At 43.2% G+C, this 243,793-nt stretch overlaps 1 protein-coding gene across 11 annotated transcripts; it reads left to right on the top strand.

Annotated features, from left to right (window-relative positions):
• Window positions 1-827: 827 nt before the first annotated feature.
• BCL11B (BCL11 transcription factor B) lies at window positions 828-164,286 on the top strand. 11 transcript variants are annotated; one of them, XM_083612165.1, is made up of 5 exons: window positions 3,262-3,351; window positions 20,389-20,754; window positions 77,801-78,007; window positions 153,188-154,990; window positions 160,705-164,286. In XM_083612165.1, coding segments are annotated over exons 1-5 (2,466 nt in total). In that variant the 5' UTR covers window positions 3,262-3,263; the 3' UTR covers window positions 160,707-164,286. The 11 variants fall into 11 exon arrangements, with proteins under 11 accessions (XP_083468287.1, XP_083468286.1, XP_083468293.1 ...); XM_083612161.1 differs by lacking the exon at window positions 3,262-3,351 and adding an exon at window positions 828-2,725 and having other exon boundaries at window positions 20,392-20,754; window positions 153,188-164,286; XM_083612160.1 differs by lacking the exon at window positions 3,262-3,351 and adding an exon at window positions 829-2,725 and having other exon boundaries at window positions 153,188-164,286.
• Window positions 164,287-243,793: the final 79,507 nt, after the last annotated feature.

Below are 243,793 nucleotides of genomic sequence, written 5' to 3'. Positions count from 1 at the left end.
GTAGGCTGCAGGCCTCCTGAAGGCGATCCTACTACTGGAGCCGACCGGTTTCGAACTGGGTCCGTCTAGTACAAAGTCATAAACTCAAGCACCACTTAATGTGGACGAAGCGAGCCTTCTAAAGGCATTTTAACCACCCTTCTGTGGATCAGGGTGGTTAAAAGTGTGGCAAAGACCACTTACCGGTTCCCTCTTCCTCGCCCTTTCGTGTTTACGGTCAGAACTAAAGAGTCAAAATGCGCCAGCCATGACGCGTGTGGAAACAAGCAGTGATGGTTATTCTGCGTTATTTGATCAGAATTCGGGGACAGCAACCTTGCTCGTTGTGTTTGTGCGGGCGTGCAGGTTAGTTATAAACTTTGGGACCCCCAAACTGGAGGATCACTGGTGCATCCAGAGTACTTCGGCACAGAAAGCAATTCAATGCAAAGCTAAATCTCAGAGGTCACCAGGGAACCCCGCGTTTCAGAAAGAAACTTGCAGGAGAAGCCGCGTAAAAACGCAGCTGCCTTGCGTTTTAATAACCACCACTGCGTAGGAATGTATTGGGGAGGCGCGTGGAGGTCCACCGTGACTTATTTACCGATTTGCCCGGTTCTGGCTTCCTTCGGGTCAATGCTGAGTTTGCAGCGAGCCCGGGGATTTCACAGGGACCCTTTCCCTCGCGAAGTGGGTAGAGAGAGGGGGGACGACGAGAGAGGGAGCGAAGAAGAGGAGAGTGTGCGCGTCTTTGTGGCTCCCTCTGCAATCGCAATTCAGATTGAGAGGAGGGGGGGGGGCGAGAGAGAAATATCTCTTCCCCCACGCAGATATTTGTGTTATTGTAAAAACTGTTGGAAATGCGAAGGTGTTTGGAGCGGAGTCGGGCTGCTGCCGCTGCCGCCTGCTTGGCTGCCTGCGCGCAGGGGAAGAAGAGAGCGAGCGAGACAGCTCCTTAGTTGAAAGGGGGGCAGCGAAGGGATCTCCGCGAAGCAAAGATCCGAGCCGCCTGGGAGATCTCGGAGCAGGTGGATCGAGCGAGAGCAGGATGGATCCCGCGCCCTTCCCGGGGGGCGCCCACCTCAACCCCCTCCCGCCTGGCTCGCCGGGTCGAGCCCACCGCTCTCACCGCCCACTCTTTTTCTGCCTTTCCGGCGCCAGCCTGCTGAGCTTCACCAGCCCCCTTACCTACTCGCCCCCCCGCCAGCGCTTCCCCCGGGAGACGGCCGTCCCTTTTGGGCTTCTTGCCAAGGGGCGGAGGAGGGGGGAGGCGGCAGCCCGGGCCCTGATCTGCCCTCTCCCGCCACCTAACACCCCCCAGACCTTGCCTGCGTCTCATCCTAAACCTGATCGGCGATGGTTTGGGAGAAAGGAACTCTCGGTCCCTCTTTTTTTTCTGATTGCTCCTCTTTTCTCCCCTTCCCCGGCTAAATTCTGCTTAATTTCATTTTGGCTGCGTGCTCCGAAGACGTAGCCCTGGCTAAGCAGTCGGAGCCGCGTGTGTGTTGGGAGTCTGTTTGAGGGTGGCTTTTCCCCCCTCTCCCTCTCTCTCTCTCCTTCCTCCTCTTTTCCTTCTTCTCCCCCTTCTTCTTGTTCTCTTGCAGGGTACAATGTTAAAAAGCCACCGCTAGTCGCCCCCAGTGCTCCTACTCTCTAGGTCTTTTTTGTCTCTAGTGCAGATTAAACGTCACGTCCGCACTTGAACTTGAATTTTATCCCATTGTACGGAGGCAGACCCAGCCATAGAGAGACAGAGCGCTCCCAGGGAACCAGGACTCCGCCATCTTCACATTGCAATATATCTCCTTAGTAATAGCCAGCACTAACGCAGAAGCACTGGGGGGCTTCCTTCCTAGCAAGACCCTGTGCCAAGCGAGGGGAGGAGGGGGGTGAAGCCAGTGGCAAAGTGGTGCGAGCAAAGCAAAGCAAAAAAAAATTAATATTATACAACAACAAAAAGCCAACCCAGTGGCACTTGAACTGGCAAAGAGGAGACACAGTTTGGGCTACCCCCTTTTTCTTTTTTTGAAAAAAAAAAGAGACAAGAAAGCGAGAGAGAAAGAATTCTAATTAACCCAGCAAGGGTAATTTTTTCCTGCATTTTTCTCTGCGTGTGGGGAAATTCCAATTTTTCTACTTTTGTGCGAGCGTGTGTGTATGTAATCCATTTTTTTCTTTTTTAAAAAGATTCGTCCTGGTGGAAGAAGTGCACTTTGCTTCTCTCTCCCCCCCCCCTTCTGCTCTCTTGTTTTTCTTTTTCTCTCCCCCCCCCGCCTCCAAAGCACTCTGGAAAAATTAAAAAAAAAAAGTGTCAGCGCTTGGTGAGGGGGGGTGGGAAACCATCCCTTCTCTCCTGAAGTTCAAGAAAAGACCTGGAAGCGGTGAAAAGGAAAAAAACAAACCAACCAAACAAAACAGTTGTCTTGCGAAAACCGAGGCTTCCCCACTCTTCCGATGATGATTTTTTAATTGAAGGAAGAATCTCATCTTGAGTGCTCCAAGGGGGGGGGGTGGAACTGTTCCCCCCTCTTCTTCTTCTTTTTTTTAAGAAGAAAAGTACCAAGAAGAAAATAGAAGACCGGGAGGAAGAAGAAGATCGCTCCCCACCACCACCACCACCACCTCCAACCCGATCCCCCCCTACCTAAGTCCAGCTCTCCGGGCGATGACCGTGTAAATGCCAGGGCAATGTCCCGTCGCAAGCAGGGGAACCCGCAGCACTTATCACAAAGGGAAATTATCACGCGTAAGTTGCAACTCTTTCAAAGGAGCCGGATCGGAAAGGAAAGTGGTGTTTCTATGTGTGTGTTGGGAGAAGGAGAGCAGTGATGGGAAGTTGGGGTGCGTTTGTGCGCGTGGTGTGTGAAGCTGACCGGGAAAGATTGGAGAAGGGGTGTGTTGTGCGTAAAAGTGAAGGGTCTTGGAGAGTTTGCAAAGAATTGGCGCGGGGGGGGGGACGACGGAGGCTGACGGGGAGAGGGGAGTCGAGGAGAGAGAGAAGCGGGGGGCCGGCAGAATAGGTGTTCTGGAAAGTAAAGTTTGCAGGGTAACGGAGGAGGCCGCGAAGCCGGCTGAGAGCGGCAGAGGCGAGCTGGGGACGGCGGGGAAGACGGCCGGGTGGGGGATCCGCAGCAGGGACTTTCAGAAGAGAGGCTGGGTTGGAAAGGCTGGTCCAAAGTTGGCGAGCACGCGAGAGCAGCAGCCGGAGCGGCGGCAGCGGCAGCCGGGAAGAGGAAGGTGGCTGGAGTCGGGGCTGGAGCGGGGGGAGCCTTAATGGGAACCACATGCAAGGGACGCCTGGCAGGCCGGCGATGGAGCGGCGAGGCCGGTCTGGGGAGCCGGGAGAGGCGGAGGCGGCGCGCGGAAGGCGAGGTTGGGTGTGTGTGTGTTGGGGGGAGATCTAGCGACGGGGGTCTGCATCTCCCCCCATCGTCATCCGTTAGGGAAGCCTAGCTTGGTACCGGAGACATAACAGGACCGGGCGTTGGGGAAGGGGCCGAGAGAAATGTCAGTGTACAGGTAGACCGGCAGGCGGGCTGGAGCCTTTTGCTCGACTCCCCCCCGGCTGCCCTGCCCAAAGCGCAAGGTAGCTTTTGTATGCATTTATGCATGTGCTAACCTTGCTGCAAAATGGTGTGTGTGGGGTTTTTTTTGGGGGGAGGAGAGACAGACAGGTGTGTTACGGTGGGAGGGAAGGGGTACATTTTGTGTGCACGTTGCAAAGTAAAGTAGCACCATATTTTTTTTTTTTGCAAAGTGAAGCGCGCGCAGTTTGCAAAGCGGCGAAGGAGTCCTGCAAAAAGGCGCGCCACTTTTGCAAAAGAGCGAGGTGGTAGGATCTCATCATAGTAGCAAAAAAGCAGCCCAAGGCAGCAGTGTATTGAGGGGTGGAAGCGATCTAGAACGAGGTGTTCCTTTCTCAGGAGGCGAGGGTGGTGTATGTGTTGTGTATGGTAGTGGTGGTGGGGGGAATCCAGGCCCAGAGTTGCCTGTATAGGAGTCCAGATCCGGGGTGGGTGGTGTCAGTCTTCCTTAGTAGCAGCTTCGCTTTGCAAACATCTCCTGCCCTGCTAATAATGAAGGACAAAAACAAAGCACCCAAACTCTGCTCCTCTTTATTTCGCTTCTGCCCACTCCGCTGTTTCCAACACTGAAATGCAATAGAAACCAAGCACACCTAAAGGTTGCGCCTTGAAGGTTTGCAGGCAGCAGGGATGTGCATTTTGCTCTCCTGACCTGGGTGATCAATAATAATCATTTTTTATTTTATTTTGGAGGCTAGTTTCAGAATTAAAAAATAAGAATAATGCAAGGGAAGGAAATCGGCCTCTGTTCCTGTTAATGGGGTGGTGGGGTGGCGCGGAGGGAGGGAGAAAAAAAGGAGAAAAATCACAGCCCCAAACAGAACGCCAAAAAGAACAGCTCCCTTTGCACGCTTGGCTTTTGCAAAGCAGCCGTTGCGCGTGTGGAGCCGGGCGAGCGGAGAAGGGGGGGGCGCAGTGAGAGAGAGAGGGGGGGGAGAGAAAGAAGCAAGAGGGAAGGGGGCCGAGCCGGAGAGGATGTTGTGGGGGGGGGGCGCGCAGAGCGAGAATAATAGAATATGTATGTAATATTTCTTAAAAATTTAAATAAATATATATATATAGCCCGGCGTCTCCCCTCCCCCTTAAAAGCCTAAGACTAGCAGCCATCTGCCAGCAGCATTTGGTGACAGCGCTCTCTCTCTCTCTTTCCTCTCCTTTGTTACAGCTGATAAAAATTGTTGTTTGTAACAATACATCGGAATTATATTGATTGGCGAATGCAGCCGTTCGACCTTGGACGGTGCTTGGCTTGCGAATTTCATTTTTTCCCCTCTCTCCACTTTTATTTTCTTCTTCTTTTCCTTCCTCTCCTCTCCTCTCCCCCCCTCAAAAAACCCAACCCTTTCTTGCCACCCCCTCTAAAAACAACAACAAAAAAAGCCTTTATTAACCAGCTGCAACAGCACCAATGAAGATGCGTTGGTTGATTTTGAACACTGTTTTGCAACCGGGGAGTTTGACGGTGCTTGCCGAACCATTGGGGGGGGGGGGGAAGAGAGAGTGGATTTTCTTTTCTTCTACTTTTTAATTTTTCCGAAATAACACACCAAACCTGTAACACCTTTCGACCAAACTGTATTTTTCTCTTTCTTTTTCCCCATTAAGAAAACCTAGCCGGATTGTAAATTGGGGAGTTGTTGATCCACCCTCCTTTTTTATTTTTTTTATAAAACCAACAAGATTCAGATTATTTCATGTAACTCTATTCCTCCCCCCCCCCCCCCCGTGTAGTTTGCATGGGGGACTTTGCTTGTTTGAGGTTGTGTGTATGTAATGTATGTGAGCCAGAAAAAGGTAAGGCAGACAGTATTGTGTGGAGATAATAGAAAAAGGAAAGAGGCATGTTTGCAAATGTTCCAAATTTTAATTGGCGTGAGGTTAGTCAGGTGGGATTCTTATTGATTTCCAGCTCTTTCCCACCAACTCCCCCACTATGATTTTTTTTTTTGGGGGGGGGGAGAAGTATATGCAATTTGGAATTGGGTACCAGGTGGGTGTTAAGTATAATGGAAGGATACCTTTAAACATCTGCCTGAACAGTGTGGCTCAGTGGGGAGGAAGGTTTAGAAGGGAGAAAAACCATAGCCAGGTCTTTTTCTCTGTTCCCCTATTCATCCTCCCATCTGGAAAGGACTTAACAACAGGACTGACTGAGGTCTCTTAAACTAAGGTTAAGGCAAAAGGGATAGATGGGCATAAATCATGTGTATTTGGTGTGCCTAGATTTGCAATGGGCAGCCCGGGTGGGGTGGGGGCAGGAATCAGGAAAAAGCAACTGGATGTTTGAGCTAGAGAGACAGAGGTAGTTTCACCATGAAAGTGGCTGGACCAGTTTCTAGGAAACAGTTATACATTATTAAAAAGGGAGCCTGTTTGGAAGAGAGAAGTTTGACCAGAAGGGCCAAATAAAGAAAGAATTAACTTAGCACGGCAACTCCCCTCCGCACATACATGCAAATATACCTGCACCTCTTTTTGCTGAAGGAATCTGGAGTCAGATTCTGAGGTCCGCAGCTGTTTGATGGAGCAGCTTGTCAAGGAAATGGCATTGCATTTGAGGGTATAGTGCTAAGTGGAGGAGCAGGCTGGCAAATGGGTTTAATTCTAACCCTCTTCATTGGAGTTTATTAGATTTTAGTCCCTGTGGGGTGTTGAAAGAAAAACTGCTATCCTGAATGGCAAACAAGCAGAAAGTGAGCGTGAGAAAGGTGGGTGGGTTGGGGGAATATTTACAGCCTGGTCCTATTCATGTTTACTCAGAAGAAAGCACTGCTGAGCACATTGGGGTTTAGTTTTGAGTAGGTAAGCTTAGGATTTGCAGCCAGAAGGGTACAATCCAGATTCATTTCAGATCAGGCGAGGGTTTTGTTATTATATACAATAACTGACTTTATTGCCATAGTATGGTATTTTTGCAATTCTGAGAGAGGCTCCTATCATTCCTGAGACTTAAGTTCCCCACCCCAAATATATCTCAATACCCTGTTTTTGACAGAGGGATAGCTGATGGAATGAGCAAATTTGGGTACGTCTCCAGTGATGGTTGACTGTGAAAAATACAGCAAAGTTGTATAATACGAAAATGACATCTCTTATGTAAAAATCCCGACAAGAGATGTTCTAGGACTGTTCTGAATGACAGATGATAATGTTGGCCGGACATCCGCGACAGGTTTTAACTGCTTCAACAGTGAGATGTGAGCACTAGTTATGAATTTTAGGAATGGGAGGAATTGTTGAAATGGAGTCTTAAGTCACCTTCTGCCAGCAAAGTGACCTTCATTATTAAAAAAAAATATGGTAGAACCCTCCTGAAGAAAATTCTTGTGGTGGGGAGGTGGCTGAAAGGAGAAAAACATCAAATAATCCCGGTACAATTTAAATTTTTTTTTTTTTTAAAATCAGATTTGAAGTCCCTGGTCAGCAAGTTATTTGCTTCCTGATTTGACCCTGTCTGTTTGCATTGTGTCCCTATAGCTGAGAGAAAACACCCTTTATTTATTTTTTCCATTATTATCCTGTTTTCCTTTTGCGGAATAATTCCTGTCGTTCAAAGATGAGCAAGAAAACTAACAGACACAGTAAAGAAAACGGCACATAGATGTAACTAACAGAATTAGCCAGGAAGGAAATTGCAGGGATGCTTGGATTTTTTTGGGCGTACCTGTAGGGCTGTAACACATGCATGTTGTTAGCAGGTGTTGCAAGCTTGAGTTATTGGAAATACTGTGTTCTCCATTAGCTGCGTCTGAGCTGCACATCGTCAGGTTGCACATGTTACATTAAACTTAAAAACTGCAGAATTCAAAAGGATAGGCTCTTCTCTCGGTTTGGATACTTCCAAACATTCTGTCCACTCTTCCCATGCTGCCTTTGAGTTCTTTGATAAGAAACAGCTTTGTGAATGGATGATGGAATAAGAAACAGATTTGCTTTTCATTGGAAGGCAAACACAGAGGAGGCTATTTTGTCAAGCTTATTGAAGCATTTTAGTAAGCATGGCTGAAGATCTTTTTCTCCCCAACGTTCCTTATTAGCAAGGCTTGCATTGGAGTGAATGTCTGTGTCCTTATTTAGCATCAAATTTATTGTGCCGTGTGTGTGTGTGTTGAACAAAAGACAGTCCTCTAGTACACAGAACACAAATGATCATCTGAATGATTGTGGTCCAGGTGGGTAAGAGGCCAAAAGATGCCACTGGTTCTCGTTGGCACCTATTCTGCCTCCTTTATCAGAGCTCAGTGTGCCTGGAGCTTGATCTATTGGTTTAACACATCGAGCGCAAGGCTTTTCTTTTCACTTTACATTTCCTGTCTAGATCGCCCTGCACACTCTTGTTTGTTGATACAAAGTACTTTCCAAAATAAACTTTGCTAGCTTTTCAGCTGAATTGCAAGTCACATTTGTGGCTGGTTGGCGCTCAGTGGCTTGCCTCGGCGGCTAGGGGGCGCTCGTAGCCTGTCTCTTGGAGAAATTTGGGTTTCCCAGCACCCGTGGAGGAGGCGAGGAAATGTAAAAAGGCACAAGTGAGCCGGTTCCCATTGCCGCAAAATGTTTTAGGTGCAAAGTTGTGGTATTGATTTTCATGCCGAGATCTATATGGTACAAGATGAGAGAGATTGCAAGTTAGATAAATCTATTTTCTAAGCAAATTATGACTGATTAAGCAGCTCCAGCAAGATAGATGTCTTTTAATTAAAATTAGTTTTTAACTGTGTCTTTCACTGTCAACTCCTCATCTTTTCGCCTTCCCAGTTTTTGAGTTGTTTGACTAGCCGAGAGCAAAGAGGAGGCTTCTGCACAAGTATTAAAATGCACATGCATGCTGTGATTAAATCTTGTGGGTAAGTTTAGGTGTTGCGCACACATTGAGCCTCAAGACATTATTACAGCGGGACTGCTAAATATGAGTATCGTGAATGGGATTGATAAAGGGCCGGTTGAACGAAATCTTCGAGGAAATCCTGCAAAGAAGCTATGCATTCAAAAGGGGGAGGCAATGTGTACTAGTTCAGACGGATCATGCCTCTCCTCTGTGAATGAATGCGTGTGTGCACAAATTCAACAGGAGACTAGTTAACAGAATAATACATATGCATATAGTTCATAATATTGAATGCCTAATGGAACCAGATGCTTCAGAGACCCGTGTAGCAGCGCAGGGTATTCTTGCGAAAATCGGTATCACACATAGCATGCGTTTTCCTGCCACATGCAAAAGCTTTTCAGTGTGCAGCGAGAGATCCAAATAGTTATGAACATTTATGTACTAAATGTTATGTGCAGCTGTTACGTTGTGTACAGCTGTGAAGGGACATAGCCTTTGGCCGATGCCTGATTTTATTTGTGGCTTTGAAGGGCAGAAAATCCACCTGAGCAAGTTGCCTTACTTTTAATTGCTCTGCCTCTCTTGGAACAACGGCGTAGGTATTTTTCACGCAGAAAGAGAGAAAAGCCCACCTGGAATGTACAAAAGTTTTCTCTCTGGTTTGGTGTGTGTAGAAATGTGCGCGCACTCCCCTTTTGAGTGTTCCCCCCAGTTTGCACACACACCTTGCTTACGTAGACGTCATTGGGACGCTTCCTTGTCAAATGTATATGCAGCTTAGTGGGTTATAAAGGGGGGGGGGGAAATCTGGGAATGCCAGGAGTGAATGCTTGCGAAGAAGTTTGTCAGGTTGTGGCATTGTTCCCTGTTCCGCAGATTTCTTTCTCGTGTTAGGACACAGTCTGTGGATAGACGTTCTTCTCTGCTGACAGAGGAGAGGGCTTCATTTGAACTTGAAAGAGAAATAAATTGGGTCAGACAAAAGAGTAGGGCTGTCACCCACTATAGGAAAAGCCTTCACTCTGAACTAGACGGAGGTGAGTGGGGGGGGGGGGGAGAATGAGGTTGCAATGAATCTGAAGGTTCCTCCCTTCATTTAGGGTTTTCTGTTTGTTGGAAGCATAGAGACAGCGGGCAGCTGATTTTTACTAACCTGGAAAACGAAGTGATCAGGAAGCTCCCCCCTTTCCCCTCACCTTTTATTGTAAAATAAATGAATAGCCCCCTCCAACTTTGCCAGTAACAACTTGCTTCACTCCCAGAACTTTAAAACTTTTCGCATTTTTGAAATGATAAGAATCAAGGGCAGCAGTTCTTAATCAACGGACTTAATCTGCCATTTGGCACAATTTAAAGCATCTCTTATGAAGATGGTTGCTGTCTTCAAACTGCTTTCTTTTGCTGAAATAATATTCCAACCCCTCCTTGTTTGCTTGTTGCTCATTGAATCCCAATGAAGTTGAAGAGATGGATAAAGTTGGGGTGGAGGCAGAAATAAATGACCACCTTCCCCTCTATGTTTACTCAGAAGCAAGTTTCATTGCATTCAGGGGTGGCTTACTCTCAGGTACGTTTGCATTGAATTGCAGCCTCGGGACATTTTGGGGCTGCATGCAGACATACCTTGAAATTTAGCCTGGCTAGAAAAACCACCATGGAAGCTATTATATAGTCGTCATAGTGCAGATACAAAGATGAAGAGCTGGGGCTGCTTCCATCCATTTTGACGGGCCTTGTGCTGGGAGAAACCTTGCAGTGCTGTTCTGCATCCAGTTACGCCTGTCTGGGACTTTGCTGGGACCGAAGCACATGGAACATGGGCGCATGAGAAGTGCGCAGAGATGTCCGCATATATCTTCATAACAAGATGAGGGGAAGCCGGTGTTCGCACAGAGCGGGCATTACTGATAAATGTGCCATGCTCCCAGCGGCTGTTATAGTGACACCTTCCTCCTTCTCTGCTTATTTACTTTCATAAAATGTCCTCATGCAGTCCCTGAGCAATCCCTTTCCACCCTCGGCTATCAGCCTCGGAGGCGGTTGTGTATTCACAGTAAGTTGCCTCTCGACATCAGTTAGATATTCTCCCTGCTCCACCATTCCTTGGAAAAAAAGAAAAGCAAACTGCCAACTAAGTCTTTATACAGGGGGTTCTTAAACGGAAGGGAATCCCCTCTCCTTGTTCTTCCCAAGGGATATATATTAACAATGTCTAATGTGCTGTTTTTTTTTTTTTTTTGCAAATACTGTAAATGAAAGAAGCAAACACTTCATGCAATGTACTCATGTACCAGGGAGGGAGACAGAGGAGGTGGGTAGCAACCGTGGTAGCTACATTATAAGAATATAATCATTTTCTAGCAAAAGCGACATAGCGGTTCACTGTATGGCATTCGTCGTACCTGCCTTAGTCATTTTATTTTATTTTATTTTATACGTTTGCGAGACCTTTGTCTCAGTGCAAATAATAAATTTCCTTTTATGAAGGAGCTAATGATGTGTGCTGCTTGTTGGGGGCAGTGTGTGTTTGCCGTGATGCAGGAGGAATGAATGGGGAGTGATTGTATACAGAAAGTTCCTCCACTTGTGTGTGTGTGTGTGTGTTTTACGAGCCTGGAATGAACCCACAAAATCCGCTGGGTGTTGGAACACCCTGGCTTCTGTGAATCTTGAAAAATGGCTCAGAGTTTGGATGTGAGCCGTGCAAGGTGATTTACAATCCCCTTGTTGAGAAAGGAACTTGACTCAGGTTCCACCCGGGTTTCAATCCACAGCAGAAATCAAATGCATTGATTTCCCCCCTCATTTGGGCAGTTTTGTTTTGTTTTCTTCATACATTGCTAAGAATCCATAATTCAGGCAGCCTCTTGTAGTATAGCCAAAAGTATAGAAATTCCCTGTGCAGACTTCTCCACTCCTCGTTGAAGTATCTATTTCCTCCCCCCTCTCCTTTTTCTATTTCAGTTTTAACTAAAACAAATCTATTCACGCAGGAACAAAGGGAGCTTTTGTATCACATCATCTCAATCCCTGATTTATCTGTGAAGATTTACCGCTTTCGTGGTCTATACAAGAACCTATGCATTTTAGCCTCCCAATTGCAATAAATCTTTTTTCTTCCTCCCCTTTCTGCACCTCGAGCCACTAGTTTATTTAGCAAAACGTATGTCACCTTTTGTTCCATTAACATTGCATGCATGTAGCCTTTGATTTAAATAAGTGCAGAGGCATGTCTTGGGGTAGAAATTTAGGGAAGCGGGATCGGGGGGGGGGTCTTGCTGGACATTCCAGAGGCTGGAATTGACCATGCCACTTTTAAGTGGCCTTTGCGAAATCACCGGACTTCAGTTCCGCTGCAAGGTTTTTGGTTTGTGCTGCAACATGCTGGGCATATTATTTTTTACCTCCTTTCACTTCGTCCCCTACTCCCCCCGCCTTATAACCACTCTGGTTCCCCCCTCCTGTTATTCAGAGCCTTTTGCCCTACATTCCTACATTTCATCTACATTGGTGGGGTTAAACTTTGTTTTCTAAGATAACAGACTAGTTCCGTGAAAGGTGTCTGGCTTGCAGGTTTGCAGAGGAGTGCTGAAACTCAACAGCCGCCCGTGCCATTTGCAGATGTTTCAATGGGGGAACTCCAAGCTCCTCTGCTTTCCATAGTGAGCAGAATCTGGCAACACCTGAAGGCTGGCCAGTCATCTTTACAAAACAATATCAGATAATCGTGTTGGTGGTGTGTACCAAGAGCAGACTCCCTTTTCCTTGGGGCCACGTGCAAATCCAGGAGCGGTTGTCACTTTTCGTGACACAGCTTCAGTGGCAAGCTTAAAGAACGAAAAAAGCCACAGAGGCTGAATTGCCTTTTCCCTTCTCAGGGGTGGCATTTGTCAAATAGTGCATTTGAGGCTTTTGGGTATCAGGTTTCTGCCAGTTGCGAGTGTTGTTAATGCAAGATAGAATGCTGAAGTAAAACCGAATGTGCATGTTCTACGTATTCATTATATCCTTACTGCCTTTCAAATTGGGACACAAAAGTTTCCAGCCGACAAAAGAATGGGTAGCCCACAGATACCTCTGGACGTGGCTGTTTCTGTCCGTGATTAGGCAATTGGCTATTTTATAAGGTTGCTGTGGGCCATTATTTGCAGGCTGATAGGACTTTGTGGAGCTGCCAGGACACCTGCTTCATTGTGTCGATGACCAGCAGAAGGGGCCACGGCTCCACGGTAGAACCCCTGTTTTTGCGCACCGAAGACCCCACATTTAATCCCCGGCATCTGCAGGTAGGGTTGGCAGTGTCCCCTGTCTGAAACCCTGGAAAACCACTGCCAGTCCGTGTAGAAAATACTGATTTAGATGGACCAGTGGTCTCAAGGTATAAGGCATCTTCCTCTGCGATTAATAGTCCTGGCCAACCATTTCACTACATTGGAATTGAGTTACTGTTTCTCATGTGTGTCAGTGGCATCACCTTTCTTTTGGGTTTATTATTTTTTGTGTGGAAATCAATGCAAAACAACAACAACACACCTTGGCTCCTTAATAAATAATAATAATAATGATAATAATAATTTATTGAATTTATATACTGCCCGGAGTGTCCAGGGCTGTGTTATTGGTGAAATGTAGACATGAAATCTCTTAATAATTAAATTTTCCGTTTGAAAAGGATTTGCAGGCTAAATATTGGTACAGGTGGGATGGTTGGGCAGGCAAAGGTTTTGACCAACTCTGTTCTTTTAAGCTGCGGCATCTTTAAAACAGTCGCTGAGTGATCCAAGTTACCTTCTCACTTGCAAACTGCATGCGTGTGTACACGCGTGAAATAAGTGCTGATGGACACACAGCACCATCTAAAAAAGATGGTTTTATGGGTAGCATCTTAAAGGCAAATGTGCTTCCTCCAGTGGGCAGCTGGGTAAGGCTTCCGAATGTTCTTCACACAACCAATATTCAGAATTCTCCCAGCTGCTGCGCCCAGATCTTGGGAGTACTGGAAGATCCTCACGGGGGGCCGAAGCGGGGAGACTCTTTGAAGTTAGGATTTCCCTGTAGAGGGGTGCAGCTGGCAAGTGCTGCATGATTCATCAGTTCATCATTACAAAACGCAGTCAGATCTGGTTAATCTGCAGTCTGCTCATCTGGGTTTGTGAAGAGATTTACATGGTAACCAACCTTACAGTACCCATGGCAATTGTAGCACCCGCTAGCACCTCTGCAGATAAATAGCAGCAGCAGCAGCGGCCGCAGCAGCAACATTATTTCCATAGGCTCCTGGGCTTGAACATCTTTCTGGTGTCGTGCAGAACCTGCATGTAGGCAAGAACCTTGGGAAGCAGCGAGACATTGGCCCCTTCTACAATCCACTATTCTTTCCCCTCCTTAAAAAAACCACAAATAATAATCTTTGCTCGCTTACGCTCTGGATTGATAAGATTAGAAAAGGGGAGAGAGCGTACAGCCATCTCTTTCACCCCCCCTCCTTTCATTTACATTTCTGCCACATGAATACAATTTGGATATTTTGAAATGACGCATGACCTCAAAAGGGACCACTTCACATATTGCATTTTAAAAAGATAATAAGAATGTGATGTGCATTCTGTAAGGTATGCTCTCGTTGAGGAGCTGGGATTAGTTTACAGCTTCCCCTTGACTGTAGGGTTGGGTGGCAACAACAATATGTGAATCGGTCCTCAGGAGCTCGATTTGATGTCCACAGCAGTTGAAATCCACGTGATTTTTCACGTAGCGCTGAGGGTTTCTTTGCTCGTGCCCAAAGCAAAGCAAATCAGCTTTGCCCAGCCAGATAGATGTTGCTGGACTCACCATCCCTGACCATTGGCCGCACTAGCTGAGACTGATGTGTGCTAGAGCTGACTCTTGGACCTAGGCCTTGAGGACAGTTTTGGAGAACGACCCTTGGAAGATGCATTCAGGCAGAGCAAGCCCAGATGTTTGATTCCTTCTTTGGGGCTGAAATCAGCTGCCTCAAACCCTCCCTTCTTGTTTGAAGGAGAATCTGGAGTTATTCTTCTCCCTCCATCCCTTTCCAAAATAGATGACGGAGAGAGCAAAGTTTTCCAAACCCCTGTAACCTTTGAAATTCAGGAACATGGCTGAGGAGAAGCTAGGCTTAAATCTGAAACAGTTGGAGCCTTATGTTATGGCACCTGAGTATAATGTAGAGTTCAGCTTGGACCTATGCTGGCTTTGGGCACGAACTATTAATTTCTGCTCTTGCGCCAGCCCCATGAATGTGAATCCCAGTGTCTTGGGAGCTGTATCTTGTGGATCATGCCCCCTAACATGTCCACAGTGGATGTGTTAACATCACTAAGCGAGGGCAGCATCAGTGGCGTAGCGTGGGGGGTGCAGGGGGGCCGGCCGCACCGGGCGCAACATCTGGGGCTTAGGGTTAGGGGGCGCAAATCCACGGGTTAGGGGGCGCAAATTACTTGCCTTGCCCCGGGTGCTGACAACCCACGCTACGCCACTGGGCAGCATTTTTGAAGGAAAGAAAAGAGCATTCTTCAGACCTAAGTACTAAACAGAGGTTCTCCTCACCTTTGGCCATGGATAGGTGATCAGGTTTTTGGATATTTTTTTTTTTTTATGGCAGGTTATTTAGCAATGGAGGAGAGCTCTAGCCTACCAGGCTCTGTTTACTCTGGGGCAATCCCGTCAAAGTTAATAGACCTGCTCTAGAGTAAGCAGGCTATTGGCTGTGGTTAACAGATAATGCATATCACAATCTAGCTGATAAGCTTGACCTTCTTAAATGAGTTACTTTAATTCCGATTGTAATTTAAATAACTTCAAAAAAATAACTACACTTTTCTTGATTCCTTTGAAATTGATGATGATCATTCAGGAGGGCTTTGGTAGGTGGGGTTAGTTCAGGGAGTGTAAAGCTGATTTCCTAAAATGTTAAGACTGCCAAAGAATGAAAAGGATACCAGATTATTATTATTATTTAAAAAAGAGCTATTGCAGACTGCTTTGATGGTGGGGGCAGAGGGAGAGGAGAAGATTTCTCATGAATGGGCACATGCGGACTTAACTAATTACGGTCAAATGCTACTGAGACCATCGTAATGCAAGATGCCAAGTTGGGCAGATAAACCGTAGGAAATGGCAAGCTTAATAACTTTCGATTCCCGAACCATCTTGCAAAACTGGAGAACTGTGCGAGGTTTTATTTTATTTTATTATTATAATAATCCTTCTGTGGGTGCTTAAACGATTAGTTAGAGAAATGAAAAGGGGGAAAGTGAACAATTCAAGTTGCTGACAACTGAAGGAGATTTTGGAATTTCTACATTGACAGAGTCACGGGAAGCTTAGCAAATCTTGCAGTTTTCCTGCTCTCTTCTTTTCCTGGAGCGGGAAAAAAAAAATCTCCTTTATCAAAAAGATAATAAATGATCCTCTCTCCCCGCCCTCCCCGCACTTTAAAACAACAACAGCGACACCAGCCTAATGTGCGTAGCCCGAATACTCTAATTCCAAGAGCCTATCTTAACTTCGAAGCAGAGCAGGATGGCTATAGTAAATGCCAAAAGGTGTTTTTGGATCCTGTGCTACAGCTTCTGTTTCTTTACATACCTTGGCTCTGTTCAGCTGTGCTGCTTACTTTGCCTCTTCCAGTTCTTTTACCTTTATCTCTCCTTTTGTGCGTGCGTGTTTTAATATTTTGACACTGTGCTCCCACCTAATAGGAATTCTTTTCTAGAAACGGTGCAAATGTTGTCTAAAGGAGTCTTTTCACAGCACTCGTATTCCCCCCCCCCTCACCTCCGTTTCTTTCTTTCCCTTTTGGCTCTAAAATTATGTATATGTAATTGGTAATTAAAGGTGCAAGCTCTCTTCAATATAAACAGTATTGCTCAATGTTAGATCATTAAAGGGAACAGAAGCACTAAATAATTACCTTTTGCATTGTGACAAACCGTTCGCACAGAAATCCACTCACTTCCCCCTCAGCACCAGGGTTATGATTACATTTTCACGATGGCAAAGAGTCTTTTCATAAAATAAATTGGTAAATTAATTACGTTGCATTGTCTACCGGCTGCTTTTAAAGTAAACTTAGAGGAAGGGGTTGGGGGGGGGGAGGCTGAAAGTAATTAATGGGTTTCACACACCATGCATTATGCCTAGAGTTGAGTTACCTAGTGGATTAATTTGGCTACAAGTAAGTGGAGGAAACTCAAAAGCTTTTGCCCGTGAATCTTCTCTTCCTTAGGCTGCTTCTTGTTCATACACCTCCGTCGACTGTAAGGGGTGGCAGCGTAGGCCTAATTTGAAGTGCTGTGAAAATAATAAGCACCAGGTTCTGATACGCTTCTCTTTCTTACATAATGCATGTGCTTAGTGGGCAGTGATGCAGTTTATGATACGTATGATTCATGTACCAATTAGCAATCTTTTTCAGAAAGGGAAGTTAAGATTTGTTTCGACCTCCAAATAACCATTTCTCTGGCTGAACCTGTGAAATTAGCCTCCGGGTTAGATAAAGCAGTCTTCTCTCATTATTATTACTACTACTGCTCTTATTATTTTAAATAAAAAAGATACAGCAGCTTTAACAAAAAATAATAATCAGGAAATATTTGGGCAAAGTTCCCATTCAGTTCAGGGATTGCAGTTCAGAATTACGACAAAACGTTTTGCATTGTCCTGCTGCTTTTAGATCTCCAGGAAATTCGGAAGCAAATCACCAATGCCAGTATTCCATGCGTTCGTTTCCCCCCCCTGCAGAGCTTTACTATTCCCATCTCCAGATAAAACTTCAGTGGCTCATCTCTTTTATTTACATGCTGTTAGTTCTCTGCGTATTGATCGGGCCAAATGATAAAATTTTTGTTCAAAGCAAAAACCCCGCCAGCCAATGGGAATTGTGCCTGATTGAAGACCATGTTTCGTGTGGTTTTTCAATTAGGCTGCAATGGAAATATATATATATATATAAATAAAAATAAAAAGTTCGTTGCGTGGCAGCCTGTGAATTAGTAGCTTTGAATGCGTTAGTTTTTCATGCAAACTTAGTTCATCGCAAACTCCTGATTATTCAAATTCATGGAGAGATGTCAACCAGCACCATTTCAGTATGTAAAGGAGCATTTTCTTTTTATATGATCTGATGGTCTAGAAAAAGGTTGTGCTTCCTCCAGACAACTTTCCTAAATGTGGATCTACGGAATCTTTAGGCAAAGCAAAGTATGGTATGAATGTGAATCTGGAAATCAATTCCTGTCCCTCAAATGCCTTGCAGTTTACAGCATCTTGAAGAAATTTTTGTGATATTTAAGAGGCTTTGCTTAGCAGCCGGTTTCACTGAAATTGAACTTACTTCCAAACATACATGAATACGCTTCACCTGTAAGTTGACCAAATTCATTTGGACTGAAGTGCATGTTTGTATGTTTTTGAATTACAATATTTTTCTGTGCATTATTATTATTATTATTATTAATTTCCCTTCCGGCTGCTTTAAAAGTTGCTGCTCAGTGCAGCTGCCCTTTCAAGTTCACATTCTGCAGCCATCAGGGTTGCATGCAAATCCAGCGACGTAACATAAATAAAATGGAGACTTGAGGTTGCCAGGACCTGATATTAAAATTCCATAAAACCAGCAAGTATTTGGGGAGAGAAGATGGAAGAAGAGAGGATGGCGTGTGGTAGAATTGCTATCCGATGGGAGAAAGTTTGGTTAGAGCAGACGTACGACTTTTTTAGTGCTTCAATACCTGAAAAAGATGTACTTGAAAAGCAGCAATAGGAAGGTATTCATAGTGCTGGATATTTTCCATAGGAAATTAAGCCAAATTCATTCTGGCATCTGCTATAATCTGGAATCTGAATGCCTGGTGTCTGTATGCCTGTGGTGTAGAGACTGACCTCCAAGAACCCAGTAATTCACAAGGAACCTCATGCCCTTCCGTCTCTGTACATGGGAACAACCATGTAACCTAAGGCATTTATAAATATAAAATAATAAGCATATTATACAGTGATGTGTGCACAGCATTGGCCTTTAGGGGTGGGCTAGCTGAGTGCTGAAGGTGTTGCTCAGCTGAGCTCGGTGTTTGAATGCACTGTCTGCTGTGAGCAAGGATGAAATTGTGGAGAGGTACTTCTGGCATCTTCTCATGGGCGCTGCTGGGAATACGTGCCTGGCTGCTAGGTTTTGTAGTCCTGCATGAAGCCACACAGCTTGACAGCACTGCAAAATTAACCCCTGAGGAAACACACTCAAAGTCTCCTTTGCCTATTTAATCCTAGGATTGGCCCTCAGTTCTGGCTCCTTAGTTCTCTGTCAACCAGGACATTAAAAGCATTTCTGGTGTACCTCTGCCAACAGAAGGTCCACATCTCCCTGGGCCAAGCGTGGGCAGAAGAGGAAGGGCGTTGTGGCCTGATAGAGTATGGTCCCACTTGCTCCAGGTTGAACATATGGGGAAGGGAGAATAGGAAGCACGTCCTTGGCTTGGGTGCAAGACATGTTGCTTCTTTCTCTCATAAGGCCGACCGCCACTTTGGCTCAGCTGCCGACAACAACAAGCGATTTTGCTGCTCGTTCGGGCGGTAGCCCCAGTGGTTCAGCCAGGCTTGCGTTGGGGTGGCGGGGTTTGTGTGTTGAAAGCCTCTTCCTGCTCAAAGCCAGCCCAGGAAGCCCTCCTTCTGCATGTTGGTAGGTTGCCCATATTGGCAAACTACAGGGACTTGTTTCCTGAGTTGGTTTTGCCCTTGTAGGGGAGTCTTGCCTCGGGCAATGCTTCCGACATTTTGCTGGCCATCGTGATGCAAAGACTGGGATTGCCTCTTCACCATTGAGAAAGGGAGCCATTCTTGAGGCTTCATCTTTCTTGGCCATTCTGGAAACTGAGCACACAAAGGCCCAAACTTTTTTTATGTAAGGTTTTCTGTTTGTCCGAAAGCTTTGTCGTTCTCTTTAGGCTGCAAACGAAATGAGTCTTGTACAGTAACGTTGAGATGAGCACATGCAGTAAATTTTTCCTCACAAAAATCTTTTTTTAAAAAAAATATTACTACACTATAAACTTTAAAGAAAGCAATGGATGTGTTATTGCGTCATCACCAAAGTTCTCATTCCAAAAAGAAGGAAAGAGTGCTCAGGTTTGTCCTCACAGATCACAATTTCTCCTGAACGTAATATGTTGATCTATACATTATTGCCATGTCCCCTATTTCTGAAATAAACATTGTGGCAGGGAGTGTGGAGTGGAACCATCGTGTGGTGACCATTTTGACATCCACATTCTCTACCTATCCTTCCGCGTGCTCTAGAAGTGTTTTTTATCTTGTTGAACTGTTGCGTGCTTTAACACCAAAGCCACATCAGACCTGCCTGTTATTTTGCTCTGCAGACAGACTCGGTTGCAAAACATATTTAAATCATTTGAGGGGAGACAAGCAGGGTGGGGAATATAAATATATATAAATGGCCTTGGTCCTGTATACTTGAAGGAGTGTCTCTTCCCCCATCGTTCAACCCGGACACTGAGATCCAGCGCTGAGGGCCTTTTGGTGGTTCCCTCACTGGAAGAAGTGAGGTTATAGGGAACCAGGGAGAGGGCCTTTTCAGTAGTGGCGCCTGCCCTGTGGAACGCCGTCCCATCAGATGTCAAGGAAATAAGCAACTACCCTGCTTTTAAAAGACATCTGAAAGCAGCCCTGTTGGAAGTTTTTAATGTTTAATGCTGTATTGTATTTTTAATATTCTACTGGGAGCTGCCCAGAGTGGCTGGGGAAACCCAGATGGGTGGGGTATGAATATATTATTATTATTATTATTATTATTATTATTATTATTATTATTAAAAAGGTAACCTCTGGGTTTCAAGACAACCCTGTTCTAAGTCAGGCTATAAGAATGTATAAACAAAATTGCCCTCAGTTCTTTTTTCTCCCTTTTCCGCTGACCCTCACTTTCTCTTTTCTTTCTCTTTTTTGCTTACCCACTTAAAGCAGAGGCTGACCATGTGGAAACCGCCATTGCCCACGAGGATGAGACCCTAGCGATAGGAGATCCGGTTGGGCTCGGCCTTGCGACGGGTGGAGCAGACCCCGACCTATTAACCTGTGGACAGTGTCAGATGAACTTCCCCCTGGGAGACATCTTGGTTTTTATAGAGCACAAGAGGAAGCAGTGCAATGGCATTGGTGGTTCCTGCTACGAGAAGAACCTGGATAAGAGCAGCCCTCCCCCATCATCACGCTCTGAGCTCAGGAAAGTGTCAGAGCCGGTGGAAATCGGGATCCAAGTCACGCCCGACGAAGAAGACCGTCTTCTCACGCCTAAAGGAATTTGCCCCAAGCTGGAGAACGTTGCAGGTACAGCATGTTTTGTTGTTTTTATACATTAAGTCATGTATGGTCTTCCACCACTGTCCTAACAACCATCCTCTCCTTTTCCAGAGAGAGAGAGAGAGAGAGACTTGTGGAAAGTCCCGATAATTCTTAAGACTTCTGTGGTAGCCAGGGGTGGGGTGGAGATCAAACGTCTGCCCCATGCTTTGGAGAACCCATTTCTTTTCAGGCTTCTGTGGAACCTGTTCTAAATAGGATTTCGTTCCATGGGCAGTAGAGGGCCCTTTGCCAATCTGATTTTTGCGAGGGATGGCTACTAGCTTAGGCCATGGTGCGCATCAAGGTGGCAGGTTTCTGAGCCCTCATTTGGCAACTGTGATAATGCTTTTTCTCTCTCTAGAAAACTCACCATGATGTTGTTAGAGTAAGTGCCGCACTTTTTAACAACAGGAAAAGAGGTACTGCATACCATTGAGTACCCCCTGGAAAAAAAGCACTGGTGCTACATGGGTAAGGGGTTAGGAAAGGCCGGCTACCTCTCCCCTACTCCCATCTGTGACAGGTATCGGCCTGCTCCATAGTTCACAACTGGAAGACAATCTGCTTGGCGATAATGCTGAAAGCCTCAGAAAACTTGGCTTTGGAAAGGTCTCAACTGGACAAAACACAACGCCAGCTTTTCAGAGACGTTAATAAATGCAGATTTCTTCTTTGAGCTGTAAAGCACGTAGCTTCCAGACGAAGGTAGCACCTCCATTAACTAGAAAACAGGAGAAAAATGGTTGAGGTAGGCTTTCTGCAGGGTTAAACACCCTTAGAAGTAAATATCAACCCACTTTCCCAAGGCAGACTGATGTCTGGACTAGGTAAAGAAAATGTCTTAGCTAGCTTTTCTGCTAAGCTCATCTTGACCACGAATGTAGATTCACCCTCTTTGTCTACGCAGGACAGCAAGTCAGAAGGGGATATCCTTTGATGAGGTGGGGGGCTTTTCTCTCTAGGGGGCTGCATGCAATTGGTGAGCAAAGCAATGGATGCACCTCTTGACGTTTGCACAGCAGGCTACATACCCAAAAGCAAAAGCAAGACTTTTCCACGCCCTCTGCGTTCTTCAGACAAGAGGCGCTATCATTGCTCAGAGGCACATCCCAGCTAGGCAAAAGCATTTGAGGAGGTTGGGAAGCAAGACACCAGTGTGGTACATGACTGGGGTGTGTGTGTGTGTTTGTGTGTGTGTGTGCATTCTGAGGGCTGGAAAGTGAACATAGGAAGGCCACATTTTTTTTAAAAAAACTTTGGATTTAATATTTGTATGTTGCTTTCCCAACAACGTTGAGCTCGAAGCAGATTGCAAGAATAAGCAAACAACATTTCCACCAGTTTTAACTGTATATCCCAAATCACAGCAGCATATAAGCACAAAGCGAAAGCAAAACCATTCCACAAACAACTGATGCTGGTAAATGCAAGCTCATAATAATTCAAAAATAACATTTGCCCCCTGGGGGCTTGAGTTTCCTGACCCCTGCCCATATACAGTGATGTGAGGGGGTGAGGAAGGGCAGTTGCCTTTGGTGGGAGGAAGACGTGAACCCAGTGGCGTAGCGTGGGGGGTGCAGGGGGGGCGGGCCGCACCGGGCGCAGCATCTGGGGTTAGGGCAAATCCATGGGTTAGGGGGCGCAAATCCACGGGTTAGGGGGCGCAAATCCACGGGTTAGGGGGCGCAAATTACTTGCCTTGCCCCGGGTGCTGACAACCCACGCTACGCCACTGCGTGAACCTGAACAACAGAAATGTGTAGACCGCAAATAAGAAATGGCTTCCTTTGTTCTCCCCGCCACCCCGCAGTGAAACCTGTTTGTTGTAGTTCCTGTAGGTTCTTGCCACCCTTGCAACTCTACTATTGCCAGGTGTCCGCCACAGTTAAATTGGTTTAAAACTGGATTAGGTGTGCGCTTATAGACAGGACAATACAGAACTAAACAGGTGCGCTTGTAAGCTGGATGTGTTAAGGTGCTTGTGCGTAGGCAGAACTGATCTCATTGGTTTTGGAAGCCCTTGAACAGGCCTCTGCCATTTCTGATATTTAAGTGCCCCATATGTTCCTAAATCTGGAGCAAAGAAAGGAAAGAGAGAGAGAGAGAAAACCACAGCACCTTTATAAATGCTTCACCCCAGAAATGAGTTTCTGCGAAGTACAGGGTGGAAAAAAAAAAACAGCGCGAGGTGGTCTGAGGCCAGAAGATGACAAGTATGGTGTATTTTCATTTCTAAAGTGCCTGGACGTTGAGGTGAAATTAGTTGTGTAGGTCAAAGCTGCCCTGAGGCTGTCTTTACCATGTGCAGCCAACACTTCTTCCACAGATTGCCACTGGCCTTCTTAAAGGGTTATTACAGAAAGGAGGACTGTGTCATCCACCTGCATGAGCACCTTAAAGAAATTGCCTTGAACTGCGCACAATGCAGGATAACTTTTTTTCTTTAGCACTGGGCAGCCATAGAAAACTCTCCTGGTCTCAAACCAAACTGAAACTAGTCCAGACTTAACTGTGACAGCCCTGTAGCTGAAATGAATTGAATATAGCTCTGGAATAGAGAATCTGATGTCAGGGTTTTGGGGTTTGTTTGTGTTTTGGTTGTTGGTATTTTTAGAAATGAGTGGGGCTGACGCCTCTGCCTCAGATTTTGGCTTTCTTACAGCTTTATGGCAAGGAAAAAAGAAGCTTGGTTCTTGGTATCTCCAGGGCTGGGGGAACCATAGTCTGGGCAGTGGATCCTCAAGCCAAGTCATAAGATGTAGGGAAACAGAAGCTGCCATATTAGACTTGGATTACTGGCCAGCAACAGATCTGAAGGGGACATCCTGGGAGATAGTAAAACATATCTAAGCTTAGAATGATATGTGGGATAACTTTCTACACGTGTGTAATATTAATCTTGCAGTGGGTGAAATGACTGGGTACATCCCCGCCATTGCCCTTGTACATTGCAGATCAGCTATTGCATCCGCTTACAGGATTCTGCAGCTGATTTGACGAGTGCAGACCTAGTACCCAAATTTCTCTTAAGGTGCTTTCCTTTGCTATATGGTGAGTTGTGTTCCAGACTGCGTCCCAGCCTTTCAGAAAAGCAGGTGCCTGTTTGAATCCTTGGCGGAGTCTTGGAAAGTAGAGGTTATTCCTGCATTGAAGGGGGGTTGGACTAAATGGCCCTTGAAGGTACCTTCCAACTCTATGCTTCTGTGATTCTAGGTGGAGTTGCGTATGGTTAGAGACATATACTACAGTGCCATGCAGAGCAGTTTGTCCCTTCCCATGATTATCAGAAGCCAAATAAACTATACACTGGGAAAAAATATAGCCAAATGACATTACACTCATTAAGTTGGCACACATTTCAAAATACCTAGCGTAGATTTTTTTTTTGTGGGGGTCTCAGTTATAGGACCCAGCCAAGCCATGACATCACTGATTGTAGCTGTCGCATGGTAACATGTCATGCGACTTGGCTGGGATGCTGAATAGTTCCACAAACTTGCAAGAGCTATGTGATACTGAATGGGATGAAGTCACTCATCCTTTCTCAAATTTGCCCTGTAAGTTTGTCTGTCAGAAAAAAAAAATGTCACACGTACTTATTCTGGGCCAAAGCATATGTGGATGTGGTGTTAAATGGATTTTTGCATTTATTCTTATTTTTAAAATGGCAAGTAGCAGCTGCTCTCTCTCTGTGTGTCATTATTAGAACTGCAGCAGTTGGGAAAGGGGTAGTTTAAACTTTTCCTTCCCTATTGCTGTCCTGAAGAAAATCTCTCCTTCTTAACACAAATAGTAATTGCTAAAAATGCAGCTGTTAATCTGAATGATTAATATACCAACTGAAATGTCATTAGATGTTAAAAAAAAAATAAGAACCTCAGAAATTTAAGAACAGGGGAGGGGGAATAATTGATCAAGGAGCGTGGGAAATTTGTATAAATTTGGAATTATTTTGGTGTTAATTGGAATCTGTATAATTGGCAAAACTGTGGTAATATTGGGTAAATATTGGAAAATTAATATAAATTTATTTTGTTAAAAATGAAGAAAACCTCTCATTTGAGGCTGTTACTTGGTGACTGGGGGAGTGCTTTTGCCTCAGTGCAAATAGCAGCTTTGAAGGGGTGATCTTCGTTAGGGTAGGGCTGGGGAGGAAAGCGTTAAGCACCTCCACCCCATCTGCTGCGGTATCGATAATAATCACACACACCCTAAGATGCACGTTGCATGCAGTTGTGCTTGTCCGTTGTACACGCTGCTGCAACCAGGAAAGAGAGCCTGCAATAAGATTGCAGAGCTAGAGATTCAGGAGCAAGTCTGCCTCACACCTTAATGATGTCTCTGAGATGCAAACCGTTGCTTTCTCCCAGAGAAAGGAATAGCATTCCTGGTGTAGGATGCTGCATTTGGGAGCCAAAAACCTCCTTGCTCCTGTGCACGCATAACCCACTAACTGGCGAAGCTTTAGCAAACATACAAACGTTCTCTCCAATTCAGACCTCCCATCAGAAGACGTTTTGCCAGCCACGTTGCCAGCAGGTGCTGTGGAACTCGGTTTTGCCCACCTTCGATTTCCACACAGGTTTTGGGGTTGCGCTAACTTGGGTTTGTTTCTAGCACACTTTTGCTTTTGCCGTGGCAATTGTGGAGGGTTAGGACCCCCCCTCCCCTAAAAAAAAAGAGAGAGAGGAGGCAAAAGGAATAATACTGATAATAAGCAAGCACACACAAGAAAGAAAGGGAAGAGCTGGAGCTCTTTAATCTTTCTCCCATGCTAAACCAAAGATCAAATGGAAATAAGCCGGATATTTCGAATCTGCAAATAAAATAAAAAGTGGTTCGTTTGACTCCCCAGCCCCATTTCCTTGACACTGGATAAAAACTCCCCTGGTAAATAATGGCAGAAATAAGTCATTCTCAAATTAGGGATTGAACTCTGAGATAAAGAGGTCTGCAGTGTCCTATTTTAGTGTAGGGTTTTTTGCTCACCTTCTACTCCCTCCTTTTGCTCCTTTTACTTCCTTTTTTTTTTTTTAATAGCAGAGGATAGTTTTCAATAGTAGGATAAAAGCTTCATATTACAGCCATGGAGGGTAGCCATGGAAAAAAAAAGCCCTTACAGAAGTCATTCACTGAAAAGGCTTTAGTGGGATATACCAAGCCCCTTATTTATTTTTCAATAGAACGGCTTTCTGCATTAGCCAAGAAAATCAGAATCTGTATTTAACATTAAAGGTATTTCCCAGTGAGAGGCTGTAGAGCATTGTTGTTAGATTTGTTTAAAAAAGAGACTAAATACGATTTCATAAAAGGGAAACTTAATCTCTAAGGCAGCTTTCTCTCTCCCCCCCCCTTTTTTTTGTAATAATGCAACAGCCTACAATATTTTCACTTTCTATGCGACGAAAGATATTCTTAGCTTTTTCTGTGCTGCGACAGGAAGAATGAAAATTTCTTTATTCCACCAAGAAATATGTAAAATAATCCTTTAGAAGAGCGGGGAAGATATGTTTGTTCAAAGCATTTAAAATGTTATTTTAATCAAAGGCACAAAACAGCCGACATGCTATGTCAGCTAAAAGGAGACTATTACATTTGAACTGCAAACTGCGCTCATCTTTTTTCTTTTATTTCCTTCCCCCTACCCCAGCCCAACCTCTTTCCCCCTCCCTTCCCCAGCACTTTGAAATAAATTTAGAATAAAAAAAAATTGAATAAAAAAAGAAGAAGAGAAATAAAGATTAAAGAATAAAGTGTGTGTTGAGGGGGGAACTTCAGTGGCTCAAATGTGTAAAAGTAATTTAATATGGCGGAAGCATTAATTATTTTAGCTTAATTGAATTCTGAGGACTGCAGCCGTTGCATTTTTGTTAGACAAGCTCTGTTTATTATTTCTTTGTGTGTAGATTAACAGTAAAGGAAACATAGATAACTTTCACTTATTTATTGTAAAATAAATGTGTCAATTCATGTGTAGAGCAAGCTGTTCAAAGATAATGGAGTCTTTATGTTTGAAGAGTGGGGAAACAGAAATGGGAGGGGAGGGGGCGAGAAAAGAAAAATAGAGATCTATGAAATGCACAGTTGCCCTCACAGAGCTACTTACAAAGCTACTTTTCTCAAACTCATGTCATGTTCCTTGATCTCTTTTTACTTAGAACGATTTGTGGATGTTGCTGCATCTGCCTCTATAATATAGTTCCTCTGGCCGTGTGGAGCCAAGAAATGTCAAGCACTGAGTCAGGCTAATTTTTGCCTGACTCCTTTTTCACGGAGTCTACAGGCTGGGCCTGCGAGAGGACGAAGGAAGGGGGGAGCAGGACCAGCTTGACCCTAAAAGGCAGACTAGGAAATGCTAGCAACTCAGATTTCTAAGCAAGACACCAAATGACTCCTTAAACCAGGGTTACCAGTTGCTAAAACTGAATGCCTCGTTACCATTTTTGGTCCAGACGGCTCAAAAGTCGTATTATTTTTTCTTGCACATAGGACACTTCGTTCTGATTGTGCAGATAAAATATAGCAGATTGAATTCTACAGGATGCGTTGCCAGTGTGTGAAAATGGTCAAGATCCAAGGCATGCGCCTCTAGATGGTGGAGTCATTAGGCACCATGCTGGCTCCTGCACCTCTTCACTTGGTCGCAAGTGGCCAGTAGCCAGGTGCAAAAAACACCTGGTGAATTTTGAGCGCTGACACTAGGCGGCATCGAGTTCAAGTGGCATCGAGAGGCAGTGTGCAAGGTTGGGTGTTCCTGCGTGTTTCTGGCCTAGCTTGCATCCCTTAAAATGGAGGGCGTCCCAGAATCCTCGGTGGCGTGTAGGAATGTTCTCTGATGTGTAGTTTGCTTGTGAAGGATGTTTCTGCTGGCAGGCCTAGAATGGCGGAAAGTTGAACCATAAGCTGATGCTTCTAGTCTGAAAGATGAGGACAACGGTGTTTCTGGCATCAGGGAGCTAAATTTCCATCACTTAGTAATGTATTGAAGTTGGCACTGCATCCTTATCTTGTGGCTTTCTAAGTAGGGCGTAGGGCTATTTCACAGTGCTACCTATTAGTGGTGACATACTTGGCTGTGGTGGTTGGTCAAGAGTGTGGAAATCTACATGGCTGCAGGCTATGTCACTGTTGAATACATGCCTCTTGCTTTCCACCCACTTGCGATTCTGAGGCCAAGCCTTTATTTCCTTGTTCGTCCTGAATGCTGCTAGTAAACTCAGCTACTAAGTCTGAACCTCAGCAGGCTTGAGCAACTTCGGGGTTTGCAGAAGTACAAAAGGGGGGGGAATCCTAAAAGGAATAATTATTATTATTATTATTATTATTATTATTTATTTATACCCCACCCATCCGGCTGGGTTTCCCCAGCCATTCTGGGCGGCTTCCAACCGAACATTAAAAACACAATACAGCATTAAACATTAAAAAACTTCCCTAAACAGGGCTACCTTCAGATGTCTTTTAAAAGTCAGATAGTTGTTTATTTCATTGACATCTGATGGGAGGGCACCACCACTGAGAAGGCCCACTGCCTGGTTACCTGTAACCTCACTTCTTGCAGGGAGGGAACTGCCAGAAGGCCCTCGGAGCTGGACCTCAGTGTCTGGGCTGAATGATGGGGGTGGAGACGCTCCTTCAGGTATACAGGAAGGGGTGAAGGAACTCTGAAACAGCTGGACTGAGCATATTATGTGGGTATCAAATGCTTTCTTGAGAGTGTGTGCGGAATGGAGTGCCCTGGAAGTCATCCCAACAGGCTGGATCCTTGAAAAGGAGAACTCAACTTTGCAACATTTTGTCTTACGGGCTTGATTTATTAATAGCAAACATACAAGCAAGTGTATGCAAGTTCTAGAGTCGATTCATATTTTCTGATTTACAAAATGTGAGCATCTTTTAGTCCAGAATTTGAAACACAGGCTTCGCAACAGCATGGACATATGTGTTATGGGCAAGGTCTTTCTTTTAAATCAGCTGAACCTAGCTGTGCAAATCCCTCTTCGCTGTCCCTCAGATAAGTCGTATGTCTCTATAATAAAATGCAGTCTGGTCAGTAAATTGGAGAGGTGTTACCAGTATTATGTGTGCCCCCCCCCCCATTTTGTGTTTTAACTGTATATGCACTTATGGCTGCAAAAGAATGGACACACACACTCTGCCTAGTTTGCAGTGGGAATTCCAACCACACTTTGTAACTCGCCTTCTTACTGTCCAGACTTAAGCCCCACAATTATTATTTCTTGCTCTACATGTCCTGTTTCTGCTGACTTCATATTTTTTATCTTGTGCTATTCCATCTCCCCTCGAATTTCTGTGTTGTCTTCTATGTTTATTTTGAGATTCCCACTCTCATTCTTTATAACAAAGAACATTACATAACAATAACCTTATTGCATAAGACCAAAGGTCCATCTTGGCTCAGTGTAGCTATTGTGGCTAAAACCTGCTGATAGACTTATCCATGGCTTGTCTGATTCCTTTATAAATTGCCACCACCATCACTCACTGTGTCTTCACCCTGTTCCCCATTTCACTTTTCCTAAAATGAGCATGCTCCTCTGCAACTGGCTCTACTCATTCCTTTCTTTGGGCTGTAGTTGCAAAATTGAATTGACAGTAATTCCAACTCCCTGGTACCCCTGGGAACTGCGAATTCTGTGGGGGGGGGCCTTGGGATCTCCTGCGGAAAGTTGTCGGCACCCTTGTCAAGCTATGGTTCTCAGGAATCTTTAGAAGAATCCATGTCCACTAGATTTGTATGTGTCTTAAATGTTTGTAGAGGTAAGCCTTGACTCCCATCAACCTTGACCAGCATGGCTAATGGTAAGGGTTGATGGGAGCTGTAGCCCAATAACATTTGGAGGACCACAGATTCCCCATCCTTCCTTTGTCTTCTGCTATATTGCTGCTCATGCCTGATGCAGCCATCCTCTCTCTTCCTTCCTCCCAGTTATCCTTTCCCCTTGGAATCCTTTCTTAAAACCCACATCTCCTGACCGGCTTTCCTTACAGCCTCATTTAAGGCCTAGCTTATTGCTGCCATGTGGTGTCATTTAAAGTAGTGTCTTGTTACATGAGTTTCACCGCCCTGTTGCAAATATTGGGAAAGAGAGGTTTATAGTGACAGGCCAAAAAATTCCCAGTCTGCATAGTGAGTTTCATTGCTGCAGAATAAAAAAAAACACAACAAGATCAGGAGTGGAGAACCTGTGGCCCTCCAGGTGTTGTTGGACTACAACTCCCATGATTCCTCATGCTGGCTGAGATTGATGGAAGTTGAAGTTCAACAACATCTGGAGGGCCACAAGTTCCCCATCACTGAGTTAGGTGTAGCAGCTGGAAATGGTTTCCATGTGATGTCGGTAGTATGTCAGCCCGCTGTAGGGTAGTGGATAAGAAATTTCTGGATCAAATGTATTCCTTTGGCAGCAAACCACTGTTTTTTTTACCTCAGCTCCTTCTGTGTAACAAAACAATGCTGGTCTGCCCTATAGGGCTGTTTTACTGAGATAAATGTATATGAAACACTTTCTAAAATTCTGTATGCATGCTATGTACTTTTATTCTGGGCAATCTGTAATTCATAACCCATCTTTTTCCTAGTTACTGAACCAGTTCTTACCAATCTCCCTACCCAGACAGAATAGCAGCATGGTACAGAGGGATTCCCCCCCCATTTGTTATCAGTGTTTTAACTTTGGGGATGCAGCGAAATTGTTTTGTTACTCCCCCCCCCTAGTTTTATATCTTATTTTGCTTTTTTTTTAAAAAAAAAGATAATTATTTGTTGTAATGCACCTAGAGAACTTCAGGATGTGTGGCGATGCATGAATGCTATAAATAAACAAATTCCAATTCAGACTTCAAGTGGGCAACAGTATGTTTGAGTGCTCCCTAGTATAAAATAACTCATTGTACTCATTGTACTCAGGAAAAGGATTCTAGTTCAACCTTCTTCCTCACATGTGAGCACAGGGAATTTTTAATATGAGGGAGCATTTTAAAAAATGCCCCCCACATTTGAAATGGTGCCGTCCAGCAAAAGTTGCATCATGTGATTGCCCTGACCATGCATTTTGCCGCTTAGAACATGGAAAGTATTGTGTCATGTATATGTGTTTGGTACAGCTCCTGTACAACTATTAACCAGCAACGGCAGTACCAGAGTAGCAGAGCAGTGCTCCTAGACTTTCAAGCATTGCTTAAACTAGTAGTGCAAATTCATTAGGCAGCGGTGTTAATTGCTGCAAAGGTTGCAGAAGATATTACATGAAGCCCACTTCTATTATTATTATTATTATTATTATTATTATTATTATTATTTATTCAGCCCACTGAAGCAGCATTCTGGACTTCACGTGTACTAGAACTTGATACACATGGTGGGAGAAGAAAGGGAGATTGGCCGGGGTGAGGGGGAAGAGCGAGCGTGACTCGCTGTCAAATGGAGGATTAAACTGCAACCCCTGCTCTACGAGTGCTCGTTTTGGCCTTTTAAATGGTAAAACTGCCAGTGAGAGGAACGAAATAACTCGCATGTGCTGGGAGCTAGAGATAAACACTGCTGCAGGTTGCTGTGAAAAGAAGCCATTTGATATATTTAGAATTGTTATTTTTCCTCCAAATTAAGATTAGTTAAAATCCATGTGTGTTGCGTGAGTGATTGTTAACTCAATGGCATGGATTATCCTTTCCTCACATCATGACAGCTAATTATTATTGCTGTCTACCCAGAGACATTCACTTACACTGTGTACCATTATGGATCCGGGCACCCCATATTAACGTTTAGGAGTCAGACAAGCCACGGTGGCATCTTAAGTGGGAGAGGAGAAGGAGGCAGGGAAGGCGTTCTGCTACTTGGCGATGAAAAGAGCCCTTGTCTGAGGGCCTGTTATGCCAGGCAGGTTTGGAGCAGGTGGTCAAAGAAGAAGCGCCAAGCTGGCAGCCAGAGTTGGAAATCGGTCAGTGTGGGCAGGTTTCTCCATTTGTTTGGGGCTGAGCTATTGACAAGAGTTGGACAAAAGTCGGGAGTTGTCCCAGAACCAAGGGACAAAGTCAGGCATTCAAGCCCAAGGAGCACACCAAGATAAACGTGAACTAGGAAGACCATCGTTGCTTGAGCAAAATCCCAGGAAGTCTTTTACAGCTCTTCCCATTTAGAAGGGCCCAATCAATGGTCAGACTGGGTGGGCAGGGCCCTGCCAGAGCCTAGATTACTTTGCTTTCCTCAAACATGTTATGATGCTGAACTAATAATGCATTACCTCAGGACTCCTTATAACAGGCTTCCTCAACCTTGGCCCTCCAGATGTTTTTTGGCCTACAACTCCCAGGATCTCTAGCTAGTAGGACCAGTGGTCAGGACTCCTTATAACAGGCTTCCTCAACCTTGGCCCTCCAGATGTTTTTTGGCCTACAACTCCCAGGATCTCTAGCTAGCAGGACCAGTGGTCAGGGATGATGGGGGTTGTAGTCCATTATCACCCAATGTGCAATTGGCTCCCCATCCCTGCCGTAAAGCATGCCAGTATTATTATTTATTATGGCTATTATTTATTATTATCCCTGTATTGTAGTTGTGAGTGCGAATGTTGAAGGAGGGGGTCTGAGGCTAAAAAATAATGGCTTGCTTCAAGTCATATAACAAATAAATTGTTCTGGAAAGATTTGAACAGAGCCCTACCTGCTTCATAATGCAGTCTCCTAACTTCTGTGAACATTAGCTTTCACACACACACACACACACACACACACACACACACACACACACCCTTACCCCTAAATGGACAAATAAGTGTAAACAGAACTGAAGCAATAACCCTCCTTTGCCACAAAACAAGTTTTTGGATTGGTATCTGAACACAGTGCCACGTTAACCGCCCTCCCATTTAAAAGACCCCTCCTTTTTAAAAGTTTAGGTCTCTTTGCTGGTTGTGTGTTCATAGTACAAAACTATACTAGTTATGTGTTCATGGTAGAAAAGTATACTAGCCACAGGTGGATGAAAGGTGCACTATTGCATGTGTGTAACTACTGACTTGAATATTTCTTCAGCCTGTGGTAAAAAAAAACAGGGGTGATTGCTAACAGATCTAATCCTCCACACCTCCTAGCAAGGAGAATCAAACCACCAGGAGTATCTCCTGTGCAAATCTCATTGATAGCAGGGAAACGGTTGGGAACAGCCATAGCTTAGTGGGAGAGTATCTGCCAAGTTCAACCTCTGGCATCTCCAAGCAGGGCTGATAGAGAGCCCATTTTGAAATCCTAGAGAGTCTAGAGACAGTACTGAGATAGATGGACCAATCATCTGAATTGATATAAGGCAGCTTCCTGTGTTTCTATATGCTTTGGGAGCACATCTGCCTCTGGCCAGCTCTTTGTGGACAATGAAAATTTATATTATAATTGGAACATATGTCTTACAGTGTATTAGAGAGAACAAACATGTTTTTAGTCATTGCTGTCTTATCTGGTGTAGGTGAAAAAAAAGATGTTATGCCAAAAAAGAAAAAAAAAAGCATCAGGCTTTATTCTGTCTTACAGAATAAATGGTTGTGGAAAATGTACGTGGCCATTAATTAATTCCTCCCTTTTGCAGTATGCAGCAGGCTTAACTAACTACTTTGTTATAAACAATTAAGGTGACCAGTGTATTAAGGATGCATGCAGAGTGTGTCAGTTGTAGTTTATTTATTTCTTGACTACATTTATATTTCACCTTTCCTCAAAGGAGCTCAAGGAAATGTGCACATGGTTTTCTCCCTGCCCCTCCATTTTTATCTTCATAATAACTCTGTGAGGTAAGTTAGGCTGAGAGATATTGACTGGCCCAAGATCGCCCAGTGAACTTCAGGGCTGAGTGGGGATCTGAGCCTATGTCTTCCTGGTCCTAGTCCAATACTCTTGATCACACCCCAGTTTATGTAGTCCTTATCTACTGCACTTGTATCCTTGTCTCGTGGCACCATTGTCACCTAATTCTGCAGACACCACCTGAACTTAAGTGGCATCATTACAGTTGTCGCCTTTTGGCATGCAAGACAGTCCTTCCAGGAATGGGAACACCCAAAGACTTCTTCTTTTAAACTTTTGTTGTTGTTGCAAACCAGAACATTTATAAAGAATAAAACAAAAAACAAAAAAAAAACAACAAAAAAATTAGTACATTGCAGTAAACCATGTCCCTTCCAGAACCATATGATACGAGTTGCATGAAATAGATTACAAAGCTTTTTTGTGATGTCAGCAATAAAAATGGGGAGGGGGAAAGACAAACATAAGAGCGTTTATCAAAGTTACGTAGCAAAGTTAATGTCAATAAGTCGTTCTAGAAAGAGTGATGTGTAAGAAGCGGTCTGGGTTCTCCCGGATTCAAATTAATAAAAGTCAGAAAGTGCATCCAGTCGTCTGCAAATGTATCTCAGTTGGTTTTTCCTTTAGATAATTTACTTTGCTTTGTCACTTCCATCAGCCAGCACTGATTGCCACTCCCTGTCATACTGGGAACTCCAAAAAAATTACCCAGGCCAGACTTGCACCCCATCCATGCTTAAGCAGCAAGTCTTCTCTTGAAGCACTTTCACGAGATTATTTTTCAAATGTACAGTCTTTTTTTTCTTCTTGTTTTCCCTTTCTGTTTTTCAGTGATGAAGTTCAGGTGAAACCTGTTCTTCCTGTTTGTAGCTGAAGATGGCAGTGCACAGTGCTTCAGCTAAGCTAGTCACAAGGCCACTTCCTCCTTTTTTTGGAGCACTTTTTCTGTGTGTGTGTGTGTGTCTGTGTGTGCGCATGCTTTAAAAATAAAGGAACAGATTAATGCAACTTTTTTGTATTTGTATTTGTATTTTTTTGTATCTGTCACCGGCATTCTGATTGTGGGATGAATCCACTTACGGATAAATACATCCTGTAATTTCTCTTCTTTAGCATTGTGTTAATTTACTTTGGAGCTTGGGATCTTCTTGAGTAAAAGAGGGGGAAAAAGAGAGGCGGTGGTGGGGAATCATAGTCTGTTTCTCCAGCATTATACCATACATTTCCCGTAAGATTCCCCTCCCAAAAGAGTTACAACAAGTTATTTCACACATGCTCACAGAGAAGGGGAACACTTTCTTCAGCTAGACTACCATTTCTCCCAAACATTGTATTTGGACAGCTTGGTGTGCTGACACTAGATTGCAACTGATAGTGCATTGCTAAAGGTGAATAAGGTACTTTGTTTCCACACAGCATTTTTTTTTGGGGGGGGGGGGATTCATGCATCAGACAAATAAGGCTGTTCTGTGACAACCTTAAGAAAGGTTCTGGAGCTTGTGGAAATCATTATACATGTTGGTGTAGAAAAGGGAACAAGGGTGCAAACATTCAGAATAGCTTGATGGTGGGTAACTTGATGAAGAAGTCAACTCAGAGTGTAGCAGCTGTGAAAAACCTTAGTAAAGGGTTTGAAGATAAAATTGCCAAAATTACGATGCTGGAATACAAATCTGTAGTGAGACCACACTTAGAATACAAAAGGGATGTTGTACACCTGGAAAAGGTTTAGAAAAGGAACAAATCCGCTTTGAGGAAAGCTTACCTCGTTTGGGGTTTTTTAGGTTTTTTTAAGTGAGCAAGTGATTGCGTTATAGATGACTTTAAAATTAAGCATTGTGAAGAGAAAATGGACAGAGACCTCATCGTAGCTTTCAAGGTCATGCAATAAATTTGGAAGACAGAGGACAGGAAAAAAAATAGAAGCACTTTTTTCACACGATACATAGATAAATTATGGAATTTGCTCCAGAAAGCTGTAGTAAAATGACCACCAACTTAGATGGCTTAAAAAGGGAGTAAACAAATTAATGGAGCACAAGTGGATGGCAGCATGCCTTGGAATACCACCTGCTGGGAATTGCAAGCGGAAATGGAGTATGGTTGCACTCATGCCTCGCCTATGGTCTTCCCATAGGCACTTGGCTGACCACTGTGAGATCAGGACTAAGGTGGGCCTTTGGCTTCACCCAGCAGAGCTGTTCTTAATCTTACGCTGCAACTCAATTATGCTGTTGGCCATTCCTCTTTCAAGGTGCAGGCTGTTTTGTTGGCCTACATTTCCTGCTGTTTTCTTTCGTTTTGGGAAGCTGCAGCTTAACATTAATTCGAGTTCTGGTCTTCCCTGAAAATGTGAACTGAAGAGGAGCAAATCCATTGGTGCTTTCCTCTTGCAGGCATTGGGTGTGGTTTGTCATTGGACATCTGGTCCAGACTTAACCTGTGGCCCATGGGAAGCCTTGCTGGTGGATCCTGTTGGTGGAGGGACAGACCTGGTTATGTGAAACCCAGGTAGCATTTCCTGGCATTTGTTTTAATTTGGCCATAATGGTAACTAGATTAATGTTGGCATTTACTTTCTCTGTAATGAGACTTCACAGTTATTTAAACTTCAAAGTGCCTGGAAAGACTCAGTTCTGTTCTGGCCTTTTGTTCTGCTGCAACAAAAAGCAGCTACAATTGTTGTTCTCACTTTAGCCTACGGGTGCTTCCAGACAGGAGCTTTATATTGCAAGTGGGATGCAGGGTTTTTTTTTTTTTTCTGTGTGATTGGCACATTAACTTCCACACGTTCTGTTTGTTCACTCATGGATGTTAGTTGCTTTTCTGTTGTTTGCTGCCCGCACCAGAGGGAGGACCTTGACAGGTTGTATCTGGGCTGCTCTTTTCTTTCTTTCTTTCTTTCTTTCTTTCTTTCTTTCTTTCTTTCTTTCTTTCTTATCTGTCTATCTATCTATCATCTATCTATCTATCATCTATCTATCTATCTATCTTTCCCTTCCTTCCTTCCTTCCTTCCTTCCTTCCTTCCTTCCTTCCTTCCTTCCTTCCTCCCCGTCCCTTCCCTTCCCTTCCTTTCAACCACTCCTTGCCTGTCCTCTACTACCTTTTACTGTTCTGGGATATTTACGTGCCTGTTTTCACTCAGACTAATCCAGCCTGTCTGGATGCATCTTCAGTAACTGCACAAGCAAAACAACTTCTGCAGAGGGACTCCCCTTTTCTCTTCCTTCTGCATGTGCCCTGTACCATCCCCATATCTGCTCCAGGAGGTTGAGAGACAAATGCAAGGTTTCCTGCTTGGCAGGGGGTTGGACTCGATGGCCCTTGTGGTCTCTTCCAACTCTATGATTCTATTCTATGAGGAGAGGGGTCCAAGAAGTCCTTGCTGTGATGGGACATTAGCCTTGGTGCTATGTTGAATTCCACCCATCGCAACGATAGGAGGCACCCTTCTAATCTGGGGTTGGGGAGATATCTCTCATGATGTAGTTGAAATGTTCTTGATGGGTCATCTCGGTAAACAGATTGGGAAAGGTTGGTGATACGTCATTCCTGACTTCTTGTCCACTCCTGTTTGTTTTTGCCCTTTTGTTTTGGTTGTTGGCTACTTGGGCCTGTGTTGCTAGCTATGCTAGTGCAATGACACAACTTTGAGATTTGTGCAACACCTTTGCCATATCAGTGCAACTGGAGAATGATTGGGAGGGTAGCCTTGGGATGATTTCCAAATGACTTCATGTGAGAATTACCGGTCTCATATTTCAGTAGCACACTGATTGTTGTCTCCAGTGCAGGCCTATTGAAGCCAGAAAAGAGATGCAAGCCTTGAAGACTGCAGATTGCTGTGACTCAGCCAAGCAAGTGAATCATGCTAAACACAGCACCAGGAATACAATGCAAAATAGTAGCAAGCAGATTAAAAGTAGAGAAACGCAATTCATGCGTCTGACCTCTTTTGTTTGCACTAATCTTAATAGGAACAGCCCATGCAATTCACGCTTTATATGCTTAACTGCAGACAGCTGCTTATACATTCAAAACTAGTAGCTGTTTGTTACAACTGGAAAAGACCCAGGCGATAGCTTACGCTGTTTGTCTCTGGACAAAACATACTGGACATAATAGAGATTTGCAACAACATTCAAATGGCAGTGCTGGTTTAAACATTAAATAAAGCGATCTATAGTGTAGAGACCCAGCAAAATGGAGTCTCCTACTGCAGTCAGATGATGGGATAGTGGCTTGACAAATATACCCACCTTATCTATCAACCTTCTACAGTATTCCACCCTTACCCCAAAGAACCAAGACTGGCATACTACTGGTGCAAACCACTGATGGCATGCCTGATCCTATCCCGTTACCCATGCTGGTTGCTTTCAAAGCACTTGCAACGCTGATTGATTGGGCTATATTCAACTCTTGGTATTACTTGAGAGGGGGACCCATTAAGATTCACTAACTTAGGCCCATTAATTTCAGTGGGTTTACTCCAAGTAGAACTTGATTGAATGGGAGCCATTGTGTGGTTCTGTCGGATGGTCTTGCCAGGCTGTGTTTTGGGTATAGAGGATGCCTGACTTGAGGCTGCATTTGGTCTGTTCTGGGGGTGGGGGGGAGGTAGACCTGGTATTTCTAAAACAAAAGGTTGTCCTGAGGAGCGGTAGCTCAGAGCTAGAGCATGTCCAGTTTAATGAGTATTGGGTACCGGGGCAAGAAGATGCCTCTGTCAGGCTTCCATAGGAGTGTTGACTAGACAGGTCTGTGTTCTGAGCAGTGCTGGCACTTCCAATAGCTTGGAGGCTACCTCAGGAGACAGATGCTGGCTGGTAGGACCAGTGACAAGTATTGATTGATTGATTGATTGCCTTCTATACAATTGTCTGAATGTGATGTACAATAAAAAGGGCAGAAGCAGTAAAACAAACAAACAAACAAACAAACAAACAAACAAACAAACAAACAGATGCATTTAAAACGAAACTAAACCATACGTAATAGACATTCATAGGAAGGACCCATTTATCCAGCTAGGAAGAAGAATGTCTTCCAGCGGTTACTGGAAAGGGGCAGATAGTGTTGTCAGCATCGAAGTAAGATTCAGTTATCAGTCTGGTGGTTTCAGCACATGGAATAGGTGGAGGGGGCATTATTTTGCCCTGCGTCTCAGGTAGCAACGTGACTTGGGCCAGTCCTGGATCTGAGTTATTTCTGAGGCTGTTCCAGTCGCTTTCTCATCAAGTGGTGCAACCTCCATATATCCAATTTGTCAGGAAACCTTCGGGAAGAGCAAAACGACTGTGTACTCTTAAGGATTGGCTTATGGCAATCAAATATGTGACTACGCAAAAGCTTTTTGGTTGCATGCACAAGATTGGTTGCATTCGTTTTAGGAATTTAGGAATCTGCTTTATATCAATCGAAGTTTGCATTCAGCAGAGTTTGTGGTGGAAGTAGGGGAGACAATTTTTGCCAATTTCTCCTTCCCCTTCAGCCTCCCGAATGTTCTCTTGTGTTGACTCCTGGTTTTCAGGGGGGGGGAGGGGCCGCAGAATGAGGGGCAATCAGCAAAAGTCACCTTCCCCTTCTGCCAAAGAAAACGTTCCATGAATAAAAACTCGAGTTCCATGCCATTGTGTGTGTGTGCATGCACGTGAGAGCGATCGTACAGGTTCCTTGTGTAAGGACGGCATATATTGACAGGTTGAGTTTTATTCGATGCAGAGATTGTGGTTAAAATAGGTACAAGGCAATAACTGCCCAATTTGCTAGCCATTTTCCTCCTGCTCTTACAAATAAAGTGTGGGGAGGTAAACTTTGAGATGGACAGTAATTATTAAAAACAAAAGGGAAAGGGGAAAAACAAAAGCTGTGGCATTTGTTAGAATGTAAGTAATAGGAAGAGAGAAATACCAGCTACTTCACAGTTAGTGGAGTATTGATTGTAGGAGACATGTCATGCGAGTCCGCTAGGGAATTTGAGGTCGCATGGGAAAGTGCTTGAAAAGAACAGAACATCAGCCTTACCCCCCCCTCCCGCCCGCCCCCCGCCCAACTTCCATCAGAAAAGCCAAGCCCGTGAGTACAAATTATTTGACAGCTGGAGGCTTGTGGATGATCAATAAAAGTCACTCTGACTTGGCTTTATCATATATAAATAAATAAACGGGACAGAAAACTCCTTCTACCCCCCCTCCCCAAAACCCTTCAGCCTCTGCTACACTGCAAGAAGAGAGTGCCGCGACATCACTGGAGTTAAGTCTAGCATCATCTGTTTCCAGTGATTGTTTTGAATTCTCGGCCTGCATTTGAACCTGTGTTGCACAAATGCTCATTGACCAAGTGAGCTGTGACACAGTGGGTTCTGTCCCCCCTACAATTTTCTTTTCTTCTTCTTCAGGGGCTTCTGAGATAGGAACAATTGTGTGTCATAGTTCGAAGCGCATTGTTGTGTGTTTGTGTGTGAGATACACACACACAATAAAGTGATAATGTTTTTTTGTTCTAGAGTGGGTCAAATTTGTCTGTTGTGACCTATAGCTGAGAAGGGCCATTGCCTTGAGCCTTGGCTTTTCATATTGCCTCCAGTGAGGGGGTGTGGGGGTTCGGGGCTAAGAGCAGCATGCACGTACAGTCATGCAAGGGGAAGAAGGTATGGGAGGAGGAAAAGACCCCCTACCTAAATATCAAGTCTATGTGAAATTGTGTTGCTTAATTATTGAGCCACACTGGAAGTCCCAGCTTGCCACAGCTTTGGAGAACATGTCTTGTCAACTTCAGCCAAAACATTTCCCAGGAAAAATATATATCTTCAAACACTTCTCCCCCCCTTCCCCACAAGTGCAAAATAAGATAAAATACAGTAATAAGAAAAATCCCAAAACCGCAACGACTACCAAAAGTAGCACTCTTGATATGGTTTGTAGTCATCTTACACACACACACACACACACACACACACACATTTAGTGGGTGGGATATCTTGGGATTTAGTATCTAAGCTAAGGAGCTAAGCCGGAAATCCCAGCAATGTAATGAAAACAAAACGGACTTTTCACTCGCGCTGTGGCATTCTGGCAGTCAGAGTGCTTTCGTGTGCCAATGTTTTCATTGTAGGTTTTCTCGAGAGAAGTAGTGGAAACGAATCGTTAACCCCTTAACTGGAATAAATGCCTGTAGCAGCCACAGCAGCACAGGAGGCGGCAGCAACAAAGTGGTTTCTGCCTCTCCGAAGCCCTGTTGGAGGGCTGAGAGCAGTGGATGAGGACGTAGAGGAAGGTAGATGCTTTCTGTCAACAAGTTGGGTGAATCAGTGGCAAGTGCAAAGCAGCTGCTTTCCCTTTTGTCCTCCCGTCCCTTCCACCTGACTATTTCATTCATGCCTCTGCCATTTTTTTGTGTATCGTAGTAATATTTTATATACGTTAGTCTATTAAAAAAGTATTTATGATATAGAGTCATGTGAGCATGAAATGTAGTGTTTGTACTCTCAGGAAATTCCGATTTTAAAAGCCTCGCCGATATCAGTCATATATGTATGCACAGAATAAATTCTTTTTTTAAAAAAAAAAAAGCACCACTATGGAAGATCTTTGTTTCTTGGGGGTAGGGGAAAGGGGCTAAATGTTAGGCTAATTAAGTGGTCCTTGCATAACTGTTTACATGTGAAAAAAAGGCTGGGCCCCCTCCTGCCTCTCTGTAGATTGTGCTGTGATTTTATTCTTGATATTTTCCTTTCACCTTTTGATCGCGGCCAGTGCTTAACAATCTAAGCCTCCCCCACCTCCCCACCATTAGGATCTTTTATCTGCATTTATGCTTGCAAAACTGGATGGCGCATCAGGCCCTTTACTAGAGAGCGCCTTAATCTAGGCTTTAGAAATTTGCAAAGCAATTAAAATCATTCAGCATCTCCCTTTTTGGTGTCCCGCAAGCCTGTGTCTTCCTGTCTGGGTTTACCAGTCTCAATCTTTGGAATTTCAGTGCCATGCATAATTTAGGCATAATTGCGCAGCTGCTACGAGAGGCCATGCCTCCCCAGCTGACCTTGGTCAGCATGCCTGGTCCTTGAATAGATGCTCTGCCTTCTTTCTTTCCACTTTGACAGCTCCCTCCCTCCTCTTCAACCCCCCCTCCATGCACACACACGTCTCCTTGGCCCTTTCTTTCTTATTTATTTTTAAAAAAAACCTGTGGTGGTTTCGGTAGAGGATTTGTACAGTACTGTGTACCCAAAATTGCTACACAAACAATTAAACCAATGAATTTAACAAGGATAAATATCAGTAACGGCAGTATACCTCTTTTAACGTTTGCAGTAATTATCTCAGCCGTCCTCACACAACAACCCTGTGAAGCTTATGTGGATCAGCAAATGCATATTTTCCATCAGCACACAGTTGAAGTCGGGAGTTCAGGGTTGGGAATCTGGGCTCTCAAGGTGTTTGACTACAACTCCCATCATCCCTGACGGGAGTGTGTTTTCGGAAGCACGTCATGTATAATTTTCTGTTTTGGGGCATCTGGTTTTGTGTGGCTGCTGCAACCAGGAAAGTCCTCTCCTTTTTTGTGAGTTTGGGGGGGCACCCTTGTAGAGTGCCCACACCTGCCACTGTGATGGAGGGGTGGCATGTTTGCCCCCATGCTTGGAGACTTGCGAAGTTTTGAGTGTCTACACCAGGCCTTATTCCTTTATGGTGCCACAGGGCTCTTTTATCATACAAGGTAGGTAGTTAACTATTGCTCTTACAGCATATTCATGCTGTGTTAATAACATTCAGAATAAAAATACATATCTGGGGAACAGAGGTGAACAGTTTCTTTATTTTCACCTAGGGCATGGAAAGCATCTCGGAGGGGCAGACAAGAGTGAATAACATTTTATGAAGTAATAAATAACTTATCTGCATTTGCTGCCATTGTTCCTTTTCCTAAGTGACCACACAAAAGGAAAAGGGGGAAAAAAGAGCAAATACAAGCAGGGTTTAAAGGTGCCTTGTCCTCCTTTATAAAGACGTTTATTATTATTTCCAACATCATCCTGGAGCCTGATGCTGTAAACGTGTCTGTTTGAACTCTTGGCTTGGAGGTGGGGTCTGAAATCTTAGACGCAAGAGCTGCTGCTTATTCTCTACAGACAAAGTCCAGGCTAGGGGACTTGCAGGGAATGAAAACAGCCCTCGAATTGTTTCATTTTGCATTTAAGTCCCTCATTCTCCCCCCCCCCCAACTCACCCCGTCTCCCCCAATTAATTTTCACCTGGCTTCCTACTGTTGTTTGCTGGAGAGGCCTGTTATTAGCTCGTTAAAAACAAAACAAGAGACTTGAAATTGAAGGGAAGTTTCCCCGAGTAAGAAGGTTTCCTATTCCACACACCCCCTTCCTTCTCCCACCCTCTCTCTTCCAGTTCGGGTAGCTAGTTTTGGCTTAGTGCCAACCTGTCTCTCAACAGGAACAGAACATTTCCAAGCTGAAATTTATAGAGCAGGGTCCAGGTTCCTAGGCTGGAGCCTGCCACCAGACCCAGCCTCTTTTGTTACTGATTAATGCTGCAAGCTGGTTTGCTCACCCCTGTCTTCTCTCCCCAGCACTGCCTCCTTTCCTAATAAGATTTTCTTCTGCTGCAAGTTCTGTTTCTCTTACTTCCTTGCCTCTGTTTCTCTCTCTCTCTCTCTCTCCACCTCCTCCTCTTTTGCCCCAATAAGAATATCTTCTTCCCCTTTTCTGCCACTTGAGGGCTGAAGTCTTTCTTGCACAAATTCTTTATTTCTTGCTCAGTGCCTGTCACACTGCTTGGGGTTTCCTGTTTCAACTTCTGCATCGACCAGCGAGGTCTGGGCTCCCAATGTTTTACTAAGAGGCGTTCAGTGGAACAAAATGGCTCCTTTCAGCCACACACTGTGGGGAAGCCTACCCTCGAGAGGCTCAGGAGGCAAGGCAAGACCCTGCAGGCCTGTTGGTTGGAAATGTATTTTGGATGCGCATGGTCAGCCTTTTGCAAGCACCTGGCATGTGCTTTGATGCAAGCTTCTGAAGTGGCTACCTCCAATTCACCTTGAATTTATGTAAATGAGGGGCATCCTTTAATGTATACCACAAGAGCTGAGGATGAAAGTAGCCTGCCTTTGCAAATCAAAGACTGGTCCATGCCCAGGTGAGTGTCACCAACACGCTGTCTAGGAAATGTTGTTAACTGAAACAAGACATAATGATAGGATTTCTGCACCTCTATAATTTTTCTTACATGACATCAGGGCGTGTTTTCCTGATCACTTAATATGGATTAATTGTATTCTTTGCAAGTTAGTAACCCTGGTCTGGTGTGAGGGATGATTTCTCTAAAGCAAGATGGATTTTTCATCAGGGCAACCCCCCCCCCCCAATATATTGTTCTTCACCATGTGTAAGGCAAATTCCACCTATGGCTGTTAGTAGAGTCCAGGGGTGCCAACCAGAATAAACTATTGTGGGGGGGGCAGATAAGCCCTGCCCCACATAATTGATCATAAGACACAGTGCACACATACCATTGGAACGGCAATGACCATCAACTTTGAGGGGGCCTGGTCCCCTCAAATATTTTATTGGGGGGTGGTGGTTGAAGGGACCTCGGCCCCTAGGAGTTGGCTCCTGTGGTAGAGTCATAAAGTGAATCTTTTTGGGTCTGCGGAACATTTTGTCGGATTCACTTGTTTAATTGTGGCATTTGCACCCCCACCCTTTAGCTGTCTGAGGAGCTTACAAAAATCAGCACTAAGATGGCCCTTTCTGCTCTCTGGACCATAGCCTAAAAAGACATGTCACATGAGGGAAAAGAAATGGGCTGGAGGAAGGAAAAGCAAGCTCAAGTACAAGTCATTCAAATGACAGTCCTTATAAATACAGTTATAGAGGTTCTGGCAGCCTTTGTGCTTAATAAATAGCAGTCGCTTTTTAGAAGTGCTCGCCCCTCGCCCCACCCGACTGGATCCAGGAGTAGAGAGCAGGAGGACAAGGCAGGAGAACTGCCACATGGTTCATAAAGCCAGCTTGATGGCATTCAAGGTCTTCACAAGAGACGGCTTGATGGAGGTACCTTTGTTGAAGTCAGTGGTGTTCGAGACTGTTCTGCCATCCCTTGGAGCACTCCCTGCTGCCGCCACCTGCCCCGCCGCCATCTACAGGTGACAGTATACAGGCTAGGAGGACAGGTGAGCTCCTGCCACACAATTATTTCCCCAGGCAGCTGATTTGGTGGCAGAATGAATCGTGCGGCTCAGTGTTTTTTTTTTAGGCGAACTTCCCTGCTCCGGAAGTTTCTATGGTTGCAACCCTAGAACCCTGACTTCAACAACAGCTGATAAAAATAAACAAAAAAAAGGTTCCGTAAATATAAAGGCAAATGAGGAAGGAGAGCAAAAACGTTCAAATTTATTTATTTTTAATCCAGATCATGATTTGTCCATAAATATATTCAGGATTCTTTAACAGCTGCTTTGCATTTTCATATGTGAAAATAAAACTTCTAAAATAGCAAGAATGTACCTACTTCCCCCAACCCTCCCCCCCGCAGTACCATCAACTCAAATTTATTATTTTTGTGAGCTGAATCTGGACATGGTGTGCTGTGACTTCTAGATGCTTCAAGTATGTGTCAAATAATAATGACTCACAAAAATCCACTGAAAAGAATCAAATTAGGTTGTCGGCAGTATGTGTGAAAACGATAGTTGGAGTTTTATTTCCATAGCCTTAATCCCAATATACAGATATAAATGAATAATTGAAATCCAAGTGTATTTATAGCGGACCACCCAAACGCAAGGAGAGAAATATATATATTTAACATCAGACCTAAATATAATCTGCAGGATGCCAGCGAAATTGACTATCCTCACCTGATGCTTCAATCTGCTATGAATAGGTAAAAAAAAAAGTGGATAGGGCTAGGAGCAAGAAACATTTCGACAGGGTCACGCTGTTGCGAGTTGTGCTGTTGCACTGCCCATCTCAACATCTAGAATGATGTACTTGGGAAATCACATTAGGTACAATCTACTTCCGTGGAGACAATTTGCTTCACAGATGAAAGAAAGTACTCCATACAGTGAGCGGCTGAGCTATGGCATTTGCTGCCACAAGAGGTAGCGATGGCCAAACAAGGCTTTAAAAGAGGATTGGACAAATTCATGGCAGATAAAGTGATCAGTGGCTGCTAACCACTATGGCAATGTTCTACTTCCACTGTTGGAAATGGCATGCCTCAGAATATCCGTCGTTGGGAATTTTGGGTCCGGATTTGCTTTCAGGCTTCCCAGGTGACATGTGGTTGGCCGCCATGAAAACAGGATGAATTTGGCGTCATGCACCTGGCTCTTTCTTATCTTGAGACAGTTGTGGATTCATTTCCAGAGCTGCAGTGCAGCAAACATATCAACCCAAAGAATCCCCATAAGTACTATAACTGTATTAAAGGTAAAGGTAAAGGTAAAGGTACCCCTGCCCGTACGGGCCAGTCTTGCCAGACTCTAGGGTTGTGCGCTCATCTCGCTCTATAGGCCGGGAGCCAGCGCTGTCCACAGACACTTCTGGGTCACTTGGCCAGCGTGACAAGCTGCATCTGGCGAGCCAGCGCAGCACACGGAACGCCGTTTACCTTCCCGCTGGTAAGCGGCCCCTATTTATCTACTTGCACCCGGGGGTGCTTTCGAACTGCTAGGTTGGCAGGCGCTGGGACCGAACGACGGGAGCGCACCCCGCCGCGGGGATTCGAACCGCCGACCATGCGATCGGCAAGTCCTAGGCGCTGAGGTTTTACCCACTGCGCCACCCACGTATTAGAAGTATTAGAAGGCTCATAATTTCTTGAACGATAGCCGCCATAAGAGATGGAGTTATTCGGCACCACTTGCTTAACATAGGGTGGTAGCTGGCGGCAAGGCTGGTTTAGGGGAAGTCCTCTGCAGATATAAAGCAGGGACAACTCGGCTGAGGCTATTGCACTGTGCATTCCTGCTGTAGTTCTGAATACATTGCCCATCTCTGACCCAGGCAAAAGGGACTGCAATAGAAACAAACCAGAAAAAGGCATGTGTTGGATTGTTAAAGCACCTTGGGGAGAAATAATGCGCTGCTTAAAAATACCCCACGTTTTATAAAATAGTGATGGAATTAAGTCCATCAAAAGGCTTTCACAATGGATCCTCTGAAAAACAAATGTTCAGGACAATTGGCTTGAAATTCAGACCTGTTTTTCATTACCATATTTCTTTTATATTAACCAGAAATAAAAACTCGTGTAGATACTCACTTTGTTGTGGGAGTTTATTATCCTTTCCCTCGCTGCCACAACTCCCCCCTCCCCAACTTTTAAATAGTTATTTAAAGAACTCAAAGAGCACTTCAAGAGCCAGAAAAATAAAAAAAATAAAAACAGTATATGCCCTTACCGCAAAGCTCTTAAATTCTTGTTCAAACATTTCTCCAAAGCTGTTACTCCGGAAATAAAAAATGTGCACTGTTTGCCTATAGCAGATTCAGAGTTTACCTTTTAAAATGACACCCTCTCAAGTCTGGAGTCGGAAATGTGTTGATGTTTTTGTGGTATGCAGAAACAGGTCTGGACCAGACAGAATATATTTTAAACTAAAAGGGAACAAGTTGTTGGTTTTTTAAAAAGTGATTTGTAATCGCAGGTCTTTTCTGCATCTGTCTCTCTTGAAACATTTCCCCCCTTAATGCGTAGAAATAGCAAACATGAAGTGGCATGATTTAAATTTTTAAAAGGAAAGCTTGAGGTTTAAAAATTGTGCAAACTATTCTATAAGAGCTGTTTGTTCTATAAGCATGAGAAAGGGAAAGGTCCTAGAGATGAAAGTGTGATCTGGTCCAGACCCCAACCCAATTATCATGAGCATAAAAACTGAGCATAAATAAATTGCAGACTTTGCTTGACGATATTTCTAGGAACTTACTTTCCTGTATACAGTATATGCACCTGTTGACCAGATATTGGAATGTTTTCTGGAGCTAATCACAAGTAATGAATATCTCACCAAGGCCACTCTTAAGAACGGTGTCCTAGTGGTGTTTGTAGTTTGTTCTTTATGTGACATGTTTCTCAAGAGCTACTTGTCCCAGAGTTCTTGTGCCTAGACAGGAAGGAGGGACAGTGGGATCCACTGTTTCTGGTAGGATTTGCAGACCTAAAATATATTTGAGTTAGTGGGCCAGTGCAGTGCTCTCTCATTTGTATACACCTATCATGTTTAACTGTAATTGTGTAAACTGATACTTAATATAATAAAATATATTAAATATAAGAAAAATACTGTGCCCTCTCTCTCTCTCTCTCTCTCTCTCTCTCTCTCTCTCTCTCTCTCTCTGTGTGTGTGTGTGTGTGTGTATATATATCTAGGTATCTGAAAAGCCCTAGTGTGGGTCATGGTAAAATTTCAAAAATGTAAACAAATTGTAAATTTAAGAAATACAATTGAAACCTTTATTTCATGATTCAAAGAAAGATGTGTGTGGGGTGGGTTCATGGTATGTGTGTAGAAGGAGACCTGTGTTTCAAGTTTTTACTGCCCCCCACACCTCCCCAAAAATGATGGTAGGGGCACCAATTATGTAGGGTTGCAGGTAGATTCTCAAGGAGTAGTAGGTCATCAAGATCTTATGAGATTTGGTGGATTGTGTCCTGTGTCTGTAATAATCTGGTAAAGGAATCTGTTTCCTTTTAAATAATTGTTTATAATTTCCACGTTGGAAAAGCAACATGTATCTAAAACCTCAAAAGAGGAGCATCTAGGAAAAAAACGCTTTCACAGCTGCCAAAGCCTGTGTGTGTTGATTCCCTGGGGTCCCATTTATAACAATCTAACAAGATAGAATCTGCCTTTGAATATCAGTAAATATGGCTAAAGGTCACAAAACTGTACTCATAATTGTTCAAGTCAAAAAGGCAGAAAATGGTGTTTCATTAACATTTATGGTACAGGGTATATTTTAGATGGTTGGTGGCTGGGAGATGTCATGTTGAAACCAAACCAAACCAGTCTACATCTCTCCAAACGTTCACTAGCCAATTGCAATTTTTAACCTGGTGATTTATTTTCAAATTTCATCTTCAAATAATTTTACTTTCAAAAATGTCGTATTTGGTGGCTCAGCAGCCTGACCAAAGCTGCCCAGTCATATTCTCTCTTAGTGGGGTCAGTTGGGAGGAGCTGAATTGCTTTTGTGGAACATTAGTGAGAAAATAAGAACTGGCTTACTCTTTGCAGTACAGCAAGCCCACAACTTACACACATTTAATTTGTGCGCATTCAGCTTTACGTGCATGGCAAAAAATTCAAAAAGTTAAAAAGAGGGTGGAAAGCAGGTGGGGTTCTGAGGGAAATGATTTTGACCATCCCACCCAATGTGTATTGACTACATGTAATTTTGGCTTCAGGTGCGATCCCCGGAACATAACCCCCATATAAGTTGTGAGCTTACTGTATTGACTTCCTGGCTGTTGGCTAGGGATGGGGGAAGAATTCATCTTAAATAGATTAGCAAACAGAATTTGCTGGTTCTGACCCGACTGATTTTTGCTGGTATCGGATTGCCTCTTACATCAAATGCCTGCTTATGTCCAATCTTCTTGTGCATCGTCAGTTTGCTTTCTTTAAAAAAGCCTGACTAAATAAATGCAAAAATGGCATATATTACATGCTTAATACATATGAAAGAGTCAAGTCCCATAGAATGCTGTATCTCGGCACACACAAGCATTTTTATACATTTATAGGCATTGTTGTATAATACCTGGTTTGGAAATCTGTGATCAGGGTTTTTTAGCAGAATAGTTTAATAAAACACTGTTGCAGAAAATCCCATGGCTGATGTTGTCTGTCATAGATGCCAGCCTTGCTTCTTGAAGTTTGCAAAACTTTTATTATTAGGAGGGGAGAAATACCAAGATGATACTGAAATTTCCTAGGCAGTTCAAGAACATCTTGTGCCTGTTACTAATAGGCATAACTTAAAATACAAAGCATTTTCGAGATGGGAGAACTGAGGCTGAGAAACTGACTTGCCCAGGGCCACCCAGAGAATTTAAAAATGACCAGGGGTTTGAAACCATCTCCCACGTCCACAACGAGCTGTATATATAAAAAAAGATGGTGGACGCTATTGAACTGCATGGTGCAACAATGCAGAATATTTAGCTTGGTTGTGGAAGACTGATGTTCAGATGCCATCAGATGAACAAAGCTCATTAAATGGCCTCAGAAAAGACAGAGCCTTCATCCAGTAGCGGGGGGCGGGGGGCGGAATCCCTCCCTCTCCCAGTGCAGGAGAAAATCCTAAATATGCAGCTGATTGACTTACGTTTGATGTTTCCTACCCTCATACTGCAGCCCATCAGTTCAGCAGCAGGCCTTTACCTTTATACATAATAAAAAAACCCCACTATTATTATTTAACACTTGCAAAGTGCCTAAAAATTTCTAAGCACGGTACATACATTAAAAGATAAGAAGCCTCCTGCCCAATGTAATAGACACATGACTCAAGAGAGAAAAGGAAGAAGCAAGCAAGCATTGGTTGATAGATGGCTTGGCCTCTTCCTTACACCATATTGGCACACTTACACCACAAATTTAAACCAGTTTGAAGCAGGTGTGTAATTCTCTTGGCTTCCCCTCAAAGGGTTATAGTAGCATGAGGGTACTACAATTGCCAGAGACCCATGTTGCATACAGGGGCTGTTAAACTGGAAGTGTGGACTCCTTTAGGTTTAGCCTAACCTTCCTCACAGGGCTAGTGTTGTTTTTTTATCTTATTTTTTAAGAAAGGTTACCTGAGATGTGCTTTGTAAAGTGATTTGCCCGCTTAAAGGTGCCGTCGCAGAAACGGTTAAGTTGAATTTTCACGAAAGTTGCGTTTTTTAATTGGAGCTGGAAGCTGCAATGAGTAGCTGTGGACACTGTGTTTCATCTCATTTGGTTATTGGTTTCGTGGCAGCCGCCTTCATCTTCGGCATACCAAGAGCCACCTTTGGAGCAGCAGTGAGAAAATTGATTTTCAATGACTCCTTCATTGGTCTGGAAGGCTGTAGATCTTTGAAAGGAGGGGGTGGGTGGGGATAAAAATGCAGCCTGTCTGTGTGAAAACAGAGAGCCAGAAAGCAGGCAAGCTGACACCTTTTTTTATTGGATTACTTTCTGTTGGTGAGTGTCCAAGATTTCAGGCGTCATAGACCATGCATTCTGCTGAATAATTCAATTTAAATATGTCTTGTAAAATTGCTGGCTTTGATGCTCAAATAATAAATTACTATTAGCAGTAAAAAAATATACATAAAACGTAGCCCTTTTTTAAAAAAAATGAAATAAATAAATAGGTGGGAACATTGCCCTCTGGGATTAATCCCAGAAGGATGTTCCATTTTGGGGTGCTTCTCTAAGGCTCCTTTGTTTTGACTTGATTAAGTTGGCCAAGAGTTTGCATTGAAGAATATATATCTGTTAAAAAGATAAGCAACGTAGTAATCATGATAATGATGTTAGGGATAGGTTTGTGCAACATTATGTCCAATTATCTGTGTATTCAGCCCTGCAGTAGTCTGCCTGTGAAAACACAGGCTTTGGCCCCCGGGGCAATAAAACGAAGGTGTCTAGAAGAGATGGGTGTTGCTGAGGCAAAACTGGAATCAGCTGATGGAATGAGGGAATGGGGAAGACACAGACAGGAATGATTTGTGAGCTGGTATTATCAGTAGCGGTTGTGAACTAGGAAACCTCAGGTTCAGATCTTGCCTGCATCAGGAACTCACTGAGTGAGTTTGCATGTAATGATAAACCATACATTGTGTGCGATCTAGCGTGTTCTTTACTAGTTGAGATTCCTGCATTGCAGGGGTTGGACCAGATTGGGGTCCCTTCTAACTCTGTGATTCCTCCTGGCTCCTTCAGCCACTTCTGGCTACACCTCCTTCCCCAGTTAAATGGCCCCTCTTTGTTTTTCCAAATTGTTTTTATTCATTTTCCAAATTACTACAAATAAAAAAAATTACTTTTAATTTAGTAAAATTTCTTAAAATCAGGTTTCCCTCTCCTGTTGCAAGTGCATGTCGATCGTAGCTGCATCATTTTCTTATTTAATGTCCAGTGGCCATCCTTCACTTGTCATTAGTCCATTCTTCCAGCTGACCGCTTTTTCCTCCTTACAAACAGTGCCTCTGTGACATCTTAGGAATATAAAAATCCATTTTGCGTGTGTAGTCCTTCACATCCATCGTTGTTCCAGACTTGGTGTGCTGGGAGAAATGACCCCTGTTTGTTTGGGAGATACAGTGGTACCTCGGTTTAAGAACAGTCCGGTTTAAGAACGATTCGGTTTACAAACTCTGCAAAACCGGAAGTAGAGGTTTGCGGACTTTTACCTCGGTCTAAGAACGGAAGCCGAACGGTGGAAGGGCACCCGGTGGTGGGAGGCCTCATTAGGGAAAGCACGCCTCGGTTTAAGAACAGTTTCGGTTTAAGAACGGACTTCCGGAACGGAATAAGTTCGTACACCGAGGTACCACTGTAATAATATCAACCAACTTTGCAGGTTTGTGGTTGAGATTACTGAAAGTTTGGACATCTGAAAAACAGCTCTATATAAACGCTCAGCATTACTAGTTCATGCACTAAGAGTCCATGATGGGTGACAAGTTGTTACCGAGACATGTGAATGATTGAGACCCAGGTTCAAATCTCTGCTCAAGGCTGTGTCACATGTTGGGAGAATAATGCTTATTCCATGGAGCAGTTATCCTACATTCTTTGGAAACAGTGTTATATCTGTTGATCATGCGTGTATGGACTTTTTGGTATGCACACATGAAGAATTGGCTATGTGCACACAGTAAAAATTAATCATGGCCCCTCATATGTGATTATTGTAGCATGCAGGCAGTTGCATGTTTTTATATTCTGCTAGAAACCACCCAGAGTGGCTAGGGAATTAATAATAATAATAATAGTAATAACAACAACAACAACAACAACAACAACAACAACAACAATAATAATAATTTCTTCACAGAGGTGCTTTCTGTGTAGAATCCTTAATCATGCTGCTGCCAATGTTTGGCCAGTGGAAGTTTGCTAAGTCTAATTTACCACACTGGACTGCTTCATGGGGAAAAATTAAAATTGTGCAGTGCTCTCTGTTAGCTAGAAGGTGCTATCGAAATTATGGACTATTATGCAATAGCCTAGCTTAGTGGCCAATCCCTAAAAGGAGATCTCATTTGACTGTCACCTCTTGTATTTATTGCTGAGTGCCTCCCTTCTCTTACAGGAACTGATTTATATAGGAGGGCCAAAATGTAAACACTGTGGGAAGTGCATAACGTGAACTCTGAAACATTACTTTTTGGTTTCAGTGAGCTCAGCTGCAGGCCCCCTGTAATTACAGAAGCCATTTTAAAATTCATGTTCTGGGTGCCCCTACTTCCTGCTTAGCAGTTGGGTCTGTAGTAGGTTGCTTCCCATAGTTCTACCGCCTGGGCAGCATCACATGTTGGGGCCGTCGAATTAATTCTTAAGCTAAGAATGCTGCAGTTTAGATCTCTGGCCAAACTACGGTCCTTGTAGTCTAATTAGTGTGCCTCTGTACAGAAGGAAAGGCACTTCTGTAAGTTCACATAGGATGCAACATTTTTACATCAAGTGTACAAGACCCAGTGTTGGAGGTTATGAATGTGGGAAGGGAAAAGGGGGGGGGGGAAGCTAGTGACATGTTATCGGAGATATAGCATGGAGCTTGAAGCAGCGCAGGCTGATTGCACAGCCATAAGAGAGTTGCATGGGTGAGAAATGTGGTTGGTGAGTTTATAGCCATTCTCCTCTTTACAGACGTGATGACTCCAAAAGTCAGGGCCAGCATCAAGGGGATGCCTCCTAAGGCCCACACCCCAACAGGAATCCCATTTCAATTCCCTGGAGGCTTCTAGTCTACCTTTCTCTTCCTCCTCGTTGTTGCAGCTCGCTCACTTGTCTTTTCTAAGAGAGGAGGAGGACCAATCATCTCCACATACCTTGTCTGGGAGATGATGCAGATTGAACCTAGCAAGGAAGACAGATGGATAGGCAGTGGTGAAGAGGATAAGGTTCATGCACTCAGGAAAGGAGATATACTGAGAACATCTTATCTCCACCCCTACCTGCCCTAAGTTTTCCATAGTTACTGGGAATTTGTAAACTGCTCATTGAGAGCTTTGCAAAAACAAGGAGTCAAAAGGACCATATTTTGCATCATGCAATGAGTTAGTGCCTAGATGCTGCATTAGTGAGGGCACCTTAGCTCACATAAGTCTTTTCATATTTTTGAGAAGTCTCTGTGTTTCCCCCCACCCTTGCAGGATCCATCATTGAAGTCACCTTGCACCCATTTCCTCCATCCATTCCAGCTGTTCAAACACTGCACCAACAGCCCTCTCCAACCCCACAGAAGTGTACTTTACTAAGCTATTAATCATGAATCCCTGTATGTCTCTTAGAGCAGTGCTACTCAAGATGGTGGTCAATAGACAACCTGTGGCAACCCCAGCACAGTCCAGTTTGGGTGGGATGCTTCAGGGACCAAATAGGGTATTGGCCCTTGGCACATTAGAGGGCAGGGGCGGGTTGCTAGTCTACCACATCAGGTAGTTTGAGAAGCACTGTGTTCAATGTATTCTTGGTTATCCTGCTCCATGTCTTAAAATGAATGGGTTTTTCTTCATCTTTTGGTGGCAATAATCGTTTCTCTTCACTTTCATTCATAATTTTTCTACACTTCTGTGCCTTCATTCATCCTTTTTCTATTCTTTCTGGTTTAGTGACTGTTCTGTAATATGGGATTGTGGAAACAGACACTATTCTACTCTTGCTGTGGCTATCACGCTCATCCCACAATGTTGCACATCTATTTATGAGTACATAGTCATGGGATAAGAAATGAACTGCCTGCTTCAGTGCTACAGAGAGCATGTGAGAACATTTCTGAGGAGTTGATAATGTCTCCGTACTTGGAACTCTGGCTTTGAGTGACCCCTGGCTCTGCTGTGGACAGTTCAGTGTACAGCAGAATCTGGACGTTGTATTTTCGTTTAAATGTACAACCATGCAATTAAAACACAGGCTGCTGAACATTGGCAAAAGTGCTGAAAACAAATGTTTGAAAATGGCATATGGGAATTGAAGGAATTGGAGGACTGAAACATGCAGGAAGAGTGCCTAGGACTTGTCGCATCTCTCTCTCTCTCTCTCTCTCTCTCTCTCTCTCTCTCTCTGTGTGTGTGTGTGTGTGTGTGAGAGAGAGAGAGAGAGAGAGAGAGACAGGAGCATAATGTGGATGATGGTGATGGTGATGATGACAGTGATAATGTATTACTTATACCCCACCCATCCGACTTGGTTGCCCCAGCCACTCTGGGCGGCTTCCAACATAATATAAAAACACAGTGAGACATCAAACATTAAAAAGAAGAAGGGCATAAGTGACGGGTATTGCAGTTTGCAAGCGTCCCCTTGTATAGATGGGGAACATTTACACTTGCTGGAACTGGTGAGGAACACAGGAAGCTGTCTTACGCTGTACCAGGCCGTTGTTCTATCTAGCTTGGTATTGTCCACAATTCATTGACAGCTGATCTCCGGGGTTACAGATTTCCTGTCCCTACCTGGAGATCCAAGGGATTGAACCTGCGACCTTTTGCATGCAAAGCAGATGCTCTACCACTAAGCCATGACCCCACCCTACCCCAAACGGTTTACAAAGGCCGCAATGCACACAGCGATCGATTATAAGGTTGTGCGCTCGGAAGCCAGCTTCCCACATTGCGATTTGCAATATTTAGCGCTAAACTGTGGGAGGCAAATCAGAAAAAAGAGAAAAGGCACAGAGTTTCTCAGGATTGTGAGCAAGAAACCTGGGACAATATGTGATTTGTGTTGTACCACTAGGTCAGATCCTGCTAATCTGATGGCCTGAGTACCGGACACCCGAAACAGCCTTTGTAATTATCTAAAAGGGGAGAGGTATCACTTTGGCAGCTTGCCAGCCAGCTTGCCTTCACCCCTGACTGCAGCACACATGGGTTTTTGTGTGTGTCCGGGTTTTCTTCTTTTTTAACAGAAGACTTTGTTCTGGTTTTAGTTTGTTATTGTGAAGACAGAGCAATTTGGAAGGGGGTGCACACATGCCAAAGTATTTGCTCCTTCAGTAGGTGTCCTCCCTCTATTCCACTGGTTACGTTTATATGGGGAGCGTGCCACTTCCCAGTGCCACCCTATTATTGCAGTTTTCGGCACGCTGCCAAAAGATGGCTGCCGACTTCCTAATTGAATAAAGATCTAAGTAAATTTCACTTGTGATCATGTGACCAGACATTGAGCTTTTCTGCAGTCAAAGGGAAAAACTGGAATATTTTATGCTGCTCATACACGATTGTTTCTTCTTCTTTCTACTCTATATAATTAAACCAGAAGCTGTTGCTCTTGAACTGAATGGCAGATTTCGTTGCTGTGGTTGTTGGCTTCCCTGCAACCCATGCGTTTTGCGTGTCTGTTGTCTTCTGTGTGTTCGTTGCTGTGGTTGTTGGCTTCCCTGCAACCCATGCGTTTTGCGTGTCTGTTGTCTTCTGTGTGTGTGTGCTCAGGAGAACGCAGAGTCGCATACAACTGCAGCCTGTGTATGGAAAAACGAGGAGAAAGAAGATTGGCGGTGAACTCACCCAACACCCACACAAATACCAAATATTTTGGGTATGAATTGGGTCCATCGTTTTTTGTTAGTGGAAGCTTGTTCATTAGCAGCAGGTTGTTGCCACTTTCCTTTTAACACATGAATATATTTTGGGTTTTAAAACACTTGTGTGCAAAAAAGCCTGTTTGAACAGTTTATAAAAAGCACCTTTGCACATCTATAATGGATTCTCCCCCCCTCCCACTTTTAAAAAATCATCCTGTCATCCCTGTTCCCCTGCTCTCGCTTTTCTAAATGTAAGCAAGTTTTTGTGACATCGTGCAGGAAAGGTGTGTTTAACACAGCTAAATAAATCATATTTACCCTTAGTGTGCTTCATGGCGAAATTAATAATAATAAAAAAAATCAGTTGGCTGTTTTTTTTTTAACTTCCTTATTTCTCAGTGTTTGCTTCCTACCTGTTTTTGAGCGTGTGCCCAGAAATAGTACTTTTGTCAAGCAAGTGGATTGTGCCAACCGGCAGTTACCTTTGCCAAGTAAACTGCTGGATTGGAAAATCCAGTGCCTTTTTCCCAGCCACACTGAGATATCTCCCCCCCGCCAACCCGCTACCCTTCCAGTTAACAAAAGAAATGAGGATGTAGAATTGAGGGCATTAAAACCTGCAAAAAGTAAAATAATAAAGGCAGACGTAACATGATACTGGCATTTGGTCCGAACCAGTTAAGAAAAATTAGAACGTGGGTTATTATCGCCCCCTTCCCCTCTTGTTTAATGACTGTGCTAGTGTAAGTTGTGGGGCTTTAATAAAAACCAACGATACTTTTTGTTTCATTTGCCTGTTTCTTTCTCCCTAGAGAACTGGTGGTGTTGGGGCTTTACGTGCCACTAATTCTCGCAGTCATAAGCTGGTGGTGATTACAGCCTTTGGTGTAATCGGCTCTTGTTTCTTCTCAATTCGGATGTGCTCTGTACTGTATGGGTTTGGCTTGCTTGGGTCTGTCCACACGTCAGTGCAGATTGTAGCAGAAAAGAACCTTCCTAGGCGGCCAGGTGGCATCTCTTCTTATGTGCCCAATCTAGGTTTTCTTCTACGAAAGCCTCTATAAATCAGGTGCTAACCTTTACCTAAATATCACCTGTGTTTTGTTTGGAATCCCCTTCCACTTCCAAATACAACAGCTAGTTAGATTTTGACGACAGGCACAATCCTATGCGTGTTTACTCAGAAATAAGTCCCATTGTTTTCGTGGGCTTACTTCCAGATAAGTGTGTGCATTGGATTGTTGCGTTAGACACATGAATACTTTGCGAATCAATCCGGGGCTTGTGGGTGAAGCAGTACTAGCAAAACCTTTACAACAGTACTCTGTTTTTTATTTTATTTTTGTAATGAATATGCTAGGATAGGGCCTACGCTCGGACATTAGAGGCACATTATGTGAGCATCTGCTTCGCATGCAGAAGACCCCAGGTTCAGTCCTCTGTATTTCCAGGTAGGGCTGGGAGAGACTCTTGCCTGAAACCCTGGTGAGCTGCTGCCAGTCCATGTAGACAATACTGAGCAACATGGACTAATGGCCTGATTCATTTTAAGGCATCTTTCCCTGTTTCTTATGTGCCTGTGCTTTCTTTGCCTGGACCTGGAATCATCTCCACCCCTTATCCCTGCTTCATTTTATAGTTATAAAAACTGCATCTAATTTGGTCCAACAACATACTCCTTTTCCAGCTACTTTTAATGCTACGGTCATTTGTGCAGGATTGCTTGCAACCGTATGAATGGGAGCATCGTAAGAGCTGCTAAATTACACGTGGACTTAATTGTTATGCGGAAGGCTATTCCACGTTGGAATGAATGTAACCCAACCTAACCTGCCCTGTGACGGTTACCGTTGTGAGAAGGTTCCTGGCCGTGTGTGTGATGTTGGGGGGTTTCAATGGCTGCTGCTTCCCACCATGTGCAAAGTCAAATGTCTAAGCAGCAGTAGCACCATTTACCTGTGTGTAGAGTTGATGCACGTGAGGAAAGGACTCCCTTTGTAACCTGAGATGTGGGTGCCCGCTCGCCATCTTCTTCTGTGATGCTTGTCCAGGTGTACTCTAGTTTTGTCATGTAGTGTCTCCACATGGTTCTTCATGGCAGATCTATATCCTCTTGGCTTCTTCCTTGGCTGAAGATCTGATGCTTCTTGCTTCCACTCTGAATGGTTTCCTCATGGGTGAGAGTGGGGAACAGCACCCACCATTCTGGACTTAATACAGCCATACCATTAACCTCCTCAGAGGAATTAACTGCTGCAAGAGATAGGAATAAGCATTTGGCAGAGGGATTCAAAACTGGGTGGGTGGAAGTGTTTGTGCAGGAGAACCAAGATCTCTTAACAAATCTTCCCCCCACCCCTTCCTTTCCCTCCAGAACCTGTTTATTTAGGCTTTGTACATATGTTTTTAATGAGCCAATTATTTGCCATAGATTATCATTTATTGCAAACGACCCTTTGTGTCTTCAAAAAAGCCGAATGAATCCTTCCTTTCCCTTTACTAAGCTTTGGGGGGGGGATGATGAACTTGATGAATTTCATAGCAGGGGCTTTGTGGCGAAGAAATTAAGACGAAAACCAAAGTTTATATGTTATGATTCCCCTAAATTTCTGGTGGGAATTCTTTCTGATAGAAAATGACATATCCATGGAGGTTTCCCCTGCCAATTTGTTTAATTACATTAAGTAGTGGTATAACCATCAGTAGAAACTAAACCTCTGCTAAATCCAGTTACTTGAATATTGAATCATAAGGAATAACTAGCCTAGTGTAACATATTATAACAATCTTTATTAAATTAGTAATTTGAAGTGCTACTGTTTTCTTTTTTTATATTGCAAACACTAATATGGCTGCACATTTTCCCTGAAAGGGGACTGAATTCTGTTAGGGGGGAAGAGAAACCTAGAAAGCTGTTTAGAATGCAAAATTGGGAGACTATTGATGATTTTGCAATTGGATCCCAGCTCATCTTTTAAAGAAAGCTCACCATACTTACACTGAAATGCCATCTATAGCATCAAAATTAGGGTTAAAAGGGCTACTTTGTTGAAAGTAATTACAGCCCCATTCATTTTTTTTAAACTCAGTGACATTTTAGAAACTTGGCGTGAAACACAAGAGACCATAGAAAGATTTTTTTTTTACATTGTGACATAAAGCAGCAAGCTCTCAGTTTGAGTGTATATATACAGTTTCACTTAAAGCCAAAGCAAAACAGAAACCCACTGGCATTTATTTTACTAGGATAATAAAGATGAATTGAATGCATCCTTTCTCATGCTGAAGCCTGGTCTGTTGTTTGACCTCCGACAGTACAATGCTACCGTATTGCTTGCGCCTTTTAAGAAAGAAAAATCTGCAAACATACTCGGTTAAGAAATAAATTTGGCTCCGCTTCTGAGTAACCGATGTAATGCATTTGCTTGTACCTTGGCTGGGAAACGAAATAACATTACTAAATCCGGGAAGCTTGATGTCAACAGGAGAGGGAGTAGAAATCTAGACGCTTCTTAAGAGGAGGCGGGTTGGTGGTCTCTCACAATTCATTCACACAATCAGGTAACAACAGCCCGTGAGGGAATTGCACCGGTTTATGTTTCACTTCCTTCTTTGGCTGTGTGCAAGCTTTTAGAAGCCATATTTCAGGAGTATTAGGGACCTCACCTGATCCACAGTTAACAATAGTCTCACCTTGTTCCACCCCTGGGTTAAGTTGTTTCTAATTCAGAAGGCTTTTCTGCCTGTGCAATAATCACTGTTGCAGAAATGTTTAAAGCTTTTTAGTGGCTGGCAATTATTCCTTTTAAAGGTTCAGGCTTTCTTTAAGGGTTTGTCTGAAATTTGTATTTAGCATTTTTATGACTTAACCTTGCATTATTGCGGGTGTTGTTTTTTTTAAAAAAAATACTTTTCTATTATAAGTTGCCTTGAATAATCTGTATAAGGGCAACTCATACGTTTATATAGATATAAATACACGTACAGATAATAAGAGGCATTGACCGTGGACGTTGTTCCTTTCATAATTTATTATGAGATATAATTTAATAACACAGGTAATTGGTTGTTTATATGGGACAGTTCCTTTGACATCCATGATTTAGGACTTCTCCGTGCAGCACATGGGTTCTAGCTCACAATGGCTGAGATCTGTTTAAAACCATAGGGCTGGAATGGATTTGAGACTAGCATTGTGTTCTCAGGTAGTACCTGCTTTACCTAAAATCACATAACTGTCCAACCTATTCCAGGAAACTCTACCTGAAGCAGTTTCTACAAGAGCTGTGAGCAGCGTGCTTCTGTGTTCAGACCCCCCCCACCTTAACAATTGCCAAGTTCTTTTCATCTAAACCTACTTCCTAAGTGCTGTAAAAACCATTACTCTTTGTCCTAGCCTAAATGGATACACAGAACAGTTCTTCCCACACTTCTGTCTGACATGTCTTTAAATCTGGGCTGCAGCATATGGAATTCTATCTTACACAGAAGTTCACAATTCTAACTGTGGTAAATGAAACTTACTCCCTAAGTAAGTGTGCATAGGAATGGAGGTCTTTGTTGACAGATTACTTAGCTTAAACAATTAGAAGCATTTTCACTGATTAAAAAGGTGCCCACGATTAATAGGCCGGAATACTTTTGTCGATATTTCATTATTTTTAAAGCTTGTCCTTACATATGATACAGGCAGCTGGCGCCACTAAGAAGAGAGATTCTGCCTTCTCTCACACACAAAGCTCCTTCCAGGTTGCTGCCTGCTATGATATGTGTGTGTATCCTCTCCAAAACTATTGTTTTATTCATATGCAAATTTATGAAAACATTGTTAATTGATTGCCGCATGTGTGCTTATGATTTTTAATTGCGTGAGCACCCAACTTTAAATACTTGAAAACGGTTAGCCTATATCCCTTAAATCCTCTTTTCCTTAGGCTACACATATCAGTTTTCCTCCTATACGTTCTCATGACACTTGACTTGGGGACCCTTTGATCGCCTTTGTGGCCTTCTTCTCAATGCTTTCCATTCAGTCATCTTCCTTTGTGAATAATGTGCTAAATGCAGTCCCCTAGCTGAGTTGGTTAAAGCTGTTATCTTGCAAGTCTTGGAATAATGGCTGATGCAACTGAAAATGGCAATTGTCTGCTGGCCATGGGTCACGTGATAGAACACATGTGTTCCATGCACAAGGTCAGTCCTTGGCATCTCCAGTTAAAACAACCAGGTAGCAGGGAACGAATGAGATCATTACCTGAGGGTCTGAAGAGCTGCTGCCAGCACATAGCCCATCCTGCTATAAGGGTAGCTTTCTAAGTTCCAGTGGTTATCAGTCTAGGTTCCTAGAAATCCTGAGCATCCCTCAAAGCTAATCAGTTTAAAAGAAAGATCAATAATGGCAGTGGAGTTTCCTGAAAGACAGCTTGCCCACCACTTTAAACCTGCTCTCCCAAAAGGAAGTTCTGTACGCATTCTAGACGTCTCTGTTTGTTTGCAGCCATTGTAGGAACCCACAGGTCTGAATAGTGCTCTGCATAATCCGACTGTGAACCTTAGAAAATGTCCCAGAATGTGACACAGATGTGGCAGATGTACAGGGATTACACAGCATACTGATGTGGGGAAAAAATCCCTAAAATTAGAATGTTTGAAGACCATAGTGTTACATTGCTGACTCATGTTTAGATGGCTATCCACTGAAATCCCCAAATTGTTCTCAAATGTGCTTATGCTTTTATAAGTTAGTCTCTAACATTTCAGACTTGTGCATGTTTAATTTGTTTTCTACTTTGAGTGTGTCTTTGAGGAAACTCAGTTTGAAACCGGGCGTCCAGTTTTATTAAACTCATAATGGGTGGTACTTAACTAAGCTTTACTCAGAGTTGACCCGTTGAAATTAATGAGCATGACTAAGTTGGGTCCATCCATTTCAGTGAGTGAGTAAAACTTAAGCTGAATGCCACCCACTTAACCTTTAGAGTAGACTGTAAAGCATTGTCAATCCCTCGACTGTCCATCTGTATACTTGGACGTGGAAGCTGCTGTGTTAAGCGCTTTCTTCCATGTTATAAATGGGAGGCTTGCAATTTGTAATGTCACAGGGATGTACATACATACATACATACATACAAGAGAGTGTTATTGTTGTTTTTTTTAAGCTGCGGTGTTTTTTCTTCTTTTGAAGCCAGGGGTTTGGAGACTGGTGGAAGAATGAATGTTGTTGTTTGTTGACTTGGAGGCAAGGTGGAAAGAATGCAGCAGGAACACTGAGGAGGAAGTTAGTGCATCATTTGCAAAGCTTGGATAGGGACCTTTGTCATGCCATTGTAACTGAGGTGCATTTCTGCCTGTGAAATTGTACTCTTGCTAATAGCCTAGCTGTTGTGAAGTAAAGCTACACTCTAAAAACATGCCACACACTAAAAAAGAGGAAGAAAAAACATTGTACACACCACGGAAAGGAAAGGGGGTTCTATTTAATATTTTTTAACTAATTTGCTAAATCATGTAGTCATCCTGACCTCTCAGCTTCCTGGATCTGGAGCTATGTGGAGTAAAGACTTCGATATATGAGGTTCACACAGGCAAATAGTTTGCATGTACAGAACAATTTCATTTACTAAGCTCACATGGGCGTTTTAAAGCTAAGTTCATTTAAGCTCCTGCAGTACTTCAGCATCCTTGAATAGAAGCCATTAGAGGAATGAAAAACTCATTGGTATCAATTATTATTAATGAATTAGCACTCAGTATCTCCCTGCCGGTGGGCAATGAGAATTTTTGTGTGTGCATGGTTTTGTGGAGCTTAAGTAGAGAAGCTGTTTTTTTAAAAAACAAAACAAAAGAAAACATAGTCCTAATTTTCCCAGATTGCTTCTGTTCTCTGGAACGTGTTGTCCCTTGAACTCACTGAAAGATCATTATGGCGTGATAATGAGCAGAGAGGGGGCTCTCTCAAAACACAATGGAGGAAATATCTGTTTCCTTTAGAAATGGACATTTGTGTAATACCCACCAAACCATTGCAAATATCTTGTTCTGAATTGTTAACCCGCTTCATGGACTTTGTAGTTCTGCGCTCACGTTTTTATATAGACAAAAGTCTCAATTCATATTTGAGGGAGAATCAGACAAAAAGCGGAAGCTGAAATCCACCACCTTTTAAAATTTCAGATGACTTAGGTTTATAGAAGCCTGCAGACAGATTAAGGCATACTGAAACACCACACATCATATTAAGTCAGCTCTATGTTTCATAGTTTTCTTAAACCCCCAGTTTTAGATACATTGCTCCAAGATCTCAGATCAACATGCTAGTGCAAACTTTTGGTACTGTGTGCGTAAATAAATCTGCTGCTATAGTCAATATAACACATTTGAATGAACAAAAATCCCTACCTAAGTAATAAACCACTATATACCATAAATGGTATTGGATCCTGGTCCATCGCTCGCGTATGACCTCTAGATTAATGCCAGATTGTTGGCAGGGTTGCGAGATCCGCGTTACATACTTCCACTTACGGTGCTAGTGTCCATTAGTAACAGTTTTCTGGTCTTCAAATCATTTTTGAGTAAGTCTCTAAAAAAATTAAGTAACCTGCTAAGTTCCCCCGACAACTGGTAATTCTTTCTTTATTTGAGAAGGATAATAATGATATAAAACTCACAAAATTACTATTGATATTTTTTTTTTAAATTAGTGGCTGCACACCTCTCATTTTTACAGAAATGGGAAACTTTGTCTAACCTCCATGCTTTTTGTTAGTTGTCTGATGTTGGGAACATTGCTCTCTACCAGAAAAAAAGGCATGTGAGAGAGCTGTATGTAGCACAGCAAAACAAGATTCATTTCAATTTGCATGGTGGGAGTTTATTTTATACACTACTGCACAACAATTACAACATTTGCCACGTGCTTCATTGGATGTTTGGAAAATGTGATTCTCATTTTCCCCCAAAACATTTGGGGGCACTACTATTTATTGGGTGTGTGTTGCTGCCCTTGACAAATATGAAAGCTTTGCAATATGCTTATGACCTCTATTTTTGTTATATTCCCATATTTTTTTGCTTTACTTTCAGGGATTTTTTGCTTTTCTAAACAATTTCTTATCCAAAAATCAGTAAAGATATTTTATTAAAAATCCCTATATAAAAAACTGGCACGTCAGGGAGAAGGGTTTGGGTTTTTTTTAAGAAGCTAGTCTTCTGCATGAAGGGTTGTGTGTGTGTGTTTTTTAAAGGGGCGGTATTAAAACATGCAATATCCTGAAATGGGTATGGCCCAGGAATTACTTCCCCAGGTGATCCGCTGTGTGTACATAAGCTAATTGATTAAAACCATTTTCGCAATATAAACCTCCCAAGTATGTTAGGTGGGCCTGGATCTTTTAGAAGGGTTGTTCCTTTGTTCTGCAGGGGACCCTTTTGTAGCGTAACGCCAAGCGTTTTGCAAAGAGAGATCTGGCCAACTACATGAAACTTGAAGAGATTCTGTGTTGTAAGCCAGAAGAGATTTAGCCTGAAAAGTTAAATCCCTCCTTTGGCCATGCACATAGGTCTAATCAGAAAACCCAGGAAGTACTATATTGTTTTCTTCTTCGTGCAAGAGATGACAGTGCTGTTTCTCATCTCTGAAATGCCAGAGAGCACTCAGCTTAGAGAAGGTGTAGAACTCAACATGCCCCATTCAAAATTGCCAAAAAGTTCATGTTGACAGGTGCTAATTGAATGCATTTGAACCGGGGAAACCGTTTTGGCAGTGGATACCGTTTTTTACGCACACCAGTGTGAATCTGTTAGTGAAGTTGTTAAATTGTGAGAGCCTGAATTCCTCCGATGTTATGTAACACTAGTAGGTTATTTTGTTAAACCGCTCAGAAATCCTATGCGAAAGGGAAGCGTCTTTCCCCTTTAGATACTTTGATGGTCCCTAGCTTGAACATGTGAAACATCCTTATACAGCTACATTCAGCATTAAGGAAGAGACAGGGTTTAGAGAAAATGCAATATTTCCTGTAAAGAGGATCTGCTGTACACTTTCCATCCCATCTACGTGTTTGATATTAGTTGAACCTATTCTAAGCAAGACCATTTGCTGACCTAGATTACTGCTGTTTACTTCCACTGGCAGCAGTTCTCTAAGGTCTCAGGCAGAGATCTTTTCCAGCTCTGCTACTGATCCTTTTAACTGGAGATATCAAGAGCTGAAATTAGGGCTTTCTGCATGCAAAGCATATGCTATATCATTAAACTATGACCCATTGCTAACGATTCAGCTTCTGTGGAAATCCAGAGCATTTCTGTTAGGTCTAATACTATGCAAAGCTACACTCTCACCTCTTATCTAACTCATAGGGAAGGCTGAGAATATACCCTAATTCCACAGCAGCAAAGAGGGCAGAATGTGACATCCAGCTTCTTGGGAATCTCAGCTGTGATTAAAATAACAAAACAAAAACACTCCATCAAGTTTCTAGCCCTTATGGCTTGACAAATATGCTTATCTGTGATTGGCACTACAGTGGTACCTCGGGTTACATACGCTTCAGGTTACAGACTCTTCTAACCCCGAAATATTACCTCGGGTTAAGAACTTTGCTTCAGGATGAGAACAGAAATCGTGCTCCGGCGGCGCAGCGGCAGCAGGAGGCCCCATTAGCTAAAGTGGTGCTTCAGGTTAAGAACAGTTTCAGGTTAAGAACGGACCTCCGGAACGAATTAAGTACTTAACCCAAGATACCACTGTACTTTCTAAAATCTCAAGTCAGAAAGATGGTCGAATCCCTGTGACTAACAAAACCAGATTAGTTATGCAAATTTAATCAATTTGCATAATCCACGTGAGTTGCAGAATTCAGCTAAATTGGCATGCAGTTTGGGTTGCAGAATTTTATTACCGTTTAGCCAAGAGAGCTATAGGATGCTATCCAAAACACAGTTCACAAACATTGCTTTGAGTGCGTAATGTACATATGCAATAGAAAAGCATGAGATTTGCAGTAGTTTGATATTTTCAGTTTATTGTCTGTAACCTTTTCCGTACATTTGCTTCCACCCAGAAATGGCTTTTTTTTTTTTTGGACTGTGGTTCTAGAGATGATGATCTCTACACCTTCCATGACACAATCAACACCTTCAAGATCAAATTATGAAAAGCAATGTATGAATAACTCCCAGTAGAGTTATTCTTTTGTAGCTCTATCAGTTTCTAACCAGAAAATAATAATTAAAAAAAGCTGAATCCTCTTCTCAGGGTAGGCTTTGTGAGGAAATGGGCTTTTCGTCTGTGAGCAAACAGTATATTTAATTGATTTCCCCTTCTCTGATCCAATCTTACTACCCACTTAGGCCTTCTTTCCACCCACACTTTTTAAACAAAGCAGCTGATAAAATATTGAACCAATGCATTTTTATTTATTATTATTATTTTAAAAAATTGTATGATTTCAATTGGGTTATCTGCCTATCTTGTTTTTGAAATTTTGTGCTGTCTTTGCAGCACAGGCTGTGACTCCCAAATCTTCTGCAGCTCTATTTCCATATTCCTGCGTGCTTGTTCTTTGTTAATCACTTGGCAAGCGCTTATTTGAATATTAAAAATTTCTTTAATCATCAAAGGCAGGAGCACAGCTTCATGAATATTCATATTTTTTTCCTCCTCAGACTGGATTCTAGTTCATTACCCTGCAGTAAAGCCAAACAGTCATCAATCGCGCTCATTACTGCCGCTGGCGTTTTGATTGGCTGCCTGCTGCTGGTAGCTTTCTCCCCCCCCCCCCCCGCTTTTCTCTATGAGCTGTCGTGTACCTGCCAACAACAACAACAACAACAAAAAACCTAACAATGCAAGAATAAATTTATCTGGTTGAAAAACAACTTTGCAAACTTGTCAAATGGTCCTCATCACTTCTTCCCCCCCTCCCTGTTTCAATTTTATTTTATTTTAAATTGAAAGAGCAATTTTTTTTTTAGAAAAAGGGAGAAACTTGAGCTTCAGAGATGAATATTTGTCAAGAGAGTTGACGTAAGTTTCATTTGCATAATGACTTTGTACTTCTGCATTAATAAAATTTGCATATGAAGCCATGTTAATTACTCCTGATCATGCTTTTTGCATTCATGCATAGTAATTTTCTCCGACTTGTGAGAATTAATGTCTTGGCATGGGAGGGGGGAATAGACGAGGGGGGAGGCAGTAAGGGGACTGTCAAGTTTCTGTGTGCCAGTGTCCCTCACTAGCAGTCTCTCTTCTTCCTGCTATCAAGATTGCTTTTCTTGATCTATGACTCATTTATACCAAATCAGTAGGAATCCTGGCTATAAAGAAATGTATCAATTCAGAAGGAATCCTTGCTTGCCAGAAAAACACACACACATACACACACACACATACACACACAAACAAACTGCAAGCAAGTCTAAAGATGGGTGTTAGCTTGAAGTCACTCAGTGTGTGATCTTGAGTATTCAAAAACTTCCTACATGTGTGCCTGGTTTGAAAAGTATTAATGGCTTCTAAGGGGTGCGTCTAACTGTGCAGTTTATGTCTGCAGTTTTGGGTGCCCTTCTGCATGTTTGTGTGTGTATCTATGAATGTGTTTTTACCCCTGTGTGTTTTTACCTGGCTGCCTTGGTCTGCTTATTCTGTTACAAGCACTTGAACCTCTGTGTAAGTTTTTCACGTCTTACAGGTCTGAGCAGTGCACTAGTTTCTGTGTTTGTGCTTTTGTACATAAGACACAGAGATGTAGGAGTTGTTGTTTTTAAATTAAAACAACAGCTCCGTGTTAATAGAAAAGCAACCAGCTTTTTTTTTTAAGAGCAAAAATGGAAAGAGAAGTGAATCAACCTGTTTTCGAAAAGGGTTTTCGAGATTTCTTACACAATTTCTTTGAGAATTTAGCAGAAGGAGGAGGGTTGCTGTTATATATAGAGAGAGAGATGCTCAGAGGTAAATGCAAAAACATAGAAGTAATTATACAGAGCTCTTTCTGAAGGCATACATGCAATTCCATGGTTCAGCCAATGTCCAAAAGGGACACTGTTACTTTTAAAGACTTCAATTATATTTGGGGGGCCATCCATCCGTTGGTATAGCCACACAAATGCTTACAGGCAAAGAGACTTATGAAAGCCAGTAGAGTCCTTGTTAGACTGGACTTGAATTCGTTGGATAGCCTTGGGCAATGCTGCTTGTCTTGTAACATAAGGGCATTTGCACACCGGGGATTTGAAGCGACTCTTGTTTCAATTGCTTTGCGCTGGGAATGCGAAAGCTTCATCCAGAGGGATGTTCATTCGCATTACAAATGCCTCTCCTTTGTTTCTTCTTCTTCTTCCGTATTTACCATGGCCAGATAATAAACTAACATAAATAGAGAGGTTCAAAGGCAATTCGAGTCTCACATGTGACAACTCTTCTGAGTCAGTTTTACATGTTCGCTGTAATTAGCAAGCACACGTCCATATACAGCATGGGTCTGCATTCCTTGTGGCAGGTGAGAGCCACAGCCATCTTTTTTTGGACTGTGTACATGCTGTGTTTCAGTCCCAGGGGACCCAGAGTAATTGGCTTTGGGACACACACGACGCACACAAGATTTTAAAAACGGGCATGCACATATAACATTGCAGGTACATGCAGTTTTCAGGTGCGTGTGTTCTGCGTCTGTAATGAATGAAGCAGCCTGCAGTTCTCCAATCAATATGGGGATGACAACAGAAAGCTGTGAACATTTTGTGCATGTGACTTGCACATCTGAAACAAGGAGGCAAATGAACGGTGTTTGCGCAGGCAGAACACTCTGAGCACCAGGAGCAGACGAAAGACGCTGTGACTATCTGAAGGGGGCTGCGGCAGGGCATTTAGAATGAATACTGAAACTGTGTCCTTGCACAGGTTTTTGTTTATTTTAAATATGTGGGTTCAGTTATGCATTAGCAACATTTCCCAAAGTTCCTAGATACAAATGAAAATAAATGAGAACCATACCTTAATGTGGCTACTCGAGTCTTTGTGTGTAATGTTTTAAATTTCATTTGGATTTTGTGGTTTGACTTTCTTTGATTGCGCTCTCTTTTTGGGGGTGGGGGGTTTGCTGGAGTAACTTACGGGACTGGGAAAGGAAGTACAGAAATGATTCTTAGATGTGTTTGGTATTCATCAACGTCCACAGTCTCAAACCCTTAGTTCCCATCTGCGCTGAATATATTTAATCCAGGCCTAGAAACTCTGTTTGTTTCATATTGGGGATGATTGCTGAAAGGTGGGAGAAAAATACAAGCAATAATTAGTATTACTTCTGGTTTAATTTTTTAAAAATCCCTTTTCATCTTGTTGGGAGCTATCTTCTTTATACAGGATGCAGGTAGACTGTGCTGCAGCCATTGGCCCTGTTTATGGTGAGATTTTCTCTTCTTTCCCCTAATGGCCATGCAGGAAAATCAAAGTATCAGATAGATCACATGTTCAAAAGCAGACTTAAATTCAAGCCACACTTACTGGCATTCTTCCATGAAACCAGGGGGCACTTACGAGAGTACCAGATAGCTTGTGATATGGGAGACTCCGGTTTCAAGCCTTTCAAGAGAAAGATTAAAACGAAAACATCCAGCTGAAATTAAGCATTGAAGCTGGTTCTTTCATTGAACTAGTTCTGAAAGTGACCTGTCCACATAAACCATAGTTTTATAACATGTTACGTTGTTCTACAGAGCACTCCGGTTTGTTGAATAGATGGATTGTATTCTATATTACAGTATACCCCTGTTCGGATGGCCAAAGGCAACAGAGAATAGGGTTCCTGTATCTTTACTAATTGCGTAGAAGAGGGAGTTTCAGCAGGTGCAGTTTGTCTCTAGAAAAGTTTCCATTGGCCGAACAAGATTTTAGTTGGTTTCTTAACAACAAGACAAAACAGGAAGCATTTATACAAATGCTACTTCATGTGTTCCAAAGGCTGATCAGTGCTTGTATTGAATGGAAATTCTATTGCTGTGCTGCTGCTCAAATCTGCTCTTTGTTTTTAGTTTGGAAGTGTTGATTGCTCACCTTTAACTAAATGCAAACCATGTTGAGAGTTCTGCATTGCAGGGGGTTGAACTAGATGACCCTTTGGGTCCCTTCCATCTCTACAGTTCTGTGATTTTATGTGGGCTATGTGTGACTACTGACACAATTTGGAGCTTTAGACTAGTACCTTATACCTATCCTTTTAGGCTGGCAGAACCAAATCTTTGCTCTTCACTGCCAAAGCCTGAGTGTAGTAAACAAGACAAAAGTATAATCTGCATTGTTCTGGGTGTAGTGCAATCTGGATTGATTTCAGTAATTAATTGAAGCCATTCTGGATTTTCTCAGTACAGTGTGGGACTAGAATGCTTTTCATTGGAGGGAAGAAGTGTGGATTGTTTTGGTTTTTTTTCCAAGAGAGGAGGCAGATTAGCAAGGGAATCAGAATTTAGTTAACTGGGTACAAATTCACTAGGAAATTTCAGGACAAATCTAACCAAAGTGAGATATGCTCTCAGTGCATCTCAATTGCCTGTAGTTGAGGTCGTGCTGTTCATTAGCACAAGATGCAGAATGCCGGAAGATGGAACAAAAGATGTTAATGCACAGCGTAAGAGAGATTAAAGTAACTTGTATATCCACAAACCAGCCCCGCCACCCCTGCTCTCCACTGTCCCTTACATAACAAGTCAAGGTTCTCTCCAAAATCCAGGGTGAATGAAGGAGCTGTGATGTGATTAACTCTGAAGTCTCTTAAAGCTACATCACAGAGGTTCAGCCATAACGATTATAAAAGAAGAATTCTTTGCTGCTGTACAAAGCATTTAATGTGCTCAAAAAAATCCTCTCTGTGTCTCTGATGGGGTGTGTGTGTGTTTTAATATGCAAGTAAAAAAACACATGACCTTAACAACTGGTCCTTTACAACATCAGTCACATAATTGCAATTGGTTGTGTATCCAGTGCTAAGCCTTCATTCATAGAGGGCTCTTTGATCCAGCAGAAGGAGGAGATTTGGATTTGGCAAATATCCCCTTTCTTCTGAAGCTTGCTGCATGACCTCCCATGCTGTACCCCAACCCTCTGGTGCAGAGCTGGGGGACAGGACGGGACACAGAGGGAAGGGGCAGTTGGTACAATGGCTTGCTTGACTTTTGGTTCACGAAAGGCTCTGCTGGATCAAAGAACCTTCTGGAAGGACAGTAGTGGGTGCAAACCAACATGCTCAGGTGTTGTTTTATCCAACAGATGAGGTGTGCTAGCCGTCCCTGACATACAGACATACACTTATAACCAAAGGCAAAAAGATACAATTTGGTTGTCAGATATTATTGGAGGGTGTTGTTGTTTTTTAAAAAAGCATCACTATCACCTGTAATTGTTGAAATTTAACTTTATTGTCATGGAAGTTTCCTTTCAATATTGGCCTGAGGGGATGAGCCTTTGGTGCTCGCAAGACATAAGAGATCAGTGATGATGTTGGGTTCCATTGCATATTGTTTCTTCTCAGCTTGTGTACTTACCTGCTATTGTTTGGAATAACCTTCCCTTTTTTCACACTAACCTGAATCACACGGGTCTAGCAGAGGTAGACTGTAACACTGACAGTCTCAGGGTCATGTTAACATTGACTCAAGAGCCTGGAGGCTGTGACTCAATGCAAGAGATATCTGCCACCCTCATATTTAATAGAGGTGTGGTTTATGGAGACAGACTGCACATCCTTGATCAAAATAGGCTGTGCTGCATGTTGAGGCCTGCATGTACATTCTGGTTCCTTCCACGTCAGGTTGGTTCAGCTGCTAGAAAGAAGTGGGGAAATCAGAAATGTGAGTGTGTTGCGCTTCTCCTTTCTCAGTTCCCACTGTATAACATGCTTGGCTAGTTACGAGAGCTTAGACGCGTGAGCTCCCGGGGTTATCTAGTGTGGCATCGTGGTTAGGACATTGAAATCAGCTGGAAGTCATTTCTTATCTCAGGTATTAACTGAGTAGAGTAATGTTAGCAGAAGGCATTACCCCTTGGCTTCAGGCCTTCCCAGTATGACCATAATAATAGTGGTCTCCTCCAGAGGTAAATATGCCTCACATAATATCTGCAAAACTCTTTAAGTACTTGGTACGAAGTATTAGTATTAAATTATTGCCTATGGCTCTCTAGAAGCAAAGCTGGCCCTGATGCATGACTTCAACAAGACCTTACGGATCCCCCATCCAGCTTCCCTTGGCTCTCTCTAATTCTGGGAAGCATTACAAGCAATTATTGTGGTGAACATGGACATGTGGAGAACTGACAACACACACTTTTTCCAGGCTCGGTGTCCAACAGACACATTTCCAGGTTTTGTGGCAACTGAGTTGAACTAACAGTGCCAATGGTAACGGTACGTTTTTAGGGGAAAAAATGTTTTAACGTTAGGAACCCTGAATTTGGGGAATTTTGTGTGTGTGTGAAGACTCCATTGTCTGCTTGCCTTTCTCTGTGCATTAAAAGATCCTGCCATTATTGCTGTCCCCCGCCCCCCCATTACAAGCAAAGTTGTTTCTGTATATTTAGACATTCCATGTTTGCCATCTGCTTTCATTGGTTTGGCAGAAAGAAAGTCACATCCAGATTGTAATGTAGATACAGTTCCCGTTAGCGGCTTCTTTTACCTGTTTGTATAGCAATTCGAAGTGAGATCAAAAGGTTGCAAAATAAAAGAAATAGAATCCCCAGAGTCCAGAGAGTCTATTAAAAATAATAAAAAATAAAAAGCTGCTCAGAAAAGCACACAAATCTTATCCTTGATGCTTCGGCGTTCAAGTATTTACGCCAGGGATTTAGACCCTTCACTTGTGGTTTTGGCAACAGCTTCACACAAATGTTTTGCCCTGGTAGTCTCTTAGCCATTTAAGATAAATGACAAAATCAAATTCAGTCCGTGCAGACTGGAGTGCTGGATGCTTTGCCAAGAATGAAGTACCCCATTGGACTCACATGTATAGCTATCAGATCAACATGCTAGCTGTAGCTTTCAAACTAGGATGTCTGAGATGCTGAAGAAACCTTAGCAGAGGAAAATACTGTTTTGTAATGTTGTTCAGTTATGGAGGGTTTTAATTCCCTAATGTCTGCGTAATTGGGGGGGGGGGAGTCTTTGTACAGAGTGGTTATTGTTCAAAACTAGTATTTACCAAACAATGATTTGTTCTCAGTATGATGTGTCCAAACAGAAGGAGACAATTGTGGCAAACTCTTGGTGAATTATGCTTGATACACCAGAGAATCCTTATCCTAACAGGAAGCTGGAAGGGGAAAAAGTATTGGGCAGGATTCCACAAATGAGGACTTCCGGTTGCTCAATGGTGCGTTCCACTTCTCCCTTGCACATCCCCCAAAATTTGCTTGGGGTGGTTGGAAGAACCCCTGGAATAACATGGATGTGGGTGTGGGATTTGTGTGGAGGGGGTGGTAATTACCGTATTTTTCGCTCTATAACACGCACCAGACCATAACACGCACATAGTTTTTAGAGGAGGAAAACAAGAAAAAAAATATTCTAAACGAAATAGTGGATATATGATTTTTGTGGTTCATGCTGTGGCCACAGACATGTGATCTGACAGTGAGTTTGGAGTAGCCCAATGCAAAAATCCTGAGGATCCATGTGGATCCATGCTTTGTAACCACGGAGGAGGGAAGGAAGGGGAACCATGGATCCTCTGCTCACGACTGCAGCAGATCCCCCCCCCCCCGCCACCCGCAGGCATTCACTCCATAACACGCACAGACATTTCCCCTTACTTTCTAGGAGGAAAAAAGTGAGTGTTATGGTGCAAAAAATACGGTAAGCCTGTCAAGTTGAAATGCTTGGCCTCATCAAATGAGTGCCTTAGAGTGATGTTGAATTCCTCCCGTTGTGTTGAAGATGGATATGGGTCTTGTTCTAAATAACTTAGATTCCACAGTCTCTCCTTCCACATCCCTTTGTGACTCAACAATGCCCTTGGTTGGTGTGGCAAATAGGAATAGTTTGTATGCTCAGAGAGGCATTTTTTCCTGTATGCACCCTACTCCTAGCTTTGTTCTGCTCCTAAGAAAATTCCAAAATGTATGCCTAGATGTCTTCTGGATATCCTGGCCTAGGCTTGTCTTTCATTTCAGTATTTGGTAGTTGTGTGCAGTTGTTCTTAAATGCCATTTATCTGTATATCTTGTATACATGTATCATTGTTAATTTTTCAAGTTGTTGTCTGCCCTGAGCTCTGTTACTGTAGAGATCTGACTAAAATAAGCATGCCAGCCTGTTTTAAGACTTGTAAGCTTACCGCAGGAGCTGCTTTTGTTTATTAGCTACCTCAATTCAAAGGCGCTTCAAGTAAACGTCGGCGTTAAATAAAGATATAACTGGAGCCACAGTTATTGAGAATCTGGATGCAGCAGCCCGACTGAGTTCTGATGAGTACTGACTGAAGGTTAACTTCACAAGATACGCACCTTGTGTACACATTTCTATGCTTTTATTTAATTGCTTAAGTCGTAGCGCTGCTGCCAAGAGAGCAGGAAGAAAAACTCTTCCAACAGAGCAGGAGCAGAAACTAAGCACAGCTTTAAATAACAGATGATTTTTTTAAAAAAAGGTATATGTGTATGTGTTTTGAATGAATAATATATTTGGAGGTCTCCATATCAATTTCAAGCTATTAGGGGAAAAGGAGGGTTTCCACTTTCTTTATAGACTCGGTGTGGCAAATGGAATGCATAAACAGAACACGCAGAACGCATTTCTGGCTGTAGCTCAAGTGGCAAGGAAGCCACAGTGACCAATGAATGCTTTATTCTGGGAGCTTGAATCTTGGCATCCCCATGAAGCTTCCTTAGCTGCGAGGCACTGCGTCTGCGCTGGTGTGCCGAGGCTGGTTCGGTGGTAGCTGGGCAAACAGCCCTCTCCCGTTCTCTGTTTGGCTAGTTGCATTAGGATGGCCATAAAACAATAATCCCCCCTTTCGATACGGTTCCCAAGCACATTCCCGGTGGCTCTGGCAGCCTCCCCCGGCTCTCTTCCACACCACCACTGAAACAGGCACCTCCAGTGCCAGTCCTGTCCCTTTGCCTGAAGAATAGCTATGTTACCTTGCAGCAGCAGAAAAGGTGCTTGGCTCATTGTAGCATGATCTTTTACATGAGAAATCTTATTTTATTAGATGCAGGGCACTTGTTAAACCTGGCAAATTATGGCCAGCCCATAATTTATTGAATTGGCAAAATTGAGTAGGCCATCAAGAAGCTTATAGCAACCGAAGATAATCATAGTTATCAAACACAGTGTTGGAAAACCAGTGTCTAATAGTCACAATTTTCTGTCTGCCTCACCAGTAAAACCATCCATCTGGAGACTAGAATTGAGGGGCTGGTTGGTACAGAGAGAGAAAGCAGAGATCCTGGTAAAGTACCCTCCCCCCTGATGCCCAACAGCCCCCCCTTCCTTAGCTGGTAGAAGCAGTTTTGGCAGTTGTGTTGGAGTGCCCCCAGACAATTGTACGAGGGGATTTCTGCATCCATGTTGAGGCCACCTTGTCTGTTGTAGTGAAGGACTTCATGACCACCATATCAACTGTGAGGCTGTTTCAGTACCCAACATATGGACCTAACACATCTAGTGCGACATACGCTTAACCTAGTCTAGGTACAGAATGGATTTGTGGTGGTTGTCCCATATAGGGTGTGTGGGTCTTTTTTGTCACATTATCCCATGGTCATGGATGGACCGTAGCCTGGTGAGGTTTGGATTGACAGTAGCTAGAGGACCAATTAGAACTGTCTGCCCTGGAGACTTGCAGAACCCTAAGGATTCCTGACATCTCTGGAGGGTTTTCTGACTGACATGACATACTCTCCTATTGACTCCCTGGTCTTGCTATGGAATGGCGAGATGGAGAGGGCCTTCAGTGCGGTTGCTTCTAATTGTATTCTCCGTCACTGTACCAATGATCAACTGCTTGCTTTTCCTGAGGTGCTTCAGCCAATGAAACAGGCAGGATGATGGCTGGAACGCAGGTGGCTCATGTCTTGTAGCAAGACCAACTCGGGGACCATATTTGGTTGTTGTGGCCTGAGGATGTGGACAAGACACTTCAAGGGGTTTGCCCAGCTTCATGCCTTCTTGATCTTTTTCTGTCCTGCCTAATAAGATTGAGCTGTAGGGAATGCGGCAAGAATAGATAATATAACACTGGCTCTATATGAACTGCACAGGCTGCCTTTCTGTTACTGGGCCCAATTCAAGGCCCAATTCATCCCTTTTTCTGATGTCAACTTCTAATTTTGTAATAAGAGCACAGTCCCATAACTAATTGGGCCAGTCCTTTAATGGGGGTAGCTTAAGTGACTTCCTTTTTTTGGCAGAGTGGTTTAGAGTATTTTAAATTTTTCATGCAAACTGTTCCTGGATTTTCATAGAAACAGCAGTATATAAGATGGATGGATGAATAAGTAAGATGACATTCTTGTACGGCTATTTAGTTTTTAGTATAGGTCTGACAAACAAAGCAAGTTAATGAACGTATGTTTCTACAAAACAACCGACTTGGTGTTCTTCTTCTTTTAAATAAAAAAAAATACATATTCGATTGCTCTTCGGCATTACTAGAAATGAAACACACATTTCTGAAGGCTGAGCTGACAGAAGCTGAATATAGCCAAACTCTAGACATAAATGTTCTTTTTGCTTATTCTAGATAGAGCTCCTCAACAAATATTGGCAACCTGTAAATGTAATGAACAGGTGGTAACCAGAGGTAGACTGAGATGGCAATATGTGTATATATAGCATAACCGTGGCTTGAGAGTTATAGAGGAAGGGAAGATATCGTAAGAACTAAGGACAATGGGTGAGATCTAACTGTGGTCTCCTGCCAGCAGAAAGGAATTCTTCTGGCACATCAGCATGTCTCCTTCCTTGCCTCTTTCCTGCAGACCTTATGAACCCCCAAAATATTCTGCATTGGGTTGGGGGGGGACCCTTTGTAGCAGATATACTTAATGATGTGGAGGGCAAAGAGGAAAGAGGAGTCCTGTTACACAGGTGGAAGTTCACCTGTGCCATGTTGCATATCACCCCGTTCATTTATTTAAATTTATAGTCTCCTCCGTCATGAAGGTTTAGGGCAAGTAAGAAGAGCACCCTCCCAGCAAACAAAAAGTCAAATAAAATGGCATTGGCTTCATAAGAGACTCTAAGTATGATTTTTCGAAGCCTCTCTTCTTGCCTCCCTTAGAACGACCACAGGCGCCAGTTTCCCTTGAGCTTTTCCCCCAGCCCTTATGTACGTCTCTGCGCCTTAAGCAAACGTGCGCCGTGAAATAAAGCACAGCAGCTGCGCATCGCTCCTGCTGTACACCCTCTTTCCCTTCAGACGTAGGTACCACTGACAGATTTCTCTATTGTTTTCTCCTCAGGGCCGTCCAGGCCTGCAAAGCTGCCGGCGGCCTCCATAACTGCCTCCTCCCACCCTCACACATCGGTGATCGCAACACCACCTCTCCACCGTGCTCTGACCTCATTCCCGCCCTGCCTGAGTCTGCCCTGCTGTGGGGAGCGCGCAGTCTCAGTTGGCGGGTCTCAGACTGAGACTGGCACATTTGGATGTCATTGTCAGTTGTCAGGTAATAGAAAACGCTTTTATTGTCGCTATGTGAAGGTCAGCTGCCAGCGCGATGTCCTCTTTAGTTATGGGAGCGCCAGTTCTGTTTGGATGTGTAAGGACACGGGTAGCAGCACACTGTATGAAAACAACTCCTGGCCATTTCTACGGCAGGAGTTAAAATTCACTTGTAATTTTTTATTTTGGGGGGGCTGGGGTCTAGCCGACCTCAGACGTGGCCACAGGTCTGTTGTTGCTGGTTTGTTTATGTCAAGTTGGGAACTAACGTCTTGAGAATCCTCACACAAATGTGATACTCCGACACCAAGATTTTATCTCTCTGGGCTGTTTACTTTTAAGCTTAATTGGATAACATTTAGCATCTGAGGTCTTTCTTCCTAATGATTTGTGTTAAAGGCTTTCCTCAGATCTCAGAGGCACATGGCATACTTATGGTCCACACACTTCTTCTTCACTGCTTTTTTTTTTTTTTTAGCCTCTCATTAATTTCTTCCTTGTTTCATCAGTGCAAAGCAAAAACAACCTGGACATAGCAGACTGTACATACTAAAAGGCTACTAAAAGACGCTTCTCAAAAGTTCAGCCTAAACCCTACAGGTATTATGGGAGACAGTAGCTGTATGTGACCTGATGAAAGCCTCTCTCTCAGAATACTAGAGCCTAGAGCTCATCCAAGGAACCTGGATCCTGGGAGATTCAGGACTGCTGAAAGGAAATAATTTTAACTCTGCGCAGAGTTGGGGGGAAATGCTGTGATGTTTGTTGTCACAAAATATGGCGATGGCTACCAAGTTGAAGGGCTTTAAAAAGAGATTAAACAGATCCACAGATGATAAGACTATCAGGAGCTACTAATAATGATGGGTATATATAGTACCTCCAGGATTAGAGGCAACATGTCTCTGAATACCAGTTGCTAGGGCATAACAGCAGGGAAGTGATGTTGCCTTGAATATCCAAGGTGCGTTTGGTTGGCATTTCCTCAGTTCCTGAGGAAAAGTTGCCACTGCGGTAGATTCCTCCATTCTTCAACGATTTCACAAAATGGGTCAGATCTTAGGGTAACTTCTGAGTAGACAGTGAATTCCATTGCATCTTAACCATCTTTTTCTGTAGCTCGTAATAGTGGCTGTTTATACCAGTGCTGGAGAGCTTGCTCCAGTAGAGTCTTTCCAGATGATCAGGGTTTTTTTTATTTTATTTTAATGAATTAATTTTTCTTTACAATTGTTCACAGTATAAACAATAACAAAACAATACGCCATCTCACCCACAACTTTTCCCATGTGCTAATGAGAAGCGTATAACCAAAAGGGGGAAAGGAATAAGAAGCAATAAAGTCGGTATGAAGAGGCAGAAAAAGAGAAAAGAGATAAAGAAGGAGAGATGAAGAGAGAAAGGACTAAGAGGTAGGGCAGTGGAGAACAAATGGGGTGGAAGTACATGAGATTTAGTACAGAAGCAAATCCAGAAAATTCTGGCTTTTTTTTTTTTAAGTGATTTTCAGGAGTCTCCGATTATGAGACATTGTCCTACTGCAGTAAATTCTCATTTGTTGCGTTCAGTCCAGACACATTCACTAAGGTGCTTATTGTTTCTATACATTATATATCTTTATATAGGACATTACACTTTGCAAGGTATAAAAGGAGAAGTCCGTGCACTGTGGAATTTACAATCTAAAACTTCTGTTGGATTGTATTTTCCCATTTTGCACCTGGGAAAATCTAGTCTTACTTCAGGTAGAATGTCGGTTATGATGGTTGTTGTCCTGGGGAAGGTGGTTGTCTGTTTAAGTTACATTGTGATACATATCCATGAAAGATAAGTCATACAAGTGGCGTGAATTCTGCTCAATATATGAGAAATTGTATGGTGCATGTTTGGTTGGGTCAAAAGTGACAATGAAGCTAGCTCTCTGGTTTGAACCCACCCTTCGTTTGAAGGCTTATTTTCATCAGTTTGATGGGATACTGACAAACTGGATGTGACCTCATAGTGTGTGCATCATGACCTTCATAAAATACACAATAACTTTCGCACAAATTTCCACCTTTTTAACATATGAATCCATGCTGCTGCTGTTTTATTATGTCATCACTGTGCATGGAACTTTAGAATAACAATCCAAAGGCAACCCTTCATCAAGGAGCTTACAGTCCAAATCAAACCAAATTCAATAATAATAATAATAATAATAATTTTTATTATTTATACACCACCCATCTGTTTTGGTTTCCCTAGGCACTCTGGGCAGCTTCCAGCAAAATAAAAATAATAAAATGTCAAACATTAAAAGCTTCCTGATACAGGGCTGTCTTCAGATATCTTCAAAAAGTCAGAGAGTTCTTTATTTCCTTGACATCTGATGGGAGGGCGTTCCACAGGGAGGGCGCCACCACCAAGAAGGCCTGCTGCCTGGTTCTCTGTAACTTCACTTCTTGCTGTGATGGAACCGCCAGAAGGCCCTCGGAGCTGGACCTCAGTGTCCAGGCCGAATGATGGGGGTGGAGATGCTCCTTCAGGTATACTGGGCTGAGGACCAGTAACTGAATAGGTGGAGGAGAGGGAGGCAGAGTTAATAATAAATGAATACGAACCAGTGCATTCAAGCTACAAGAAAGGATATTCTCACTAAACATCAGGATGAACTTTCTGACAGTAAGAGCTGTTCAATAGTGGAACGGTTTCCCTTGGGAGGTTGTGACCTCTCCTTCCTTGGAGGCTTTGAAGCAGAGGTTGGATGGCCATCTGTCATGGATGCTTTAGTTGAGATTCCTGCATTGCAGGAGGTTGAACTAGCATGGTAAGAACAATACTTGAAGAGCTTTTGACTCCCTTCACTTGCTTCTTCCTCCCCTCTCCTCTAGTGCAGCCAGTTCGGAAGCTTTTGCTACTGGTTTGCGCTAAGCACAGTTTAGTGGCTTCAGGCCAGTTGCGTAATCCATACCTCAAGGTAGCTTGTTTCAAACAGTGCCTAGTTAAGATTAAGTACAGTTTGTCACGTCTGGACATAACAAGCCGTGGTTAATGTAAACCTGAAGCAAAAGCTTATTATGCATTCCTCCTTGTGGCCATGGTGAAGAGGGAATGCAGGGTCTGAGACTTGGCATCACAATACTGAGACACAGTTTAGTGTGTCCAGACTGGGCCATTGAGATATGAAAAAGAGATAGTAGATAAAGTGAAGGGGTGTAGATCTTTAACACAATGAATTTATGTTACTGCACAGGGAGGGGTTACAGTTCAGTGGTAGAGCCTGTACTTAGCATCCAGAAGATTTATTCTATTGCAATTTATTGTAAAATAAATAAACCTGCTGTCCTCGCTTCAACGGTGATGCTTTAAAGCAGCTCACAAAACAAAATAACAATGATCCAGTAATGAAAAACTAATAAATTAAAACAACAACAGCATTTAAGCACACCCACACCCTCCAAAGAGAGCCAGACTTTAAACACATGGTAATCTAAGCAACAGTAAAATCATAAAAACTTGGGGTTGAAAAAACATCTTCAGATGCTTGCAGAACACAAACAAAGAAGAGAGTTGCCTATATGATGCACTGCATTGCTCCCAAACGCATCTCAGAAGGCAGTGACATGGACATGAGGAACCCATTAGTTGATCTGAAAAGATGGGAGGGTTCACATGAGAGGAAACAGCCCTTCAAGTAGCTTGGTTCCAAACCAGTATGGGTTTTTGAGGTAATAGCCACCACCTTGAATAGCACTGAGAAACAGACCAGGAGCTAGCACAGCTGGATTCAGTAAGGATCCGAGATCCAATCCTTGCAGGGCCCTGGCGTCAGTGGTTGGCATGGTCAGGTATCTGCTGAAGACCCAAACTTCAGCAGAAGGCCCACTGTGACAAGGGCTCCTCTTCACCATGGCAACCTGCTTGATCACCTTGGCCTAGACAGTGGCGGTGGGAATAGTAAGGAGAAGGAGGAGCAACAGAATCGACTGCCTGCTTGCTGATGGTCTCTCTTCCTAGCAAATAAGCAGGTGATAGCAATGATGAGAAAGACGAGCAACAAGGAGGTGACTCCATGAGGGAGGCAGGCCTGTCTGGATGGTGTGTTGCTGAAGGGCACACAAGAACCAGGAGCCGTCTCCCACTGTTCCTTTGGGCATCACAGCCAGTTGGAATACGCAGTACTATTTTATCTATTTAATGACTTGCAGGCTGTTCTTCAGGCAAAACAACAACAACAAAACTTCCCATAGTGTTGGCAAACTATCCACAAACAGTACCAGGATAGATAGAGCAGTTGTCTTGAGTCCATAGGAGAGAGCTTTCTATGTTCCCATGTTCATGGTCTGAATGACGGGAGAGGTAGATGACTTTAAGTTCTGGAAACAAAGGAGTTGGCTAGTGGAGGCAAGAGCTGTTTTCCATGGTTTGTAACACCCCACCCCACCCCACCCCACCGACTTAGTATATGGGCCTTGCAATGATGAATTCAACGTTTCTCCTATAGATACTTTATTCCGACAGCATTTATTTGGCATAACATAGACGCGTGGAGTCTCTCCCATATAGGAGATGTAGCAAGCCAGTGTGCTACCCTGTTTGCTCACTTCTTCTAAGACAAACATGCAGCAATAATGGAGAGAGTAAAACTAAGAATAGATAAGGAAAGAGTAACTCAATAAAGCACACAGAAGCAGGGGACGTATGCATTTTGCATTCCTTCACTTCCTACTCTGCCGGTCGTGTGCTGTTAGTTTTTTGGACTGATCTTATTTGCTGAACAAGTTGTGCCAGTTTTAAGTGGGGGGAATCGACCTAGTATCATGGCTTCCTGTAGTTACTGCTGTAATCTGCAGCACTTAGAGAATACGTTAATATCAAAGCACACACTAAACATTTATGACAGTAGTTGGTCAAGTTTTGTTTGAAATAAAACATCATCTTTCCCCCACCCACCATTGGAGAGGAGGTTATTAGCCCCTTATTGTCTCATTCAGTGCAGAAAACAGAAGAAATCAGGTGACATTTGAAGCATGCTGCGATGAAGAGGGTTGTTTTACGGGTAGTCAAAATTAGAAGAAGCTGATTTGCATGGGATTTGTAAGGAAGGTGATAGTGAGGACTCCAGTGATAAGAATTGTGCAGTTTTCCTTTAGCATTAGAGGTTGGTCTGAGAGGGAAAGTTTCGCCAAATTCTCAATCCCATCTTTTCACTTTCCAGACCTCTCTCTACATTTGCCTTGCTTAGTTTATTTTTAAGTTGCTTTCTTCTGTTGTTAGAAATTTGTTTCTTTCTCTGAGCAAGGGTGTTTTCCCCCCAGCTCTTTTTGTAAAACTAAATATGGATCACATCATCATCATCATCATTTTAATTCGGAATGTCTTTAGTTCGGATTTGAAGCAAAACTAGAATGAATAAAATATTTTGTTGTTGTTGTTGCCATTATAATAAGACTTTACCAAAAGTTGGGGGAATGAATCAACTATTTTTTAAAAAAACACACACCCATGACTATAAAATGTCAATGTTCAAATCAACTTAAAAACAACACTCATACTTGGAAAAATATCTAGGGAAAAAAGAAAAGAAAAGAAATCTTGCAGCTTTGGCCTGGACGATGGCATAGCACCTTTGCTGTTCAGAATTGGCATGGACAGGGAGCTGTTAAGAGAATGGTCTTAGATGCTGAAACTGCGGGAAACGGAGCTTTTGAGCAGTTTTGCAATTTACAGTAAACATTCTGCATTCCTGGCTGCCTGGGGATGTTTGGAGGCTGAAACATAAAACCTGCCATTGATAATACATCCTATTACTATTTCTGCATGGTGTTTTCTATTTGCAGCCTGATCCTGAGTCTAACTGTCCTGACTGTTACACTAGCTTAGTGTCACGATCCATGACTTCTCATCTCATCTTAGACACATATATGCAGATTTTAGTCTATTAAGCCTACAGTCCTGTACCCACTCCAATGAACTCAGTGGGGCTCACTTCTGAACATAGACATAGACTGTTAGTTGTGCAAGCAAGATTGTCCCATGACCACGACTCTTTTTGAGCTTCAGAAATTGCAGGAGCATTCGCAAGACAGTTGTTCCCTATTATAAATTGACCTCTTTGTCTTTCTTTCTAATGCTAGTTCAGTTTTCTGACAGGCTTTGAATTCTATATAAAGCAGTCATAGGGAACAGACTTTTGCAAGATGGGCCCACTCCCTAAAATATTGCTTTTAAATATCTACAGACGTCTCTGTTGCCATGTCCTTTTTTGCCTCCAAGGAGAGGCTTCTGCCTGCTGAATTGGATTCTCCCACTGAAACATGTTTAGTGTCTGTTTAATTAGAAGCTGGAAGGGAGTTGCAAAATTCACAGGCTTGTGGTGCATGGATCAAAACCAACACATTGCTCCTTTTTCTGATTAACTTGCTATGAATCCTTAAAAAAAAATAAAGGGGAAAAAACCATATAAAAAGTTGGAAGTAGTTCTGAGGTTTTAACTTTGATGAAGACAACTAAACCTAGAAATGTTTACAGACATCCACACTAATAGGTAGGAAGGACACACATATTTTTGTGCACCCGGACTAGTAAAGTACAAGGCATCCAGTTTTTTCTCATTTATATCCCATTGCCCATATGCCTAGCAAATATCACTGATGTAGAAAAATGAATCTGTTGCTATCCCTTCCTCCCCAAACACATTATACCTTGGGGCTTTCCATTGGTGGCTCTGCCATTTTTGAAATTTTGTACAGATGTGAGGGTTCTGAAGGTAACCCAATATTCATTTACCCACAATAGCTGCTCTCCCCATTCCAGTGAAGGAAGCAGATTTGCACATCCTCCAGATTTCCTTCCTCCATTGCAGTGAATGTAGCATCCCATATGGACATAGCTGAACATATGAAGTTGAGTTACGCCAAGGCAGACCATTGGCTCATCTAGCATAGTATTGGCCAGGGAGCTTTATGTGTGCATTGGAGAGCTGGGGATTGGGGTAAGAGAATTTGGAGATTATTGAACTTGATGTGGCATTGAACTGTGTTGCAGATGGTGTGTTACTAGCTGAGTTGATTAGAATCATAGGAAGCAACCTTAGACCATTGGTTCTGTATTGTCTACAGTGACTGGCTGGATTTCAGATAGGGGACATTCCCAACCCTACCTGGAAATGATCTAACCTGGGACCATGTGTATGCATGAACTGCTACTGAGCTATGGCATTTCCCCTGGACCAGTTCTTTGGGTCAATGGTTGCATCCATACCTATGTGCATGGGGACATTCTTATACAGTGGTGGCAAGCACCTACTTGGCCTGGACATGGCGACAAGCCAAGGCCCCCATCTCCTCTCCCCAGTGGCTTCTTCCTCACTTCTTCCTTACATTGCCTGGTCTGACTATAACATTTATATGTCACATTTTTGCCAATGCGTTCAGGACAGAATACAGTGTAAAACACTGGTGTACGATCTGAACAGAGATCACACAAAGTAGAAAAGATACAGAAAGGAAAGGAGAAAATAAGTGAATTCAGATACGGTATCCTAGAGAAAAACAACTCTATTTTTTTTTTTTTTAGTCTCTGGTCTGTCTGCTGTGTGTTTTTGTAGCATCCTCCCGGGGGGGGGGGCAGATTTGGTCCCGATTCCTGTTCTAGCTGCTGATTCATATTCTTTGCAAATGAAAAATGCAACAGAAAATAGACTTATGCAAGTGGGGAAAATGAGGAGTAGCTTTTCATGTGGGGTGGGGACTTTGTTTTTAGTTTCCACTACAAAACAGATTTTTTTTTTACCAATATAGACCTTTTCTCAGAGCTCAATGAAGCCCATATTAAAAAAATGAATTTTGCCTTAGATATTAAGAAGCAGTAAAAGAAAATGAAAAAGATTCTGAATACAAAAGATGGAAAGAAACCACAAATTCTGCATATTTAAAAAACAGCGAGTGGCCATTGACATGCATGATTAATGGAGAAGGTGGTGGAAGTTCAAGCTTCACTGAGGAACACACAGAGGCCCGAGCTCTCAGAGTTTAAAACAATATATCTCAAATACAAGGAGCTTGGCTGCATTAGTCATTAAGGTGTTCTAAAAATTACTGAGCGATCTTGTAAAGTTAACATCAGTTTGTCTGTACCGCCTTCTGTTCACTGAATTCTTTAGCCAGCCTGGTGTGTTCTTGCCATTGTTTTAAAGGTAAAAGGATTACCTGTACGTAAAACAAGGGGCTTGAACTTAGTATGTGTGTTTAATATATACACATATATTAATATATAATTTTTCTCCTCTTCAATTATATCCTTATATTCATTTTTGTGTGTGTGGCGTTTATACTCCCAAGTCAGCCAATGAGAATCCCTAGATCAGACCACCCTCGCTGTGAAAAAAAAGGGAAAAGAAAAGAAAAGAGCCTGATACAATTAATACAGTCTGTCTAGAAAGCAGCATTATTTCAGAAACGTTTATGTTAATGATATGGTATGTGTTCTGCACATTTCATACTCAAACAAGAAGCAAGCTTTTGTTTCATTCCAGACTGGGTTTTATTAAAACTGGAGGATCAATGGGAAAACAAAACAGTAATCAGAGCGGGGAATGTAAACTCATCCAGTTTGAAAAAAGAAAGAAAGCCGCGCCTCTTAACAGTGCGATCCTGTGCGCATCTACTCAGATATAAGTCCAGTTGAGTTCAGTGGCATTGTAAAGGTAAAGGGATCCCTGACCGTTAGGTCTAGTCGCGGATGACTCTGGGGTTGCGGTGCTCATCTCGCTTTACTGACCGAGAGAGCCGGTGTACAGCTTCCGGGTCATGTGGCCAGCATGACTGAGCCGCTTCTGGCGAACCAGAGCAGCGCACGGAAACGCCATTTAGCTTCCTGCTGGAGCGGTACCTATTTATCTACTTGCACTTTGACGTGCTTTTTGAACTGCTAGGTTGGCAGGAGCAGGGGCAGAGCAACGGGAGCTCACCCCGTTGCCGGGATTTGAACCGCCGACCTTCTGATCGGCAAGTCCTAGGCTCCCAGGTAAATGCTTATAAGATTGCAGGCTTAAACTTCGCAAAGCTGTAGGAGAACGCCACAGGTCTTGCACCACTTCTCGCATCATGCCCAGTTGGATAGCAAAGCACACACCAAAATCAGGTTTAAAAACACGCTGCCCCAGTCCTCCCACTTTGCCCAGTGCCCTAGCCCTTGCATGAGGAAATGGTGAGAGGAAACTGGGCTGCTCATGTGCATGTGTCAGAGAAAGAGAGAGAGAGAGGTAACTACAGCGATCTATATTGACGCTACATATAAAAAATACAATATTGGGAAAATGTGGCTTTCACCAGGGTGGAAATTGCTAAAGTTTGTGCTTGGGAGAAACTGCCCTATTAGCTGGCATTACTTAATATTTATTGATTTGAATAAAATATTTACAGCATCTAGCAGAATGGCATTTGTGCATGATAGTTACTTTAAAGCAAATATGCTTTACAAAAAAAACCCCCTGACTCAAACGTTATGTACAGAGTGTTGCATCTCTCAGTTTATTATAGGAAAGCAACCAGGAAAATATGGCTGAGTGTGTGATTGTGTTTTATATTTTTAGGCAACGATTGTAGATAGGAGCGTTTCAGAAACTACGTGGAGAAACAAAACGAGAGCACTGTAAATATTCGGAGAAAGCTAAGAATCCATTTGGGTGTGGGTTTTCTCTTCCACCCACAGCCCCTGGTGCTATTAATCTAAGTTAAGGACTGCCTTTGTTCTAAAGAGACATTCAAATCGATGTAACTCGGTAAATCCTCATCATGTAGAGTTAAGAAGCAGCAGGGGTAACAGTATTTAAAGATGTTTAAAAGTGCATTCTTGCCACTTCTAAGCACCCAGTCCTTGTGCGCGCTGTGTGTGTGTGTGTGTGTGTGTGTGTGTGTGTGTGTGTGTGTGAAATTGCAATATTAGCAGGTGGAAATAGATGGTATAATCTAAACACAAAGGGACCTAAGGTAACCAAGGATGTAGGAGAGACAATGGCTCCAACACTTAGAGAGTTAACTGGATTTTATTCTAATACCCAAGCCCAAGAGCCTGAACTCTTCAAACACTCCAAATGTAGAGCTAAATCAAAGAATTCTGTTTCAAATCCGTACAAGATGTTGCTGTTCTCCCTCCCCACCCCTCCTCTGACAGGAGAAACATTTGGAAGTGTAGTTTCTTTCTTTCCCTTTCCTTCCTTCTTTCTTTTCTTTTCTTTTCTTTTCTTTTCTTTTTTTAATAGCTATCTTAAAAAGGAGTTTGGATGTTTAGCACAGCTGGTGCTCATTACATTATGCACTATCAATAAAATAGCATGTGTAATTAATTTTTAATGCGGTGCTCTATGCAGCGCTTTAAAGCAGTTACTGTATGGGGAGAGCTGACACTGGTCACCGGCGTCAGAAATATTAAAAGAGAAGGCTAGATTTTTGCATTTTTCAGAAGGTGTGGAAAAGAGACAGTAGCTGTCATCAGCTCGCTGTTCCTGGCCAAGCATAATCACTTGGAATGCCTCTGTGTGTGTGTGTGTGTGTGTGTGTGTTTGGAAAAAAGAAAGTTGCTTAAATAATAACCCAAGCCAGCGTGACACAATAGATGCAAGTTTTGCTCGGATGTGCAGGGCTGGCCGGAGAAATTTTATTGCTGGAGGTCAACGGTGAGATGGCAGCCCCCGCCCTCCCAGTTCCACATAGAGAAGCCAACTGGGTAGCCAGTTATTTCAGCAAAGAGGATTGGATCCCTCCACCATACCTGAAAGCAGCAGGTTAGCTTGTGGGGTGCAGGATAGGCCTTTCAGAGCACACACAGTTCTGGTAATGGCTAGAGCAGGCACCCCCAACCTGCGACCCTCCAGATGTTTCGACCTACAACTCCCATGATCCCTAGCTAACAGGTCAGGGATGATGGGAATTGTAGTCCAAAACATCTGGAGGGCCGAAGGTTGGGGATGCCTGGGCTAGAGGGACTGTGACTTTTTTGTATTGGATCAGATTGTCATTATTAATGTTTGATGTTTTATTATGTTTTTATGTGTTGCAACCCAGCCAGGTGGGTAGGCCAATAATAATAATAATAATAATACAGTCATATCTCATGTTATGTTTGCTTCAGGTTGTGCATTTTCAGGTTGCGTCCCACAGCGACCCAGAAGTACCGGAAGGGGTACTTCTTCCGGGTATCGCCGCTCACGCATGCGCAGACACGTAAAATGACGTCACACGCATGCACAGAAGCTGCGAATCGCGACCTGCACATCCGCAGATGCAGGTTGCATTCTTTTCAGGTTGCAAACGGGCCTCTGGAACAGATCCCGTTCGCACCCAGGGGTACCACTGTAATAATAATAATAATAATAATAATAATAATAATAATAATAATAAATAATAGGAAGTGACCTGGGTAATTGCCACTGCTGCCCCCCTCTCCACATATTCACCACTGAATGTGGCTGTCATACTCTGCCCCCCCCCCTGTGGATGCGGGGAACCTAGGTTCATATCCCTACTCAGTTGTAATGCTGGCTTGGTGACATCTCACACTTGTTCTGAAAGACCACTTGGAGACCCTTGGAAATGAATGTAATGAGGCTTCTGGATACAGATGGTAACAGATTAATTGGCCTGGCTTTTAAAAAAACTGGTTCAGGCTCTGCTAAGGGAAGGTTTGGCTTAGGAAACTCTCAAAAGAGGTAAATAAAGCGCTGGATTGAGAAGAAAGTTAGTGCCCCCGCTACACACACCACTGTCTGACCGATCTGAATTAAACCCCATTCACAGCTTGTAAATATCAAGCAAGGGAAACCTCTGGGGAAAGGCAAATTCGGTTGCAAGTCTAAAAGAAAACAAAAGGGAAAGAAGCTGGGTTCTATCCAGGAAAATTGTGCAGAAATAATACAAGCCTTTGCCTTTTCTTGTGGCTTTTGGTTGGTTACACTCAAAATAAATACCAAAACTTCTTCGCTTCATATTTGGGGAGTGACACTAATTTGGAAGACCGAAGGCCAAAAGGAATGGAACAAGGCCTACATCCTTTGCTCTGATAATTGACCAAATCATAAACAAATCTATTTACACATTGGGGTCCCCCGCCCCAGCCATCTATGTGTCGTGAATCGTAGTAGATGCCAGACTTTCCTGGAGACGAAAACCAAAGGGGATTGCTAGGATTTAAATTAAAAAATGGGGAAGGGGGGGGGGGTAATATGTCAGCAGGACTTTTTTTTTTCTAGAAGGGCTACTATTCCTTTTATAAAAGTTGCATAGGAAGCAGAAAATGCACCAGGTGTGGCATTTCTTACCGTGGTTCTACATTGGTGGGGGAAATGTACACCTGATATACGTATAGGTTTCTCCTCCCTGTTAAAAGTACAGAAGTCCTCTCAGGCTATGGAGTTGCCATTAGAGACAGGGGAGAGTTTTCATTCAAGTTTGCTTTTGCACTTTCCAAAACAGAACAAGAACTGAAACACAGCCGTCTTTCAAACTTTGCACATTTCTGAATTTTAGCAATGCATTCACACAGCCAAGTAATTGCATAATAGTAGAGAAAACACCATCTAAAAATGTGTTCTATTACAGGAAATTGCTTTGCTGATGTGGGAACTACGTGGTTACATTTCTCGGAGGAGCTCAGTTGGCAGGCCAGGGGCCGCTACTGAAAAGGCTTTGTTCCTTGCTGCAAATACCTTTACCCCCCCATATTGAAGGGGAAAGGGACCATCCAAATTTGTGAGTGGATGGCATCACATAGGGAGGGATGCTTTAAAAATATATATGGGCCTTAATGGTTGCAATACCTCGTTCATTGGGGCTTGTTCTTGGGTAATCTGCACAAAAGCCCAAGCTGCATGTCTTTAAATATGGGTCTGCCCCACGTCCCATGTAGTGTGGGTGTGTGGGATCTGATTTCAGCAGCAAAAAGGGGAGGGGGTCCTAGACTGACCCTTGTCCTGGTCTCTTTCCTCCTCTCTAGTCTTCACCAGGAAGGAAAGTATTTCTGGGGAAATGCTTAGCAGTGTCCAACTGGATGCCCCCTTTGCTCTTGCAGTTGGGCTCCCCACTTTTTCAGCCATCACCATGAGCAGTTTGGGCTTTAGTGGGAATTGTAAAATCGAGTAAACCTTTTTTTGGATCGGGCTTTGGCAGATATAGGAAGTGGTAGGAAAAAATGCTGAAGCATATTTTCTAGCCAGTAGCCGGAGCAGGCGAACACGTAGGTAAGATGTGGTACATTTCCTTATTCAGAAACCGGGCAGGGATTTCCATCTTTCGCAGCAGCATCACCTTAGCAACAGGGTGAACTACCATGGATGATTTGTGTTGTAAAATCAGCCACGCTAACTTACTCCTATAACTCCTCAATTTCGCTAAATGCAGCCAGTCAGCTGAATGTCTCTTTGCAAACACTTCATAAAAAAAGAGAAAGATTAAAAACAGAGAGGAGGAAGGCTTGTGTGAAAGAATAATCTGCTAGGAAATGAACCAACAAATTAGGGAACATGGTGCCTGCATACACTTTCTGGCCTTGTTCTCGGCACTGAGATCCAGCGGTGGGGTTTTTAGACACGCACATATAACAACTCGGTGTTTGCAACTGTTCTCTTATTGCCTCAACAAAATTCCACTTGGTCGTGTGCAACGTATGCCGAGCCATTTGTTTTCATCTGATCACCTGGCATTTAGAGCATGGAGTCCTTCCGATCACTTGAAAATAAGTTGCCTTAAGTTCTCTTCAGGCATTCTTCTGCCTGACTTAAGTAAACACACTGGGGGAGCAGGAGGCGCAGAACACACTGGGGGAGCCTCGCCCCCACCGCTCTCTGCAACTTGGAAGGCAGACTTCTGGAGAAGACAGCCTCTTGCACTCGTGGAGGCTCCACAAGAACAGGAAGCTCCACACTTCAGAAGTCCACCCTCCCAAATTAGCACAACTATCCCCGTGGCCCTTCGCTCACATGCTTACTTAACTTGGAGAGAGGAATGCCCAAAGAGGAAGTGCTTTGCATATGTTGTGTATTCTGTACTCTGCAGGTGGCTGCTTATGACAGTGTGTTGTGCAGGTAGGTGATGCCCTCAGAAGCTCTTCAGAAACCTTTGTAATGTTGTAAGAGCAGAGCTGAAAGAGCGGAGCTTACCTCTCTCGCCCTGACCTAGCCACTGTGATCCACGCGACGGTCACCTCCAGACTGGATTATTGTAACTCGCTCTATGTGGGGCTGCCCTTGAGACTGACCCAGAAACTCCAGCGGGTGCAGAATGCTGCAGCGAGACTCCTTACGGGGTCCTCGCTGCAAGATCACATTCACCTGGTGCTATACCAGCTGCACTGGCTCCCGGTGGAGTACAGGATCAGGTTTAAGGTGCTGGTTTTGACCTTCAAAGCCCTATATGGCCTAGGACCCTCGTACCTACGGGACCGCCTCTCCTGGTATGTCCCACATAGAAACTTACGGTCTTCAAATAAAAACATCTTGAAGGTCCCAGGCCACAGAGAGGTTAGGCTGGCCTCAACTAGAGCCAGGGCTTTTTCGGCTGTGGCTCCGATCAGGTGGAACACTCTGTCACAAGAGACTAGGGCCCTGAGGGACTTGACATCTTTCCGCAGGGCCTGCAAGACAGAGCTGTTCTGCCAGGCCTTTGGCCAGGGCACAGCCTGACTCCCTCCTTCGGCAATCTTTGCAGAGCTCTGGCACAATGGTTGCCATTGGTTTGATTTGAATTAATTTTATAATGAATGATTTTAGAGTGTTGTGTTGTGTTGTACTGTTGTACTGTTTTATTGTTGTTAGCTGCCCTGAGCCTGGCTTCGGCTGGGGAGGGCGGGATATAAATAAAATTTATTATTATTATTATTATTATTATTATTATTATTATTATTATTTAATTATTTTATTTATTTATTTATTTATTTATTTATTATTAATGTGTCCTGCACTGTCAGAACTTAATTCTTCCCCATGGCTCTTCACGGAGAATGGGAGGTCTGCGTATAGCTGCCTTCACCAAGCTGGTGCCCTCCAGATGTTTTTTTTAAATAACATTTTACTGATTTTCCAAAAATAACAAAAATAAAAAACAACAATGCCAAAACAAAACAAATTGACTTCCCTCTAACCCCTTCCTTGGTTCTATTGTTTATCCAGATACTGAACATTCATTGTTAAATTTGTAACATATTTAAATCACCTATTATCCATTCATAATGCTTAAAGTGTAGCAAGTCAATAGAAAGTTGCTAATACTACACACCAGACTACGCCAAGTTGGTGCCCTCCAGATGTTTGGGGCCACAACTGCCGGCAACCTGTTAGCTTGGATGTTGCCATTCAAAACATCTGGAAGGCACCAATTTGGAGAAGTCTGGTATGTAGTATTAGCAACTTTCTACTGGCTTGCTACACTTTAAGCAGCAGCCCCTCGCATGGTGAATGCTTTCGTCCTAACATGGAGATGGCAATGGGGAAAGTGGCGTCAAGTGGTAACAGGAGACAGGACAATAAAATAAAAGTTGGCAGCTCTGTACCATAAGAACACGAGAAGAGCCCAACTGGAATGAGTCAGGGTTCTTCTCCTATTCTTACCAATCTTTGCTTGGCCAAAATATTTTAGGCTAGATCTTTATATATGTGTGTTTCTTTCTGTGTGTGAGCACATGCTTAGGTCACTGTGCTAATATTTAGCCTGAGGAATCTAGGTAAAACCCCGTATTTTGGCCCAGAAAGACATCTTGTTCTCCTCTTGTAGTTCACAAGATGTGCTGAGCACATTTTTTTTACATTAATTCTCACAGTTTGTCGTGGGTAGCAGCTAAACCCAAGAAGTTCTCTGCAGCGTACACAGATTCTGTGGCTGGCATTCATGGTCTTCAACATGGGCAAATTGATTCTTTCAAGGCTGAAAAACTGGAAAACCACTGGTTTCATTGGGTTCCTTGCATTGCAGCATCCAGTGAAGTGTAAATAAATTATCCCAGCAGCTGGTTTGAATGAGTGTTTCTTTGTATATGTTGTGCTTTTGTAGTATTTTCTTTTGGTTGTGTAGGATGAATTTTTCATCAGTGGATGAAAGAGGATCACCTAGTGCCCAGTTTATTACCTTTTAGGTGTTGGATTAAGACATTTTTATTCTCCCAGTCGTTGTAATGCTCTGTCCTTTTAAAATACTGCATACTGCCAATACTATTTAAAATGCTGGGAGTTTTTTGTTTTTTTTAACTTAGCTTGCGTATTGTGCTAATTATGTTATTTATTACTTTTAATGGGTTTATTGTGTTTTTCATTGTTTTGTTTCAAATCGTGCTGTAAATTGTCCTAGGATTAATATTGTGCAGGATGATAAATGAATACCATGAATGAATGAATGAATGAATGAATGAATGAAATATTGGAAAATAAATACCTTCTTTTTATCATTTATTTCTCCACCTCTCTGTTGGGCATCATATTATTCCATATACTAAGTGACTGCAGTCACTAATATAGTTTTCTTTTTCTTTTTCAAACAGTGCCCCCATTTTTTTTCCTTTCCGTCTGAGAATGTAGAATTGTAAAGAATGTTTGATTTAGGACAGTGGGGCTGTGGAGATCAGAGGTTGAAATTAAAGATGTAATGAATCAGTAAGATGTCTATGAGGAATGAAACAAGTCCAAATCTGCCCCAGAGAAGGTTTGCATTTTTAAAAAGAATTCAGCTAGAGAAGTCGGAGGTCTGGGGACTTAAGGAATGAGGTTAATGTAGGTGTGAGTAGTTGAAATGACAAGAGCATTTGGAAAGTTTCCATAAATCTGCACTTTAAACAATTCTATTCCACTTTGTGGGAATTGTGATAGAGAAGGTCCAGACTGATCTATTTTTGAATCAGATACCTGCTTTGCAACAATCAGTCCTGCTACTTTGTTCAGGAACCATCTATTTTTTTAATAAAAGATGTAAAAAAAAACAAACAAAATTGACCCCATTCCCCTGGTTTTGTTATAGTTTATTAGTCTACACCACTCTGAATTTTGAAGGCATTGTTTTCTTTGTTCTTTATTTTATATCCTGTGATTTGGGGTTTTCCCCCTTTTTATTGCAAAAGGGAAAAATACATAAAAGACCATAGGAAAAAGATATATGCAGATAGCAATGGCATACATAATACAATATAGTTAAATAAGAATCTTGATACAAAAATATAATATGATGATTCTTGTAACTAGTATTCTGACCAATCTGGACTCAAATATCCTATTCCAAGTTGTTACCATCTAAGCTAAACACAGCTCACCAGCAACAAAAATGTCACATTTTTCTTGCATTCCTGGTACTGCCAAAGTGAGAGAGAAGGGGGAGGGTTTTTCATTTTTGTTTTTTTAAGCGGGGCGGATTTTCATGCATCTGGCGGGCTGGAAATAATATGTTTTTGAGTTGGTAGGTCACTACTTGTGAAAAGTCTTATTTAAAACATTGAGCTATTTGTGCCCAAATAATAGCTATTATGACGGTGGTTAGATTGTTTTGTTTTTATCCCAGAATCTAGTATATTCATAATACCTATAAAAAGGCTTTCTAATTGTTAGAACTTTTTATATTCTCTCCACCCTCCTACAAGATAGACTGGGATAAGAGACAGTCACCTCTAAAGAGACCCAGTGATCTTCAAGGCAGTCTTCAGCTTAGACCTTCCATGGTCAAAACCAGCAATCATTCAGTTCAGTCGCTCTGCCTGGCTTCTTGAAAGTTACAGTCAATCCCTCTTCAAGCAATTAAGGCAGAGATGGCTCTCATTGTTTGTACGAAAATCACGTTGTGTTATGCAGTTGTACATACAGGGTCCCATCGCTTATAACCAGAGATAACTTTTATTATCAAGTGCAGTACTTTTCACTGGAGTCACATTACACATTCAGCTAAGAAATCAAGTGATGTATACACATGCACTCTTGTCAGTCACATCATCAGGTGTTCCCCAAAGGCAGAATATGCTGGCTGGGGCTGATGGGATTTGTGATCTCCAGCTGTTTTTGGACTATACCGGGGCAGGGCAGCCATGACAGTTTCCGGCCGCTAACACAACAGTATTGTGGCACCCTAAAGACTAACAGGTTATTATGGCATAGGTTTTTGTGGCCTGAAGTCGACAGGTCACAATACTTCTCCCTCGTTCTCTTTTTGTAAATATACCTGCCGGCAAAGGACAATAACACTTCATGCATTGAAATAAGAGCTGAATGTGTTTACTTGGCAAATCAGATGAGACCAGGATCTCTCAGACCCTCCCATTTGCTACTCAAGCATGTACACTGATTGGGATATACTTATTTTTTAATAATGACAACAGCACCAGTAATGAGTAATAATAACAGGGGTTTCTCTTTCTAACCACAAGGGCCCCCAACAACGTATACAATGCCAAAACATACAAAATATAAAAGAAAACAATGATTCGGATTTTTAAACGGTCACTTCAGATGGAACAAAATCATTAGTAAACAAAATTGGAAACCTATCAAAAGCCATGTGAAATGGTTTTTTTTACAGCCTTTCAAAATTCATAGAACGTTGGGGCCAGCAATTGGGGGATGCTACAGCAGGGCCACTGAGGACTGTCATAATTTTTGTACAGGCTATATAATAAATGGGCTATAATATATTTATGTGTCCTGCTCTCAGCCTTTGAAGGGCCCCTACCCAGAGGCCCCGGAATAGTAGCAGAAACCTTTGCGGTTCTCTTGCTCCTCTGCTGCTTACCAGCAGTAATCACTGGATCCTGTCTAGTTTCGGGGCTGGTTGGTGGAACTGCTTTTCAATCAGTTTCTCCCTGCCTAAATGAAGTCCATTAAATGGTCTGTTCCCTTTCGGTGTGGCAACCCAGTCCCCTTCACCTGCCGACACAACTTGGTCTACGTATCCTGCCCTAAGGATCCTCTAGGAATCCTACCCTACTAGCATCATGCCTTTTCCAATGACTGTCTTTTTTTACGGGGGGCACTTTATCTGAAGGGCTGTCTGGTTGAAGTTCTGCTTATATGTAAAGAACCCTATACATAAAGAAATGGAAGGCATTGGCCTTAAAGTTGCCCATCGGCTGAGGAAGCCTAGTGGTTGCCTGGTCAAAGGCTCCCTTTCTACTGTGAGGTCTATTGTATTTCTATTTAATTATAGGAATTATTCCTGAAGTTGTGTGTGTGTCTGTGTGCAGCATCCTATCTGAATCTTATGCAAATTTGTGTCCTCCTCTGCCCCCATTTTTTTGATGTGTAAATGGCCCCACTTATTTACAACCACCCCATCAGTATATCCTTATGGAACACATGAGGACCACATGAGCTCAATATTGTCTACTCTGATTGGCAGTCGCTCCCTAGTGCATCAGGCGGGAGTCTCTCCCAGCCCTACCTGGAGATGCTGGGGTTTGAACCTGGGACATTCTGCATGCAAAGCAGATGTTCTTCCGCTGAGTTATGACCCTTCCTCGTTGGTGATTTCTTTCATCTCAATAAAGTTGGCTATTCCTTTCATTTCAGTAAAGTACCTCCTCAGGCGGCCTGTTTGGTCAGTTCCAATAAATCGCATGGATTATTTTTAGCCTAATATTTGTTGGACTCCTGAGCAAAATTGTTTTGATTGTAATTGTAATTGTAAAAGGAGAAAGAAAATAAAATAAATGGAAGTGTTGGCTGGCTGGAAACACAGCTCTCCTCAGCAGAGAGAGAGAGAGAGAGAGAGAGAGAGAGAGAGAGAGAGAGAGATGCTTACTGTGCCAGCGCAAGCTATTATAGCAAGATCTTTTAAAAAATAAAATAAGGGCACTGTCCTTTTAAATCTGATCTCTCAAACTTTACTGGATATTTTACAGAGCCTGGTTTCATTTATAGTGGAGCCAGACTTGCTGTGTGAGGCGTTCGCATGCTGGAATTAGTCTTAAGCTTGCTTCTGTGGCGTTGCCAAATTCCATGTTTGTGTTTTATTTAGAATTCTTTTCACGGCCAGTCGAATCTGTTCAGGCATACACAGGCGGTGTTGCACCCCACAGAGAAAATAAGCAAGCTTGCGTTTTCTTTGGCATAGGCCTTGGCCACAAAAGACTGCGGTCTAAAAAACATTTTTTTTCCTTAAAAAAAAAAAGCTATTTTAACCCATAACAGATGTATAAAGTAGGCACAAGCATGCCAGTTTCCTTAGTTTTAATTAAAAAATAATTATGGCTTTAATGGGATGCTAGTGACAAATTTGGATGAATGGTGGGTGACAGTATCTCCAGGCTCCCTTCAAGTTTATAAATTAGTGTATTTCTCTTGGCTGATGAAACAGATGAAATTAAGAAAAGGGAGCAGTCATATATTTCCCCCCCCCTGCTCCAAAGACACACTTATTAAAGATAAAGTAAAATATACTGAAATAATAGAACACCATTGGCCTGAAGCATAATTGGGTTGGGGTTGAACTTTGCTTCTGCAAGACACCTGCAAAGGCATCCTTTGTGATTTTGCAGTAGCCACTCTGCCAAATCTTTGTGGTTTACAGCACCAGATAGCTTTATTTATAGCCACATAGTCAGCAGGAGCGTTTCATTCACAGAATTCTTAAAAATAGGAACTCATACCTGCACTGCTATTACCATTGCTAGTAGAACTGCTACTTTTATGACCTCATGGGCTGACTACTATGAAACATTCTGTGTAGGGTTCCCCATGACTTGGGAGGGGGAATTCAGATAACTTCGTCCATGCATATTTTTTTTTTTGGGGGGGCTATTCCTTACCACCACTTACGACCACCCTGTAAGTGAAGGTCCCCTCATGAATCTGTGTGGAACATCTCATCAGGAATGGTCATCAGGATTTCCCCTTTCACAAATACACACGCAGCTTGTGTATTTTAGCTTGTTGTTAGTGTGTTGGGGTGTGACTAGCCCATGCGGCATGGCAACGTGTCTCATGTGCTGTTGACATGTCAGAAGGAACACATTGCACCAGTGTTCCTGCTATCTCCTGCTTGCAGTCGAAGGTGCCTTTTCCTTCAACTTGCCTGACATGCTAAGGCTTTGGGAGCACAGGAAGCTGCCAGTATGAGTCATAACATTGGGTCATCTAGTTCATTACTGATTGACAGCGACTCTTTTAGCGTTTCAGATAGGATTTTCTCCCAGTCCTACCTGGAGATGCTGGGGATTGACCCAGGTACCTTCTGAATGCAAACCAATTACTCTGCCACTGAGGTATCTGCAGCCAATCCCTGGAAAAAAACCAGTTGTGCCAACTATGTGATAGATACTTGACTGATCACCGGGTTGGCGAAACTCCTTGCACTGTGGTTCTCAAGCGTCCGACAGCCAGCTGGCTGTTGGGTGCTTGGGAAGCACTTTGACAGGTGGGTGGTACAATGTACTTGCCCATCATCTGATGTCATCATGTGGCACTATCCTTAGGGTGACGCTGTCTTTTCTAAGATAGCATCGGCCAAGAGTAGATGTTTTCAAACTGTTCCCAAGAGCCGTTTGAAAAGCCTTAGGGGTTCTTCAGTGATAAACTGAATTATGGCAGGGAAACTTATCTGACGTTACTAATCTTCCCTGGAAACATACAACTGCAGGGGTCTGTTGGGTCCATGCAGGGCGATGGTTAGGCCAAACAGGTCTGGTTGGTAATCTATATGTGCTGAGAATACGCCCTATAGAACAGTGGCTCCCAACTGGTAGTCCATGGACCTCAGGGGGGTCTGTGGCACATACCCATCAACTGTCTGGTACATCCCATTTTAGGGGGCCATGATCTCATGTAAGCATGGTGCCCCAAAACGCCCAAGATGGCGGCTGGACTGCGGTGCTCCAAAATGTGCGTTTCTGGGCGCCGTCCTCTCTTGCGGGTCGTGTGACTTGCACGGGACTGCAGCCTGGTTATGAGCTGGGACATGTTGGAGGGTATGGTGGCACCATTCACGTAACCAAAACTACCACAGAGATACCAACATTTTCAGAAGTAGGGGGTCCATGGCTTGGTTTTTGCGAAACGGGGTGTCGCAGTGGGAACCAGTGCCCTAGAACTTACGCAAGACTTTTGTGTGGCATGCAGGGATTCCTTGGCAAACCAACGGGTGAGAGGGCTAATTGCTTCTTGTAGGAATGTTGAGAAACACTGTGGGCTTAGGAGCCTGCGCACAATGTAAGCATTCAGCAAGCACATTCGCTCTCCTTCCTCCCCCCCTCACTGTAAAAGGGAACGGCAGAGGAGGTTGGGTACAACTTAAATCCTTTTTTTTTACTTCAAGTGGCGAAAAGGGTATAGCTAGTCCTCATTACCATGGTGACCAACTGGAAGAAGAAGCCACCTAAGTTCTAAGACGCTCGAATCCAAGCCAAAATGCTGGATGCCTGCTGAGAAAAAGGACAGTTTGTAGTGATTAGCAAACTTTCTGTGCGGAATATCAGAGAATCGGTTTGACCGATGTCAATGTGCTGCTCTGATGTCTGGCTGGAATATGCCAAACATCTGGGTTTTCCTGCTGGGAACGTTCTAAGCAGGAGAGATGAGTGTTCGAAACATGCCCTTGTGGGTGGATTGGGGAAGGCTATTCTGCTTTGCATTACGCGTGAGTCACGCTATCTTCAGTGCTACCATTCTTATGAGTAAGCCACAGGCTCTGGCTTCTGTGGTCGAGGTCTTTCTGGCCCAGCTATGACAGTTTAGTGTTGCAATCTTCCCATGACATGAGCAAACTTACTGGGGTTCACGGGTTTCAGATCATGTTGGCGGAAAGCTATTACTATTAGAGCAGGTGCGCATTTATGTCGTGTTTCTATTTTCTTTTCTTTTTGTCTTCCAAGTAATTTTCAGCCTTTAAATTGGCTCTTGATGGAAATGACTCTCCATTTGGCATTCAAGCTTAATTCCACTTTTGATGAAATCAATTAAACTCAGGCCCCTGATTTCAACGAGTATCAGAATTGCAGGCCTCTCTCTTTTGCTGCTGCCATGTTACCCGGTGACAGTAGCCAGCCACGTCAAAGCAAGGAAAACCCAGCATTGTCTCAAATAAAACTTTTACTGTAGGAGTTCGTTAGAGCGTCGTTTCCCAATTAGTTCTTTCCTCTTCAGTTCTGAACAGCACCCTTTTTCTGTTTGCTGGCACCCACTATATCCATTGCCTGCAATCATGCCAATCCATTTGCCCCTAAATGCTGAATTATGTACATTTAGCTATACACAACAAGGAGAGAGAAAATTTGTTTTGCTTGTGAACAGTGCAATTCTGAAAGCACAGTTCCAAATACCATGAGTCCTACAAACACAGATACGTTCCTGAGATTTTTTTGATTTTTTTATTTTTGAAGGGAAACATTGCATTGGTGTTAATCTGTTTAACTACACCTTATTACTAAATATCAGTCCAGTAGGCTTTCTACAAAGAGCCCCTCTTCCCACTGATTGGAAGTGATTAGCCTTTGAAAGCATCACCTGAATGTTTCAATACTCTTAAAGTTCAATTAACTTTCTTTCTTTCTTTCTACATACATACATACATACCACGAAAGCCTGTTGCTTCCCTGCTCCTGGACTTCCTGGTTTTTATTTTTTTTAAAAAAAAAAAGTGGGGGAAAGATAGAGGCTAATTTGATTTGTTCTGATATGTCTCACATATCTAATTGCTGCTGTTGAGAATGATTAATGTCCAGCTGAAGAGTTTCCACATCTATAAATGAAAATTGAAAACAGATGTTACTTTGATGAAAGTGTCTTCCAGCCCTCATCAGCAGTGGCTGACAGCGCAGGCTGCTGAGATATAGCTATCTGTCAATAGATAGATATTTGGTGCCAGATACAGTTCGTACACACACTGACAGAGAGCCAAGGCAACAATTAATGATAATTTCATCCAGTGAGTTCTCTCTCCCTGCCACCACCAAAAAACCCTCCCCCCCACTCTGTATTTTTTCTTGGGGGGGGGGATGTGAGCACTAATGCCTGGCTCAGCATTTTGCTAAAAAGATGTAATAGCTTAAAAATAACTTTAGACTTTTTGTCTAGTGCTTATCTGCCAAGATCTCTTGTTTAGCGCTCAGTCGTTCAGTTAGTTATCCTGGTCACCTGTTGATGGTTATATAGAGAGCTGCATGGATCATGACAACTTGGGTGAGAAGGATAATCTAAGTAGCCCTACCCCCGGTGGGATGCTGGGCTTTGATACTGATGGTGTATAAAAAAGAACTACAAAACAACACACCATCCTGGATATCTTCCCGCAAAGAAGTATGGTCCTTGTCTTCTGAATCAAGCCTTATGGCTTGATTTAATTTGCTCTCTCAAAAACTTCCTATCTGCTCCTGTTGCCTGGTGCTTGTTTATGCAACAGCCATTTCTCAAATTCGTTTTAGGTCCCCACTGTTGCAGAGAGAAAAACGTGAACATGCTGTCCCACGGTATAAAAACAGGAAACATTTGTAAATCCTGTTGGAAAAAACTAAGCACATCCTTAACATTCTCACACTGAAATGGAGGGCAATTAGAAATACGTAACTTTTGGTCAGATTGTGCCCGCTGCCTGGCTGTTCTGCAGACTTTACTAAGGATGAAGTGCCTGAAAATTATGTTAGGATATCCCATCATTCTCTTTTGCTTTCTAGAAAAGAAGTCGCGTTTCTCCCTGGGGTAGAAAGAGGCAACCTGGGAAAGGCTGACAACATTCTCGTTAAAAATTTAAAGCCTAGATGCACATATTGTACATTTATAAGAAGTGCATATTCCTGTTCGTCCTGCTCTTTAAAAGGGGGCCAGAGAGCATGATTTGCCTTGCTCATGGCGAACAAGTTGCCTCACTTGTGCCTTAGGCAGAAGCTGCCATTTCGCAAACCAGCATGGACTATCCAAATGGGGGTAGCCACTGAGTCAATTGTATGCAGAACCACATTTTTTAAAAATGTGTTTTTTCTAGGGCTATTTGACCCACCTGCCATTAGCAGAGAAAAAGCAACTATAAGTACAACAGAAGCATGCATCTTTTATCAGTTCTGGTCGATACGTTAATATGGCAGGGACTTGGAAGTCAGATGAAACAAGCTTAGTATGCTTGCCATGGGAGTCAAATTTACCATGAACAGTTGTTGCTCCACATTCCCGGTGGTAGACTGCATGTAGGAAAGCCATGTGGGGAGCTGTTCCTCAGATGACAGTTTGGGGCTAGGTTGATTTGGAGTAGCTCCCTGTGAGCCAGAAATGGGAAGTATTTAATGGACAAGAAATAATAGAATACAAAAAAAAATGTACTAATTATTGCGGGCCATCGTTCGTTGGGGCCATTGTAGCTTTTCTTCCCTGTTCTGCCATCGTTGGGGCTATCATAGCTTTTCTTCCCTGTTCTGCATCACTGGTGGCCAGCAGTGAGGGTGGATGAACTCATAGAGGCATAGAAATGTAGAGCTGGAAGGCACTATGAGGGTCATCTAGTCCAACCCCCTGCAATGCAGGACTCTCTTGCCCAATGAGATTGAGAGTCTCGTGCTCTACTGATTGAGCTAATGCTAGCCTCAAATAATTAAGTGAATTGGACTAAATAATACAGCCAGAGACTGGGAAATTCAGCACAGTAACTCTAGACCCAGTTACAAGGCCAGCACTTTGCTACACCTGGGAAGATTTTTCAAGAAAAGGGTCCATTATTCCCAGGTAACCTTGCAGGTGGCAGGCATAGGGATAACACATACTTTGGGCCATGGGTGGGAAAGCTGTAGGTGGTTCAGGTTATTATAACATTCTTTCCCAATATCTCTTTTTACCAGTATGTATGTTTTCCCAGAAAGCTGTTTTGGGGGGATATATATATATATATATATATATATATATAACACAAACACACACATTTGTATGTATATATCCCAACTTTTAACCCTTACATTGATGTCCAACAGGGCTGAAATACCTGGGTTTTAAAGATATAATTCATGGTAAATCTTGTAGCATGATTTCAAAAAACAAACATAGGTGTTTCTGAACTAAAGGTTGGATAATGAAGCTTTTCACTCTTTTATTAGGGTTTTGTTATTGTTGTTGTTTTCAACGCGGGGAGAAATAGTTCATTGGAATCCCCCCTTTTAGATCTCAAAAATAAATAAATAAATGTCATCATAACTTGCACTTCAGCAAGCCCTCCCTTTCCAAAGCATATAGTAATCCTTGACTTTGTCTGACGACTCGCCTATCGGTCTGGGGGGCATTTTGGTAGGCTTGAGAGAGGGCCAAGAATGAAGAAACACTATATCCTTGAGAGGCAGCCCACAGGGCAGGCAACAAGATCAGACTAGCTGCCTTCCTCTGTAGAGCCAAGGCAGAGGAAAATCCTCTCTTTTAGCATGATGTCATTGCATCCAGTGAGTGGGAGCTGTTGATACCTGCATCGGAATCTTTCTAGGGCGTATCTCATCATGTTGCTTGGGGGGCGGGATGTTGAAGAACGCTAAACGAGCAATGTTGAAATGCAAACTTAGAGAGAGGCTTGATGGAGTGGGTGGAAAAATCTGCTTGATTTCTGACCAACAGCTTGTAGGAAGGAGCATGGATTCAGATCCGTACTCCTCCACAGCTCATCTTGCTTTCAGTCATACAGAGGTACATTCGTTCACTGAGTGCTAGGGATGGAGTGGGGTGTGTGTGTGATCATTTCTCAGACCTACTTATATCTCTTGATTAGCTTATTTATTTTTACATACTATTTGACTACTGATATGAACAGGTAATACTGGGGTTATGTATCGGCTATGCATGCCAAAGATGCTTTGCTTTAAATAATTGGTGTATGTGTGCATTTGCCATGCTTTTTTTCTTTGAAAAAAATGTTTAGGGGTACTCTCATTTTCCTGCTCATATTGAAATACTGCCCCTCAATGAAGCCAAGCTTAGATTCACAAAACGTTTAGGGGTATGCATATCCCTGCATCCCCCCACCCAGAAAAAAGCACTGTGTATTTGTGTGTGTGTGTGTGCACGCGCTTGCGTGTGTTTAAACACTTTCTCCAGTGTTAACAACATTGCAATACTTTTTTATGTGGTACATAAAAAAGGGAAAACAACCACAGCAAATCAAAAAAATTATTCATATTTGCAATTAATATGTCTAAGATCTTGCTGAATCTTGCCCTCCAACTGAGGTGTCTGCCTACCTTTCTGAAGTGGAATTGGAGTAGGCTGGTGCTTTTAGAATTCCCCTCATACTTTCTATACAGCTGTTTTCGCCCTCTTTTCAGTTGGCAGCGGTGAGATGAAGGCTATGCCTCTCTGATGGAAGTGCTGTTGGAGAGCCTTGTAGGCAAGCCCCCTAAAAATCAGTGGGTAGTACAATAATGCCTTCCTAATTCAAACACCTAAGCGTGAGAGAAATGGCTTTTTTAATTACAGCAGTGCTTCAAGGGACCCTGGGAAAGGAAGGTATAAACAGCAGAGGCTGCCAGTGGCTAGTGGCAGGTTTGGCCTAATAAACGGCAAGTAAATAACTTGGTGATTATCTGGAATTGGCAGGCCACTTAAGTGCGGCGCGGACTAGGCGGACGGGCTTCCCTTTCCACACTTTATTGCTAGATCACATAATGGAGAAACAGCAAGAAAACACACAGAGATCTCCACAGTGTCAGTCACTCTAAACTTGTTCTGCAACGACTGTGACATCTCCGTTTGTGAGAGCTGATAAGAACACACCACATTTAATTTCTCCTCTCCCCCCCCACCCCCAGTGAAATATAAGTTTGTTACATCGGTTAAACCTAAAGCTCTGGTGAGATTTGAGAGTGCTGGTTTCGCGATTCAAAACCACAGCAGGTCAGTATTTCTGGCGCCTGCCTTTTTGCTAAGGGCAGTTCCATAAGGCAGAGGTCCATGTGGCGATTGCAAGGTCAGGTGGTGTGGCTTGCATGTGTGAAATGGTCAGGCCAACGGCCCAGCGAGTCTATCCTAATCTCAGAGTGACCAATCAGATGCCCATGGAACCTGAAATGAGGACCTGTTGCATTCTTTGCACTTGTGATTTCCAACAACTGGTGTTCAGAAGCACACTTCCTCAGAGCATTGCCATCATGGCTTGAAGCTATTGGTAGCCTTTTCTTCCACTAATTTGCCTTACCCTCTTTTAAAGCCATTCCCTGAGTGACAGCTCATAGAATTGAAAGGCATACAAAGACGATTGTTAATAATAATAACAATAATTATAATTATAAATTATTGTTTCATCCACCTAGCGTTTTCAGTAGTTTCAGTAGTCTTTACAGTCACCCGCTCCTTGATCCTTTTAACTAGAGATGCCAGGAATTGAAGCTGGGACCTTCTGTATGAAAAACAGAAGCAAAACATGTGCTTTACCACTGAGACGTTGATAATGCCATTAATACAGGCTGGGAATTTATTTTGTTTTGTTTTTTGCTGTTGAGGGACTCATTTGCTTGGAGGTAATCTGCCATGGACATCATGCTGCTGGTGGTGGATGGGTCTGGAATCAAAAGGAAGAAAAGTTGGAGCCAATGGTGGATGGAACCACTTTTTTCTCTCTCTCTCTTCCTCCTCATTCCCCCCCCTCCTCCTTGACATATTTGTGAAATTAGCCCAAGTGCTACATGACACCCTAGTGCAACAGTTTGCATTCCCTTGTGCCAGAATAATGGTATTGTCCGTGCTTACATGGATCATTCCAAGTCATTCCACCTCCGAGCCTTGTGAAGTGGGAAGGGACTTGACTCTCTAAAGCAGGGGTTGCCAACCTGGTCCCTACCACACACTAGTGGGTGTTTCAGGATTATAGGTGGGCAGTAGGGGGTTCTATGGCACAAGCTGAATCCTCCTTCCGTCGAGCACTGGTGGGCAGTAAGGAAATTTTACCATCAAGAAAGATGCATTAGTGGGCAGTAGGTATAAAAAGGTTGACTACCCCTGCTCTAAAGCAATCTGAGTAGGAAAACATTCCTTAATGCAAGTATGGAAGGGGGAATGTGATTGTGAGATGCTGGTCAGCATCTCACATGTGCAATAGAGAATAAGGAAGAGGCCCAATCTGGTATAAGCACAAATATTTCATAGAATTGTAGAGTTAGAAGGGTGACTCGTTACCACAATTTTGAGAATGACTTTCGAAAAGGACTTTCGGTTTCCCATTTTCCCAGTTTTAAGTTTAGTTCTCCACATTTTCACATCAATTTGTGAATTTCTTTTTTTAAAAAAGCTCCTCATAATAATTCATCAGCATTTCAGTGCAGGTTTCTTTCTAATATACTCATGTCTGCATGCAATTTTGCCACATTTTTATATATCTGGTTTGTACAAACATACGCATTTTATGCTCACTTTGCCCTACTCAATACATTTTTTTACCACATTTACTTTACTGGGGAATTGCATTGCAAAATTCAGAAAAGTGCAGATTTCAACGAAAAGCTGTGCTTTGTTTCATATCGTTTTGGAAAGGGCAGATTAGGTGAGTTCACCTTTATATGTGCAATGAATCAAACTTCTCTTCCCTCCTTAGTTCCAACAGTGGTACTGCAATTTTATTTGTACCTTCAAGGAAATGAATCTCTATACTGAGAAGGAGAAAGAAGGAAATTGCTGATAAAATGTGCTTATCCAGTGTTTTCATACTTAAGTTAGGCCTCAGTCTCTCCTTTTCCCAGACCCGAGGGACAGACTGGGCCTGTATTTCCCTTTACAAGGAAAGACTTCACCAGTGGCTTACGGGCCACTGAGAAGTGGCTGTCTGCTAAGGCCTTGGATCAAATCCTTGTGGTGCAGCAAAAAAACTGCTAACACATTTGAAAAGGAATCAGGGACCGGTATGATTTTAAACTGGATGGGGGACCACGTGTTGAGATTCTTGAATTGCAGGGGGTTGGACTAGATGACCCTCAGGGTCTCTCCCAATGCTACAATTCTGTGATTTTATGAAATGTTTGTCAAGGAGCGTTGGCATCCATCACAAACCCACAGGGGTGCTTCCAGACAACCTGTTTATTGAGCCTTTGCCCTGACTTGCTTGCGGGGTGGGTGGGTGGGTGGGTTAGATGACACCGGCTATTTAATGAACATCCAGCCTGATTTGTTTGTGGGGAGGTTAGTTGGCATTGCATCAAAGCAAGTGTTACTCCACACTTCCCAGTGCAATTTCCCTCATCACTTTCCCTTATTGCAAAAAGACTGTTCCTTTAGGGAAGCGGGTTTGTTGTGCAAAAAAACCTCCCCATTGACTATAACTGCGTGATTTGAATTTACTGGTTTGTGATTGAATCTCTGCTGAATGTAGCTACAGTTTGGCAGTGCCCTGGGACTCGGTTTGAGATATATGAATGTGCCTTGAAAACAGGAGGCCTGGAAGTTCACTGGGAGCTTATTTGGCGCGTGCATCAAAGCTTTCTTCTACTATCCAGTTAGCATTTCTTGCCAAAACACCTCTCCCTACTTTTGTCCAACGGAACAACAGAGCAGAATCTAACTTGCTCTCCTAGTCTCTCCTTCACTCTCTCCTGCATCCTTGCCTCTAGTGATAGTTGTACTGAGCTGTAAGTCCAGGAGTGCTCTTGTTTCTAATTCCCTTTTATAGCTCCTGTCACCATGTTACCCTTTCTTTGGCAAGGTGTTCACCAGGTTCCTGCTCTGTGATATTGTTCAAAATTCTTCTCTAGGGTGCTGTTTACTGCCTTTCTGTCAGGGGCTGTGGTAGAACACGGTTGCCCTCCAGGGATCTGCTTGTTTACCAGAAAAATAAAATAAAATTGCAGAAGGAAACAAAAAGGCAGACAATTTTTTTGGGGGGTGTAATTCTGACCCCCTTGCCTTAAATGGGAACTTACTTCATATGATGGGCCTATATTTGTTATGCCCAGAATAAGTGATTTCATAATAGATAGCTGTAGCCTTCCCCTCTGCCCCGCTTTGGAAATTTAAATTGGAGAAATGGCATGTGAAGGGTTAAGAGCCACCCCCCTCCCCACCCCCCTACAACTGTTCTGAACAAAAGAATATGATATTGGGAGTTCTCATCATGGATCTCCCACGTTACATTTAGTTTGAACAAGACTATGCTTTTATATCCGCAAACAGCTAATCAAGATGTTTTAAGCCTTATGGGTGAATATTCATGTATGTTTAGAAGCACTGCTTTATAACCAACAGCCTGACACAGTTGCTGGACTGCGCAAGTTCAGGCCACATGTTGAGAGTAGACTATCTACTCCTTCCTTTAGAAAAAACACGATGCCCCTGCAATTGCAAGGCCAGCATGTCAGGGGGAAGGCTAGCATAGCAGGTCTTCCTGAAAGGCTCACCTTGTGTGCATAGGGAGTTTATAAGAAAAATCTCGGGGGACCTTCAGTCTTCATCCCTGTAGTTGCAACCTGAAGTAGTGCAGCTGAGGAACAGATTTGTCATGTGACGTTCACGCTTCTGTGTCTTACCTCTAAGTGAAGACCGAGGGCAGGAAGTTCACTGCAGCTTGCGGCTATTGCCTACATTAATTGTATTGGAGGAAAGACAGGAAAAATAAGGTGCAGGTGGAGTTTGTGTTAAGGGACTGACACCAAGCCATGCAGCTAAGTGGGGAAGCAAGGAATGGCTCCCCACTCCAGAAAACTGCAAGTTCATTTGTAGGGAAGGACCAGCAAGATCTTCGAAAATACACTGCTTATCATTCACTCTGATACTCAACTCAGGTGGTGCATGAGGTCACCGTGATGGATCAACATGCTTTAGTTAAGATTCCTGCATTGGCAGGAGGTTGGACCTCCAGACTCTACAGTTCTATGATTCTGTGCTGAGGTTTGCATAAACAAACATAAGGAACAAACAAACATAAGGAACAACAACAAAAATATCCAAACTAGGCCCATTGAACAACTGTGGAATGTTCAGTGTCAACTGGAAAGGAACTGGTGAACAGGGAGTGGGGTGCCTCGCTTGGGTGATGTAGAGGTTATGATATCTTGGGAGGAAGGCATGATTGGCAAAAGGAACAGCTTTGCTAAGAGTTGAGGATGCCGTGCTGTGTTTTGTGGCAGGTCCCAAAGGCTTCAGTGCTTCTTCATGTTGCCTCATTTGGAAATTAACGGAGGGAGCAGGCTAATCTGGTGTGGAGTTTCAACACCTTTAAATTTCTGTTTTATGTCTGAAAGGCTGGATTTATACATTCAAAGCATAGACAAGACAGAGTGGTGTGCTGTCAGGACAGGACTTCAGGGAAGGTATCCATTCTGCAGAATGAGCTGAAGGGCCCCCTAATGTACCGCGTTTTGAAGCCAGTGGAGTAATACACCTTCACTAGCTAAAGACCTGCCCGCTCCTCCACGTAGAACCATTAAATCCAGTGTCTAAAGCAGGGTTCCCCCTTCGGTTCCTTTCTGTTCACCACATGCCATTCGTAGGCAGGGCCAGAGGCGAAAGTGGACAGAGCAGTGAATGTGAAATTTTATCTTCATGCAGGAATCTAGTCCTGTATCCACACCTTGTTCTCCATCCTTGCAAGCAAGAGACATAATTGGAGTCTGAAGGCACATTCCAGGCAGGCAAAAGCATTAAAGGAGGGTGCAAGTCAGGCTTGCCGAGGGATGTGTCTTAGGGGAGAGGCAGAAAGGGTTGGAGGGGATGCATTTGGCCCCTGGGCTTGAGTTTCCCCTCCCGCATATGTAGAATTACCTGACTTCAGCACTGACCATGCAATCACCGAATTTCTGTAAAACACCTTAATAGACCCATATGTTTAGAGTCGATGAAGCTGGTTTGCAGGAGTTCAGACCATCGTTTTACCCCAAACAGCACTTATTATCTCTTCCAGCTGGCCATGACTTTCCCAGGTATCCGCCAGAGAGGTCTTTCTGACGGCTGCTACCTGACGTCCTTTGGATCGGATTTGCCAAGGGTTAAACCCAGCGCTTCCTGCATGCAATCTGCATGCTCCTCTGCTAAGCTATGTCCCCTTCCGCAAATATGTACAAATAAAACAGATTTAATTATAGAAAAGGAAATTAAGAGCGAACAGTTATTTCAGATGTTGTTAAGAAAGTGACAAAACCTGGACTTTGTAGGCTACATGAGAAAAAGACCGTTTCTTATTACAGAAACGTTTTTTTTAGCAAGGTTTTTTTTTTTTTTTTAGTGTGTGTATGCAATAGAATCTGGCAAAAAATAGAAGCACACACATAAGGTTGCCTGATGCAGATGTCCTGAAACTGTTGCTAATTTGACAGAACAAAGCAATATACTGCAGTTGCCTGCCTTTATATCTTGCATATTCCAGCCAGATTCCAAATAGCTTGTGAAAGTCCACAGTCCAATGCGAGACAGGAGCTATTGAGCTGGGGAGGATGCTCTTAACAAACCTGGGAGGGAAAATAGCAGAAAGCTACCTTGGATAGTGAGTGACACTTGACTGTTGCCGAGACGTAACTTACTTTGTCAGTCTTCACTGAACACACTCTCGTTTTCTTTCAGCGGCTGCACTTTTGGCCAGAGCTGTTCAAACCCTGCAGGGTTCAGCTCACGACGGTGTGTTTGAAGTGAAGTCCGCTGTTAGGTTTGTGAGAGCTTGACGGTCAACTAAAGCCTGTCAGGTTCGCTTGGAGGTTGAGCCAGATAAATTTAAATCATATCAGGCACTCCCTCGCCCCCTTTCGCTGCTTTCCAGGAGATAAGGTCCTCTCCTGTCCTGTTCCATCTCAAGATTTTGGGGATTGGTGGGGAGGATTGTCATGAGCTGCTCTCTGTATTGTCTGTCTGCCGTGTTTTCGAGACGATGATAGCATTTGCAAAGTGCTTTGCTTGCTAACTTTTGGGCTTACTGTATGTGTTCAGGGAACTCTTTCTCCTAAAGACACACAGCACCCATTTAAAGCTGTAGCACTGAATTCTCAGCTTTTAAAACAATGTAGTAGGAGGAGAAGTTCTCTTTAAACATGTACACGTGGCCTGTAAGGACAGGAAATGGGAAATCTGAGCTGTTCCCTAGTTAAGGTAAAGGACCCCTGACAGTTAAGTCCAGTCGTGAACGACTCTGGGGTTGTGGCGCTCATCTCACTTTACAGGCCAAGGGAGCCGGCGTTTGTCCGCAGACAGTTTTTCCGGGTCATGTGGCCAGCATGACTGAGCCGCTTCTGGTGAAACCAGAGCAGCGCACAGAAACAACCGTTTACCTTCCCGCTGGAGCGGTACCTATTTATCTACTTGCACTTTGAGGCGTGCTTTCGAACTGCTAGGTTGGCAGGAGATGGGACCGAGCAACGGGAGCTCACCCCATCGCGGGGATTTGAACCGCCGACCTTCTGATCAGCAAGCCCAAGAGGCTCAGTGGTTCAGACCACAGCGACACCTGCCTAAGCACCTGGCAATCCCTACGACCAACCCAGTGTGAAAGGGGAAGACTCTTGGAGGAAGCCATTTCCTTCTGGTGAGGTTGATGTTGATTGTGTCCTTCCTTAACCTTCTTAGGGAATCTTTTTTTAGCCTTTCGCAGTAGCCTGGACCTTAACAGGTGTTAAATAAAGAGCATCACAGCACTTTCGGAGCACCCCCCCCAAGTGTGTGCACCTGTAAATCCTTCACAGGTAGCAAAAGGTGTGTGACAAGAGGTTGACTATAGGTGCCCATTTTATCTAAATAGTAATCACCTTAAGGAAGTGTGAGCAGTTGCTCCTGTAGGCAGGAGCTACCTCCTGACCCCACCTCTCAGCCTAGATTTCATACTCAACTTGATGGGGCCAGTAGGCGAGTGTGGGCCTGCCTCTCTTCTTTTCATTGCTAGGCGTGGGTGTAAATTCATCCCTTGGTGTTGATCCAATGCTGGTGTTCATGGAGCAATCCCATACTTTTTGCAACACCTTCTTTGCAACACCTGGGACAAAGTGCCAATATGACCTGGTTCCATCACTTTTTTCTTCCCATGTCCGGAACAACAGTGGGCTCTTCTTGCCAGTAAGTCTTTGAGTTACGCATGGAAGCAACAGACCATTTGTTGTTTTGACATGCGGAGTCCTGCGACAAAGGTTAAGAACCGCTCCCTTAGATTATACAATCCTAGAAGTCACCTTCTCCCTTTCTCCCTCCCTTCCGGTGCATTTATAGGCCTCGTTCACAAACAGGTGTGTTTTATGACATGGTGGGTTGGGGGAAGAATGAATCGGGAGTCAGTTTGGAAGAGTACAAATGGACAAGTCTAGACTGTGCCTGGCTCAAGGGCAGATTTGTTACTGTTTTTCACAGCGAGATCTGCATGCACAGGTCTAGGAAGGCCACTTGGCAGAACCATATATTTTTCATAAGATCCTTATGACAGCATCAGATCAGCAATGTTTGATAGAAGCTACTTTTTGGGTGTTATACAGGAAATACTCATTATTGTGCTGCATTGGTTCTAATTACACCCATTCACGACTGCTTTAGTCTTGTAGACCTTGTTATCTCTTTATCTCCCATGCTGAGTTTTGAAAGGATATAAAGCACTAAACTTGCTGCGAAAAGAAAACCCGTCCTGTTAATCCTTTTGGCTCAGGTTCACCACTTGTGATACACTGAATGTAATCTTTGTTGGCTTTTAATTATTTATTTATTTTATAGTGGGGGACTTTTCTTACTGGTCTTAATACACTAAAGTGTGCCTGATTGGTGGCATTCTTTTTAGAAAGTTTTCCAAAGCACAGTGAATTATCTGGAAGCAGCTGCCATTGAACTCACCAGGACTTACTCCTGAGCAGATATGCTTATGATTTCGTGGTCCGTGAATGTTGGTTCAACATGCCAGAAATCTAGTGTACAGCTCAGCTTGATTTGACTTTGATTGACTATGTAAATCATTCTCTAGTGATGGCTTAACAAACTTCACCAGGTGCAGAAAATTCGGCAGCCAGGTTGTTCACTGGGGCAAGACAGTTTGAGCATATTGTACCAATCTCGGCCCAACTGCACTGGCTGCCATTTATTTTCTGGGCCAATTCAAAGTTCTGGTTTTGACGTATAAAGCCTTAAACAGCTCAGAACCGGAGGACCTCAAGGACTGCCACTCCCCATTTTAACCAACCCCAGTTTTGTGACTCAGCAGCCCTTCTTCGTGTGACTCCTCCACGAGAGCTCCAGAGAGTGGCAACACGTGAGTGGGTCTTTTCTGTGGTGGCTCCGCATTTGTGGAATGCTCTCCCCAGGGAGGCTCTCCTGGCTCCTTCACTACATACCTTTAGGTGCTAGGCAAAAATGTTCCTCTATAACCAGGCCTTGGGCTGATTAACATTCTGTGACATTTTAAATGTGTTTGTGGGAGGGGTTTGTTTTGTTTTGTTTATTATGTATCTAATTTTGCATTTTTATGTTACGAACTGCCCTGTGATCTTTGGATTAATGGTGGTCTACAACTTTAATAAATAAATGAAAGAAATTAGTAAAAGGGAGTGCACAAAGCCTAAATCATTTTTGAAAGCGCCAAACCACGGTTTGGTGTTACATCTGAACTGAGAGACAAAGAAACTCTCGGCTGCCTCTAAATGTAAATTCTTTCTCATTATGTTTGCTAGTTCAGCCTTCGCCAACTTGGTGGTTTCCAGTTGTGATTGGACTGTAACTCCCATCATCCTTGACCATTGGTCACGCTGGCTGGGGGCTGATGGGAGTTGCAGTCCAATAATAATTAGAGGGCACCAGGCTGGAAAATCTGTTTTAGTTTCAAAGGATGGTCTAAGGAGGCATGAACTTAGCAGAAACACCTCCTTTCATTTCCCCCTTCCCTAAAGGCACCTTCAACTACTGCACACCTGCACCATACTTAGTAAACAAGGTAAACTTGGTGCAGCTTTGTGACCAATCTTACCTCCCTGGCAAATGCAGTTGTACAATGTTATCTTGGTCATGTGCTATAATTTTCATATAATGGTGACATACCACATGTTTTCTCAGCCATGCACCAATATAACAAAGACTGTGACAAATATCTGCTTGCAAATGTTTGCAATGTACAGGTACACTTGCCAGATTTCCTACAGCGGTTACATCATTTACCCCACCTGAGAACAATACAGGCAATACGGTTCTGTTATGTACGGGGCATTTCAAGGGGTGGGGAGAAGTTGGCAGATGCAAATAGATAAGAGAAATAAGAAGACCAAATAAGCCCCATTTTGGAAAGATGTTTGTGCACGTGTCATATTGGCAACACCAAAGTGTTTGTGTATGTAGATATAAACACACACACACACACACACACACACACACACACACACACACTCTGTTCCCCCCCACCATATTCATTCCACTATGTTTGTGTTGCTTTTGCAGACTTAGGAATGAAAGTAGTCAGGGGGAGCTGTTCCACAACAAATGTAGCTGAAATTCACAGGATGTTTTGGAAGCAAAATCTTTTTTTAAAAAAACCACATACACAAAAAACCCCTTCTGTTCCACCGCCTTTATTATTAAGATATTCATTCTTATAAGAGGATGCTAAATAATTAAGCTTGCGAAGGGGGGGGGGCAATGTAAATAAATGCTGGAATATATTTAAATAATGAAGAACATCTTTAATTTGTCCATGTAAAATAATTGTGGGCCGATGGCAGGTTAAGCCTTTGAATTTATTAAGCCGCTCCCCCTCCTTTTCAAATGGAGCAAGGTTGCTGTGTGTTCTACACTGTACAAAACCAAAGTTACCTTCCCATCCTTTTCTTGTTGAGCACCTGGGCTGGTTATGCAGTGCAGTTGTTTTCGAGAAACCCCTTTGCAGGGTTAGGTTAGGGAGCAGGTCGCCCTGGACTATATTATGGTCCCACCACTGCTATATGCTGCAGTTTTTAACCTGCCACCGTTCACTTAAAAAGTGGAACAAATGCACAGTCTTTTTTATACATGTTTGTTCCCCCCCCTCCCATGTCTGTTTATAAAATCAAAGGATATTCTGCTTATTTCTTTATTTATGTTCTTTATTATCCAAAATGTTTTCTAAGTATCTTCTGTTCCAGTGTACAGTCAAAGTAGTATAAGTAATATCAACAGTGGAATAAAACTGTAAACTAATAATAATAGTAATAATAGTAGTAATATTTATACCCTGTCCATTTGGCTGGGTTTCCCCACTAAACTTCCCTCATGCAGGGAAATTATTTCTCCATTTTTGGGGGGTGGGGGGAAATCATTGGCCACAATCCCAAGCTCCGTAAAGCTCCAAAACACAGAAGCAGCTTTTATGAGAGCAAGGGCTATCCTCTTTTAATCAGTACTCTGTTGGGTATACAGAATTCCTGACCACGGGGGGGTGGGGGGGATGAGGCGGTTCTTGTGCTCAGGAAGTTCTGCACAGAAGTCCCCGGAACTAGGCAACTACGTTCTGAGCTTTAGAAAATATTAAAAGAAATCCTGTGTAGGGAGAAAGAGTTACAGGACTCTACTCAGAAGAATACATAGGATAATGGCGAATCCTGCCCTGCCATTGTATTGCAGCTGAAAACGTAACAAAATACCCTGGCCATTTAAATGTGGCTTCCAAAGGACTCTGTGTATTGACAGCAATCAGAATTCTCGGGCCATTGAAACTTCCCCTCTAATTGAACTGGGAAAGGTAAACCAGCTTCAACGCTCTGCGCGCTGTAATTGCAATAATTTAATTTAGCTATTTAACCTGTAATTCAGTGGTATTTATTAAAGAGCATAGGAGAAAATGAGGCCATTAGGAGCCAGAGATGAATACATTGAAATGAAAATGAACACTTCTAACTGCTAGTTGACCTTCGTTTTGTAGCAGTTTTTATTAGACTGGTCATGGTAATTACTGGGACGTGAATCATGGAGAAAAGTGAATAATTCTGTAATGAACATTTTTATTCATTATCTCACATTTTCAGGAAGCGGGGAAGTCTCCTGTAAGAGGACCGGCAGACGTTCTTCCCCCCTTTGTTTGTTTTTCGACAAATATTGTTTGTTTTTCGACAAATAATGGTTTGTGGACAATAGCCCAGTGCAAAACATCATTCCACCAGGCGAATTTGTGTCATGCTAAATTGATGGGCCAGTGGTGTTCAATATGCAGCGTACCGACTTTCATAGTACACTCAGGGAGACATAGCTGTTTGCAAATTGAACAGGAAAAGTACAGGCAAACAGAAGACAGGCTAGTTGCACAGATTCAGAGGCAGGATGTGCCATGTTTATTAAAACAGGGTTTTCACATTACAAGATTCAGGTACGTTAGGTACAGGAGGAGAATCGATCCTCGAAGGTCACGTGGAATCTTATGGAACAGTGCTTTACTTTCACTGTAGTCTCATCAGTTGGATAAAGTGAAATGTTTGTGGTAATTAATTTACAGGTAAGCACCCGCCTTTGCTCCCTGTGAGGAAATATTTGCTAGAAATGCCTTTGTTAATGCATCTTCAGTAAGCTGTGTGTGGCATGATATGGTGTCGTGACATTTCTCTGTGAATGCTTCCTACTTAGAGGACGAATTAACATAAGCTGTCTCTCCTTTCTTCGTGGAAGTAACTGGGAGGCAATAATATACGTGTGCGGGAGAATAACGTTAAAAACAAAACAAAAGCAACCCTAAATCAAGGTGGGATGGTGAAGCTTTTAAGTGAAATTAAGTTAAACAAGAATTAAAAAAATCTAACAAACCTAAGGTCATCTGTGGAACAGTTAAGAAATTCTTAAGGAAACTTTGTTGATCTATGGAACTCATTGTAGCAGGATACTGTGAAGCTTAAGAACGGATATTTTTCTCTAAAACAACAGTGACACAGAGCAACCTTTTATATTAAGTTGGGAGGAAATGAATTGCAACTAAATCACGTTCCCTCTTGCTATATTTTCCATGGAACATATGAATAATAATAGCTGGGGTGGGGGAATGAACTAGTTGTGCTTATATCCAGAATTTAAATGTTGGTCGTTTTTCAAATTTTGTACACTGCCCCGGAAACATTTCATTCCCCACTTGTCCTAACATCCTACCATAATGCCTTCGATACTCCATGGTTGAGACCACAGGAGCCTAAAGAGATGTATTCTCTGTAGTTCCCACTATGAAACTACCGTACTTCCCTTTAATGAATCTCCAGTGAGCAGGTATTGTCAGACCTATCTATCGGTGCTGGTTTGGAAGAATGCCGATAGCTTCATATTTCAGTTTGATTTAATTTATTTTGTAATGATTTAATGGCTTGCCGTCTACTTATAGCCAGCCCAGGCCTTTGGGACGGGTCAAGCTGCATACATTTAAGAGCAACTGTTGAAAAGCTATAAATTGCCAAATACATAAAATAAATTTGAATGAATAAAATAAAATACAATACTGGAAATGAGCCACTTTTACTAGCCTCCCTGACAAGCTGCAATTGAGATGAGAAATCTTCCCCTGCTTGCTATTTTAAAAGTTGATAAGCTTTTTAAAAGTCCCCCAGGCATGTCTCCCTCACCTGTGGGCATGATAATCCTAACTAATATTAGGAAAGTGCCCCAAGGAATATCCATGTTAATTACATACAATTATGGTTATTGTATAATACAGGCGTATAAGCATGAATTGCTGGAGATGTGATTCAGTTCTTAGCCTGAACATCTTTTGGAAGCCGTGTAGAAGCTACCTATTTGGATTGGCTTTTGGGTATGAGGATTTAAATGTGGGAAAGGATGCATCCATTTCAACGAATTTCATTACATTTTATTCTGTTCCACTGGAGGGCAGAGTGTTGTTTAGTTTTGACTGTTGTTACCTGCCTTCAGGACCGGGGTGGGCTGCAAATCTAAAATAAAGAAATAAATGTACCAGTTCTGATCCAGAAATAATCCTGTATCTGTTGCAAGTGTTACATAGGTACACTGCAGGCTTTCAATTCAGAACTGAAAAAGCCAAGCAGATGTTTATTTCTGAAAGCGTATTGAATGATTTAGCCTTTGACATTCCAATTTGGAGAGTGATTAGAATGAACTCTTCAGATTACCAATCTGCCCTTCTGGTCTATCTGCCTTGCCTCTCATCTAGCTCAGCAGCAAGTCTTTTGGTTAAGTTTGTAGTGATCATTCCCTTCCTCACCCAACCACAGCAAAAGTCTGTACCATGCAAAAAGCAAAACTAATAAAACTGGTTCTAGAACCTGCGTATCTGCATTTATTTCAAATAAGATTTATCTACACTTTTTTAAAAAAAGGCACAGCTTTATTCTGGGCTGCAGCTTTAGCAGCTGTAGTACAAAATAGTGGGTATGCCCTACAGGTAAAGTTTATTTCTTCTATTGGCAAACAAGCTTGCATTGCCTTACTGGCCGCAAAAAGTTTACCCGCTTGGGAAACAACTTGCTGGCTTCTGGCTTAGGATGACGTGTGTAAAAGTCTGTTGGTAGCCTTACCTCCAGATGTGACTGAATCACAGCTCCCGTCATCCCTGACTATTGGTGATGCTAGCTGGACCTGATGGGAGGCGGAATCCAGGAACATTTGGAGAGCCACAGGTTTTCACACCCTTGGTCTAAGTCACCTGTTTTGCCCAGATGATGCAGCTCTATAGAGAAGGTATCAGGACCTAGCAGAAGAGAATTTGCTAATATTTTCTTACAGGGGAAAGTAGCCCATTACTCTTTCTTTGATAGCTGTTAGCTGTTAGACTGGGTGAGGCGGCTACCCTGGGCAGCTGATTTCCACTTTCATGAAAGAGCAGTAAAAGTTCTCCAGGGATTTTCTGTCCAGGCAGGTGCAAAAATAATTCTTCACTCGGGGGTGGGCAGCAGGGCATTTGCAATTCCACCTCAGGCAACAAAATGTCTTGTGCTGGTGTGTTGGTGTAAACCAGGGCTCAGCAACCTTTTGCAGCCGTGGGCTGGTCCACCATCCCTCAGACCATGTGGTGGGCCGGACGATATTTTGAAAAAAATAATGAACAAATTCCTATGCCCCACAAATAACCCAGAGATGCATTTTAAATAAAAGCACACATTCTACTAATGAAAAATGCGCTGATTCCCAGACCATCTATGGGCCGGATTTAGAAGGCGATTGGGCTGCATCTGGCCCCCAGGCCTTAGGTTGCCTACCCCTGGTGTAAACTAATAAAATTATTGGCCTGCTAAGGTTGCTAAAGGCCTCTTTGCAAATGCAGTTTGGTTCTGGCTGCACTGCACAATTTAGGCCTGTCTCCTCTGCTCTGCCACTGTTAAATACTGGAACTCAACATATATATGGATCTCCTTTCTCCTTTACTGCTACCCAGCAGTGACATCCAAGCATCATAATGTACCACCACAGGAGCTATGCATAGCTCATCTCCTATAAATCTTAGCATGATCTTCTTGCTAACCAGACACGGCTTCTGTAAGTGCAGTTGGCAGGCTAGTTGATGGGTAGCAATTGAGCTGAAACTGGGGGTGGGGTGAAATCAAAGTACTAGGTTTACCATATCAGCTTTGTCCCTGGCATTGCTTGGAAATTCTGAGAAACCAAGAAATCAGTGCAGTTGTTAAAGGTTCAGTCTGCTCTCTTCATTCAAAAGGGTACCCAGTTGTGTCCAAACCTGGACAGAAACCTCCTCATTGATCTCCTGAACCACCATGCCAGATTTGGTTAGGATATCTTAAGAGGTGGCCAGATGCATAGACCAACAACTTTCCAAAGTGCATAGCAGAAGAAAGGGAGACAATGCTTGAGATGTAGAACAGGCCAAGGGAATGTATGTTTATTCTCCTATTCCTATGGTTAGCTGAAACTGTCTTCCTGGGAACATCCGTTGTGTACCAGGTTAGAATATGACACGTGCCTAGAGAGAAATTATTGGTGCTCAACCAAAACCTGAGAAACTTAGACCCAGGTCGGGCAACTATAACTTCAGGTGCGTGTATTCATCATGGGGGACTGAAGTGGTGGTAGGATGGGGGGTGGGGTGGGGTGGGTGTAGCTAGTCAAGAAGTGCAATTAGATATACACCAGTATCTTGTTATCTGCAGGGTGGGGTGAGAATAGACCACCACTGTCATGTAAGAGCTTCCTCTGAAGGAGAAGATCAGAGAGGAATCTGTATGTAAAAGCTGAACTAGAATGTTGGTGAACAAAGGGCTAAGTTCATTGGATGTCTAGGAGGGGAAACTCCATAGTTATCCAGCTATTATGAATCAGGGGAGGACTTTGAGCTACTGAAATAGGACTAGCTGTTTTAAGAAATGGTTTGGCAGATTACTCTGTGCCGTTGTATGGTACACACAGGAGGGGACATGCAGAAGGTGTCCCTGACATCATTAGTGATTCTGGAGTTCTAACTCTTGGAGCCAGGAGTGGTGGTGGTGGTGAAATCTAATGGATAGAATTTGAGCATGTCTCCATGTGTGTGGAGAGAGGCAGGAACTGGAGGTAGGATCTGAAGGAAGCGAGAAGTGGAGTTTGTTACCGATAAGCCAGTTGGGTGATGCTTCTACTCTGACAATGGATACCAACTTGCTGCATATAACAGGCGAACTCATGCACGGATAGAGTGTAATTTGCAAACAGGTAGGATCTGTTTACTGCCAAAATTTGGTGTGTGGGGGGGAAAGGATTACAACTCATAAGTGAAGCACAGGTGTATCTGAAAACAGATGTAAGCCTCTCTGGTTGAATCCTGCTCACCTAAATGATTAGCGGCAAAGCGATCATGTGCTGGAACTTTGAAACCCTTCTTCTGTCTGGTTGCTTGGTTACAGTTTCACTTGTCATGTATTCCATTAGAAAAGAGTAGGGGGGGCTGAGGAGAAGATTGGATGTGCTGTTGAAAATGCAATGAGCCTATTCGATCATATCTAATTCCCATTCATATTACTGTGGACAATGCTACTGTCCAGCTGCCCTCTTGCACGGCTCAGATTTATATATATATTTGGGACGTGAGTGAAGATGGGAGGTGGGGGGAACCGAGCCAGAATTTTCCTTCCAGCCTCCTCCATCATTTATAATCTTCTAGTTTTTAATTGTTTTCCTACTTCTTGTGAGATGTTTATCTGGGAGGACTTGCAGGAAACAGCACCGGCATAAGACATGGTAACTAGGAATCGCATGCTACTTTGGCAGATGCAATTTTTTAGAATGGGGGAAGGGGAGAGAGAGAGACATACTCACAAAAATATCCAAGTGATGACAAATACCTTGCCATTATATCAGGTCGCAATGCATAAATAAGCCCATTGCTGGTGACTGTGATTATATTCCTGTAGCCTTACCTCACATTTTTCACAGTTATGTTGCAAGACCATTAGTTGGTTTCTCCCTCCTCCCCCCCCCCTCCGCACCCACTCCTTGGCTGCTAATCCTTTCATTTACTGATGGCTTCTGGGACTTAACAGAAATGGGGGGTTGGGGGGGGTCAGAAAAAAGCATGCCCCCCCAAAAGTGAAGATACTTCTTCACAGTTCCTTCCCTGAATTGTCTGGACGCAGGCCCATTGTGGTCTTATTCTGCCTGCAGTTGGGCACCTTTGAAAAGTTTGTGTGTTAACTCTGTGATGGTTTCTCTTGACTTAACTGTATGTAGTCACAGATGCCTCCGTCTGAAGCTGGAGAGGGGCTCTGTAACTTTCCTGTCGTGCTGCAACTGGAAATAATCCCATCTAATCCCATTTATATTCCTGCAGGTGAGAAGATATTTGAAAGGGAGGAGCTAGTCTCCCCCCCCCCCCAAGGACATTGCTTTGGTCATTGATATTTGGACATTGATGTTTCAGTCGTCATTGTCCTTTGCCCCACCTGCCAGTCGTCGTTTTAATTTTTCAGATATTCTAAGTGCTTGAGCAAATGTTTTCAAAACAGAACTACGTTGTAGTTCTGCAATCACAAACAGAGCACACGGGGGCACAGCAGAAGCTTTGGGGATGGGAAGAGTGGGCACAAACACAGAGTTTTCTCACGTCTGTTTAGTGCTGGGGGGGTGCAGGCTGCTTAGACTTTTGCTTATGAGGCAACAGCTACAGACAAGGATAGGATTGGACTGCATAGATTTATAGAAGTTGTAGGTTTTTACAAGCAACCCTTTGAGGTAGGTCACTTATTTCCATAGGGCAGGTTTTCACAAACTTGGGTCTCCAGCTGATCTTGGACTACAATTCCCATCATCCCTGACCATCAGTTCTGCTAATTAGGGATAATGGGAGTTGTAGCCCCAAAACAGCTGGAGACCCAGGTATGGGAAACTCTGCTTTAGGGGATTAAGGTCATGATCTTCACGAGACCAAAGTAACCCCATCTTGCCATTAGACCCCTTGATTCTAGCTTTGAATTTCTCAGAGTAATCCTATTTTATATAATGCATCCATTACCCTTGCAGAAAAAACTCATCTTGCAGTATGATGGTATAAGCTAATACTGTATTGCCAAAGTGTAGTTGGAATAATGATAACGATAATAATTGCTAGAATTTCAGTTTTTCAAAAATACTTGGGTGGGGTGGAGGGAAATCAATCCAAAATGTTTACAGACCATGCAGGTGTTAGGTGTTCAGTTTTAAATGACACGCACCAGCCTTTCTGTCAGGGTTTTGCTTTTTATTGACTCAAAAATTCTAATCTTTGAATCTGTATTATGTCATCACAATTTGAGTATGTAACGTAACACTGAACTAACTGTATATCCGTGGCACTTTGGTCTGTACCAGTAGAACAATTTTTAAGAGTGAACTAGAGTTAACCAGTTCTCGTTTATGATAGGGTTGCCATATTTCAAAAAGTGAAAATCTGGACAGAAAAGTTGTTATGCAAAAACAACACTGCCTACATGGGGTGCCATACATCTGGATTTTCCTGGACATTTTGCTGATTTCTGCCCGGGCACCACTTCTGGCTGCTGTATTCCAGATATGTCCCGGAAATTCTGGACTTAATGGCGATCCTATAACAGATTGAATAGGAAAAAAAAAAAATTCTTCCGGTAGCACCTTGAAGACCAACTAAGTTAGTTCTTGGTATGAGCTTTCGTGTGCATGCACACTTCTTCAGATACACATCTGTGTATCTGAAGAAGTGTGCATGCACACGAAAGCTCATACCAAGAACTAACTTAGTTGGTCTTCAAGGTGCTACCGGAAGAAATTTTTTTTTGTTTGTTTTGACTATGGCAGACCAACACGGCTACCTATCTGTAGATTGAATAGGAGATATGTCAGTACATCCCTAATTCTTGTTTAAGTGATTGGCTTGGGCTGAGTTATCACCTCTTGGAGTTTTTTTTTACCTGCCAAGCCTAGCCACTTCTTATTTTTGAAATGTATAATTTTTATTTATTTTTAAACCACAGCCCCTTAAATTTAACCGTTTTGATGCTTTTAGAGAAAAACACAGGTACTTCTCTATTATTGCTTCATTCTCAGATGCAACATCTTGTTCTTCTCAGAGGGAGGGAGGACCATATAGACTTCAGCAAGGTGCAATATTTTTTGCATAGGGAAAAAAGTATATTTTTATTGGCCTCCACCTTTGCCTCTGTTGGGTAGAGCACCCTTCCACATGAATTCCCACTGAAACCAGCCTGAGGACATGTCATAGATTCAGTCCTTGAGTGGGTGATTTAATTCAAAGAATTCTGATCTGGCCCTTAGTAAGAAGTTAGGATTTGGCTGTATAACCCTTGCTAGCTTTGTTAAGAGGAAATGTATGAAACCCTTCTGTAGAACCAGCCCTCCAGATCTACCCCTTCTGCTGACAATCGTATCAGTCCTTCAAGTCCTTTGGACCCAATCTAATATAAATAGAATTTTCACCATGCAAATCGTATTACCTAAACTGCCAATGAAACTAATGGGATTTGGAGTGGGTGGAAGAAGAAAAAAAATACCCTGCAATGCGATGCACAGTTTGGAATATAAAATTAAAGGAAATCAACCACTACAGCATGTGCTCAGTTGTTGTGATTAGTGTTGTCATCTGGCCCATTTTTAAACCAGCCTGACCACTTTTTTTTTTTAAAAAAGCTTAGCTGCTATGCTAAGCAGCGGGCCATTATATGCTTGCATACATTTGCATGAATTAACGTATGAAAGTGAACTGCTGGGCAGTTTTGGTTTCCCTGGAGAGAAGTGACAGACCAACTTGGGCCCTACGAGCAATTCTGCAGTGCCAAGTGCCTTTTCAGATCCCATTTTTTCTCAGTGGGGTAAGAGGGCAAAGAAGCAATGTTCTTCACATGAGCCGATCTCCAACGCATCAGCAAGAGTTGTCCATTCAAAATGCATTTAAACATGGGCTGGGTGGAAGGAAGAGAACTACCTCCCACATCCCCCAAGATTCCATTTCAGGGGCAGACTTATTGTAGAATTCCCACCACACACACAATAGGAAACCTCTTTGCCACAGAGGGCTAGCAGAAAGTATTAGGGACGCAGTAGGATGCGTTTTGATACCGTATTCGCTCAAGTGCAATGCACACATTTTTGGCCAAATCGGGGTGCGCATTAGATTTGATGCCCCATTTACATTCGCCAGCAAATACTTTTTTGGTTTCAAGGTTTTGAAAATGGAGGTGTGCACTAGATTTGACGGCACATTAGATTCGCATAAGTACGGTAATTGCTAGATCCAAAATGGCCAAACTTATTTATATAAAACATGCGTTTTAAGAGACATAAATAAGAGAGTAGCTCCAGGCTGCCAACCTGTGTGGCATGCCTGGGCCTGAGGACATTGAAGGCAGATGGATTTTGAACTTGAACACTGGGAAAAGCAAGGCTAGTGAGCGATCTTTTAGCTGTTATCAGTGCTAAAAAAATTGGTTGCTGTACAGGGCATGAGAAAAAGGCCGGAGAGCCCATTCGCAAGACTACATTGTGTGACAATAGACAGGCAGAACGAAGCCTTTACAGAAGCTGGCTGCATGGCAAGCCATTCAATGAGTGCACCTCTACAGAGCCACTTTGGTTTCTTCCTGCTGCCCTGCCCATCTGACTGGGTTGTCCCAGCCACTGGGCAGCTTCCAACATACATAAAACATAACAAAACATTAAACATTAAAAAATTCCCTGTACAGGGCTGCCTTCAGATTTCTTCTCCTTGGCTTGGGAGTTACATAACTCTATACCCCCCAACATTTCTCCTGGTGAAAATAGGGACATTGTAAGGAAAAGCAGGATGTTCCGGGATCAAATCAGAAACCAAGAAGACTTCTGTAAATCCAGGACAGTCCCTGGAAATTAGGGATCTTTGGAGAGTTGTGGGACACAAGCCATTTCATATCTTACCATATCATATTTATGGTTGCCATTTGTATGGTTGCCTGAATCAAAATAAAACTTGCATCGTTTTACTGGGAATGCTGCCTCTGAGTGGATGGGCCAGGGTAGGATTATTGCTCGAATCGTTTATTAACCACTTTTACATTTTGATGACAATTTGCCATTTAGCCCTACAGTGAAAGGAGAATGAATAATTCTTTTCCAGTTTTTTTGTTTTTTTTAAAAGAACACTTCAGAAAAAGGGAACGGAGGAAAGAACAGGAGGTCACAAAAGAAACAACTGAAATCTGTTGTTCATGTGTAGGGTTTTGTGGAGCTGATGATTATTCTTCCCAAAGAAAATAATGTCCTTTTTATTTGCTTTTAACATTTTGCCCTTGGCATCTGTTCCATCCATTGTGGACTAATCTAGACTGTGTTCTGACAATGGGTTAAAGTGAGCACTTATTGAAAAGTGTTCTGTACTTAATTACTTTTCCTTCTTCTGGAAGCTTTTCTCCCTTTTTTTCATAATCACATGTTAATTGTGTATTAGCAGGGCCTTCTTGATTAGTTGAAAACATAATGAAACCTTTGTAAATAAGGGGGAGAGAGAGAGAGAAGTAGATATAATAAAAAGGCAAACAAGAGGTGGGAAGGGAGAATGGCTCTGATGGGGAGCTTTCTATCAGTAATGTTGGGGCTTAGGGCAAAATAAACTACATGCTACAAGAAACACAACATTGCCGCTAAAAGCAGAAGTCCTGTGTCGGGATCAGCCCTGGATAGCACCTATTTATTATTTCCATGTTTGTTTAAGAAGCTTAAACCTCTTCAAATTATCTAGGCAGCTTGCACCTATTTTTTTAAAGAGACTTAATAACAGTATTAAAACATCATAAAAGATCCAGGAAATAAAAACAGCTAATAGCAGCAGTTGAGACAGCGAGGAAGCAACCCCAAGTCCTAGCTGGGGAGCAGGAGGGCTGAAAGCAGCTGTAGAGTCACTATTGCACCTGAAGCCCCATCACTCATGTCACCCAGGGCAGGGGGAATTGCTATCTCCCGCCCCCAAAGAATTTTTGTTGAGTCAGTTCTAGGTTGGCGCAGCAGAGAGGCCCAGGTCAGACCCCTCTCAAAAGATGATTGGCCTCGCCTGGCCCCATTTTAGACATTAACACCACTGACGTAAAGGAGAAGCCTGAAGCCACTCCACCAGCACAGAACAGGGGACAGGGCTGCTCTGTAAAAACGGAAGAAGAAACCTTAAGCAGCAGTTAGCATGGCACCTAAAATTCATCAGGCTAGGTGCCATGTAGAAAATGGCAGGGCCATTCAGGGTGGTGATTTCAAGTCGCACACGGGTTACACATTATGCCGTGTGTTTTCCCCTCCCAACCTGTACCCGGGGTAGTAAAAATGTACTGAGGAATGATGTCAAGACACAGAGTAGTAAGATTTATTATTTGTATTAATAATTACATGCACTGTAAAAAACACACACAAAATAAACAGATCTTTATACTTTTATAGGTGGCACAGTGCAAAAAGTGGGGAATAAATGAGAGAGATAAGCAAATTCAGATACCAATTCATATACAGATTATGCTAAAATGCTATGGATTAGAAGGAAGGAAGTTAGCACTTGTACTTGTAATATGTAGTCTCGACCCTGATGTCATGGTCATTCCCATGGTGCAAATGGAAATGACTTGTTTTCTAGTGTTTAGATAGATAGAACCAGCAGTGTAGATTTTCCAGCAGCATTATAGCCGAGATAGCAAGTTGGAATAGAATGGAGGGAGATGTGATCTAGCAGTTGCTGCCATCTTCTAAAGAGTTCATTTTCTCCCTGACATTCCCTCAGCTCTGTGAGGCACACGGCAGTAGCTAGAGCCAGGGCCTTTTCTGTAGTGGCACCCATTCTGTGGAATTAATTATTTATTTCATAAAATGTATATACTGCTTGATCGTAGGGAAAAAACCCTCAAAGCGGTTTACAAAAAAGGATTAAAAAAAAATGTTTTAAAATGTTTAACCATAATTTAGAACATGCGGAAAGTTAAAGCCACAATAAAATAGGCTAAAACAAATTAAAACTCACACAGACTTTCCAAGTGAGCTACGTTTTTATAAGACTGCCTTTGGCTGAGTATCTCTTTGTGTTCTGGTGGCTACTTGGTTGCTATGAAATTGTTTTTGGGGGGTTGTATGTGATTTTTTTTTTTCAACGTTATGATTTGGTTTGGAATTACGGACACTGTGCTATCTTATTTTTGCTGTCATTTTAATTTGTGAATACATTTTGAAAATTAGGTGAAATGTGAGGGGTTTTTATTTTCAGAAACTTGTTAATTAAATAAAGGAAATTGTTATCAGTTTGGAAATGTTGCAGGCAAACACCAAATGATTGGAACTCGTGAATCTCGCTGAAGGGGAAGATGCACAGGTCACCCCTTTGGACATTATACCTGAAACATAAATTGGTATCACTTGGATATCGACTGACTTGGCTTCTTCCTAATTGTCAGAACCTTCCCTGAATGCCTGTACGTGTCTTTAGACTTCCAGTAGTGAAAGTCTCCTTCACTTCAAGCCAACTCAGTATCTCAGTTCATGATTTAAAATGCCCTCACCTACCCTCACCTTCCAGATATATTGTGGCTAAATGGCTCTCAACCAACAGGAAAGTCTTTCTGCAAGTTTGCCCAAAAGTTGTAGGTGCTGTTTGTGATTTATGACCTTGGAGTCTGTCTAGTTTAACCTGCCTGTTCAGTGCAATGCAGGGTGAAATTTCAGCATCCCTGAGAGATGGGGGCACTTACCCACTGTTTCCGGCAAAGAAAATCCCACTGGCTCCCAAAGTCGTCTTTTCCACTGTCAAATAGCTCTTCCCTTTTAGGGAATTTCTCCTGACGTTTAGGCGAAACCTGCTTCCTTGAGATTTCCTCCCATTAGTTGTAGTCCTGCCCCCTGGAACAACAGAGAACAGAAATGATTTTTTTTTTTTGCCAGAAATCAGGACAGTTGAAAATCTACTCCTCTGTGAAAGTGTTACAATCTGTAGACTGGGCAGCCTGTAGTATATTGCAATTTAACTTTTGTTTCCCAGATACTTTGAGATTCATGGATTTTCATACAGGTGTTTATATTTCTGTACATCTAACAATGCTCCCCCCCCCCCGACTTTTTCTGTTGAGTCTGAACAAGATGCATCTTTCAGTTGCTATATTTCTGCCATGAGTATTATCCCACCAATTTCAGTGATACATATCAGATCACATTTACCTCCCTCCATTATTGCGTTTAACAGTATTCATAAACTGCCTACTTAAAACAAACAAACAAACCTCCAAACATTTTACGTAAGATCAACAGACATTAGAAACAAGTAGACCTAATAAAATCAACAGTTTAAGAACCGATATACATAATAAATTGCTTCCTTTTATAAAAAAGAAGCTTTAGCAGGTTTTGAAAACAGTAAATTGAAGGTGTCTTGTTAATATTAATTAATAAGACTTAGCATTCACCCTGTTATTTATTTATTTATTTATTATTATTATTATTATTATTATTATTATTATTATTATTATTATTATTATTATATGTTTATATCCTGCCTTTTCCCCTGGTAGAAACTCTAGGCAGCTTCACAGCTAAAACATAGGGAATAAATCATTAAAGAAAAACTAAACATTAATAGCATTAAAACTCTCTCCCCCTCTCTCTCCACACACACGCGCACACACACACACACACACACGTGTCACACCAATCTCGAAGCAGGGTGGGATTTCAGGGGTAACACCTGCTTTACCCAGAGCTCATGCTTCGTTTCGGAAATGTGCCACAGTGGAGTCTATGGTGTATTTCTGATATACGGTTAAAACATATATACAGCCTGAGCCTATGATGAAGGGGGTCTAAATTCTCTAGGGAGGGAGTTCCAGAGTCTGGGAGCAAGCCACCCTAGAAGCCCTCTGTTCGTTCCCCATACTTCCCGTATACTCCCGTGTTAGTATATTAGAATATTGCGATAGGGAACCCTGATCAGCTCAGGTTCCTGATAGTGAGGAATGGTCCTATATGTCCTATAAGGGTCCTATATAGCTAACACTGTATGCAGACACTATATATTTGCTCCTAGGGCCCTTCTCACTTGGCTGAAGGCTTCCAAGGGGTTGAGACATGGGTGGGTAGGTGCCAGGGCATAGCCACCAGGCATGACCCGCTTCCCACCCACATTCATGGAGTATCAAGGTGCTTGTCGCGAACATCTCTTAAATGCTGAGATTAATCATGGTGCCTTTGCTTTTAGCTTCCCTTTCTAACATTACTCATCTGCTTTGCCTTTCCTACTGGGTGGCAGCCAGTGATGCAGAATGACATCGCAACTTGAATATGTATTATTAGATGTTAAAGAAGGGGAAGCTGGGAGATGGCAGCATTGGCTTCTCCTTTTAGTTTGAGCTTCTACATGGTAAGATAGATGAGAGAGAGAGAGAGAGAGAGAGAGAGAGAGAGAGAGAGAAGGAAGACTTGCACTGTTCTTTTATATATGCTGGAAGCCAGCCAAATGGACAGGGTGCAAATAAATTATTATTATTATTATTATTATTATTATTATTATTATTATTATGCTGCTAACTGGTACCTAGCATCTTCAGTTCAAGTGACTCAGCAGAATCAGAGTGTTTGATGCACATCCCTCTTCTCTCCTCCTTTAAAAGAAGAGGAAAAGTTATTGTCTTAAGAGTTTTATTTTTAATTAACTAAAGAAATAAATTTTACAATCCACGCTTCCATTAAATATATATCCAGGCGACTTACAAAAATAAAATAAACATCCATGAAAAATAATTAAAAGCGCCATTAAAGCACCACCAGGATGCTGGCTGGTTAGAAAGGGAACAGAGCTCTGTGTGATAAAGCAGGCCTCTCCCAGCTGTGCCTTTCTTCTGCTGCTGTAGAGAGACGATGCTCAGAGAGATTTCGTGCTCTTGCGTCTCTCTCCCTGTGTGTTATTAGCAAACGGGCGGCTGGGACACTTAAAAATGGGAGAGCTACTGTATGGAAGAGCAATATCCACTGTAAGCACTCCAAGGGAAGCCTGCCAAGGCAGCATGTGAACAGCAGCCAAACAAAACACAGGCGCCTTTCCAGTGAAAACCAGCACACTTCTGCAAATAGAGGAAAAATTGACTTTCTGATTTGGAGTGTTTCTACAACTCAGAAGCAGTGCTACAGGAATTGTTCTAAAAATAATTTCAGGCAGTGCATTCTTTGAGGGTTTGACATGCTTGCTGCTCTTTCATCATGCTTTCCTTGCAGTGATTAACTACAGTAATAACGAATGGAAATTTGCAGAGGTTTTTTTTTAAATTATTATTTATAAAAAGAAACCCTGTTTCCCCAGCTCCTGTGGTGGGGCAATTTTTAAAATGCCTCTGTGAAAAAGTAAAAGGGGTGAGTCTCTCTCCCCTTTTCGCTGGAAGTGTATTTGTGTCTGAAGTCTATTTTGTATGCATGCTTGCATAATTCACAGTTATTTGTTGCTATTAATGCGGTGCTTGCCAGTATGCACGACAAGGAACAGAGTTAGACAGGCAAAAAATAAATAAATTGATAGGTCCCTGCTCTCAAGGACATTACAATCAACGTACCAAAAACGCAGTGTGGCGCAGTTATAGTTAAAGCTTGTTTTTATTTAGGAATGAGTTTGGTTAAAGCTGGGAGTGAGAATTAAGGGGATAACCCAAAAGCCATGGAATGTGGGGTTTTGATCCTGCATATCTTGAAGGCAGGTGTTTCATACACTGAGACAGCAGTGGAATATATTAAAAAGCATTCCCCATATTTTGGTATCTACAACCATACATTTGAGGCATGAACATAATCATTCTTAAGTGTCCCTGGAACTGCCAAGCAAGGCTGGGAAATATCCTTAAGAGCCAGTCAGTGTTGCTAATATAGCTAGACTGCCCAATAATCTGACTCACTTTCCTATCTGGTTTGAGACCCATTGAAACCTGTGGGGCTTCAGTCTTGCAGGACAACTGTAGGCAGGAGTTGGCTTGGCTGGTTTTGCATTCTACACTGTTCTTTCCCCTCTGCCTGGGAATCTTCCTTTGCAGGATTCAGAGTCTTACAAGAGGCACGTTAACTATAAGACGCAACTGTAGGCTTTCTGTCTCTCAGATCATTTCCATAATGATGGAGAATGTCTGGGATTCCACTCTTTTCCTCCCTAATACCCAGAATAAATAATATGTGTTGTTGTTTTTTTAAAATGCTCTTTTGCTAGTTTCAGCCACAATTCACATGAGGAAGGCTTAATAAGAGGGGCTTAGGAGCGCTGTCCGTTTATCTAAAATGGAGGAAAAGAAAGAGGGATGCTGAGAGTATTATTTTTCCCCTCTGAATATAATAGTGTGGTTGGAGAAGGCAGCAAAATCCCCTGAAGCCTAATTTCAACAGATCTCTTTCTCTCTCTTTTTTTCTGTATTTCAGTCAGCATGTTTACTGAGTTTAAATATAAGTATTTAGCAGAAAGGCCTTGGGGAAGAACTAAATGTTATGGCGGCAGACCCGTCAAAGTTGCCTTAAATGCCTGTGATTTTTTTTTGGGGGGGGGGGTGAGTGCAAATTCAGGCAGGAATGTGGGAAGAGGATTCTCCCCTCTTCCTCATTTGTTTGCTCCCCTCCACAGCTCCTGCCCCCAGGTGCTTTGCTTCTGCCACTGAGCTAATTTCCAGTCACACAGCAAAGAGCTGCTGGGTTAAGGGAGCGCAGGGCCTTCTCTGTGGTAGCCCAAATACCCTTTGCAGGGAGATTCATATGGCCTCCTTTTTTTTACGTGTGGGGTTTTCATTTTTAAAACTGCTTTACGTTGCTGTTTTAATGTGGTTAATTATTCTTTAAATGTTTTTTGAAAGTTTGGGATTTTAATATTGTATTTTATTGATTTGTTGTAACCTGCCTTGGGAAAGCATGCTCCAAAAGGTGGGCAAGAAATATAACAATAATAATCACCACCACCATTCTAAACAGAGGAAAATATTCAGTACTTCTCCCACACTTGCTGCTCTTCTGCTTGAAATTGTCCCCAAAGATGAGGCGCCACAACTGAGAAGGCCCTGTAGTTATTAAAAATAATAAAATCTACAGGGGTCAATTGTCAGCACAACTTTATTTTAGTGTCGTGTAGAATTTGTTCCTAAAGTACTCAAATTGTCAAAATTTTAAAACGGGGTAAAAAGGTAAAGGACCCCTGACAGTTAAGTCCAGCTACAGATGACTCTGGGGTTGCCATGCTCATCTCGCTTTACAGGCCAAGGGAGCTGGTGTTTGTCTGCAGACAGTTTTTCCGGGTCATGTGGCCACATGACTAAGCCACTTCTGGCACAACGGAACACCGAAACCGAAGCAGCGCACGGAAATGCAGTTTACCTTCCTGCTGCAGTGGTACCTATTTATCTACTTGCACTTTTTGGCATGCTTTCGAACTGCTAGGTTGGCAGGAGCTGGGACCAAGCAACGGGAGCTCATCAACGGGCGCTCATTTAGACCACAGCGCCACCAGTTAACTTGCCAGATTCAATCCTCAACCAGAAGTTGCTTGTGTGATCCCAAATAACAATTTGTATTAGGTGCAAATTTGGTACCCACCAGTTAGTTCCTTGTAAGCATAGAGAGAAAACATTTACTGTCCCTGGTGCTATTAAATAGGTAAGTTGGAGAAAGCTCTCAAGAGCTAAGAGCTGAGTACAATGTTGGATAATTGGGGAGAAATAACCGTAGCATAAGTGGATTTTGAATCAACGCTTAATTTATAGATTCTTTTTTGTTGAGGCCGGGAAGTTCAAGTAAACTCATTGAGTTTAAGGAGATTAAAAATAAATAAATTAATACCCAGCTTTGGTATTGTTCTCAAGAGGAGGGAGAGACAGAATAGGTGGTGCAGTCCTATACCTGCTTGCCTAGAAGTAAGCCTCATTTAATTCAGTGGGATTTATTCTTGAGTAGGCATGTACAGGATTGTGCTCATTAAGTTCTTGTTACTGGGTGAATCTTAGTTGGTAAAAGAGTATGCAGAGCTCTCAGGTGCAGCTTAAAGGCATTCAGGCTTCCATATCAACTGAATTTGAACTGATAAACAAATGAAGCATGAGATTCTTAATCTCAGGGTTATGGGTTCAAGTCCCCGGGCAAAAGATTGCTGCATTTCAGCGGGTTGGAGTAGATGACCCTTTCTTTCAGCTCTACAATTCTGTGATTCCAATGCTTCACCAATTTGAACCTCTTTTTAAAAAATGTTTTTTTATTCGCTCCAGGGACAAGCCGCTTGCAATCACCTTCCATTGTGGGTCCAGCCACATAGCCGCTGGGGGTGTGGTAGATGCTTGAAATTCCTGTGTTTGCCGACTCTGGCCTGTGGCTGACAGCTCATGCATCACTGCCACCGTGCTCATAACCCAAGGCTGAAAAACAACAACAGACCAAGCCTTTCTAGTAATTGGTGTGGCCCCCCCCCCTTTAAGTGAATTGTGATGATCACATGCCGAATGCATGGAATCAAGATGGAACAAGTTTCCAGTCCTCAGCAATTTACACACCATCCCATTCCTAGTCCGTAATGCACAGCATGTCTCTACACTGGCACAAGCAAAATAGAGACTTTGGTTTAGGTCTGTAACTGCACAACTATTTCTGTGTGCCCAAGGGAGCTGTGGGCTTGTGTTTCTCAAAAACAAAAAAAATTGGCTCCTCCCTTCCACGTGACAAGTGGATGTTGGAAACAATGGGATTTTCAGAAGCAGATTGTGATATGATATGATATGATGGCTGCTGTTCCAAGGTGGGAGGGGAGAGCCAAATATCGCATTGTGAATGTCCAGGACCCCTTACGGGTGTGCCTAAAACAAGCTGTTTGGATCCCAACCGTTTTAATTTATTTAGACCAGGACATTTTTGATAAGCGGCTTCTTCGGTCTTGAATCTTAAGGATTGCAAACCCAATATGTCCACATCAGAACATTTAATTTGTGTGACATATGCCATGTCGAGTCACAGCAACCGAGCTCTGCATCTTTAAACACTGACTCATATAACGGTGGAACCAGGTGAGGTCTGGCCCCAGGTGCTGGCTCTTGCATGCATTGCTGAGCAATTCTGAGGTATGAATATTAGGTTAGGCTGAAGAATAGAAATACAAGGTGCAGGAAGGTGGGGGGGAGGAATAGGAGAAATGGGACTTTCCTTTTTTTGTTTATGGATTTGGGTGGATTTTAATGTCACAGAGCAGATTTCGAGCGACTCACTGGGACATCTGATGTATCTGCATCAATGCATTCCATTCCGTGACCCAGAACTCCTTTGATCTTCCAGGAGCCACCCATACCCACAGAACTTGTGCTGAATTCATGCGTTGATTATGTGTTTATTTAGCTCTAGGAATGTGCTAGGCTCTGTATGGAACACAGGAGGTCTGCAGCCCTGCATGGCTGTACAGTGTGCTACTGCTATTAATCATTTGTGTAGATTTGTGTTTGGGTGGTGGTGGTTTGTTTGTTTTTTTAAAAAAAGGAAAACCTGCTTTACAGTCTTTATTTACTTGACCTGCTTATTGATGTAATCCTGCATTGCAGGGGGTTGGACTAGACGACCCTTGGGGTCCTCTACAATTCTACGATTCTGTGACCTTCACAGTAACTCTTCAAGCTTGGCCACTGGGTCCAAGCCACTCATTGCAATGCATCTTTGTGGAATTCTAGCTAAGTAGCTGCTTCTCTGTGACAAAGCATCACCTGAAAGGAAAAGGAACTCTAGTGTCTGTACACAATTTTCCTCCTGCAGAGGAACCAAGGTAAACATGCCTCTGCAATCCTAACTCACTATTCGGAAGCAAACTGTGAAGCAAGGGTTTTGTGGGTGTGCTGAGGGGGCATGCGTTTCAGGGACTTCTTTCATAGCAGGAGCACCATGGTAATTGATGGAAATAACCCCTGGCTCTGGCATGTGAATGAGTAAATAATGAGCCAGTAAATTTGATTGGGATGGCTGGGGCAACCCAGCCAGATGGGCTAGGTATATATAATAAAATTATTATTACTACTATTGTTTGTGGCAGAGCAGCACAGAGGAAATCAGAGAATGAAGAAATCAACCAGGCAGAGGCTGGATACTTCTTTTCTTTAATAGAGTTCCTACTTCAGGCTAGGAATCTAAATACAAGAAGATTGTTTGCATTTCTGATTAAAAGCTAAATGTCACATTTGTGCCGGCTGACTATGTTTCATTAAAGCACAGTGCATTTTGCAAGTTGAATCCATGCAACTGTGTTCAGTGGAGCTTACTCCCAGGAAAACTTTGCATCGGATTGCAGTCACACCACTTAACCGATCAGGGATGTTAAGCCAGGTCTTCTCTGCCAAATTCCAGCATGCTAACTGCAATACCGCCCTTTGTCAGCTGAATATTCTGTGCTACTCTTTGTATGTGTCTGTCTATATCTATATACACATGATTGATCAACTGCATTTTGGAGTCTCCTTGAAGACGTGGCTATAGGGATTGTCATGATCAGCTCCTGCACTTCAAAATTTACATCACTGACCACACCTATTGCCATAGTTGCACCAGGTCAGGTCTGAATTCCTACTACCCACTGCTGGGACCACTCAGTGTGGAGGATTTTGCAGCTGCTAAACAGCACCATTGTCTAAGGCCACACAATGATGCCATGTAGGACTTCAGCAAGATTCCCCCAGATCCACATCCAGCTTTCCATCATTTAGGCAACACTGGCTATAGGCCTAATTATTCTGGCTTGGATGCAAGTTCCGGTGAAATCTAAAGAAGCTACTTTCAGCCTGAATACATTTAGTATTGACGTGCCGGTATCTCTGAGGCTGTTCAACTTATTTTATCTGTGACCAGATTTCCTTCGTTCTAGATTTCTGAATGGCAAATACAATGCAGCAGATTGGGGGAGACTTGTCAAAATGAATAGGATTGTGGGGTGGTTAAGCTTATCATTCCTCTATGTGAGCCTTGCGTACCTCAGTTCATGCCCCTTATTGTTCCACGTACATAAAAACTGCATTCTTGTGTTGTGTGTCAATTCATCCAGAATAGCTAACACTCTGTAGTCCCCTGTGCTCGGTCACTAATGTGGATTACAATCCCCCCACTTCATGCATTTGAAAGGTTGGATGCCAAAAAATAAAAAAAAATAAAAAAAGGACCCATCCTTTAACCACCTTGTTTTGTGATTACATCAGGGTGGTTAAGAAACAGCTAATCCACATTAAGTGATCTCAAATATGCACCCCTTAGATCAGTATACAAACAAATTGTATAGTGGATTGCCCTTGGGGAGGAAGAAGGGGGGAAAAATCACTAGAGTCATTTCAGTTTGAGTGCTGAGGTTTCAAATCTTCCTCACAGTTCATCCCAGGGTTTGGAGTAAACCTACTTAAATCTCAGGGTAACCAGTGAAGGGATGGTGGAATAATAATATTAAAAAACAACAACCCTTATTGATCTTTATTGAAGGTTTACGGCTTTGACTTTAATTACAACAGTTTGATACAGCCAAAGGAGCTAGGGGAGGGGGGGAAAAAGAGAGTCCTGTAGGAAGGTTTTATTCTGAGACATCTGTAGGTTGGCAGCTGTGCCAGCCATGTCAAATAACGGAAGCGGCAGAGCCAAGAACCTCGGTGTGTTTGTTGGTGACAGTGTTGTGAATATTGGTTGCACTGCACTATGACAGCATCTCTCCACGCCGCCGCCCCTTTCCTCCTTTTGCATATGTTTTTGGTGTGAGTGTGTGTGTGTGTGTACATATGGAACAGAGAGGCTGCCTTGTGTTTTAATTCCAAGTAGGCTTCCTTAGCTTGCTGGTGTGTGTGTGTGTGTGTGTGTGTGTGTGTGCATCAGCATCCTTGCAGAGCAATTTTGCTAATTATATTGGGCAATCCACTTTAAATTCAGGAACATTGCAACTTTGAAACTGTAACATTTTGACTGGCAAGAATGACCAGGCTTCTCTCTTCTCTCTTCTCTCTCTCTCTCTCTCTCTCTCTCTCTCTCTCTCTCTCTCTCTCTCTCTCCCTCCCTCTCCCTCTCCCCTCCACCCCCCCTCCCCATTTCACAGTGAGCTAGTTGAAGGAAGCTGGCATTGTCGCAGAGTGAAAGCTCTGCAGAAGTGCCGCAGGTTTTTTCATATGGAAATGTGAAATAATGGGGTGATTAAATAGAGCTGTATATTAAAGTACATCTGACATTAGAATTAGCATAATGTGCTCTAGCCCTAGGCTGAGTACTTTATTTGCCATCTGCGTCGGACCAAAATCCCCTGGGGAAGCGCTAAAATATTCTGAATAAACTCAGCCCGAGTTCTTATTGAGAGTAAAATACCATTTGTGGCACGTCGTATTGATTCGTCTTAATTGCGGTGCAGAAAAGAACATTCAGTCGCCGATGACTTTTGTACTCTATGACAAGTCGGCTGGAGTTATTCTAACAGTGCAGTTGGTTAACCTGAACAGACTGTGGTGCTCGGAGAAGGAGGAAAAAACCCCTTATCTTCAGCCACATAAAGTACAATATCATCTTATTTTCCCCTTGGATTTTTTGAAGCAAAAGCCTTTTTTTAAAAAAAGGCATACGCATGCACATACATACATAAGGGCAGCAAAAGGCTAAAGAAAAAACTAGAGAACCCGTCCATTAAAATTAAAATTCTTACCATTCACACAGGCACAGTTCAACATGGATATAACTTGCCCATGGGCTTCCATCACCTGAGCCATTAGTTCATGAGATTTACTATCTATATTTCCTAAGCGCATAAGATATTCCTGTATTTGAAACTGTGCTGAGGTTGATTGTTGCAGTAGCGAGATGTGTTATTTTTCCATTCAAATAGGTTCGCTGAGCACCTTCCTTTATAATATGTATTTAAAAAAACGCACCACCTAAACATTTAGTCTAAAGCGGGGGGTGGGGGGGAATGGTGTAATCTGTGCAATTCTGTCAAAATTCGCATTCAGTTTTCACCCTATAATTTCCTGTCATTGTACACAATTTACATATTCAAACATCCCCAACAAACCTTAGCCTAGGATGTTTTTATTACAAATTCAGATCAAGGGAATAACCTTTAACTTCAGAGACAAATGAGACAAATTTACAAGTGCATGTCTGCTGTTTTCTTGTGTTTTATAAATCCCTGTGGACCTGAACACTTTTGCTATAACGCCACTCTGAACAATATACATATATTACTACTTGTTTGTAGTGCTTTAGTAATGAGTCCCCTTTGTATTAGATAACCTATATAATTCAGCATCCAGGCTCTCCATAACGTCAATTATCTCCTCATAGCTAAATGTACATTCCATTAAAACAAGATTTACAGCCCTTGCAATACTTCTTAGGCCTGAACGTGGAGATTTTGTGGATTCAGAGAAGCAGGGATAGTAACTTGGTGTTTGTTAAAGAAGTCGTGAATTAAAAAAATACACTCTTTCCTTTACTAGCTAGGAATAGATACCTAACATTCCCCAGAGTGTTCCTTGTTAAAACACGGTGAACATTCATGGCGGGGGGCATGTCAATTTCTTCTTCTTACTTTTTAGGTGCCATTTATCGTTTTGAAAATTCACACTGCATTTTTCACCCTGATTAATATTTCCCATCCTCACTTTCTCCTAAGTTTAGGAAACTGGATCGCGGTTCATTTCTGTAAGATCATGATCTCCAAAAACTGTCCTGAAAAGAAAAGAAAAAAGGTGGGGGAGAGAAAGAAAGCAGGGAAAATCCTTTTGCCGGCTTTCAAACAAACTACTGTATAGGAGATAGATTTTAAAGGCAAGCTGGCGGCTCATTTCATACATTGTAGCAAAGACATTAGACATAGACATTATTTCAAATGGCTATGAATGTGTTATGCAAAAGGAAAAGACCTAAAATGTCCTTGAGAAGTATGGTGTTTCTTCTCAAAGGCTATAAATGTGGCACTATGTATAAAAACCACCATACCACAGGTGAATCATACAGCCTTTTCATTTCACTAATGGGTAAATCTTTTCCACCTTAAACTAATGTGCCTTTTCCTTCTTTTGTCAAACTAATGATTCTTCCAGTTTTATAAAACTGTTCTATAAATTTGCCCCATCCATCCATCTTCTGCCTACGTCTATCTAGCATTCCTATCTTGAATATACATTTTTTAAAAAACAAACATGAAGCATACATCAAACCATTTAGGTGCTAATTATAGGATTTAGCTGGAAAACATTGGGCGAAAAAAGGCTAACTGAAAAGTTAGCTCATTGCTTTATTATAGAAAGACCTTTCCGGTTCCTCTGCATTTTTCTCTTTCTGATATAACAACTGTTGTAGATTTTAGAGTTTGATACTAATTTATAGGCATCCATGGAGATATAATGAAATTCACGGTTTTCTCTTATTTGCATAGCATACAGGGAATATAGATACATTCCCAAACTTGTTTAGTGGTTTTGAAGCAGCCACAGAAAGCAGAGCCTTTGTCATAAGTGGAGTACCCAGAATTGCTAACGACTACTTAAGAATCTGAAATTGCTATTTCTTTTTAAAATAGTACATTTGATGGCTTTATTTAGGGTTAATGACCTTCTCTCTCCATAGACTGTGTCAGAGTTCCTAGTCTGAGTGAATGTTACTTACATTTTATACAAATGATTTCTTTGGGGGGTGGGGTTGGTGGCTGTGGGCAGCATATTGGTGTGGTAAGTCGGTCTTTGTTGTTGTTCAGAATTACAATGCCCTCTAGACGTTTCCTCAGCCACAAGGGACCTTCTTACCCATGAGCAGCTCCTATGTGGCTGAGAGAATGTCTAAATGACATACACATTTTCCCATGATGGATAGCTGGGTGCCATGAGGGTGACTGAACTCCCAGTCGTGAATGGCTTGGTCTCCAGAGCTAGCTATTAGTACAGCTGTCTCTCTATTTTAATATTTGCCAATGACATTCCTGATGGGTTGGCATATTATTTTTGATCAACAAAGCGTGTTATTACAAATGTGTTGATGAGCCCTTAATTGCGTGTCGGTTGGTATTTGTTATTTGTGAATTCTTGAATTCTGGCATAACTCAACCTGTTAACTTTGAGAAGGATGAGGATGGAGGTTAGTGGGATGGCTTCATCCCACTGGCGTAGTTGTGGTCAGATTGTGATCGAATGCACATATATTTGATCATATTCAGTATGTCTTACCTCTCAGGTTGTCCCTGATATCTATGCAATCCATTCCTGGTAATGGCTGAAGAAGGCTCAACCTGGACTAACAATGAAAACTGGAGATATGTGTATCTTAATCTCATGGAAACACTATTTTTCCATCATGAGCAGTAAACAATTTACTTGATTACACTGTTTGTTAAAAGAAGGAAAGACGTACAAGTATTTGGTCTTGACTTATCTGTTGTTGGTTGAATCTATGGCCCACTGTAGTCCATGAAAAGAAACACTTGCATTGTCTTAGGAATGTCCCCTTATTAGCTCATTCTCCTCTTGTGATCCAAGGCAGAGAATTCTGGTCTAGACTGCATACCAACTGTTGTAAGCTATGGGGCATGAAATAATTTACCAGTTGTGTGTTTTCCATCTCATTGGGATGAAAGGTCTCATTTCGCATCTAACAGAAAACAATAGTTTGTGGTTTGTCATGCTTGTGGAGATTTCTGCTTATACGCTGCTCCCCTCTAGCCAGTGGGAGCAATGAACCACAATCCTTGCCTTAGAATTACATCTGAATTGGGGTTCATAGATTATTTCAGTCAAACCACAAGTGGGGATCTAAGAACAAAAATGGCTTAACATCATGATCCTTGGTTTGCATGTTAATATTAGGGATCATGGCTACTCCTGCCAACTAGAGGAGAGGGGCAAAATGGGAGCCTTGCGTGCATTCACAGTAATGTATTAATTGTTTACTGTGGCATGCAAACACCCAGAGCTATATTTTGTGAAGGGATACTTGCAGTGCTAGATATCCCATAATTCACACATGCACTGACTTGGTTTATTCTCATAAAGTTCTCCAAATGTTCATGACCTTTTGTGGGCTCATCTCTTCCGCTATGCTGCCCACTTTGCTGCATTCTTTGACTACAATCTCATATTCCTTCCACATTTGTAAAACCATTAAAGAGTGAACACTGGTAGATCCAGTCAAATGTCTGTTTCCAAAATTGACTGGGCAGATGCCTCTAGCGAGTACAGGATATACAACTTTCCCCTGCCCCCAACCCCAAGTCAAGCTTCCATTCTCTAGTTCCCATTAAGCTATAGTAGTAGTAATAATATTTATTTATTTATACATACATGCATACATACATACCCCGTCCATCCGGCTGGGTTTCCCTAGCCACTATGGGCAGCTCCCAACAGATTAAAAACAGAGTAACACTTCAAACATTAAAAACTTCCCTAAACAGGGCTACCTTCAGATGTCTTCTAAAAGTCAGATAGTTGTTTATTTCCTTTACATCTGATGGGAGGGCGTTTCACAGGGCGGGTGCCACTACTGAGAAGGCCCTCTTCTGTTACAACTTACACTTCTTCCCGAAATCCTTTCCTGTATACCACTTCATTTCCAGAGCAAGCTTGTGCAACTTGTGAGCCACCCAACCTTAATGTAGTCCACCAATCATCTGCCAGGTGGTTGACAACTGTTTTTGCAGTGCTAGGCAGTGGGGGGTGGGGGTGGAATAGGGTGCATTTGGCTTGGCAGGTCACAGAGTTGCAGGCCTATTCCATAATGCACTAGCACCCTTGTCCTTGCCACCTCACCTTGCATCTGTCAAATAATGCTTTATTTAGGGGTTCTGAAGTTCTTTTGTCAGTGCTAATGTAACACCGTGTTTTGTTGACTTCCTCTTGGTGATATTGTTGGCTTGTAATGTTTTGAGTGGGCACCAGAGCACCACCAGATGGGTGTTGTCAAGAAAAACATCATCACTCCCGCCCCCAGGTGTGGGCTCCTCCCCTTCCTGTAGGAGGCAGCCCGTTTTTTTGCCTCGCTTGAAGTTGGGTGTCTTTCTCAAGGGCTCCTCTGACCAGCCAATACCACTGGGGGAAAACAGCTGCAACTGCGTCTTTACTCTTGGAACGCATGACTGATAGTTCGTCTTTGCTTCCTTTTATTTACTGCTGCTTTTATTTGGCCTAACCTGTTGCAAGGACAGTTCTGTACGTATCGGCCCTCTTCCCAAACTCTCACTGGACCGCAAACCATGATCAAGAGCAGATAAGTTGTGCAGCACACAAAAAATTGCTTGCAGCGCAGATAGCTCTAGATGACTCAAGCAAGTAAACCAAGAGAAAGATCTTTCTCCTGCCACAAAATCAGGCGATTAATGAATTATGTTAATTCCCTGCCTTATTTTAATTGTTCGGTATAGAATGCCACAGTGGTGCTTCCTAAGGAGAAAGCAGGCCTTACTTATGATTAAGTGAGCTGTTTCTCTGAAGCTGCTGTAACGTGACCACATTTGAAACCACGAGGTAAATTCTATGTTAAATTTCAAGGAAGAGAGAAAAACAATGGTCTGCAACCTTGTAATCCTAATGGTAGCTAACCAGTGAGTCGTTTAACATATCCACTTAGCTATCGTACAGTAGCCAAAGTCATCCAAAAATTTGTGTGTGTGTGTGTGTGTTCTTACCTGGTTTGTGGCTCACGCTTTCTGCTTCAGAAACTTCTGGCACTTGAAAAAGAGGAAATGGTTCATTCATTTTGCCGTTTGGTATAGCACAGGAGTGTTTTTGGCACATCAGAGGTTCAGTTTCCATATCCCTTGTGGGGATATAGCCTTAAACTAGATTGCCAGTCAAATGTCGAGTTCTCCACTAGTTTTTTTCTTTGAGAAACATGAAATCTTTCCCCCCCCCATGGCTTCAATTCCTTTTTCTTTTTCATATCATCAACTGGTCTTATGAAAAGGCTTGTTAAAACCAGTGCTTTCAATTAAAGCGTTTTAATTCAATAATAATTCAATTAAAGGTGTGTGTGTTTTATTGAGCATCCACACTGCTATTATTGGTGGTATTAGAATACAAAGACGTAAGTGGGAGCAATTATTTAAATGCTCGTTATGTGGAGAAAAAGCAGTAGAGGTAGCTATAGAGGAGGCAGATACATGTCTGCTCCTGAGTGTTAATACTAAACATGCCCTCTCTTTTAAATCTTGCAAGTTGCTATTTTCATGGATTTCTAAAGCTGCACTGAAGCACCATTAAACATACCTTATGTTTTTATTGCCTCTGTTGCAGCTTTTTAAAGTGAACATGCAGTGTTTTGTGAAGGAGAGCTAAAGGAAGTTTTTTTGGGGGGATGCTCCCTCTAAGGGTGGCCCAGGGAGAAAATGGACAGAAACAGGATGGTACACTCCCTAATGGAACTATGCCTGTTGCTAGCTGCCATTAAATTCTTCGTATTGCTAATTTACATAAATTAGAATTAAATGTGCATGCGGTAATTGGAGGGGTTTTTTTTAAAAAAAAACTCTTAAGGACAGTGAAACCTACTAACTCCTTTCTTCTGTTATCTTTCTCTGTATTGTTACAGATGAAAATGGTTTAGGTAAAGTACAAGAATGTAGTTCATTCTTTATTAGAGCCATTTGTGTGCTGCCCTGTAACATAAAGTTACAAGATGGCTTGCAATAAGTAAGTAAAATGTTAAATAAAATAAAAGGGGGGAAAAACTGAACAAATATACAAGAAAAGCAAAATGCACCGCGGCCCATAATTAAAACACAAGAGTTAAAGCTAGTGATATATAAAATACTTTGGGTGTTAATTCAACCTTTGGCCTCCAATGAAAGGCAAACATTATGTTATTAAGCAACTGGCTTTGCAGGTGCAAGCCTATGCATGGTTTTGCTCATGAGTAAGTTAGGGCCATTAAGTTTAGTAGGTATATACTTAAAGACTCATTGTTAAAACTGTGTTTATGGAAGACAATCTTACTCGGCTACGAGGGATCGCCAAAGAAGAAGATGATAGATGATAGATAGATAGGTAGGTAGGTAGGTAGGTAGATAGGTAGGTAGATAGATTGCTCCTTATTGCAACATAAAAGCAAAAGCAAATCTCCCTTAAAGAATGATTTCCAGAATATTTTGCTTCATCTGGGTATAATACGTCTCACCCTGCTCCCAAGAAACATCTTTCTCACTATGCACTATAATTTGCAAAGAAGTGCAACTTTCAGTGAATCCCTGATTAGCTTTCAAGGGCTGATCTCTCTAAGCATGACAACAGGAAGTTTAAGCACAAAACAATCCCATACTGACATCGTTTCTTTGTGAGTGTGTCTTGCTCCCCCATGTTAGTGCATGGTCAATCCTCCACTTCCTGCAGACAGGCAGTGAGTATGCCCATTGGAAGGATATCCCCGCCCTAATCCATGGGTACGCAAACTAAGGCCCGGGGGCTGGATCCGGCCCAATCGCCTTCTAAGTCCGGCCTGCAGACGGGCCGGGAATCGGCGTGTTTTTACATGAGTAGAATGTGCCCTTTTATTTAAAATGCATCTCTGGGTTATTTGTGGGGCATAGGAATCCATTCATTTTTATTTTTATTTCAAAATATAGTCCGGTTCCCCACAAGGTCTGAGGGGCAGTTGACCAGCCCTCTGCTGAAAAAGTTTGCTGACCCCTGCCCTAATCCCTCCCTCCAGGAGTAATGTTTTTTATTTTATTTTAATTTATTTATTAAATTTGTATACCGCCCATCATTCGCAGATCTCAGGGCGGTGCACAACCTAAATTTACAATAGAAAAACCACAAAAACACATAGTAAAAAATAAGAACAACAGCAAACCAATAATTCCCCCCAACCCAACCGCACCCCCCCCACACACATTTAAAAGGGCATCGGATGTCAATCAGCCAAAGGCCTGGTTGAAGAGGAATATTTTCTCCTGGCACCTAAAGGTGTTTAATGAAGGTGTCAGGCGAATCTTCCTAGGGAGAGCATTCCAATAAATGGGGAGCCACTCTTCTTCCTTAAAGTCCTTTGAAACAAAAGCAATATAAACTATCGACATTAACTACTGACGGTATAAAAAGGGACTTGACTGGCGAGTATGTCTGTGTGCCTCCTTGCAGAGGAGGAGGTAAGGGAGCTGGTAAACCTAGGTCAGAGTAAACCCAGCAGTAACTGCTCAGTGAAAGAAAGAAAAAAGACTCAGCAGAAACTCTGGAGGATGGAATTTGTCTTAGCTGCTCTGGTGAGTGCCCAGTGCAAAAACTGCTTCAAACATGGACAATGCCACAGTGAGAAACCATTCCTTGTGTGGGAGTACTAACTTCAACTGCGCTTTTGCTTTGCTTTGTGCCCCCCCTTTTTTTAAAGCGCATTCACGCTTTGAACATAATGTCACCCATCACAGAGCAAGAGAGAGAACGATTATTTGTTTTCAGAATAAGTCTACCCTCAGAATAGGCAGGTGGGTTCAGCAAATGCACAGTCTATAATTATTCGCATAGGTTTAAGCTATGGGATACTCAAAGAAAGGCTCTCGTTGTTTAATTGGATTCGTTTGTTAGAAGTCATTTGCTAGATGCTTGTTATGCGCCAAAACAGAACTGGGTGGCAAAAGCCTTGGGGCAGGGGGTGGCTGGGAGCCACAGGGGTGGCGTGGTCTACTGGTAGACCTAAAGGTGGGGGAATTGGTGGTCCCTGAGGGGATTCACCCCACTTGGGAACCCAGAGGCAAGAGGGGTGTATGGTGTGGTTGATGGCTGCGCACCCCGGAAATGATCTCTTTCAGCTTCTGCCTTCTGGAAGAAGGTACAGGGTTATAAAGACTAGGACTAGCCGCCTGAGAAACAGTTTCTATCCAAATGCGATTTTGGTTTTAAACGCAGTGTAAGGAGTCTCTATGGGACTGTATTGTATTTTAAAAATGGGGTATCAGAGTTTTTAGGGGGCTAACCAGGTTGGGATAGCTGGGATAGCAGGCTTGTTGGTTTTGAATGTCTTATGTAGATTCCCCCCCCCCCCCAGTTTCGTTGTTCTGTATGGGACAATGACAATAAAGATTATCGTATCGTATATATGCAGCTTCCCAGCCAACCACTTGGGGGAATGGTAGCAGGGCTCTGGTTCCTGCTCAAAGGTGGTTGGGTGAAGGCTCTTGAGCTCATGCCCTACTTAATAAACACCTGCTTGGCCACTGTAGGAAACAGATAGTCTCACCCAAGAGGGCTTTGCATATGCTTCTTAAGTGCGTCTCCAAGTGGCTGACTAGGAGTTAGAATCTGTTAGCTAATCTACCCCCATGCTGCCCCTTCTTGGAGACAAACTCGGTTCTCCAGCCACATTCTCCACCCACTATGACGTCTAGAGGCCTTGTGAATTCAGGATCTCGAGAGAAATAACCACTGTAGAGTCCTCGGTGAACCTTACATCACAGCTCGTGCACACAGTGTGTAATAACAATAATTTATTATTTGTACCCCGTCTACTCGGGGCGGCTTCCAACAAAGATTAAAAATACATCAAAATGTCACACATTAAAAACTTCCCTGAACAGTGTCTTCTGAATGTCAGGTAGTTGTTTATCTCTTTGACATCTGATGGGAGGGCGTTCCACAGGGCGGGTGCCACTACCGAGAAGGCCCTCTGCCTGGTTCCCTGTAGCTTTGCTTCTCGCAGTGAGGGAACTGCCAGAAGGCCCTCGGTGCTGGACCTCAGGGTCCGGGCAGAACAATGGGGGTGGAGACGCTCCTTCAGGTGATAGAGTTCTGCGGATGAGGAAGGGGGTAGAGAAGAGCCATTCAAGAATAGTCAGTCAAGGATAATGACACAAGTTTATTGTATAACTGCAAAAAAAAAAAAAAATTGCTGTAAAAAGATAAGGCTGCATAGCAGTGCAACTGTAGTTCAGTATTCTGTAGATGTAATTTAGTCAGACACCACCACCCCAGAAGGACTGAGAGCATTGGACGTAACGCAAAGCAAAGAGGGCAAGGGGAGGAAGCCAGCGTGACTCAAGAGTCCCACTTTCACATCTTTGTACTGTAGCAAGTTAAAAGGAAAACTCGCCCATCTCTCCCATGGTGATAATGCTTGAAGTTGGCTGTTCCGTCAGGAGCTCAACCTTCCACTTCAGACTAACACAGGGACCACCCCATGAACTAAAGCTCATTCTGTATTAGAAGTACATTTAGTTCCATGTACTAAAGAAATTCTATAAGTGTGGATCCTTATATAACCAAAATGGCACCTTCTACACATAAGACGGAGGTATGAACAGGATTCGGGGAACCCCAAGATTTGCAAAATTATGAAAAACATCCCTAGGGAGAAAAACATGCTCAGAGGGATGTGGAAGAGAAACCCCAATCTGCCCAGTGAGGACTTTATCTTTCCCCCCAGTAATGTGTAATGTGCAAAGCCACATTGAGGACACTCACACCAAAGTAGGGTCCCCCCCGCCAAGAATAGGCACTCTGCTTTATTAACTATAAGGATCACTTTATAGCACTATTTGACCGTTCCTGGGCATTTTTAAAATACTTAGCAAGTTTTAGCATATAAAAATGTTCGGAGTGGATCTTCAAAGACTTTTTGACATTGTTCTGTTCTTAAAAGTGAGCATCCACACTGCTCAGGGCAACTTCGAGGCAAGATAACCATGAAGTGATAATATGGAAATGAACATTTTATTTTTTTATTTTCTGTAAGTATGAAAAAAATAATAAAGGAGAGTCTAGGGAGAGCCTTTGAGGGCTGTGAAACTGAAGCAGGGGAGGAAGAAGAAGAAAAAAAATAAGTGAATCTGTCAGAGCTGAGTAGCCTGCAGTCAATTTTGCCATTGTGAACAGGGGGCTGCCGAACAGAAGAGTTTAGGGGCATGAAAGAGAAATGAAAGAAAAACAAAGGGAAGAGCTGCTACTGTTATGACCGATAACTTGTCATATCAGTATCTTATGCCAGTAATACACACTAATAAGCTGGTTTTGAACGGGAATAAGAAAGCAGAAGTAAAATGGATTCATTCTTTCACTTGCATTTCACAGAGGTGATTTTTTAAAAAAAATGCAAATTATTACTATTAGTATTATTATTATTTTTAAAAAAACACCACTACCACCAAAAACCAAAGCTTCTCAGCTGTATGAAACAAATGCCAGTGGCTAGCCAGCTGCCATTTTAAGGCTATGTTTTTAATTTTATTTTTAAACCATCCATTAGACTGACCTTGGTCTTCAGATCAGCCCACAACATACTGTTTTATCTATCTGCTTTTCCTGAGGTAAATCTCTTTCCTGAGGTAAACCTCTTTCCTGGCAAATGCAGAAGGGGTGTGCGAGGAAGGGGGAACTCTGTTATTAGGCAAACCAGTTTCTGGGAACACTGAGAGAAAACAGATAAATAGAGAATTCACTCTGTGACTTTAAAGAAGGAAGACCCAGTCAGCTGTGGGAAATCAGTCAATTAATTAGTGTTTATAAAATGGAGGTAAAGGGTGCCAAACAGTCTTTAATGTGAAGCTATATGACCTTGTAAGATTCTGCTCTTTGGTTTCTATTAGATCACACTTTTTTTTTAAAAGGGTTTTATTAAAGTCCATTCAAGGGTGAGTTGAGGTAAAACATATTGTTAAAAAAAAAGCTTTTGACAGAATATGCTATATATTTTAGCCTGCCTCAGTGATTTCTGTCACATTCTATACTACGTATAGTGTTGTTTAAGAAACATTAAAGGTCTAGACTTCTTTTTGTCACATTCATTCTTGAGAAAGAAAGAAAAAAAAATAACTATTGGAAGTACTAATGGGAGCACTGACTGTTGAATAATCTTCAGAGCTGACATAAAACAACTTCTTCTGCCTGCCAAATGCCTCAGTTGCTAAGTTGATAGTAAAGGACATTTCTCTGTAGGATCATGGTCTATAAAATTGTTAGGGATTTCTGCTAGAATGCTTCTGGTTGTATGTCTTTTTCTTATGGAGCAACATTTAGTGTTTGGAAGCAGCAGCAACCAAAGCCATACAGCAAATTGCCCTACAGCAAGATTTTGGGTTAGGGTTGGGTGAGAATGTCATATTTTCTCCATGAATCTTAAATCCCATCACTTAGAGCGGGGAAGCAAGTTTTTCCTAAAGTGTGACTAATGGCTCATTGACACTGGACTTGCTCTAAAGTCTATATTGCTCCAGCTTATAACTTACTTTATTTACTCTTAGGGACTAGTGTTCCCCAAGATCTGTGCATCCTATGGGGTTTGCCTAGCTTCTCTGTTGATTGACTAATGAATGTCTCTCTCCCTCTTCCCCAATACTTAGGCTTTGTCCCGACTAATTGTTTATGTACAATGTGCAGATACCATTAATTTTGGTGATTTCAATGGGACTCGGGGAAATCATCCCTACGTGCCGATATCTACATAATACTTGTTTCCTTCTAGCTCTTTGCAGAGAATACACAAGGCATTCAAACAGCTCTAAAGGCCCTATCTCTGCCAATCGGGACTACTATAATTAGGGAGTAGGAATTCAGATTTGTCTTCTCTGTGTTGGCTTGGGGCATGTCTGTAGGGCATTTTCTCCCTTAAACGGCATGAGATGTTGATTCAGGCACGCAAATGCCCTCATTCCCATTCATTCATGCTCTCTTATCATACCCAGGGCAAGCACCAGCGTGCTTGGCCATCTGCCCAGTGTCCATTGGGGTTGGTGATGGGCACATCTGTGGGGGGTTTTTTTGCACATGCTCTAACACAGCGGTTAGGTCCCCAAATGTTGTTGGACTACAACTCCCATCATCCCTAGCTAGCAAGGCCAGAGCTCAGGGATGATGGGAGTTGTAGTCCAACAACATCTGGGGACCCACAGGTTGAGAACCGCTGCTCTAACAGGACACAAGTGAAGAAAAAGGGAGAAGATTCTCTTGTCCCATCATGGCTTCTGCTATTGCCAAGGCCAAACAGGAAGGAATGGATACAGGCTGGTAGAGATTGCTATAGCGGATTGCCGCAACAAGAAGAAACCACTGCTTCTGCCACTGCCAGTGCCAAAAGTGGGCTGCAAGTCATAAGCACTGTTGAAAAAGAGCCAGAAATAGGAGTGGCAGGTGACAGGTAACAAGCCCTTGTGGTGCCTTTGAAACGTCCTGCACAAAGTCTTCTGCTCCTTTTTGTTTCCATGCTGCTAGCAACTAACAGAGCATGGTAGCAGGAACCTTGACTTGTGATAAGAGAACAGCGATAGTTTCAAAATAAAGGAAATTTGGACAGGACATCCCCACCCCACTCTCCATATTGGGCAATTCCTAGAGAATGGTACCATATTTAGAGGCATGCGTTTTGCAGAATCCTTTTCCTGTTTCTCACTGAGCCAGTCTGGACCATCTCAAAGCAGTAGAGTTAATTGTTCTGGGCTGTAATAAGGGTCAGACTTTTGTTTTTTTTTTAAATAACAATTTCGTCAATAGCCTTGCTGTGAGAATACATTCATTTTCCGGCACAGCACCCAGAAATCAGCTGCCATAGTTTTCCTGTGTAAAACAGATAGCTGCTGTTAAAAAGCTGAATGTGACATTTTTAAAAGTCTGGAATGTATCTATATCTAGGAATTTGCCAGGTTTTATGGAAGTGTTCCTATTTAAGGTGATGATAAAACGTTTTGCTTTGTGTATCCAGGGATGGATTTTTTATTTATTTTTTGATAGCAAAATAATTGAGTGCTGAGCTGTAACTTGCCCACACCTGCCTCTCTTTTTTTCCTTTTTTTCTTTTTTTACAATTCTGAAGAAGGAATGTGTTTTTAAACATTTATTCACTAGCTGAGAAGACAAAGCAACAGTAGATTAGGAAGGCAAACAAGAGAGTCAAAAGTTCAAACTTTTTTTGTATTAAATGACACGGTTTGAGTACTTCTGTATATAACCCAGTTCAAATATGGCTCCGGTGTCTGTTAACAACTACATCCAACTGTTATTATGGGTTTTCATAATTAGACAATTATTTATCTTCTGACGTGTTCAGGGCTTTCGATAAACACAGAAGCAGGATGGTTTCTTCACAGGGTGCATTTTTTTAAAAGCTTAGATGTGATTCTAACACCACTGTTGTCGATGAAAATAAGGCTGGATTAGAATACAGGAGATAGGCATTTGAAACCTACTTAGGGGTGTTCCTGGTAAAATCCCGGGCACATAAGGAACTGCCTTATATCAGCTTGGCTCATTAGCCCCACCTAGGTCACTAAATCGATTGGCAGTGGTTCACCAATGTTTTAGCTGGAGCCCTCAACTGCCTGGAGATGCCAAGGATTGAATTTAGGGGCTTCGGACATGCAGAACATTTTCTAGAAAAATAGCACTGAAGAAGCATATTATCTTAAACAGAAGGGCACACATATTTAACCAATGAGCTTATGTTTGAGGGTAAACTTGATTGCTTTGAGGCTATTTTGGTTCTGGTGCGCTAACAGGGAATGAAATAGAAAATGCTAACACGTCTAACTAGGAATGGGTAGCTTCCGTTTATTAAGCTGTTAATTGTTCCTCATTCTTCAATATCACAAAAGGCACCTCCACTTAATTTTTGCATCTCCCCCCCGCCCTTGAAATTTCACCTCTCCTCTAAGGAGCTGTAGGATTTGTGATTTTCCTCCCACCCTTTAATCCTCCCAACAAACCTGTGAGGTAGGTTATGCCCAAAGTCACCCAGTCCGCTTCACGGTTGAGCAGAGATCTGAATGAATATTTTTTGAGCGAAGTAGGGACTCTTCTCCTGCAAGTGGAACAGACATGTCTTACCCCAGCAGCAAGCCATAACTTTTTTGTTTGCTATACCGTAAACAGATTAGGGATACGACGTAAACATGCATTTTCCTTTTCGTATTAGGAAACAGAAATAGAAACAGAAATGACACATTATAACTGGAAATATTTTTTGCTTAGAAGTTGTCTGTGTTATAATACTGATCTCTCTCTCTCTCTCTCTCTCTCTCTCTCTCTCTCTCTCTCTCTCTCTCTCTCTCTTTCCCTTCTATAGGTAAAGATGAGCCTTCAAGCTATATTTGCACAACATGCAAGCACCCTTTTAACAGCGCTTGGTTCTTGCTTCAGCATGCCCAGAACACACATGGATTCCGCATCTACCTGGAAACAAGCCCTTCAAACAGCTCCCTTACTCCACGCATCACCATCCCTCCTCCTCTGGGACCCGAGACTGTTGCACAGTCCCCGCTGATGAATTTCCTTGGTGACAACAACCCTTTTAGTCTCTTGCGAATGACAGGTCCCATCCTGCGCGATCACCCTGGCTTTGGCGAAGGCCGGCTCCCCAACACGCCTCCCCTCTTCAGCCCGCCGCCTCGCCATCACCTGGATCCGCATCGCCTTAGTGCCGAAGAAATGGGGTTAGTTGCCCAGCATCCCAGTGCCTTTGACAGAGTCATGCGTTTAAACCCCATGGCAATTGAGTCGCCAGCGATGGATTTCTCCAGAAGGCTTCGAGAACTGGCAGGGAACAACTCCACCCCTCCGCCAGTTTCTCCCAACCGCAACAACCCTATGCATCGCTTGTTGAATCCTTTCCAGCCAAGCCCTAAATCTCCTTTTTTGAGCACCCCGCCATTGCCGCCGATGCCCCCGAGCAGCACTACGCCTCCCCAGCCTCAGGCTAAGAGCAAGTCCTGTGAATTTTGCGGGAAAACGTTCAAGTTCCAGAGCAATCTCATCGTCCACCGGCGCAGCCACACAGGAGAGAAGCCCTACAAATGCCAGCTCTGCGACCATGCCTGTTCTCAAGCTAGCAAGCTAAAACGCCATATGAAAACGCATATGCACAAAGCTGGGTCCATGACAGGGAGGTCGGATGACGGATTGTCCGCCACAAGCTCCCCTGAGCCCGGCACAAGTGAGCTCACTGGGGAGGGACTAAAGTCTAGTGAGGCAGACTTCAGGAACGAGAGCGATCCTTCTCTAGGCCACGACAATGAAGAAGAGGAAGAAGAGGAGGAGGAGGAAGAAGAGCTGGAAAACGAAAGTAGGCCCGAGTCCAGCTTCAGCATGGACTCGGAGCTGAGCCGTAACCGAGAGAACGGTTCCAAATCGCTGCCAGATGAAAAATCCCTCGTCCTAGGGAAAGTGATAGAGAATGTTAGCCTTGGTACCATCCAGCAATACAGCGACATGTTGGCTGAGAAGCAGAAAAGGAGCAGCTTCATGAAGAGGTCCTCTGACCAGCGAGACCTCTGCCCCCGAGACCTTTGCCAGAGAGACACCGGTGACGAAGACTCGGTAGCTGGAGAACTTGACCGTACTGAGGAGGGGACAGTCAACGGGAGGAACTTTGGTCCTGGAGAACCTTTCCCTGGCCTGTTCCCTCGCAAGCCCACCCCAATCACAAGCCCCAGTTTAAACAACTCCTCGAAAAGGATAAAGATAGAGAAAGATTTGGACTTGCCACCAGCAACAATAATACCTTCTGAAAATGTTTACTCGCAGTGGCTGGTGGGGTATGCAGCGTCGAGGCACTTCATGAAAGATCCATTTCTTGGGTTCACAGACTCCCGACAATCCCCCTTTGCCACCTCTTCTGAGCATTCCTCCGAGAACGGAAGCCTGCGTTTCTCCACCCCTCCCGGGGATATGCTGGACGGCGGTCTCTCAGGGCGCAGCGGGACGGCGAGCGGAGGCAGCACGCCCCACATCAGCGGACCTGGCCCCGGCCGACCCAGTTCCAAGGAAGGACGGCGGAGCGACACGTGCGAGTACTGTGGCAAGGTCTTTAAGAACTGCAGTAACTTAACGGTGCATCGGCGGAGCCACACGGGAGAGCGGCCTTACAAATGTGAGCTCTGCAACTATGCATGCGCCCAGAGCAGTAAGCTGACGCGTCATATGAAAACACATGGCCAGATAGGGAAGGAGGTCTACCGCTGCGACATTTGTCAGATGCCCTTCAGTGTTTACAGCACCCTGGAGAAACACATGAAAAAGTGGCATGGCGAACACTTGCTGACAAATGATGTCAAAATTGAGCAGGCAGAAAGAAGCTAAGGCCCCCGCTGGGTTTTAAAAAAAATAAAAATCAGGGGTCTAGGTAACATTTAAATTGTACAGTTTTAACTATTGCCAACTGAGAAAAGCTGACCTAACTTGCCTCCATATACATAATTTAGCATAACTATGGCAGGTGCCAGAATTTGGCACTTAAATATAACCTGTGTCTACAAAGTTCTATTAAACCTGAGGATTGGTTAAGGCAGTAAAAATTGTGAAGCCTTTTAACTGTGCAATAATTTCTGTATTTATTGGGTTATTTTGTATTTTTTAATTTTTTTTTGGCATGTGCAGGTATTATTTTTTTAATACTTTCCCCTCCTGTTTTAGATTTCCTTTAAAATTTTGTTGAGTATCCCATTCTAATTTTCCCCACTAGTAACCTGAGATTATTTGCATTACAGGGGGAGATGCATATCAATTTAAATTATAATTTTATAGGGCCGCTGCTTTGTTGAATCTTATGCTAAGCATGTGTAATTTCTTGTGAAGAAGCCAGCATTTTAAATAATAGTTTTCTTCTCTCTCTATTATTTTTTAGCCACCCCCACCCCCCGCTTTTCTTTGAGAAAGAAAGAAAAAGGAAATCATTTGAAAATTAGGAAATATAAAATAGAACCGCGGATAACAATCTTAAAAATTGTAGCACTTTCTTTTGGATTTGGATCTAATATGTAGCACTGGTGATGCCACTAAAAATAGAGGCCTTTACATTTTTTTGTAAAAAAAATAAAATCCCAGACTTCCACAGTAGAAGTTATGAAAGCTAAAATGAAATAGGCAAATTTGTACCCACCTCCCTTAAAGGCAGCTATATTTATAAGAGCAATAGCAAGAGTTGTGCATTATTAATATGGAATTTGTTCCATTTACTAATGACTTACTTTCACCTTTCTGTCATCTTCTTTAACTTCATTACATAAAGGGAATGCAAGAGCCCTGACAGCTAGCAGCATGTGCAAATTTTAGCAAGCATGGAGAAAGAAAAGGAACCTTGCTTGTAGTCCTTCCCGCCCCATGTCACGTGCTAGTCTGGCCTTAAACTTTACGCACACAATAATTGAAGTTACCACTTGACGACCTGAATACATGATAATGGCTGCAACGGACCATTCTGTAGCAAATACACCAGTGCCCCTTTGGGGGGACTGGGTTTGCAACCCTAACCCCATGTTAGCTGGGAGCAAGCCCCACTGAACTCAGCAGGACCTACTTCTGTGTAGACACAGTTAGGACTGCACTCACTGCAAACGTGGTTTCATACTGAACCTCAGTTTGTGTAGTAAGTGCACACGTGTGGGCATGTGTGTGAACGCAGGGTCGTGCGTGCGCACATGCTATGGCTAACGTAATTGTTTTGATTAGGACTGGTGAATCAAATTACGGTACCCGATGAATCACATGAAACCTGCATGCTTCTTCATATGGCTAAAACAGTTGCTCTGAAGAAGAAAGCCCATGATTTTTTTTGGTGGTACATAGATGCATCACAGCGGGTGCCCATTAGAAGTGGTATTCCCTCCTCTGTATGCTTTGCATGCAAAAAGTTCCAGGTTCAATCCCTGGTGTCTCAAGAGAGGGCTTGTCTGAAGCCCTGGAGAGCTGTTGCCAGTCTTTATAGACCATGCTGAGCTTGAGGGACGACATTTTCTAATACGGGCAGCCTTTCCCCCCTTTTCTATTTAGAAGTGCTCTCCACTGCTTTTTTCCTGGTCGCAACTGTAGGAACACTTACCTGGGAGTAAGCCTCATTGAAGGCAGTGACTTATTTCTGAATTAGACCTGCACTGCACATATATTTAAGGGGGGGTTAATCCAACCAATTCATTGATTAAAGGTTGACATATTGTCATATGATCAGTTTTCTCAGGGTGTATTATCTATCACATCAGGCAATTACCCGTCACATTAGGCAATTATACAACAATGGGAGATGTTAATCCTTGTTGACACACATTAAGCAGGGCACATAAACTTGCATAAGAACTTTCGCTGTGTGAACTTGAAAGAGTCCCAGTTTACTCCCAACAGCCTTTGGTAAGGAAGAGTAACAACATCTTAACCCTTGCGTCCTTCCTTGTCTCCCTCTGTTGGATGCCGACTGCTTAGCTAGCGAGCAAAATAATAAACTTTTAACAAGCTGACCCCTACGGAGAGTTCCGGCCATATTTTGTCTGTTGTAGCAAAACAACTGAGATTCTAATGTAAGATATATGTTTGGCTTCAAGGTGCCACAAGACTCAAGTTTCTACATCAACAGGATTATAGAAACCCAGTTTAAAATAATGATGTCGGGTCCAAATTCCCACCACAAGGCGGGACCAGCCACACATAAGCCCATCCCAAGCAACCCATAAAATCCACACCCCAGTGCCCCATTAAGCAGTAAGTAAATGGAAGTGATTCTTGAAGAGCAGATAGCTCCAGATGACTCAGCTAAGTGAGCCAAGCTATATACTTCCCTAGGCTTGTTGGTCATTGGGACCTGATGGAAACTCCTTCCCTATTCCAGATACCAGGTATTTTAGCCCCCTGGGCTACAATCTTCCTGAAAACAGTTCCCAGCACCATGGCGACACCCGACTCCCAATATTTCTTTGAGCAACTCGTGGGTTTACATTACATTTACATTACTCATGTTCCATGTTATTATTTTACTATTTATTGAATTGATATACCACCCACAGGTCTCAGGGTGGTTCACAGAATAAAATCAGAATAGAAAACCACAAAGTACATAATCAAAATAAAAACAACAACAATCCAATAACCACCCCCACCCCCATGATTGTAATGTGGAGATAGAAATAAGAGGGCCGAACTTGCTGCCCCGATCATCATGTCCCCTGCTGGCTGAATCACTTCTCCGCCATCTATAAACTGGGGAAATATATTTAGACGTGAGCATATTCTACAAACCCAGTTTCACCTGATCATCTTGAGTTCTAAAACATGGGACAGTCGCGGCATGTGGTGCAGGATCCCCTGTACAGACATATCCCAGCACATGGATATAGAGAGGCAGAGACCTAATGGGGATGGGAGATGGCCCCATTCTGTTCCCTCCCCACGGTCACAGCCATGTGGATGATAACTTCCGAATAGGGCTAATCTTTTACATGCGTTTGTCTTTAAAATGACAGCTGATTTAAAAATTAGAGTACCTGTTCCCTAATTTTGACGCATCCAATATTCAAGAAATATTCAATATTCAAGTAGTATAACGCTCCCATGGTTGCCGTACTGTTTCTAAAGGCAAGCCCAGTGCAGACCACCAGCTACTTCCAGTGGTCCACCACTGTTGTCTGAAGATGGCAGTTCTTTCGCACCAGACCTCCCGCAATCCATGGGCTCCTGGGTCAAGTTCACTTGGTGAATCACCACTTGTACACTCTGTTTCACATTCAGTATACCACACAGAGACAAATACACAAGGTTGCTCACCACAATTATGGAAATGCTTCTAAGGAATATCTGCACTTAAGACTGGGATCTGAATAAAACACACACACACACACACACACACACTCCTGCATATTTGCGCACCCCATGACACCAATTTGTGCAATATTGTACAAATACGATTTGCTTACTTCACAGTGGTTTCCTTACACAGTGGTTTCCTTCCTGGCTTTTGCCTAAGACTTCTGTATAAACTGTGCTCTCTAGCAAAAAGCAACAGTTATAGTTACAGCTGTTATTCAAGAGCCGAGTGCTAGCCTAGACTGCGAGGCATTTTGCCAGGGAAATGAAAATATTGTCTCGTATAATGCACAATTATGTTATTGTAAAGTAAATAGGCCAAATGCTCCCTTTTAGAATAGTGCCATTAAAGTAACGTGTAAGTATTGACGAGGCGTCTCTATAGTCAAGGTTTTGAGGGTTGCAACCTTTAAAAGGGTACTGAAATAAAAAGGTGCGTAAATTAAAAACTCTCTATATTTGGAAGTGCACGATTTGAGTTCCATAAAGCAGGTTTGTTTTGTTTCTGGTTTTGTTTTGTTTTTTAAAAAAACACCTCCATTATTCATTGAATTATAAAAACTAAATTAAAAGCCGTGACGTCCAATTTTTCTTTGGATAGATTTTTGAGTAATTTAGGACTGGGGAAGGATCCATAATTGTAAACCAATTTGCCCACATTCTTAAACTCCAGTCACACATTGTACTTCGTTTAGGTTACTGGATGTGCTTTGTTTACGCTAAATCTCATATTCCAGTATGTAATATCTCACATAGAACAGAAAATAAGGACCCTCACTGGGAACACTAAAAGCCCTTTGGAAGTTACTGAAGGTGCCAGATCAGTCCTATTTGAAGCTCTTGGCTCAGCCTTTTCATTCTGAACTTTCTTAAGGCAAATGATTAGATTAATTCCTTGATGGGGACAATGAGGTCAAGAGGAAGGCACCTATAGACCTACAGCTTGGTGCATTTGTTTGGTTGAAAGAGTAGGAACCCATTTAGGCAAAAATGTTAAATAACCTGCTCTGCTCTGCTCTGTTCTTCTGTTTTTTAAAAATCATTTTCAAGTCTGGCTATCCCGGGAAGATAGACAGCTACCAGAGGAGACCCAGCCTCCTTTATGCCTTTTACCTCCTCACAAGTCAGATTTTGTACGTTGCCTTGACCGCAGAATCTAAGTTGCATTTTTCTTTACTTGGTGTTGTGTTGTTTGACAGGGCTGTGGAATAATGGGACACTTTGTGGGCTTTTGGCTTCCGTATGCATCTCTCTCATGTGAGCATTCCACCACATGTGTCCATATGCCTCATAAACTTTCTTTTTCTTTTAATATCCCAGATCAGAATAGGTGCCCTCATCCAAATTGCCCATCTTTCTTTTGTGCATTGGGTAGACCCATATATATATATATCCCCATCCTACTTGACCTAGGGAGGTTTTCTAGGGTATAATTTGGATTCCCCTGATTTAGTCTGTCAAGATAGTGGACAATGTAAAAGTTACGCATTTTGATTCTGTTGACCCGCACTTTAAAGCTTTTTGTTCGCATTCAAAACCAGCGGCTTCTGAACAAGAAATTACAACAGCTTTGTCTTTGCTTGGCCCAGAGGTGGGTGAAACTATTAAGGGGGACATCTGAGATTAAGTGTCAGTGTTGCTAAGCGTGGCATTCACAATACTGGCACTATAAAGAAAATAATAATAACTTATTGGACAGTTTTTCTACTGCCATTCAATTTGATGTGAGTGCCTTGAAAACTGATCTTCCTATTTGAGTCTCTTGAGACAAATGCAAACATTTTTGTGAAATGAAAAGACTTTTAAAAAAAAACGGTAGAACAAGAAAAGTACGTTCTTTTAGGGTTAAAACAAAACAAAACAAAAGAGCCACATTTACTTTAAAAAAAATAAATAAATCCTGGTTGAAGATAGTGGACATGAAAATGCCATAAGACCCAATCAAATGAAGATGTATATCCAGCACAACTTCGGACATCAATTTGCTGAATTGTTCTCAGCCTCTCTCTTTTTTTTCAGGACAACGCTGCTTAGGAAATGGAATGGAAATGATTTACTGCTGAATTAAAACTCAAATGACACAAATTGCAAGTTGTTATCATTGAATGAAAAAAAATTCAGGAACAACGGCTAATTTTTTTAAAAGTTAAATTTAGTGCACTCTGTCTTAAAATACGTTTACAGTATTGAATACATACAAGGGTAAAAAAAAATTGTGTGTATGTGTGTTTGAGCAATCTCTCTTCTTCTTTTTTTCAAAGTTTGCTTAATAGGTTATTAAAAATGCCACAATGGCCATGTGTATATTGTTTTCTTTTGGTGACGGGGTTTTAGTATATATTATATATATTAAAATTTCTTGATTACTGTAAAAGTGGACCAGTATTTGTAATAATGGAGAATGCCTGGGCATTTTACAAAACCAGAAAGAAAAAAAAAACTTTTCTCTTTTTTCCTTGAAAATGTTGCAGTAAAATTTAAATGGTGGGTCTATAAATTTGTTCTTGTCACTGTAACTGTAAAGTCTGAGTTTTAGTAATTTTTTTTCTGCCTTGGGTGTTGAATTTTTATTTCAAGAAAAAAAATGTATAGAAACTTGTATTTGGGGATTAAAAGGTGACTGCTACACCATGTAGAAAAAGTATGTAGGAAAAAAGTGCTTAATATTGTTATTGCTTTGCAGATTAAAAAAAAAAATCACATTTCTGACCTGTACCTATTTTTATCTCTCTCCCCCCCCCTCCCCTGCCCCTATATCCCCCTCTTCTGGAATGGATATTGATATTGGTTAATTCATATAATGTAGGCACTTGCTGTATTTTTACTGGAACTTGTAATTTTTTAACTGTACGCTTGTCCTTTTAAAGGGATTTAATGTACTTTTTTGTTAGTGAATTTGGAAATAAAAATAAAAACAAACAAACAGGCTGCCATAATATATTTTTTTAATTTGGCAGGATAAAATAGTGCAAAAAAAATAAATAATAATTGTATGTCAAGACCTTATTGTACAGAAGAAGGAAAAAAATAAAAATAAAAGGGTTGTTTAACGACCTGTTGAGTAAAAGAAACAAAACAATTATTATTTTTAATTATGTGGTTTTTGGGGTTCCTTTTTTTCTCTTCGGAAGGGGCGGGGTGTCAGGTTTTGTTTCGTTTATGAGTTGTTCTGTTTGCAGTTTTAGTTGTGTGTATGTATATGTATTTTTTTTCTGTCAGAAATGGCCTACAAAAAAAGAAAAGAACAGAAAAGAAAGGAAGAAGCACTGTTCATACAGGGCAGTTAATGACTTTGAAACTGCCTGGACCCCTTGTATCAAGGCCTTTCCAGGTAGAGTTGAACTAGGATGGCTGGCTGTTGCCTGTTATTGTTAAATGAAACTCAGTTTTTGTGAAGATGTTTGACGTAACATTCCACAGATGCCCCCCGCTTTTTTTTTTAGAGTCGGGGAAGCGGCTTTTGCCTGGCACACATAGACTTTCCGGCCCCAGTCCATAAAACGGCACGGTGTGTGTGCTTAAGATACCCGGTGCTACTGGTTTTGACATCACTGGCACCTACCATGGGATGAAGGGGCATGTTTGCAGTCAGGGTACCCACCATCACTGGATAGGCACTGTTAATCCTCACTGCACCAACTATCTGCCAGGGCAATGTGCATCTGGACCTTCGCCCAATTGATCCTGCAAGGGTGTGGGGCCTGATCCCAGGGCCCTTGCCAGATCAGGGCACCCATCCATTACCACCTCTTCATAGCCTTCATCTGAAGCGGTTTGAAAAGAGGTAGGGGGAAGGAAGGGAGACCAAACACTCTGTTGGTGCAACTGTGAATTGGGTCGGAGTGAAAAATTTGGCCTGGGCACATCCCACTTCTATCCCACCTTCCGTCTCCACGCCCCAATCCCTGTCAGAACAGGACCATGTACAGGTTTTGCCAGTCTGCTCTTTTGTCTGCTTTCGTTGCTGTTGACTCCTAATTGTACATTCCATAAATTTCTTAAATATCTGAAGGACTGGGATGAAATTCTGTGCCTTTAGGTTGACAAACACTCCTCCTTAGGATTGCTTTGTTAAGTCCCAATAATTAGGATTATGCCATGAGTTGAGCGTTATTTTTTAATCTTTATTTTGTTTCTGCTGTTTCAGTTTTTTAAAAAAATAAATGGGGGGGGGGCGGGGCAAGGCACCGTGCTAGACTATTTTAAGGTAAGGGAAAGCAAACGTGAGGAGCCATTAGCAGTGTGTGAAGAAATGGCAGTGGGGGGAAAGGGGGGAACACGTGATACGAAGTCACAGAGCCATCACAATGCCAAGGGCGCGTTGGGTTGTAGAACTGGCCTAGCCATTCCTCCTTCCAGTTCTTCAGAATTAGGGATAAGGTTACGCTAAGACCTTGTTGTGGAGCAACCTTATATATGAACACCAGAGAACCTGGAAAAGCCATCTTCTTACAGAAATATTTCATAGTATCCTACAACACGCACACCCCTTCCCGTACTCTGGAGTACATCCTGGAGTATTCTTCAGAGATATTTTTGGTGAAAACCAGGCATAGGGTATTTTATATATATATATCCCTAGGTGCCTTGCTTTCTCCGAAACTAAATCCACAGCGAAGTGAATTCAGATTTCATTTTGCCACTGTGAGCACGACACCTTTCATCCTGGATGAACTCAGATTTAAACCACCAGCAGCTGTCTTATTATGTGTCTTGAATCGATGAGAAACCAACATACAAGCACAAACATTGTGTTTCGTGAAACCACGGTGACCCCACCTCCTCCTCCTCCTCCCTGCTTTTAAGAATCCCTGCTTCACAAGGCCGTGAGCACAATATGGCCGACATGCCACGGGTATCTCTTCTGTCGTGATTATTTTTTACACTGCTAATATCAGCAATGTTAACAGTGTTAAGTCACAATTATCCCATGCAGCACACCCCTGCTCCACTTAAAATCAATGCACAAAGAGCATTTCTGGAGCAACGGCCCTCCTTTTTTTTTAGAATGTGGACGTTCAAAATGGAGTCGTGCCCTTCAGCATTTCATCCTAGTCCTGATTAAATACAGTCCAAGGGTGTTTTTTGTTTTTGTTTTTCACAGGCAAACTCATTTTATGGTGCTCTTTGTATTTTAGAACTGCAAAGCAAAGTAACGTTGATTTCAGTTGTTTGCATTTGTACTGGCAAGGCAAACTATTTTTATTACCTTTTTCTATTACTTATTGTATGAGCTTTCATTGTTTACTTGGAGGTTTTGTCTTTTACTACAAGTTTGGAACTATTTATTATTGCTTGGTATTTGTGCTCCATTAAAAAAAAAAAGAAAGGAAAGAAAGAAAGATAGGAGCACTTTTTTTTTATTATGGGTAAAATGTTGAGATGGCAGGAGGTCATTTCAATATCACTTAGTGAAATATTTATTGTTCCTTTTATTCTCTGTACAAGACTCCTGACCTCTCCCCCATCCCACCCCACTTGTCACATTGTTGAGTTCAGCATGTGTCTACCATTTCATTTGTACGCTCGTTCAAAACAACTGTTCCAGTTTCAAGTTATAAAAAAATAATAATAAATTGGACATTTGACTTGATCTCCAAATATTGTCTTTACTGCTTATTTGAAATTGGAGCTAAGGTGGATGGCAAGTTTAGTTGTTTGTTTTTTTTAAAAAAGGCACAGATTTGGGGGTGGAGAAAATTTGTCCTAAGGTGGCTAGACACATTATATTCCAACAAGGATGCAGAAAGCCCTTGTGTAAAATAAGCACAGCCCTTTGACATGACTCAAAGCTTTTCCATAGTTCAAAGAGCCAGCCTAGTTCTCAATGCAACACAATGAGCCCTGTTGTGGTGGACATTTTGTTCAGTCTCATTGCTTCCTAGCACATCTTGTTATCTGACCTTCAGTTACATCTGGTACAGTTATTAGCATGTACTTCTGGTACAGGGGAGCCTTCTGGCACAGAGGAGCCTTTAGCACTGGGTAAGTGGAGGGAGACAAAGTCGATTCAGTCTGCTTTTAAAGGCAAACTTTCCAAAATTAAGTCTGGAACAAAGGGCAACAGAGAAACTGAAATTGAAATATTCGGCCATACCTACCACTAAACAACTGAAGCAGTAGCAAAGCACTCAGCATCGTGGAGGGAGTTCAGTAAGTTTTTAGAATAGTAAGCCCACAATTTATGTGCATTTAACTTGTGCGCATTCAGCTTTCTGCGCTTGGCATAATTATTATTATTTTAAAAAATACAGTTTAACTTCACAATACAATAAAAAACAACCTAATCTAAAGCAGAAATTAAAAAAGGAGATAGACGTAGTGCTTCCCCCCCCTTAACAGTTGTTTAGGGGTACTCTCATTTTCCTACTCATATTGAAATACAGCCCCTCAGTGTGGCCAAACTTCACAAAATGTTTAGGGGTATGTGTCCCCCCAGAAAAAAGCACTGGTTAGAAGAATACAAATATCTTAACTTGTATCCCATACAGAAAAAGGGTACCCTCGCAGCTCTCACCTGGGAGCATCCCATTCTTCCCTCAGCCTCTCATCCTGGGAGATCTCCCCTTCCCTATCTCTCATACAGGGTCCTTCATCTGGCTTGGCAAAAAAAAAATTAAAAATGGGGCAGAGGTTCAGGAAAAAATACTTTGGCAATTCCCGCCCCACATTGCACCCAATGTGTTATGATTACATGCAGTCTGCAGAATGTAACTCCAGCATAAGTTGCAAGTTTGCTGTACTTGGCATATACAGTGGTACCTCTGGTTGCGAATGGGAGCCGTTCCAGAGACCCTTTCGCAACATGAAAAGAGCACGACCTGCGCAGGTGCGTGGTGTGATTTGGCGCTTGGGCGCATGCGCAAGCGGCAAAACCCGGAAGTAACACTTTTTGGTACTTCCGGGTCGCTGCGGGACGTAACCTGAAAGAACGTAACATGAAGCAAACGTAACATGAGGTATGACTGTACCTGTGTGCACTGTCCAAAGAAGGTTCAAGCTTTGGGTGCTTAAGGGCCAGAGAGGATGGCTGAGAAGGTCCCTAGACCCAAAAAAACTCAAAGACCATCAGGGGAAGAAATAGGAACACAGCATTTCATAATTTTGTGTAAAGAACTGGGAGCTGTTCATTCGTACAAATAGCCCGGACACATTCTGGTATATGATTAATTGCTTGCTATGCTTGCTAAAATGCAGGGATTTGGGGAAGGGGTCGGCTTCTGACACTCAGCCCAGTCATTGCTCTTCCCATTTGGAAGCCTGCCGCAGCCGAAATTCGGCTGCTTTACGCTTTCCGAGTTCTTGAGCAATGCAAGTGAATAAGAGTAAAGAGTCAAGCATCATCTACATGCCCCTGCATGCTACCCCCCCCCCCCCCCGTGCATCAGCTTAAGACGTAACTAGCACAGGAACGCAGGAAGATGCTGCATACTGAGTCAGACCACTGGGCCATTTAGCTCAGTATTACACACTGCCCGAGAGAGCCTTGGACAGGCTCTCTTGCAGCCCTACCTGGAGACACCAGGGATTGAGCCTGGGAGCTTTTATGTACAAAGCTCGTGCTCTGCGCCTCTGAGCTCAAGGTCCTTCCCTGAGCAAAACATCAGCATATGGTGATAATACTTTCTCAACAAGGAGAGATGTAAATGAGGCTGCACTCCACTTTCTCCATGCTTAAGCACCAATATACATTCTGGAAGAGACGTGCAACGAGAACGGAGTCAGCATTTGATTCAAAATTGATTCTAACAACCATCAGGTGTGCGCTGGCTTCTTGAAATCAGGGATCACATCCTGTTCTTGGTCAGCTGCTTGTATACAGCTGTCAGGAAACACTCGATCTTTGCAAAACACCAGAATGTGAGGTGGAAGATAACACATGCAAGGCTGTCATATGCCTGGTAGGCTTGTAGCTGTGTTAGTTGATGAAATTATTGGTGGGGACATGGGGCTGCCTGACCCACAGATTTCAGCTAGTCCTTCCAAATATTTACTTATGGAAGTTTTGCAGTATCTCAACATCCTGTAAAACAAGGAAGGGCCATAGCCCAATGGTAGAACATAACCATTTGCATCCAGAAGTTCTCAGGTTGAATCCCCAAGTAAGGCTGGGAAGAACAGTCGCCCTCAAACCTTGGACAGCCACTGTCAGTCAGTGTCAACAGTGCCAAACTTGATGGACCACTGATCTGAAGCTTCCTGTATTCCTAGGCAACCAATCGCTGCAAAGGCCCAACGTCATGCCAATGTTGTGGGATGAGTTTCAAAGTAGGAGCCAAATGTGGAAACTGGCAAACTCTGGAAACTCAATACGTACACATTTCCTCTCCCTTGCACACATTCACACAAACAGATCCCTCGCATCAGGCAACACCTTCTCACCACTACCTCCCTGCTCAATCTGGGTATTTTCCTAAAAGAGGTGCACTGGAACTCTACATCCTCTAGCAGAGAACTAGATTGGGATCTAACCTAGGCAGGAATATACGTTTTCATCCCACCAGCACTTATACCTTCTAGCCACCACTTTATAGGTAAAAGGACCCCTGACTGTTAAGTCCAGTCGCAGACAACTCGGGTTACGGCGCTCATCTCTCTTTACTGGCCGAGGGAGCCAACGTTTGTCCTCAGACAGTTTTTCCAGGTCATGTGGCCAGCATGACTAAGCCGCTTCTGGTGAAACCAGAGCAGTGCACAGAAACACTGTTTACCTTCCCACTGGAGTGGTACCTATTTATCTACTCACACTTGATGTGCTTTCGAACTGCTAGGTTGGCAGGAGCAGGGACGGAGCAATGGGAGCTCACTCCGTCACGGGGATTCGAACCACCGCCTAATTGACAAGCCCTAGGCTGTGTGGTTTAGACCACAGCACCACCCACGCCACTCTAGCAAGGGTTAATAGCGAACTCAATTGAAAATTATTTGGATTGCAAATCCTTAACCTTCTACCATCCTTGGTAAAAACACCTCTCTCCACCTACCCCTGCAGCCACATGAAAGGCTGGGCAAGGATTTATTCAACTACTACTGAAAGGTTGGGACCATGGCAAGAGTTCATGCTTTGAATACTGAAGACCCCAGCTTCATCCCTCAGGATCTTCAGTTAAAAGCATTTCTGATTATTGGGGTGGGGGGTGGAGGGACTCTGATGTGATCTGGAGACTCCTTGCTAGTCAAATTCTGGGAGGTGTGAGGGTAGACCTCCACTGGAATTAGAGGGAAATAGTTAATGAAGACCCAGATTTCCATATTCCTGAGGGATAGACTCAATTATGAACACGTGGATGCGACTTCTTCACTTGCCTGTGATGGAGGCTGGATAATCTTGAAATGATGGACTGGGGGATGGGCGGTCATAACTGCACCACAGAAAGCAAGGTAACACTGACCCATCTGACTTGCAGCATCACCTGCTCCTTCCCCTTCTTTTGCCTTAGGAGAACAATTCACATCTAGCTTTCCCAAGCAGGTGGCTATTGCACTCATGCCCTGCTTGTAGGCTTCCCATCACAGGAACAAAATGCTGAACTAGACATGTCTTTGGTCTGATCCAGTAGGTACCTAATAAGCCCTCTTTCTCTCTAAGTGGGAGAATTACCTCCGCACTGCCACCAAACACCTGCAGATACCGGGAAGAACAAGAGGAACTTTCACTTTATGAGGTCAGTTTCGTAGGAGAGCAGAAGTCTTCACTGAGCTTTCTCTCTGGGGTGCAGCTGCCCTTTCAGCTCCTGTCTGGTGCTTGATCTTTTCCACTGGTGCAATGCTGGGCATGTTCATTAATGTCTGAAACCAAAATGGTATCATTGAGAATCTGGGGAAAAGCTCTTTTTCCTTGCAAGAACAGTTCCACCACAATCACTGCACAATCAGCATGCTCTTCTTCTTCTTCTTTTGCCAACCTCCTGAGCTTGACAAGGTCAAATCAGCCCCCAAAGAACTTTATTTATTTGCTCATGCATAAAGAATGGAAAGTTCCAAAACAGAATATTGATCATGAATGCCAGTATTTGGTGAGTTAGTTCACATTCCATACATATGGTGGGGCCCTGGCTAAATCACCACAGCACATGTGATAAAACTGGATCACAGGGATCAGGTAGGCACATGTAGGGGTGTATACTGATAAAATAAATGCACAGTGTTTCCACTTAATGCATAAAATTATTAGAATGCTTAGTATGCGAACTGGTCCTGGTGGAAAGGTTTGCTTAGCTATTCTGTTTTATTTCTATTTTATCCTGTGAAAACTTGCATATTCCTTTCGTAACAGAAGCCAGTCCCATAAAAATCACAATATTCCTTGCCAGATATGGAAGGAATATTGCAGAACAATGTGGGAAACATTTTGAATTCAAAAATCACACACATTCATGCCACAAGTATGATTCGGAGATTCAGATTTGAGGAGGAAACTCAGCCATGCTGTGCAGCCCACATAGCTAAGAGAATAGAACGTTTGCCACTTGTATTAATTCCTTATTAAAACACACACTTGTGGACAATTTTACAGGGTGGTGGTGGTGGAAAGGAATGGTGATTTCTTATGAATTATTCTACCAGCTTTGCTAAATAGTGACCTTTAGTTACCAAATGACACTGTGTGTTCTATTTTTCTGACAGATGACAGCCTATTCTGTCCTGAAAAAGATTCTACATGTTGAAGATGATAAAGAGCTTAGAGTTCAGACTATGCATCCCCACAATCAAGGGAAGGCTGTTTCTATACAGTATATTTCCTAGATGTTAACTTTATGCAGATAGGGTTGAGCATATTTCCACTACACTGTGGAAGTGTAAAAATATAGGATCATTAAAACGATGGGTGACCCTATTCTGTCCCTGACTGTTTCCTATCAACGCAAGTGGTGATAAAGGAGTCTCTTCTTGTAAAAGATGCAAAGGGGCTTGCAGAGAAATTGGAGCCATTGAACCTACATCTGGAACGATATGTAAGGAAACAGAACACCTTTATGATACAATGCAAAAATAGGTAAAGCAGACAGTAGTAGCTAAGGACCAGGTGTGATTTCAACAGTTCCATTTGTCCAAATGTACAAAGTGGGGGTGGGGTGGGGGTTTCCAATTTTTTAAACAAAAGGGGCATGAATACAGAATCATCCCCTTGGCTTACCTCTCTAGAACCTTCTCTCCAAGCAGTCCCAACCTGCACTTTGCTATCAAAGCCCAGCTGAGGATTCATTTATTTAATTACTCTTAATACCCTGTCTTAAACTCCAAGGAACCCTAGGCTCTCCCCACCACCTCGCCATAGTTTCCTGGGAGTAAACTCCATTAAAACTCAGTGCTGGTGCCTTACTTCTGATTGCATAGATTTCATTTGTAGAGCACATTGAATGTTAACAAAAGACCTCCAGCAACTTTTCGCTTTCAATTTCAAATGCAAACCATTCTGCAAAACAAGTGTTACTATATAAACTATTAGTGTTTACACCAACAAAGGAAAGCAGTAAACTCAAGTTTTGTTTTTCTAAAAAAGTATTATTTCGCAATACAGTGGTACCTCAGGTTAAGTACTTAATTCATTCCAGATGTCCATACTTAACCTGAAACTGTTCTTAACCTGAAGCACCGCTTTAGCTAATGGGGCCTCCTGCTGCTGCCACGCTGCCGGAGCCCGATTTCTGTTCTCATCCTGAAGCAAAGTTCTTAACCTGAAGCACTATTTCTGGGTTAGCGGAGTCTGTAACCTGAAGCGTATGTAACCTGAGGTACCACTGTACATTGTTGCAGCCATATACCGTATTTTTCGCTCTATAACACGCACCCGACCATAACACGCACGTAGTTTTTAGAGGAGGAAAACAAGAAAAAAAAATATTCTGAACGAAACAGTGGATATATGATTTTTGTGGTTCATGCTGTGGCCACAGACATGTGATCTGACAGTGAGTTTGGAGTAGCCCAATGCAAAAATCCTGAGGATCCATGTGGATCCATGCTTTGTAACCACGTTTTTGCACCACTGGGGCCCCAGGCAACAGTGGGTGCATGATTTTTTTGGTGCAAGATGTAGCCATGGACATGCTATGTGATCTGATGGTGAATTTGGGGTGACCCAGTGCAAAAATCCTGAGGATCCATGTGGATCCGTGCTTTGTAACCACGTTTTAAATGGGGAAGGAAGGAAAAGCACTCAAGGGACAAGGAACACGCGTGGGGTGTGTGGAGAAGGATGCTGCTAATAATGAAGAAGAGGGGTATAAGGGAAGAAGGCTCCTCTCCCCTCCCGCTTTGCTCCTTTAAAGAAGCAGGCTCTCTGTCCCTCTCTCCTCCCCACTCCGTAGCTCTTCTCCCTCTTTGCTGTTTCAAAGCGAGCCACGGAGGAGGGAAGGAAGGGGAACCATGGATCCTCTGCTCACAACTGCAGCAGATCCCCTCCGCCACCTGCAGGCATTCCCTCCATAACACGTACAGACATTTCCCCTTACTTTCTAGGAGGAAAAAAGTGAGTGTGTTGGTGCAAAAAATACGGTGTATATATATATATATATATATATATATATATATATATATATATATTTCCAGGGGTTATTTGTTGTCTACTAGCTAGGCATTGTTTCCCAGAAGCCGCCAGAGCAGGATAACAGAACCCAGTGGCTGCAGCTGTAATACATTGGACAAATAGTAATCTGTCTATGAATTCAGACCTTTCAATGATACATCCAGTTTCCTCTACATGTGCTCAACTAAACACAGTTCACAGTGATTTCTATGATTATTATTACAAAAAGTGAACGGTCTTTATGATATTCTACAATAAACGTTGCAAAGGAGTAGCATCTATGTTTTCTGAAGCTAGCAGACCCATGGCTACAGCATTTCTCTCTGTCCTACGTCTATATCTGTAAGAACATAAGAATCATAGAATCATAGAGTTGGAAGAGACCACAAGGGCTATCGAGTCCAACCCCCTGCCAAGCAGGAAACATCATCAGAGCACTCCTGACATATGGTTGTCAAGCCTCTGCTTAAAGACCTCCAAAGAAGGAGACTCCACCACACTCCTTGGCAGCAAATTCCACTGTCGAACAGCTCTTACTGTCAGGAAGTTCTTCCTAATGTTTAGGTGGAATCTTCTTTCTTGTAGTTTGGATCCATTGCTCCGTGTCCGCTTCTCTGGAGCAGCAGAAAACAACCTTTCTCCCTCCTCTATGTGACATCCTTTTATATATTTGAACATGGCTATCATATCACCCCTTAACCTCCTCTTCTCCAGGCTAAACATGCCCAGCTCCCTTAGCCGTTCCTCATAAGGCATCGTTTCCAGGCCTTTGACCATTTTGGTTGCCCTCCTCTGGACACGTTCCAGTTTGTCAGTGTCCTTCTTGAACTGTGGTGCCCAGAACTGGACACAGTACTCCAGGTGAGGTCTGACCAGAGCAGAATACAGTGGCACTATTACTTCCCTTGATCTAGATGCTATACTCCGATTGATGCAGCCCAGAATTGCATTGGCTTTTTTAGCTGCCGCGTCACACTGTTGGCTCATGTCAAGTTTGTGGTCAACCAAGACTCCTAGATCCTTTTCACATGTACTGCTCTCAAGCCAGGTGTCACCCATCTTGTATTTTTTTTGCCCAAGTGCAATACTTTACATTTCTCCCTGTTAAAATTCATCTTGTTTGTTTTGGCCCAGTTCTCTAATCTGTCAAGGTCATTTTGAAGTGTGATCCTGTCCTCTGGGGTGTTAGCCACCCCTCCCAGTTTGGTGTCATCTGCAAATTTGATCAGGATGCCCTTGAGTCCATCATCCAAGTCGTTGATAAAGATGTTGAATAAGACCGGGCCCAAGACAGAACCCTGTGGCACCCCACTAGTCACTCTTCTCCAGGATGAAGAGGAACCATTGATGAGCACCCTTTGGGCCAGTCTACCAGAATACCTGGCTAGATCAGGCCAGTGGCCCATTTAGTCTGGCATGCTGTTCTCACAGTGGCCAACCTGCCTGCTGGAAACCCCAAAGCAGGACCTGAGCCCAAGAGGACTCTTCCCCTTCTGCATTGGTTTTCAGAAGCATGCTGTGGGCAGAACATAGCCAATCATGGCTAGTAGCCATTGGTAAAAGGTAAAGGTAAAGGTACCCCTGCCTGTACGGGCCAGTCTTGCCAGACTCTAGGGTTGTGCACTCATCTCACTCTATAGGCCGGGAGCCAGCGCTGTCCGCAGACACTTCCGGGTCACGTGGCCAGCGTGACGAAGCGCAGCCAGCACCAGCGCAGCACACGGAACGCCGTTTACCTTCCCGCTGGTAAGCGGTCCCTATTTATCTACTTGCACCCGGGGGTGCTTTCGAACTGCTAGGTTGGCAGGTGCTGGGACCGAACGACGGGAGCGCACCCCGCCGCAGGGATTCGAACCGCCGACCATGCGATTGGCAAATCCTAGGCGCTGAGGTTTTACCCACAGCGCCACCCGCGTCCCTACTGTAGCCATTGGTAGCTTTCTATTTATCTATATTTCAGCCGGAGCTCACTGGAGCTCAGTTCTGGCATCTCTCAGGTGGGTGCCATTGCCATTCTAAGAGAACAAGGGAGAAGTTAAAGGTGAGCTCCAGCACCGCTTTTTCTAGAAAAATAGCACTGTCTATATCCATCTACAGTCATAACTCGGGTCACAGGCGCTTCAGGTTGCGGTTTTTTTGGGTTACGGACCTGCCAAAACCCAGAAGTACCAGAATGGGTAACTTCTGGGTTTCGGGGGTTGTGCATGCGCAGAAGCGCTAAATCACACTTTACACATGCGCAGAAGTGCTGAATCGCAACCCATGCGTGCACAGACACGCCTCTGTGGGTTGCGAACATGCATCCTGCACAGATCACGTTCGAGCATCCACTGTATCTGTCCTAAGAATCATGGACAACAAAAGAGGTTTAAAGAGGTTCAAAGACTCTCTCAAGGCAAATCTTTAAAAAAATGTAGTATAAACACCGATAACTGAGAAACCCTGGCCTGCGAGGACTCCGACTGGAGAACAGCCTTTACCAAAGGTGCCATGGGTTTTGAAGAAGCTCAAACTCAGGATGAAAGGAAACATGCTAAGAGGAAGGCAAGCTTGGCAAACCCTCACCATGATCAACTCCCGCCCGGAAACCTATGTCCCCACTGTGGAAGGACGTGTGGATCTAGAATTGGCCTCCACAGTCACTTACGGACTCACTGTTAAAACCGTGTTTAGGGAAGACAATCTTGCTAGGCTATGAAGAAGAAGATCCTAAGAATCTCTGAGAGGTGATAAGTGATTAATTGAGCAATAACTATACATATCTACTCAGAAGAAGAAAAACGCGAAACCATTAAGTTTTACACTCAGGTAAATGCATATAGGATTGATGTCTAAAGATATTATCTATTTATCATTGTTTCAAGAGAGGAGCGCCCTCCATGAACGTGAGGTGGAGTATATGGTCGGTTCCATTTCTGTTCCTTATCGTTGAGGTTATCTGTATTTATTTATTTTACCCAGCCGTATCTTGGAGTCTTGACATTTTCCATCCAGTGGCTTTTAAGGCTATATGGATTTTAAGAAGTATAATTTATGCCTCTGCCATTTAATGATGCACCTTTTAACCAACGATAAAAAAACTACCTCACGTTTCCTTTGATTTAGCCCTCTTGGCCTAGTTGAGGTGGATCATTTGAGCAACGTGTGTGTGGCCGGGGTGGGTGAGTGGGGGTGGAGTTGGCAGAGAGAGAGGAAAGAAAGAAAAAGAAAAAAAAGGTCGTCTGCAGTGGGTATCTCCCGACCAGGGAAGCTACTTTGTCTTAATTACCTCAGGAGGAGAAACTGGCCCTGAAGCAATCATCTTTGTTTGTTAACACCCCTATCGGCTGCACTGCTCCATATAAATAAAACATGACCAAGATTACAACGTCATGTTCTTGCGGACTCCAGACCCTGGTAACTGCTCAAGTCGAATGCACAAAAGCATCCCAGAGCAATCTGGTGCATATCAGAGGGCATCAAGGAATGTTTTTCATTCCTAAGCAACCGCATGTGAACTGGCTTCTAATATTAAACACAATTGTTTGCTCAAATGCTAAAAAGAAGTGTGTGGAACTCACTTTGCTTTGCCTTTGTCTCGGGTAAGCAGCAAGCCACAGCACAGTGAAGTGACAAGGCATTTAACTTAAAGAATGCTTCCACTCCCCCCCCCTCTCTCTCACCTCCCTACTGACTATTTTTAGTTCCATTCCCCCCACCCCACCCGGCTTTTTGCTTCCTGCCTGATTTATATTAGCTGAGGATTAGGCCCCGATTTTAATGAGCTCTAAAACGCCTGTCGGAAACAAACAACAAATCGATCAAATTCAAAATGTTGTGTGTGTGTTTCTCTTGGGAAAAAAGAAGAAGCCCATTCAGCTTTTAAAAGCACATTTTTGGAAGGTTTGGGTTATAACCCCCGTCTCCACCCCCATCGTTCAGCCCGGACACTGAGGTCTAGCTCTGAGGGCCTTCTGGCGGTTCCCTCATTGCGAGAAGTGAGGTTACAGGGAACCAGGCAGAGGGCCTTCTCGGTAGTGGCGCCCGCCCTGTGGAACGCCCTCCCTTCAGATGTGAAGGAAATAAGCAGCTATCTTATCTTTAAAAGAAAGGCAGCCCTGTTTAGGGAAGTTTTTAATATTTAATGCTGTATTGTTTTAACACTCGATTGGAAGCCGCCCAGAGTGGCTGGGGAAACTCAGCCTGATGGGCGGGGTATAAATAATAAATTATTATTATTATATTATTATTATTATAACAAAATCACTGTTTTTTGATATTTCATGTATCTTCATAGGTATTTGGTCATTTCACTTTCCTAACAGCGAATGCATTCCCTGAGTGTAGATATTTATTGCACAAGAGGGAAGCTTCAGCAGGCTTGGGGACGGAAAGAAGTTCTACAGAAGTACAACAAAGTATGCATTACGTTTTAGAAAGGGGACGGGAACAGTCCAGCGAGGACTGAGCAATGTTGAGTGTCCATGAAATGTTGGCATGGGACAAAATGGGAAACCAGGGGGAAATGGAATGGAGTAGCTTGAAAGGGGTATGGCTGGCTGGCTGGCTGGGAACACCCTGCAAACTGCAACATCTTGCTGCTGCTGTTCAGAATTGACACATATTCATTACTAGTTTAAAACAATCATGTAAGAATTCACACATTTAAGTTCATACGTTACGACAGATTAATGCTGCAATTTTAAAATTGCCTACATGGCATTCAAGTGAGTCATTCTCGGATAGGGAACAGTTTCATGATAGTTTATTACGGGAATCTGTGTACAGTGGTACCTCGGGTTACATACGCTTCAGGTTACAGACTCCGCTAACCCAGAAATAGTGCTTCAGGTTAAGAACTTTGCTTCAGGATAAGAACAGAAATCGTGCTCCGGCGGTGCGGCGGCAGCAGGAGGCCCCCATTAGCTAAAGTGGTGCTTCAGGTTAAGAACAGTTTCAGGTTAAGAATGGACCTCCGGAACGAATTAAGTACTTAACCCGAGGTACCACTGTATTGATATGTTGCCTGAGAATCTACACACCAAATACTGTATACAGAAACTCTGGCTGTTTCCCATAAACAAGTAAGGCAGGAGAGTGATACGGTTGATTTCCTCGCCAAAGGTCATGACACCCTGAGCAGCAGCACAGATTCTGACCTAACCTGATCAGCCAGATTATTAACCATGATGTGGGTGTGTCTGAATGCCAGTGGCTGGAAACCACAGGAAGGGAGGTTGCTGTTACACTTGGGTCCTGCTTTCAAGCTTCCCATGGGTTTCTTGTTGGCCACTTTGAGACAAGAGTGCTGGACTAGATGGGCCTTTGGCCTGATTCAGTAGGTTCTTCTCATGTTCCTATCCATCAGATGACCAGCGCAGGAGCCAAAGCTGGTGGTTACAAACCTAGGTCTTAGCATTACCCAAGGGCTGGAGCCTATTGACCAAAGGCCTCTTAAGCCAGGGCCCTTGAATTGGGATGTTTAGAATCAATAACTTCCTGAGGAACCGGCCTCCTTTACATTGCAATGAGTCTGTAATGGGAGTAGGAGTGATAACCTGAAGGTCAAAGAGCTGCCTCTTTATTTTTATTGATTTAATCTTTATTGATTTTATACAATGAATCACAGTTATAACTCTCCATCGGTAGTGTACATAGGAAAAGAGAGAGAGAGGAAAAGACCAAAGAAGATAAAAAGTGAAAAAAGTGAAAAAAGTTAGAAATAAGATAAGGTTGTTCCCATATTGAGACTTCCCTCCTCCCCAACCTGGGTTCTCTGTGTATCTATATCAACTGCATATTGAACAGCATCTATTTTACAATTATCCAATACTTCCAAGAGTTATTTCACATTGCAATAGTCATTCAAAGCCTGCCAAAGATTTTACAAGCTTACAGTGATCATATTGTCTATATTTATCTCATTCTCTGTTGAATTTTTGATCTTCATGATTCCCAACTTTCCCTGTTATTCTTGCCACCTCGGCATACTCAAATAATTTTGTCTGCCATTCCATTTTTGTCGGTATGTTCTCTCCTTTCCAGCATTGGGCTAACAACATTCTCGCTGCTGTGGTTGCATACATGGATAATCTCCTTAAGTCCTTTGGTATCTCTACACCTATAATCCCCAGAAGAAAGGCTTCTGGTTTTTTTTTTTTGGGGGGGGGGGGAGAAAGGTTAATTGAAACATTTTTTTTAGCTCGTTGTAGATCATTTCCCAAAATTCCTTTATCTTTTTGCATTTCCACCACATATGATACATTGTTCCTTCTATTTCTTTACATTTCCAACAACAACAACAATAACAACAACAACAACAACAAATTATTTGTACCCTGCCCATCTGGCTGGGTTTCCCCAGCCACTCTGGGCAGCTTCCAACAAAATATTAAAAATACATTAAAACATCAGTCATGAAAGTTGGAGCCAAAGAGCTGCCTCTTTGAGGCCGTCTTCTCTTTGGTACAGGAAAGCTCCTGGGTGGGGTGATTTGGCCTTTGGAGAATAAATAGCTTCAGTTTAGCACCAGACTTTGGCCTGGTTCACACAATATGATAAGCCAAAGTTTGACCAGAGCTTATGATTAGTGAGGAGTGAGCTTAACTACAAGTCCTAGTGTAGATGACACACTAAGCTAAAAGTTGGCTTAGCTCAGTGCAGCATGGCAGTCAAGAGGACGGGAGAGGACCAAAGTTTTTGTGAACTTCTCTCTGGCAGCTGCACAGTCATGCGGTCCTGATAAGCTATAGTTTGGTTTACTGTGTCATGTGAACGAGGCCTTTGTGGGAGGAAGTAGCTCACTCAGAAATTCCTGAGGTTCCCTGACTCCAGCTTACCTTGCCGCCCAGATGTACTCTGTGGGCTTCTATCCAAGGTAGGACAAGACACTGTTGAGGAATGAGGATGGTATCCAAAGAAACCATATTATTTGTCCTCCCATACGATCATTATTGAAGAGTAACACAGAGAAGTGCCACTCATACCACATTGTATGAATCTGGACCTTAGATCCATGGTGGATCTCATGGTGTAGGAATCCTACTGAGCTTTTCAGATCCCCTTTTATTACCAAAGAGCTCACCTTGTCAAGAGTTCTGCTCTAAGGGATTAAAAGCAATCCAAAACCATTTTTAGAAAAGCAACAACAACATGCTCTTCTGTTAAAATATTTCAGATGACGAGGACTCTTGCAGATGGGGCAACCTGTAAGATATCTACTAGGGAGTAAGCAGAGGGGAGCATCATAATGCAGTAATCATTTGTCACTGGAGGCAATGCCTAATGGTGCGATGGTCATTGCAGCAGGATCGACATATTTCAGAAAGTGAAAATCTGGATAAAGTTGTTGAGCTTCCCCACCAAAAATTCACCAAAATCGCCAATATACCCAGGATTTTCCGCCCAGACGCAGTTCCCAACACCCGGATCCCGGATATATCTGGGTCATTCCGGACATATGGCAACCCTACACTACAACAATGATTCTAGAGGGAAAACAACAAACAACTTCTGAGCCTGGCCAAGTCAGTGGAGATGGCTCCATGGGGTTGCATTCAGTCCACTGCTGGTTCCATCAGTGTAAGCTGGTTTCCATTTGGAAAGGGTGCTTCAGCGCACAGGGGTTGAGGAGGAGGAGGAATGTCCTTTTGTGCTAGAGAGCATCACTGCACTGGCTTCTACTAGTTCGATGCTTTGGTTGAATACAGCCCATTGTCCCACCCATCCTTGGTGCAGCCAGGTGGGGTGGCTGATCATGGAAGCAGTTCTGGGAGCAGGAGGAGCTAGTGGCAGTCAGTTCCAGCAGGCTGATGGAGGGGGCTTTGCTATCTCACCTGTCACTGCAACTGGGTACTGTAGTGTCTCCAATACTCTTCTTTTTATGGTCCCTCCTGCACATACTGTAGACTTGCATCCATCTGTCCACTATAGGAACACCTCTCAAGTGGGACCAATTAATGAGAAACTTACAGGAGCATCTTACAGGAAATGTTGAAAGGAGATGTAACTGACATGCTTTTCTTCCCCCACTCTTTTTTGGTTGGATATAAATGCATCCGATCATTAAGGTTGTGCCAGCGTCTCTGTGTTCCCTTAGTGCATGTTGGCACTCCAACGCTCAATCTGGGAACAAACATGCTTACATAATATGCATTTTTTTATAAGAAAAAAAAAAACAAATAATTTTGCCTCTTCAAAATGATAAATGAGGCAGTGAAGGGGGGCAGGAAAGAAGATAGTGCTGATATTTAAATGGCTTTGAGTTTTTCTGGGGGGGGGGTTGGAGGGTGTGTTGCTTTGGCTCTAAAAGAAAATTGGTAGCATGTCATTGATGTGCAACTGGCATAAACACAGAAACTTAGAAAGTTGCCTTCTACCAAGTCAGACCATCGGTCTCTCTACTTCAGTATTGTCTACACTGACTGGCAGCAGCTATCTAGGGTATCAGGCAAGAGTGGTGCTGTGGTCTAAACCACTGAGCCTCTTGGGCTTGCCAATCGGAAGGTCGGCAGTTCAAATCCCCGTGACGGAGTAAGCTCCAGTTGCTTTATCCCAGCTCCTGCCAACCTAGCAGTTCGAAAGCACACCAGTGCAAGTAGATAAATAGGTACCGCTGCAGCGGGAAGGTAAATGGCATTTCCGTGCGCTCTGGTTTCCATCACGGTGTTCCATTGCGCCAGAAGCAGTTTAGTCATGTTGGCCACATGACCCGGAAAGCTGTCTGCGGACAAATGCCGGCTCCCTTGGCCAGTAAAGCGAGATGAGCACTGCAAACCCATAGTCCCCTTTGACTGGACTTAGCCGTCCAGGGGTCCTTTACCTTTTTACCTCGCCCAGCCTTACTCAGAGATGCCAGGGGCTGGATGTGGGAAATTCTGCATGCAAAGGAGATGCTCAACCACTAACTTACAGCTCTTCCTCCTAAAGCATAAGGGCTGCCTAAATGGGAAAATTGGGATTGACTGGGAAAATTAAAGTGAGCCTCCATTTAAGGATAGCTGGCATTAAGAATACCTGGCACTGTATCTTTAAAACAACAACTTTCTTCCCCAAGATGGTGAGAAAAATGTTGTTGGCCCCCTAGGCAGGTATTCTTGCTTCAGAAAGTGGCTGTGGAAACTATAAACTGAAAGACGGGGTGGGGTGGTAGGAGCTCATAGAGATGCAGTCCATCAAAAAGAACTAAGTGGATGATCTCATTCCATTATTTTTAACTCTGTACACCATTGATAATTAATTTGTCTGACATCATATTGATTTCCTGTCTCTTGTTTTATTGTCAACATTTTGTTTGTAATATACAACTGGTTAGCTTCCAATTAACCCTTCTGTTCAAACAAGCTCTCAAAGAATCGAAAATAGGAAGTTTCGCGCAGAACTCCCTTGCAGGGAAGTGCTCAGGAAATAAATGGCTAGATCCCGAGACTGAATTGTGGAGGGGAGGTAGAGATAATTTGGTAAGTGTAGACCTGAATGAATTAAGAAGTGGATTCCATGTGTAGTGGGCTGTGATCAAATTGTCTATTTTTCTTCTTCTTCTTACCAGATCTATGAAGCCGCCCAGCTCACTTGGTCTTCAGTTTACCAATTAGCATTTTTAAAGGAATATTTACACGCAAACAAACCAGCATGTGTTACATTCCTTGCTAGAACTTGATGACATTAGAAACCTCAATATTCTTATAGTACAAATACAATTTTGCACAGGGACACTGTGGCCTAATGTGGCTTTCGTTGTCTTAATTGCAAGCTTCCTTACTTGGTATCTCTGGAGTATCACCAAGGATTTAATAGGATAATTAAAATGTTTATCCCCCTTTCTTGCCCTAATTCTCTTCCTTAGACATTCTTCTAACAACACCAGATTTTGTTTTCCAGCCACCATCATATAAAAGTTTGGGCTTCTCTAGACATCCTTTTAAATGTTTAAATTCATGATGATTGGTGCTCATGATGGGCTACATGTTAGCATCCATGTCTCAGGAGGCGATGGAGGAGTGTGCTTTGGGGGGGTGAGGTCAAGCTCTTGGAAGCTTGCAGCTCCTGTTGTGGCTGTAGAGACTGACATGGGAGAGACATGTTTTGTTGCAGCTGGGGCAGATGAAGGCATCCGGTTGTGCTGCTGCAGATGCAACTCCTCCCAGGGGTCATTTCTCCTCTGGCAATGCAGGGAGAGCATTTCATTAGAATAAATGTTCTTTATTTATTTCATTTAAAACTATGCCAGCCAGCCTGGTGTAGTGGTTAAGAGCGGTGGACTCGTAATCTGGGGAACCGGGTTCGCGTCTCCGCTCCTCCACATGCAGCTGCTGGGTGACCTTGGGCCAGTCACACTTCTTTGAAGTCTCTCAGCCTCACTCACCTCACAGAGTGTTTGTTGTGGGGGAGGAAGGGAAAGGAGAATGTTAGCCGTTTTGAGACTCCTTAAGGGGAGTGATAAAGCGGGATATCAAATCCAAACTTTTCTTCTCTTCTTAAGATACCACCTTCCTGCCAAGGCGGTTCACCATTTTAAAATGTGGGGGGAAAGTGATATAAAATGCAAAGTTGGGCCTACAATGGGCGGCTGGTGAGGGAAGAAGGGCTGGAAAAAAAGCCTGACTTGAGCAGATGTTGCTATTCCTTGCTCCCCTTGCTCTCGCCTTCCTTCTCCTGATCGTTGCCGTTAGCATCGTTCAGACTGTGCAGGCGCCGAAAACGCCCTCCTCTCTTTGCCCTTCGCCTCCAGCTCTGAGCATTTCACACTTCTCTGCCTCGGAAAGTGTTTTTAAAAAAGTTCTCTTTGGCAAACCCCCATTGACATTAACTACAAAAGGGGCTTTATTTGGGTCACAGCAACTGGGACTCTTTGCTGCAGTCTTTCCAAGCTCCTAGAGACTGCAACTTTTCTGGAGGAAGTCGTTTGAATCGCTTCAAAACGAAGGAGGCCTTGCCTACTTATCGGACAGCACTGGCACCCTTGAACCAAAAATAAGAGAGAGAGAGGGAATTGTATCTCCAATATGGTTAGGCCTGGGAGGCTCTCCCTTGTTTTTCAGGGGCGCGACACTTAAGGGAGAATCAGCAAAGAGCGAAAATGTCCGTGGCGTTTGCTAAATGGAGGTCAGTGCGGATCTGTGCGTGTGTGTGCGTGTGTTCCATTTCTCCAAATCCATGGCTGGAGTTGGCAGAACAAGGCTCCGCGATAAATATATTATGAAAGGTCTATGTTAATCATTTCAGCTTTTGGAACAGGCACTTTAGTTGGCTTTAATTTGTAAACCTCCTGAGTCTCTCTCAACTTGATGGGCCTCCTTCAGGGGAAACCTTTGGAAAATGGAGTGTGTCATTCGGCGCAGTAAATGGAGTTGGCGAGCTGCTCCTTCCCTCCGTCTCCTTCTCTTGTGGGACTGCCGGTAAATTGCAAATGTATGATGTAATGCATATGGATGGGTGATAGGGGTGCAAAGCATTTTTATTTTTTTTACTACAGAGGCAAATTTATCCTGAGGGTTTATGCCATTGTGGCAGGGATGAAGTTGGACCATTGGCGGGCAGACTGGTAAGTGGATCTCTTGCAGTCTGAACTATCTATGTTTGGGCAGATGAAAACTTGCCCACTTCTTTCATGCTGAGAGACACTTTTTTAAAAAAATCACATTAGGAACCAGCTTGTCAGAATAAAAGTAACACAGGAAGCATTGCGATTTGGGATAAATGTTACATGCTTAATAATAATAATTTATTATTTAATCCCCGCCCATCTGGCTGGGTTTCCCCAGCCACTCTGGGCGGCTCCCAACAGAACATTAAAAACACGATAAAACATCAAATATTAAAAACTTCCCTAAACACGGCTGCCTTCAGATGCCTTCTAAAAGTCAAATAGTTGTTTATTTCCTTGACATCTGATGGGAGGGCATTGCACAGGGCGGGTGCCACGACCGAGAAGGCCATCTGCCTGGTTCCCCATAGCCTCACTTCTCGCAGTGAGGGAACCACCAGAAGGCCCTCGGCGCTGGACCTCAGTGTCTGGGCAGAACGATGGGGGTGGAGACGTTCCTTCAGGTATACTGGGCCGAGGCTGTTGGAGCCATTTCCTTGAAGGAACAGCGCAATGGGGAAGCCGGACAATACTTTGTCTATCCCTGATGCTCTCATTATCTAAGAAAATCTCAGCAGCTTAGTGATAAAGCTACCACATAAACTTCTATCCAAGTACAGTGGTACTTCGGGTTAAGTACTTAATTCGTTCCGGAGGTCCATTCTTAACCTGAAGCACCACTTTAGCTAATGTGGCCTCCTGCTGCTGCCACCGCGTCACCGGAGCACGATTTCTGTTCTTATCCTGAAGCAAAGTTCTTAACACGAGGTACTATTTCTGGGTTAGCGGAGTCTGTAACCTGAAGCATATGTAACCTGAAGCGTATGTAACCTGAGGTACCACTGTACTAATCATCTAGGACCATCGTAGCTTTCCCATCATCATCATCATATGTCCTCCGCAGGTATGCCAACTTGAATAAAATATTGGGGGAGGCAGGAAAGTCCTGCCCCACATATTTGATCACATGATGTGGTGCGTGCACACCATTTGAAAGGCAATGCTCTCAACTTGGGGGGCAGCCCCCTCAACTATTTCATTGAGGGGGCCTCAGCCCCTAGGAGTTGACTCCTATGCCATGGAGAAAAGAATCAGAATTGTAGAGTTGGAAGGGTCCACGAGGGTGATCTAATTCACCCCCTGCGGTACAGGAATCTTTTGCTCAATGTGGGGATCTAAGCCAGGACCCTGAGATTAAGAGTCTCGTGCTCTACTGGCTGAAAGCCTGTCTCACCTGTGGATGCAAAGCATATAACTCCCACCTGCAATGCAGGGTGTCAAAGGGGATTTTCATTCCTTACCTCTGTCTTGCAAAGCTGATAGCGATTTGGGTCCCTCCCGTTGGCTCCCATTCATGCCAAACCCAACAGCTGAACGGGGGCCACTGCCCGCTCTTGCCTCTGTGTTAATGTTGCTCTTTAATCAGGCGACTTGCAGTCCTTACTGGCCCAAATCCTTGCCTGCACAACGTTCTAGGCTTGCTTGGCTGAGATACAGGAGAATGAGCTAAGGAGGTGGTCAAAGGTTTCAGAGCCAAGAGACCACTTAGTTAGTCTGAGCAGCCCATGTGCCAAATACATGATATAAACACCTTTCCTGTTTGTCATTTATGTACTTTTGAAGTATAATGAATTGTTCTGACTAGGTCTGCCAAATTCCTATATTCATAGAAAGCTGGCATTTCAGAAATATCAAAGAGTGTTGCGAGGTGAGCCAGGCTTCCAGAAATTTGGTTAGCATCCCTAGAGCTCCCTGCTAAATTGTGAGAAGAGCTAAATACCATTTCAACATTTTAGATGTGGGAAGACGACCCATCCTGTTATCTTTTTGATCGTGTTGTATCGCAATGCACCTACCATTTCTCACATTCTCTCTGCGCTGCTGGTTGGACTCTGTCCCACTTCCAGCCCAATGGTGGGGGGGACCAAGGCAGGGAGGCAGAGCAGTAAACTTTAAACCTGCTCTCCTCCCCATGTAAAACGTAATGTGCAATAACCGGCCCTATTCTAGCATTCAAATCCCTCACACCACAGGCAGGGTCCAAAATTCCCCAAGCACCTGGCAGGTTTTGCTACTGGCATGGGTCCAATTGTGACTACGTGGAAATTTATGGGCGCCAGGTTGGCGGCTGACATCTCCATCGAGCCAGCCGACTCGTGCACAGCAAAAGACGCGAGCCGTGTGCTTCTGTGCTGCCGAGCGAATCATGGACCCCTGGCAGGGCTTCTTAGTCCTCCATCATCCCATCAAGGAAAGCAAATGCAGGGCTGAGTGCAGAGATCTTTGACTGTGCTGCAGCCTTGCCACAAGCCACTCACAGTTTAAAAACCTCTGCCTTAGTCCAGAGTTAATTCCATTTCCATTTCCACTGTGTTTCTCCTACGGGACCGCTTCTCCTGGTATGCCCCATGAAGGACCTTACGGTTTGCAAATAATAACTTCTTGGAGATCTTGGGCCTCAGGGAGATTAGGCTGGCCTCGACCAGGGCCGTTTCGGCCTTGGCCCCGGCCTGGTGGAACACTCTGCCACAAGAGATCAGGGCCCTGCAGGATTTGACATCTTTCCAAAGGGCCTGCAAGACAGAGGCCTTTGGTCAGGGCTCAGCCTGACTCCCCTTCTCTTTTGTATAAGAACTAGTATGAAAGAGGCCTCCCAGCATTCTCACAGGTTCTGTTCCCAACCCCAATCCTGTGGAAAGCCATCTAATTAGATTTTAATTTGATCCTGATTTGTTTTTAGGAGGTAATTTAATTATTGTTTGATTTTATACCAATGTTATATATTTGATGTTAGCCGCCCTGAGCCTGGTTTCGGCCAGGGAGGGCGGAATACAAATAAATAAAAGTTTCTTCTTCTTCTTCTTCTTCTTCTTCTTCTTCTTCTTCTTCTTCTTCACTGGGACAAGAGCAAGGTACAGAAGAGCAAAATAGCGGAGATCATAGAGTCACAGCACTGCAAGGGACCCCAAGGGTCATCTAAGTCCAAATAGACATATTTGACATAGACAAATAGACATTCCATTGTGGCAACCAAAACCTAGGTTTAAGGTGCCAGCTTATACACCTGAATTTCCAGCACTGACCACAAGTGACAGTCAAGATGAGTGTGTTAGTCCCCCGCCCTGCACTGTCCTCTCTATCGCCCTCCACAAGTTAGAAGCATAATTTTGGAGGTGGAAGCACCTTCTTACACATGTAGGCTCCTGGTAGAATTTAGAAACCTGCCTTCAGCTCTCCTGGGGAATTGGGATGCCTGAATAAGGCTACAGAGCATAAATATGGATAGGTGAATAGGCCTCATCCACGCAACTGATTTGTCGGGATGCTGTCAGTTGCTCCCAGCTGGTTGCCCAGTGAAATATACTCAGAGTCGCAAGTGATTTCATGCTCATAGTGGTGAGGAGGAGCTTTATTCAGCTCATAGTGGTGAGGAGGAATGAATGAATGTCCCCTCAAAGTATCTGCTTTTTATACATTATTTACACAATGGGCTGCACATGATTGGCTAATTCCGGAATTCTACTGTAAGCCAATCAGGTTGTGGATTCACTTCTATCTGGAGCATGATTGGGTGGTTCCTGCCAACCAATCATACTGCTGCATTGTTCTAGGACCAATCAGACTGCTGCATTCTGAATCCTATTGTTCTAGGACCAATCAGACTGCTGCATTCTGAATCCTATTGTTCTAGGACCAATCAGACTGCTGCAGTTTGGATCCTATTCAACTCAGTACATAACACCCAGGAACATGCAAAGACAAGGAAAAGTTTCTTACAGTCCTTTTTTATTTCAAACTTTACATAGAGAGGCTATAGAACCCAGCCTCTTGGAGAATGGCGTTGTCCTGAGTGAATCTCCACCCGCCGTCTCTCCCACTTCCTCATTTGCCATCATCAGCACCACCTCTACGGGTGCTGCTAAGCGCCCTCTGTCTTTGAGCTCTTTTCTCTCCTACTTTTAAGGCTTGCTGGGTTTTGGGATATGGTGGGTCTGGAATGCTTTCTAATGACAACATGGCATTTCCCAACTTCCCCTCTCATCTGCCTCTGAGCTGTGACTTCCTGCAAACCCCTGTTGTAAATCTATACTGTCTTCCTCTTCCTCCTCCCTGGAAGGGTCAGGATGGGGAAGAGGTGTTGAATAGTGGAAAAGATGGACGAAGGACACAGCTCTGTTGGATTCACAGCTCTTTATTGCAGCAGTTAGAACTGCTCCTGGAATCAGACTGACTGCAACCAAGCTGGCTTCTTTATATAAGACTAAGTAGCTTGAAACAGCAACAACTCACAACTAGCTAACCAATCAGGAGCGACAGTTTTCAACCCTTCATTTACATACTGGTGGCCCTGAGTGAGAACTGCCACTAATCTTAATACATAAGGCATGCATAATGGTGAAGGTCTCCACCATTCCTCCTCCACTGCCCAGTCCCTGACAGCCTTGTATTAGCCTTGCATCATATTAGGGAAAATCACATATAAAAATGTGCATGTTAGGGGAAATTTGCACTAAATTGCTGATGGATTTTCATGGAGATTTCTTTCTTTCTTTCTTTCTTTCTTTCTTTCTTTCTTTCTTTCTTTCTTTTTAAAAAAAGAAATCTGCAAATCGCTGCAGAAATCTGGAGAGCTGAATGTAAGATTGGAAAGATGGGAAACAGAGAGAAGTAAAAGTGATAGGTCCTTCCATCATCCCTACTTATGACACACATACTGTGCCAATCCTGTTGCTCTCTGTGTGTAAAAATCTTAGCTCTGTCTTGTGGGGAAAACCGCTCTTCCTCCGTCTTTTGGTTTATTCATTCCTTAGAATGAAGGAGGGAAAAGTTAAGAAAATACTCCTTTGTTTTACGCAGGAAAGGCCTGCTGCTAACTTTGACTGTACGATCACCAAGAGAGTGTAGCTTCTGTGCTAGGTCACGGGAGTTCAGCCGAGAGTTGTATAGTAGAAAGAGCTTGCCTGCAGTCTCTTAAAGATATCAGACTTCTGTAATTCTACAAGGCCCTTGGCCCCGGAGGGAAATCTGCAGACGATTGAAAGCTGTTCCATCCCTGCGCCCGGCGCTAGCTCAGAATATGGGCCAAGGAGGTGGGAAGCAAAACTTAACTTGGCCAGCTGGTATCCAAAGTGCATTTTTAAAAGGAAAGGAAGGCGGCGGCAGCAAAGTCTGATGTCTTTTTTTTTTGTGGGGGGGGGGGAGTAAAACACATTTCGGTTAGAAAGCCATTGGTGTGCATCAAATAATATTTAAAGAAAAAGAAAAGAAAAGTGAAAAAGAAATGCAGTGGTACCTCGGGTTAAGTACTTAATTCGTTCCGGAGGTCTGTACTTAACCTGAAACTGTACTTAACCTGAAGCACCACTTTAGCTAATGGGGCCTCCTGCTGCTGCTGCGCCGCCGGAGCACGATTTCTGTTCTCATCCTGAAGCAAAGTTCTTAACCTGAAGCACTGTTTCTTGGTTAGCGGAGTCTGTAACCTGAAGCGTATGTAACCTGAGGTACCACTGTAGAGGTCTGTCAGTGCCTTTTTCACAGAGCGGCCCTCCACAGCTAACCACGGGCACTCCCAAACTGAGGATAAGAAGAAAATTAAACACCTGAAGGTGGAAGAATTATTTCTAGGGGTTATTTGTCATTTCGTATATAACTGAGTTGCTGTCACTGTGTTACTTTACTTTAAAAAAAAATAAATTATCTTGTATTTAAGAATAAACTGCATGGTTTTTCTAGTCTGTTGACCATCATAAGCTGGTGATGATGAGGGAAGTAATCTTGTAGAAAGGTGACACTTAAGCTAAAAAATAAAGCTATCAATAACAATCACTAAAGTTCTGTTTTCTGATGCTCTCTGTGCCATACATGTAAGGCATATCAGATAAGAAGCCTGGGAGGTAAAACACAGGCTTGTGGGGGACAGGGAGGAAAAAAAATGAACAAACACGGGCAAATAGGATACCAGTCCGTGGCTGAAATGCATCCCCCTAAGAAGGTCTAAAGTGAGTTCCTGTGTGCTCATCTTGTAGGACTGGATTTAGGCACTAGGAGAGGATATATTATTGAGTTATTATCCTTCCTTGTATGGAAGTGAGAGCTGGACCATAAAGAAGGCTGATCCCCAAAGAATTGATGCTTTTGAATTATGGAGCTGGAGGAGACTCTTGAGAGTCCCATGGACTGCAAGAAGAACAAACCTATCCATTCTGAAGGAAATCAGCCCTGAGTGCTCACTGGAAAGACAGATCGTGAAGCTGAGGCTCCAATACTTTGGCCACCTCATGAGAAGAGAAGACTCCCTGGAAAAGACCCTGATGTTGGGAAAAATGGAGGGCACAAGGAGAAGGGGACGACAGAGGACGAGATGGTTGGACAGTGTTCTCGAAGCTACCAGCATGAGTTTGACCAAACTGCAGGAGGCAGTGGAAGACAGGAGTGCCTGGCGTGCTCTGGTCCATGGAGTCACAGAGTCGGACACGACTAAACGACTAAACAGCAACAACAACAACATCCTTCTTTGCTCACATGAGTGAGCAAGAGTACCATCCCTTGCACCTTTAAACTTGGAAGCTAAGACAAGGTTGATTTGACCGTCTAGAAACAATAATCCATGATGCTTTAAGGCAGACTGGATTTCCCCTGGTATTTCCCCTTTTCTCCCCTTTAGGAATGACAAACACACACACACACACACACACACACACACACACACAGTTTGGTGAATAAGTAAAAGTAGTATTTACTTACATGATCTAGGTCTTGAAGCAGCAGTAACAAATCAAGACAGTTTTTATAACCACTACCAAAGCTACAAAAGTACAAAATCTAAATTCAAAATGGTGTCTGAGCTGCAGAGCTCAGGCAAGCATGTGTGGTCAGCTTGGAAAAGTGCAGAAGGATTGTTCCATGTAGTCGAGTACTTCCCCCCCCCTCAAAAAACCACACCACTCCTGCTTAATGGACAATCTTTTGAAAGGGTGCATGAACTATGACAGGTTTGTGATGATTCGCGTGCAAATGTGCCCATGGCTGTACTGCTCATTGGATTCCTGGTTCATTGAGAGTGTGATCTATCTCTGCCATTTAGGGAGAAAGGATCTAAATGTGTTGGAAGGCACAGGACTACCAGTTAATGTGGCATCCCCATGTCAAGTTTTCCTCTGTTCTCCAACAAGTCTGGTACAGTGGTACCCAATGTAGTGCCTTCCAGAGGCGGCTGGACTCCAACTCCCATCAACCATAACCAGCGCGGCCAAAGGGGCAGGATGATGGGAATTCTAGTTCAGCCATACCTGGAAGGAACTATGTTTGCCACCCATGATCTAATGAAACTAACAGTACGGTGAATTATCACGGTATTGTGAGTTTCCTCATCTTTGTCAGGGGCAATCTGAGGAAAGTTAAAATGCAATACAGTGGTACCTCGGTTTAAGAACTTAATTCGTTCTGGAGGTCTGTTCTTAACCTGAAACTGTTCTTAACTTTAGCTAATGGGGCCTCCTGCTGCTGCCGCGCCGCCGGAGCACAATTTCTGTTCTCATCCTGAAGCAAAGTTCTTAACCCGAAGTACTATTTCTGGGTTAGTGGAGTCTGTAACCTGAACCGTATGTAACCTGAACCGTATGTAACCCGAGGTACCACTGTAACATCATCTCATGCATACAATGGCCATTGTGTTGGCACAATGCCTACTCGTAGATAAAATCTACGATCATTCCAAAATATGCCTAATAGATAATATGATATTTGTTGCTTTGTTCATTATTTTAGGACAGCTTGAGGAGCTCAGGGCAGCATAAATGGCTCTCCCACCCTCAATTTTATCCTGATACGCTGAAAGGTGGATTGGGCTGAGATACACGAGATTGCCCAAAGCCACCCATGCCTGAATGGGGGTTTGAACCCAGGTCTCCCAGATCCCTGTTCAGCACTCTAGCCGTTATTCCACACAGACTCCTCTGCATTCCTATTAGTATATTTTCATGCTAGAAACCAGCTGAGATCTGCTGGAATCAAGCATTAAAAAAATAAGGCAGTCAAAGCAACTACATTAGTGGGTTCCACAAATAGAAAAAGATGGATTTGCGTTTGCTTTCTCTGTATGAAACGTTTTATAGTATTTTGTTCTCCATGCTGCTGTTACTACTGCTACTACTACTACTACTACTACTACATATATAGCTATAATCCCATCATTTAAAGGGAAGTGTCCGTACCCCCAAACCTGTGGGGGGAGAGCTCATACTTTCCCCTTCCTCCTAAGTTTACTATTTTGAACAGAGTTTTGGGGGGTGTTGAAAGGTGGGCTCTAAGGAACACGCCCCCCCCCCAAGGCCTGACACTCCCTTTTGTTTTCACCCAGGTCTGTAGCCACTGCCATTACTCTTTTACACCACAGATAGATAATAATAAGCCCCCTTCTTGGGAACAGGAAAAAAAGGCTCTTATACATTTTAATGTGACCTTAGACAGTGCTTTTCAGAAATCACAGGCACATCTGACTACACTTGAGGTTGAATTGAGCTAATGGCATTCACCTCATCTTTAGATGCAAAATTGGAAGATAAAAAGACCTTGATGTGAAAAGGAAAGGGGAGGGGAGTGAGGGGAGAAGAGAAGCAGATTAGAGATATTGCTTAAAAATCTTATGATTGCTAGTTGATAACGAAATGTCTCCTCTTTCTGGGGAGGGAGAAGAAGAAGGAAAAAAAAAACCCTGTGGGCTTGCAAGATGTCCTCATGCTTTTTATTTTTAATGATAGAATCTATTTTATTCCCTGGCCAAAGAAATTTCAATGTTGCTGCATATGTGACCAGGAGATACGCTGACCTTTAACAAATCTTATTTTTAAAATCTGATGGAACAGTTATTGCAATATTCCATCCCTGTAAGATTAAAAAAAAAAGGAGCTTTCTTCCTCTGTAATCAGAAGTGGATTAAATTTATTAAAGGTGCAGAACTCCCCCCCTCCCCCAACTTCAAAATGACACTTGCCAGTCATGCTCTATTATAAAATGCTGTTTGAAGATGTAGATTCTTCCTGGATTCCGCCCCCCCCCTCTAAAACTCATACCAGGGTATTAGACAATGAGTGATATACAATTATTTGACTAGGCAAGATACTTGATGCTAACAAGAGGTCACTCAGCACACACACACTCACACAAATAGCGAGAAAGAAATTAACCATAAGCACTTAAAGGTATAAGAAGGCACCTATGCAGAAATACGTGCTTAGAAACACAATCTAAGCACTAAAGGTGAACTAATAATTGAAAAGGTGCACCGACTATGGAGAAAGCACCCCAACAAAGGGTGAGTTATAGTTGCACACAACTGTGCTTCTGTTTTGAAACAGAATGTCGTGTACCTGCAAAACCAATTGCTTAATAACATAATGTTCACCTTTCGTAAAAGGCTGAAGGCGTCCTGTCTTGATATCCAAGGATGGGAAGTGACAACCATCTTCTTACCCAAAGAACACGTTGTCTCACATTTAAATGTTTTCCTGATCATCTCATACGAACACAAGGAAGACCAGGGCTGTGACTATTTAAAGCACGCCGCCCCCCCTGCAGTAATCCTGGGAAATGTAGTGGTTTTTTTATTATTAAAAAACCAGCTAGAAATTCCAGTTCTGCAGTTCCCAGGATTCCTTTCCAGGGTGCCCACGCTTCAGATGGGTGGTGTGTATGCAGCCTTGTTCAGTATTATTTGCAGTGGTTTGTAGCAACTTCCCAAGGTTTCAGACAGGGAATCTTTGCCTAGAGATGGCCAGGGATTGAATTTGGGACCGTCTCCATTTAAAGCAGATTTTCTAACACTAAGCCACAGCTAAATTGCCCCTGCCCTGGTCTAAAGCCCACATGCTGCACAGCTAGGATTTTCAATACAGCCTCAATGGAAAGGGAAGTAGAGGAAGCAATAGACAATGCAACAGGTCCTGAGCAAAGGTCTGTGTGTGTACATGTGTTTCTGCTGCTGAAAAGATCTGGATGAATAATAGTCCGAGCACGAAAGGCTTCAGAAATAAAGCAAATGCACAGCAGCTCCTTTAACTTCCTTTTTGCATCCACAACCTCTACTGCATTACTGTACTGCTAGGAGATTAAAACAGATAGGAAATCTTAAATCTCACGGAAAGCCACTGGGTTTTGAAACTGTGTTTCAGAACGTGGTTGTTGACCAAATATAGTTGATATGGATTAGGTAGCCTATCATGAGCTCACTTTTAAGATTACTGAATTCTTCTTTTTCTTAACTACATTTGTATGCCACCCTGTGCGATCAAGTTCTCCTGGCAGTTTACAATAATTGACTCAATAAATTTAACAGATCCAAAGAGTTGCATTTCACCCATGCTAGTTAAAATGAGGGTTTTTCTTAATGTGATCAATTAAAGTTATTGCTTGATTATAGGAGTGCATGAAAAAATCTTGGATGGGTCTAGAGCCACAACAAGCTTCCTTGCTCTGCAGCAGCCCCTTATACTGGCAAAACTGATCTCCCAGCACTAACACCATCCACCTCTGCACCAAATAAAGGTAAAGGTAAAGAGACCCCTGACCATTAGGGCCAGTTGTGGCCGACAGTGGGGTTGCGGCACTCATCTCACTTTACTGGCCGAGGGAGCCGGCGTACAGCTTCCGGGTCATGTGGCCAGCATGACTAAGCCGCTTCTGGCGAACCAGAGCAGCGCACGGAAACGCCGTTTACCTTCCCGCTGGAGCGGTACCTATTTATCTACTTGCACTTTGACGTGCTTTCGAACTGCTAGGTTGGCAGGAGCAGGGACCGAGCAACAGGAGCTCACCCCGTCGCGGGAATTTGAACTGCTGACCTTCTGATCGGCAAGTTCTAGGCTCTGTGGTTTAACCCACAGCGCCACCCGTCTGCACCAAATAGGGGTGTGCAAAAAATCTACTTCTGCTTCATTGACTATCCAAAAGCCTTTGACTGTGTCGACCACGGCGAACTATGGCAAGTTCTTAAAGAAATGGGAGTGCCTGCTCACCTCATCTGTCTCCTGAGAAATCTCTATATGGGACAAGAAGCTACAGTTAGAACTGGATATGGAAAAACGGATTGGTTCGAAATTGGGACAAGAAGTATGACAAGGCTGCATATTGTCTCCCTGCTTATTTAATTTACATGCAGAATTCATCATGTGAAAGGCTGGACTGGATGAATCCCAAGTCAGAATTAAGATTGCCGGAAGAAGTATCAACAACCTCAGATATGCAGATGACACAACCTTGATGGCAGAAAGTAAGGAGGAATTAAAGATGACGTTGAAAGAGGAGACCGCAAAATATGGTCTGAAGCTCAACATCCAAAAAACTAAGATCATGGCCACTGGTCCCATCACCTCCTGGCAAACAGAAGGGGAAGAAATGGAAGCAGTGAGAGATTTTACTTTCTTGGGTTCCATGATCAATGCAGATGGTGACAGCAGTCACAAAATTAAAAGATGCCTGCTTCTTGGGAGAAAAGCAATGACAAACCTAGACAGCATCTTAAAAAGCAGAGACATCACCTTGCCGACAAAGGTCTGAGAGTCCCATGGACTGCAAGAAGATCAAACCGATCCATTCTTAAGGAAATCAGCCCTGAGTGCTCACTGGAAGGACAGATCCTGAAGTTGAGGCTCCAATACTTTGGCCACCTCATGAGAAGAGAAGACTCCCTGGAAAAGACCTTGATGTTGGGAAAGATTGAGAGCACAAGGAGAAGGGGACGACAGAGAACAAGATGGTTGGACAGTGTTCTCGAAGCTACAAACATCAGTTTGACCTAACTGCAGGAGGCAGTGGAAGACAGGAGTGCCTGGTGTGCTCTGGTCCACGGGGTCACAAAGTGTCAGACACAACTAAACAACAACAGCAACAATTTGTTCAAAAACACGCCCCCCCCCCCACTTGGTGCTTCAGAAAACAGCGTGAGTCAGTCCAAAATGGTTCAGAGGTTGCCTGAAAAACAAATAATTGTTCTTCATTATTCTAGAGATTTTCCTTCCTTTAAAGATGACTCATAGTTTCCTGAGATACAGTGGGGTTGCCCTGAGCACACTATGGAGAAAAGCACTCTCTAAAAACATCATCATCATCATTATTATTATTAATAATAATAATATATGGGTTATACCTGTCAGCAAGTGCTGGGATGGTAGAAAGGAACTAATAGCCCTGTCTTCTAGAGACTTAACAGCACTACTTCTTTAAACTTGACTTTTGCCGGCCAGAAGCCTGGGTAGGAATTACAGTCGTTTCTAATCTTGTTCCCCTAATTGGCACGAGAAAATGAGTTGTCATCGAGACGCACTGGCAGCAAGAGGCCATTTTCATAATTCCCTCAACACTATACGCTGGAGAAGTCACCCTACCCGCTTGCCCCCACACCTTTCTCTCTCGTCTTTCATGCATTTGAACGATGTAAAATTAGAAACTTCGCCGGCAACCCACCCAAAAGGACTTGTGTAACGGTTTCAGCATAGGCCTCTTTGAAAGATGGCCACACATGCGGAGTGACAGGGGGAAATAATGCAAGGCCCGTATAATCCACCCGTTGTTGACTTTTGCGGCAGAATATCCATGAATATTAATTGATTGGACTGAGCCCTGAGATACCGTCCTTGTTAAGGATGAATGAGCACTTTCTTCTTCTTCTTCCAGGGTGCCTGAAAGCTCGGGCTGCCTTAGGTGGTGGCTGGGTCGCCCTTGACATCTGCAACTATTAGCAAATCTCACACAGGCACCCACTTTTAGATGAACTTTAAATAATAATAAAAAAGGGGAGATAATGTAAGCAGTGCTAGTTGCTGTAGGTTGGGATTTAAGATTACAGAATTTAGTAAGATTATATATTTGATGAACATGGCGAGGTGGTGCGTGTCAGCGTTTGAAGGGGTTACCTCGCTTAGGAAGGAAGTATTAGCCGTGCCTCAACCCTACCGAGATTAATGTCAACAGAATCAAGAGTGGCATTAGCACTGTAATAATGTCAGCAAGCTGGCAACAGTTCCATAAGTTTAATTCCGCCGACATTCGACAGATGGAAATAGGTATGTATAGTATGTTGGTGGGGGGTCTCTGCTACTTCTACGGATCAGGTCCAAACGGACCAGTCACTATTCTGTGTTGCCTGGAGACATGTCCCTGCAAAAGGCTTTTAGAAGTCCAGGTCTCAAGAGCACATTTCCTGAAGGGTTCGGGATTCAGCATTGATCATACGTGTGCAAATTCCTGTCGTCATGTAGCACCTTGCTCTCAAAACACTAAGATAGTCAGAATTTCATCCTGCTACATTCTGCCATCAAAATCCAAATTCCGATGCTCTCAGCGACATTGTTGCGGCTTGGGAAAGAAGAGACCGAGAGGAGATACAATAGCCAAATATCTGAAGGCTATTGTCACATGCAAGATGGAACAAGCTTGTTTTCTCCTGCTCTGGAGCGCAGGATTCGAACCAATGGCTTCAAGTTACAAGAAAGGAGATTTCAACTAAACATCAAGAAGTACTTTCTGACAGTAAGAGCTGTTCGACTCCCAAAATAGGTGCTGGGCTTTCCTTCATTGGAGATGTTTTGTTTTTTTTCAAGGAAAGGTTGGATGGACATCTGGCATGGATGCTTTAGTTGAAGTTCCTGCATTGCAAAGGGTTGGACTAGATGACCCTTGGGGTGCCTTCCCGCTCTACAATTCTATGATTTAATCCTAAACACACTTACATGGGGGTAATTCCCACCGGATTCAATCAGACATACTTCTGGCATACTTTAGACATACGTCTGCACTGCAAAACTGTTTCATTTGGTCTGCCAAACTGGCAAGAACAAATGTTAGGATGTTAGGGTGGGGCTATTATTACTATTATTTAAAAAACTTGTTTTAGTTTTAGCATTTTAGTTGGATTTGAACAGCGTAATTTACATCCCCTTTGAATCTACTGTTACTCTCTCAGACCCTTCAGGATGAGCTGTAGGAAATTTAAATGTAAATAAATACAACAGAGAATAAATTTTCATTGGAGAAATGTTGGAGGTTATGGAGTTATCTGACCCCCGAACCATCTGAAGGCAATCCTTCAGGCAATCCAGCTATTCTTGGGGATAGCAGGCATCCCCAACCTTCGGCCCTCCAGATGTTTTGGACTACAATTCCCATCATCCCTGACTGCTGGTCCTGTTAGCTAGGGATCGTGGGAGTTGTAGGCCAAAGCATCTGGAGGGCCGCAGGTTGGGGATGCCTGCTGTATAGGGAAAGTTTTTTTTTTAAAAAAAATGTTTCATGTTTTATTATGTTTTTATATATGTTGGAAGCTGCCCAGAGTGGCTGGGGCAACCCAGTAAGATGTGTGGGGTATAAATAGTAAAATCATCATTATGGAACGGGACGTCCTTATTTTCATCGGAGAAATGCTGGAGGGTATGGAACTGGGGGAAGGAGTATTGCTGGAATCCTGAAGAGGATTCCGTATGCATGTATGTGCAATGTGAGATTATATATATATAAATCATGTTTGTTAAAAAAAGTCTAATTATTAGCTTAAGATATGTGAAGTGCTCCACTAATTTTATGCTGTTTGATTATCATTTTAAACTACACATTTCAAGCCTCTAATCACTTTGAAACTGAAGAGCTTTAAACCAACTGTGAAGTGCTGCAGTAGCATTTGAAATATGTTTAGCAATGAAGCAGAGTTCTGTAAACTTTTCAGACGGGTCGGGCTAACTTAAAAGAAGCAGCAATATCATTGCATTTTACTGTGTCAAAAAAGTAACATTGGAGAGCGTTAGCTTTCAAGTGGTCAAGGATTGCCTAAAACTGCAGTAAAAAAATGAAGTCTTGTGCAGGTTATGAATAGGTGAGGAAAATAAGGGAAAACAAATAATGAGAACAAAAATGAGAACATTTCACATGGGAAGGTTCAGTTCCGAAAAACTGTAAAGTAATTGTACTTTATGAATCGCTGATTGAAAAAGTTGTTTGAGTTTGATTAATTAACTGCAGTTTACAAGAAGCCATGAGGAAAGTAAATTGCAAGCGATCCTGGGATCCCACTTTGCAGATTGTTTGTTATAAAAAAAAGTTAAAATATTACAAGAATGCAGATAGCGTGACAATATTTTAAAATGAATGTACTATTAACTTTGATCATCATTATTATCGTATTCCGTTATTAATGTACACAAGCACATCTGTTAATTTTGTGCTGAATAAACACTAGCTTTGTGCAGACATCAGTACCCACCCTGACCCCAGTATTAAATACATGAGAATCTGGTTCTGGGTTTGTGGTGAATCTAACTATGTCATGATTTTGGGTCCATAAATAATATTAACGAAAAAGGAGGACACACAACTTTCACTTGCAGTGTGACTCAGCATTTTGTACAGCAGCCTCAAGCACAACCTTGGGACAAGTCCACCAATTAGTTTTCTGATTCACAAACCCATCAAAAGGGAATATCTCTAAATTGTAAGCTATCTCAATGTTGGTTAAAATTTTGGATTTATAATCTAGGTCCCTTTTAGCTACAATTCCTGCACTGCAGGTGTTAAGTTGTGGGTGAACATATCAGACGACACAGTGATTCTTCAAACAGCTCTTGTTTATTCACAGGCCAGAACAGAACTGAACTGAAAGGTTCAGCCAGCCTGCTTATATAGAGCTCCAGAACAACGTAATTGTTACAACTTTCTGTAACTATCCAGTCACTGAACGTCATTTTCGATCCCTTATTTGCATATGTGGACCTGAACTATCTACAGTATCCCCCTGCTTGCCCAGGGTGAGAACTTCAGTCTATAACAGCAGGGGGTTGGACTAGATGACCCCATGGGTCACTTCTGGCTCTATGCTTCTACGATTCTAAACCAAAAAAACAGGGAGCTGCCCCAGCAATAGGAAAGATGAAAGGCCAATCAAACGCCATGACCTGTAAGATGCACTGCGGCCTTTTGCATCTTCACTTTGAAACTGAGCCATAGATACATGGATCTCTCTCTCTCTTTTGCATTCCAGTTGTTGCTCCTTTTTATCTTAGCCTCAGTGCCTGGCAGCAAATTGTTCCAAATCTCTGTATATTTAAAAACGTATTTACATATGCAAATGTGCAAAGGCCATGGGTGGGCTCGCCACCCCTCTTCCCCGAGTGGCTGCAAAGTCCTATTCTGACCTTGGATATGCTGGGATAAAAGGCCCTCTGTGACTTCGAGCTTTTGAACCGGAATTCACTCCGCAATTCATCTATAGCTGCAAAACAACATGTGTTGGCATTCAGCTCCCAGGGGTTCCTTTTGGAACAATCTGAGCACTGGCATTGTTCAAAAAGGCAGGGGGCAGCCATGTTCACCCAGGGTGTCTAATTGCTTGGCATTATGCATATGCATTTGAGGGAGGGGCAGCTTTCTGTTTGTGTGTGTGCGTGTGTGCGTGCGTGCAAAGCACAAAGCACTCAGCACTGCACATCTAAAACTTGCTTTGGCTATAGTGCACCGTAGATTTCTCCTCTTTTGAAGAGTAACAGCCACGTAGTCTTCTGCACTCAGGACTGCACTTCTGACAGGGTCTGGCTAGGTTTTCCTCAAGCGAGCCACTACTCTTCCAGCCTCAGTTCTCCATTTGCAATGTGAGGATACTGACCTGCTGTAAGGATTACTGGGTTAAGACGTTAGCAGCATTCTGAGAGCTCTAAAGCACTTTATAAACGCTGGCGTTGTTGCTCTGATTATTATTGTTATCCTTAACATCCGCAAGGACACGTCGTTTCCTGCAGCACATATGCAATACCTCTCTCCGTATACAGCTGTGGTTGCGCAAGGGCTAACTCCCCAACATAAGATGGCAGGTCAGGCCAGCCCAGGGGTAGGCAACCTAAGGCCCGGGGGCCAGATGCGGCCCAATCGCCTTCTCAATCCAGTCCGGGAATCAGCGTGTTTTTACATGAGTAGAATGTGTCCATTTATTTAAAATGCATCTCTAGGTTATTTGTGGGTCCTGCCTGGTGTTTTTACATGAGTAGAATGTATCCTTTTATTTAAAATGCATCTCTGGGTTATTTGTGGGGCATAGGAATTCATTCATTCCCCCCCCCAAAAAAAATATAGTCCGGCCCACCACATGGTCTGAGGGACAGTAGACCAGCCCACAGCTGAAAACGGTTGCTGACCCCTGGGCCAGCCTGTGGGAATCAAAGGAAAAATGAGGTACTGAGTATTGACACAAACATGTCCCCCCCAGATTAGGGGGGGGAGGAAGAAAGTGAAGGGTAAAATGAAAACCCCAAATAGTGGTCTGAGCATGCTCAGTGGGCATGGAATACTGACTGACAGAGTGCCCGGAACAGAAGGACTTCACACTGCAACATTTAGTTGCAGAGCCCCACATATTGTTATTGATTTCAGTGGCAATTTGGCCTGCCTGACTTTTTAAAAAAAATATTTTAGTGCCTCTGTTCATGTTTCCTAATACCCTTGTTGTATTATATACCCCAATGTGCACAAGGCATCAGGCAGCCGGCAAAGCAGCTTATTAGAAAAGCAGACGTCCTTATTAGACAGATTTGTGCCACACAATTAATTATTTTGACTTTTGTTGTCTCTTTGTCTCCCCCCCCCCTCCCATGCCCAGTATTAAATACAGTTTAAGTTGTTGATAACATTATCCAACTAACATTTTGAAGAAGAAGGAAAAATCATTCAGCGGGCTTGGCAGACGGAAGTGAATATCTTTTTAAGTGATAATAGACACAATTAATTTGGTGCAGTTTAAAATAAGAAAAGCGATGGTAAAACTGAATTAGTGATGTGTAATTGGAAACGGTTATAGAGCGGCGCGATTTACGGGGTAATTCAGTGACAACGGGAAGAGGAAAAAAAAGGGAAGGCCATGCATCACGATTAAAACAAGGTTACTGGAATTGGTAGCTGCGCTCTAATAGTATGGAGGGCTGTATTGGTGCTGGTTGTGAAGACGATGAATGGAAGGTGGAGACGCACATTTCTCTCTTCTTCTTTTTTTAAAAGACACCTGTGAGGGCTGAACCAGAGAAAGATGAGTGACAACAATAGTTATATGAATTCTCTTTCTACTGCGTGTCCTTATGCAAATAAGGCTTAGAAGCCGGGGAAAACCTTAACTCTTGCTGGCAAGGCAAGCTTTTCCCTTGCCTTTATTTCATCTTTGTAGTCCCATAATAAACAGCTGCTATATGAAATGTTAATACCCTCGCAGAGCTTGATAGGGTTTAACCTCGGCACATCTGCTTTTGACACCGAAAGACATTTGAAAGACAGTGCGTGTGTGGGGAGGGAGGGGGGAATGTGAGGATGTTCGACATAGAGCTAAGGAGTATTAACCCGGTTGGGTCCCCTCCCCTCCGAAGGGCTTCGTGGAACGCTGATGCCGAGACAGCCCTGTGAAAAATGAGTGGCAAGCTGTACGGGGGGCTCAAAAGGACAGCGGGTGGGCGCATTCAACACCAGTCTCCCTTCATTCTGTATCATCCACATTCTATGTCACAGTGCTGTTCCCTTTAAACAGAACGTGTGGGGCTATTGATGGCCACTAGGCATGATGGCTGGGGCACGGGTGGTGCTGTGGGTTAAACCACAGAGCTTAGGACTTGCTGATCAGAAGGTCGGTGGTTCGAATCCCCGTGATGGGGTGAGCGCCCATTGCTTGGTCCTTGCTCCTGCCAACCTAGCAGTTCAAAAGCACGTCAAAGTGCAAGTAGATAAATAGGCACCACTCCGGCGGGAAGATAAACGGCGTTTCCTTGCGCTGCTCTGGTTCGCCGGAAACGGCTTAGTCATGCTGGCCACATGACCCAGAAGCTGTACGCCGGCTCCCTCAGCCAATAAAGCTAGATGAGCGCCACAACCCCAGAGTCGGTCACAACTGGACCTAATGGTCAGGGGTCCCTTTACCTTTACCTTTAGGCATGATGGCTAGGCTCCATGTTTGGAGGCAAGAATGTTGCTGGAAACTACAGGAGGGGATAATGCTCTTGCATACCTCTCAATTATTGCGGGAAAATGAGGACATCCCGTTTTCTCACACAAGAGCATGGTGCCCATTTTGGGCGCCACAATCTCACCCCAGAAAAGTGCGACTTGGTGTGGGTCACATGGCTCACGCGAGAACACAGTCCCGGAAGACATGCTTTTTCACCTTGACGTGTTGGAGGGTTTGCTCTTGTGCTCAGAGTAGGGCGGGGTATAAATCATTCCCACGGGCATCTGGTTGGCCACTGTGAGAGCAGGATGCTGGACTAGACGGGGCCTTGGTTTGATGCATCAGGCTTTTCTTATGTTCTTTTGACTTCAGATCCCATCAGCCTCAGCCAGCAAAAGGCCAATGCTCAGAGATGATGGGAGCTGTGATCGAACGTTTGGAAGGTACCCCATTACCTAGCCCTGTTGTCCAATTTATATATTTTTATTTTTTGGTCAAAGTAATATCTCCAAGCTGGGTTTCTAGTTCGTGGATCCTCAGCACACCCACAAAAACAAAAGCAAAAGCTGGCTATCACCAGGCAGAGCAAACGGGCATCTCATCTGGTTAGATCTGCCTTTCAATTATGCCAGAATCCTAAGTGAGAATGTGATTCGGAAAGCATCTGAGCTGCCTGCGTTTGGTAGGGCTTGGGCCAACACTGGAATGGAAACTCTTTGAGATTGATGCTGCTGAGACTAGAGCTTTATCAAAAGAGAACAATTCCTGGGGATATTATGGCAGGCAGAGAGAGACGGTACTTGCTTTGCCTGCTTTTGACAGTCTGTCACATTGGATGGAGGTGGTTTCACATCCTGCATTTTGACAGTCCATAAAGGCTAATTAAACAAATCTCCCAGGTCCAAATGCTACCTCCTTCGGAAGACTAATTCCCCTTGCCCAAATAGTTAATATCAGATATCGTGGGCATGTGGCTAGCTAATGTGATATAACACATATTGCTGGAACTTACTGAACACAGATATTACCAATTAACACATGATATCAGCAATCAGCGTTCCTGCCATTTATAGAACACTCTTCATTCTACTTCTTGTAGCTTCGAGCCCTGTAACAATCTGAAGTCATTTATAAAGGAAGGTTTTGTGCGTCAGATGGAAAATTAAGAAGCTGGGTTAGGCAGAGGAGGGAGAGGATTATAAATAACTCAAAGGGACACACACAAACACACTGAGGGTGTGTGTATGTGCACAATTCAGTTCCCTTTGCTATTTAGTCCAGGGTAAAAGTACTAACTTTTTGCTATCCATCCATATGGCTCTAGGCTGGCTGAGGCTGAAGGGAGTTGTAGTTCAGCAACACCCAGAGGGCACCCAGTTGGGAAAAGCTGCAGAGGAGATAGGCTGGAGATACCCATGGTATACTTGTGGATACTTCTATCAAATTACTTTGAGAGAATCACAGATTTGGCATTCTGGGCGGACCACGTTGTGTAGATCCTTAAAGCTCTCTTGAGTTATTTATTTACCTTATTAAAACGCTGCCCAATAGCAATGTTCTCTGGGCAGCCTACACTAGCCATAAAATATGAAAATAAAATAAATTGAAATATAACAATAAGCCACTATAACAATAAAGCAGCAGATTGAAATCGAATTTAAAATATTTAAGAGATCTTAAATGGAAAATGAAGAGGGCTTTGCTCCCCAATGAGGCACTAAGCCTCCCTGAGGAGACTGTTCCACAGGAAAGGTGCCTCGGCCAAGAAAGTCCCTCTTCTGACTAGCCATCCTCTGATTGGTTCCACCACCCACAGAAGAAGCTCTGAAGATGATCAGGTGTTGGTTGGGTGCATTTGGGAGGCCGAAGTCCTTTAGGTAGTCATGTTCCAAGCCATTAAGGGCTTTAACGGTCAACACCACCCCTTGAACTGGGCCCAGAGGCAGCCCGGAAGCAGCTGATAAAGGGCTGACACACGACCCAGTCTCAGTTAACAATTCAGGACGGCTATTTTGGGCTAACTGAAGTATTTTCAAAGGCAACTGCCTGTACTACACAGAAGGAAGCAGAGGTGTGCAAGATGTGATGGATGCTGTGATTGGCAGGCAGCATGAAACCTCTGGATTGGTGAGGCCAGGTGTAAACAACGGGGCCCTTACCTTCTGACTGAGTCTGGTTGATGGAGCAGTACCAGCTGCTTGCTGCTCCACACCTTCGCGTGGCCAAGCTCTGCAAACCAGGGGAGCTCCGTCATCAAACTGATCAAGATTACCTCCCTGGCAAGCAATAAGCAAATTTGGACAACAGCACACTGATCAATCAACTCACCTGTCGCTGAAACAGGCTCAGCCTTATTATTTGACACACGGCATGCGGTCGATTGAACACACTTCTGGAGTCTGAAGAACCCTTACCAGGGTGCGGTGAAGGATCCAGCTCTCTGTGGGGTTGCTGCAGGGAAGATAAGCAGGAAGGACTAATTCCTGAGTAGGGCTTGATGTTGAATATAGATTGAGGCAAGGGCACCTGATGTTCGCTTGTCTTCATGACAGCTGGTAAGGGGTGACTATGGAGAATCTTCGAGACATGGGGGCTCTGAAAGCTGCAAGGAGGAAACCCATTACAGGTGAAGAACTATTAAGAGAGTTTGCACATTCGTGTCTACTCCACTCCCTAATTAAGCTTAAGGTGTCATTTACTGATAAGAGCCTGTACAAATGATAGAGAAACTCATATTTGTTCTAGTTTTTAAAGACGTCTAACATTAGCAGTGCAGCAGTCAAACTACAAGTGCATTGGCAAAGATAAATAGAGTCCAATATGGTTTAAAACTGGGTGGGGGACCGCTTGTTGAGATTCCTGAATTGCAGGGGGCGGGGGTTGGATTTGATGACCCTTGGGGTTCCTTCCAACTCTATAATTCTGAATTATTCAGCAACATTCACCCTTGGCTCTGTAGTGTGGGCCAGAAGTCCCGCCTTGTAGTGGTGAATTTTTTCATAGGGGAACAGTTAGGGCCAGAGGTGCTGGCTTGCGAGGGCAATGCGGGGGGTTACATTGTGTGTGTGAGTATGGTGCTGCCTCCCTAAGCCAAGCAGTAGCTTCCCGGGCTTTGGGAAGGAGGTGCCAGAGGAAAATTAAGGGGACTAGCCTAGTTCCCCTAGTCCACTGACTGCACACCACTGCCACCTTGGATGTTGCAGAATGCATGGATCCTGCACAATAGTGGTGCATACATTGTATAGATGTAATAGCTGTATAAGCCATGCAATGGATTGAATTTGGAGCAGCAAGTTTCTGAGTAACCTCAGAAACCTGCTGGGTAGCCTTTTGTATCGCTAGGGCTTATCGTTTTGTCTCCTGAGACAGGCAGTCACATGTCAGGAAGGTTAAGCACAATGCACAGCCCAATATTCCACATTTCTTGGAGAAAGCTGGCTAGGTTCTTATTTGTATCTTTGTTGCCATTCCTTTTTAATTATTTGTTTTGATTTAACAATTGGTTTATGTATGATTATAATAATAATAATAATAATAATAATAATAATAATAATAATAATAATAAAAAATTACTTATACCCGCCCATCTGGCTGGGTTTCCCCAGCCACTCTAAGGCTCTGAGGGAATTCTTTTATTGTGTATTTTAATTATGTACGGGTTTTATAATTAACCTGTATACTGCTTAGAAGCCATTTTGGCATGCAAGCAGTATATAAATGTACTAGTATTAGTAATAATAATGAAGTCAATCTTGGTTCTTACTGGAATTGAGCATTCTTACATGAAAATATCAATTGGCTTCTCTCAAAAGGGATGGGGGAGAAATTAGGTTTGGTTTGAATTTTAATACAAACCTACTTAATTTGTGGGACGTGGGTGGCGCTGTGGGTTAAATCACAGAGCTTAGGACTTGCTGGTCAGCAGGTTGGCGGTTCGAATCCCCACGACGGGGTGATCTCCCGTTGCTTGGTCCCTGCTCCTGCCAACATAGCAGTTCAAAAGCACGTCAAAGTGCAAGTAGATAAATAGATACCGCTCTGGCGGGAAGGTAAATGGCATTTCCGTGCACTGCTCTGGTTCGCCAGAAGCAGCTTAGCCATGCTGGCCACATGACCCGGAAGCTGTACACCGGCTCCCTCGGCCAATAAAGCGAGATGAGCGCCGCAACCCCAGAGTCGGCCACAACTGGACCTAATGGTCAGGGGTCCCTTTACCTTTACTTAATTTGTATTTCTAAAACAATATGTAAATCAAAATGTACCTGTCCTTCACATCTTGCACTTCTCAGAATTTCAGCAATGCGATTATCCAACTGACTAATTTTGGGGGGAAATGTGCATATTGTGCTTGCACTAAAAAGCCTATATTTGTAAAAATGGCAAACAAAAAAAAAGTGTTATATTAGGGGAAACTGCTGCTAAAAATGTGTCTATTAGGAGAAATCTGCGCTATGATCCTGATGGGTTTTCACGAGGACTCTTGGAAATGATAATTGCAAAGTCATGCTGACATATGGAGAAATACTGGGAGAACTGCACTTAAAGACTGGGAAATGGAGAAACTAAAAGAAACAAGTCCACCCATCCTTATCTCTCCCTGGCCAGTGATGGCTGCTCCTCCATTTGTGGGGATATGAATTCATCTCCCAGAGCTCCTGTGGCCACCCTCAAGTCAGCTCACATGATTTTTCTGTTACAATTTGACTCCAGCCGATAAATTCCCCTTATTTGATCCTGAACGTGGCCAGTTCTTTTTCCACGCTTGACAGCCAAGAGGTTGAATAAAAGCATGTTGTGCCCTTTTGTTTGGCTTCCTCGTGAATTTCTCCCCAAGATTACTTACATAGTATATTAGAAAACCTACAGGCATTGTTTCTTCCATATATACACACACACACACACACACACACACACACACACACACACACACACACTTGCCACTGAAGAGTGAGGAGTGTTATTATTGATGGCTGCAAGAATGAAGGGAAGGAAGGAGAGGATGAAAGGAGGAGAGAGAGCACATAGTCAGAGTCCAGCATTTTGCTTAGGAGAGAAAAAGATCCATTATCTTTTTTCTTTTCCCACCTGTGCTGTGACAGATGGACGAAGGGGGCCCTGGAAAAGTGTTAATTGCTCTTTTTTATGCTCATGGTTCGGAGGTTCAGGATACCCTCTAATTAAGAATCTGTGAGAGAACCGGTCGTCTGACCTGTGCCATTTCAATAACATGAAGAAAGGGCAGTGGTTGTCCAATTACTTGACAGCTTGAAGATGCATACAGGCTAAAAGGCGGCGGAGTGGGGGGAGAACGTTGTTGTCATGCTGTAATGGAAGCTATCTATTTAAAAACGTCTATCAAAATGAAGATGTGCTGGCTGTGCATTTCCCCAGAAAGTGATATTATTTATTACATTTATATCCCGGTGACCTCAAGGCGCCAGACTTAGGGAGGAATTCAATGGTGCGTTATGTCAATCGTAATGTTGGGGCAAGTGGTTTGGCCTGCCAGGTGGAATGATTGCACCCTCTCCTCCCCCCATATGCTGGTCTGGGGGTTCTCCTGACTCACCCACCCTCGAGTTAATTCCAGGAGCATGGACCATGTGGAGATACGAGAGAGTGGGGAAAGCCCCCTTGCATGAACAGAAGTCCTACCATGGGCTTCACCTGATGGGATTGTTTGTTTTTTATTATTGCCATATTTCAAGAAGTAAAAATCTGGGTGATCAGCGGCTCAACAAAAGTTTCAAAATCGCGAGCAGGGCCACCAATGTTCGGATCAGTGTTTATGGGGAGAGGTGGTCCAGTGTGGTGTAGTGGTTAAGAGCGGCAGTCTCGTAATCTGAGGAACCGGGTTTGCGTCCCCACTCTTCCACATGCAGCTGCTGGGTGACCTTGGGCCAGTCACACTTTTCTGAAGTCTCTCAGCCTCACTCACCTCACAGAGTGTTTGTTGTGGGGGAGGAAGGGAAAGGAGAATGTTAGCTGCATTGAGACTCCTTCGGGTAGTGATAAAGCGGGATATCAAATTCAAACTCCTCTTCTTCTTCTTCTTCTTCTTCTTCTTCTTCTTCTTCTTCTGCTGCTGCTGCTGCTGCTGCTGCTGCTGCTGCTGCTGCTATTGCAGTCCTGAACCATATATCTCAAAACTAGCACTAAGAATTGGGCCTGAAAACTGTCAGTGCAGTTGGGCTAGGATCAGAGGAATATGCTCAAACTATCTTGCCCCATTGATCAACCTGGCCGCCAAATTCCGCACTAGCTGAAGTTTCCAAACCACCTTCAGTCCTTCTGACCACAGTTTTCCCCCTAAGGCCTGAGGTCACTCAGTAAGCTTGATGGCAGATTTGAACCTGAGCACTTCCTGTTTCCAACCTGCCACTCAAACCTGCAACGAGACTGTATTCAACTCCATATCATTTCAGCTTTCATTTGTCGAACAAAGTTTCTGGTACGTAAGGTTGTGACAACAGGCTTGAAAATCAGCGATGGTAAGTCTATCCATTGCTTGCACTTTTATTGGCCAGCAAGCCATCAATTTGAATGAATAAAGTAGGCTGTTTTCTTATCCTCCCAAGACCTACATTTATAGTATCCGCCTGCCGGGGTAATTATTGCTAAATAATTTAATACTGTAAAAACTGACATATCCATTTAGGTGCATTCCTGTTATATTGTTTAACTGTATTGGGGTGCTGACCTCTATTATACAGCAAATAATCCTGCTAAAGACCGGTCATTTCCCTCTCTCCCACTATTCCTCTGGTTGGATTTTATTCATAAAGAGTTTGCTCCACTCCCATAGGCTGGTGATTAGGACGTGGACTGGTTGGCGGCGAAGAAGTTCGGTACAATCATAATCACATTTGATTACCAGTTCCGAACGAGCCGGCGATCACAGTTGTAAATGAAAACGTTCTCTCTGTTTAATAGCTCTGGGAATTGTGTGTGATCATGCTGTGTGACCAACTAAAATAAAATAATAATAATAAAAAATGAATTAGAGATTATTTGCTAATGCCAAGGCACATTAAATATTTTTTGACAACAATGAAGATGCTTTCTAAATTGTAATTAGACTGGAAATTATTGCAGAAAGTCAGCTTCACTGTAATCCTTTAAAATCAGAGGAGTTGTAATTGGCCTTAGAGATTCAATGCTGCTTTGTGTTTCATTTTCCAGAAGTTCTGGTTCTGCATATGTAATAGCTGGATCCTTTGTGGCTAGGATAGAAAAGCCCATCAGGGATGGGGGAGGGAGGGGAAGTGCAAAGCAAGTAAAATGATTGGATTATTCCCCACACTTTCAATGCATATTAATGGACAGAGTGCCGCTCCAAACTGCGGTAGAGATTGCAGGTGTCTGAAGTAGGGTAGTTGTTAATCTGGATCCTGTAATCCTGTATACAGATAAACCATGTGCAAATTATGCCTTGTGTTAGTGGATCAGATATGGGCTATTGGCCCATTTCCTGAGGGGACTTATATTCAATTCATGGTGATTTTGGGAAGGGGTCGGTATAGATCAAACAAGTGTTTCGGGGATATTGTTGTCTCTGTGTTGCACTGTATATCCAGAAAGGTATTGATTTATTGTGCCATCACAAAAATAATATTTTAAAGGTATTGTCACCACAATACCTTGGCATGGCATGGCAATAAAATTAAACTATGTGTTGGAACTAGGTGCTCTGCCCTGCTTGCTCCCCTTGCCAACCCCACCTTTGCCTTTGCCAGCTGCCCTTCCCCCACATCTGACGAAACCCTTCTTCCTTTACACCGCGTGAAACCCCTCACTTATCCCCTGACAGCTCACCTCATCCCCTTTCCATGCAGCTCACTTCAAGCCCCTCTCCTCACATCTCACCCCGCCCCTTAAAGAAGAAGGTGTCATGGGCTGGCTGGAAGAAGAGGAGTGGCACCAGCTGGGGAACCCCTGAGGGAAGATGGCTCAGAGCCAGGGGACTGGTGGTGGGACAATGATGAGGGGTCAGAGGGAGAAGGAGGTGTTGGAAGCAGAAGAGGTAACAGGGTTTCGTGAGCAGGAAGAGGCTGTGGCAGAAAGCAGTTCAGGCTCTGAGGCTGAAGCAGAGGCTGGAGAGGAGGTTGGCCAAGAGGCAGAGCTGATACAGGCTGCTGAAGAATCCAGAGAGTCACCCCCTCTGGTTGAGACCAGCTCCCCTCCCCCTGGTCTCCTAGAACATGCAGATAAATGAAAAGAGCAGAGATTGGTTTTGTATAGATGCAATTTCTGACTGCTTGGGAAAGATCCTGGAGAGGAGAGAGTTGGGAAGGTGGGGACCTTCAGTCCTTGCAACTGCCTCATTGCAGGAAGACCTACTGGGAAGGGTTGCTGCGAACATTAGACCCTATATGCCTGCACTGCTTTGGTTTCTTTTAATAAAGAGTTAAATGGACTGACTGTGTTTTTTTATTGCTGACCTACGAGTGACTCTGTCTCCTGACAGAAGCAGGAGGTGCTTCACACAGCAGCTTACTAAGCTGCTGTGTGAAGTACCTCTCCCTGCTCCATTAAACAGTTGCCCTGGGCCACCAGCACTGTTTCCTCACTCCCCTGCCTGCTGTTTGTCATCCTGGAGTTGGCGTGGCTGCCTATTGGCAGCCACGCCAACTGCAGAAGGTGACAACAGCCTTACATTTTTATGTATATAGGAAGACTACAGGGGACAATCTTGCAGCCATCCGTGATGCCATCAGAGGGCAAGGCAATGTTGGAAACACCAGGGGAGGGTGCTATTGACGGTCTGGAGTGATCTTAGTCCAGTCACAGGAAGAAGCACATGTGTGGAATTTCTGGTGCTGTTCAGTGAGCATGTGAAGCACATAGGAGCCAACTCCTAGGGGCCAAGGTCCCTTCAGTCCCACCCAATAAAATATTTGAGGGGGCAGGTCCTCTCCAAAGTTGATTGGCACTGCCATTCAAATAGTGTGTGCATGCTGCTTCTTGTGATCAATTATGTGGGGTGGGACTTATCTGCTTGCCCCATATTTTATTCAATTTGGCACCCCTCCCTGCACAGCAAGCTGCTGTCAGCCTTCACCAACCTAGTGAAGGACTACAACTCCCATCAGCAGCACTCTGAGGCTGATCAGAATTGTAGCTGAAACCATCTGGAGGGCACCAAGTTGATGAACGCTGCTTCAGCTCAGGAGTGTGAGGACATCTAGCAGACTCCACTGACATGACTTTTGTGAACAGCCTGCGACTCTCACACCATTCCTGTTAATTTTACTGGGACTTGAACCGACCATGGATTGTGGCCAAACTCCCCCCCTTTTTTTAAAAGTGGTGATGAGAACAGGTCAGCATGGATTGAAAAGGAGTCCCCATTGGGATCAGGCGATTCGGCCAAGAACCATCTCAATCTGACAAAAGCGAAACCTGCTCATCGCCAAATAATCTCCCCCTTTGAAAACCAGAACCGAAACGACGGCAGCAAAAGCCCCACAGCTCATCCCTTATGAGGGAAAAAATAACAAGGCATATTTTGGCCTCGCTGGTTACTTTTGTCAGCGTTTTTTGAAATGGATCTCCTCCAGATCAGATTTATTTTCCAGCCAGCCTGGGGCTTCCAGCTATGAATGCAATCCTTAATTAAGGTCTCTTCCTAGGCAACATGTTAAGTTTTACTGCTGTCCCTTCAGGACAGCCAAACATTTTTTGTATTACAAAATTTTGGGAGGTTCTTTTTTTGCTCATCGCTGAGTGACACATCGAAGGCCCAGAAAGCTGCTCAAGTCCTGTTGCACAAGGGTTATATAAGTTCCTCATTTAGCTGATGTGAATGAAACTGGCAGAGACTGCACTCTGTGGGACACACTGGCATTGTAGGAAATATCCAGCGGTGCAGAGGCGGGATGGAGGGAGATGATTTTACAATGGAGGCAATTCTACTCTGTCACACCATTTGGAATGTGCAGAATTAGAGGGTGCTTCAGACTGAGTCAGAACACTGGTCTCTCTCTAGCTCAGCACTGTCTCTGTTGACTGGCAGTGACTGGCAGTTTCAGACAGGAGATTTCTCCAGCCTTACCTGGAGATGCTGGGAATTGCACCTGGGACCATTTGCATGCAAAACATTAGAACGTAAGCAGAGCCCTGATGGTTCAAGCCAATGCCCCATCTAGTCCAGCATCCTGTTCTCACAGTGGCCAACCAAACGCCTGTGGGAAACCCACAAGCAGGATCTGAGCACAAGATCACTCTCCCCTCCTGGGGCTTTCAGAAGCATACTGCCTCCAACTGCATAGGCATCAGAGCTAGAAGCCACGGACAGCCTTGCTCTCCACGAGTTTGTCCAGTCCTCTTTTAAAGCCAGCCAAGCTGGCAGCCATCACTTCAGGAGGGAGTTCCATAGTTTAACTGTGTGACGTGTGAGAAAGTACCTCCTTTTATTTGTCCTCAAGTCTCCCAACATTCAGCAAAGCATGCATTCTGCAACTGAGCTGTGGCCCTTCTGTATATTGCGCCGTACTACCCAAATTTTATTTATGTGGCATATTGTGAAGGTGTGGTCCATAGTTCCTGTGCATCAGGAAGGGACCTCCCCAAAGGGAACAATGGAGCCTCATGTTTCTCTTCTTCCCATTGGCTGGGAGGGTACAGGACCCAGCACTGCAGCATGACTGGTTATTGCCTTCAATGGAATGCCATCTTGAATTCTAGAATTCTGTGCCTTCTCAGAGCTTCATTCATAGCATGCTCTGAGCACATAAAGCCCTGGGGAGGAGCAGGCGATTTGATTTCTTTGGGAGGCATGAAGAGGCCTTCCATCAATAGTAATGGCCCAGTTATGTGTCCATAACATGAACACGGACAGAGAGGCACTGGGAAAACATTTCAAATGCCAGTGGAGTCTGGGAAATATTTCCTAAATGAGAGCACTCATTTGCTCTGGGAATGCCCCAGCTATAAAGTTGGCTTAGTCAAGGAAATAGGTGCATTCTGAGGTCTCAGAGTTCCCCATGCTTTCTGGCCTCTGAGCTATTGGCAGAATGCCACGGACTGTTGCAATTGCGTGCTCATGCCCTTTGGACTCACACTTTTATGGTCAAAACCCCTGTGGTCTTTACTGAAGGCTTAGTCGGGCAAAATTCCCTTTGAGTCACTGGGAAGCTCTCTCCGAGTCATCGCTGAATAAGGCTGTTGAGTAACTGCCCTCTAGCTAAATGGACTGGGTGACCTTATAGAGCAGGTCTTTCCATTTTGGGCCTCAGTGGCCAGAAGTAGGAGACAGCCAGGATAATAGGCTGGGAAATGAGAAAGCCAGGATAATAATCAAGGTGAGGTGCCTCCAGGCCTTATTGAACATCCCAGTTCTTCTCTGCTAGTACTGGGAGGGGCCAGTTAGGGAGCAGTTTTGGTTTCGTCAGAGAACAATTGCACTGCAATCTCAGGAGATGGCCGTTGCTTCAGCCCACAGAGACGTATCGGGGCCAGAGGCCGATTTGGATGGCTCCCTTGCCTGACATTGCTGCTACCTCCCTTACAGAGAGCTCCATTGTGTGAGGGGTGACTCACACAGCCTGTGCAGATCACAATTGCTTTGAGCTTGCCCACACAGGAATGTGCATCCTTTGACTTCCCCCTTTGATCCCACTGAAAATAAATACTGCGAGTGATATGAAACTTCTGTCCAGAGTTCAAGGGAGGGGGGCTGGCAAGCAGATGGCCCCAGGTTCAGTTCCAGATCAGGTAGCAAGTGCTTGAGAAAGGGGTCACTGCCCAAGACCCCAGAGAGCTACTGCCAGTCACAGTCCACCAGGGGAATGTGATGTCCTCCAGGTGATCATAAAACCATAGAGTTGGAAGGGACCCTGAGGCTCGTCTGGTCCAAACCCTGGCAATGCAGGAATCCTGTCCTCGGTGGACTTGAACCACCAACCTTCTGGTTAACTGACACACACACTGACCCATTGCTTGGACTATCAGCTGCTATCAGTTCCAGCTAGCATAACTGGTGGTCAGAGATGATGGGAATTGTAATCAAACATCAGACGAACATAAGATGAGCCTGCTGGATCAGGCCAAGGGCCCATCTTGGACTCACAGCTGCTGAGCAGATGCCTGTGGGAAGCCAGGAAACTGGATCTGAGTGCCACAACATCTGAGGGGCACCACATTGCCTATCCCTGCAGTAGACAATGCTAGACTAGATGGACAAAGATTTGGTTGTGGCAGGAATGTTCCTGTTTGTGACAGCTAATTCACACATGCAGCTGTCACCAAGTGACGAATACACATGTGTAGGGTTGCCTTATCTTGAAGAGCACAAAAAGGGGGGGGGACAGCCCGAGCCTCTTGTCAGCCGAAGTCGAGGAAAGAGGCGCACGGGTGCTGGCACATTTGAGAGGAATTATATGTAATGTTTGAACCAAAAATGCTACTGGAAATGACTGTACCAATTTAACTTCCCAAATCCCTCTTTAAAGTTGCTTCTATACAACCCCTTTTCTTTGCAATTGCCAGCCTCTGATTACTCCCTGCCCCCCTCCCCGCCACTGCCATGTCACCCTCCTGTGTGTTTTTTCTCACACCTGATTTGTGGAGAGCTGTTGTTTTGGCAATAAAATGCAATTGCAGCGCTTGGCCTGTCTGGTATAGACAGGCAAAGCAGTATTAGAGCTTTTCATGGCTCCTGTGTCTTTAATTAAAACTCTTCCATTTGCAGGTTCGGCTTCTTTGATTGAGTAGGGAATCAATGATGAATAGTCTCTTCATTGCCCTTTATTAGTACCTCTTAATTCCCTCATTGTCAGTTTCTGTAATTGTGGTGTTTGGTGAGAGGCACTGATCACTCAGGAACCAGTGAGTCAATCCTATTAGCTTGGATTATAGGGGCAGGGAGATCCTGTACTGAAATAAATGCAATCCATGGTGGCAGGGAAGGGAAGCACTATTAATTCTGAGACTTTGCTCCATTGCTTACTCCACATTGGAGGAATTCATCTAGTGGCCCTCCTATGTCGGTAGACTTTGTGGAAGTGATGGAATCTCAAGACCTTTGCCCAGACCTGAAACCCATGGTCTCCTCAGAGAAACAGCACGAGGGTTGGAATCTTCCAAGCATACCTCCACACTGGCTGTGACCCTGAGGAATCATGGGATCCACACGTCCCTGCTGCAGAACTGCAGGTCTCCACACCACTTGCCTGGCCAGCTCTCAGACTCCCTTCTGTCACCAGGACCTTCTTTCTTCTTTGGCGATCACTCGTAGCCGAATAAGATTGTCCTCCATGAACACGGTCTTAACAGTTAGTCTGTAAGTGACTGTGGAGTTCTGGATCCACACGTCCTTCCACAGTGGGGACATAGGTTTCTGGGTGGGAGCTGATCATGGTGAGTGTTTGCGAAATGTGCCTTCCTCTTAGCTCATTTCTTCTTTTCACCCTACGTTCGTGCTTCTTCAAAGTCCATGACACCTTTGGTGAATGCTGTTCTCCAGCAGAAGTGCTCACAGACCAGTTTTTCTCAGTTATCTATGCTTATACTACATTTTTTTTAAATTTGCCTTAAGAGCGTTTTAAACCTTTTGTTGTTGTCCACCAGTATTTCACTTTCCATTCTTAAGTTGGGAATAGAGTAGTTGCTTTCAAAGACAATAATCAGGGATCGGAACAACATGACAAGTCCAACAAAGTTGATGTTGAAGAATTATTGCTCTGACACTGATGATCTTTGCTTCTTCTGGTACACTGGCATTAGATCACCTGTCTTCCCAAGTGATGTGTAAATTTTTTTGGAGACATCATTGATGGAATCTTCTGAGGAGTAGAGATGGCATTTATAAGTGGTCCATGTTTCACAAGTGCACAGTAAAGTTGGTAGTACAATAGCTTTGTAAACAAGTATTTTTGCTTCCCTGAGAATCTCCCGGTCCTTGTGCTTGTTGGTGCAGCACTTTGGTTTTTGGAGGGATGTTGAGCGAGAGGACAAGCTTTCCATAAGCTTCTGCAAAGATATTTAGGATGGTTTGGAGGTCTTCCTCTGAGTGTGCACACACTATGTTGTCATCAGCATACTGAAGCTCCATGATAGAAGTTATGGTGACCTTATTCTTTGCTTTCAGCCTAATCAAGTTAAAGAGCTTTCCATCTGTTTGATATATGATTTCTACTCTGGTGGGAAGTTTCCCTTTGACAATGTGTAGGATCATGGCACTGAAGATAATATTTTTTTTTTTATAAATTTTTTTATTGGTTTTTCAACACATATTAAAAGACAATACAACACAATACATAAACAAACAAACATACAAACACGTATAATTTCTTGACCTTTTTTTCCTTAAACCTTCTTTCAGCGACTTCCCCATACCTCCCCTTTCTGCATCCCTGTTTTAAATCTTTCCAGCAACCACTAATTTCAGTTACTTGTAGCACTTTCTTTAAATCCTTTTTCTCATATCCAATTATTTGTCACTGCAATTCTATTTTGCATTACCCAAGACATTTTAACACTCATTAATTTTACAATAGTTCTTAAGATAAACTTTAAATTTCTTCCAATCTTCTTCCACCATCTCTTTCCCTTGGTCACAGATTCTGCCAGTCATCTCAGCCAGTCCCATGTAGTCTATCACCTTGGTCTGCCATTCTTCCAATGTGGGTAGCTCTTGTGTCTTCCAATACTTTGCTAAGAGTACTCTTGCTGCTGTTGTAGCATACATAAAAAACGTCCTATCTTTCCTTGACACCAATTGGCCTATGGCACTGAAGATAATAGAGTTGGGGCTATGTTTAACATCTGATCACACTGTGAATGGTTCACTTTGAAAGCCTTTGTTATCCGTGATTGTTGCCATCATATTATCGTGGAGGAGCCGAAGGATGTTCACAAATTTATCCGGGCAACCGATTTCCACAAGGGCAGTCCACGGGGCAGTACGATTTACAGCGTCGAAGGCCTTCATCAGGTCGATAAACATACAGGGGTTGGTTTTGCTCTCTGCATTTTTCTTGAAGCTGTTGAGCAGTGAAAATGATATTCACTGCCCCCCCTTCCAAAAATCCTTCCCTAGGACCGCAGGAAACTGAGAACCAGGCAAAAGCTTCCAGTTGTTCAGCAACTTGTTCGACTAGCTTAACATTTATTTATTTCTGGTATTTCTTACTTGCCCTTCACTCTAAGGTCCCAAGCTGGTTTACCTAAACTAAAGTGTAATCACCAATTAATGAAAAATCAAGAAACTCAGGTGTGTGTGTATATATATATATAAGCATCTGCCCAGGCAAGAGCCTATATAAGCTCCAAAACTCTAAGCACCTGAGGTGGGAGAAATGGGTGTGAAAGACCCTGGCACCTAGATGGAGTTCCTGTTGAAGTGTCCTAGGTGGATTCAGAGTAATGCTAAGTCAACCGGCTCAAAATGTTGTGGAATGTGGGTCCATGGCAGATACAGGAGGATGTTTCATGGCAATGGCAGGTCAGGTGTGATGGCACCATATACAGCAATTCCTGGGTGATGGTGGGAGGTGGGGAATTGTCTGAACAGCTTCAAATGGGTCCTGACTATCTGCTGCTTCCAAGGAAAACTACACTGACATTTACAATCAATTGCGGCATCAGATTAAGAGGAGCTTTATAGAAAAGATGGCTGTTACTGGAGCATAAAACAGCATTAATTGTAGTAATAAGATCTGCAGCCATCAGGATCTATCAGCAGAGCAACATGGGTTGTGTGCAGGTGAGAACAGGTAATCTTTGTGAGGGTGATAATTGCAAAATGTAAAAAGCTTCCTATTTCAACTCGGACCAGTGACTAATAAATAAATAGCCCCAAGACTTCCATGTCTGAATTTTGATGTGCATGTTCTTTGTGCTGAAGGCTTGTCTGAAAGTTGAGAGTCCCACCCCTTCGCCTCGTCAAGAAAGGGGAGAGGAAGGGGAAAAAATACCTTAAGGAAACCTTCAACCTGAACATTACTCTGAGCTGTGCATCTTTGCCCAGGGCACATTTTTCAATGTTGAGTAATGGCTTCTCTCACAATCCTCCTTTTATAATAAGTTCTATAATGGTACATACACTAAGCCAAAGTTTCCTTAAAGGAGACAGCAGTTTTTGTTTCTAAGTCAAAAAGAACTTTGCTAATCCCTGTTATATTGTTCTTCTTTCCCTATATCAGTGAATTGCAAGCAAACCCCAGCTCTTTTCAGACCTTCATTCTCATAAGAAATAACACATGGTTTGTGTATCTGTAGAATAAATACCACCACCCCAAGTTAAGATTCTACAAAAATGTGTTGCGTTCCCCTCTGACTCAAACTGTCCTCTTAAATGCAGCCCATTCTCCAGATTCTACTCCTCTCTCATGTGATAGACTAGGGAAATTCCCCTGTAGGGCTGATTTTCAGATACTTGCTGCAGCCCTGTGTTTTAGATCCTTTTCAGGGAGCTATATATAGCCTTGTTAAATGAACCAATTGGCCACCAACACCTGTATGGAGCCTAAATTCAGTAATCAAGGTTCCTGCAAGTCCTGTTCAAGTGTTCAGTGTTGGGGCTTCACTCCCTGGTCCTGACCTCTCTATGATGTCTACTTTGCTTACTGCCATCACCCTCCAGGCTCCCCATGTGATTTTGAACCTTGGTTGTTCTTATGGATGGTAATGGGACATTCCTATGGTTGGAACATGGTACAAGGGTGGTGTCTGGGAGCATGTCCCCACTCTTTCACAATGGTAATAATTCCTGCAGAAGATTGCATGATGCTAACTGCATATCCGCCATTGAAAATGGTAGGCGTCTGTCTAGCACATTACCTAATTTGTCGCATCTACGGGATCTAATAATAATATCTACCTATGCCATGATGTTATGGGTCTCTGCATTTCCCCATCCCACATCATTTGGCTGTGACTTGTGGGCAGTGGGGGAATGTGGAGACCAATAACATGGGTCAACGTGAGCAGACTCTAAATAGATGTTATGGTCATGATGAGAATGAGATGCACATAGCAATGGGGTTCAGTGCATACCCTCCAAGTATCCCGATTTTCCAGGGACAGTACAGGAATTACGAAAGCCACAACAGCTTCTGATTTGATCCTGAAATGTCCTTATTTTCCTCACCAGTGCCACTGCTGCTGAAACCAGGGAGAAGGATGAGCCAGCGCTTGTCCCAAGGGGCAGCTGCGGCTGTGAAGGAGCATTCTGTTGCCTCTCCATGGCCACTGCTGTTGGCCTCCTCCCTTGGGCAGCTCATAGCAGCTGCCAGAGAGCAGGCGAGGAGGTAGAGGAGAGGCTTATCTCACCAAGACCCAGCCCTGTGTGATGTGCTGACTCAAGGGGCATCAGCAATGTCTAGGCAACACGATGACCATGTACATACGCAATAGACAATCTTTTATAGAATTCCTTCAAACCATAACAAGTACAAAATGAAATCTTTAGTCTCAAAGTCTCTGAAAATCTTTAAATGAAGCGAGGTACCAGACTTTGTACGATGAAAGGCAAGCTGTGAAGCTTTGTGTATTCAGCAAATATGATGTCCAACACTGAATAGTGATTCTGGATATTGACTACTGTTTCGTAGAATTCTTCGTCAGCGTGGTGGGAGGATATAGAATTGCTTCATAAACTGAAAATAAAATTTTACAGACAGTGACCTGCATGCGCTTTACAAAAATTATAAACTATAATGCAAACAGTAATGAAAAAGAGTACTCTGCTCTGAGGGGCAGGCAGAGGACAGGGTTGCCCCAGGCAGGAAAAGGGGGGGTGGGGGTGGAGCAGAGCACAATGAATCTTGATTTTTTTTTAATGCTTCGTGTGTCCAGGCCTAATCCTGCCCTTTCAAAAATTAATTCATTGTTGTGTGTTTTGCTTTTTGTAAATCTACCAAAGAATAGAATAAATTTGGGATTAAGGGGTTTTCTCAGGGCAGTGGAGTGTGTGTGTGTGTGTGTGTGTGTGTGTGTGTGTGTTGTGTCCTGTTGGTGTTGCGGTGATGGTACTAGCTCTCCTTCTGATATGAAATGCTCTATAGAGGGAGGGGGCAAAAATGGAGGGGGTCAAGGAAGGTCAGTTGTGTGTTGGGGGGGGGAAGTGAGCAATGTCCCTATTTTCATCTGAGGAATGTTGGAAGGTAAGTTAGTTTGGGCCAGCTCTTGTATCCACAGCAACAAGAAGTGAAAGAAGCCATTGTGAAGAGGAAAAGAGAATGTAAAGAGATCTCATCGCACTACAAAGTAGAGATAAAATTGATTGCCTAAATCTGCTATACAATTATTTTGAAACTCTCGAAAAATGCTCATTAATTTGGGGCCCAATAACGTTCGAGCCGTGAAGTGTGCTAGAACTCATCTTGTTCGTCAGGGGCCTGTGGCTACAACTTGTAAGAGACCAGGCAATGGAGCTTGCTGGCAAGTAATTGTGTTTGGAATTACACGGCTAGGCTACAATCCTACGGGCACTTACAGGGAAATAAGTTCCATAAAAATCAATGAATGATACTTCTATAACCACTTATGTAGGGCTGAGGTTTGAATCATTTCCGCACTGTAGAACGTAGGAGTACACTCACTTGTGAATTTGTCTAAACACTCTTACAAGCTATTTAATTAGTGGCCACCCCTACATCTTGCGGCAAAAGATTCCACAAGCAGCTAAGGTGGAGTTTCTCCCCGCTGGAGAGGCTAGTGTGATACTTGTTTTGAGTCTGGCTGAAGAAGAGTGACCTTAATTGCATGATTCTGGCCTTGAGTGCAGTTTTTTCCTCCTTTTCCCTCGCACAAATTGCCAGCAAGGAAGCCCTGATCCAGATCAGGATTCTATCACAGGGGTAGAGAGGACTGAAAACCCTTAAGCCCATAGCTGTCAACGTTTCCCTTCTTGTAAGGGAAATTCCCTTATTCCGAATACGATTCCTCGCAAGAAAAGGGAAAAGTTTACAGCTATGCTTAAGCCTCCTATTGTGGTCTTGGTTCCTCCTTTGAATCGCCAATTTATCTTCACAATTATTGGCCATATTTGTTGGGAATGTTAAACCTCTTCCTGGAACCAGTTACTATCTCTCATGGGATACATATTGTCACTGTTTTTTTATTTATTTTAATGTTTAGGGTTACTCTCATTTTGACTCAAGAAAACCACCATTTTATAGTTCAAATCAGGAAAAATAAATACAGTAAATGGACAAAAGTACAAAGATTCACAAAATGTTTAGGGGTAATACATACCCCTGCGTCCCCCCAGCATATTGTTATGAGTTTGGGGGTGGGTGGTGGTCAGTCTGGATGAAACCCTGGGTTCCACATCTGGGAACCTGTACCGTTGTGAGGGCAGAAAGTATAAGAGGAAGCTGACCAAGCTAGTTCCTTTATCCAACAAATGGCTTTGGATGGCTATTAAAGCACCACGATTTAGCACATCCAAAGAAACTGCTCTGTGTCATAGAACAAATGGAAGGACCTTTTCCTCACCCCCATTCCCCTCACCTGGCTGGTATATGGAACAACAGCCAGAGTTGGGGGCGGGTGAGCTGGAAGCTGGAGACAGAGAGACATGTCTTGCTCTGTGCTGGATCCTAAGATAGATTTTGGGTTCTTTTCTGGAAACAAGATCTGTTGGGGGTGCTAATGCTATGAGCCTCTCCACCCTGCACTCAGGTTGTACATATGTGTAGGTATAAAAAAATACCCCATAGTCTACACTGGCCTTCGTTCAAAGGATAGTCAACCTGGTAAGTTCTGAGAGCTCTGGAGTCTCTCACCACACACACACACAAAACTCATTCATATATATGTATTTTCTTCCAGTGTCTTGTGCTGTTAGTAAGTGACAGTTTTGCAAATTGCTAGTAAAGAACTTAAATGTCTAATTAGATCTCGAAGATGTACAGGAGTTTGAAGAACGTGATTGATGCCCGCAAAGGTGCGGCTTCCTAATGGAGCAGTCCTGACAGCAATTGCAGAAGCCCATTTAACATCTGATGCTTTGTTGTGATCCACGGTGTCATTTTTTCATTACTGATTAAAATTAAAAATCTGCTTGGCAAATCCATTGTAAAAGAATTCCTTCATGAAAATCGACGGGTACAAATTATTTTGTCAATCGCCTGGCAGTCAAAATGCGAGTGGAGATTGTTTCATGCCCATTTTATTTTATTTTCCACCACTCTCCTCCCCCCCTCCTCTGGCACACCAACATATTCTTATAACAAAGTTTTCAAAAAACATAAGTGACTGCATTGAATGTATGTGTATCTAATCTTTCTTATCTATCTATCTATCTATATCTATCTATCTATCATCTATCTATCATCTATCTATCTATATCTATCTAGTTTTGATTTGATCTTTCTGTGCCCTTTCCCTTATCTTAAGGGTGGGGAAAAGAGAGTTCGCCACCCCTCCTTATTCTATGTCTCATTCTTATTCTAATGCTCTGTGCTGCATAATTTTCTAATGGTGTGTAATGACAGGTGAATAATAGTAATAAAAGTCTTTATTAGGGATAGAAGTCTGAGAAACACACACACACTGTCTGAAATGCAGATTGGGGAAAACATTCTATGGCTATTTTTCTGGCACCATCTGTAGAAGATGTGCCCTGTTTTCAAACAGTTAACAACAACAACAGCCCCAAATCCTAGGGGAAAAGGTGTCAGCTGACAACTTTTCAAATAGCCGCTGAAGCTGTGTCTTTGATATTAGCTTGATGTGAAGGTATTAGTAATGGCTCACAGACCCTCCAAGTGTCCCTATTTTCCACTTCCGGATTTACAGAAGCCACCCCGGTTTCTGATTTGATCCCGGAATGTCCTGCTTTTCCTTAGGACATCCCCATTTTCATCAGAGAAATGTTGGAGGTATGGAGTTATGCAATCGCTGCGGCAAAGAGATAAGTAACCATACAATCTTCAGAAGACATCTGAAGGTAGCCCTGTATAGAGAAGTATTTTAATGTTTAATGTTTACCGTATTGGCCCGAATATAAGCCGCACCAGGAAATAAAGCACACCTTTAAAATTGATGGGGGGGGGGAGAGAAAAAAAGTGAAAATACCCAAATATAAGCCGCCTCGTTCCTTGCTGCTCATGACTGCATACTGGGGGGAGCTGCACTGTGCTGCCAGCAGCCTTTCCCCTTCCTTGCTCTCTCCCTTCCCAGCCTTGGGGGAGAGGAAAGGAGACTATGCACAGGGCGGGCACTGTTTGCCCAATGCTCCTGGTTGCATGCCGTAAGGTTGCGAATATAAGCCACACTTTAACTTTTCACGGTCAGAATTTTTTGGGGGGGGGAGTGAGGCTTATATTCAGGCCAATACGGTATTATGTTTTTATATAAGTTGGAAGCTGCACAGAGTGGCTGGGGCAACGCAGTCAGATGGGCAGGGTATAAATAATAAAGTTGTTGTTGTTGTTGTTGTTGAATAGGACATCCCTATGGTATGGGCTCACGCTTATTGTGAGGCCATATCACCAGAGGCAGCATGGGGTGCTGGTTACAGTGTTGGACTAAGACCTGGGAGATCTAGCTATGAAGCTGACTGGCTGACCTAGGGCCAGTCATTTCCCCCTCACGGCGTGGTTGTAACAACAATATTTATTGATTGATTTTCTACCCTGTCCTTCCTTCCCAGGGAAGCCCAGTGTGGCAGGGGGAGAACCATGTGCACCATTGACACTTCACCATTCCCGCCCAGGTTCTTCTCAGAGTGGAAAGATGAAGTAAAAAAATGAAATAAAAATGGAACCAAACCAACCACTCAACCAGGTTCGTGAGAGTGGACTATTCAAATTCCTTACAATGACTCAGACCACTAAGCCAGACTTCATCTTGCATAGCCTCTGTCCAAAAACTATAGCTGCTTTAGTCTCTTCCTCCTCCAATTTTATTACACTCCATGGAGAACATTGACGTGGAGGTGGAAGAAGAAGAAGATGAACAGGAGGAAGAAGAATGCTCTTATGTTTTTCTTGGAGTTTCAGATGTGAAGGTATTGATCTTTTGGTTTCCCATTGAGATCTTTCTTATAGATATATATTTTTGTTTAAAAAAAATCAATCCACTTTTGTTATGCTTTGCCCTTGGCGTCTGTGCATCTGTGTGAACAATTGAAGGGAGACAAACTGTAGCAGTGTATAACATTATCTTGCAGTGGTGACCCAGATGTGCAATTCTGTCTCTTCCTAACCTTTGCCTTTATGTATATAGCTTTTGTGCATGGGTTTTTAAATAAAATGCAAACGTTTCCAGGCTTTCCAGAGGAAAGGTCAGTGGAGAGCAAATATGTGCGTTGTTTTGGTTTTTGGGGTGGGTTTTTTTCCTCCTTCTTTTCAGCTGTTGGTAAAGTTGCATGCAGATGTTGATGCATTGTCCTGCTACGCTAAAAAGTACTGTGGGGTTTGCTGCTGCTTTCCAGACAATTGCACTGAATTTTTGCTGCTTCAGTGGTTATTGTTCGTGGTGTGGGTAATAATTGAAGACAATGGGTTGAGAGGAAGAAAGAAAGAAGCAAAAGGGCAAACCAAAGGCCTTGGATTCCCCCAACGTGACACGGGTCTGTTTTAAATAAGGATTTTACAAGTTGCCAAGAAATACTAATATGTCACTGTTTGTTTATGCCTTCAGAACAAAAGCATAAGAGAATATTTAGTGGGGTGATGGAGGGACAAGTGTCAACCTCAGCTTATTAATGACAAAGATTTAATGTGACAGGGGCCTCTGGAATATTTCCTGGGCACTGGAGACAGGTGGCATGGAACAGCGTTTCCCAAGCTGGTGCCCCCAGATGTTCTAGGATTACCAACATCCCTGATGGTGGGGGCCAATAAGAGTTACTGTCCTGTCACATCTGGAGGTGCAAGGTTGGGGAAAGTTGATGCAGAGGTTGTTTCTCGCTGCCGTGTGTGCGGCAGATGTTTCCATGCCATAACCTGTTCTGGACTCAGTTGGTAGGTCCCATTTTTTTAAATTTTAGTTTGCATGAAGAGGAATTAGGATTCAGAGAGTGGTCTCAAGGCCTATTCCTAGATATGTTTCATTCCTAGATAATCTTTTTTAAAAACACACACACATAAAAAGCTGTGCATTCTCTAAGAATATTGGTTTCGGTTAATTGCTTTTTCAATTTCAATAAATCCTCATGTGGCTTCTCTACATAGGAGCCTGAGAGACTGGGGAACATAGAGTATACTGTCCCTCATTTTTGAAAGAGAAGAACAGAAACCAAACTTTCTCAAATCTAATCCTTTTTAACACGCCCTGGATGACCCCCACTTTCTGCATAAGACTAAGTGAGAGGGCTATTTCCCACACACAGGCTTAACCCAGGTCTCCATTGGTGGCTCTGATTTGGCTTTCCAATGATGAGTCACAGCCAGCCATGCTGCTGTCAACAAAAAGAGCACCAGGTCCTTGTGTTTTGTCACTGGGGTTGTGTCTCACTTTCCAGCAATAATAGAGATGCAGGTGACGCTGTGGTCTAAACCACTGAGCCTCTTGGGCAGGCATAGGCAAACTCAGCCCTCCAGATATTTTGGGACTACAATTCCCATCATCCCTGGCCACTAGTCCTGTTAGCTAGGGATGATGGGACCGGTAGTCCCAAAACATCTGGAGGGCCGAGTTTGCCTATGCTTGCTCTTGGGCTTGCCAATCGGAAGGTCGGCAGTTCGAATCCCCACGACAGGGTGAGCTCCTGTTGCTCTGTTCCAGCTCCTGCCAACCTAGCAGTTCAAAAGCACATCAAAGTGCAAGTAGATAAATAGGTACCACTCTGGCGGGAAGGTAAATGGTGTTTCCGTTGCGGTGTTCCGTTGCGCCAGAAGCGGTTTAGTCATGCTGGCCACATGATCCAGAAAGCTGCCTGAAAGCAAGATGAGTGCTGCAACCCCATAGTTGCCTTTGACTGGCATCCAGGGGTCCTTTACCTTTACCTTTACCTTACTTTTCAGCAATAACAGGGGCTAAGGATGAGTCCTGCGAATTCACCAGGATTTTAATTTCCCTCAATATATACGTTTTGCAATGCAACTTCACCCAACACAATGAATTCCTATCTTGTTTTCACAAATATACACATTTGCACGTACACTTTACCCTGGTATGTCTGTTTTTGTAATAGTTACTATGCTGGAAAACTGTATTGCAAAATTCATATACGTGCGAATTTTGAAAACGGGCTGCATTTCAGTTTACTTATTGTTTCAGAAAATGCAAATTAGGTGGTTCACCCTTCAACTGAATCAAGTGTTCCTTTCCCCTAAACCATACGCAGCCCTGCCATTTTTTGGCAGAAACCCTGTGTTTCTCAGGAAATGTAGTTCCACCCAGAGGGCAATAGTGCACAAGCCCTGGGCACCACCGAGGCATAATTTATTTCATTCCCTCTCTTTAATACTCAGTCAAGGCATTGGTAAAACATGTGCAGCTTTGAGTTTTTGAGACTGTTTAAAAAAGAAGTGTGAAGCCACTAACTTTGTGTGCTTTTTTGCCACTCTTGTAACCTAAAAGAATTGTCAAATAATGCAAGCCATATTTTGAACACACACCAAAACAAAAACACACAGGATGTTTCTCTGGTGTTGAGACGGCGGGTGCCAAGTTTCAGTTCTCTGGCAAGTTTTCCTAGGCTGTGATGTCAGCCTCTGAAAAACAGAACATGTGGCGGAAGCTTGGCCTACTGAGAAGGAGGGGGGGCGAGCGCTAATAATGCCTGGGAAAGCTATACCAGGCTATATCTGAATCACCTTGCCAACAAAGGTCCATATAGTAAAAGCTATGGTTTTCCCAGTAGTGATGTATGGAAGTGAGAGCTGGACCATAAAGAAGGCTGATCGCCGAAGAATTGGTGCTTTTGAATTGTGGTGCTGGAGGAGACTCTTGAGAGTCCCATGGACTGCAAGAAGATCAAACCTCTCCATTCTGAAGGAAATCAGCCCTTAGTGCTCACTGGAAGGACAGATCGTGAAGCTGAGGCTCCAATACTTTGGCCACCTCATGAGAAGAGAAGACTCCCTGGAAAAGACCCTGATGTTGGGAAAGATGGAGGGCAGAAGGAGAAGCGGACGACAGAGGACAAGATGGTTGGACAGTGTTCTCGAAGCTACGAGCATGAGTTTGACCAAACTGCGGGAGGCAGTGGAAGACAGGAGTGCCTGTCGTGCTCTGGTCCATGGGGTCACGAAGAGTCGGACACGACTAAACGACTAAACAACAACATGAACAGGTTTGGTGTCATAGCTTTCCAACCCATTAGGCAATCTCTGCGGATGCTCAGGTCCTCTTCACTTGCTTGCAGACTTCCCATGGGTATCTGGTTGGCCGCTGTGTGAACAGGATGCTGGAATGGATGGGCTACTGGCCTGACTCTGGCTACTGGCTGTTCTTAGGTTATGTTCTTATGCAGAGAGAATAACTGTTCTCTGTCCAGTTTCTCCACACCATACAAAATTCTAGACATCTCCAGTGTGTCTTTTCTTACTCGTCTTTTCTCTATAAACATCCTCAACCCTACCTGGAGATGTTTGGGATTGAACCTGGAACCTTCTACATGCAAAAAAAGATGCTCTGCCACTGAGCTATGGCCCTTCCCCAAATGTAGCCTAACAACAACAACCACCTTTATACCCAGTCCATCTACCTGGGTTGCCCCAGTCACTCTAGGCAGCTTCCAACACATTAAAAAACATGACAATGTAGTTGCCAGGTGGGCTTCCCCAAGGAGGGCATTCCACAACTGGGCTAGCACCCCAGAAATGACCTCTACCTGGTCACTGTTCCCCCCCTCATTTGGTGGGGATGACTTAAGTACAATCAGCAATGGGTTTTGCGCGCACACTCCTTTGCACCGAGTTTGTAGAGCCAAATTCATTTGGGGAATTTGGTGTGTGCAGCATAATGTAAATCAGCTTTCAATTGCATTTTCTGAGGTGTGTGTTGTAGGGAGGGTGGGTGGGCAAGGAAATAAGATATGCATATATTGGCAAGACAATCTTTTGCCCATAATAATGTTTGGCCCACATTTGACAAAATGTCAATGCGATAAAAGCCACATGGCATGTGTCCAATGCAAAGTGTCTCGATATTACGGAAATTAAGTAGGTCTGAAAGAAAGGGTGACCCCTGCGTTCGGCATTTCTTGCAGAACTGGATTGCATACTGGTGAAATTCAATGTAGCAAACAGGCTTCCAAAAAAATAAAATAGAGAACTGTATAATGTCACAAACTAAGCCGATCTAAATGAAAGGCTTCTATCCTAACATTTAGCTTTTATAGAGCTCGTTACTACAGTAATAGAAATCTCAGCAAATTTCAAACTGAAATTTCCATCTGAAGTGTTTTTGGAAGGCTATTATTACCGACCTTCTAATTTCCACTGTAGCTAAGCATGTATTAATAACAAGGAGAGGTGAGGCAACTGCTGATATATCCAATGGTGCTTGACATTTAGTAGATGAATTAAAGTTTACAGTCCAATTGGTTTTTAACCAGTAATATTAGAGATCTTTGTTGCGAGCTTTTCTTTCCCCAGTTCTTTTCTCCCTCCCCTTCTCTCCGCCGTATTATAATTAGCCATTTCTATTATTTATATTTCTCTCTCCTCATTTGCCGTGTATTTCATGGCAATGGAACGACAAGCATGGTGCGTGCAGCGGCCAATCTGCATTTTGCAAATTCACAGTCTTGAACACAAAGAGCCTGGGCTAAATTCTACTCTAATTTATACCTTTAATAATCATGATATAAAGGGCTTATCTACACCATAGGCTTAAACTGGCTTAATATTCATTCTTTCTCCAGGGGATTCTGGGACCTGTAGTTTGGCAACGAGTAGGGAGTGTTAGGCATATTTAACTGAGAATTCTCAACACCCTTCACCAGAGAACAACCCCCCCCAGAATTATTTTGTGGAAACTTTGACACCAAACTGGATTCTTCTAGTGTTGTTCTTGGCATCTGTCTGTCTCAAGAGACACTGGAAGAGTGTGGCATCCGTGGGTAGTCAAACTGTTGGAGAGTTACAGCGTCTGCTGTGGCTGTAGAGACCAATACAGGAGAGACATGTTTTATTGCAGCTGGGGCAGGTTAAGGCATCAATTTCCACTGTTACAGATGTGTTATGGAGTTTCTTCTTTGCACTATTCCTGGTGGTCATTTCTCCTCTGGTCACTGCTATGGATGCAGAACCTGACTGCCTCTCTCCAGGCATTGCAGTCCTCTGCAAGGGATTCCTACATGGCAGGGCTGATGTTTCCAGCGCTTTAAGGTTCATTACAACAACAACAACAACAACAACAACTACAGCCAAGCGGTGCATAACTTTTATGAAATAAATAATAAATAAATAAATAAATAAATAAATAAGAGGACTGATCCGAAGTAGGAATGTTTGAATGGCCAGCTGAATGCACTCAGAAGACTCCCAGCGATTGCAGTTCCTGATTGCAAAGAGGCCTGCAAATGCATCCAGCTGAACTTAAGTTTGAATCCCTCTTCATATCTTCCCACTCAAGGCAGGAATGTTGAGGTGCAAGGCAGGGCTGGTGGGGTGTGAGTGGATTTTGTAGGTGTACGACTTGAGGAGAGTCCCGGAAGCCAGTACATAAGCCTGTACCTTGATCCCTTATCCTAAGGTTCCCCCATCTCTCATCTATATTATATAGAGTGAAAGAGAACTCCCATAAGCACTGCTTTTGTTCTTTATACTAATCTTAAATAGCCTGGGACCTAGATACTTTAAAATCTGCCTTCTCCTATATGGGCCTGCCTGAACATTGTGAACATCACTGTCCTGTGGCCAAACTACATATGAAGTTGAATTGTGTGTAAGCAATTAATGGTCACATTTTAAATAATGTAAAGAGCTATTACGGAGCTGGACCATAAAGAAGGCTGATCGCCGAAGAATTGATGCTTTTTAATTATGGTGCTGGAGGAGACTCTTGAGAGTCCCATGGACTGCAAGAAGAACAAACCTATCCATTCTTAAGGAAATCAGCCCTGAGTGCTCACTGGAAGGACAGATCGTGAAGCTGAGGCTCCAATACTTTGGCCACCTCTTGAGAAGAGAAGACTCTCTGGAAAAGACCCTGATGTTGGGAAAGATGGAAGGCACAAGGAGAAGGGGACGACAGAGGACGAGATGGTTGGACAGTGTTCTCGAAGCTACCAGCATGAGTTTGACCAAACTGCAGGAGGCAGTGGAAGACAGGAGTGCCTGGCGTGCTCTGGTCCATGGGGTCACGAAGAGTCGGACACGACTAAACGACTAAACAACAACATTACAGCGCTGGTGATAGTGGTATGGCTTTGAGAAGGCCTGCAGCTATGACCAGAAAGGAAGTGGTTTGAACTTGCCATTGTCCTGATAAAAATATCCTGCCTCTCAGAAGCTCCCACTGATACCGATGGGGTCATCTCTCCCAGAGCAATATTATTTTCGGTAATATTTTTAAATGCATTTCCCCCCACCCTAGTATATATATTTTGTACGTGTTACTTGAAAAATTCGTAAAACTGAGAATTTGAAAGGATGGCTGTGTTTTGGTTTGCGTATTGTTTCAGAAAGTGCGGATCAGGTAGATCTGAATGTGAAATGAGTCAAACTTCCCTCCCCATCCCTGCCTCAAACAGATGCTGTACAAACTCTTATTTTGGCAGCCATTGGTTCCTTCAATAAAATGTTTTTAATGTTGTGCTTGTTCTTGCTCGCTATCTTCTTTTGCACTTTGTTTTTTTTTTAATATATACATTCCTGATTCTATTTATTGGCATTTAAAAATGTTAGCGGTTTCGATAGCCCTTTAGATGGAAGCGCAGGATAAAATAATTAAGCATTATAATGGGGGGGGGCAATCTCTGTGCACTGTTCTTCACGGAGGTTTTGTGGTGGGAAGGTGTTCGAGGGCCCTTCAAATGCCCTGCATTTAATGGCCAAAGGACGGCTTTTTACCAGGGGCCTGGGGGAAATCGGGAGGCCCTCAGCTCAACTCTCAGGCCTCCTGTCAAGTGAAAATAATATATCCAATGTGGGCCTAGCGAGCAACAGAATAACAGCTTCGTGACAGCTGTCTTCAGTGAATCTTCTGATTCTGGCAAAAAGGCAGCAATAACTTTTGTGTGAACATGTGGGTGGAAGAGCTGTCTCCGTCCTTGGTTCCATCCTGTCCTTCACAGATACTTGAATAAGTTAATTATAAATTGCTACTTAATGACATAACTAGGCTCCCTGATTCCCACAGAATAGCAGTCTATGAAGAAAAGATGGCTTCATAAGGTTTCTCGGCTTGCTTAAAAGAACTTGGTATTAAAGAGGGACGTTTGTAATTAAGCACGCACATTTATCAAACGGCATTAGTTCACACAGGAATAACAACAACAACAACAACAACAACAACAACAAGTGCTGCCCACCACTGAATATTCCCCAGGCGGCTTACAAACAATACAGTATTACAACTGCAATATAACATGATTCAAATAAACTTTAAGCAATAAAAGGCAACAAAGAGTGTTCCTAGTAATGGAGGCAGGATTACAGCTTGAATTAAAAACACTAAAGACTGTGATCCTAAAGCCACTGGGATTCAGCCCAATTAAATCCAACAGGACTTGCTTCAGAGTGTAGATATGGTTAGGATTGTGCTGTAAGCAACAACAGACCAAAAAAGTTAGTTTAAAATGCAGTTTAAAGCTAGGGTGAATAACAATGTATTTGAGAAATGTCATGGTGCATCTGCAGCAGCACAACCAGACGCCTTCATCTGCCCCAGCTGCAGCAAAACATGTCTCTTCTGTATTGGTGTCTTCAGCCACAGCAAGAACTGTAACCTTCCAACAGTTTGACTTCACCCCCAAAGGCGCACTCCTCCATAGTCTTCCAAGACAAGAAAGATGATGACAACAGTTAGCTTCAAAAGTACCACAGAGATGACATCTGGGGAGGCTGTTCCATAGCTGTGGTGCTGCCACCACCAAAACAGAGGCCACTGTGAGTCTCCTCATACATTACATATGGCGCAAACCTAAAATTTAATCTCCACCTAAAAATCTAAAGCATGAGAGTGATACATGGGTGTCTGAAAACATGTGTTTGAAAACATTGCATAGGTATCCTCATTTCATTTTATGCTCTTAAAAATCCATTGGGTGATTACTGGTTGACTTGCCTAATGCCACCCAGGGAACTTCACAGACAAGTAGTGATTGGAACCCAGGCTTCCCCCTCTGTCAATGCCACACTTTATTTGCTGCAACAGCTCCCAGGTTTTTTAGTTCAGTGGGTGGGTGGATAGCTTGTCTACGGACAGCTCTGCAGACCGGGGCAAAGCACGTATGCAGATGATAATGTGTTTGCAAAATGCTTCTGTTTGCCGTTGCTCATTCTGAGCTGAAGGTGTGGGAAGGGGACAGACAAATAAGTAGACCCTGAAGCCTGTGTAATTGCTGTACAGCTGATCCATGATTTTCAATATATATGTTCTTGAACTTTTAAATTTGACATCACCATCCTCACATATTCATACATATTCTAGGCAGAAAATCCAGCTGTTGACTCTTAATAAAAATGTGAAGCACGTAACCACTCTGGTTATCAGAGATTCATAGAAATGCGAGGTAGAAAATAACAATTGTCATACAGTCTATCTCCCTGTTATGGCAAGAACATTCCCCACTATATTGGGTGTTCTACTGCTCTGACCTTCCTGTCTTTTAGAAGTCCACAGAAATGAAGACTCCATTATGATGTATTGGTTATCCTTTTGTATAAACGTCAATGGTACGCATCCCATTATTTTCTTATAGGTGTTCTTGGCTGTCAATGTCTGCATATTCACAATGGTTAAAGCATTAACTGGTAGATGGGCACTGTAGTTTTCTGAGCCATGGGCGGTGGGGCAAAATCTATCCCAAACGTCTTAAAATAGATAGACTTGAAACATCTTCCTTGAAGAGTAAAAAAAAAGAGGCTCATCCCAGTTTCTTTCATTCTTTTTTAAAAATAAAATAAATGCACTTAATTCTTCTCCGGTTAACCATTGCTATAGTCCTATACCCTAGAATGAAAATCTAGACATTAGTGAAGCAATCATTACAGGTAAACTACAAAGAATGTTACAGTGAAGAGCAACTGCTAAGACTTTTTCTTTCTATGGAGTTGTTCTAGAAAATTTTCTTTTTTAAGAGAAACCACGGTTTCTTAGACTAAGAACTGGAGAACATGATGGCACAATATTAGCTCTCAGTGTAATAAAGCATCTGAACCAGGTTGTTGACTGGCAGCTGAGCCTTGCCCCCAGCTTAGTGAAACTGAAACCTACTATTCTTTGACACTCATAGTGGAAGTCTACAAATATGTCCCAGTGTTCATGGTGAGTTCCGGCAGCTCTTTTTCTAGAAAAAAGGCACTGGTGAAACCTAGTATTCTTCAACACACAGTGGAAGAAAATAACCTGGCCTAGAAATGTGACCCAGCAGGCCTAAATTATTTTAGGCTAGAACCAAGTGAGATTGTCCATGTATTGTCCATGGCTAGACATTTCATAGACTTCATAAAGTATGAAATCCATATTCATTTAAGGAAAAAATGATTGTATTCCTGAACATAATATTTAAAGTGAAAAGCTTATACTGTAACATGACTAGTAGTTTCCAGAAGACAATCATAAAAATACCATGGCTTGCATGTAACTAAGTCATCCTCAGAGTAGACATATTTAAATGAATGGAGATAAGCTAGTCATATCCATTGATTTCAGTGGGTCTACTCGAGTATGGCATATTTGGATACAACCCACTAAAGCAGGAGCATAGATCTTGTGCTCTCTGGATGGTGTTGGACTATCTCAGAAGGTTGGCCATGGTCATTGGGGTTGATGGGAGTTAGAGTCTGACAACATTTGTAGGGCCACAAGTTCTCCATCCCTACACTAAAGCAACATTAATTAATATTAGCACAACCAGAGAAAGTAAACATTAACAGTACCTACCAGTAAAATGGTTCAACCAAGTCAATCTGCATTCTTCCCCCCAAGTCTGCATGGATCAGAAGGCCAACAAAGCATAAGCTATGTTATATGTACCTACAGGGACCAGCAAGGCTGAAACAGCACACCTGAGCCCTGAAAACTGAGCTGTCTGGGGCCAACCTGAACTAGGAAGTCCCCAAACGAAGGCAGGTTAGGTGTCACTCCCAATTAAAGATCAATAAGGCCTTTAAAGTGATTTATTTAAAAAAAAAATGGATTGCAGAGAAGCGTCCTTTTAGGAACTACTGTGAGTACAATAGCTGTTTGCTCCACCATATTGACATGTCCTTTCTGTCTAAACAGGCATTAAACTTGGACAGACAATAAAAATTAATCCTGTTCTTTCATAAAATGGAAGGTCATTTCCTCTGACCATCCCTAAGGGAGATGATGTCATTTTGCATGCTTGGATGTTTGCATTAAAATAAATTATCCAGATCGATATTTAGGAAGAAAGGAAGGTTTAGGCTGGGTAACTTAGAGTGTATTTGTGGTAAAGGGATGTTGTAAAAGGGATATATAATGAAGAGTGAAATGTCTGGTTACGTCGACAAAAGAAATGGGGTTCGGTAGCCCCTGCTACAGGGTGTTGCAAGGTATAAACCTGTTTTTCAGCAACCTAATGTGATAACTTTTAAAACAAAATGATCCTCAGTGGACCACAGGACCCAGTAGGTTTTGCATAATGCTTCAGCTACCCTTCCTGAATCCCAAAATGGTTTTTGACCTTCTAGGGGTACAGTGGACATAATTTTCACTGCTCGACAGCTTCAAGAAAAATGCAGAGAAAAAAATCAACCCCCGTATATGGCGTTTATTGACCTGACTAAGGCCTTTGATACTAAATCATACTGCCCCATGGACTGTCCTTCTGAAAATTTGCTGCCCAGATAAATTTGTGAACATCCTTCAGCTCCCCCATGATAATATGACAGCAACAATTGCGGATAACAATGGCACTCAAAGTGGTCCATTCACAGTGGGATCAGGTGTTAAACAGGGATGTGTTATAGCCTCAACACTATTTATTATCTTCAGCACCATGATCCTACACATTGTCAAAGGGAAACTCCCCACTGGGGTAGAAATCATATATGGAACAGATGGAAAGCTCTTTAACTTGAGTAGGCTGAAAGCAAAGAGTAAGGTTACCATAACTTCCATCATAGCGCTTCAATATGCCAATGACAATGTAGTGTGTGCACACTCAGAGGATGACCTCCAAACCATCCAAAATATATTCGCAGAAGCTTACGAAAAGCTAGGCCTATCGCTCAACATCCCCAAAAAATCCAAAGTGCTGCACCAACAAGCACAAAATATCCCCTCTGCAGCACCACAAATCCAGCTTGATGGTGTAACATTGGAAAATGTCGATCACATTTCCTACATGTGCAGTTATCTTTCTACAAGGGCTGACACTAATGCCGAAATCCAGCATCGCTTGAGCTCTGCGACTGCAGCTTTCTCCCGATTGCCGTGCACAGTGTTTGAAGACCAGGACATTCACAGGAAAACCAAAATGCTTGTTTACAAAGCTATTGTACTACCAATCTTACAGTACACTTGTGAAACATGGACCACTTATAAACACCATGTCCAACTCCTGAAAAGATTCCATCAATGTTGTCGCAAAAAAAAAAATTACACATCACTTGGGAAGACAGGTGAACTGATGTCAGTGTACTGGAAGGAGCAAAGATCACCAGTATCGGAGCAATGATTCTTCAACATCAACCTCGTTGGACTTGTCATGTTGTTCAGATGCCTGATTATCGTCCAAGCAACTACTCTATTCCCAACTTAAGAATGGAAAGCGAAATACCGGTGGACAACAAAAGAGGTTTAAAGACGCTCTCAAGGCAAATCTTAAAAAAGTAGTATAAGCACTGATAACTGGGAAAAACTGGCCTGAGAGCACTTCAACTGGAGAACAGCATTCACCAAAGGTGTCATGGACTTTAAGAAGCACGAACTTAGGGTGAAAAGGAGAAATGAGCTAAGAGGAAGGCACATTTGGCAAACCCTCACCGTGATCAGCTCCCGCCTATGTCCCCCCGTGGGAGGATGTGTGGATCCAGAATTGGCCTCTGCAGTCACTTTTAAGTCACCCTTAAGACCGTGTTCATGGAGTCTAATCTTACCCAGCTACAAGTGATCAGCAAAGAAGAAGCATAACGCTTCAAAAGGGAAGATTCAAATTCTGCTCTGTGATTTTTGATGGTGTGGTTTCCACACAATACTCCCAGGAAACACAAACATTTAGCAAATACTTGCCACACAGCACCAGCATTCGACATCCAAGGGTTTTGCACAAGCAGCCAACATTCAACACTAACCTGGCAGCTAGCATGCATAGCCATCAGAACTTCACTATTATCTAATGTGAAACTTGTAAGCATTTGACAGGCAGGATCTGACAGGTGGCAAGCAACAGACTAGAAAATTTCCAAAAGGGTCAAATTTTGAAATGTTATGTCAGATTTGGAATTCTGCAATTTGAATGTCAAATTTCTTGGTCAAATTTTGCCCTCTGATTTTTTGAAATTGTGGCAAATTTGAGAAACTGATGTAGCAAAGCAGGATGTACAAGGAGGTGAAGAAATCTGACACATCTGCGCAAACTTGGGGGCCCTTATTGTGTGTGCTAATAAGAAAGGTGAATTCGCCCATTCCCGTCCATTTTAGTTCACTGATGCACAGGATGTCAATATTTATCACCAAAGAATTGATGCTTTTGAATTATGGTGCTGGAGGAGACTCTTGAGTCCCATGGACTGCAAGAAGATCAAACCTATCCATTCTTAAGGAAATCAGCCCTGAGTGCTCACTGGAGGGACAGATCGTGAAGCTGAGGCTCCAATACTTTGGCCACCTCATGAGAAGAGAAGACTCCCTGGAAAAGACCCTGATGCTGGGAAAGATGGAGGGCACAAGGAGAAGGGGACGACAGAGGACGAGATGGTTGGACAGTGTTCTCGAAGCTACAAACATGAGTCTGACCAAACTGCGGGAGGCAGTGGAAGACAGGAGTGCCTGGCGTGCTCTGGTCCATGGGGTCACGAAGAGTCGGACACGACTAAACGACTAAACAACAACAATAAGAAAGGTTGCATGAGGAGGCTACTGGCCTCTCAGCTTCGTCTGTGGACTGATTCACTTTGCCCTCACTAAATGGGATTACTGTAAGCACCTATGTCATTAATACGGTTAGTCAAAACTGGATCCTGCCATCTACTTTATGGATTCTGATACAGACAACTGACTCACCACAAAGTTTACGTATTGTTAAAGCTTAATACTTCTCCAAAATTAATGAAAAACTACATTTCAAAAAGAAAGAACAGATGTTGTGGCAAATCATGCTTTAGCCCTAGAAAAGGGGGCTGAAATTGTATGGGGATGAGGCAGAGCAGCAGTGTCGTTTTCACACCAGCACTGTTTTCAGTGGGACAGGGATGGGGTTGGGCTAGGTGGTGACAAAGGCAGGGTAGCTACAGGTTGGTGGTGTTGGCAGCTGCCAACAACCCAAGGCTCTCCCAACCTCACCGCACCTTACTTTGCCCCACCCTATCCGAGCAAGCGGCCACCCCCTTTCATGAGCTTCTGGTGTGACCTCTGTTTTCCTCCAATGAAGATGCTCGTGAAAAGGATGCCTAGGGGGTATCCCACATGTTTTCAAATGTGTATGGTAGTCACACTCTTGCCCATAAGCGACAAGCAACTATTGGACAGTGACTATGACATCAACTGCCACGTTGCTAGTGCCATTCTGACTCCCTACCAACTGAGATGAAAAGTTTTCTTTTCCTTTTCCTTTTTTTTGCTTTTCTTCAGATGCCTAATGCTCACACAGCAGGGCTACCGCCATAGGAAGCCACTGGCTGTGTCAAAGCACCCTGGATTAATCAGATAAAAAGAATGAATAACTGTATACAAAGTGTATTACTAATTAAAAAGTGCATTACTCATTTTCTGTACTCAAGTTATGACATCTGTGGAAAAGTCCTTTTCTTAAATAATAAAAAATACACATTTCCAACAAGACTTTTCTGTTCTGTTACTAAGAGCTATTTTGAGGGCTGAAAATTTATATGTTGCATTTTTAATGAGAAATGATGAAAACACTTAACACAATGGATAAGCTGCTCCCCTCACACTTATTTAGAAATCCAAACCAAATAAGCATTTTATCCCTGATAACAGTACACCATACAGGAAGAGACAGATCACCTGACCTGCTTCAGTACCGGTTCACAGATGCTTTTCATACTGAGTGTATAGGCCAGTTACCAAGTGGAAAACCGTCTTTTAAAAATGTCATGAATGCAGAGGATAGCTCTATAATTTTCTAATGGGGGTTCTATTTCCCTTCTGACATTCATTCAGTGTGCTGTTGCCATGTTGGGTGCACCCAACATGCACCCCAATTTCTGAGCAGCGGGGAACTCCAGGGGGTTCCAGTGCTTACCTAGGGTTCGGTTTCCTTGGAATGAAGGTCAACAGAGACTGTGTCTTCAGGCTTTATTTACACATATATACAACCTGAGCATAGGATGGCAGGACTCACAACCTCAGCACCCAACAGATCTTGCTTTTCCATTAGGGTTTGCAGGGAAACCCCAAGTCACGACTTTGGGTCCAGCACAGAGCAGACATGCTTCTGTGTCTCCAACTTCCAACATCTACCAACAGATGCATATTTGTTGCATCTATAGCCCACCTTTTTCTCCAAGGAGCTCAAGGTGGCATACAAGGTTTCTGCTCTCTTCTTTTGATCCCCACAATGAGCCTGGGAGGTAGGTAGACTGCGAGGCAATGACTGGCCCAAGGTTACCCAGTGAGCTTCATGGCCAAATGGGGATTTGAACCCTGGTCTCCCAGGTCCTAATCTGACACTCTAACCACTATACTACAATGGCTCTCTTAACTACTAGTTCTCTGGTTAAAAATACACACACTAGTTTTTTGGGGTGATTCGAAGAAATGGCAGGCAGAGAGGGGTGAAGCACACTTTCCCGACTTTATCCAATCCCTCCCCAAAGTATTTTTTCCTATTGGGCTACTGTTGCACACGTACTTGTGTGTAATGTGTAGTCTGGCCTTTTTATTTCTCATCCACAGAATTCACCGTTGACAAAAGCCTTAAGACAACAAGACAATAAAAACTTTGACATGACAACTAACATGAGATGCCCATAAATAATTTGCTAGATAAATAATTCCAAGGAAACACTCAGGGGAGGGTGGGAAAAAAAGATCACCCAGACTCAGGCGTTGTACACTCTGAGCACAATGTACAAATCAAGCATTGTGGAGCATGCGGATGGCGAGTGTCCAATTTGAACTCGTTAATCCAGCCTAAGTCTGAGGTTTTATTCCCCTTCCGTCGAGCTTCAATATGCATCTGATCTGAGGATATTGGATTTTTTTTTCCTCCTTTGAGGAGAGAAATAAATGACTTATCTGGGGAATAAATTCCGTTCTACTCTTAACATATTGTTCACTGTATACACAGTGCAGAAATAAGGCTGGCTGTTTCTAATGTAAATCTCTAAAGCTGAACTGTGATAATGAGTTTCTGCATTCTCCTCCCCTCCCCACCTGTGGTTGGTAGGTAGGTTAGAGGCTTCCTTGGGAGAAAGAAAGGGGGGGGGGGGAAACCACACCATGATTAGTGTTTGCAGCTAAGGAGACATGGTTAGAAACACAAATACCTTTAGGGTCTGAATCTCCTTGATATGGTAGCAAAGAGAGCGAGAGAGAGAGGCTGCTAGAACACATTTGTTTTGGTTTACAGCTGACCTGGAATCCTGCACTACATATGACTTCTTGGGATGCTTTTGCCTCCCACCATGTTTTGTGACATCCAGTTCCGGCATTTAGAAAAGTGCTCTGCGCCGCTTGTCAGGATTGCTAATATGCCAGTGGAACCTGCTGCCATTTCGGTTGCCAAAAGGAACCAGGCGAGTGGCTTATTGTGAGGCTGGCTCCTTATACGTTGCAAAGAAATAAAAAGAAGAAAAATTAGGAAATGCATACGGCCACTCCACCATGTTGTGTTTTAAGGTTGTAACCCACCCTGAGACCTTAGGGTGAAAGGCAGTCAATAAACAAACAGACAAACAAATAATAAAGTAGGAGATGTGACCATCCACTCTACTTATTGCCCATTTTGTTGACCGCAGAGGCCCTTCGTGGCAGTGAAAGTATAATGCCACAATCGGGTCAACAGGGAAAGGGTTATAAATGGCCAATCTCTGTTGCTTCTACATAAAGGGACCTCAAGGAGCACAGCTGGGGGGAAAACTCAGTCCGAGACCTTGAAGAGTCACAGCTGAGACTCTTGTTTACAGCGGCTTCGCGCCTCCACATGCACAGCTCCTGCATGGTTGGGAACAATTCAACAGGTGCAGCTCTCTCTGGCATGCAGAGCTTGTAAACACTCCACCTGTAGATTTTCCACCTGTCACACAAAGCCATCAGTGTCACTTGCCCTGCGCCAGGTGGGAAATTTAAATGGGAATTACTATTGAGCTTGGACACTGAAAAAAGAAAAGGAAAAGGGGGAAGCCATTTAGCCTTTTGACTGAAGTCCAGGATTCTTGCTGAGGGATTATTTTTTCACAGGCCTCTGCTTTGGTTAACGGGGCCTGGTTTTCACTCAAAGCCAGGCGGCAGATGTCAGTCTTAAGAATTCCCGACAAAAATGGTGACCTTGCTGGGTCAAGGCCTATACAACCTGCCTTGCCTCAAGCTGTGTTAAACAGAAGCAGCAGAAAAGCATCTCCAGGCAAATCTGTCTGGGTGACTCGCTATCTCCAGTTACCCCTCTGGATTGAATTCCTTGTGAAATTCTACAGCTCTGAGGGGAAAAAATAAAAGCCCTGACAGTTAACTTGGCCTTTTCTTTTTACTTGAGTCAATGGATGAGGCAGCAAAGGTGGTTCCCCCGCCCCGGTTTTTGTTTCAGGGGGTAAAGTCCTAACACTGTTATGCAGGCCTAATTTGTAGTAACAGTTTATACCCTCAAGAACGCTTCTTTAATGGATCTCCACACCAAACCAGAACGTTTATAGACCTGCTCATATTTAGGGAACTTTGCCCATAAGAAGTAGTAGTAGAAGACGCAGTGTGTGTTTGTGTGTCTGTTTGTGAGCATTTCTTAAAAGAAACACAATCCGAGTGGATAGTGATAAACTCTGCATGGCATACCTTCTAACATTTCTCTGATGAAAATAGGGATGTCCTCTTTCATCATCATTTTTTAATCTATACTCCACCCATCTGGCTGGGTTGCCACACATATTAAACGTTTAAAAACTTCCCTATACAGGGCTGCTTTCAGGTGTCTTCTAAAGGTTGTATATTTGGCTTGGGGGGGGGTGCCACATAACCCCATACCCTCCAGTATTTCTCTGATGACAATAGGGGTGTCCTAAGGGAAAGCGGGACATTCCAGGATCAAATCAGAAACCAGGACAGCTTCTGTACATCTGGGACTGTCCCTGGAAAATAGGGACACTTGAAGGGTCTGGCCTGGCAATCACAAATTTAGCAAATATGTACAAACGGCTTCATGCCATTTTGATGCAATACTGCCAGATGGGAACATTTCCCTCTGTATTTAATAATACAGGTTGGTATTGTTAATAACTTTTTCTGTTAGGAGGTAGCAAAGTGGTTGAAAAGAGAAACAAACCAGAAGTGGAAGTTGGGGGAAGCCGGGGAGGGGAGGGAGGGAGGAATACATAGTAAATGTTGAGACTTTGAGATGTATGTAATGAATGAAGAAGGAAAATGAATACAATTTATAATAATAATAATAATAATAATAATAATAATAATAATAATAATACAGGTTTGTAAACTAGTTTGGAAGCAGGGTTTGATATCGTGGTTTGGCAGGCCCTTGCTAACCACGTCTTGGGAGCTGTATGTAGCTCAGTGTGCACACTGTAGCTCAGTGGTAGAGCATAAGAACATAAGAAGAGTATTACGTACTGAGTTGAATAGGATCCAAAATGCAGCAGTCTGATTGGTCCTAGAACAATAGGATCCAAAATGCAGCAGTCTGATTGGTCCTAGAACAATAGGATCCAAAATGCAGCAGTCTGATTGGTCCTAGAACAATGCAGCAGTATGATTGGTCTGCAGGAGCCACCCAATCTGGCTCCAGATGGCAGTGAATCCACAACCTGATTGGCCTACAGGAGAATTCCGGAATTAGCCAATCATGTGCAGCCCATTGTGTAAATAATGTATATAAAGCAGATACTTTGAGGGGACTTTCATTCCTCCTCACCACTATGAGCTGAATAAAGAGCATGAAATCCACTCACAACTCTGAGTATATTTCAAAGAGCCTGCAGGATCGGGCCAGTGGCCCATCTAGTCCAGCAACTGGTTCTCACAGTGACTGCCCAGGTTTCTTTGTGAAACCCATAAGCAGGACCTGAGCAGAACAGCCCTCTCCCCTCCTGTGGTTTCCAGCAACTGGTGTTCAGAAGCACTAATGCCCTCAGCCATGGATGCAAAGCACAGCCATCATGGCTAGTAGCCATTGCTGGCCTTCTCCTCCATGAGTTTGTCCAATCTTTCTGTGCATGCACAAGGCCCCAGCCTTAATCCCTGGCCTCTCCAGGTAGGGCTGGGAAAAGACTCCTGATTGAAACACTGGAGGGTTGCGCCCTGCCACTAGGAAGGTCAACACCTTCCCCAATGGGCTTGGGGCCCATTGAGCACTTTGGATCTGGCTCAAATGTTGGGTTTTCTTAATGTTGAGGTGGTCAATGGTGCTACTCAGAGGTGTGTGTTTGTAGTTTTGACCTGCATGGCAGCAAACCTGTGGTCTCTTGACAATTTGACTAATTAGAGGGGGAGTTTACCTGCTGCACCGAAAGCAGCAATGTGATAGGGTAATTGATTATTTGAAAACTGTATTTAAGTTGATCAAATGTTTTGTATAGCGTTGGTGAGGAGTGGTGGTGATTTACAGCTGTTGATTGTTATGTATTCGAAAATGAAAATAAGCAAAGATATTGCGGTCAGCCTTTTATTTCAGTGCCCCAGTCGCTGTGCACACTCGGTTGGCGAAGAAGCCCAACACCAAATTGGGGGCCTTGTACAGCCCTGAGCTTAATTAGAGTTTAAAATTGTAAATAAATATGCTTTTGGCTTAAGTAGGGGTAGACCCTTTCCTTCATGGTCTCCTTCTCCCCTGCCCCTGACCAAATGTTTAATTAGGGTTTAAAACCATAATTAAACATGTGGTCAGCACAAGGAGAGGGGGGAAAGAAGAGCCTCTCATTTGTGTCTCCTTCTCCCCCCTCATGACTGCATGTTTAATTGGAGTTTTAAACTCTGAATCTCTGCCTGTATCTCTTCACCCCCGCCCTTGCTACCAACCACATGTTTAATTCGGGTTTAACGTGTTCGATTAAAAATGCAGTTGCCCAACTGCCCCTCACCCCTGTAACAAGATCACTCTGGGTGGACCCAATCTGGTGTGATCGAAGGCTGCCTTGACTTGCTCCAGGCAAATCCCAGATCGACCCAAATTGGCCCAATTTGGTTTGGGATGCTGGGATTTGTCTGGAGCCAGTGCACCGACAAATACTGAGGTGGACCAATGATGGACTGATGATCTGACTTAGTATAAAGCACTTTTCTATGTTCTGTAGATAGATGTAAAAACAAACCAAGGTTTGCCTTTACAAACTATGATTTTAGGATGACATTTGAATGCAGCCACTGTGTCCTTGAGATAATGACACAGCACTGTGTACTACCTGAAAGCAGCGTCTATGTTAACTCAATCCAAGTGCTGAAACACTTATAAAACTGTGTGAACTGTGTGGCTGGCATGAAAGTGTAGTTGGGGAAAAAATAGACTAGTTCACACAAGAGGACAGGTTAAAAGGTAGCTATCCTATCTGGTCGGGCAGCTAAAATGTGTTACCAAATGTAACGCCAACCACAGCCAGGAAAAACTCTTAAGAAATGAACACAACAAGACATTCACAGTGAATAAAAAGTCAATAGCCTGTATATATAAATGTCT

The sequence above is a fragment of the Podarcis filfolensis genome (genome assembly GCF_964270895.1).
Source record: "Podarcis filfolensis genome assembly, chromosome: 1".
In the NCBI taxonomy this organism is placed as follows: Eukaryota; Metazoa; Chordata; class Lepidosauria; order Squamata; family Lacertidae; genus Podarcis; species Podarcis filfolensis.
The sequence above is the reverse complement of the archived record's forward strand: the minus strand, read 5'-3'. Positions and strand labels throughout refer to the sequence as shown.

What these genes read in the sequence shown, in the direction of transcription:
- BCL11B (XM_083612157.1), top strand. Translation starts at nt 3,264, where the DNA reads ATGCAAGGGACGCCTGGCAGGCCGGCGATGGAGCGGCGAGGCCGGTCT. An exon ending in CAAGCTGGAGAACGTTGCAG is followed by an intron (nt 20,755 to 77,800) that starts GTACAGCATGTT and finishes TTTTCTCCTCAG; the next exon opens with GGCCGTCCAGGCCTGCAAAG. An exon ending in ATGTCATTGTCAGTTGTCAG is followed by an intron (nt 78,008 to 153,187) that starts GTAATAGAAAAC and finishes TCCCTTCTATAG; the next exon opens with GTAAAGATGAGCCTTCAAGC.